The sequence below is a fragment of the Anabrus simplex genome, chromosome 1 (genome assembly GCF_040414725.1).
Source record: "Anabrus simplex isolate iqAnaSimp1 chromosome 1, ASM4041472v1, whole genome shotgun sequence".
NCBI classification, from domain to species: domain Eukaryota; kingdom Metazoa; phylum Arthropoda; class Insecta; order Orthoptera; family Tettigoniidae; genus Anabrus; species Anabrus simplex.
This window is the reverse complement of record NC_090265.1, coordinates 1643483551-1643765313: the sequence shown is the minus strand read 5'-3', so window position 1 is coordinate 1643765313 and position 281763 is coordinate 1643483551. Positions and strand designations below refer to the sequence as shown.

Sequence of the window (281763 nt, the reverse complement as noted above, 5' to 3'; positions counted from 1 at the left end):
TCCCGGCATTTGCCTGGAGGAGAAGTGGGAACCACGGAAATCCACTTCGAGGTTGGCTCTCCTCTACTTACTTGGCTCCCACCTCTTCTCAATTGACTTCCCGAGGCTGAGTGGACCCTGTTCCAGCTCTCGTACCACTTTTTAAATTTCGTGGGAGAGCCGGGAATCGAACGCGGGCCTCCGGTGGTGGCAGCTAATCACGCTAACCCCTACACCATAGAGTACTCGGAGCATTTACACATCGGATTTATATGCTGTTAACTAACTAAACTGGTCGCCTCGTCCCGATGTGGGTAGATCTTTTCTGGAACACTCCTAATATAGGTGAGCTGCATGTACCATTTCAACCACACTAGCACTACTGCCATTCTTAAATCTCTGGCAATACCGAGAATCGAAGCCGGGCCCCCGAGGACGGCAGCTAATAATGCTAACCGCTACGCTACGGAGGTGGGCTATATTATATTTAAATAACCAATTAAGCACGCAACTATGCATTTAAGTATGCACTTATCTTCGCACTATTAACCCTTAATTACTCGCGTCGGGTCACAGGGACCCGAGTGAATTTTCTTTTATCAATTTTCAGTGATACATGACATTACAAAACATCGCCAGCGCTATGTAATTTCATCTACTGTTGAGTTATTTGTCATATTGCAGTAGGGGTCATTGTTCACAATAATTTCTTGACCATCTGCTATTGTGATGAGATTTGACCCGACGCGAGTCTGTGTGCTGCTAGAAGATCTACTTAGAAATAACTAGAACATTAGTGAGCGGCTAAACAGATCTTCTTTATTTTATGTGTAAGTGTTACGTTATGGTGCGACTGCATGGTTTAACTGGTGAGCATTCTGGACTTTACACCAAGGGTTCCTGTGTTCGATTCCCGGCTGGGTCAGGGATTTTGACTGTCATTGGTTATTTCCTCCAAATCATGACGGGATGTTTGTGCAGCATTCAACATTAGATATCATCATATGCGTTGCCTCATTATCACCTTCACCCATGGGCGTCAGCTTGAAATACCTGCAGCAGGCCATTATAATATATAATTATCGTTCTGTAATAGACGGTAGTGTGGTGTGTAAGGTGTGTATTAAGATGGACACAAACATCCAGTCCCCGATCGAGAGGAATCTACCATACAATGTTAACATTTTGTCCCAGCCAAAAATTGAACCCAGAGCTCTTTGAACCGAAGGCCACTACGCTGATCATTAATTCAAAGAACATACTTCATATTTCGTATAAGAATGAATAATTTCACTCATATTACGCCATGAATACACTTATATCTTTTATTTCTAACTGAGGGTCAAAATGACCCTACGCGAGTGTTGATGTACCTTTCTTTCACGCGAGTACTTAAGGGTTAAACACCTGTATGAAATGTTTTTCTTCTTTATTTACAACTTTGCTTTACGTCGCACCGACACAGATAGGTCTTATGGCGACGATGGGATACGAAAGTGCTAGGAGTGGGAAGGAAGCGGCCGTGGCCTCAATTAAGGTACAGCCCCCGCATTTGCCTGGCAGGGAAACCACGGAAAACCATCTTCAGGGCTACTGACAGTGGGGTTCGAAACCACTGTCTCCCGGATGCAAGCTCACAGCTGCGCGCCCCTAACCGCACGGCCAACTCGCCCGGTTGTATGAAATGCAAACGTAACATTCCTTTACTAGACACACGCGATTCACACACACCAATACATAAAATCATGATCATGAACGAACAACTGAATGGAAAACAAAACAAAGAAAAAAGACTACTTAGAGCTGCGGCTGTTCCACTAGTACCAGTAGTGGCGATAGAGAATTCGAAGTGTGGGGAGGGTTAAATTTTTTTTGTAGAAACGAAAAGTACCCAAGTCCTTGCGGTATAGCGGGGGAGGGGGTGGTGGACATAAAATTCTTAAAAAATAGCTACAAAAGTGTAAGTTTTTATGCCCTCTGTGCGAATCTCGACAGAGACGTGAACTCTGACATTCTACCAACTTAAGTGCGGTAATAGAAATGGAAATGGCGTATGGCTTTTAGTGCCGGGAGTGTCCGAGGACATGTTCGGCTCGCCAGATGCAGGTCTTTTGATTTGACACCCGTAGGCGACCTGCGCGTCCTGATGAGGATGACATGATGATGATGACGGTACATACACCCAGCCCCGTGCCAGGGAAATTAACCAATTATGGTTAAAATTTTCGACCCTGTCGGGAATCGAATCCAGGACCGCTGTAACCAAAGGCCAGCACGCTAACCATTTAGCCATGGAGCCGAACATTTTGTCAATCACACAAGTTAAATATAAATATTATACTATAACATACGTGAAAAAAAAGCACAAACAAAGTTATTTAGTAACACAATTATTTAGTAGGAAATGTCGACTAGCTCGCTCTAACGTAATGTAGTTGGAATAACATAAATTCTAGGGGGTTCTAATGGCCCTAACCCATAATGATTATGCAAACCTCATAGCACTGCCGTCGTCAAATCAAATCAAAATCTCTTTATTTGCAAATGAGGTGTCTACCTCGGTGGCAAATGGTACACTAAAATACATTATTGTCAAGCACTAAATTTTAAATTAACAGGAGACGAAGAAAATTTTCCTAGAATACAATATTATACAATTTACGCTAATAATTTTTTCTATTAAACACACACATCATCCTTAATAAATTTATATTGTTTACAAAATTCTACTGTCCGCCTCTGTGGTGTAGTGGTTAGCGTGATTAGCTGCCACCCCCGGAGGCCCGGGTTCGATTCCCGGCTCTGCCACAAAATTTGAAAAGTGGTACGAGGGCTGGAACGGGGTCCACTCAGCCTCGGGAGGTCAACTGAGTAGAGGTGGGTTCGATTCCCACCTCAGCCATCCTGGAAGTGGTTTTCCGTGGTTTCCCACTTCTCCTCCAGGCGAATGCCGGGATGGTACCTAACTTAAGGCCACGGCCGCTTCCTTCCCTCTTCCTTGCCTATCCCTTCCAATCTTCCCATCCCTCCACAAGGCCCCTGTTCAGCATAGCAGGTGAGGCAGCCTGGGCGAGGTACTGGTCATACTCCCCAGTTGTATCCCCCGACCAAGAGTCTGAAGCTCCAGGACACTGCCCTTGAGGCGGTAGAGGTGGGATCCCTCGCTCAGTCCGAGGGAAAAACCGAACCTGGAGGGTAAACAGATGATGATGATGATGATGACAAAATTCTACTTATAATATCTTACAAACATAGCCAACTCATATACAGTACGGTATGTGAAATTACTTCTAATAATACTATACAACTGGTATAAGATTAAAATTAACACTGAATTTATTCACATATTTATATTTTACCCATTTTGGAACCTAAGTAGCATAACGACCTGCTGCGTCTTAACCAGAGCCCCTTTTGCCACCACTTTTCAGAGTTCCTGAAGGGCCTTCACAGCTACCGTAGCGGTCCCAGGGCCCTCGAAGTCCCCACTGTACTTCACCCCTACAGGCAGTCCCCTACTTGGGCTGTCCAAACTCCTCAGACCAGGGGATGGAATTAATTTAATCACACACATTTATTATTTACAATATCCTGCACTGGTCGAATGCCCTCTAACATTTAATTTATTATCTCTGTTGTTGTTTATTCTCTTCTTGAATATCTGTACAGATTTTGGAAAAGGATCAAACACTACCCCTGGTAAACTGTTCCACTCCTTCACACCCTTCCCAATGAAAGAAAATTTACCCCAATCGCTTCTGCAAAAATTCCTTCTAATTTTGTACTTGTGGTCAGTTCTACCAATATAATTATTTTCCAACCGAAGCCTCTCACGGATATCTCCCCATGCTTCTTCTCCTGTATAGGCTCTATATAATCCTATAAGTCTAGTTTTCTCCCTTCTCTTACTTAAAGTTTCCCACCCAAGTTCCTTTAACATTTCTGATACACTACTCTTTCTCCTGAAATCCCCTGTTACAAACCTTGCTGCTTTCCTCTGCACACCATCTAGTTCTTTTATTAGGTATTCTTGGTGAGGATCCCAAACACTGTTTGCATATTCCAATAATGGACGAACCATACTTAAGTAACTTTTTTCTTTTAATTCTTTGTTGCATCCTTTAAGTAGTCTCATTATGACATGTAACGATCTGTATGCTTTCCCAACAATGTCATCAACATGACATGATCTACATGTTACTCGCTTCAGTAAGTTTGCATTCTAACTATTACTGCATAAACATCCGGGCCCTAGTTATTATCATATCTATTATTTATTTATTTAGTAGTAATCAGATGCAGGAACGAAGTACTCCATTTTACACTGGCTGTATAACAATATAAGACATTATCAATAAGAAAAATAAACAGTAAAAGGCAACTAGGTGAGAACTGATTAAGGAGTTCCTTAGAAATTAAATAATAAGAAACAAGGAAAGTCCCCAGATATAATCATTTCTGTATCACTAGTAACGTTCTGACACGTTGTCTCGAGAACTTTCCTCCTTAGTGCACATTATAATTTCGTTTTGAAAAGATGGTAGGGAATGAAGATATCAGTTTCATTGTTGTTGGAGTTTGGTGGAGCATGCGGTGTTGCTGGAGCGTTAGGAGCATGCGAAGAACATGGAGTAGTGGTCTATTTCGGATCCTACGTAGATTAAAATGTAACGAGAAATGAGGGGGCGGGAAATAGTGGTGGTGGTGGTGGTGGTGATTATTGTTTTAAAAGAAAGTAAAATTGGGCAACCATCCTCTATTAACACTGATCAGAAGAAAAATGGAAGAGGTTCGACACTTCGAAAAATGAAGGTATCGGCAAAAGGCCAGGAAGGGTGTGAAAATGAATGACACCCTAGGCCTCCACACACTTAATACCGTCGGGGTCGGAAGCGAACAAAAGTTGGCCATGAGAGGTCGGATAGGATAGACGAATGTGAGAAGCCTAGCACGACTGAGTGGAAGCAATTCCAGGACTCAGCTAAGGGCCCCGTGGTCGTCAGTCCACGCTCCCAAATTAAGATCCTCTAGGGCCTCTTTTAGTCACCTCTTACGTCAGGCAGGTGACACTGTGGATGTTATTCTAATCCCACCTACCGGCACACGGGAATTGTATTTAAGAGTACCATTAACAATTTTATGAAGAAAACAGGGATCTGTGTACAGCATTTACTCAGGTCCAAATTGTTAAAGTATGAGAGGATTCCTTTGGTACTAAAGTGTCTCAGGTCGGAGTTGAGAAATTTCACAATGTACGAACAAAAATAAGAATACGTGGTTGATTTTATTGACATTTGCTGGGGCAAATTGACCAAATGGAGGAACAGAAATCGATAATAGGTTAAAGATAGTACTGAATTATATTAAGATCGCTTGAGTAACGAATTTCATTAAATCTGAACAAAAGTAAAGAAATTTCTTTGCACGGGAAATTACTTGGTCTATATGAACACAGAAATTTAGCTTGTTGTCATGAATTATACCAAGATCTTTCACCTGAGTAACAGCTTTCATTGGAGTACAGTTTACTTCATACCTCTGGGTAAACTCACGTTCATTCGGGTAGATCGACATTTTAATATTTAAATACCGTTTAACACATTTTTATTATTTCATCATGATGTCTTAGTTTTCACTCTGAGATTTCTTCGGACTCGGGAACTTCATCTGGTAACCCTACCTTAACGGATGTGACGAGACTTGAAGCGAAGGTATGTTTGCGAAATTACTAACTGGTTTGATAGAAGGCAGATCGGGTTTCGGAAAGGTTATTCAAGTGAGGCTCAACATGCAGGATTCCAGCAAGATATGACAGATATTTTAGATTCAGGAGGTCAAATGGACTGCACCGCTATTGAACTATCCAAAGCTTTTGATAGGGTAGAGAATGGGAGACTATTTATGAAAATGAGATCTATCGGACTATACAAAAGAGTGGTTGAATTTCCACAAAATAGAGCTCAGAGAATTATGGTAGGTGAAGCATTATCTGATCTTGTAACGATTAAGTGGGGGGTTCCAGCTGATTGCAATCTTATATACATATCACATGGGTAAAGAAGTGGAGGCAATGTTTTTTGGCAGATGATGTTATGCTGTATAGAGAAATGAGGAACAGGATTGTGAGTGACTGTAAAGCGACCTCGTTAATGTAGTGAGATGGACAGCCGACCATGGTCTAATGCAGGGCCTCTCAGAATGCATGCGCCTGCTGCATGCACTGTGCACGGTGCAAAATACGACTTCGCTTAGTTGACTAGAGTGCAGACCCCCACTCCTCGATTTGGAGCAATAGCGCTGTCTCTCTCTTTCCCCACGCCTGTCTCACTTGCTCCCGCTGTCTCGCTCTTCCTCACTTGCTCCGTAGCGCTCCAAATCCGAGCCGAGTTGAGCCGAGCTTAGCCGAGTAGCCCAGAGATGAAGCGTTGGTCCGAGAAGAACCGAGCGGGACCGATGCACGGAGCTCTTGCGCCTCGATTTGCACGCGTGAGATTTTGGGCGTTTGAGCGGCCCTGGTATAATGGATGAGGTGTCAGGTTTAAGTTTCACCAAGAGGAAAAGTATTTTCGCTTTTAATTACTGTGTTGATGGGGATCACTGTAAGTACTTAGGTGTTAATATACCCTATGGAAAGATCTTCACTGAGGCATGATTTATTCTGGGTGATTGCCGGCAAAAGAGTAGTGTTACGAAATGTTACTATTTTGGGCTGGGAAGACTTGAAAGTAAGGAGACAGGCTGCTTGACTAAGCATTATGTTCCGAGAGATGAATTGAAATGACTTTAGTCGACGAATAAGCTTGAGTGGAGTTTTTAAGAGCATGACAGATCTTAATATGAAGGTAAAGTTCGAAATCAAAAGCGCAAATTGGGACAAATGTTCATTTGTAGGAAGGGGAATTAGGGACTGGAAAACGTTATCAAGGGAATGGTTCGATAAATTTTCTTTGATGTCTTTTAAGAAAAGACAGAGTGAACAGCTGATAGGGAATCTGCAACCTGGGCGACAGTCCTGAATGCAGATCAATGATTATTTATTTATTTATTTATTTATTTATTTATTTATTTATTTATTTATTTATTTATTTATAAGGCTAGAGAGCGGTTGTCAAGGGTAGAGAAGATCGACATTTTAATATTTATATACACAAGAACCTCGTTTATCCGGCCCTCATTATTCCGGATGTCCGGTTTATCTGGATCGAAAGTAATAACATTTTTTTTTCTCGTACAGCATTTCTTTTACGACGTCGACTCTTCTTGAATGTCTTTTCCGTCAAGGATAGTTAAGGTCCGGAATTGGAAGTGATTTGGCCATGGTCTATCAAAGGTACCGTTCCAATCTTCGCCTGGAATTGAGAATCGGAAACCGTGGAAAACCATTCCCAGGACGGCCGAGGTGGGATTCGAACCCACGCTCTTATGAATGCAACGCACTATTAATTCACTGATAGCAAATTCGAAAATAAAAGTGGCGCTCCATCAGAAGAAACGATGACTCATGGAGAGGCAAAAATGCAGCTGGACAAAGTGATGGCCTATTTAGAATACTTGGCTGAAACCACGCCGGCAGAACTGTTGTTAGTAAAACGTCTTCGTGATCGTACTGCGCGCAAATGTAAAACAGAAATCATTCACACATTATTTTAGTGCACAAAACAGAGTCGTAAATGTACGAAAAGTGTTCTAATATATCTTTTGTACAATTGAAAAAAAGTATTACTGTACAACTTATGTTAATATATTATATGACAAGCACTGTATTCGTTTTCTATTTTTTCCGGATTATCCGAATTTTCGATTATCCGGATCATTTCCGGTCCCACTGAATCCGGATAAACGAGGTTCTTGTGTACCTTTTGACACATTTGTATTATTTATTCTTGGTGTCCGCCGATAATGATGATAATGATGATGACTGTCGAATTTCGAATTTTTTTGCTAGTGGCTTTACCTCGCACCGAAACGGGGACGATGGGATTGGAAAGGCCTAGGAGTTGGAAGGAAGCGGCCGTGGCCATCATTAAGGTAGAGCCCCAGCATTTGCCTGGTGTGAAAATGGGAAACCACGGAAAACCATCTTCAGGGCTGTTGACAGTGGGATCCGAACCCACTATCTCCCGGATGCAAGCTCACAGCCGCGCGCCCCTAACCGCATGGTCAACTCGTCCGGTAATTTCGAGTTGTACATTATTGCTTCAGTGTACCTTCTTCCACTCAGTCGTTAGGTAAAGAACAGGAAGATCAAGTTACCACGAACAGTCCATTTCTGTCTGACATGCAGGTATTCACTGCAGACTTCCACATTATATAAAAAGCCTGCGAACTCACTTGGAGTGACTAATGAACGAGTCCACACGTTATGTTGGAAACATTACTAACGCACTTGTTAGTTTATAGCCAGCAATATTTAACACCAGTCACGAGAAATACCTTGTCACATAACTTGCGTCTAAATTCTTCGTGTCACGATAAGGTGCAGAAACATATTTTTTCTTCTTTTTCTTTTTCTTATTTTACTACTGATTTCTTTTTGCTAGGGGCTTTACGTCGCACCGACACAGATAGGTCTTATGGCGACGATGGGATAGGAAAGGCCTAGGAGTTGGAAGGAAGCGGCCGTGGCCTTAATTAAGGTACAGCCCCAGCATTTGCCTGGTGTGAAAATGGGAAACCACGGAAAACCATCTTCAGGGCTGCCGATAGTGGGATTCGAACCTACTATCTCCCGGATGCAAGCTCACAGCCGCGCGCCCTACCGATTTTACCACGCCTTGGTGGTGTCGCGGTTGTGAACTGAATCGCACAAGTGGACTTCACCCTGTTTTACGGCCGGATGCCCTTCATGACGCCAATCCTGTGTGGAAGGATGTGTTCATTATTGCGTGTTTTCTGTGGTAGTTCGTAGTGTAATGTGGAGTATTACACTTAAGAAAATGGAAATTGCAACACCATGAAGGCATTGGTCTTTTGTGTTGATTTTCAAGATATGGAACGATGCCATGTAGGTATGTAAACGATCAAAGTTTCAGACCCATTGGATTGTTGCTACAGGTCCCCCCACGTGATTGGTCGCGGGGGAATCAACTCCAGCATACGGACTCCTGGTGTAGCGTAGTTGACTTGCAGTCTGTGCAGTGAAGTGTTCCCCGTCACACATGCCTCGACGACTGAGAAGAGCACGCTATCAACAACTGTCGCCGTTTGAGAGGGCTCGGATAATTGGGCTGTGTGAGACTGGATTATCGCTAAGGACTGTCGCTGCACGTGTTGGCCGATAGGCATCTACGGTACAACGTGTATGGCAGCAGTGGTCAAAAGAAGGTACCCACACTCGTAGACCTGGCACAGGCCCAGCGCGACGGACAACTGTGAGAGAGGATCACTGCATCATTCGGATGGCCCGGATGGAACCCCATGCAACAGCAGCGCAAATTCGAGCAGCTGTGGCACCCCACATTACACAACAAACAGTTGGTAATCGCCTGCGTGCAGCTGGCTTACGAGCCCGTGTCCCTGCAGAAGGTGTTCTATTGACCCGACAACAGCGACGTGTAAGGCTGGCCTGGTGTCGAGAAAGATCGACGTGGGTCGACGAATGGCATAGGGTCGTATTTTGTGATGAATCGCGCTTCTGTCTTGCCCGCAGTGATCGTCGGAATCGTGTTCGCCGACGTACCGGGGAGAGGGGTCACCCAGATCTTATTATCGAGAGGTACACAGGCCCAACACCAAGCATTCTGGTCTGGGGAGCTATTGGCTTTAATGTGAAATCACAATTAGTGCTTGTTGAGGGCACTATGACTGCTCGACAGTACGTTGATAGGGTACTCAATCCAGTGGTTGTCCCTATGATGGCGAACATTGCTAATGGGATGTTTCAGCAGGACAATGCCCGGGTTCACACTGCACGAATCTCCAGAGAAGCTCTCCACGACATCACAACCTTAGAATGGCCCGCCAGATCCCCGGACCTCAGTCCTATTGAGCATGTGTGGGACATGATGGGTCGACAACTGGCCAACCGTCCTCAGCCACCCACAACTCTGGAACAACTGACCCGTGCAGTGCAACAACCATGGGCCACAAATCCTCAGGAAGCGATCCAGGTCCTTATTGACTCCATGCCTCGACGAATTCATCAATGTATTGCAGCTCGTGGTGGGCACATCCTGTATTAATTGTTGTCCAAAATTGCCGTCAGAGGGACCTGAAAGTGTAATCATCGAATCACAACTGAACACTCGTCCTGCATGTTCAATTGCAGCAATGTAGCGCCACTCCTTCTGAGTGTTGCAATTTCCATTTCTTCAGTGTGGCACATTCTAGGCCTACATTATTTTCACATTTCTGGACATAATTGCTGCCGATTCTACGTTACATTCACACTTCCGGACATATCTTCATGTTTTTAAATGATACACATTGTACATTACCTTCATATTTTATTATACACATTAACACCCACAGCTCCATCTGCGCCCCCAACTCAGCGTGGCGATCAAACACAAGAAGAGATTCACGAAGTAGTCGAGACATACGACACGCAGTTCTGGCACGAGGCAATGAATTATTTCTCGAAGGAAGAGAGAATACATGCAGTACAATATTGTATGCCATGGTACCTCCCTCAGCCGAGAAAACATTGCTGGCTCGTGTCAGAACTCGGTTCTATCTTCGGGCCAGAGCTCACCTTAACAGTTGCTAAGGAAAGCTCTTCACCTGAGTTCTCGGCTTGTTGATGAATCTCATTATCGCCTCCGATGGATGTGCATCTTATATCTAGTGTGGGCGGACCGCACAGCGAACGAGTCACCACCTGACGGCATCATACACGTAATATTTGTATTTCCGGTACATCTTATCGAGTAGCATAACAGTGTCGATAGATCAAGGGTGGGGATAATAATCAAGTTCCAAAAATCTTAGTTTCGATCATAGATGAGTTGTTTCAATTGTAGAAAAATGCTGAACTCACTACGCTATACGTGTCAACATGACAAACTCCGTGATTTATTTTAGTGTTCACTCGTTGGACAGAAAACCAGAGTGCGATGTCTGATGATTTAAATCTATTTCGATTATTTATTGGAAAGGAAGACCTCTTGCATAATTATATTGTGTTTAGGCAGTCCAAGTCTGTCCAGTTTTTACTGAAGGATATAATTACTGTACCTCTAATAACGATCACGACATTGTTGAATTGTTCCTAAGATACAGTTGAAATCTAGATCGCAATACTATTTGAAAAATATATTCTATTTCAAACATTTTCAATGATTAATTAGTTTATGATTCTGCTTTGAATTATTAGCAGTGTTAACATGAAGATTAAAAGCCTGAGGGTGAAACAGTTTTAATTTGATGGCTCATATGACAAAGAGTGATAGAATGTGAAATATTTTTGGGAATGAGTGCTTATTTGTGCTTCCAGAACCCAGTTTCGTTTTGAAGTGACTGTGACAGGTGGTGCACTGAAGAATATTGTTGGCATTGTAGGTGTATAATGATCTGTTGCTTCCGCCTAATCTTCATGATGATGATTATTGTTGGGACCTAACATCTAAGTGATCGGCCCTTGCCTATTCTTCATTTCATCCCGTTGATTATCCAGTATCTGCAGGCGCTCATTTTCGAAAGCGTCAGTTTGCTTATGTATTAATTATGCGAGACCATTTGAAACGATCACCAGCCAAACACTCGAGATCAGCACTACGCTTCAGGTTGTCTTTGAACAGGAGGCGAGTTATGTAGATAATTGAAAAAGTAATATATGTTAAGTGAGTTACGCTAGTAGCTGGCGATATGATGAGCATAGGAAGTTTTCATAAAAATTACCTTGGCATGCAAACTAATAAATGAAGGTAAATTTTTATCAGTCATTAATAATACTGGACTGTTTTAGAATCACTCGCTTGGTCAGTAATAGTATTGTGGAGGACTTCGTCTCATTTCGTACCATTAGGGGCCGATGATCTAGATATTAGGCCCCTTTAAACAACAAGCATCATCATCATTATCATCATCATCATCAATAATACTGGAGAAACCAAGTGGCGAATGGCTGATCGATACCTTCAAGGCATGTACACTGAGTAAGAATGCATATCAACTAACCACACATTGAAATATAAATAATTAGGTGAAGTTAGATGTTGGAGAAGTGTTAGCCACACATTTATTTTAGTTGTGATGTACTGATCTTTTTCAGGCAATTCATCATTGGGTGAGAGATTAACGTTTATATTTCAGAGTTTCTGAAGACACCGTGGCTTTATGTGCATCGAATTAATGTTAAGGTCCCTTTTATTTATATTTGAAGTAGTTTAAGTTAACCAATGTCGTTACTGTAGGTGCTGTCGTATTATCAAGTTGCTGATATATTTTAAATGTTTTGTATAAAGATGGTTCTTCAGTGTTTTCTTTCTTGAACGGAGTGAATTAGATAAACTGTCCGCGTGCCAAGCCACCAAATTAGCGCGAAATTATCTACAGGAAATTAATTAACTACGCCCGTTTAAAGCACAGGAAAAAATATAAAACAACGCCATTGTGACTTGGACTTTTGGTTGAATTGTTGGAGTGAATTTCGGAGGAATTGGTCCAGTGGTTAAGAAGTTGATGATTGAACCACAACACCCCATGACCGGGGCAGCGTTATTGGGAAGCCTATAAATATCCATACTTTGGGGACAGTAACACACTCACTTTTTTGATCGGGCATGGTTCGCGTCGTGTTAAGTTTTGAATTGTTCTTCAAATAAACCTGTGAGTTAGTGAATTGAGGTACATATTTTACCGAGCGGTAAAGGTGGAAGGGACTTGGTTGAATTAATAACAAAATTCTTGAACTTCTTTCTGCAAATGAAAATTGAATGTGTATAGCTAGCTTTCATCTCATTATTGTGTGTCTTGGAAATCAGTGAGGGGAGTTGTAGACTATCCACAGATAAGCTCGAGTCTGATATCTCGTGAACACTTGGTGACAGAGAGAGTGAGGGTTAGTTGGAGTTCTCACAAACAGTTCGGTTCTTTCCAGCAGACGGTAAATACGTACGCGTAGGGCAGCCCAAATCATGCGTTATTTGTGTTTCAGTACAATTTCAAGTGTAAAATCGGTGTAGTTACAATTAAAATATAAGGAAAATGTTCTCTGACATGATGAGAGGCTAATTTTGGTACGAGCTGGCCAAAATGTGGCCTGGATCCCTGAGATGACATCATTATAAGGTCTGCCTAATTTTAAATATGTTGTAGATTAGATTATACATGCTTGTTCCATTAAATTACTATGTTGCGTGTGTAGAATAAGTATATTGTAATATTGAGGCGAAGTGTCTATTGTTCATGCCAGGGTGCGAAACTCTTAAATGCGTTCGAAATCTCGTTAAGAAACGGTAAAAAGCGAAGTTTAATTATTGTGCTAAAAATCAATGAAATAATGTCCAGGCTGATAAAAGTTACAAATATTTATTTATTATTTATTTATCGTGTCAGAAGTACAAAGTAAGAGAGACAAAAATTAAAAAAGGAAATTTTAAACATCAAGATGTTATGCCTTCAATGTTAACAGAAATGACTGTTAAGGTTGGTTCTGAAAAGAACCGTTTGTTGGATCTCATATTAAATAACTCTGTTACTTCTGGTGTGAGAGAATCAGCCGTCTAGGAAGAGTCCTAGTCCGTTGCCCAGGAGACACCCGGATGTATAACAATATCGCATGCAAATACACCCTACTGATAACGATAAAATAGCCGTGGTGAGCTGATAAGTCAAATATCAAATAAATAATAATAATAATAATAATAATAATAATAATAATAATAATAATATTTACGTCAGGATAAATTCTTCTATGTTAAAGTATGTATTCAACAGTAATGTCGAGTGAGATTTGCGATATTACCGATATCCAGTGAAGTCTGATGAAGTTATCAGTTATTTTTGGGACACTTAAGTTTTGTGACACCGTGTATTGGTGATACAGAAAACCACGGTATGTTATTTTTGTTCTTGAGATCAGAGAGATGTAATGAACTTTACTGAGAGATTTTTGTAAACTTGTTTATCATGGGATTATGTATACTTGATAACTTTTTTGAACAGGAAGGAATGAATTGTATTGGAAATAAAATATTATGAGGATAGTGAGGAAGATGTTGAAGGCAGAGTAAGCCCTTATTTTATGAGTGATGTATAATGAACGTGTAGCCGAGAATGGTAGGCTATATTTGTCGATGGAGAAGAATTTTTGTGACAGGCTGTATGTTAAAATGTGATATTTCTGAGACAGGCTGTTTAAGATGACGATGTCCTGTAAGCAATCCAGAAGAATTGGCTAATTTAATAGTGGTCAGAATCTGAGTGAGCGGGTTGTAACGCCTATTGTAATTTCAAGTCGGGGATTTCCCATGGCCACCAATTTTTGTAGAAGATTGTAGGTCTTGGCAATTAAGTCCAAGTGACGTCTCTATGTAGAACCAGCGTAGTGCATTTTATGATAGTTGACCTCGCGAACAAAGTGCATTCTGACACACGGTCGAGGTGTTATTTGATTATTGTACCTACATTTTATTCCGTATATTTTTACGAGACGAAATTATTATTTAATTGGAAACATTGTGGGATAGAATATTGAATGTTATTAGGATGATAGTCTGGCTTGTGTAGATCGGTGGAAAGTTGCTTCACTGGATAGTTTATGGATAGACATGTTTGAAACGTTGAGATGAAAGGCCATTTGGAACCTCACACTAGAATTATACTGTGAATTTTGTGATGCTAGTGATTATTATTTCGGCGATATTACGTAAAGTTAGAGGAGTGTTGAATTTATTTTCATTTACCGAACTTCACTGCGTGTGGTGAGATTGTATAGAGTCATGGATTAAAGTAGCCAGACATGTCGTTAAATTCCTATTTCATGTTTTTATTGGAAGTAATGGACATAATTATATTTCCACATTCGAGTTCATTCTGTGGCTAGCTTCATTTAGTTGTGTTAAAGTTTCTACAAGGTTTAGATTTAAAGATCCGAGATTGTGTTTGAAGTTTTGATTTCGCCTAATATTATAGATGATGTGTAACCATCCCAGCTTTGGCTCAACGATAGATTTAGGATGCTGCTTGTATTATATTAATTTAAGGATTCGCAGACCATGCGCAGGCTCAACGACAGGATTAGGGCGTTGCCTATTTACATTCAAGTCATAAGTTAGTCATTGTACAATGGACTTGAACTATGGTAGTGTTTGCAGTAATGAATACGGATGTGAAAGATTTTCGCAGGTATTATTCAGGCCATGCTTCGGCATAACTCTTGCTAGTCAGAAGGTGCTCCCATGATAGGGTTGCATTAGCAAGTGGCATGAATGTGAGGGTTGTCCAACATGGAAACCTAAATGGAGATTGATTACTACTGTTTAGCCACACAGATTCAGGTTCGATGAACTTTAGTTTTTTTCCTTTTCTGACTGTTAAATTTATTGTTCGGATGTCCGATATCTATTCGTAGTGCCGTGTGTTGACACTTAGTTGATTTGTGTTGGATTTATGCTACGAATGCGGTTTCGATTCGTCAGCTGTTAATGCATTTTATTTTCAATTTTTCGTTCTTTCACTTTATATTAGGTGAGACGTTGATCTACCAATTACTTGTAGTTTGGTTTAGTGGGACAAGCGTAGGTAGACAGATTTGTAATGGTAGTCGTAGTTACTGAAAATGGAAAGATTTCCTTTCATTTTGTTTGTAGTGTGGAATTGTATTTTATTATACTTAACATAACCGTTTACAACCTGAAGGATGGTTCTATAAGAATATTTCAAGTAACTTATCACCTTTCTTTAACTTCAGTGTTTGGAATTTCTTCTAAATGCATAATGAATAAATGTTTCCTGCATTTTGCAGTTTTATTCCTTCATGACGACATAACGTAAGATCCCCTCGGATCAAGATGTTGTTGGTTCTTTCTGAACAGCTGTGTGGGTGATGCATGTTTCAGCATCGGGATTATCCTGTAACTTAAGGGTGTCACGAGATGACAATACATGGTGGAATTCTATTTTTAATTGTGAACATTGCTGTTAACTTGTAGTAAACACCATGCTTTCTGGTAATATTTCGCAACCTATCCAAAGGAAATGATAACCAATTTGGTTTGATTAAGGGTCCATTATTCGGCGAATGTTCCAATATGCGATAGGGTATTAGACTGGTGGATAACCTTAATTAAATGTAAATCTGGAATTCTACTTGTTAAAGATCAGATTTTCCACGGATCGTGTGGATTAATTATCAGTTATAGTTTGGATTAACAGTGCCCTATTTTCAGGTTTTAATTTCTTTTTTCTAGTCTTTTGCTATCCATGAATGTCATGATATTTTTACGTTCTTTGAAACAATCATAAACTGTTATAAGAAAACAACATTCAGGCAAGGCATTGTGACTGCGTTAAAACATGATAAATAATTAAATGATTTTATGGATGATTTTTTATAAATATAATTTGCATTGATATAATCGAATAAAATTTAGTAAGCACATTTTTCTCCTCGTTTAAAGTAGTTAGGCTCTCATCTAAACCCCATCGTTTGGTCAGTGTAGTGACAAATATACCCGCTTCGACACCAAGACCCAAGAGTTCAATATTGCTCTATTGCATCAGCTGTGGCAGACGACCAACGATGGGACGGTAAGTTCAAGGGTTCAATACATGTCCTTTTTAGAAAAACTTACATCTCAAACGTATCAGTGATTTTTATTAATACAGTCTTAATTCTCGTCAGCTAGTCATTAACTGACAATATAATATTATGAAATATAAAACCAAGGAAGAAGAAAATACCGCATCCAACTTCCCCTTCCTTCAGAATCATTACCACTCTCAACAAACTGGAGACGATGGGAAGTTTGGACGGCACAATTATTATTATTATTATTATTATTATTATTATTATTATTATTATTATTATTATTATTATTATTATTATTATTATTATTATTATTATGGAATAAAGAATATATTTCTAGGTCGACTTAGTCTGCGTGGTGTACGGTGAAAAGTATGGCTATAATAAATTTTACAAAGAGGGGATGTCCTCTCAGTTTTAATTACAGTAACTCATGAGGATCACTGTAAGTACCTAGGTTTTAATGATAAGAAAAGATTTTCATAAGAGTAAACACTCCTTCTACGGGTAGGGGCGCTAGAATAACACCCACGCTATCCCCTGCCTGTCGTAAGAGGCGACTAACAGGGGCCCAAGGAGCTCTCAACTTGGGAGTGTGGGTTGGCGACCGCGGGGCCCTTAGCTGAGTCCTGGCATTGCATCCACTTACTTGTTCCAGGCTCCTCACTTTCATCTATCCTAACGGATGTCTTATGGTCAACTCTTCTTCTTTTCCGACCCCGGCGGTATTAGAACACTTTGAGGTCTAGATAGCCTTACATTTTTACGTCCTTCGTGGCCGTTGCCTTTTTGGCCGATACCTTCATTTTTCGAAGTGTCGGACACCTTTAATTTTTCTCTCTGATTAGTGTTACATAGGAAATGGTTGCCTAGTTGTACTTCCTCTTAAAACAATAATCACCACCTGTAGTAAACACATAAACGAGATTGTAAATAAAGGTTACGGATCTCTTCATGTGGTTATGAGGATATTTGGGGGTTGTAATAAGGATGCAAAGGAAAGGGTGTATAGTTCCCTAGCATGAGTATGGTTCCAGTGTATGGGACCCTCACTAGGATTACTTGATACGAGAAATGGAAAAGAAAAGGAAAACAGTACGATCTGTTCTGGGTGATTTCTGACAAAAGAGAAGTGTTTCCAAAATATTTGCAAAGTTTGGGCTGGGAAGACTTGAGAGTAAGGAGACGAGCTGTTTGACTAAGTGTAATGTGTCGAGCTGTTGCTGGAGAGCTGGCGTGGAATTACATTTGTGGACTAATACGCTTGACTGGAGTTTTTGAAAGTAAGAAAAATCATAAAATTAAGAAAAAGCTGGGATTCAAGAGGACAAGTTGCAAATATTCGTTTATAAGAAGAGGAATTAGGGATTGGAACAAGGGAGATGTTTGATCAATTTCCACTGCAAACTGAAGGAGTTCTTTCTCTTCTGCCTTAAACTGTTTACGCTGATGTATGTACAGTATTTTAGTGTTCTATTGCATCACTGGCTTTTTCACAGCCGTCATTTTCGGGGGCAATTTAAAAAATTAAAAAATTTCGTACATCATTTAAAGATTAAAATTCTCTTCCAAAATTTTCTGAAACACTGTCTCCTTTCGGTTTTATCTTAGACGGTAAAAAAATATAACCCTGGAGATTTCTAAAGTTTCATTGTTTGATCTCATCACCATTTTTAAGTAAGGAATCATAGAATTCTAATTCATCTATTTTGTCCACAAGTTTCTATACAGCCAAAATAAATTCTAAATAAAATGCATCTTAATAAAATTTTGAATATATGGCAAGATCTCTCTAAAATCGTTTCCAAGTACGATTACTTTTACTCCAAAAGGTATAGGCCCATAAGACCTCTGAAAAGTCTATCAACGCACAGTAATGTATATGCATTAGTTATGGGAGCTTAATTCCATATAATTAACCATACAGATTTGATGTCAGGCGCATTCTTGCTATTAATTTCTAAAGACGACAAAGAAATTCCATGCAGTTTTAAAGGTAACTACGATTTACTTCATAATGAACGACCATTTAGTAACAGTTCGCCGGATATACCTGTCCATGCTACTGGTATAACTTCCAAATCTGACATACATACATACATACATACATACATACATACATACATACATACATACATTATCATTATAGACTGTTATGCCTTTCAGCGTTCAATCTGCAAGCCTCTGAAATTTACTAAACGTCGCCACAATCCTCGATTTGCAACTAGTGTTGTGCCCTCATTTAATTCTATACCTCTTATCTTTAAATCGTTAGAAACCGAGTCTAACCATCGTCGTCTTGGTCTCCCTCTACTTCTCTTACCCTCCATAACAGAGTCCATTATTCTCCTAGGTAACCTATCCTCCTCCATTCGCCTCACAAGACCCCACCACCGAAGCCGGTTTATGCGTACAGCTTCATCCATCGAGTTCATTCTTAACTTAGCCTTTATCTCCTCATTCCGAGTACCCTCCTGCCATTGTTACCGCCTGTTTGTACCAGCAATCATTCTTGCTACTTTCATGTCTGTTACTAACTTATGAATAAGATATCCTGAGTCCACCCAGCTTTCACTCCCGTAAAGCAATATTGGTCTGAAAACAGACCGATGTAAGGATAGTTTCGTCTGGGAGCTGACTTCCTTCTTACAGAATACTGCTGATCGCAACTGCGAGCTCACTGCATTAGCTTTACTACACCTTGATTCAATCTCACTATATTACCATCCTGGGAGAACACACAACCTACATACTTGAAATTATCGACCTGTTCTAGCTTTGTATCACCAATCTGACATTCAATTCTGTTGAATTTCTTACCTACTGACATCAATTTAGTCTTCGAGAGGCTAATTTTCATACCATACTCATTGCACCTATTTTCAAGTTCCAAGATATTAGACTGCAGGCTTTCGGCACAGTCTGCCATTTAGACCAAGTCGCCAGCATAGGCCAAACTGCTTTCTACATTTCCACCTAAGTGAATCCCTCCCTGCCATTTTATACCTTTCAGCAGATGATCCATGTAAACTACGAACAGCAAAGGTGAAAGATTACAGCCTTGTCTAACCCCTGTAAGTACCCTGAACCAAGAACTCATTCTACCATCAATTCTCACTGAAGCCCAATTGTCAACATAAATGACCTGAATTAAAACAAATTTTCATCAGGCTGGCACATATAGGGGCTCTGAAGTTTGCTGTTTGTTAGAGTCAGGCTTTTGAAAATGGTGGATATGGGACGAAATTCTACAATGTTGTGATCACTTCATCAGCATTGTCAGAGAAAAGTAAATTGGAAGGATTTTGCAATGTACCGTAATCAATACTCTTGTTATCATTTCTATGTAATCCAAATAAACAATCAGAGACAATTGAGCAATACAGTGTAATTCAACTTGACCTCTGAACGTACCAATAAATTTCCATATTCCGTAGTGTTATTAGTAGAAGTCTTTAACAATATGCCATTCCATGATTAAACGTAGCTCACAAAGGAATTAAAATTCTTGGCACTTTTTAATGTTAGTTTCATGAAGTAAATTGCAAACAATGATCCCTGTATCGTAAGCAATTCTTGTGTATGGTCAGATGGTATTGTTCTGTAGGAAAACATTTTGAAGTTGAAGATGCCACCAGTACAAAGAAAGTTACAGGACACATTTCTTCATACTCAAACCCGTAAGCAATTTATGGAGAAAGAAACTGTGCTTGATGAAACTCAATTCCACACCGAAACGACTGGGCGAAGCAACTGGCGTGACGTTTACTTCCATCCGGCGAATCAAGAATGAACTGAAAGTTGTCCAGGCAGGTGAATACTGGTCATTTTAAACACATCACTAGGAAAGGCTTGGGAAATCGTGGAAAACCACTTCAAACAACTTTAATGATGAAGGCGTCCACCATGACGTAAATAATTTCTACTTAACAGTTTAAAAAAAAAAAGTGTACTTCCTTTAACCTCTTAACATACCAATTATTTACAAAATTGTGATCTTTCTTTACCTAATTTTTTATTGTTAAAATAGGCTATTTATTGAAAACTAATGACAGTGGTAACAATGAAAATATATTTTCGAACTTAACAATGAAATATAAGCCACCGAAAAGTTCTTGTTTTAAAATCCCGAGTATACTCGTTATATTTTTTACGGGTTCTAAAATAAATAACTCAGCACTAAACAGATGGTACCTAATAAAACATGACACTCAATACTGTTGATATGTTTGTGGCTGTGTGAAATGCCCTAAAACAAGGATCAACACACAATGCTACATTGGGCGGGAAAGCCGCGAAAACGAACTGCCTGAGTCACCGACATCCACTACGGTTGAGTTAGAGACATCTGTTTGCAAAAATAGGACCCTGAAGTAATAATTTCATAAACATTTGGCGGAAATATTGAGAAACAAAAAGAAACGAGATTATTCGGGCTTTTAAATTAGGTACCGACCAATGAGCGACATACCCGAGTATACTCGGGATTTTATTTTATATAAATATATAAAACCTCGAGTATACTCGGGCTTTCATGTTAAGAGGTTAAAGTAAATTCATCCGATATTAAATACCACTAAATTTCAAAGGAAGTAACATTCTTCGCATGCCAAGATTTACGTGGAAGAAGACAAAGAATAATAGAAAAGTACTCCAGGAACAGCAGTCTACTTTTTCGACAGCTTTTTCCCACACCTGTGGGGTCGCGTGTGCGAACTCTGTAGCACATGTGGATTTGGCCCTGTTTTACGGCCAGCTGCCCTTCCTGACGCCAACCCTATTTGGGGGGATGTAATCTATATTGCGTGTTTCTGTGGTGGTTGGTAGTGTAGTGCTTTTTTTTTTTTTGCTAGTTGCTTTACGTCGCACCGACACAGATAGTTCTTATGGCGACGATGGGACAGGGAAATGCTAGAAGTGGGAAGGAAGCGGCCGTGGCCATAATTAAGGTACAGCCCCAGCATTTGCCTGGTGTGAAAATCGGAAGCCACGGAAAACCATTTTCAGGGCTGCCGACAGTGAAGATGAAGAGGAAGGTGTTGGGACAAACACAGACACCCAGTCCCCGGGCCAGAAGAATTAATCAGAGGCGATTAAAATCCCCGACCCGACCGGGAATCGAACCCGGGACCCTCTGACCGTAAGGCCTCTGACCATTCAGCCAATGAGTCGGCACTCCGGAAACAGCAGTATCAGGACCATATGAACAGCTTACTTAAGTATCCAAATGCACGGGAGTGGGTGTCGTCCAATTGTCTGTATGGACGACACTTATGTTTATATCTCTCACACGTAGGGCGACCAACCGTCCGCTATTTGCCGGATATGTCGTCCTTTTTTAAGGTTTGTCCTCTGTCCGGCAGGTATTTATTATTTGCTATTAAATGTTCGTCTTTTTGTATAGTGTGTTCTTAGTTATTTAGTTTCCTATTGTTTTCTCTGTTGCAAAGCTATTTTTGTTGAACTTCCTCTATCTCAGTCCATATTCTGGATACCTCTGTCCGAATACGTCATTTACACACTTGGTTATTCGCTGCGTATGCGCTCTGATTTCGTCAGTGATGAAATCTTGCAATGCAATCACAAGTTGCACCAATCCATTCATGCTCTACCTCCCTAGTCCCTACCCTGTTTTCCAGATGAACTAAGACGGGTATTCACCAAAGTAAGCTTTTATTGTAGGATGGGAAATAAATTTATACCTCTTAAAGTCAAACAGTTTCTGAAATGTGCATTCAGTATCTATTAAAGTGGAGTTAACTCTATGATGTAAATATTTAAGTGTTTCCAATGCATGAAGCTTCATAGCATGAAAGATATTATGTTTGAAGGTGTTCTTCCCTGTCTCGTGTATTTTCAATCTAAAGGTCTGGACGGTAAACTGACATTTAAAAAATCCTCAATATCTTCTCCGTGAATCAGACGTTAGTGCCTAATATTTATAAAATGGAATTCCTTGTTGGTCACCTTAGCGACAGAGAGTAACTTCTCAGCCAATTGGCGAACTACAGGTACTTAGTAAATACGTGCCTTACGTTAATATTAAAACGCCCATTTATTATGTCAAATCAATATCAGTGGCCAGCGAAATTAAACTTCCAGGTTCTTTGCATAATGTTCAAATAATAATTTGTTTAATATTTCAGACATACTGTATCCGAATTTAAAATCCTTTTCTAACACATCAGATTTCTTCGAAAAACCAAAATTAATATCATGTACATACATGATTAATACACTCAATTTCACATGTAATGAGGTCGGCGGATTCATAGTGAGTCTCGGCCCACAAGTGGCCACTGCTGATTCGTGGTCCGACAGCTCTGCACTCCGACTGGCCAACCGAGCAGAGGCGCGGTGGCCGTGGATCTAAAGTAGCTCTGCGTCTCTCTGTTCGGGTGACGGAGAAGAGCTCGTCCGCACCATTGGTTGTCTTGAGAATGGTTTTCGCACTAAGGCGAATGCTGGGACAGTTCCTGATATAGGCCACGGCCACAAACATTCTCACCTTCTCCGATACGAATCTCCTGGTCTGAGTAGTAACAGTACACGTAAGGAATACTTTTTTTTCTTATCATTTTTGCTTATCTGAACTCCCCTATATTACACTGTTATCAGAATAATAAACAAAGAAGTAATGTATTTGGTTAACACATTTGAAAAAACTATATTAAAAGCGTGTGTAAATACCGCTTTGCACTTACCGTTTTACTTCTAGAATGACAATAAAATTCTTTGCGTTGCTTTTCGCTGGTGAGCTGTAGTTAGATTTTCTCTCTTCAGACGTAAGGTTCAGTGATTACATAAATGTTTCTAGTAAATGATCGCCACGCACTCAATTTTGGTCCTGCATAGCTGCTTTTAGTATTACTTTTTCTTTCTTTCTTTCTTTCTTTCTTTCATTCATTCTTTCATTCTTCTTAATCCCTTTACCCTCCAGGGTTGGCTTTTCCCTCGGACTTAGTGAAGGATCCCACCTCTACCGCCTCAAGTGTAGTGTCCTCGAGCGTGAGACTTTGGGTCGAGGGATACCATTGGGAAGGCGGATCAGTACCTCGCCCAGGCAGCCTCACATGCTATGCTGAACAGGGGCCTTGTGGGGAGATGAGAAGGTCGGAACGGGTAGACAAGAAAGAGGGAAGGAAGTGGCTGTGGCCTTAAGTTAGGTACTGTCCCGGCGTTTGCCTGGAGGAGAAACGGGGAACCGCGGAAAAACCACTTCCAGGATGGCTGAGGGGGGAATCGAATCCCACTTTACTCAGTGGACTTCACGAGGCTGAGTGGACCCGGTTCCAGCCCTCGTACCACTTTTCAAATTTCTTGGCAGAGCCGGGAATCGAACTTGGGCCTCTGGGAATGACAGCTAATCACACTAACCACTACACCACAGACACGGCGTCTTATTTTGTTTGGAATTTAATCTTCTGTCCGCCTCTGTGGTGTAGTGGTTAGCGTTATTAGCTGCCACCCCCGGAGGTCCGGGTTCGATTCCCGGCTCTGCCACGAAAATTTGAAAAGTGGTACGAGGGCTGGAACGGGGTCTACTCAGCCTCGGGAGGTCAACTAAGTAGAGGTGGGTTCGATTCCCCCCTCAGCCATCCTCGAAGTGGTTTTCCGTGGTTTCCCACTTCTCCTCCAGACGAATGCCGGGATGGTACCTAACTTAAGGCCACGGCCGCTTCCTTCCCTCTTCCTTGTCTATCCCTTCCAATCTTCCCATCCCTCCACAAGGCCCCTGTTCAGCATAGCAAGTGAGGCCGCCTGGGCGAGGTACTGGTCATTCTCCCCAGTTGTATCCCCCGACCAAGGGTCTGCAGCTCCAGGACACTGCCCTTGAGGCGGTAGAGGTGGGATCCCTCGCTGAGTCCGAGGGAAAAGCCGAACCTGGAGGGTAAACAGATGATGATGATGATTTAATCTTCTTATTAGTGGTGGAGTAATAGGGTGTTTTATCTTCCTTTGTTGTGGTTTAAACTTTCACATATTGAAAATGTATAGAAAATTTCACAAACTATTTCTTTCAAAGAGACGTCAGTCGCTAATGTCTTCACCAAATGCAACTATTGAGGTAAGTGAAAGTAAACTCCTCCCGAGGTGGTGCTGCTCTATTCAGGTACACTCCTATTGGTGGAGAGCTGTATGTACCACTTTGACCAATTATCAGCACGCCTGTCAATCTTAAATTTCTGGCAATACAGAGAATCGAACCCGGACCACCGAGGACGGCAGCTAATAGTGCTAACCGTTACGCTACGCAGACGGGCACTCATGAGATAATTTTTTAGGTTATTAAATGTTGTTGTTGTTGTTGTTGTTTGGGCGATGAGTACATAGACTAGTTTGATGCAGCAAGCCATGCCACCCTATACTATGTTGAGCCTTTCATTTCTTCGTAACTACTACATCCTTCAAGCAAAAGCAAGGCAAACTCATCTCTGTGAATGCCATGAAGACCCTAGGAGGGGTGTAAGCTAATGGGTTCCACAATCCGTAACCTCGGCTCTTGTTAGAGTAGAATGGTTAGCTCTATGCCCGCCCGCCTTTTCCCCAGGAATTAATCTGGTACCAATTTTTGGTGCAGGCGGGGTGAGCCTCAGGACAATATTCACCTCCGAAAGTGGAAATCTCGTTTCTTACATTTTTCGACTTCCTGGCAGGGAATCGAACCCACATTCTTTCGGGAGAGCCAAGGACGCCTTTACCGGCCCAGTCAGGCAGCCCCTACTACATCCTTTATCTGCCCTAATCTGCTTGGCCTATCCTTACCGCCTACACTTCCCTCAGAATCCAACTGAACAAGTTCTGAAATGTGTCCTGAAATTCTCTCCCTTGTTCTTCTTCTACTTTCTACTTTATCTGTTTACCCTCCAGGGTCGGTTTCTCTCTCGGACTAAGCGAGGTATCCCACCTCTACCGCCTCAAGGGTAGTGTCCTGGAGCTTCAGGCTCTGGGTCGGGGGATACGACTGGGGAAGATGACCAGTACCTCGTCCAAGCGGCCTCACCTGCTATACCGAACAGGGGGCTTGCGGGGGGATGGAATGTTTGGAAGGGACAGACAAGGAAGAGGGAAGGAAGCGGCCGTGGCCTTAAGTTAGATACCATCCCGGCATTTACCTGTAGGATAGGTGGGAAACCACGGAAAACCACTTCCAGGATGGCTTAGGTGGGAATCGAATTCACCTCTACTTAGTTGTCCTCCAGAGGCTGAGAGGACCCCGTTCCAGCCCTCGAACCACTTTTCAAATTTCGTGGCAGAGCCGGGAATCGAACCCGGGCCTCCGGGGGTGGCAGCTAATCACACTAACCACTGCGCCACAGAGGCGAACTCTTCTTCTGGTCAAATTTCACCAAATCGTTCTCCTCTCACCAATTTTATTCAGTATTTCTTCATTCGTGATTCTATCTACCCATCTCAGTATTCTTCTGTAACACCACATTTCAAAAGCTTCTCTTTCTTTCTCAGCTAGTTATCGTCCACCGAGCTCGATAGCTGCAGTCGCTTAAGTGCGGCCAGTATCTAATATTCGGGAGATAGTGTTCGAACCCCACTGTCGGCAGCCCTGAAGATGGTTTTCCGTGGTTTCCCATTTTCACACCAGGAAAATGCTGGGGCTGTACCTTAATTAAGGCCACGGCAGCTTCCTTCCCAGTCCTAGCCCTTTCCTGTCCCATCGTCGCCATAAGGCCTATCTGTGTCGGTGTGACCGAAAGCCAATAGCAAAAAAACAATTATCGTCTATGTTTCACTTCCATAGAATGTCACGCTCCAGAAACGTCTTTCTAATTTCTGTATCAGCGCTCGATGTGAGCAACTTTCCTTCCTTACTTGGTCAGTAGAATAACTAAGGATGGCAGAAGAAAGGAGAATTTAAAATGCAGACTAGCACAAGTAGGGAAGGATTTTAAACAGGCTTCGACATCGTACTAACGGTTCCGAAGTTATAACGATTGCCGCCGAGCGCAGTACCGCCGAACTAGGGTCTTATTTGGTGTCCAACATGCTTTGACGTGTCACGCCACATATTTTTAAATGTCAAATTATAGTTTAAGAGTTTTTGTTTGGAACTATACAATTATAATGGCGGTGTCATTAATATATGAGGAGATATCAGCGTTGCAAAACTACACGACACGCCCAGCGCCGTAAAGAAAGTCGTTTTTGCATGAAAATGGAAGTACGGACAGTGTAATAAAAAGCTTCTTCTTCGACCTCTTATTAATATTCGCTATGACCGACTAAAGAGCGAAATTGAACTTACTTAGCTGATGACGTTGCCTTTTTCTTCTTCCAAAATCTCTTCACCTTTTCTCTATGCCTCTCCTTGCGATCTTCTGACCAGGTTTTGTTGATGGTAGTGCTTGGATGGTCTATAAAGCGGTGATTGTCGACTATTTTTCTGACCCAATGTCACTCTAATACAATGTCATCTGTGATGCCTATTTCCTGAAGTTCATTTCCAACTTCGAAGAGTCAATTTTTTTATTTCGTTGATAGGGCCAGGTAGCTGTCAGCAGGAGGGCTATTGTAACGAATACTCCCCACATCGGCTTTGACTGGCAGTAGGAATGGGATCCTTCTCCAACTCCTGTGTATCAATCAATCAATCAATCAATCAATCAATCAATCAATCAATCAATCAATCAATCAATCAATCAATCAATCAATCAATCAATCAATCAATCAATCAATCAATCAATCAATCAATCAATCAATCAATCAATCAATCAATCAATCAATCAATCAATCAATCAATCAATCAATCAATCAATCAATCAATCAATCAATCAATCAATCAATCAATCAATCAATCAATCAATCAATCAATCAATCAATCAATCAATCAATCAATCAATCAATCAATCCTGATCTGCATTTAGGGCAGTCGCCCAGGTGGCAGATTCCCTATCTGTTGTTTTCCTAGCCTTTTCCTAAATGATTTCAAAGAAATTGGAACTTTATTGAACGTCTCCCTTGGTAAGTTATTCCAATCCCTAACTCCCCTTCCTATAAATGAATATTTGCCCCAGTTTGTCCTCTTGAATTCCAACTTTATCTTCATATTGTAATCTTTCCTACTTTTATAAACGCCACTCAAACTTATTCGTCTACTAATGTCATTCCACGCCATCTCTCCGCTGACAGCTCGGAACATCCCACTTAGTCGAGCAGCTCTTCTTCTTTCTCTCAATTCTTCCCAACCCAGACTTTGCAACATTTTTGTAACGCTACTCTTTTGTCGCAAAATCACCCAGAACAAATCGAGCTGCTTTTCTTTGGATTTTTTCCAATTCTTGAATCAGGTAATCCTGGTGAGGGTCCCATACACTGGAACCATTAGTGGCATTAGTAAGGATTATCTACCATTGTAATGAATAATTCCCTTCTCGATTTGACTGGCAGAAGGGAAGGGAGCATGCAATTTGTTCAAAAATCCCCTACCCGATTGTGCTTGGCAGTAGGCGAGGGTGCTCGTCGTTAAGAACAACTTTACCCATCTAAAATCCGACTGGCATTAGGCAAAGTGGCCTGTTATTATAATGGAAATTTACCAACTCGGTGTGACTGGCAGTAAGTTCACTGGTATTAGGAAAACGGGCCTATCATTATAATGATAATAGCACACCTCCGTTTTGACTGGTAGTAAGGAAGATGCCTGCCATTATAATAAAAACTCCCCACATGTAATGTGTCTGGAAGTAAGAAAGGACCGAGCTCGATAGCTGCAGTCGCTTAAGTGCGGCCTATTCGGGAGATAGTAGGTTCGAGCCCCACTGTCGGCAGCCCTGAAAATGGTTTTCCGTGGTTTCCCATTTTCACACCAGGCAAGTGCTGGGGCTGTACCTTAATTAAGGCCACGGCCGCTTCCTTCCCATTCCTAGCCCTTTCCTGTCCTATCGTCGCCATAAGACCTATCTGTGTCGGTGCGACGCAAAAAAAAAAAAGTAAGAAAGGGGGCCCGCCACTGTAACGAAAACTCTCCAAATCGATTGTAACCGCGCAGTAGGCAACGGGGCCTGCCCTTATACTATAATGAAAACTTCCCTACTCGATTGTGAATGGCAGTAGGCAAGTGAGCCTGCTGTTACCATCACAACTCCGCAACTCGCACTTTACACTGGAAACAACGTACGGGGACCTCCCCATGCTGTTTCTTGGATAACGCTAAGAGACATACAATTTAAAAAATCTTATTCACTGCGTGTACAGTAATTTACTTTGATATCCATGTACAATGTAGAATACAGTAGTGAAGCATGGGTACATTTTATAGTTATTATTATTATTATTATTATTATTATTATTATTATTATTATTATTATTATTATTATTATTCTTTCGAATGGGCCACCAGAGGACCACGTGCCAATTTCAATTCCTTCTTCTTTGTTCTTTCCTTTTCTTCCAGTACGCTTTCATCTGTTCACTATGTTTCTTCTTTCTGTCTTCAGACCACTTTGAACCAGTCGTTTTTACTTTCCTACCTTGGAATCCTTCTATTTTCAATACTTTTAACCGAAAGCCTTCTCTATTATTTATTTCTTCTGTTGTTATATTGTTTTTTTCTAAATCCTTTCTTACTTCGTTGACCCAGCTTGTCGTTGATTTCTTACTCCACAAATATCTGAAAATCTTACTGGTTAATCTACTATCTTGCATTCGATATAAATGTCCAAAAAACATAAGTCTCCTTTTCCTCATTACATCTGATATATTTTCTATTTTTTGATATATTTCAGCATTACTTCGTAATTTCCAACCTTCTGCTGTGTTTTGTGGGCCTAATATTTTCCTCATGATTCGCCTTTCTAGTATTTCTAGCTTATCTAAATTATAGTTTAATGCCAGACACTCGCTTGCATATAGGCATTCTGGCTTCACTACTGTGTTGTAATGCCTTATTTTTGCATTTTTGGATAGGCATCTTTTATTGTAGATATCTATTATTATTATTATTATTATTATTATTATTATTATTATTATTATTATTAACAAAGCTGGCATTTAACGTGCGGATAGGGTGTTATGTTTCACTAGGTTCGTAACTAGATTGATATCAAAACGATCGCTGCTCGAATCCTGATGAGTGCAAGTGAGATGTTTAAAGTATTACGCTGAGCTCCCACTTCTTGCTCCGTCCCGTCGCTAATGCCAGTAGATCACTGACCTGGACCGACAGTGTTCAAACACTGCTCAACGTAGCCATCCTCTCCCGCATTCCTTTCTCTTTCTCGTGTAGTTTTCTCTTTGGCGAGTGGAGGGGACGACACCTCTCCGACCTCCATGCCCCTCTCTGTTTCTACTGGATAACATCAGATGCCACTGAAAGCGCGCTTTATCCATCAATAATGATGTGTTTCTGTAGACTTTGAGATCAGTGTTCCAGAGGGCAGACGAAAGTTAAGGAAATTACAGACCACAAGGCAAATGATAGGCCTTTACTCATGTATCCATGTTGTTCAAAGTATTCACAGTCCCTCTTGGTGGTCGTGATTATTAAGGCGTCAGTTCTAAAATGGTCTGACATCGTGATTAGCGGGTTCGTGTCGAATGTTCTCCGGCTGGCTAGAAGAGGTATTATAGTGGTATACAATTTCTAATCACTAGACTGAGTGCCAAATCCTGTATTCAATTCCAAACCTTTCCGGAGCGTTCATACTGAATGAGATTCGTCCATCAGATGGAGACTTAAGACTTGAACAGACCATTTAGCGTTATTCGACAGGATAAGCTACCTGGCGACACTAGGTTTCACCCTCTCAGTTCATTCCGACACTTCCGGCACTAAAAGTCGTACTATAAATAAAATAAAGCATTCACGGCGTGGCCGACCCTGCTGTGTAGGACATAGGATGCCTGCCTCTTACACGGAGGCCCCGGTTTCGATTCCCTGCCAGGTTAGAGATTTTTAGTTGGATCTGAGTGTTGGTTGGAGGTCCACTCAGCCTGCGTGCGATCACAATTGAGGAGCTGTGTGACGGTGATACGTCAACCCCCGTCTAGAAATCCAAGAATAACGGCCGAGAAGATTCGTCGTGCTGACCACACGACACCTCGTAATCTGCAGGCCTTTGGGCTGAGCAGTGTTCACTTGGTAGGCGAGACCCTTCGGGGCTCTTGGTCCATGGGGCGTGGAGGGGGGCTGTTCACGCCGTACTGCATGGATGCAAGTATTCGAGATCGAAATATCAAATGTTTCAATTCTTTCTCAGATTCCAGATACATCTCGAATCCTGAGAAAAGTATCGGAATACTTTCTTCGAAGGTTTTCACTATCAGTTCTCAGTGATTGTCTTTGAAAAGTTTTCAGGACGTCAGTCAAGAACAGATAGTTCTCGATAGATAATGTAGAATGTTTTTTTCTGCTCCATCCGTCTTCATGGCTAAATGGTTAGCGTGCTGGCCTTGTTCACAGGGGTCCCGGGTTGGATTCCGGGCAGGATCGGGGATTTTAACCATAATTGGTTAATTTCGCTGATACGAGGGCTGGGTGTATGTGTCGTCCCCATCATCATTTCATCCTCATCACTACGCGCAGGTCGCCTACGGGAGTAAAATCAAAAGATCTGCATCTGGCGAGCCGAACTTGTCCTCGGACACTCCCGGCACTAAAAGCCATACACCATTTCATTTTTGTGCTGCTCCATTCAGGGAGTGCACGTGTGTATATACATGGAAGCCAAAAAATATTTGCAGAGCATTTCTTACCATGAATTTTTCACCAGGATTTTTCCTGAATATAAAAACCAATATAACATCAACAAAATTCAATTGTTTACGAAAATTTCCGGTTATAACAGATGCTAGATGACTGTTAATAAGTTCAGTTTATGAAATAATCTGGTATGATATTAAACAATTGAACATCAACCTTTTTAGAATTCCCCCCCTCCCTCCCCCCTTGCGGGCGCCCATGCCATGAGTGTAGGACCAGGAGTTCATTAACTAATTTTCGCTGGTGGTATGAAACTTGTTTTAGGTACTGTAAATCATTGGCCTTTTGGTAGTGTTCTGCAGTTAATAACAAAAATGATATCCTAAACAAAATCCAACATGGCGGTGAAATATTTTCGAATTTTCACTTTCTCTTGTTATTTGGTTACATTCGGTCACTATCTTTAAGTCTTGTTCACAATACATTAGACTACTACATGCATGGGTATTTTACTTAACTGAACAGTTTTCAGTGTACCGCATGTACTCAAAAGTAGGAAAATGTATATCTACCCATTAGTCCCGATACCTGGTACGGGGTCGAGGATTATGTGGGATAATATTGCATGGCACGTTTTTACAGCCGGATGCTCTTCCTGTCGCCAAACTCAAATAAGGAGCTAATGAATGTTAATGAATAAAATTGGAAGAACTCGGCTGGGGATTATGAATCGACATTTTGCCGGTATTTGTCTGGAATTGAAAGTGGGAAAACACAGAAAAGCTTTCTCAGGATAGCCGATGTTGGATTTCGAACCCACTCGTCTCCTGTATGCAGAGCTTGGCTCCATAGCCGTACTGCGTTAACACACGTGGTCTCTGTGCTCAGTTCGTAAGTATGATCCCCCTGTGGGTGGGGGTGGTAGAATAACACCCACGATATCCCCTGCCTGTCGTAAGAGGCGACTAAAAGGGGCACCAGGGCTCTGAAATTTGGAGCGTGGGTTGGCGACCACGGGGACATTAGCTGAGTCCTGGCATTGCTTCCACTTACTTGTGCCTGACTCCTCACTTTCATCTATCCTATCCGACCTCTCTTGGTCAACTCTTGTTCTTTTCAGACCCCGGCGGTATTACGTATGGAGTCCTAGGGAGTCTTTCATTTTCATGCCCTCCGTGGCCCTTGTCTTACTTTGGCCGATACTTTCATTTTTCGAAGTGTCGGATCCCTTCCATTTTTTCTCTCTGATTAGTGTTATATAGAGGATGGTTGCTTAGTTATACTTCCTCTTAAAACAATAATCACCGAGCGAGTTGGAGCGGTTAGGAGCGCGCAGCTGTGAGCTCGCATCCGGGAGATAGTGGGTTCGAACCCCACTGTCGGCAGCCCTGAATATGGTTTTCCGTGGTTTCCCATTTTCACACCAGGCAAATGCTGGGGCTGTACCTTAATTAAGGCCATGGCCGCTTTCCCATTCCTAGGCCTTTCCTGTCCCATCGTCGCCATAAGACCAATCTGTGTCGGTGCGACGTAAAGCAGATAGCAACAAAAAAAAAGACGATATAAATGAGTAATTGCTCCAATTTCTCCTTTTGAATTCCAAGTTCATCTTGTGATCTTTCCTACTTCTAAGATCACCACTGAAGCTTATTCATCTACTAACGTCCTTCCACGCCATCTCTCCAGTGACAGATCGTAACTTATTGCTTAGTCGAGCAGCTCGTCTCCTTACTCCCAAGTCTTCCCAGTCCGAGGTTTACAACATTTTCGTAACTATACTCTTTTGTCGAAAATCACCCAGAACAAATCATGCTGCTTTCCTTTGGGTTTTTCTCCAGTTCTCGTATCAAATGTGGAGAAGGTAATTTTGTTCACGAAAAGAGGTAATAGATGCTTTTTTTCAACTAGACTTAAATTTTATCTAATGCTATACTAGGGACTCGTTGGTACTATATCAAAAAACATAAGAAGATCCAACGACGATAAACTTTCTTCGCTGTCGTTATTTCGTCTCGGTGTTTTACAAATTCGTACGTTCCTCATCGCCAGATGTTTCATTTCAGGCTTGTGTCAATGTTATACACCTGTCAATGTCATATATTACGTACACATGTTATGTGACCCTTTTAAACTGATTCTGACGGTTCGGTCAGCTTCCGCCTCGAACGCTAGCGCTGTGCCATGTCCGGGCAGCCATCTGGTGACGAATGAACGTACCATTCCTACTTCTATTACAATGTCTACATATCAAAAGTTCATTGTTTAAGAAGCCTTTCTCGAGGACAGTCGAGATTTTGTTCTGATGACGCAGAGCACAGTTGTCTGCGAAACGTAAAGAATTTCATCTTTTTTCTTGACACGGCATAAGCCCAAAAGCCTATACAGTATCATGTGTATAAGTACGGGCCGTGAAAGCATCAATGGCAACTTCCTAAGCCATCTAGAGGAAAACAAAGTGAAGATCGAAAATTCCTAATGGAGTACGAAAATGAAAATGAAAACCTACAACCTGTTTTCCAGTCATTGACCGGGTCAGGGATGGAATGAATGAAACTTATATAGGCTGTTATTACAATGGGGTCGCCACTCCCAAGGTGATTTATTAATGAGTGATAAATGCTATGAAATGATAATGGAGAGTGTTGCTGGAATGAAAGATGATAGGGAAAACCGGAGTACCCGGAGAAAAACCTGTCCCGCCTCCGCTTTGTCCAGCACACATCGCACATCGAGTGACCGGGATTTGAACCACGGTATCCAGCGGTGAGAGGCCGACGCGCTGCCGTCTGAGCCACGGAGGCTCTCTTAATGGAGTAATCACTGTCTTTTTGTACTTTGTCCCCACCAGGACGTAGAGCCGCCACACACTAATAATCATGTGAAGAGATCTGTAACCTTTCTTTATAACCTCGTTAATATGATCACCCCAATGAAGATTATTGCCTATACCAATACCTAGGTATTTACAGTTATCTCCATGAGATATCATCACCCTATCAACACAGTAATTACAACTGAGACGACCTTTGTGAAACTTACAAGCTGACTTTTCGTCCCGTTTACCATCATCTCACAACATTCCTGTAACATATACAGAATAACATTGTCTGCAAATACCGTATCTGTTATTCCTTTACTCATATAATTTATATATACTGACAAGAAAACATACAGGTCCAATAATACAGCTCGTAAGTATAGACAGGGATAATATGAAGGGTCCTGGGTTAGATTTCCTGTCGAGTTGGGGTTTTAGCCGCGCCTGGGTAAATTTCCTTAGGTCGAGAATGAGTGCTATAGACCGCCTGAATACATCCCCTTTGTATATACACACATCACACTACACGACTGACAGACAGTAGCAAATACATCTCTCTGTATAGCGGTAACGGCAGGAGCAGCATCCGGACAATATCGTGGTTTAATGAGGAGCAATATGGATTTATAAATTCTCCTGTGAGAGGCAGATATTGTCGCTCATTCAGGCTATTATCGAGTGACTACACCAATTTGCTCAAGTTGACCGTACTGTAATTGGTTACAGTTTCCTTCCGTCTCTTGGTTGAAGAATGCCAGTCAAGGACCAACGAAAAGAAAGAAAGCAAGAAAGTAACAAAGAAAGAAAGAAAGGAAGAAAAAGCTGATTTTCTTGTGACTACGCTCAGTGCTCTCCCTGTGGGTGGGGGATAGAAGAATACACCCACGACTGGGTGAGTGACTGTGCGCTTTTGGTCACATAGCTGTCAGCTTTCATTCGTGGGATAGTGGGTTTGAACCCCACCGTCGGTACTCGTGAAATGCTCGAGTGTAACTTAATTAAGGCCGCGGTTACTTACTTTCCAATCCTAGCCCTTTCCTATCCTTGCTTCGCCCAAACCGTCGATGTGTCAGTGCGACGTTAAACCACTAGCAAAAAAAAAACAAAACCTCACATAGGTGATGTACTCTTGTCTGGGATATGTTTGGTGCAGCTCTTTCTAGTTGACACCCATGGGTGACCTGCGGGTTGCGTGTATGGTGATAATGTGAGTGAAATCCACTGTCAACAAATAGCTTTTGGCTGTCGAATAACATGAAGAGGTCTGCTCAAAGCTTTATATCACCATCCGACGGACGAATCACCATCAACATGAACCCAGGCTTTCGGCACGCAATCTAGTGACTAGAAATTATATAGGCCTAACACCATCTCTCCTATCCTGGCTGCCAACATTCTAACGGTAAATTTCTTTTCCACCATCGGGACTCCAACTAGCTAAAAATGGTATCAGACTTGACGTTTTAATCGCCATGGCCATGGGGCGGGCGGCTTTAATTGGTTGTGGTGTTTGAAAGTAATCGTGCTTCCAGTACACATCAGCATTCCTTCCCAAGGAACTAGTCTACCAGGCCATAACAGTGACCTCTATTTTATCCACGATGCCAGAAGATGACACAGGAAAGTCAGCCGAGCGAGAGTCGAAGAACGGACTTCTGTCTGGGATGAGCACGACCCCTGACATCCAGGTCACTAGGCACGAGAGGGGAAAGCACAGTTGACCTCATCTCTCTTTACCGACTGCTCTTCCGTTTCCTCGCTCGCTGTGGGAACTACTCGTGTGCTCTGGGCACTTCCTCCCGCTCTACAGCAAGTGAAAGGTTGGACCTGTGACAGTGAGAAGATTTTCAAGGAAACAGATTATTAAGTTTCGTAATCACTGGTCCTGAGGCTGAGGTTGGAGTGTTTCCTTTTTCCTCGGCTCTCAAGACCAATAGTAACTGAACACATCGGCAAATGGGAGAATGTAACGTTTGATGCAGCGATATACAGGAGAATTCTGACAATCCACACCTCGCAAATCCAGACAGAATCCGCGATAGAGGAACAATCCAACTTGCAATGCAAAAAAGGATTTATCAATAACAAATCAATCACCACAGGTCTGCATTTAGGGCTGTCACCCAGGTGGAAGATTCCCTGTCAGTCTTTACCTACTCTTTGCTTAAAATGATTTCAATGAAGTTTGAAATTTATCGAACATTTCCCTTGGTAAATATTCCAATCCCTAATGCTTCCATCTATAAACTAACATTTGACCGAATTTGTCCTCTTGAATTCCAACTTTATCTTCATAAATAATGATATTCCCTACTTTTAAATACCCTGTTCAAGCTTATTCGTCCACTAATGTATTCCACACTATCCCTCTAATGACAGCTCGGAACATACAAAGTCTATACAACCCAAAGTTAGCAACTCTTTTGTCACACAGAACTAATCATGCTGCTTTCCTTAAAATCTCCGTACTGTACTTAAAAATGATTATTTTAAGTTAGCATTTAGCGGAATAGAATCAAAATACAATACTCAACATTGCCAATTAAATTCTAGTGCACTGTATCGCTAACAGAAGTCAGTCTATGAAATAGAGATGACAAATACTGTAAGTAATTTTATGTCACAAATATATACAAATGAACTTATTGAACTGTTTTTGCATTGTGTAACTATTCCACGCTTCACATTTGTATTCAAATGCAGTATACACATATACAGGTTGTAACAATAAGGTAGGCCAAACTTCTAAGATACATTCTTTACACGTAGAAGAAGGAAATATATGCATTTTTTTTTGTAAGTTGGTTTACGTCGCACCGACACAGATAGGTCTTATGGCGACGATGGGATAGAAAAGAGCTAGGAGTGGTAAAGAAGCGGCCGTGGCTGTAATTGAGGTACAGCCCCAGCATTTGCCTGGTGTGAAAATGGGAAACTACGGAAAACCATCTTCAGGGCTGCCGACAGTGGGGTTCGAACCACTATCTCCAGAATACTGGATACTGGGAAAATATATGGACATGGGTCTGGAAATGCTTCATTTCCATGTTAGAATTCATTTTTCACAACTCTACGTAGTGCATGAATCATGGGAAAACCCGGCGATGAGTTGGCCGTGCGGTTAGGGGTGCGCAGCAGTGAAGCTCGTCTCCTTACACCCAAATCTTCCTAGTACAAAGTTTGCAACATTTTCGTGATACCGTTCCTTTGTCAGAAATCACCCAGAACACGTCGTGCTGCCTTCCTTTGGATATGTTCCAATTCACGTATCAAGTAGTGCTGGCGTGAGTCCCATACACTGTAAAAATACTCTAATTGGGGTCTTCCTAGATACTTCTTCAATATATTTAATCTCTTTCCACAACGTTATTGACAGCTCGTACAATTTACTTTGCGATGGACACTTTTTCTGTAAATTTACATGGCAATGACAAATCGGTACTCCCTCGGCAAGTTTTCAGACACACTTCATCCTTTATTCTGAGATACTTTACATCCTCCTCCTTTAAATTGACACGTGCTATGCGATAATTTACGAACACTTCCTTAAAACCATTAACATATGAAGTCAGGCAGTGCAACATAATATCTCCATTTAAATATCCCGCTGTGAATGGTGGTGGTAGATGGCACCCACGGTATCTCCTGCCAGTCGTACGAGGCAACCAAAAAGGGGTCCCAGTGGCTCTGAACTCTGGAGCATGGTATGGCGGCCACGGGGCCCTTAACTGAGTTCTGACATTGTTTCCACTTACTTGTACCAGGCTCCTCACTTTCATGTATCCTATCCGACTGTCCTTGGTGTCAATTCCTGTTCTTTTCCGAACCCGAATGGTATTAGTTTTACGAGACGCCCTTCGTGGCCCTTGTCTTCCTTTGGCCAATATCTTCATTTTTAGGCACGCTATCCCTGCACCGCGGGGTCAAAGTATTACTTGGGTACCGACATAGGATGGGGATTACTTAAGGGTAGAATCACAGTAAAGTGGAAGTTCTGTAAAAATGAATAAAACTTGATGGCTTATGTAGTTGTTCCCGATTGTCGGCAAGCAATGCAATGGTAATAATGTGAACAGATGTAATAATCATAACACAAGGGTAGTTGGATTTTATATGTTGAGAAGATATAAGTGCACTCTTGCTCAAGAACAACAATGATAAGGAAGTTAAAATTCCATACTCTTATTTTACGTAATAACATTACAGTTCCATATTCCCTCAGGTAATTTTAAGCAAATGATGGGATATTACCTTACAAATTACATATATTACTTTCAATTGCATCAGAGCTTACAAACTTCAGAGAAACTGGGACGGTTCCAGAGAGGATTTTCTCATCACCGTAGGCTAGATTGTTAAGTTCTTTACTAGAGTAAAAAGATGCAGTGTGGGAGGTTTCTGGTTTATTTTGGTGTTGGTGTCAGAGCATTTGGGTAACAGTGATCAACAGCCCCGTGTACTGAAGTCTGTCTGATGACCCGTGTGGATCTTGCATCATGCGTTATAATTAATTCCGGATATAATTTGTAAGCGTGCAAGCTTGCAGTTCTACGTGTCTTGATCTACCCCTGTCGTTCCTTCCCCTTAGACTTCCCTACAGAACCGAGTGATAAAATCCTGGGAGTCTCAAGAGGTACTTTACCAATCTCTCTCTTGTTCTGGTCAATTGTCTCCACATCGTTCTCTTCTCACCATATCTGTACAGTATCTCTTCATTTTTGACCCGATCCACTCATCTCATCCTCAGCATTTTTCTGTAACACCACATTTCAAAAGTTTATATTCTCTTTCTTTCTGTACTATTTAGTGTTCATGTTTCAATTCCATAGCTTGCCATGCTCCACATAAAAATCTTCAGAACACATTTCTAACAAGCGTATATATTTTAAAGTAAGTATTTTCTTAAGAAAGACCTTCCGTCTGCTTGTCTGCATTTCATGTCCTTACTTCTGCAATCGCTAGTTACCTGTTATCGATAAAACAAATGTTTATATACTCCCTTTAATCCTTTGACCATTCTCTTTGTTGTTATACTTCATTGGTATAGTGCGAAGGCTAATGTTTACAATGTAAATTCTGTCTGTAGTAGCACATTGTTTGAGAAGCCATGTTTAAAAACCAACGGCCAAATCTTAGATAAAAATTAGCATTTTTATTACCTCTGCATAATAAGGGATGTGTCGCACCCTACCTTACCAGATCAGTTACTCATATTATTAGTTCTTCCAGTTATTATTTTGCGTTTCCAATGTTATTGTTTACGTAGTAGTGCCATTACGCTCGTGGACTGGTCATCTAGTGTCGCTGTGGTGCACTACAGCGGAGCGTCTGCACCACAGGATGTTGTCGTGACAGTTCTTCGCTAGTCCCAGCAAGCGGCAGCTGAGTGCATGAAGTACAAGCAGAACTACGGTCTCTGCTGTGAAGGATAGTTGAATGTCAGAGGAGGAACTTGAGAATGAGCAACAGGCAAATTTCAAGTTCAGCCAAAAATTAGGCAAATCCGCTATCGAAACGTTTGTGATGATCAAGTAAAAAATCTCTCGGATCATCACGACAGGAAAAAGACGCCAAGAGCAGGTCAAAAGACTATGTGACCCTCGAACAGTTAGCGCCAGTTTACGAACATATTGACTACAGTACGTACATAGGTGGATAGTGTGTTGCCTAGACCGTAGGCGCCAGTCCATGAACTTTTTGACTAGTTTACAGTTTATAACTCATATTTGTGTATTTATTGTAGATGTCCATTCTACAGCAGTGAATAATTGTATCTGGTTTTGCAGCACAGGATATTTTATCGGAGCTGCTCTCTAAGAAGGAAGGACGGTTCTGTAATAAAGATGGCATCTCGGATAAAGAACCAGAAGTAATGAAGACGCAAACTGAAGAGGATCCCTGTTAGCAATATTGATGAGGTAGAACCACGGCAGCATGTCGAGGGCACACGATCTTGCAGTGAACTCAAACAACAGTGGAATTACTGTTATGTGTAGGAGTGATAATTTTTTATCACAAAGGAGTAAAACTTTCAATAATACACACACACACACACACACACACACACACACACACACACACACACACACACACACACACACACACACACACACACACACACACACACACACACACACACACACACACAATTTGAATACTCCAACTTCAGCCAAATTGTGAGATTCACAAAATTCGATTTTTTAAAATTATTGTAATGTGCATAGTTTGACAAATCTATAAAGTCAAAAGTAAGTTTGTTTCTTCGTTGTACAAGTCTAAACACCAAAATTAACACCAAGCCCCATGTGACACTCGGATGGATTGTATAGAGTTAGTTATAGGCTATTATTACATTCAGATTTGACCTTCTTGTTTTAAGGGGCACAAACAAACACATCCATAAGGTAGGCAAAATATCGGAGTTATTGCAAAAAAAAAAAAAAAAAAAAAAACAGACACAACTTACCGTAATTTACGACCGTGGGTAACTGCTAGTAACATTATAACAAACATAAAGTGTAGACTAGCACAAGAAATTACCTTACCTCAAAAATGTATACACATATTATTAGAAGGGTGTTTCCAAATACTAGTTTCTGAATGGAAACGTTGTATGGAAGAAGAACATTGCCAATTACTAATCCAGACTGATACATAGGCCGTCGTTGCGCCTGCTAAAACCGGTATTGTGAAATATTTCATGTTATAAATTTGACCGGTAAGGTTTTGTCATGTAGGCTCAGTTTTGTGTGAGTAATTTCAAATAATTCTCGCTCATATAATATACGTGCTGCGGGTCAGTATTTCTCCCACAACATTATCACATAGCACTTTTGTCAGGCGCAACAACTATACACCTTTTACACGTCGCTAACCTACGCTCTCAAGTTAGGAACCGTTTGGAGTTTCCCATTTTTAGTCGGCTCTTACAACTGATACTTGTACCGTGGATAATCCACCCACAGCAGTACTTCTGCGAAGTTACACGTTATTTATAAGTGTGTGAAGTGCTGTTTTAATGTCGGTGTAGAGTTCTTTTTTTGACAATTGGCTGTACGTCGCACCTACACAGATAGGTCTTATGGTGACGACCGGATAGAAAAGGTGCAGGAGTGGGAAGTTCGCGGCCGTGGCCTTAATGTTTTTTTTGTTTTTTTTTGCTGTTTACTTTACGTCGCACCGACACAGATATGTCTTATGGCGACGATGGGATAAAAAAAGGCCTAGGAATTATAAGGAAGGGGCCGTGGCCTTAATTAAGGTACAGCCCCGGCATTTGCCTGGTGTGGAAATGGGAAACCACGGAAAACCATCTTCAGGGCTGCCGACAGTGGGGCTCGAACCCGCTATCTCCCGATTACTGGATACTGACCGCACTTAAGCGACTGCAGCTATCGAGATCGGTGTGGCGTTAATTAAAATACAGCCCCAGCTTTTGCCTGGTGTGAAAATGCGAAACCACGGAAAACCATTTTCATGGTTACCGACAGTGGGGCTCGAACTCACTATCTCCCGGATGCAATCTCACAGCTGCGCGGCCCTAATAGCCCGGCCAGCTCGCCCGGTCAGTGAGAGTATGAGGGAAGTTATTTCGCCTTCGCCAATAATTTCACAAATAATGCAGCAAATGTGAGCTGTCGACGCTGTGATGTACGGTAGCAGTACAGATCTACGGAGCCCTGTCTAACGTGTGCTTACGTAACAACTTGTACTGGTACAAACGACTCTTGGTGCTGTCCAAGACCTTACAGGCTAGATCCAGGCAGTGGCATCTCCAAGAGGGAATCTGGGCGACACGTATGAATACAATGAAACCGACAGTCCAAGATATGTAAATACGTACGTATCGTCTGTCATTGTCACATGCTTCATCTAATGTATTGCCGCTGTGGTGTAGTGGTTAGTGTGATTACCTGCCACACCCAAAGGCCGGGGTTCGATTTCCACCCCAGCCATCCTCGAAGTGCTTTTCTGTGGTGCCCCCTTCTCCTCCAGGCAAATGCCGGAATGGTACCTATCTTAAGGCCACGGCTGCTTTATTCCATCATCCTCGTCTATCCCTTCGTATGTTCCCATCCTCGCACAAGACATCCCCCGTGTTCAGCATAGCAGATGAGGCCGTTTGGGTGTGGTACTGGTCCTCCTCTCCAGTTTTATCCCCTGAGACAAAGTCTCACGCTCCAGGACACTGTCCTTGAGGTGGTAGCGATGAGATCCCTCGCCGAGTCTGAGGGAAAAAACAAACCTCGAGGGTAAATGGATTAAGAAAGGAAAACTACTACTAATAATAATTATAATAAAATATTGTTATTGATTTAAAGTTACGGTAAATACATTTTTACAGTTTTTGGAGACGCCAAGGTGTCCGAATTTTGTCCCACAAGAGATCCTTAAGGTACCAGTAAATCTACCGACACGAGGCTGACTAATTTGAGCACCTTCAAATACACGGACTGAGCCAGGATCGAATCTGGCAAGTTGGGCTCAGAATGCCAACGCTCTACCGTCTGAGCTACTCAGCTCAGCTTAAAAAGTTAGTGAATGAGGTCATGGTGTTGTACATTCCTCGCTTTTAAAACTTTAATTGTTGTTGTTGTGTGGGTCATCGGTCAATAGAATGGATTGATATAGCCCTCCATTCCACCCAGTCCTGTGCTAACCTCTTCATTTCTACGTAATACTACATCTACTACAATGTTTTTCGTATTCAAGACTTGGACCACCCCTACTGTTCTTACCGCCTACACATCTCTCAAAAACTAACTGGACAAGTCCTGGGTGTCTTAAGATGTGTTCTATTATTCTATCCCTCCTTCTGGTGACGTTTAGACAAATAGTTCACCTATCACCTTCATGATTCGATCTATCCACCTCACCTTCAGCATTCTTCTGTAACAGCACATTTCATATCTTCTATTCTCTTTCTTTCTTAGCTAGTTTTCTTCCACGTTTCACTTCCATACTGAACCCTTGAATTTACCGTTCCATCGTTGGTCGTCTGCCTCGGCTGCTTCAGTAGAGCAATATCGTACTCTTGGATCTTGGGGTCGTTACGAGTTTCTTTCTGTCACTACATCGACCAAACGATAGGGTTCAGAGGAGAGTATAACTACTTGAAATGAGGAGCAAAAATATACTTACTAAAATATTTATTCAATTAAATCACAATGGAAATATTTATTAAATTAGCCGGAAAAATCACTTAAAATTTTTACAACATGTTTGAATGCAGTCCTAATACATAACGTGAGTGTTATATTTTTATTATTTTTTAATGTTATATTTCAAAGAATGACAACGTAGTGTAAAATTCGTGGAGAGCGAAAACAAAAAAACCAGCAGAAAACGAGAATAAAACCTTAAAACGATAACAAATGTTAACTGAGAGTTAATCCACACGATCCGTGGACCCTTCAAGAAGTAGAATTCCAGATTTACATTTAATTAAGGTTATCCACCAGTCTTCTATCTAATCGGATATTGGAACATCCGCCGAATGAACACTTAATCCAACCAAATCGACCATCAGTTGCTTTGGATAGGTTGCGAAGTATTACTAGAAAGCTTGGTGTTCACTATAAGTTAACGTGCGTGTAGAGGCGCGCGGCTGTGAGCTTGCATCCGGGAGATAGTAGGTTCGAATCCCACTATCGGCAGCCCTGAAAATGGTTTTCCGTGGTTTCCCATTTTCACACCAGACAAATGCTGGGGCTGTACCTTAATTAAGGCCACGGCCGCTTCCTTCCAACTCCTAGGACTTTCCTATCCTATCGTCGCCATAAGACCTATCTGTGTTGGTGCGACGTAAAGCCCCTAGCAAAAAAAACCAAAAAAACTACAAGTTAACAGCAATTGTCACAATCAAAAATAAAATTCCACCATGTATTTTCATCTCGTGACACCCTTAAGTTACAGTAGAATCCCGATGCTGAAACATGCATCACCCCAAACACATGTTCAGAACAACACTTGATCCGATGGGATCTTACGTTACGTCGTCCTGAAGGAACAAAACTGCGAAATGCGGGAACACATTAATTCATTATGCATTTAGAAAAAATGCCAAACACTTAAGTTAAAGAAAAGTGATAAATCACTTGAATATGTTCTTACTAAACCAGATTTCAGGTTATAAAATAATTACGTCGTTAAGGGTGTTAAATTACAAGTCCACAGTATAACAAAAATAAAAGGAAATTTTTCCAATATTCTATAACAACGACTGCCATTACGAATCTGTCTACCTACACTTGTCCTATTAAACTAGACTACAAGTGATCGGTAGATCAACGTCTCACATTTAAAAAAAGAAATGGCGTATGGCTTTTAGTGCTGGTAGTGTCCGAGGATATGTTCGGCTTGCCAGATGCAGGTCTTTCGATTTGACGCACGTAGGCGACCTGCGTGTTGTGATGAGGATGAAATGACGATGAAGACGACATATACATCAGGTCCCCGTGCCAACGAAATTAACCAATTAAGGTTGAAATTCCCGACCCTGCCGGGAATCGAACCCGGGACCCCTCCGACCAAATGCCAGCACGCTAATCATTTAGCCATGGTGCCGGACTGTGACCAATAATAAAGACTTCTTGAGACTTTGGACTTCAAGGAATGGTGGAAAATTCATTACAAAAACAGCTTATTCTGATGAAAGCAAGAATTATACAGTATACTTATATCATTTTACATATTAAACAAGATATGCGAGGACACATTAAAGCATTGCTGCATATTAACGGATTTGTAACACACATATTTTTCCCAGGCCTTCATAGAGGATCTCTTCCTTTGCCGGAAAGGAGTGCGCATCCAAGTGAAAATTTCCATAAAAGCAGCAAAACTGAGAGATTGCATGAAAGTTTGGGGGTATACACCCAGTGACCGCCTTGAGTTGTATAAGAACTTTCTGCAGTATCCAGCAGATGGTAAGAATACAGTTAAGAGTTCTAGATTTCATGCTATTTCTAGTATTACGGACTGTTTTATTCGAGTTAGCTGCAAATATATAGAGTAACAATATAAGAAATGACTCTATGTGTATTATAGTTCATCTTTCGAGGGCCATCCAGAAATTAAGTTTCTGTATTTAAAAAGAAAAGAAAACATAGGTACATGAAAATCTTTATTGGCACGCGATACAACAATGCTGGTGCTAATTTTTGATATAATCGCCACCAGAATTAAGACACTTGTCATATCCTGGGACGAACTTTTGTATGCCGGTATCGTAGAAGTCTGCCGCCTGGGAATTGAACCAGCTTGTGGCAATCGTCATCAGCTCTTCGTCCGTTTGAAAGAGCTGACAGCAGGGCAGCAATTTCTTAAGGTGCAACGAAAGATGGAAATCACTGGGAGCAAGATCAGGACTGTACGGTGGACGATTAAATACCCCCCAGACGAACTCCTGCAGAACAGTTATTGAGCACCGAGCCGTATGTTGGCGAGCATTGCCATGGATCAGCACAACAACTGCACTGAGCATTCCACGCCTCCTGTTTTGAATAGTCCATCGCAATTTCCGTATAAACCTCATCTCAGACCGAACCTTGCAGGCGGTGGAGGAAAGAATACGACCCGCTTTTTCGAGCCACTGCTATTGCGCTACTGACACGAGGCGGAACTTATTCGATTCAAATACTTTCTTTCTCAGTCATTTTCACAACAATGAAACATCCAATCAATCAATCAATCAATCAATCAATCAATCAATCAATCAATCAATCAATCAATCAATCAATCAATCAATCAATCAATCAATCAATCAATCAATCAATCAATCAATCAATCAATCAATCAATCAATCAATCAATCAATCAATCAATCAATCAATCAATCAATCAATCAATCAATCAATCAATCAATCAATCAATCAATCAATCAATCAATCAATCAATCAATCAATCAATCAATCAATCAATCAATCAATCAATCAATCAATCAATCAATCAATTCAACTTGAAATGCTAAGACATAACAACATGGTCCATGGTGTGGGTTACTGTAGTCACGTCCTAGTTCGTGAAGCATGGGCAACGGCTGAGTGGCCTAGTAAGTGTTCCTGAGAGTCGGGATACCAGTTGCTATGGAATGGGAGTGGGCATCTAGGATACATTCTCAATCATGGACCTCCTTGTCCTGAGGCAGCTAGGGTTATACAATCCGCCGGTGGTCTCTAACCCGTTAGAGGAGAGATCCTCACTTGGACTATGTGTAAGTAGGGTAGCATCCTGCTTCATGAATTTACCGAGCTCAGAACATTTTAAGCAAGCCTCGGACCTATGTGAGTAACAGAGTCCCACTCCCATTTGACAGGCGAGGGACTCCTTGGAAACAACTTGAACGAAATGGAATTCGATGGGGAGCTATCAATATTAATTGGGATTATGGAAGAAAGAAAGTAGAACTGGCTGAGTCACCAAAGAGGATGCATCTGGATGTGCTAGGAGTAAGTGATATTCGGGTAAGGGGTGATAACGAGGAAGGGATAGGGGATTATAAAGTGTACTTGACGGGTGTTAGAAAAGGAAGGGCAGAGTATGGGGTAGGGCTGTTTATCAGGAATACCATTGCACGCAACATAGTTTCCGTTAGGCACGTAAATGAGCGAATGATGTGGATAGACTTGTCAGCTGGAGGAATTAGGACGAGAATTGTCTCAGTGCATTCACCATGTGAGGGTGCAGATGAGGATGAAGTTGACAAGTTTTATGAAGCATTGAGTGACGTCGTGGTCAGGGTCAACAGCAAGGATAGGATAGTGCTAATGGGCGATTTCAATGCGAGAGTTGGAAATAGAACTGAAAGATACCAAAGGGTGATTGGTAAATGTAGGGAAGATATGGAATCGAATGGGAATGGGAAGCGTTTGCTGAACTTCTGTGCTAGGATGGGTTTAGCAGTTACGAATACATTCTTCAAACATACGGCTATTCACCGCTACACATGGGCTAGGGGTACCAGATCCGTAATAGACTATATCTTAACAGACTTTGAATTCAGGAAATCTCTTAGGAATGTACGAGTTTTTCGCGGATTTTTTGATGATACAGACCACTATCTGATCTGTAGTTAACTAAGTATCTCTAGGCCTAGGATAGAGAAAGTGAAATCTGTCTGCAAAATATAAGGGTAGAAAATCTCCAGTACGAGGAAATTAGACGGAAGTACATGGATATGATTAGTGAGAAGTTTCGAACAGTAGACGGTAATCAGGTTCAGTATATAGAAAGAGAATAGGTGGCATACAGGAATGCTGTAGTAGAAACAGCAAGGGAATGCCTAGTAACAACTGTTTGTAAAGATGGGAAAAGGCGAACATCTTGGTGGAATGATGAAGTGAGAGCAGCTTGTAAACGTAAAAAGAAGGCTTATCAGAAATTGCTCCAAACAAGGGCCGAGGCAGACAGGGATTTGTACGTAGATGAAAGAAACAGAGCGAAACAAATAGTTACATTATCATTATAGACTGTTATGCCTTTCAGCGTTCAGTCTGCAAGCCTCTGAGAATTTACTAAATGTCGCCACGATCCTCGATTTGCAACTAGTGTTGTGGCCTCATTTAGTTCTATACCTCTTATCTTTAAATCGTTAGAAACCGAGTCTAACCATCGTCGTCTTGGTCTCCCTCTAATTCTCTTACCCTCCATAACAGAGTCCATTATTTTCCTAGGTAACCTATCCTCCTCCATTCGCCTCACATGACCCCACCACCGAAGCCGGTTTATGCGTACAGCTTCACCCATCGAGTTCATTCCTAAATTAGCCTTTATCTCCTCATTCCAAGTACCATCCTGCCATTGTTCCCACCTGTTTTTACCAACAATCATTCTTGCTACTTTCATGTCTGTTACTTCTAACTTATGAATAAGATATCCTGAGTCCACCCAGCTTTCGCTCCCGTAAAGCAAAGTTGGTCTGAAAACAGACCGATGTAAAGATAGTTTCGTCTGGGAGCTGACTTCCTGCTTACAGAATACTGCTGACCGCAACTGCGAGCTCACTGCATTAGCTTTACTACACCTTGATTCAATCTCACTTACTATATTACCATCCTGGGAGAACACACAACCTAAATACTTGAAATTATCGACCTGTTCTAGCTTTGTATCACCAATCTGACATTCAATTCTGTTGAATTTCTTATCTACTGACATCAATTTAGTCTTCGAGAGGCTAATTTTCATACCATACTCATTGCACCTATTTTCAAGTTCCAAGATATTAGACTGCAGGCTTTCGGCACAGTCTGCCATTAAGACCAAGTCGTCAGCATAGGCCAAACTGCTTACTACATTTCCACCTAAGTGAATCCCTCCCTGCCATTTTATACCTTTCAGCAGATGATCCATGTAAACTACGAACAGCAAAGGTGAAAGATTACAGCCTTGTCTAACTCCTGTAAGTACCCTGAACCAAGAACTCATTCTACCATCAATTCTCACTGAAGCCCAATTGTCAACATAAATGCCTTTGATTGATTTTATTAATCTACCTTTAATTCCATAGTCCCCCAGTATGGCGAACATCTTTTCCCTCGGTACCCTGTCATATGCTTTCTCTAGTTCTACGAAACATAAACACAACTGCCTATTCCTCTCGTAGCATTTTTCACTTACCTGGCGCATACTGAAAATCTGATCCTGACAGCCTTTCTGTGGTCTGAAACCACACTGGTTTTCATCCAACTTCCTCTCAACGACTGATCGCACCCTCCCTTCCAAGACGCCAGTGAATACTTTGCCTGGTATACTAATCAGTGAGATACCTCGATAGTTGTTGCAATCCTTCCTGTTCCCTTGCTTATAGATAGGTGCAATTACTGCTTTTGTCCAATCTGAAGGTTCCTTATCAACACTCCACGCTAATTTTACTACTCTATGAAGCCATTTCATCCCTGCCTTCCCACTATACTTCACCATTTCAGGTCTAATTTCATCTATTCCTGCTGCCTTATGACAATGGAGTTTATTTACTACCCTTTCCACTTCCTCAAGCATAATTTCACCAACATCATTTTCCTCCTCCCCATGAGCTTGGCTGTTTGCAACACCACCATGATGATTTCCTTTTATAAATAGTTGTTGAATAAAAAAAAAGTTCGTGGGAAGATTTTGGTAATAATCTGCAAAGGCTAGGCCAAGCAGCAGGGAAACATTTCTGGACAGTAATAAAGAAAGGAAGGTAGGAAAAAAGGAAATGAACAAGGTTTTGGGTAATTCAGGTGAACTCATAATTGATCCCAGGGAACCACTGAACAGGTGGAGACAATATTTTGAAAATCTTCTCTGCGTAAAAGGAAATCTTCCTGGTGGTGTTGCGAACAGCCAAGCTCATGGGGAGGAGGAAAATGATGGTGGTGAAATTACGCTTGAGGAAATACAAGTGATGGTAAATAAGCTCCATTGTCATAAAGCAGCAAGAATAGATGATATTAGACCTGAAATGGTGAAGTATAGTGGAAAGGCAGGGATGAAATGGCTACATAGTGTAGTAAGATTAGCATGGAGTGTTGGTAAGGTACCTTCAGATTGGACAAAAACAGTAATTGCACCTATCTATAAGCAAGGGAGCAGGAATGACTGCAACAACTATCGAGGTATCTCATTGATTAGTATACCAGGCGAAGTATTCACTGGTACCGGTATGTTGGAAGGGAGGGTGCGATCAGTCGTTGAGAGGAAGTTGGATGAAAACCAGTGTGGATTCAGACCACAGACTGGCTTTCAGGATCAGATTTTCAGTATACGCCAGGTAATTGAAAAATACTACGAGAGGAGTAGGCAGTTGTGTTTATGTTTCGTAGATCTAGAGAAAGCATATGCCAGAGTACCGAGGAAAAAGATGTTCGCCATACTGGGGGACTATGGAATTAATGGTAGATTATTAAAATAAATCAAAGGCATTTATGTTGACAATTGGGCTTCAGTGAGAATTGATGGTAGAATGAGTTCTTGGTTCAGGGTACTTACAGGAGTTAGACAAGGCTGTAATCTTTCACCTTTGCTGTTCGTAGTTTACATGGATCATCTGCTGAAAGGTATAAAATGGCAGGGAGGGATTCAGTTAGGTGGAAGTGTAGTAAACAGTCTGGCCTATGCTGACGACTTGGTCTTAATGGCAGACTGTGCCGAAAGCCTGCAGTCTAATATCTTGGAACTGGAAAATAGGTGCAATGAGTCTGGTATGAACATTAGCCTTTCGAAGACTAAATTGATGTCAGTAGGTAAGAAATTCAACAGAATTGAATGTCAGATTGGTAATACAAAGCTGGAACAGGTCGATAATTTCAAGTATTTAGGTTGTTTGTTCTCCCGGGATGGTAATATAGTAAGTGAGATTGAATCAAGATGTCGTAAAGCTAATGAATGCAGTGAGCTCGCAGTTGCGATCAACAGTATTCTGTGAGAAGGAAGTGAGCTCCCAGACGAAACTATCTTTACATCGGTCTGTTTTCAGACCAACTTTGCTTTATGGGAGCGAAAGCTGGGTGGACTCAGGATATTTTACTCATATGTTAGAAGTAACAGACATGAAAGTAGCGAGAATTATTGCTGGTACAAACAGGTGGGAACAATGGCAGGAGGGTACTCGGAATGAGGAGATAAAGGCTAATTTAGGAATGAACTCGATGGATGAAACTGTACTCATAAACCGGCTTCGGTGTTGGGGTCATGTGAGGCGAATGGAGGAGGATAGGTTACCTAGGAGTATAATGGACTCTGTTATGCAGGGTAAGGGAAGTGGAAGTAGACCAAGACGGCGATGGTTACACTCGTTTTCTAACGATTTAAAGATAAGAGGTATAGAACTCAATGAGGCCACAGCACTATTTGCAAACAGAGTATTGTGGCGACGTTTGTTAAATTCACAGAGGCTTGTAGACTGAACGCTGAAAGGCATAACAGTCTATAATGATAATGTATGTAGACATAACAATAAGCTCAAAATTCTTTGAGTCACCGAGGAAGCAGTTTCAGGGATAAAAACTTACATCAAAAGATTAAATCATCTCAAAAGCATCTACCGAAGTGGACGAGATCACTTAAGGCTAGTTTACATGACTAGCTGAAGTAGCTGTCGTTGACGAGAAACATACGGTACTTAGCATGTGCATGATTATGTTTTCTGTCCATCCCTCATGTTGTTCCCCAGATTCTGAGGCCCATAAGTGGATATGCCTTACCCTGCCAGCGGCTTGTCGTGACGTACTCTCTGTGGCCTTGTGCAGTTCAATATTGTTTTGTATTATTATTGATCTTGATTTGATCCCTTTCTTTCGGTATAAAAGAAAGCCAATGATTGGGTTCCGATATAGTAGGCCTTCACATCTAGTTTTCTTTTGACTGTGACGTTAGGGCATCCAATGTAAAGGGATACTTGTTCCTCCTTTCATCACGTTCGTTTACCACATTTTCTTATTTTAATAGTCATCTTTACAATTTTCCTTGTGGTACCTACCTATAGTACCGTCGTTGATGGGGCAATCGTATAGCATATGCAAAGTTATCTAACTTCCCAGGTATCGGAGATGAGTGGCAGCAGAAGAGACAGAACACATTACAACAATGGCCATTGTAATGGTTATTTATGATCAGTTTTATGAGCTTTAGATGTTGCACGCCTTCACATTTAGTTTTCTCTGACTCTGTGATATTGGAACAACTAATGTAAATGCAGTCCTTCCAGCTTTCATGACGTCATCTTGTTTTATTCTTCAAGCGATCTTTCCTTTACGATTTCTTTCTCATTTTCTTAATCATCTTCGCAATTTTCCTTGTCGATACGGACCAATGAGCACGCGGGTTTACACCTTAGGACAGTCATAACAAAACCATCACCATTTAACACAACTCAACGATATTTCCATGTTAGCAATGCTTGGCGTTGATATAGACTATACAACGAAAATCTAAATTCATGAATTCAGTCGTCATAGTCGGTACGGTAAAACTGTGTAAGACATACTTGATCGGAAATTGTATTCTCTACAACTTTTTTATGTAGTACTTTTCGATAGGATCAATACCATAGGCATTTAAAAATTATATTTCAGGCGCCTTCCCCTAGACCATTTTATCCAACTTCAATAAAATTATTTATAGCCTACACTTGACTTATTCCCTGACTTGACATACTGATTTTCATTCAGTTTTGTTCCCCCATTTTCTCGTGGTTGGGCGTTGATATGGACTTAGTAACAAAAGTCGAAATTCATGTATCTATTGAGCCCTGACAGCACTCCCTGTGACCATTTTGCACATCTCAATTCTGAATCTCAGTGTTGGGTTACGCCACAGCAAAGCAAAACAGTCGGTGATCCATGAAGCCTCCACTCTAGGGATGTGCAAGTCCGACGAGTTGGGTCACAGGTTTATATAGTGGACTGGTATCAGTATAGTTTGAACGTAGAAAGTAATCATCATTTCCTACCCAAAATTACGTAAATATTCCGCAACAGAATGTCAAGAGATCTAAGATATTGGCATATTCATCAAGATTCATTGTTCATTATTTCACTTCATCCTAAATTAAATCACTATCCTGGTATTCCTACACTACATCAAATGAGAACTCTGTGTGAAATGTTTCATTTATGGAAGGATTTTCCGTTTAATGACTACAAAATGAACTTCGAATAACAGCTACACAATGAGCAAATTAATAGCAACACAAACGGATATAGGAGGAAAAAAATGAATGTTACGTTAATTCGAAATAAACACCTAACTTCTTGCTCTTGTTACAAAAGGAATTACAACATCGACAATCAAGATAAATCAAAACAAAAGAGACAAAGTGTCTCACTGCTGAAGGCTTACAGTGAAAGATCTATTTTCCATCACACATTTTGAAATAAATAACTGGGAATTGTTGAATCATCCACGTCAAAACGCTGTTCCTACTTAAATATGTCATAGTATTCCGTCACTCTCATTTAAATCATCGCATTTTTTATCGGTAAACTGTCTACCTAGCAACTTGAAAACACCGTTACTCTAAATTCTTAAATCATCGCACATGCAAGAGAAATGTTTGAAAGACACAGGATCGTAGCATAATATATCGTTCATCAATATCATGCACTTAAAAGACAGACTCGATCCTCTCGGACATTCATCGAAGACTGCACCTAGATAAAGGACATCAATAGACACTGCAGCATCTACAATAACCTTCTCTAACTACGTTGATTCTGCGCCACCGGATTCCACTGCGAAGTTTGGCCTGAAATAACTACATCAGCACTAGGCATCAACTCAAATGATCTACGAAAAATATCCAACTAGCAAAGAAACTATTTACTTACCGTAGGAGATCGTATTCCTTTTACGACATGACCCAATATTTATGTTACTGTTCATTTTGTGAAGATCCTAAACATCCCCTTAATACCGTGCGCTCTGGTCTATGTTGTATTTAAATAGGATAAATGTGACGACCATCTATCAGTATTCACGAGTACGAAATCCTATACCATTATCCTAAATACGGCATCGTGCCTAAATAAATCATTCATCATAACGACATTAAAATTCACGCATGACTAACACAATTCCTAACGCCAAGACCTTCATCAGGACCTTCACATTGCATCATCTCAAAATACGCAATCCTAATGACACGTCTATAACCATCCACATTTCATTATCCGTATACATATTTTCAAAGATCCTACCGTATCAAACACCTTATCACGTCACTAAAAACGTCATGCACGGCGAATTCACAATACCTAGGAAAACAATCTATTCAGGCATTTCACGTCAAAGACTACTAAATATGTTGCCGCATTAACACCATATCACCACAATAATATCGCAGTTTCATTATTAAACACCGTATTCTGCACAAGCACATAATATCTGAAGACCATAGAATCGCACGTCGCAAATACTGAACTCCTCCGAGGTATTTTGAGCCACGTTCATCACAATAACACTATTACGGCACCAGTACCATCGATGCCAAAAATCATTCCGTAAAACCTTGCTGGAAGACATAAAAAGAAAACTCACACGACCCATCGCATATTATCGCAACATAGATTGAATCACCGCACTAGATGCAACGATCATAATCAACACAACGCAATGATTAATAAATAACGGTCACCTTCAAGTTGAAAATTATACATGTCGTAAATCGACATTTAAAATGAATACTACTCTACATCTAAAATAAGCAACTACATGGCCGAATATATAGACGATATTTAAGTACTCATCCTGGGTTGTTGCTCCACGACGGTGTCACCTTCCATGTTCAGCTCTCAATTATTAATATTTATCCATTAGTGTCCATCACATTCCTGGCCAGATCCTTCGAGGTCCCTCTATTTTAGTTGTTCATGTTAATACGTGTTGTCATCTCATGTCTATATTCAATAAACGTCGGTTTCATGTTACCTGAAACTCAGAAATGTCTATTAGGACAGGGTCATACACCTTGATACAATTTCACAGTTCAATCAACACACTTGCCTTTACGTTTCGATAACAAGATATCTTGTTTTACAAAATAATATGTGTTTATAATATGCCAATATCACGTTAATATATCTCTTCAAAACAATCTTTCTCTCCACGAATTTTACAATTCCGATCCTTCTAAGACACACAGATTGAGAGTTAACTTCCTCAGAGACAAAAAACAAATTCTACATCAACATAATAATCGCAGACTGTTTTCCTTTCAGAATTCTTCTGTGCTTCCAGCTCCCATGTGTTCTTGACAATTGAAAACATTTGACACTTAATGCGTAACGATCTCGTATAAATCAGCTGTACCGGCAAAGGAACTTGTTTAATAATTGCTGCCTCGTATTTAGGTTAGTAATCGACAGTTTCATTCTCCATCTCGATCGTCGAATCGTGCGAGACTAGATGCACAAGGTATGGCCCTCTCATATAAACTTTGCTTATTCCCAATTATTCACACATTTCATGGCCCTCAGTAACATTCTGTCATTGACATTTTCTGCCGTTCATACGCATTTCAGTAACTTTACTTGAGGAATGTGTATTATTCATTTAATCCTGCCCTATGTTTTCACGATGTTTTATTGTTTACCAATATTTCCGAGGCACCACGGGGTTTAAAGCTTGTTATCAATCCGCCGATATCTTCAATTCAGCGATGCTGTTCACATAGTTAGACAAATCAACTGAATTCAAATTTTCCTGGACGTATGATGACCAGACATAAGATTTCATTGACATTATTTCTCAACATAAACTTCCAATGTGTTCACCAACCTCATCCTGACATACATTGGAAGGTTATACTATATTATCATAGTCCGTACCTATCAACGCCGAACCACGAGGAAATAGGTAATAATAATGGCGTATAGCCTCCGGAGAGGCCTGATGCAGATCTTTTTCTCGTAGACGGCCTATTAGGCGACCTACATGTCTGTGAAGATGAGGGCCCTACCTAGGATGATTTCTAATGTTGAATACGCCACACACACCCAGCCCTCGAGCCATTGGAATCAACCAATTAAGGTTAAAATCGCCACCCGGCCGGGAATCGAACCGGGGACCCTCTGAACCGAAGGCCACTACGCTGACTATTCAGCCAATGAGTTGGACGGGGAAATGGGTGAACAGAATTCAGAATTCAGGAATATGCAGTCAGGGAATAAAGCACTACAGTCTAGGCCATGGCCTCTCGAGGTGCATGTGCGCGTGCACTGCACGGCGCAAGGTGCAGGAGACGACTTCACTAGCTTGACCAGAGTGCAAACCCCCACTCCACTTCTTCAATACCTGTCTCAACTGTTCGGCCTGTCTTCGCCTTCTCCACCTTCTCCCCTCACTGCGAAATGTTTATGCGCGGTGAGCGGTGATACTGTTGTATGGGACAATGTTACCGGTGTTAAAAGTCTCTTTTTAAAAATTTGATTTGAGCAGACAATTTATCTTCTATAGCTCTTCTTTTCCTTCATCTGTGCAATTATACCAGTTATGTCTGGAACCAGGGATCGGCTGGCAGCAATTCTGAGAAATTGGCCTACTCACACGCGATCTAGTTTTCGTACAAGTCAAAACAGGAAAAAATACCTTTCAATATGTACGTGGAACCAAACTTAGAAATAATCTTAGCTGCTTCTCGATGCAGGTTAGGAAAATCTTCCTTCGGCAAATTCTCGTAGAATTTGAGCAAAGCCTTTGTACTGAAAAATAGATCTTTTTGATGATCACATAATTTATTATTGCCCCACGGATTGTCTTGCGCGTATCTATTTCACAGATAAACAAGTCGTCTCTCAACGAACGCTTCGTCACCTTCAGCGCACTACACCATTCGAGTCAAGCCGAATTGAACCGAGTCGGACCGATGTACAGTGCGCGGAGCTTCTGCGCCTCGGTTTGCACGCGTGAGATTTTTGGCGTTTGAGAAGCCCTGGTTTAGGCTATAAATAATTTTATTCTCGCTGGATGAAACGGTGGTTAATTGGAAGGCGCCTAAAATGTAATTTCTAGATACCTTTTTTATTGGTCCTGTCGAAAAGAACTGCATAAGAAATGCTATAGAAATTACAAATTATGATAATTTATGTCTAATACAGTTTTACTGTACCGACTATGATAGTAGAATTCATGAATTTAGACTTTTGTTTCTTGTCCATATCAGCGCCGAGCATTGCTAACATGGAAATACTGTTCAATTGTGTTAAATGGCTACTGTTTTTATTATGATGGTATTAAGGTATAATACCCCGTGGTCATCGGTCCATATCGACTACAAAAATTGTGAAGATCATTATAAAAATTTAGGGACAAATCTTATTGGAGCGATCGCTTAAAGAATAAGAAAGAAGGAAGGGCGCCTTTTGCATTAGATCGCCTAATATCACAGAGTCGCAAGAAAACCAAACGCAAAGGACTACAATATCAAAAGCTCAAACATGATCAACAATAACACTACATTGACCATTGTTGTAATGTGCTTCGTCTCTTCTGCTGCCACTCATCTCCGATGTGTGGGATTACTGCCTGCCTGAATACTGGCGGAAAGTAGCTGGGGTGTTAGATAACGGGTACTAGGGCACTACAGCTAGTCTGTAATATAAGGCAGTTGCAAAACCTAGAGTCATCGTGTAAAGTAGCCTTTGCAGATTCTTGGTCCGGGGCTGAGGGACCGTAGCAGTTCGCTTGCCGGTTCATATGAGTTAACTGAAAGTTAATCAACGATGAAAAATACGTCTTCTAAAAACCTGCTTTCTTCCTGGAGGCAAGAAAAGATCACAAACTTTTGTCGTAAGCAGTGTATCAATAGAGGTGCCTTGCTGGAAGAGCATAACCTGTTATATTTCGTTTCACTTTCTGATTCACTCTTCTATTCAGTATACACCCAGTTTCAACCACGTAAGAGTGTGAGTGAGAGGGATTCCGCTAAAATTACATTGGTCTCGCGTTTTATGTGGAACGTGCTGCAGAACGAACCATATGCGACTTAGATCACAGGCTGGGAATATTCCCGTATGAAGCGAAGAAACCTTCTAAATCCATTTATTATATAATCGTCTTTCCGCCTGTATTTTTTGAATATTGACCTGGCTCTAGAATGGATTGATTGATTTTCATGAAACTTAGTGTCTGGCTCTATGGCTGAAAAGACAGGGTCCCGGGTTCGATTGCTGGCCGGGCTGAAATGTTAATCTTAAATGGTTAATTCCCTTGGTTTGGGGCTGGGTGTTTGTACAGTCCCCAACATCCCTGCAACTCCTACACCGTACATAACACTATACTCCAGTACAATAACATGCAGTTTCCTACAGATGTTGCCCATCCTGATCGGAGATTCTAACTTTCAAAGGCTGCACAAGGCTAGCTATAATAAACCAAACCCCATGGCTTCACAGCCCCAAAGGGCCTTGGCCTACCAATCGACCGCTGCTCAGCGCGTAGGCCTGTAGATTACAATGTGTCGTGTGGTGATCACGACGAAGGACAGCAGGGTTGTGGGTTTGAGTGGGAATTACGGAAGATGAGGGAAGAGATATAAAGTTTGAGGAAGACAATTAGGCTTGTAACGGAGGACAGGGATGAAAGTAAAACTCCCTTAATCATTGTAAAATATATGGTATTTAGGCAACAGGGAGGGGAAGGAAGGGACAAAGTTGTGGAGGGCATGTAGCTAATGTTTTAAGGGGAAAGAAAATGAGGGCAAAGGGTTTTCCTCACGGAGCGGGCCCAGGAGATCGGTGAGGAATCTGTATGAGTCACTGCAGGTAGATCAACAGCGCGAAGATGGAGATTAGAGAAGTGTTACAGAGGATAGGGGCAAGAAGATAGGGAAACGTAGAGTGGAGGATAGGGAGAGGGAATTGGGACAGGATTGTGACGAGGGAAAGAAAGGAGGAGAAATTAGGTTCTGTAGGCATCGGGGAAGTTAAGGGAGACCGGGAGAGGAGGGGATTTAACGAGATGAATAGGGTTGAGGCTTTGATAATTGGTGACTCTCTTGTTAGGCATGAGGGGAAATGATTTGGAGGAAAGGAAACCGGAGTAAAGCGTTAGGTAGATGTTGAGGAAATTAGAAGGGAGGAGGGTAAGAACAAGGTGGTAATTTTCCACTTTTGTACCGACAAAGTAAGGCCAGAAGGAATAGGTACTAACATGATTAGAGATGTGTGGGATGTTGTTACGATAGCACTGGAGTAGTTAAAGGAAGCTGAGATTTTTAACAGGGTGATACTGTATAAGAGGTATACTGACTGGAGGGTGATTGGGGATTTAAATGAGATTATGGAGTAGGTATGTGGGAATTCGGGAGTGAGATTAATAGATCCTATACGACCACCGTTGGTCAACTCTTGTTCTTTTCAGACCCCAACGGTATTAGGTTTTCGAAGCCTACAGAGTCTTTCAATTTCATGAGTGTGTGGAAATGAAAGGACTCCCATTGTCTCCAAAATCTACACTGCCCAACAAAAAAAAAATTAAGCACAGAGAACGAGTGGTCCAATATTATCACATTTCGATATACATGCATAAAATTGATGTGTGAGTAAATGACTGGATTTGCAAGGATCTGTAACGTTTAGAACGCCCACCACAGTACATTCATGATGGCACCGTCCTGTTGTTGATAAGTTGTTACCAGTCAACTGCTGTGAGTTAGACGTGCAGAGAGGACTACGTCCAGTACGTAGCACCCGCGATCCCTCGCAGACGCCCTAGACAACCTATACACGAACTGATTGCATTTGACATAGGCCGCATTGTGGCACTGCATGGGGCTGGTTGGTCGTGTCGTGCAATTGCCAGGCATGTGGGCGATTCAGATGTCACAGTGAACCGATGTTGGGCTCAATGGGTACATGAGGGCACCCAGTAACGTCATGCAGGTTCGAGTCGACCAAGAAACACCATCCGGAGGGAGGACCGTCGTAGGTGCGCCGGGTATTGCGGGATCCCATAACTTCGGCATCCACCATCCGCGAACATCTACTGGAGACTCTACAACATCTTTTGAGTTCCCGAACAGTGTCTCGACGACTCGCATCTGACAGTTTGGGGTCCTACTGCCCCATGCGTCGGTTGCTATTGATACCAGAACACCGACGCCTGCGTTTGGAGTGGTGCCTTGCCCGGGAGACATGGACAGATGATGACTGGTGTCGCATCATATTTGGTGATGAGTCCCGCTTTTCCGTAACCTCTGATTACCATCGTGTGCGGGTTTGGCAGCGTCGAGGGCAGAGGGTACATCCTACCAAACCCAAACCAAACCCCATGGCACTACAGCCCTTGAAGGGTCTTGGCCTACCAAGCGACCGCTGCTCAGCCCGAAGGCCTGCAGATTACGAGGTGTCGTGTGGTCAGCACGATGAATCCTCTCGGTCGTTATTCTTGGCTTTCGAGACCGGGGCCGCCATCTCACCGTCAGATAGCTCCTCAATTCTAATCACGTAGGAGGAGTGGACCTCGAACCAGCCCTCAGGTCCAGGTAAAAATCCCTGACCTGGCCGGGAATCGAACCCGGGGCCTCCGGGTAAGAGGCAGACACGCTACCCCTATACCACGGGGCCGGCTCCGGCTAGATCCTACCCATATTGTGAAAAGACACACAGGCATTATCCCTGACATCATGATGTGGGAAGCCGTAGGATATGCGTTCAGGTCACCTCTAGTAGTGCTTCGGTAGACTTTGACGGCATAGCAATACGTCACAGACATTCTGCGCCCGCATGTATGGCGCAGCACCTTGGGACAGTGTTCTAATGAGATAATGCACGTCAGCACACAGCACGTGTGTCTATGGACTGCCCAGAGCATGTTGAGGTCCTTCCGTGGTCAGAAAGATCCCCAGACCACTCCATCATTGAACACGTGTAGGATGGCATTGGAAGGGGACTCCATCCCAGTACCATCCCGCGGGATGTGGAGGGACAGCTGCAACAACTGTGGACGAACTTGCTTCAGGAGAGGATCCAAAGGCAGTTTGGCACCATTCTGAATCCCATAAGGCCATGCACTGCGGCAGGGGAGTGGGGGTTGTGAATGGGACAATCTACTGACCTGGCGCCGACATTCCATCTGTAACTGCCAACGGCCTTGTTTCTATCATCCCATATTGTAATCAGTTCAATAAAGGCACGTGGTCTTTCAGCATACGTAGTTTCATTCACTTTCAAGCACTCTTTCTGGGTGGCCGGGCTGAGTGGCTCAGACGGTTAAGACGCTGGCCTTCTAACCCCAACTTGGCAGGTTCGATCCTGGCTCAGTCCGGTGGTATTTGAAGGTGCTCAAATACGACAGCCTCGTGTCGATAGATTTATTGGCACGTAAAAGAACTCCTGCGGGACTAAATTCTGGCACCTCGGCGTCTCCGAAGACCGTAAAAGTAGTTAGCGGGACGTAAAGCAAATATTATTATTATTATTATTATTATTATTATTATTATTATTATTATTATTATTATTATTATTCTGGGTGCTTAACTTTTTTGTCAGACAGTATAATATCATTGGTGGGATCGATTAAACTGTGTGTATAAACCGGTGGTGGAGTCAGGTTATGTGAATAGAGAGGCCTAAAGAAATTATAGACTTTATCACGGAGGTTAAGGGAAGTGGAGGGAGACCAGGACGACTTTCGTTACACTCGATTTGTAATGGTCAATTTGTGCTGTTGGGAATTGTGCAACTTCAATCTTACGTCTTCGAAATAACATTATCACGTTCCATTTTACTGTACCGGATAACAAAAAATCTAAAATCCTGTTGGGTGACCTTTGGATGAGTTTTAATGAATCGATGGCTGAGAAGGGAAGGATTGCAACTACAAAAAATCAATTTTTGAGATTTTACCATCAATGTATAGCTTATTTCGACCTCTACAACCTCCGAAAGTGTTACAACAAAAAATCTAATCTATTCACGCCAGGAAACACTTCTAAGGATGTGCAGTGTTCTGGCATAAGTCACTTCGCTTTATTGGAAAGGGGGATATTGAGTTGTAACAGTTTTTCAGACTGTAACAAATAATGTAAAAACTACGTAAGTGCACACCCATTTTCATTAAAAAAAGGGTAACAAGTGTTTTTTGAGAGGCAATGGTGTAAACTACTTAAACTTTGAACTCTTCTCCTGAAAGATCATGGATTTTGAATTGTATCCACCGGGCGAGTTAGCCGTGCGATTAGAGGCGCGCGGCTGTGAGCTTGCGTCCTGGAGATAGTGGGTTCGAATCCCACTGTCGGCAGCCCTGAAGATGGATTTTCGCGGTTACCCATTTTCACACCAGACCAATTCTGGGGCTGTACCTTACTTAAGGCCACGGCCGCTTCCTTCCTACTTCTAGGCCTTTCCAATCCCGTCGTCGCCATAAGACCTGTCTGTGTCTGTGCGACGTAAAGCCACTAGCAAAAAAAAACAAACATTGAATTGTAACCCTTTCGTTCTTGGCCATCGAAATGTTCCGGCTCTGTGATGTAGTGGTTAGTGTGATTAGTTGCCAACGCCGTAGGCCCATGTTTTGATTCCCGGCTCTGCCACGAAGTTTGAAGAGTGGCACGAAGGCTGGAACGGGGTCCACTCAGAGGTCAACTGAAGGCGGGAGGGGGGGGGGGGCCTCGATTTCCACCTCAGCCATCATCGAAGTGGTTTTCCGTGGTTTCTCACTTCTTCTCCAGGAAAATGCTGCCATGGTACCACGCCCGCTTCCTCCCCTCTTTCTTGCCTATCCATTAGTCTTCCCACTCCTACAAGGACCCTGTTCGGCATAGCAGGTGAGACCACCTGGGCGAGGTACTTGTTTTCCTCCCCTGTTGTATCCTCCACCAAATGTCACACGGTCCAGGTCGCTACCCTTGAGGTTGTAGAGGTATATCGCTCGCTGAGTCTGAGTGGAAAAAAACCTGAAGCGTAAACTGATTTAATAAATAAATAAATAAATAAATAAATAAATAAATAAATAAATAAATAAATAAATAAATAAATAAATAAATACATATCCGAAATGTTGGGATTCAGAGGCTGACGCTCCGATACTGAAACACAGAGGAAGTTATTCTGACGTCAAACCATTCGAAAGGATTTTACATACATCTTTTTTTGCTAGTGGCTGTACGTCGCACCGACACATATAGGTCTTATGGCGACGATGGGATAGGAAAGGCCTAGGAGTTGGAAGGAAGTGGCCGTGGCCTTAATTAAGGTACATCCCAAGCATTTGCCTGGTTTGAAAATGGGAAACTACGGAATACCAACTTCAAGGCTGCCGACAGTGGGATTCGAACTCACTATCTCCCGGATGCAAGCTCACAGCCGCGCGCCCTTAACCGCACGGCCAACTCGCCCGGTTTTTACATACATACATCTTCATTATAGACTGTTATGCCTTTCAGCGTTCAGTCTGCAGGTCTCTGTGAATTACCACGGAGTCCCTCGCCTGTCAAATGGGAGTGGGACTCCGTTACTCCCATAGGTCCGAGGCTTGCTTAAAATGTTCTGAGCTCGGTAAATTATATGAAGCAGGATGCTACCCTTACACATAGACCAAGTGAGGATCTCTCCTCTAACGGGTTAGGGACCATCGGTGAATTTCAGCTAGTCCTAGCCGCCTGAGCACAAGGAGGGCCATGATTGAAAATATGTCCTAGATGCCCACTCCCATTCCATAGCAACTGGTATCCCGACTCCCAGGACCACTTACTAGGCCACTGAGCCGTTGCCCATGGTTCACGAACTAGACGTAACTACAGTAACTCACACCATGATCCATTAGGATTTAGCATTTAAATAATAATAATAATGGCGTGTGGCCTCCTTAGAAACCTGGTGCAGGTCTTTCGAATTGACGTCGTACAGGCCACCTGTGAGTCTGTGAGGGTGGGGCCCTACGTATGATGAATTCTAATGATGAAGACGGTACACACACATTCATGTTAAAATCCCAGACCAGGCTAGGAATCGAACCGACCCCCTGGACCAAAAGCCAGTACGCTAACCATTTAGCCTTGGAGGCGGACTAACATAAATGAAATACTGTTTGTACGTATGTTGGGTATTCAGTCCAAAGTCTGGTTTGGTCCTCAACAGCTCGATCAATAACTGTTATAAATAGCCTAGGCATCACTGAAAACGCATACTAGGGAACGTAGGAGCGAGGTATTTTCCCGTTGCCTTCCTCGCAAAACCAGCACCAATCATAGCAGGGACTGGATGCATATGGAACTGTACATCGCTCATACCTCAGTCACGTTCATGATGTCGGCATCGACATGCTGTTTGCTTTACGTCGCACCGACCCAGATATGTCTTATGGCGACGATGGGATAGGAAAAGCCTAAGAATGGTAAGGAAGCGGCCGTGGCCTTAATTAAGGTGCAGCCCCAGCATTTGCCTGGTGTGAAAATGGGAAACCACGGAAAAACATCTTCATGGCTGCCGACAGTGGGATTCGAACCCACTATCTCCCGATTACTGGATACCGGCCGCACTTAAGCGACTGCAGCTATCGAGCCTGGTTTTCATGATGTCAAAGCCAAGGATGAGACTAGGAGAGAAAAATGAAAGTAAGAATTATTCTAGCCCATACCAGAGGATATAGTGTACTGTAAACACCAGATCTCGCCAGCAAAGGCATGATGAAATATTATTAATTGAATAAGAAGTAATTGCTGGCTGAGGAACAGACTGGTTTCCATGAGGTGAAAGGTATTAAGTAAAACTTGCTAGCGTTAGTCAACTCGCTGGATCTTCTTCTTCAAGGCCTTTTCCCATTCTACTGTGTTGGGTACTGACTATGAAAATGGCTACGTTTTACGGTCGTATGACCTTCATGTCGTCAACTTTATGCGGAGAAATGTATTCACTACGGCGTCTTTCTATGGTGGCGGTTGTGTAGTGCTGCATGTGAATGAAGAGCTGTGCGTTCAGATGAACACAAACACTCAGCCTCCGGACAAGGTAACTTCATCATCATCATCATCATCATCTGTTTACCCTCCAGGTTCGGTTTTTCCCTCGGACTTAGCGAGGGATCCCACCTCTGCCGCTTCAAGGGCAGTGTCCTGGAGCTTCAGACTCTTGGTCGGGGGATACAACTGGGGAGTATGACCAGTACCTCGCCCAGGCGGCCTCACCTGCTATGCTGAACAGGGGCCTTGTGGAGGGATGGGAAGATTGGAAGGGATAGGCAAGGAAGAGGGAAGGAAGCGGCCGTGGCCTTAAGTTAGGTACCATCCCGGCATTCGCCTGGAGGAGAAGTGGGAAACCACGGAAAACCACTTCCAGGATGGCTGAGGTGGGAATCGAACCCACCTCTACTCAGTTGACCTCCCGAGGCTGAGTGGACCCCGTTCCAGCCCTCGTACCACTTTTCAAATTTCATGGCAGAGCCGGGAATCGAACCCGGTCCTCCGGGGGTGGCAGCTAATCACGCTAACCACTACACCACGGAGGCGGACTACAAGGTAACTTACCAGTTAAAATTCCGGCCCGATCGAAAATCGAAACAGGGACATAATGAGTAAACTCAGTTAAGTATCCATCAGTAGGCCGACTGAGTAGCTCAGAGGTTAGAGCACTCTTGTCGGATTCGATCCCCGCTCTATCCGGTGGCATTTGTAGATATGTCAGTCCCATGTCGGTAGATTTATCGTCGTGAAAATAAACTCCTACAGGACGGAATCCGGCACATGGCCGTCTCCGAAAACCATAAAAGTAGTTAGTACGACGTAAGACCAAAAGCAAAAAGGCAATAAAATCTTGAACGAAGGACTCCTTTACTTGGAAATGAGAGTTACATTAAGTTTAGTAGAAAAAACTTCGACCCTGCCAGGATTCGAACCTGGAATCTTCTGATCCGTAGCCAGACGCGTTATCCGCTGCGCCACAGGGCCAGACATTCAAAAAAAAACAATTTTATGATTTCAAAGCCCGCTACTTAAATCAGTATTAAAAAAAACTCATTTGTATGAGTTTTCCAATTATCAGCAGCGTTGGGATATTACCCTTGTGTTACCTACTAACACTTTCAATCACTTGCTGTATATAATGTTATAATATTCTGTTAAGTTGCTTATAAATAATAATAATCATAATAATAGTAATAATCTTTCTTTCTTTTTAAATCTGTTTACCTCCCAGGGTTAGTTTATCGCTCGGACTCTGCGAGAGTTCCCACCTCTACCGCCTCAAGGGCAGTGTCCTGGAGCGTGAGACTATGAGTCGCGGAATACAACTGGGAAGGAGTAACTCTCCCAGGCAGCCGCACCTGCTATGTTGAACAGGGGCCTTGTGGGGGGATGAGAAGTTTGGAAGGGATAGACAAGGAAGAAGGAAGGAAGAGGCCGTGGTCTTAAGTTAGGTACCATCCTGGCATTTTCCCCGAGAAGTGGGAAACCACGGAGAACCACTTTCAGGATGGCTGAGGTGGGAATCGAACCCACCTCTACTCAGTTCACCTCGCGAGGCTGAGTGGACCCCATTCCAGTCCTTCTACCACTTTTCAAATTTTGTGGCAGAATTGGGGATCGAACCCGGACCTCAGGAGGTGGCAGTTAACCACACTAACCACTACACCACAGACGCCGACTATCGCCAATTTTGTGACGCAAATCTTCAGATAACCCTCAGCCGTAAGACATTGTCTATATATAACTTTTTTTTTAAAAATCAGTTTACCGTTGTGGTTTGGTTTCTCTAGCGCACTCACATCCTCAAGGGCAGTGTCCTCGAGCGTGAGACATTTGGCTGGGGATTTTTGTCAAAAATAACTGAAACAGTGAAGATTTGTCAAACCCGTGTAGCAAGACGCGATGATAGTAAACAAGTGTATGATACAGCTTGCATTTAACCAGCTCCGCGTGGACAAAGGCAAGAACAGGTTAAACATACATGGAATACAACAAGGGCCGCCTCTGTGGTGTAGTGGTTAGTGTGGTTAGCTGCCACCCACGGAGCCACGAGTTAGCTTGCCGGCTCTCCCACGAAATGTGGAAAGTGGTACGAGGGTTGGAACGGAATCCACTCAGCCTTGGAAGGTCAACTGAGTAGATTCCCACCTCTGCCTCTTCGAAGTGGTTTTCCGTGGTTTCCCACTTCTCCTCCAGGCAAATGACGGAATGGTAACTAACTTAAGGCCACGGCCGCTTCCTTCCCTCTTTCTTGTCTACCTCTTCCGATCTTCCCATCCCACCACAAGGCCCCTGTTCAGCATAGCAGGTGAGGCAGCCTGGGCGAGGTGCTGGTCCTTCTCCTCAGTTGTATCCCCGACCCAAAGTCTCACGCTCCAGGACTCTGCCCTTAAAGCGGTAGAGGTGAGATCTTGAACTGAGTCCGAGGGAAGAACCACCCCTGGAGGGTAAACGGATTTATTTAAAAAAATATTAATTTATAGTACCACCGTGTCTCAAACCCCAGACGCCCGCATGGACGCCATGGATTCTGACAATTACACCAGAGGTACTACCGATAATCGCACACAAATTGCCAACAGGTAAGTGAACCTTTAAATTTAAAGAATTTTCTCGGTAAGTAACGGCCTGTGACACAAAACCTCAGACACGAATTTGTTTTTGACGTAGATCCCCCTCTCGATGTTTGAACGAAATAAGCGGCCTCTAGTAAGTGTTCACGTGTTGATGTGTTCCTCCAGAGGCACCATCAGTGATTGTATGTGATTTTGATCCGACTGTCTGGATTTATCGGTTTTTGATCATACCGCTGCGGATATATATTCAAGTAGCTATTACATAAGCATTTACTCTTGAGAACATAATTTAGTTTATTTCAAACAAATACAGTTTTATAAATATTAAATCTGAAATGCCATATTCGAAACAATCACATTGGTCATATTCATTTACTTGCTCGTCATTTTCTTCATTGTTCTTATTGTCCTAGAGCAGGTTCTTGTATCATAAAAAGTCATCATCATTAGTTCAGTCCTTTCCAAATTGTTTGACCATGAAACCCATCATGTTCTATTACTTTTGAACTGTTCGAATATTTATTTTAATGTCTCCAAAGATTGTGGATGATTTTCTTCTACCTTAAGAGTACAAAACAACTTCCTCCCTGTTTGTTTACTCTATCCTTTACCTTGAAATATTCTGTATTTATTTAAAGTTCATAGTTTGACGTCTATTATTCCATTCACGGTTTAGTACGACTCTCCGGGAGACTTAATATTCCGTAATACACAGTCGTTCCGTAATGTTAGTATAGTGCCATGTTCTTGATGTATTATTTTCTATATCTCTATTATTTTCGGGTCTAGATAGCTGCAGTCGCTTAAGTGCGGCCAGTATCCAGTATTCTTGAGACAGTGGGTTCGAACCCCACTGTCGGCAGCTCTGAAGATGGTTTTCCGTAGTTTCCCATTTTCACACCTGGCAAATGCTGGGGCCGATTCCTTCCAACTCCTAGCCCTTTCCTGTCCCATTGTCGGCACGAGACCTATCTGTGTCAGTGCGACGTAAAGCAACTTGTAAATATATATATATATACTAGCAAGATACCCGTGCTTCGCTACGGTATTATACTGAAATTTATAATTGAATGCTTATTGTTTTAGATATATAATCCGCCGAAATTCGCGATCTGACTCGTTTTCTGCGAGAATCCGCCAAAATTCGCGATCTGACTCGTCTTCTAATAGATGACGGCAAGTTTCCTTCCATTTCTCAATCTTTATTTCCAGCAATCGATTTCGTACTTTCCGGGCTAGGTCCAAATATTCCCCCCGGTCAATTGGGTCCCTAAATCGTTGCCATCTTTTCCTATAAGCATTTTTAATATGGATCAAGTCCTTCAGGAGATCCGGCGTGGTATCGTCTTGGGTGCCTTGGCGATACTGAAACTGCGGCCGGACTGCATTCTTAGTCATTACCCGGCCAGGACCCGTTTCCAGCGCGGTCCGCAGATTTGACGACGGTCCCGAACATTATTATTATTATTATTATTATTATTATTATTATTATTATTATTATTATTATTATTATTATTATTATTATTATTATTATTATTATTATTATTATTATTATTATTATAGATGTTCTGGAGCCCACAGCAAGATGCAAGACCGCTACTTGGCGGTAAATTACATCTGCTGCCATTGTCATTGTTGACAATGTGACCAGCAGCATTGTCGCGCGTAGGCAAGTGTGCGGGATTTCTGGCGATACAAATGACATACTTCCGTGCATTATTGACCTTATTATAGAGGTGAACAATTTGACGGTCAGTCTCATTCCCATCGTTTATTTCAAATGTGTTTAAATTTTTGTTTATATGCCAGGAGAATCTACTGTAATCTAAGAACGTTCTCCGAAGGAAAAGATGGCTGTTGAAAACGAACCCAGGAAAGATTAAAAATGATCGGTTTATGATCAGAATAAGTACATCGAAAATCTACATCCTGTTTCCAGTCCTTCGACAGGGTCAGGAATGGAATGAATAAAGACCCATCTAGCGGCGACAATAGGAATTGTGCCGGCTGCCGAAGCACTCTTCTGGGGCAATGATCGATGAATGACAAATGAAATGAAATATTGGACAGTGTTGCTGGAATGAATGGAGAGAAGGAAAATCGCAGTATCCGGAGAAATACCTGTCCCGCCTCCGTTTTGTCCAGTACGAATGTCGGATGGAGTGACCGGGATTTGAACCACGGAACCCAGCTGTGAGAGGCCGGCGCGCTGCCGCCTGAGCAACGGAGGTTCCTTATAAGTACATTATGAACAGTAAAATCAATTGGTCTCACCTCCTTTTACACCCCACCACCGTTAAATTTATTTACCTCCCCCCCACCAAAAAATTAAAGGAAGGGGTGTTTCTTTATGTTTAATGGAGATTGCAAACACCAATGTTCACGTCTATTACCATCAGTTTTGAGATATAAGTATCCCCATAAAAATAATTCATTTTTTTCACTTCCTTTCACACTCCTCCCCCCCCCCAAGTGAATTTTTCGACAAAAAATACTTTTCTTTATTGTTAAAGGATCTTCTAAATACCAATTATCACGACTCTAACTTCTTCAGTTTTTGATTTATGTGTCCTCATGATATGAATTCAACTCCTTTTCACTCCCGCCCCCAAGATGCCCCCCCCCCAAAACGCGTTTTTCTTTGTTTTAAAGGAGATCCAAATACCAATTTTCACGTCTGTAACAACTTTAGTTTTCATTAGATGTATGTATTCTCATACAATTAAGTCAATTAATGTTTCAATTCTTTCACCACCCCCACCCTTCGTGGGATTTTTTGAGAATACATGTTTCTTTACTTTTAAAGCAGATTCCAAATATCAAAATTCACGTCTGTAACATCTTCATTTTTGAGATATCTGTAGCCTAATTAAAATAATTCAACACCATTTTCAGTCACTTTTACCCCCCTCCACCCAAGTGGTATTTCCGAAAACTAAAAATACACGTTTCTTTTTTTTTAATAGAGATAAAAAATATCATTTTTCACTTCTGTAACATGTTAAGTTTTTCGAGATATACTGTAGAAATTCTCATTTTAAAATTTCACCCCTTTTTAGTTCCCCGTAAGTGGAGTTTCCAAAAACAAATCACCTATGTTTCTTTACATTTCAAGGAGATTCCAAATACCCACTTTTTACGCCTAATATTTTACGTTTCTCAGATATTCTGTAGATATAGTCTTTCAAAAAATTCACCCCAGTTTGTCACTCCTGTTTAACCACCATTAATTGGATTTTCCAAAAAGCAAAAAAATACGTGTTTCTTTATTTTTAAAGGAGATCCCATACACAAATTTTCAGTTCTGTAATATCTTCAGTTTCTGAGATATATGTATCCTCATTAAAGGCATTCAATCCATTATTCACCGTTTTACACCCCTCCTATTGGGATTTACAGAAAACAAAAAGTACGTGTTCCTTTGTTTTTAAAGGAGATTCTAAAAACCAATTTTTACATCTGTAAACTTTTAAAGTTTTAAGATGTAGACACACTCATTTTAAAAATTCACCCCCCTCTTCACCCCCCATTATTTGTATTTTCAAAAAATGAAAAATATCTGTTTCTTTATTTTTAAAGTAGATTCCAAATACAAATTTTTAGGTCTGTAATATCTTCAGGTTCTGAAATATATAGTACGCTCATTAAAGGCATTCAACCACGTTTTCACCCTTTTCCATCCTTCCTATTGGGATTTTCCGAAAACAAAAAAATACGTGTCAGTTTATTTTTAAAGGAGGTTCTAAATACCAATTTTACATCTATAAACTTTAAAATTTTTGAGATATAGATACATTCATTTTAAAAATTCACCCCCTTTTCACCCCCTACATTAAATGGATTTTCCAAAAAACAAAATAATACGTGTTTCTTTATTTTAAATGAGATCTCAAACACCAATTTTCAGGTCTGAAATATCTTCAGTTTTTGAGATATAAGTATCCTCATTAAAGGCATTCAACCACTTTTTCAACCCCTTTCACCCCTCCTATTGGGATTTTCCGAAAACAAAGGAATACGTGTTTCTTTATTTTTAATGAAGATTCTAAATATCAAATTTTATATCTGTAAACTTTAAAAGTTTTGAAATATAGATGCACTCATTTTAAAATTTCACTCCCCTTTTCACCCTCCCATTAATTGGATTTTCCAAAAACAAAAAAATACGTGTTTCTTTATTTTTAAAGGAGGTCAAAAGTACCAATTTTCAGGTCTGTAATGTCTTCAGTTTCTGAGATATAAGTACCGGTATCCTGTTTAAAGGCATTCAACCACTTTTTCACCCTTTCTCACCCCTCGTATTGGGATTTTCTGAAAACAAAAAATGCGTGTTTCCTTATTTTTAAAGAAGATTCTAAATACCAATTTTTACATCTGTAAACTTTTAAAGTTTTCAGATATAGATACACTAATTTTAAAATTTCACCCCCCCCTTTTCACCCCCTTAGCTACGGAATATCCAAAAATCCTCTCTTAGCGAGCACCTACATCTTAATATGAATATATCCCCAAAATTTCATTTCTTTATGTCCAGTAGTTTTGGCTCGGCGATGATGAATCAGTCAGTCAGTCAGTCAGTCAGTCAGTCAGTCAGTCAGTCAGTCAGTCAGTCAGTCAGTCAGTCAGTCAGTCAGTCAGTCAGTCAGTCAGTCAGTCAGTCAGTCAGTCAGTCAGTCAGTCAGTCAGTCAGGACAAGTTATTTTATATATATAGATAAGCTGTATAAATCACCAATATAAGCATGCAACTTTGCTGCAAAAGTGATGAAATACCGGTACGCATTTAAGTATGCACTCATTTTCGTTCTATTAAACACTTCTAAGAAATACAAATATAACATTGCTGCAATAGACTCACACGATTTACCCACAGCAACCCATTGTTACGTGCCAGCCCCGTGGTAACCTCTTTCGGTGCTTCCAGGAAGGGGCTAGTGAATCAGACGACCTGGGATCTCCCAGCCGGCTTGTGGGGTGGGGCCGGCCTTTCCTTGTATTGTTCTCGTTGGCCGGCTTACCTGTGAGTTTCTTGGAGATTTAACGGGAATGTTCTGTCTCTAGCCATCTCGCGAAAATATTGGCTCAAATCACCCGAGCTCTAAAAAGGGAGGCTAGCCGCGGACAGTCAGTCCCAGTTGGTTTCCCATTTTCACACCTTAATTAAGGCCTGACCGATAAGACCTCTCTGTGTCGGTGCGACGTAAAGACAGCTTGTAAAAAATATTTTCATGTTCTTTCTTTTTTTTAATAATAACTGGCGTTCTCCAATAAACACTTTCACGGAGCAAGTTGGCCGTGCGCGGTTAGGTTTTCCGTGAAGCTGTACCTACATTAACTCCACGGTTCCTTCCTTCCCACTCCTAGCCCTTTCCTATCCCATCGTCGCTGTATCGGTGCGATGTAAAGTAGATTGTAAAAAAAGAACTTTCCTGGATTTATCGATTTTGATCCAGCCAGTGCATTTCACATGACTTCTCAATAAGTTTTGTTAAATTATTTTTGTGGCATTATATGTGTTTAACCAAAAACTCATTCCTTAAACAAGAAAACGCGAGTGCTGCAAAAGTGGAGTTATCGGTTTTTCTTTCGACTCTCCTCAATGAGTAAACTCTTGTCCTAAACCCGAGGTGAGGCATCTCTTTTCAGGCACACCCCTAAAGAAGGAGAGACGAGTATGCGAGTTTAATCCCATACCAGAATTCCTGCCATTCTGAAATCTCTGGTAGTACTTGAAAACGAACCCAAGCCTCCAAGGACGGCTGCTATTAGCGCTAACCGTACAGTAGAAGACACTAGTGAGTGAGAGACTGCCAACGAGGCTTGGGGTTCGATAATATAAGAAGCGTCAGAAAGTGAGGGGAGGAGAGGGGTCAAGGAGACGCGCTTATTGTGTAAGGAGATGCTACCGATGGTCAAGCGAAAGTGTTCATGTCCGCAGGCGTTCCAAGAACCTAGCATTTCCATTCACTCTCAACCTGCCTGTATTGTACTCTGACCTCTCCAATTACAACGTTTCACAACAAGCAACAGCAGCTTCACACTCCACGTATTCTCAGGCATGGATTGAAACACACAAAAGTTTTACCACCTTGTTGAGGGACATTTAGTTTTGCTTATAACAGGAATAGCAAACTGAGCCTAGGGTAGCAATGACCACGGCCGTGCCTGCATAACAGACAGCCCTCCCGCCACTCGCGCAGCACACTGGAGAGTGGGACCGGACCGTAGCATGTTCTGATGGCAGCCAGAGTTTATTTAAACCAAATATTTAAAAAATTGTGGAGTCAAAACAACAATCGAAGCAAAAGTAGGCACACAATGCAAAATAAACAATTAGTTTCATGTTCCTTATTCATTTTTCCTTTCTTAGCCAGTTTACCGTCTAGGGTTGGTATTTCCCTCGGACTCAGACAGGGATCACACTTCTACAGCCTGAAGGGCAGTGTCCCGGAGCGTGAGACATTTGGTCGGGGATACAACTGGCGAGGAGGGCCAGTACCTCTCCCAGGTGGCCTCACCTTCTATGCTGAACAGGAGCCTGCCTTGTGGGGGATGGGAAGATTGGAAGGGATAGGCAAGGAAGAGGACAGGAAGCGGCCATGGCCTTAAGTAAGGTACCATCCCGGGCATTTGCCAGGAGAATAAATGGGAAACCATGAAAAAAAATCTTCGAGGATGGCTGAGGTGGGAATCGAACCTCACTCTATTTTACAACTCATGATGACTTTCCGAGGCTGAGTGGAGCCCGTTCCAGTTCTCGTACCACATTTGGAATTTCGTGTCAGAGCTGGGAATCGAACGCGGGCCTGCGTGGGTGGCAGCTAACTAACTAGTACACCTCAGACCTTTATTCATTTCTACAATACCTATTTACTAATATCTCCGGTCTAGGAATCCAAAAATAACGGCCTAGAGGATTCGTCGTGCTGACTACAGAACTTCGGGCTGAGCAGCGGTCGCTTGGTAGGTAATGGCCTTTCGGGGCTTTTGCGGCATTGGGTTTGGTTTAGTTTATTTACTAATCTACCTTTACTATCAACTGTTATTTTATTATTTATTTATTTATTTATTTATTTATTTATTTATTTATTTATTTATTTATTTATTTATTTATTTATTTATTTATTTATTTATTTATTTATTTATTTATTTATTTATTTATTATGGCTTCTTTCAAGTGGGGAAATTAGAATACGTGGCCCCTCTCATTCACCTGACCGCATTTTACAAGTTGTATTTATATAGACAACTTATAACAAAGCAGAGTAGCGTTATACTAAAATACACACTCTCATATGTATGGTAAAATAATATAATTGTATGCTCTACTGTATATTAACAAATATGAATATGAATTAATATGCACTAAAACACATACAATAATTGTTATACACGTTACACAACTATGAACGAATTCTAAATATGAATAGTTTATTTCAGAAGCATCACACGTCAGCATTTGCAAAAGACTTTCTTACAAGGATACTATCACACAGAGACAATTTTGTTAGGAGTTCTGTGTCATATCTGAGATGGGTTTGTTTTTATTTAGTAAAAAATAGCATTCTAAATCATCCCTTTATATTTGTAAGAACAGTTGACTTATATTTTTTCAGAAATTAACACAAGGTTCGACTAAAACGTCAGGATTTTTAAAAACATTTTGGAATAATTTAAACATAGAAATCGTTCATATTAATAACTTAAAGTTAATACATACAAAACTAGGATATTATTCTCTGAAATTTGATTATGCCAGTTCATGCAAAGATTGTGAAAATTAATTTACTTACACACTGGCCTGTTGTATAGTAGTTCTTCATAGAAATTTGTAGTTCCTTCCTCTTGAAGAATATACGTGTTCCATCGGTTTGAGAAGGCCATCAACCCTTTTTTAATTATTAGAAAATGCCTTCACGGAACATTTAACATTGTAGGCCATCAATAATAACTACATAGTCACTACTGATAAGGTGGCTGAGGTATATACTGGCTGATTTTGAATTGAAACTCCTCTTCCTGATGCTCAAGAAACGTCTCCTTGCAATAACGCTTACAGTCTGTTATATCATAACAGTCTGGGATCACTACTTGAAGTAGATGTTCACTTCCTCCATGTATGTTCCGGCAAGTCCAGCAACAACTGAGGTCGATGTCGCTTGTGATGACTGCCATTTTCGTTGCCATATAACGTTATCAATAATATCCCGACTTAAGTTTTTATGATTAAAGTGATGAATGCACACAATGAGGCATTCCGGAAGAGAAGAGTGAACCCGCTAGTGGCTAATAATTTTTATTGCATCTCCAGTTACCTGAGACCATCCTCTATAACACCAGCCTGACACAAGATGGCGTAGCCGTTGTTTCGAAACTGCTTCGTCTGTAACGGCTTCATAATTGTCACCTTGCTCCGCAAGAGAAAGGCGAGCGCGCCACCGGCCCCTCTCTAAAACAATAAATGTGTTCTCAGAACAAGCAAGACAGATTTAGATCTGGGGGCAATAGGGTGACATATCTACATACTTTGTGTTTATTTAATAAATGCAGACACTTTGCAAGTGTCGAAATCACAGTTACATTGTTATATACCGTTATTTAAATCATTCTACGCCTTTTCTGTGCTCTAATGTATGGTATTAAAATGACCAAAACAATTTGCTTTTCGTCGCACCGACACAGATAGTTCTTATGGCGACGATGGGAAAGGAAAAGGCTGGGAGTGGGAAGGAAGAGACCGTGGCCTTAAGTCAGGTACAGCCCCAGAATTTGCCTGGTGTGAAAATTGGAAACAACGGAAAACCATATTCAGGGCTGCCGACATTGAGGTTCCAACCCACTATCTCCCAAATGCAAGATCACAGCGGAGCGCCCCTAACCGCACGACCAACTCGCCTGGTGTCAGATGTGCTGCGGTGATTTGGGTCCGAAGGTAATGAGAAGGGGGCACTCAGGGCCTACGGAAAGACCTTTACTGGACTTCGCCTTAGGGTGGGGTATCGGAAATAACGGAAAACTGATGAATTGCGAAGAGCTATAGCAAGAATAGTGCCAGAACGAGTGTTATGAAAAGTGGAGAAAAGGTGAAATATAGAGGAAATTTACTGAGAAGAGTTGCTATGCAAGCGTTTGCGTAATACAAGTCTGTGATATCAACGGGTTTAAAAAAAAATCAAGTTTTAGGCACTGAGGTTCTTGATAGTAAGGAGTAATATGCATGAAGTTCAAGTTAAAAATCAATCTCAGGCAACAGTGCAAAGCTCGCTGCAGTTTCATCACTGGTTCCTTGGTAAGAATGAATCTGAATAAAAAATAAAACCCCTTTTTAATTGTGATTGTTGAAGGTTTATGATACATTTCTTATGGAGAGAAATATTACGAAATACCTACTTTAAAATATCTATGTTATTGATGTATGATGATAAACTACTACAGTCTATAACTTCGTGGACTGGCACCTACAGTATAGGCAATATGGCGTGCACTCATGTACTATTGTTGGGAGATCAGAAGAATGCACATGCCCGGTGAGGCACGGGGCGAAGGGGTTTTCACCAGCAGCGCCAGTGAGGCGATGGTTACCATAGCAACTCCGCTACTACCCAGGCGACTTTACATTATCTTCTACTGGCAACTCTTCGCTCTTGTCAGTTGTAATCCAGCAAACTGCAAAGTGTGAGTCAATGTTTTCGTGTAGCAGATAATAGCAGATAAGAGCCGATCTGTCTGGGCAGAACAGGAAGTTCTTGTTTGCAGGCCACATTCCTCATTCTTGCATTCTTCTCATCTCTACACAGTACAGTCAATAACTTATTGGACTGGCGCTTAGAGTGTAGGCAACACAGTATACACCTACGTACTTTCAACAGTCAGTATGTTCGTGGACTGGCGCTGACAGTTCAAGGATCACATAGTCTTTTGACCTGCCTTTTCGCGTGTTTTTCCCGTTGTGGTGATCTGGGTGATTTTGACTAGATCATCTCAAACGTTTCACTATCAGATTTGTCTAATTTTTGACAGAACTTGAAATTTTCCCGTTACTCAGACTACGACATTTTCAAGTTTCGTCACTGGCATTCAACTACCCTTCATAACAGAAACTGTAGTTCTGTTTATACTGTACGCACGCAACTGCCTCTTGCTGTAACTAGTGAACAACTGTCACGGCAACATCATGTGATGCAAACTCGGCGCTGTAGTGCACTACGGTGACACTAGACGGCCAGTCCACAAACTAATTACTCTACTACGTACATTATTAAAAACATTTTTATACGCAAGTTCTCCGCTTCTAATCTCTATATTCATAAAAATATGAAAATAACCGCTATCGTAATTATTGGATTGGAAATCATTTATACAAAAGTATTATTACTGTCTCCGTTTTATATAGATATCTAAATATGAAAATATTGTTTTTAAAAATAATTTACATCTATATATAAAGCAGAATGTATGTCTGTCCGACCGGTCGTCTGTTCCTTATACAAATCCATACCGTTGGACCAATCTGAACCAAATTTTGTATACTTACCTTTGATGCCCTTTGTCACATTAACATAGGCTAATAGAGGCGAAATATCGAATTTGTCGCACAAGAACGATACAAAGTTAATTTCAATCCTCACGATGCAAGGAATAAAACTTGGTAAAGCCTTAGGGACCCTGAAAACTATGCTTTAAGGCCCTAACACCAACCGTTATGGAGATGTTGGCAAACACTACCCTGCTATAAGAATCGGATGAAAATCTGACCAGTTGTAACCATGGCAACGTCAGCTTAAAGATTCTACAGTAGAATACAGGCCTGGTGTTCGAAGTAGGCACGTGCGTAATTGTAGGCAAAACCCAGGAGAGATTCTGCTACACATGACTGTCTAGAAATAAAGCAACGTGGGGATAAGCCACCCCTAGTGATGGAGGTCGGGAGGGGATGCATGTGAAAATAATCGAAAATAGTGTCGTTCAAAGCTCATTTGAGATGAACAGTGACACTCCTCATGTCGTTTAAGACTAAGTTCAGCTGCATCGGCACGAGGGTGAGAAGGGATGAAAAAGAAAATATCCAAAATAACCCAGATTGCGGATAAATGTGTGAATTTTCCAGCATAGCCCTCAACCAAACATAGTACATATATGGCTTACTGTCTGAAGAGAATACTGTGGGGCCAGGATTCCCTAACACCTTGACACTCTGGATGCCGTTTAAGTCACAGTTCAGGCCCAGTCGGATTGGAATTTAGAAGGGATGAAAACGAATGTCCAAACTGGCCTAGATTACGGATGTGTGTGTTATATTCCAGCATAGCTGTCAACTAAACTTGGTGAACGCGTGACTTACAGTACTATCTGGAGAAAAATTATGTGGGGTAAGACACCCCTATTAGTATGATTAGCTGCCACCCCCGGAGGCCCGGGTTCGATTCCCGGCTCTGCCACGAAATTTGAAAAGTGGTACGAGGGCTGGAACGGGGTCCACTCAGCCTCGGGAGGTCAACTGAGTAGAGGTGGGTTCGATTCCCACCTCAGCCATCCTGCAAGTGGTTTTCCGTGGTTTCCTCACTTCTCCTCCAGGCAAATGCCGGGATGGTACCTAACTTAAGGCCACAGCGGCTTCCTTCCCTCTTCCTTGCCTATCCTTTCCAATCCTCCCATCCCCCACCAAGGCTCCTGTTCAGAATAACAGGCAAGGCCGCCTGGGTGAGGTACTGGTCATTCTCCCCAGTTGTATCCCACGACCCAATGTCTTACGCCCCATGACACTGCCCTTGAGGCGGTAGAGTTGGGATCCCTCGCTGAGTCCGAGGGAAAAACCAACCCTGGAGGGTAAGCAGATTAAGAAAGAAAAAAGAAAGAAGAAAGAAAGAAAGAAAGAAAGAGAAAGAAAGAAAGAAAGAAAGAAAGAAAGAAAGAAAGAAAGAAAGAAAGAAAGAAAGACACCCCTAGCAGCCCTAGCGGAGGGAATGACATTGTGATAGTACATATATCACACCCCCGAATTATATGTAGAAGTTAGAGATATTATTGTCAGTATTCGATTTATTATTATTATTATTATTATTATCAGTATTTCATTTGTATATTTTGTCATTTATATTGGTAAGCTAGAAGATATCCACATATGTAGGTATGAGTAATTTGTTTTGCATGAGTGGGAAAACATTGCTTTAATAACTCTGGTAATTTGGTTGAGTCATGTGGATACCCCAGTGTTTGTTGTGATGTACTTGTGTCGGGATATTCAATGAGTCATGTATATATCCCAGCCTGATGAGATGAGCTTGTTGTTGTATTAGGAAAGTGTGGTGACTCATGGAATATACCCCAGAGTTTGTTTATCTCTTGGGAGAAAGGAGAAGTTCAGGGCAGGTCTTGACAAGAGGTTCACTCATGATTGGCTGGCAAGCACCAATCCAGACGTATCATCTGAGAGGAGGGGGATGTTGATGTCTATAAAGGTTGATCATACGGCGCCAACCGAGGTGATTGTAAAGGAACGAGAAGGAAGATAACTACAACCAGTGACACTGTATAAGAGAACTACAACTGACGCACGGTACGGGAAGGAAGTGGTGCTGATACACGGTACTGGAGTGACACGGCTGCAATGGACTGGACTTCAAACGTTCGTGGAGCGTAGTCTTGTTATGTTCGTGGAAAGTGGCTGATTGTGGAGAGTGCTGCGCATTAAGTATTGTAGCACTTGTGGCGGCCTAGCATTATATGTTGGTGAAAGCTATCTCAGACTCTCCATAATTTATGTTGAGGATCGACAGACGTGTGTATATATCTTTACAACAAGTGTTAAAATATGTGAACACAGTAGTACAAGGTACAGTATCTGTGTGATGTGATAACTGCCGATTATGAGAATCGGTAAGTCGAATTGATATAGAGACAGTGAAGGGTATTTATCTTCATACATGTACATTGTTCATCGGACTATCTACAAATGGTAGCTTAGTTCTCGCTTTCGTTTTCCCACGATTTTCATTATTATTGTTGTTGTTGTAAATATGGAGTCTTCCAGCAATATTTTATGTGTGTATTATATGTATAATGTTGTATGTTGATGAGGTGCTCATGAACGGATTTTGTTAATAATATAGTTAGCTATTTTAGAATCAGTGTTACTGATGAACCTAGGTGCAGTTCCTACCCAATTAGTCGTTTTCAGGAGGTTAGGTAAGGCCTGCAGCAGATGTACCAGTACGCAGCATTATGTACACGCCCTGGGATAGAAAGTTTATCATGCTCTTATCAAAATTCGAGGGATCCATTCTGGTGAACTCTGGCGCCCATACTACGGACATTTCGGTTAATTATGTTTATTAATTTTATTAAGTTTTTGAGTAATTTTATTTATATATTTTTATTCATGATTTTATTTATTATTATCATCAAAAAGTTACAACATTTAAAAATCGAAAACGACGGATATTACTGTCGAATCCATAGCTTTCGGGTTCGCATAGGTGAATACTGACACTTCGGTTGTCTTTAATTTGACGATCCCATTGGCAAGGGAGGGAGAAGGTTTGATAAAACAGTCCAAACTGTCCGGGATTATGTATGTATGTATGTATGTTATGTTATGTTATGTATGTATGTATGTATGTATGTATGTATGTATGTATGTATGTATGTTCCAGAACACCTCTCAACTAAATCTTGAAATTAATGTTACTGTATAACTCTTAAACTAAAACATAGTTCTTAAGATATCAGTCAACGTCACAACAAAGAAATTACAAAAAATGCGCTTCACACATAATTAACAGGTAAGAAAATAGCTGTCCGCCTCTGTGGTGTAGTGGTTAGCGTGATTAGATGCCACCCCCGGAGGCCCGGGTTCGATTCCCGGCTCTGCCACGAAATTTGAAAAGTGGTATGAGGGCTGGAACGGGGTCCACTCAGCCTCGGGAGGTCAACTGAGTAGAGGTGGGTTCGATTCCCACCTCAGCCATCCTAGAAGTGGTTTTCCGTGGTTTCCCAACTTCTCCTCCAGGCGAATGCCGGGATGGTACCTAACATAAGGCCACGGCCGCTTCCTTCCCTCTTCCTTGCCTATCCCTTCCAATCTTCCCATCCCTCCACAAGGCCCCTGTTCAGCATAGCATGTGAGGCCGCCTGGGCGAGGTACTGGCCATTCTCCCCAGTTGTATCCCCGACCAAGAGTCTGAAGCTCCAGGACACTGCCCTTGAGGTGGTAGAGGTGGGATCCCTCGCTGTGTCCGAGGGAAAAGCCGACCCTGGAGGGTAAACAGATGATGATGATGATGATGATGATGAAGAAAATAGCTAAAATAAATACTCATTAAAGTGCCTAGGCAGTACCGGGTAATATAGCTAGTGCAATATAAACTTCATGTAGGAACTTTCACTTATAAGTAGACATTGGATTAATATGCTGTACAGTTTAGCGAGCTCGATAGCTGCAGTCGCTTAAATGTGGCCAGTATCCAGTAGTCGGGAGATAGTGTGTTCGAACCCCACTGTCGGCACACCTGAAGGTGGTTTTCCATGGTTTCCTATTTTTACACCAGAAAAATGCTGGGGCCGATTTCTTCCAACTCCTAGCCCTTTCCTGTCCCATTGTCGGCACAAGAACTATCTGTGTCAGTGCGACGTAAAGCAACTTGTAAACATATATATAAGCTGTATAAATCACCAATATAAGCATGCAACTTTGCTGCAAAAGTGATGAAATACGCATTTAAGTATGCGCTCATTTTCGTTCTATTAAACACTTCTAAGAAATACAAATATAACATTGCTGTAATAGACTCACACGATTTACCCACAGCAACCCATTGTTACGTGCCAGCCCCGTGGTAGCCTCTTTCGGTGCTTAAGGAAGGCGCTAGTGAATCAGACGACCTGGGATCTCCCAGCCGGCTTGTGGGGTGGGGCCGGCCTTTCCGTGTATTGTTCTCGTTGGCCGGCTTACCTGTGAGTTTCTTGGAGATTTAACGGGAATGTTCTGTCTCTAGCCATCTCGCGAAAATATTGGCTCAAATCACCCGAGCTCTAAAAAGGGAGGCTAGCCGCGGACAGTCAGTCACAATTGGGCTCCGTGGTGGAGCTAGAGTCGGTGTTGGGCTCTGTGATGGAGTCAGCGTTGGTGCTGGGCTCAGAGTCACAGTTGGGCTCCGTGGTGGAGTCAGTGTTGTACTCGGGGTCAGTGCTGTACTCCGTGGTGGAGTCAGTGTAAGACTTAGTGGGTTGGAGTTAGGTGGCTCGAGGGCGACAGAGGTGTCGTTTCTCGCTAGTGTCCCACCGAGGTCTGAATGAGAAGCTGTAGTTGTGGTGACCAGTGAGTGGGTGGGCTGGAGATGGCGGAACGGAAGACTGTACTGTGTGTTCATGCATTCCCGCGGACTGAGGCTCGGCGACGGAAGCCGCTATCGCGAGTGTGAAGGTAAATGGAACTGTGTTAATATTCGCTGTTGTGAGTATCGTCCAGCTGTTGGAGCGGTTTAGTTGTTCGCTGAATGTAGCTGTGTGAATTACTGGACTGTCTCTGGAGTCGAACCAACGAACAGTCATTGTGTGGCATTTGGCCTGTAGCCCTGTGTTCAGGTGCTGTTTGAGGTGACTGGACTTGTAGAAGTGAAAGTAAGGATTAAGCGTCCACAGGTATAGCAACGGGGTGGACCGCCTACAGTGCTATAAGGAAGAGAGAGAGACTTGTAAATAGACAGAAATTAGTGAGTGTGAAAATTCATAGTTAATTATAATTGTGTGGATATGCGGTATGTGCATGAGTGAAATTTATAGGGTCATCTTTAAATAAATTGGAGCATTGAAACAGATGGAGTTTTATTTCTAACAATATAAAATCATGGACATGAATAAACAACGGAACGAAAAACTAAAAGTCACACTACTTCGAGCTGCGGCTGTTCCACTAGTACAAACAATCCGTGCGCAGGTTGTGAGACGTATCAATCTCTCAGTGTTCACTGTTAAAAAAATATGCACACGTCTCCTAGATAAGAGGGGCTGCCTGGCCGTGGCAGTAAAGGCGTGCTCGGTTCGCCCGGAAGGACGTGGTTTCGAATCCCTGTCAGGAAGTCGTAAAATTTAAGAAACGAAATTTCCACTTCCGGAGGTGCACATGACCCTGAGGTTCACTCAGCCTACACAATAAATGAATACCAGGTTAATTCGTGGGGGCAAAGGCGTAGAGCTAACCACTTTACCCCATCACGTGCCGAGGTTACGAATGGTGGAAGCCTTTACTTTCAACCCTTTCAAGGGCCTTCATGGCCTGTACGGAGATCACTTTGCTTTTTTGCACCTAGATAAGGCACAGTGTGTTAATTAATACACATGATAAATCAATTCGTAAGTTTGTAAGTAAACCGTGTAAAAAGAAAACACACACGTGAAGAAACACACTTAAATACACATACCTCTTTCATTTTACACTGCACACCCTAGTTCTTCTGTCCATACTTCGCTTCCCAGTACACTACAACAGTCTTCTCCAAGTTTTCTTGTATACATCTGTGGCGTTTGTCTGTTAAAACTAGCTTCAGTGCGGGGAATGATCTCTCTACACCTACGGATGTGACAGGACAGAACTTGAATTCGGGAGCGAGTACACGTGTTAAACATTCTGGTACATTCACATTATCAGTACTAGCCAAATACTTGTTTATGGGTATCATGATGTCGTAGCCTGGATTTCGTTTAAGGACGGAATCCGTGGTTTCCTGGGATACCTTCCAGTTCACGCTTCACGGTCTCCGTAATGTCCAGCTAATAACCAAGACGTAACCTACGTGTTTCTAGCTTCTTGACTGATTCCAGCTCTTATGATTTGGATGTGTGTCTTGATAAGTGCCATTTCACATTGAACCTCTTCATTACCGAAAAAGCTGCCTCTGTGGATCCGTGGTAGAGTGTCGGCTTCCGGATCCCAAGATAGCGGGTTCAAACCCGGCAGAGGTAGTCGGATTTTTAAAGGGCGGAAAAAAGTCCATTCGACACTCCATGTCGTACGATGTCGGCATGTAAAAGATCTCTGGTGATACATTTGGTATTTACCCGACAAAATTAATTAAATCTCAGCCATAGACGCCCAAGAGAGATCCGGTTTACTCTGTCTGCCATCTAGCGGACCTAGAGTAAAACGGAACGTCGAAATTGACGAGCAGACAGCCAGATGGCGTCAAATCGAGATGTCTGCACACGGTAGCTGAGGCCATACGATTATTATTATTATTATTATTACTACCGAAAAAGTTCATAGCATTTATTAACTCACATTTTCTTCAAGACTGCTTGTAGAACATCTTCAAATGTGCATAATAAAATTCGAAAACAATGAATCCGAAATTTGAAATGTATGCACTAATCTCAAATATATGCAGATATGTGCACTATTAAACTTAACAATTACGGAGCGAAATTGGCAGTGTGGTTAAGGGCGCGCAGCTGTGAGCTTGCATTTGGGAGATTGTGGGTTCAAATCCCACTGTCGGTAGCTTTGAAAACGGTTTCCCATGATTTTCCATGTTCACACCACGCAAATGGTGGAGCTGTACCTTCATTAATTCCATGGTCGCTTCCTTCCCTCTCCCAGCCTTTTCCTGTCCCTTCGTCGCAATAAGACGTGCCTGTGTCTGTGTGGCGTAAAGCAGGTTGTAAAAATTAATAATTCGTCCAATTTCACCTTCAGATGCTCTCTTTGTCGGTTTTGGAGGTAAATCGGTAAACAAAATACGCATTTGCATACAAATCCGATGACTCCTTATAAGTATCGCTGGATTGTAGTAATAATGTAGAGGCAGCATACTGACTAGAGCTAAGTGCGTCACCAAACGACTGTCATGCTTGCTGCAAACTCCTCGTAGTGGCCAGCGTCCTTAACACACCTGGCATATAACAACAGGAATCACAATGAATCTCACACACTGGCCTGATGCACCTCCCTTTGCCACTCTATCCTGTGCAGACCTCTTCACTTCTATATTGTTATCTACTCTAATCTGTAAATCATATTTTATGCCTTGTCTTCCCCTACCGTTATCACCGTGCACACTTCTCTCAAAAACTAACCGAACAAGTCCTAGAATGTATCACACTGTGTCCCATCAGTCTCTCTGTTCCCCTGGTCAACCTCCACCATATCGGTCTCTCACCAACTCTCTTCATTCGTGATCTGATCTACCTATCACACCATCAGCATTCTTCTGCAATACCACATTTCAAAAGCATCTACACCCATTCCTTTTTAACTATTTATAGTCCATGTTTCATCTCCAGGCCATCTCCATAGCGTAATACTTAGCGCTGTTAGTTTCCGTTCTAGGAGGACCGGGTTCGATTCCTGGTATCGCCACATATTTATGAAAAGCATGTGGGCTGGTCTGCGGTTAAAACAGTATACGGAGGCGTGCGGCTGTGAGCATGCATTCGGGATATAGTGGGTTCGAATCCCACTGCCGGCAGCCCTGAAGATGGTTTTCCGTGTTTTCCCATTTTCACACCAGGCAAACGCTGGGGCTGCACCTTAATTAAGGCCACGGCCGCTTCCTTCCAACTCCTAGGCCTTTCCTATCCCATCGTCGCCATAAGACCTATCTGAGTCGGTGCGGCGTAAAGCAACTAGCAAACAAAAGTATACGCAGCTCACCACCATTGAGGGTGTGCCTGAAAAGACCTGCTGCACTACCTCAGGATGAGGACACTAGTTTGCCCGGCCCCTTGGTTGAATATTCAGTGCAGTCGTCTTCCGTTCAGAGAGCCCCGGGTTCGGTTCCCGGCCGGGTCGGAAATGCTATCCATAATTGCTTAATTCCCCTGGCTTGGGGACTGTGAAATTGTGATGTCCGCAACAACCCTGCAACTCACATTTTACGCACACAACACTATCCTCTACTTCTTCAATACTTCACACTTTCCCCGTACACGGCAGCTTCCACCCGCCCAAGTCGGAGGGTCTGCCTTACAAGGGCTGAACCAGGCTAGAAATAGCCACACGAAATATAAAAAATCTTCCATACAATACCCCGCTCTACACCATATATTTCTATATGCACATCATTGTTTGAAAAGATCACATTCCTTATATTCAGTAAGGTACTCCGTGTATGTGTTAATCTGTATTTATTATAGGCCTATCTCCTTTTTCGACCTTTTTTATAATTGTATTAAACGTCGCACAAAATACAACGAAGGTATCGAAGAACCAGCATTTTCCATGTGTGAAACTGGAAAAATACGGAAAAACCATCTTCAAAGTACCGACGGTGGAATTCGAACCTACCATCCGCCTAATGCAAGCTCACAGATATGTGGCCCTAACTCACAGCCAACTCGTTCGATGTATATTATTTTCGCCTTACTTCTGCCATCATTGGTTGTTCTACTAAGCAAATAAAAAATATTCGTCTACTTCCTTGCAGATTAGACTTCATAACCCATTATTTCTTGCACGATCTGACTTCCTTCGACTGAACTGCTTTACTTTTGATATTTATTTAATTAAATAATTTTTCTTTCTTTCTTTCTTTCTTTCTTTCTTCTTTCTTTCTTTCTTAGTTAATCTGTTTATCGTCCAGGATTGGCTTTTTCTCTTCGGACTCAGCGAGGGATTTCACCTCTACCACCTTAAGAGCAATGTCCTGCAGCATGAGACTTTCGGTCGGGGGTTACTACTGGGGAGGAAAACCAGCACCTCGCCCACTTCCTATGCTGAACAAGGACCTGGTGGTGGAATGGCAAGATAGGAAGTTATAGACAAGAAAGATGGAAGGGGGCAACCGTGGCCTTAAGTTAGGTACCATCCCGGCATTTGCCTGGAGGAGAAGTAGAAAACCACGGAAAAACACTTCGAGGATGGATGAGGAGAGGAATCGAACCCCCTCTACTCAATTCAATTGACCTGCCGAGGCTGAGTGGACCCCGTTCCAGGCCTAGTACCACTTTTCAAATTTCGTGGCAGAGCCAATGCAGTGTGTGAATTTTGATGGAAGTTGAAGGACAGTTGAACACTCGAGAGCGTGGAGGCTGAGATATATGTATATATGGTTGGCATGTTAACGTTGGGCGCCATAATGTAACGGATCAAACACCGATATAGATAATTAACAACAATTGCACGCTGGACGCCAGGCTTCGAAATTAAATGTAATTTGAAACCGAATTTAGATATAAAAAGTACAAAACTTAATTTAATGAGACTGTCTCGGTCGTGAGGTATAAGAATACCAACCATTAAATACCATGTGGAAAAACATAGGGAACCTATTAAAAGTAAATTATTTAACGATGTAAAAAGAAAAAAGTTTTATTACAAGAAAGATGAAATTACATAAAAACGAGTTTTTTTTACCAGAATTAAAAAAATACTTACTGAGATTACAATTCAATACTACACGCGCGGACTTGCGATAACAGGGATAACTCATGCTCACCGGGGGTTGATCTTTTCGTCGTCTCGTGTTTGATCCGTTACACCAAGAATCGAACCCGAGCCTCCGGGGGTGGCAGCTAACCACACTAACCACTCCACCACACAGGTGGACATTTATTTTATTTATTTATTTATTTATTTATTTATTTACTTATTTGTTTGTTTATTTATTTATTTACTTATTGTAAACCTTCTCCATGACTGTGTCCATATCATTAAGCAATTTCTTCATATCTTCTGCAGATTATGATTAAGAATATCACAGGTTTATCTAAGAATTTTGTTTTACTTTCTTAGATGTAATTAGAAAAGGTGCAAATAAATCGAATCAATTGGGGTGAATAAACTCATATTCCGCTGGAAAGCAGACCTTATCGAACAGGTAAACATTTTCTGTTTCTTGAAACTAAGGAAAGAAATTCTGCATTCCTTATACTGCACCTAGAGAGTGAAGTTTGAAGAAAGCTGATCGACAGGTTTGTTTACGAATTGAACAGTTTCCCCACATATGACATTTCCTGTTCAGCCTTTCAAGTTGCATAAACTGGGTTCTTTAGTCAACAAAACTTGTCCGAGACCAGTTGCATCCAGAAGCACCGGCTTCTGTTATTTATAGCGTAGTCGTAAAAACTGCAAAACCTGCTCGTGGAATTATGAAATTTCAGATGTGCTGAAAGATGTCGTCTTGTTTCCATCAAGCACTAACAGGCTTGACATTGGATGACTCAGCTTTAAAGCTCGAATGTTACGGAATTCTGTCTCATCTCTTGCCGGGCTGAGTGGCTGCGCGGTTGAGGCGCTGGTTTTCTGACCCCCAACTTGGCATTCTGGTAGTATTTGAAATTGCTCAAATCCATCAGCCTCATACCGGCAAATTTACTGGCACGTAAAAGATCTCCTGCGGGACTAAATTCCGGCACTTCGGCATCTCATAAAACTGTTAGAATTGAAAGCAAAGAGCCACATCGAGGAAGTATGGAGTGTGTTGACTGTTAAACTGTTACAAACAATCCTACGTACTGGCGTTCACCGTGGAGTGACCATTACATCACACAGAGCCGCAATGGACGGCTAGGGTGTGAAACATGCTAATTTAGCATGGTTTCTAATGTGATTATACCGATGTCTCCAAGAGTAGATATCTGGCTGTTCCTATAGTTATTGTATTTCAACCTTCTGTCGACAGAGGGCAGCTCCCTCTGTCGCGTGCGTGAAGGATCTTTTCTCGGCGAGACCTTTTTAATATCTTCTCCTTGAAGTAATGTTGGGCTGTTTATGCTGGGGAAAGAAGAGATGTGTCACACACACACAGGAGCGGCGTTTTTGCTTTTCTTATGGTGGTTTTATAAGTTTAAAACTATGCAAAACTGCTTCATCATTTGCATGCTTCGATGAATGATATTGACGGTAATGTAACGTTTTAAATTTATTTGATGTATTACCTTTCTTTTATTATGGCCGACCGAAGTCCTTCTCGGTACTCGAGGCGAGAATGGCATGTGTATGAGTTGTGTAGGTGATTGTGGTGCGTCATAATCTGGTCTCTGATTATTTTAAATGAATTTCTCGATGAAACATTTTGCCATTATTTGGAGGTATGGTCTGTGTGTCGGCCAGGTCTATTCTAGCTGTACGCAGTATGTAGGTGATGGATCTACGCGTGAGCGTGGGGTCACAAACGTCCTACTGTCATTTGCCCTAGGTGGGCTATATATCTACTACTGACGTGAGACCTTATTGATGAAATGTTGAACTGCACTCCACGAGTTGCCTTGATTTTATTTACTCGCACCAATCTGCCGGAATTATTTGCCTTTGGGGGCAAAAGGATCGCATGATTGAATGAATGTGTAGATGAATGAGCTGAGTGCCAAGATGACGTATCGGTCTGTTGAATTTATGCCTATTTGTTCCCTATCGCGCCTCTTTTCTCCTGGGTGCGAAGTCTTTATTTTGTATGGTGTGCATCCTAGTTGTTTACGACCTGGAGCACGCCATGTTGGTTTATTTCTTTCATGGCCGTGGGCAGGTCCATGCTTTCTGTTATTGTTTTGCTTTGCGTTCATTGCTCCATGGAGCATTGTCTTTGCCCCTCGTGGATTATTTCCTTGGTCCGGCAGTTTTCTGATTTAATCACTTTATTATTTTATCTGCTCCTTGGTGTGTGGGAATCGATATGAGAGGGGTATTGTTAAAAAATAAGAGTGGATATTGAAAATGACTCCCACGCTTGGAATTGCGTTTCTATTCCTCGCCGAAGGAAAGATTGAATAAAGATTGAGTTAATGATATTCAGCTTGCAGTTTTTAGTAACGAGGTCAGTGGTGGAATAAATGCTATCATCTCAAGGGTAACTGTGCCCTATGCATGTAAGAAAAGATGAGGTCACGAGACCTTGGTACGATTATCTTTTGGGCTGACGCCGAATATGTATGTATTACCTTATTATTATTACTGGTTATTTCATCTAATTAATCCCTTTGATTTGCGTTACATTACAATAAATTCTCATCTATCATTTATACGGATTTTTACTCGTAGTAGTGTTAGTTGTTAGCTTTAATTGTTTGAGGAGAATAACGTTTTCAGCTCAGGGCTATGTCTTTCGCCCTTCCTGATCGGGGATCCACGGCAAATTTGTTTCCCTACGATGGTCGTGATTCACTATGTGTGTCCTTTAGTTAGGGAGGGTGTGGCTCAGGTGACAGGGTCATCGCAGTGGATATCTCGGTGCAGTCATTAACCTCAAGAGTGATTGAGTACTAGTTACAAGAATACCGTAGAAATCTAAAAGTACATAGTTACTGAGATAACAATGGCAGTGGAGTGACCAGGTCCTTCCTTCCTGAACTAAACTCAGTATCTCAAGCAGAGTGTACCATAGAGAATCTGTAAGGACTGCCAGGTAAACGGTTTCACGTTTCCTTTGAAGACGGAAGGTCTAGGTCATCGGCCGCTGATAGCATGGTATGACTGACTAGAGTGAGTGCGTACATGAGTTTAAAATAATCAGTAGCTATGATCCACAATACCCTGTACTTTTTATAAGAGGACTTTGAAAGTTAAAAAAAATACAATTAAAATGTCATAAACTCAACAAGGTATTGATTTTAAAACACTTCTTTTTTTTTTACAAATTGTTCTACGTCACACCGACACAGATAAATCATATGGCGACGGTGGGATAGGCCTAGGAGTGGGAAGGAAGCGGCCGTATTCTTGATTAAGGTAGAGCCCCAGCATTTGCCTAGCGTGAACACGATAAAACACGATAAAACATCTTCACGGCTACCGACAGTCGCGTTCGAACCCACTATCTCCCGAATGTAAGCTCACAGCTGCGGGCCCCTAACCGCAAGGCCAGATCGCCCGGTTTAAAAATAGTCGTAAATATCATAATTTATATAGCATGTTGTGCACTTAGCGTAGGTCTTCATACATCATCTCTCCATGCATTCCTTCTTCAGCTGTTCTCTTAGTTTTTGGGTAGCTTCTTGTTCTCTTGACACTGTGCACCAACTAATATCTTCTCCGCTCTCTTCCACTCTTACCGTTTACTAATCCTTGTAAAGCATTCATCAACAAGCCAAATCCTCTTCCTTACATATATAGTATTCAACACTTTCCTTTTTTCTATTATTCTTTCCAATATCTGCTAATTTCTTACCCTTTCTACGCAAGATATCCGTTCCATCCTTCTGCATAACCACACAGCACATGCATCTAGTCTCCTTTCATCTTCCTTTCTTTACGTTCAGGTCTCGACTCCATACAGTGCCACACTCCAAACAAAGCATTTCTCCAACCACTTTTCAATTCTTTTGAGGGCTTTCTTAGCAACAGCAATGCGAGTTCTTACTTCCTTACTGCTTCTCATATCAGCTTTTATTATGCTTCCTAGGTATTTGGAAGCTGACTCTTGTTCAATATTATCATGGTCTATCTTGAAGTTTGCCTTGTTTCCTCTTGCGCTTATTACCATGCTCCTTGTCTAGTTTTTATTAAGTATTATTCCATATCACAAAAAGGTTAAAAATATAAAGATAATTGCAAACGTGTACAGTACCTAATAATAATAATAATAATAATAATAATAATAATAATAATAATAATAATAATAATAATAATAATAATAATAATAATAATAATAATAATAATAATAATAATAATAATATTGGTTTACGTCCCAATAATAATTGGGATAGTTAGCTTCTCTAACGGCTAACAGGTACAGTGTTAAAGAAGATAAAAGTAATGCAGTATCTGCGGAGAAAGTGAAGAAACAATGAGACACTTGTTATGAATATACGAATGATTACGAACAACGAGGAAAGAAGAATTCGTCAAGAGGACGTATTGAACGAAAGAGGTGGATAAACGTGGATGAGAGAAATCTGGAACTAACGGGGAAAATCTGCATAATTATTTTAAATTTTGTATATAAGCATCGCGTGTTAGAATTTATTCATTGTATGCGCTGTTAATATTGTGAGTGGAACATTCCGAAAGGCAAATAAAATTACTACTTGTGGACCTAGAGATGGCGTATGCCAGACTCCCAAACGAAGGTAGGACCATCACTAGCATTTATGTTGGCAATAAGATTGCAGTAAGAGGTGATAGTAGAATGGCTAATATGATAAAGTGCTAAGAATGGGAATGAGGAGAGACAGCTGGTTTTGCTAAGGTACAATCCTAACATTTGCCTGCTGTGTAAATAAGAAATCACGGGAAACCATCTTCAGGGTTGGCGACAGTGTGATTTGAAGCCGAATGCAGGTGATAGGTGACACAAACCGCGTTGCCAATTCACTTGGTGCTATTAAATTATTTCAAGGTGCCATTGTAGAAATTGATGAGTTTTCTGGTGAATTTCGGGTACGGAACTGGGTGTTGGTTGTATTCAGATACCCTCCATATTCTCCATATTCACTTACCACATTCAAGCCGTAAATGTCAAAAAATGTAAGTGAATTCGGAATTATTGAATATTTCTCACGTCCGAAAATCCGATTGAAAATGGAAACTCACAGCCTGTTTCTCGTTTCAACCAGGTCAGGAATGGAATGGATTGAAGCCCACGTCTAGCGGCGAGGTTAGGAACCCTGCCGGCTGCCAAAACCTGTCACACTCGTCGAGGGCAATGAATAGCGATTGACAGATGAAACGAAACGATATTGGAGTGTGTTGCTGGAATGAAAAACGACAGGGAAAACCGGAGTACCCTGAGAAAAACGTGTCCCGCCTCCGCTTTGTCCAACACAAATCCCACATGGAGTGACCGGGATTTTAACCATGGAACCCAGCTTTGAGAGGTCGGCACGCTGCCACTTGAGCCTTAGAGGCTCTCCCGAAAACCTGATTACCGAAGGTCTTTTACAAGTGGCCACCTAGTCTATCGTATTAAACACGATAATCAATACACGGCAATCCTCGAAGTAAACATAATCAAACAAAATGTCTGGACTACTTCACTGAAATGGAAGGAAGGGAATACGTGTACATGACGTAGATATCATGAGACACGCCGGAGATATGTGAATACGGCATTTGGTAATGCATGTAATCGTTGTTTCAACCAGAACTAATGATATTTTAGAAACATTGCTTAATAGATGTCAGAGAAGCTACAATGTAACCAAATGAAAGAGACTGTTCAGCTTAAGAAAGTCTGTATTTTCAAATTTCATGCTTTTGTGTGGCATTAGCATGTCAAAACACGTTCTCCTCTGTTAGTCTTGTGAATATATCGTAAGAGAGCCAGTCGCATACGAATGAAGTGTTTAGATCTGTTACGACTTATTCTGGCAGGGCTAAATGTAATCGCAATAATGGTACAGATATTTAAAGGATAACACTTAGAGTCAATTTAGTTGCAAATTTGAGAGCGTGTAAAATGTTCAGTCGATCGAACACAATTTACGCATATATTACAAGTTGCGTTGCGTCGCACCGACGCAGATAGGTTTTATGGGGACGATGGGACAGTAAAGGGCTAGGATTGGAAGGAAGCAGTCGTTGCCTTAATTAAGGTACAGCCCCAGCATTTGCCTGGTGTGAAAATGGGAAACCACGGAAAACCATCTTCAGGGCTTCCGACGGTGGGGTTCGAACCCACTATCTCCCGAATACTGGATACTAGCTGCGCTTAAGCGACTGCAGCTATCGATCTCGGTGAACACAATTTATAAAGTAAAGAATTAAGACATGAAAGGCTAAACAAAAAGGTACGCTCTCCCCTACACGGTAAACCCATAGAATCATAGATATATTTTTAGGCTTAAAAGAAGAGAGAGCGAGTACAGAGTGTTTGGTTTTCCCCTCTTAGTAGCCTTTTACGCCATGCAGGGGTACAGACAATTCATCATTTCACTCCATCCACAGGGGAAATAAAGAGTTCCGAAAAATTGATAAAAATGTAGCATCATGATCTATGTCCAACAATATGGTAGCTGATCAAGCACACAACATTCCCCATGCCATATCACAATATATACCCCCCCCTATCATGATCTAAGTCCAACAATATGGCAGCTGATCAAGCACACAACATTCCCCATGCCATATCACAAGGTAGCCCCACCTATCATGATCTACGTCCAACAATATGGCAGCTGATCAAGCACACAACACTTCCCATACCATATCACAAGTTAACCGCACCTATCATGATCTAAGTCCAACAATATGGTAGCTGATCAAGCACACAACATTCCCCATGCCATATCACAAGATAGCCACACCTATCATGATCTATGTCCAACAATATGGCAGCTGATCATGCACACAACATTCCCCATGCCATATCAGAAGGTAGCCCCACCTATCATGATCTACGTCCAACAATATGGCAGCTGATCATGCACACAACATTCCCCATGCCATATCAGAAGGTAGCCCCACCTATCATGATCTACGTCCAACAATATGGCAGCTGATCAAGCACACAGCATTTCCCATGTCATATCACAAGATAGCCCCACCTATCATGATCTACGTCCAACAATATGGCAGCTGATCAAGCACACAGCATTTCCCATGCCATATCACAAGATAGCCCCACCTATCACGATCTACGTCCAACAATAAGGCAGCTGATCAAGCACACAACATTCCCCGTGTCATATCACAACCTAGCCGCACCTATCATGATCTACGTCCAACAATATGGCAGCTGATCAAGCACACAACATTCCCCGTGTCATATCACAAGATAGCCCCACCTATCATGATCTATGTACAACAATATGGCAGCTGATCAAGCACACAACATTCCCCATGCCATATCACAAGATAGCCCCACCTATCATGATCTACGTCCAACAATATGGCAGCTGATCAAGCACACAACATTCCCCATGCCATATCACAAGATAGCCCTACCTATCATGATCTACGTCCAACAATATGGCAGCTGATCAAGCACACAACATTCCCCGTGTCATATCACAAGATAGCCCCACCTATCATGATCTACGTCCAACAATATGGCAGCTAATCAAGCACACAACATTCCTCATGCCATATCAGAAGATAGCCCCACCTATCATGATCTACGTCCAACAATATGGCAGCTGATCAAGCACACAACATTCCCCGTGTCATATCACAAGATAGCCCCACCTATCATGATCTACGTCCAACAATATGGCAGCTGATCAAGCACACAACATTCCCCGTGTCATATCACAAGATAGCCCCACCTATCATGATCTACGTCCAACAATATGGCAGCTGATCAAGCACACAACATTCCCCATGCCATATCACAAGATAGCCCTACCTATCATGATCTACGCCCAACAATATGGCAGCTGATCAAGCACACAACATTCCCCCTGCCATATCACAACCTAGCCGCACCTATCATGATCTACGTCCAACAATATGGCAGCTGATCAAGCACACAACATTCCCCATGCCATATCACAAGATAGCCCCACCTATCATGATCTACGTCCAACAATATGGCAGCTGATCAAGCACACAACATTCCCCGTGTCATATCACAAGATAGCCCCACCTATCATGATCTACGCCCAACAATATGGCAGCTGATCAAGCACACAACATTCCCCATGCCATATCACAAGATAGCCCCACCTATCATGATCTACGCCCAACAATATGGCAGCTAATCAAGCACACAACATTCCTCATGCCATATCACAAGATAGCCCCACCTATCATGATCTACGCCCAACAATATGGCAGCTAATCAAGCACACAACATTCCTCATGCCATATCACAAGATAGCCCCACCTATCATGATCTACGCCCAACAATATGGCAGCTAATCAAGCACACAACATTCCCCATGCCATATCACAAGATAGCCCCACCTATCATGATCTATGTACAACAATATGGCAGCTGATCAAGCACACAACATTCCCCGTGTCATATCACAACCTAGCCGCACCTATCATGATCTACGTCCAACAATATGGCAGCTGATCATGCACACAACATTCCCCATGCCATATCACAAGATAGCCACACCTATCATGATCTACGTCCAACAATATGGCAGCTGATCATGCACACAACATTCCCCATGCCATATCACAAGATAGCCACACCTATCATGATCTACGTCCAACAATATGGCAGCTGATCATGCACACAACATTCCCCATGCCATATCACAAGATAGCCACACCTATCATGATCTACGTCCAACAATATGGCAGCTAATCAAGCACACAACATTCCTCATGCCATATCAGAAGATAGCCCCACCTATCATGATCTACGTCCAACAATATGGCAGCTGATCAAGCACACAACATTCCCCGTGTCATATCACAACTAGCCCCACCTATCATGATCTACGTCCAACAATATGGCACCTGATCAAGCACACAACATTCCCCATGCTATATCACCTATCAAGATCTAGGTCCAACAGAACGGTCGCTGATTTAGCATACCATTTTATGGCCACAAATATTCGCAAGATACGTATTATGAGAAAAAGTAGCTGCTTTTGGTCCTGGGCGCATGATTTTACGTCCAATAAATAATTTCCCTTAATCCGACTGAATGGTCAGCGTTGAGGCCTTCAGTTCAGAGGGTCCTGGGTTCGATTCCGTGCTGGGTCGGGAATTTTAATCACGTTCAATTAATTCTTCTGGCTAGGGGACTGGGTGTTTGTGTTTGTAAGAACACTTTTCTCTTCATATTCAGACAACACACTACAATACCAACCATAACAGAAACACTAAGAGTGATTAACTGATTGCAAACCAAACCAAACCAAACCAAACCAAACCAAACCAAACCAAACCAAACCAAACCAAACCAATCCAAACCCCATGGCACTACAGCCCTTGAAGGGCCTTGGTCTACCAAGCGACCGCTGCTCAGCCCGAAAGCGAGCAGATTACGAGGTGTCATGTGGTCAGCACGACGAATCCTCTCGGCCGATATTCTTGGCTTTCTAGACCGGGGCCGCTATCTCGCCGTCAGATAGCTCCTCAATTCTAATCACGTAGGCTGAGTGGACCTCCAACCAGCCGTCAGGTCCAGGTAAAGATCCCTGACCTGGCCGGGAATCGAAGCTGGGGCCTACGGGTAAGAGGTAAGCACTCTACCCCTACACCGCGGGCCCGGCGATTAACTGATGAAATGAAATGTCGTATGGCTTTTAGTGCCGGGATATCCCAGGACGGGTTCTGATCGCCATTTGCAGGTCTTTCTATTTGACACCTGTAGGCGACCTGCGCGTCGTGATGAGGATGAAATGATGATGAAGACAATACATACATCCAGCCCCCGTGCCACTGGAATTAACCAATTAAGGTTAAAATCCCCGACCCGAACCCGGGACCCTCTGAACCGAAGGCCAGTACGCTGACCGTTCAGCCAACGAGTCGCACATTAACTGATTACATCCCTTCATATAGGGTTGGCGTAAGGATGGGCATCCGTCCGTCAAACAGAGGCCAAATCAACACAGTTGACACAGTTCGCACCCTAGACCCCACAGATGTGGGAAAAATGGAAGAAGTAGAAGAAGAAATATGTTCTCTTCCTTCTGCAGTGTTGAGCATTTTAGTTAATGTTTTCCAGTTAAAATTATTCACAATTGCTTTGTTTACAGCTTATCTTTGTAGCTCTAGTACGTCCAACATAAACATCTTCCAAAATCATGTCTTTCCCGCTACCAAAATGGCGTCGTTCTTCCAACTACACTCGTTGCCTGGTGACGACGTCGTCGGTTTTTTTGTCCACACTAAGCGGCTTACATTATTTCCAGATAAACCCCATGACTCCATAACGCTAAAGCTTCGACGGGCCTTGGCTTACCAAGCGACCGCTGCTCAGCATCATGCCCTGGATTTTATGAGGTGACAGCGCGATGAATCCTCTCGTGCGTTATTCTTGTTTATCCTAGACCAGCGCCGCTATCTCACCATGAGATAGCTGCTCAATGATTCTCAAGTAAGCTGAGTAAAACTCGAACCAGCCGTCAATAACAGGTAGAATCGAACGTGGGATCTCCGAGTAAGAGGCCAGTTCGATACCCTTAGAAATCGAGGCCTGTTTACATAAAGAATCATCTGGAAAATATACAGGGTGAATAGAAAATGCCGTCTTCGAAGACTAGTGTGTAATAGACAACCGGCACGTCAAAACATGCAGAAATAAGATACGAACTAATACACTATCTTGTAATTTTCACATATGCCAAAAGGTGCAAGTATTACTTTTATGGGTTGAATCGGGCTTTATAGAACATGGAATGTTAATAAAGTGAAATTAAATCAAGTTTGCACTTTCACGTCTCTGTTAATATTGTGATCATAGTCACAGGATCTACAGCTATATATGGAATCCGAAGTACAGGAATGCGACTTTTTATTTCGAAAAACCCACGTACATTGGCCCGGATTCTTATTGTGGCCACCATTGTGAGGAGCCAGCATTCGTTACTGGTGTTACGTCCCACTGACTACTTTTATGGTTTTCAGAACCACTGAGGTGAAGCAATTTTGTTCCTCAAGAATTATTTTTCATTTATTCATATACATTTATGTTAACCACTCACACGGAATGATGTTTGGATCCCCAACAGATACACCAACAGCTGCGATGGATACCCAAGTGTCTCTGAACAGGTGTACTAGGGAAATGAACATTGGTATAGGTTCCCGTTGCTTTCATTACCGAGCCAGAAGGTGCTGTTACATATCAAAGCCAAGCCCACCGAAACGTATTCACCAACCAACAATATCAGTTCCTCACACCAATCATCGCGATGACTGGCTGTGTTGGGAATGGTGTTAATAAATTTGCTGATAGCTCAGGTTTGTTTTGTCTATTTAGAGTATTATTTATTTATTGATGTCTTTATTTGTGGCGAAGTTAGGGCTCTTGGCCCTCTCATACACTTAACCACATTATGCGGCTTGATACTGAATTCATTACGTATCTTTAAACTTAATATACTGTATATAATATAATAACATAACTTCATATAGAATGAAACTAAAATATCTACATTATCAGTCTAAAATGAGCAAAATAAATTCAGTATTAACTACTCTACGTGAAATTCATATAATATAACAGTAATTTATGAAAACGTTTGGGAACTATTTACTCAACACATTCACTCACACATTCACACACAACTACATAATACAGCCTACGTATTCAAGAGAAGATCTTCAGGCTGTCTTTTGAAGGTAATTAATAAGTAACAATTTCTAATATAAGGGGGTAAAGCATTCCATATTCTAGCGTCCGACACAAGGAAAGAATTGCTGAAGGTAGATGTATGATGTGGAGGTACTGCAATTATTGACCCAAATCGCGTGTGACGGTCATGAAAGGAATATAGAAAACGGAAATTACTGGAGAGATATTCAGGTATATTTTCAGTCAAGAGTCGATAGTAAGGGTTAATACAGGCTGATTTCTCGGCTGCTCTACTTTTAACCAAGAAAGTTGAGCATAAAGAGGGGATACATGTGAGGCAAAGTTCAATGAAAGAAATATAAGGCAGGAGTTTAAAGCTCTCTGCAGTTTCTTATTTTGTTCACTTGTAGCATCCAGCAATACAATATCACAATAGTTAAAAATTGGATGTATCAATGTTTGAACCAGTTTTATTTTTAATTTGAGAGTTAATACGGACCGGTGAATCTCAAGGGGATAAAATGATGAATGAGCTTTCATGCATAAATTAGTGGCATGCTTATCCCAGTTTAAAATTTCATTTATAATGACTCTAAGGGTTTTTTCTGATTTACAGAACGGGATAGCAACGCCATTTAATTGAATGACTGGACGTTGTAGACTCTGTAAATGGCCAAGCAGTTTTCTCTGCCCTAGTATGATAGCTTGTGTTTTCGTTGGGTTGATGGAGAGATAATTCTCAGCTACATAACAGCTGATCTGCTCTAAGTTTCGGTTCATATTTTCAATAGCTGCATTTATATCATTCACTTTTGGTGTCGGAGTATCCTAGTATATGCTTGGATTCCCTGGTGGAGGTCTTTTTCATTTGACTCCCATGGGCGACCTCCATGTCTATGTTTCTTTATTTGTTTTTTTTTTGTTTGTTTGTATCAAACCGATTCAAAGGCTTTGACTGCTTATTTGCCTGCATCCTGTGTTGGGTGCAAGATGATGATGGTATTGAGGTATAGAGAAAGTGCGAAACCCGGTGTTGGCAAATATCCTAATTCTTTCGTCCAACACCAAGGGGCCTGCTCAAGTCTTAACATCTCCAACCGACGGACGAATCACCATCAACAGTGCCATATGCCCTTACTCCACATGAACACAGCGGAGAGATTTCGAACTGAATTCAGGCTTTTGGAACACAATCTAGTGATTAGAAATAGTACATGGCCACCTGTCCTAACCCGCTACACAGCATTCTGATGGTGAAAATGGATACCAACATAACACCTTCAAAAGTTCTACATTGATTTGTTTGATTTGATCACTTTTCATCTACAGAGTCAATGATAGTCAAAATACAGATTATACCAGGCGGCCTGCGAGCGCCGTACTTTCTACTTACAATTGTCCCGCATGCACTAGTGATGCATGGGATGTCTGATCACTTGTTTTCGAAGGAGTGCTACAACGTGCTGTATTGTGGATGTTGTGAAAGAAATAGGAGTAGTTTTACTGCACACGTTCCATAACAGGGTGCATTTGTAAATACGCCAAATGTGCAGAAAAGAACATTTAATAACTTATTCATTTATACACATGTAGGCATTCCACTCTATAAAAGAGTTGTTTGTATGAAACAAAAACAAATACTATTCAGCGAAATACGTGTGTAGAAGGCAGAAGTCTGTTTGGAGCTTCGGCTGCATTCTCATCAGATTCTCCACAGATTAAAATGATGTCTGTGTATTCATCGTTGCTGAACACACTAGCGATTGTCGACATGTAGACAACAAATGTAGTGCTGCAGTACACTAGTACATACACTAGCTTAGTACTATGCGGTCGTAAACGAGGTTTACTAATCCAAGGGGTTGCATTAGACGGGTAGCGCTGAGGAACATGCTGCGAGCGACCGTCCGGTTGTTATCTCTTCAGATTCTGACGTAACCTGCCTGCTGGAAATAGTACCCTGTTAAAATCAGTTAGTACACATCCCACTCACCATTTGTGCATGCGGGACATTTATAAGTAGAAAGTACGGCGCTTGCGAGCCGCCTGGTATTCTTCTTCTTCTTCTCTGCTTCGTCAACCCAATTATAAAGCGCGTTTGTACTTGTTAGCTTGGTTTGACGGGTTCTTCTTCCTCTCCCACAATCTGTTCAAGAATTTGCTGTGTTGTTTCTTGATTTCTTCCAGCGTTCTTTTTAGATTTATCTGGGAATATGTGATTTGCAACCAGAGTTCCAAAGGCATTACGATTTTTGATGGCATCTTCTATGCCGTTTACTTATTGTAAATCCTGCTTAATTCTTTTTAACCGGTTTATACTGGCCTTCTTTGAATTAATTATATTACATAGTTCTTAATATATTATTATCCATTTTACAGATGTTACCATAGAATGTTATTCCAGACATCTCCCCCGCACATATGTTGCTGTGTACAGGTCTGTAGTTTTTCTTTTGATACGTATGACATTTACATGGGAGGGACTATATATTTTACTAAGAATTTTTTGTTCTTTCTTTCAGAATTCATCAATTTCAGATTGGCCTCGTAGAGTTGTAATTTCTGAGGCATACAATTCTTCCGGCAAACCAACCGTCCTGTAATGACCAAGTTTCGCATTACGCGCATCACTCTTTTACTGTGGTGATTCCATGTTACTCTGTACGCTTTTTGGAGTTTGATGGCTCTTTCTAAATTGGCTTTTGAGTCCAGTCCAGATCCAGATGGTAGTATGATCTCTCTGAGATGTGTGAAGGAAGACATACATGAAATAATTGTCCCATATCTAGTCAGTAGTGGCGATCTGCAGTTAATATGAAGTACATTTTTCATTAAATGAGTTTTCTCATGCGATATTTGGAGGCCTTTCCTTGATGCTATCGCATGTATGATAATAATAATAGACGGGTTCTTCTTTTCTTTCTTCTTCTTCCTCATCATCGTTTTCTCCCGCGATCTCTTCATGAAATCGCTATGTTGATCCATGCTTTCTTCTGTCAATTGTTTTGCAAGCGTTATTATTATTATTATTATTATTATTATTATTATTATTATTATTATTATTATTATTATTATTATTATTATTATTATTATTACTATTACGGTATCATATATATAGAGATATCTTATATAATAGCACGCCTCTGTTGTGTAGTGGTTTGTGTGATTATCTGCCACCCTCGGAGGTTCAGGTTCGATTCTCGGCTGTACCCCGAAATTTGAAAGTGTTACGACGGCTGGAACGGGGTCCACTCAGCCTCGGGAGGTCAACTGAGCAGAGGGAGATTCGATTCCCAACTCAGCCATCCTCGAAGTGGTTTTCCGTAGTTTCTCACTTCTTCTCCAGGAAATTGCCGGAATGGTACCTAACTTGAGGCTACGACCGCTTCCCTCCTCCCTTCCTTCCTTCCTTTCTTCCTTCTTTCTTGCTTGCCTATCCCTTCCAATCTTCCTTGATGCTATCGCATGTATGATAATAATAATAATGATAATAATAATAATAATAATAATAATAATAATAATAATAATAATAATAATAATAATAATAATAATAATAATAATAATAATAATAATAATAATAATAATAATAATAATAATAATAATAATTGACGGGTTCTTCTTTTCTTTCTTCTTCTTCCTCCTCATCTTCTTCTTCGTTTTCTCCCACGATCTCTTCATGAATTCGCTATGTTGTTTCATGCTCCTGTTCATCATAGCAGGTGAGGCCACTTGGGCGAGGTACTGCCCCGCCTCTTCCCGACCAAATGTCTCAAGCTCCAGAACACTGTCTTTGAGGCAGTAGAAGTGCGATCCCTCGCTGAGTCCGGGAGAGAATCTAACCCTGGACCGTAAACCGATTACATTTAAAAAAAATCTACCTACACGAGGCTTGCGTATTTGAACAGCTTCAAACATCACTGGACTGAGCGTGGATCTAAAGCAACAACTTGGGATCGAAGGTGTGACCTCTACCATATAAACCTTGTTTTTGTAGGTTTATATAACAAGGAATGCACTTGACTCCTTCAAGACGTCTGGGAGTTACGCGATTTTTACATAAGCGGTCAAGATATGTCAAGAATGATTTCCATCGCCTAGGAATCTCATTAGATTAAACAGCAGCCTCCAGCAAGTGAGTGCTAGTTCCTGGTGACCGCTGACCCTACCTAATCCTTGACTCTCGTCGTGCAGCTCTGTTGGTACACTGTCGTTCATGTTACGTAACAAGAACTGTAGGGAAATAGCTCTCAAGACTTGGCCAAACAGTTACGCACTGTTGTGACGGGGAAAGGAATTGCGTAAGATGATACATGTAATCACTCACCTGTAAAAAAAGAAGATATTTACAGGTGTCCTTAGATTAATATTATAGGTTTTCTAATTTATCTCTGTTATATAATTTATTGTATCTAAGTACCTCGGAGGATAATTAAATCAGTAATAACGTGTGGGATGTCATCAGCCAGAGAACTGGTTAGATTCTGAAACAATACCTCCGAAGTCTCTCCAGTGTTTGATTTTACCTGTTTATTATTTATCACCTACAGATTCAATGTGTGTCCGAATACAGATTTTATGATAATAATAATAATAATAATAATAATAATAATAATAATAATAATAATAATAATAATAATAATAATTCGTGAGTGGAGAAAATCTGACACAAAAGGCATTAAACTGGGATATCGAAATGATAACATATACAGTACTGTATGTAGATTGCTTGGCTTTCGTGGATGACATTTCCTTGATTACGGACACACGGGACAACGCCAAAATCCAGACTGAAAACTTAATAGAGCAAGCAGGAATAGGTTTACAAATTTCCCTTCCAAAGACAGAAAGTATAACAAACGTTAAAGATTGTCCTGATAAAATAATCATAAATCAAAACAAAATCAAAAAAGGTCAACTCTTGTCAATATTTAGGTGAATAGTTAGAGATAAACAACAACGAAAAAGCAGCTTAGAGGTAACAGCAAGGAAGATGAACACAGCATTCCAGATCACTAGAAATGTATACGGTATATATAAAGAAATGAATTATGATGGGACATCAAAATTAAACATTACAATACAGTGGTGAGACCTGAGTCTCTTTTCGGAACCGAAACACTAAAACTAATGCGGAAAGGTGAAATAAACAAAATCATGAACATAGAAAGAAGACTGGTTAGAAGCATATTTGACCCAAGAACAACAGAAGCAGAATACAATAGGCCACGATCTAATAAACAAATCTACGTGCACGTGGATGATATAGCACACACCATGCGTAAAAGGAGATTGTCTTTTTTCTGACATTTGAACAACATGAATAATGACAGGTCCGCCTCCATGGTGTAGTGATAGGTGTGATTAGATGCCTTCCCCGGGGCCCGGGTTCAATTCCCGGCTCTGTCACGAAATTTGAAAAGTGGTACGAGGACTGGAACGGGATCCACTTAGCCTCGGGAGGTCAACTGAGTAGAGGGGTGTTCGATTCCCACCTCAGCCATCCTCAAAGTGGCTCTCCGTGGCTTCACACTTCTCCTTCAGGCAAATGCCGGGATGGTATCAAACTTAAGGCTACGGCCGCTTCATTCCCTCTTCCTTGTCTATCCCTTCCAATTTTCCCATCCTCGCACAAGGCTCCTGTTCAGCATAGCAGGTGAGGCCGCGAGGTATTGGTCCTCTCTCCCCACTGTATCACCCGACCCAGAGTCTGAGCTCCAGGACAGTGCCCTTGAGGCGGTAGAGATTGGATCCCTCGCAGAGTCCGGGGGAAGAAACAACCCTGGAGGGTAAACAGATTAAGAAAGGAGAAGAATTATGACAGACTGGCAAAAAAAATCTTATAAATAAAGTTCTAGGGGGTCTGTTGTCTGTACTGTCATTTATTTCACCAAATTTTGGTACACTTATCAGTTTCAAGAAATTCGAGATCGTATCAGTAGTTTTTAGCTTTCGTGTCTGTCTGTCTGTCTATTTGTTTGTTTGTTTGTTTGTTTGTTTGTTTGTTTGTTTGTTCCAATCACGGGTAAATGGCTGAATAGATCTCAACCAAACTTCATATTTAGAGTCTACTCATCCAGGAGCAGGTTTCGATGTGCATATCATTTAAAAATCATTGAATAGACTGGGGGTTTAAATGAAGACCAGAAGAGTTTTCTCTTACTCTACTGATTATATGCAAATCTGTAGACTATATGTGAAACACCCCTTCATTTTAAATAATTTTTCTTGCCTACATAAATTCGCTTACTTTTCAAATGACGGAGAAAATTACTATTTGCTATCAGGCTGCATGCTCTGCAGCCAGTGACGTATACCCTCGCAGACCTACAGTTAAATGAAGGATCCATAATAGGGGAAAATCATAGGATGCCTTAAAATTACGCCCGCCTAATATATCTGAACAGCGAGGTAACATGAGGTAGAACTTTTCCCTTTGGTGTCTGTCTCGTTACCTATCCGTTTGTATATTCCTAAAAGAGGAAAACTGCTGGACTTACTTCATCATAACTACGTATTTGAATTCTACTCACTCAGAATTGTGTTATCAGGTGCATATGATGTCATGGTAATCACATGGAGATGGTATTTATAGGACGATTATTCTCAAATATTTTCGTTAACTTTAGGTCTATCAAAAGACTGTATACAACAAACTTTTAAGAATATGTTATTTCGTTCTTAATCTGCTTACCATCCAGGGTCGGTTTTTCCCTCACAATCAGCGAGGGATCCCACCTCTACCGCCTCAAGGGCAGTGTCCTAGAGCTTCAGACTCTGGGTCGGGGGAAACAACTGGGGAGGATGACCAGTGCCTCGCCCAGGCGGCCTCACCTGCTATGCTGAACAGGGGCCTCGGTGGGGGATGGAAAGATTGGAAGAGATAGACAAGGAAGAGGGAAGAAAGCGGCCGTGGCCATCAGTTAGGTACCATCAAGGCATTTGCCTGGAGGAGAAGTGGGAAACCACGGAAAACCACTTCCAGGATGGCTGAGGTGGAAATCGAACCACCTGTACTGTTGACCTCCCTAGGCTGAGTGGACCCCGTTCCAGCCCTCGTACCACTTTTCAAATTTCGTGGCAGAGCTGGGAATCGAACCCGGGCCTCCGGGGGTGGCAGCTAATCACACTAACCACTTCACCACAGAGGCGGACAGAATATGTTATTTCCGTTCCTTTATGCCATGTACGTATTGACGGATAATAACGCATATGATTACGAAAAATTGGATGTTTAGCCCGCGTCTAGTGGGACATATTGTGCATGTCACTTCAAGGTGGGTAACGGGAACAACTAAAGAGCCAATTTACTCTTTTCGATAGGAGAGTAATTAAGAGAGAAATCATCAACGTAATAGCGCCTCGCCAGTGGTTAGAGATATAATATGCAACCCGAGAACCCTGGAGAATTTCGCACAACTTCGGACCAGGAACAGTACCGCAAAATAAATTCGGAAATCGTCATCATTCTTTCTCGACTTTGTTCAGTTTCATCATATTTCACGTTACTGCCACGCGATTTTGAATAAAAATATCATTTTAACATGTTGCATTAAACGTGTGAATAGATCCATGCATAAATTCCTGAATGTAACATGAAATCCACTGCAAATTTCCGTGCGAAGAACGGGTACAAATGCTAGATTTAAAAGCTTAAAGTACATCCAGCATGTTTGTGCACAGACATTAAATGACTTCAGAGAAGCGAAGAATGGCATTAAGGATACATATAACAGGACGTGTTTAGGGACAAAATTTTAAAAGTGACCTGTAGGGATGAACGAGAAGGAAAAAGAAAGCAGCCACATAAAACAGAACAGCTCCAGAGATCGGAACGAATGAAACAGATGTGAGCGAAGGGGAGCGAACATAGCAAGAACTGAAGTATTGATTTAACGTGCTCTATAAATGATCTGTTGAATTAAATACATCAATAAATAATAATAATAAAAATTATTGTTATTTTATGTCCCAATAACTACATTTTTACGGGTTTTGGAGTGGCCAAGATGCCGAAATTTTGTCCGCATGTGTTCTTTCAAGTGCCGGTAAATCTACCGACAAAGGGCTGATGTATTTGAGCACTTTAAATACCACTGGACTGAACCAGGATCGAACCTGCCACGCTAGGGTCAGGAAGCCAACACCTTAACCGTCCGAGTTGCTCATACCGGCATTTAAGAAGAGACGGCTATTATTTTAGGGTCGTCTCTAGAGGATGACTGATGATCGACTAACAAAGAGATGGTTCCAGGAATGCGAAAAAGATCTGAGGCAGATTGGAATTTCAGACCAAGAAATTCCTGACAGGAACGCATTCAGAAGGTTGGTGAACAACTATCAAGGTTTCAAAATGCCATCAACTTCCAGAAGACGGAAACGACCTTTGTCTGAAGAGCATAAACAGGCACTCGTCGGTGGGCTCAGAAGATACTGGCAGGAAGTCGAAGCTGGAACAAGAACAAGACCTAGACACTAAAATGAAGTTGGTTATTACCACGCAGTCCATAGAGGCTCAACTCGATGTATAAATAATAATAATAATAATAATAATAATAATAATAATAATAATAATAATAATAATAATAATAATAATAATAATAATAATAATAATAATAATAATAATAATAATAAGTCCACCTCTGTAGCGTAACGGTTAGTGTTATTAGCTGCCGTCCTCGGGGGCCCGGGTTCGATTCCCGGTACTGCCAGAAATTTAAGAATGGCAGGAGGGCTGATATATGGTTGAAATGGTACATGCAGCTCACCTCCAATGGGGGTGTGCCTGAAAAGAGCTGCACCACCTCGGGATGAGGACACGAGTTTATCTTTGTCCGCCTCCGTGGTGTAGTGGTTAGCGTGATTAGCTGCCCGGAGGTCCGGGTTCGATTCCCGGCTCTGCCACGAAATTTGAAAAGTGGTACGAGGGCTGGAACGGGGTCCACTCAGCCTCGGGAGGTCAACTGAGTAGAGGTGGGTTCGATTCCCACCTCAGCCATCCTGGAAGTGGTTTTCTGTGGTTTCCCACTTCTCCTCCAGGCAAATGCCGGGATGGTACCTAACTTAAGGCCACGGCCGCTTCCTTCCCTCTTCCTTGTCTATCCCTTCCAATCTTCCCCATCCCCGCAAGGCCCTGTTCAGCATAGCAGGTTAGGCCGCCTGGGCGAGGTACTGGTCATTCTCCCCAGTTGTATCCCCCGACCAACAGTCTGAAGCTCCAGGACACTGCCCTTGAGGCGGTATAGGTGGTATCCCTCGCTGAGTCCGAGGGAAAAACCGAACCTGGAGGGTAAACAGATGAATAATAATAATAATAATAATAATAATAATAATAATAATAATAATAATAATAATAATAATAATAATAATAATAATAATAAAATTTATGCATGTGTACAGAGAAATAATAAGGCTAAATATAAAGAAGCAAACGCAGAATATTTCAAATCGAAGAATTCAAACTCTGCCACACTCGTCGTGAAAGATGCCATGCTCTTTTGTAGAGCACTTTTCTTACTTTTTATTCTTAATAATGAGTTTCTCTTTCAAAATATTAACATGCATATGTTTTTTTTGGCTGGGAATATTTATCTGGCAGTTTTGCATGTACAAAAACTGACACCGTAACCAGGTAACCAGTCATATGGATGGAAGATCGACGCCATTTTGGTGGACGGAAAGACATTATTTTTGGAAGATGTTGATGTTGGACGTATTCGACGTATTAAGAAAGGAAGCCTTGGCACGGAGACTGTTTATTTCTCCTTTTGCGATATCCCTAACATTCCCCCCCCCCCACACACACACAACACTATCCTCCACCTACCTGGGACGCAGTTTCCTATTAATGACAGATGCCACCCACTTTCATAGCATGATCTGTTTTACTTTGGCTGTAACCAGGCTAGCAATAGCCAACACAAAATTATTGTACTTGACTTTTATTCTACAGTATAAAAGGTACAGACCTCTTCGCATGGTTATGAAAGTATTTAGGATGTAAAGGAGAGGGCATATAAGTCTCTGGGGAGACCATGATTAGAGTATGGTTCCAATGTGCGGGGCACTCACCAGGTTTACTTGATTCGAGAATTGGAAAAAATCCAAAGAAAACTAGCTCCAATTTTTTTGAGGAGATTTCCGTCAAATAGCAGTATGAAAATTTTACAAGGTTCGGGCTGGGAAGACCTGGGAGGAAGGAGACGAGCTACTCGACTAAGTGACATGTTCCTAGCTATCAGTGGAGAGACTGAATGGGTTGACGCTGTTTGAGCTTGAGTGGTGTTTCTAAAGGAGGAAAGATCACAATATGAAGATAAACCTGGAATTCAAGAGCACAAATATTCGTTTATAGGAAGAAAAGTTAGGGACTAGGTAAACAACTAATACGGAATCTGCCACCTAGACGACTGTCCTAAAAGTAGATCAGGTTGATTTATTTATTTATTTATTTATTTATTTATTTATTTATTTATTTATTTATTGATTGATTGATTGATTGATTGATTGATTGATTGATTGATTGATTGATTGATCGACCTACCTATAGAAATTCAGTATTCAATAGATTCACATTGTGGTAGGTGATACACTCGCACTCTATCAGCACTTCACGTCCGTTCACTTCGTCGGATGGATTACAAATGACTACAACGTACAATAAGGCTAATTAGGTTTGGATGGTGAAATTATTGTTATTCCCTTCTTTCCTTCTTTCTTTCTTAATCGGTTTGCCCTCCAGGGTTGGGATTCCCTTCCTTACCGCCTCAGGGGCAGTGTCCTAGAGAGTGAGACTTTGGGTCGGGGTATAAAACTGGGGAGGAGGACCAGTACCTCGCTCAAGCGCCCTCACATGCGATGCTGAACAGGAGCCTTTTTGGGGGATGGAAAGATTGGAAGGGTTAGATAAGGAAGGAAGGAAGGAAGCGGCCGTGGCTTTAAGTTAGGTACCATCCCGCCATTTGCCTGAAGGAGAATTGGGAAGTCCGCCTCTGTGGTGTAGTGGTTAGCGTGATTAGCTGCCACCCCGGAGGTCCGGGTTCGATTCCCGGCTCTGCCACGAAAAGTGATACGAGGGCTGGAACGGGGTCACTCAGCCTCGGGAGGTCAACTGAGTAGATGTGTGTTCGATTCCCACCTCAGCCATCCTCGAAGTGGTTTTCCGTGGTTTCCCACTTCTCCTCCAGGAAAATGCCGGGATGGTACCTAACTTAAGGTTACGGCCGCTTCATTCCCTCTTCCTTGCCTGTCCCGTCCAATCTTCCCATCCCTCCACAAGGCCCCTGTTCAGCATAGCAGGTGAGGACGCCCGGGCGAGGTACTGGTCATTCGTCCCAGTTGTATCCCCCGACCAAGAGTCTGAAGCTCCACGACACTGCCTTTGAGGCGGTAGAGGTGGGATCCCTCGCTGAGTCTGGGGGAAAAACCGACCCTGGAGGGTAACCAGATTAAGAAGAAGAAGGAGAAGAGAATTGGGAAACCAATGAAAACCACTTCGAGAATGGCTGAGATGGGAATACACCCCTCTCTACTCAGTTGACCTTCCGATGCTGAGTGGTCCCCGTTGCAGCCCTAGCAGCTCTTTTCAAATTTCGTGCAGAGCCGGGAATCGAACGCTACAGCTAATCACGCTAACCACTACACCACTGAGGCGGACGTTATTCTTCTTATTATTAATGTTACCGTGGTTTGGTGGATTAGCAGAGGTGAAAGAAGGTGCGGGGGTGAACAGGTCTCAAAATACGAAATTAAAGTTCAGATAAAATTTAACAAGGTTATATTTTCTTTTCAAGATTAAGAAATAACAAATAGAACAGGTACTCAGTAGCCGAAACACAATTCGAAAATGTACAATTACAGTGATTACAGGATTTGGGCTCCGAGAGCCAGACACACAATTCTTGAGCTATAAGCCCAACCTTACGATATACAGAATTCAACAAAGGGGCAGAAGACCCCAATCATGCCCAGGAGCTCTTGCTCCCAATTACACAGTAACGCCTCCTCGAGGCACGCATAAACAAATTTTAAGAAAGAGCGACCCGCTCTTAAGTTCAAGCCTATCAAAGGCCACACCAAATTCCACCTTCAAGCTGTCCCCCAAGGACACATACACAGGGGTAAAAATACCCAACCTACTGAGGCCTATTCAGAGAAGAAACAGAAATATTACATGGCCTCTAAAATACCAACTTGAGCGGAGGCGTTGTGACGTACCCACTTAGCCCACAGATGTATGACAAATTTTTAACGTGGCGGGTCACTTTAATATTAAAATAAATAAATGATATGTCATTGTTTCTCCAGAAACAGTATCCCAAGGGCGCCAGTCTTCAAGCTTATGGCTTGAAAACAAAAGTAGATAATTAATAATAATAATAATAATAATAATAATAATAATAATAATAAATAAAAATACGTAATGAGACTCAAAAAACTCCCAGGGGTGGGGTGGACGGAACACAAATCATTAAGTACACTAACTTGGAATTTAAGGATCATTAATAATCATTTCATAAAATACAAATTAAAACAGCTATTTATTAAGATGAAAAACGTGACGTAACGGCGTATTAACGAAATCTGAACTTACGGAAGCAAAAGAAAAAGTGAATGAAATTAACTTTAAGAAAATGAACTGTTGCGCGAAGACTTGCAGTAACTTATGCCATAAGCTCACCAAATGTAGACTCTGTTGTCTTGAAGCTGAAGATGGGTGGATCTCTCGTACAGGCTGCCTCATCTGTTGTTGGATTCCAGTCCTACATCCACATTTCCTGTCCTTAACACTTCCTACTGTACTCCTTACATAAAGTCGTAATGAGTCCTAATTTTAAGTGCAAAACCACCATGGGTTATGTTCATGGAGAGAATACCTTCGTATTCTTCCGTATTACGGAACAGTAGCGTAGCTAAATTCATAATAAAAGCTCTCCTCCCCTATACTAGTCAGAACCGGTCTCCCGTTGACTACATCTCGTCATTGAGATAACAAGTCCCAATGAGAGTAACTTTTGAGTAGAATATACTCAGATGCGAAGTGAACTAAGTTAAAATCTTCTCCGATGTGTAGACGTAGAATCATAGTAAGAGTATCTTCCAAGCGTGAGAATCAGAATCTGAATGTGAATCTGAATCTGAATGTTAGTGTCCTCTCCAGCCCTTGTCGGTGGTATATATTGGTTCAAAAGTCTCCTTCCATCAGCCCTATCACATGGTCCAGTAAGATTCGAGGTCTCATCCCTTCTCCGATGTACAGCTGTGAATCCATCACGTTGCTTCATTACGTTCATTCGCATAGGCTGAACTTTCCCGCTGAAATAAAGCGTCCCCAAGCATAGTTTGAAAAGTGGGTGTTAATAATGTATCAACTGTCTCTTCATGATGTGGAGAGGGTAATATCTCTCGTAACCTCGATGACGTACTTTTCCTGGAATTGGGCTGAAATTAACCTGCTGACTCTGGTCACCTCACAACGGCTATTGGAAAATTTACTGCAAGTTATAAATATGCGTGATGTTGAAATGCTTTACCCAATAATTTGTTCGTTCAGAATACGTTATAGCCGCGATACAAAGAAATGAAATGATGATTGAAATGGATGATAAAGACCCTATATATATATATATATATATATATATATATATATATATATATATATACATATTAATTTAAAAATGACCTATCAGTGATTAAATATACACATCTTATCAATTAAATATATAGTTCAATAATTAAAAACATTCAGTGATGTCCCAAACATCACAGCGTTCTTGCACTCCTAATATACTTTATATAAAACCTACTTGGCACTAGGCCATTACTGCAAGGGCTAATCCCATACTAGAGAGGTGACTTATAGAAGAAGACAATTTACATTACATTAAGGAAGAAACGGATGAGAAAATAAGTTCACCTCAACGCAATATGAGTGGGAGGTCGAGAGGGTTAAGCACTCTCTATCCCGATATGTAGTTCAAAAGATAGAATTGATACGAAGTGTCTTTACATTTTAGGGGAAAAGTTACATGGTAGAAAGGCTTCGGACCTGCCCCGAGAGTTAAACTGCTGAGCTAGCAAGAAAAGAAGTTATTAAACGGCCATTACCTGGTGGCTGAACTGCTGCCCGAAGAAAGAGACGTTTCCCGCCCCCTGCTACGTACTTTACACACTGATAGATGTTACTGAAGTGGCGCAGAGACCCTAAAATCAGCAGTTTATAAACCCTTGCGGAAAGTTCGAGACGTTTCAGGAATGAGAACACCCTCCCACAAGAATTTTATTGGCTAGGGTTAAGCAACATATCCAAGTTGAAGAAGATACACTTATTGGTCATAAATTAATTAAAGAAATTCGGGATTGGCTAAATTCAAACCTGGCGGAACGAAAGGATTAACATTGCCAACACAAACAATGACTGAAGGAAATTTAACAAAGAACAAACTTATGAACACAAAATTTCTCCAAAAAACATAGTTCTTTCATTTAGCACTAGGGTGCATAATTGTAGTTCTTCAGTAGTGCCATCTGGAAGAGAATGTCCACACTTCTTACTACAGGCAAAATAAAAATACATCGAAAACGACCCAGTTCAGAAACTTCAAAATTTACAAGTAATGACATCTTCTGAGAAACATGAAAATTAACACATTAGATAAAGTTCAGACTTCCTCCAGTAGAGGAGTTTCAACTGGCGCAAAGTTTGAATTAGCGGCGTGGAGGTGTACCGCCCGGTACAATTAATATTATTTCATCGCTGCTGGAACTATAGGCCGACGCCCGGTTTACCTAGAGATTTCAGTAGGCCTACCTCAGACTGGAGTAGACATTATTTAACGGCAACTTCGTTATTAAAAATAAATATTGACGTACTGTAAAGGGATGCGGTGAATGCAATCAACAAGAAGAAGATGACATTAACTCATTCTTGTGCCTGTCCCTTGACTATGAAGTCTCCTATCCGAAGTCCCATGTTGAGAGAACGTACATTTTTCTCCCTATCCTTCCCAAGATGAAGAAGCGGAAGGATTTAGGAAATCGGCAATAGAGGAGAAAATAAAGGGGAGGGTAAGTACAAAAAGAAAACGACGAAGAAGAAATAATACTTATAAGAAGAACAAGAAATGACGAATAGGAAAGCCAAAGGGACAGAGTGAGACTTCCCTTCTTCCTTTTTAAATATATTTCTGACTGGCATGTTTGAAATGACCACAGCCCTTTTTTAATAGGATTTTGACATCATCTTGAGGGCCATAAAACACGCTCTTACACTTCGAGTGACTGAATGGCTTATAAAATACTGGAATCGGCTGGATCGCGCGGCCCTGTGGCGCAATGGATAACGCGTCTGACTACGGATCAGGAGATTCCAGGTTCGAATCCTGGCAGGGTCGAGTTCGTAGTTGTTAATACGATGGATTGTAACCAATATAGAAGAGACGAAGTGACGAAAAATAAAAATTCATAATCGCAACACGAGTTTTATTTATTTAATGCGTTTACCCTCCGGGGTTGGTTTTTCCCCCCGGATTCAGCGAGGGATACCGCCTAATCTGCAGTGTCCTGGAGCGTGATACATTTGGTCGGGGATACAACTAGGGAGGAGGACCAGAGCCTCGCCGAAGCAGCCTCACCTGCTATGCTGAGCTGAGGCCTTATGGGGGAAGGGATAGGCAAGGAAGACGGAAAGAAGCGACGGTGGCCTTAAAAGTTAGGTACCATACCGGCATTCTCCTCGAGAAAAAGTGAGGAATCGTGCAAATCACGAAGATGGTTTGGCATGTATGAAATGACCTCAGGCCCTTATTAGTATCATTTTGACATCATCTTGAGGGCCATAAAACACGCTGTTACACTTCGAGTGACTGAATGGCTTATAAAATACTGGAATCGGCTGCTTCGCTCGGCCCTGTGGCGCAATGGATAACGCGTCTGACTACGGATTAGGAGATTCCAGGTTCTAATCCTGGCAGGGTCTAGTTCGTAGTTGTTAACACGATGGATTGTTACCAATATAGAAGATACGAAGTGACGAAAAATAAGAATTCATAATCGCAACACGAGTTTCATTTATTTAATGCGTGTACCGTCCGGGGACGGTTCTTCCCCCGGATTCAGCGAGGGATACCACCTCATCTGCAGTGTCCTGGAGCGTGATACATTTGGTCGAGGATACGACTAGGGAGGAGGACCAGACCCTCGCCGCAGCAGCCTCACCTGCTAAGCTGACCAGAGGCCTTATGGGGGAAAGGATAGGCAAGGAGGAAGGAAAGAAGAGACGGTGGCCTTAAAAGTTACGTACCATCCCGGCATTCTCCTCGAGAAGAAGTGACAAATCACGCAAAACCACGAAGATGGTTTGGCATGTCTGAAATGACCTCAGGCCTTAACTGATATCATTTTGACATCATGTTGAGGGCCAAAAAACACGCTGTTACACTTCGAGTGACTGAATGGCTTATAAAATGCTGGAATCGGCTAGATCGCGTGGCCATGTGGCGCAATGGATAACATGTGTGACTACGAATCAGGAGATTCCAGGTTCGAATCCTGGCAGGGTCGAGTTCGTAGTTTTTAACACGATGGATTGTAACCAATATAGAAGATACGAAATGAAAAATAAAAATTCATAATCGCAACACGAGTTTTATTTATATAATGCGTTTACCCTCCAGGGTTGGTTTTTCCCCCGGATTCAGCGAGGGATACCGCCTCACCTGCAGTGTCCTGGAGCATGATACATCTGGTCGGGGATACTACTGGGGAGGAGGTCCAGAGCCCCGCCGAGGCAGCTTCACCTGCTATGCTGAGCTGAGGCCTTATGGGGGAAGTGTTAGGCAAGGAAGAGGGAAAGAAGTGACCGTGGCCTTAAACGTTAGGTACCATCCCGGCGTTCTTTTCGAGAAGAAGTGAGAAATCACGCAAAACCACGAAGATGGTTTGGCAAGTCTGAAATGACGTCAGGCCCTTATTAGTATCATTTTGACATCATCCTGAGGGCCATAAAACACGCTGTTACTCTTCGAGTGACTGAATGGCTTATAAAATACTGGAATCGGCTGTACCGTGTGGCCCTGTGGCGCAGTGGATAACGCATCTGACTACGGATCAGGAGATTCCTGGTTCGAAACCTGGCAGGGTCGAGTTCGTAGTTTTTAACGCGATGTATTGTAACCAATATAGAAGATAAAAAAATGAAAAATAAAAGGTCATAATCGCAACACGAGTTTTATTTATTTAATGCGTTTACCCTCCAGGGTTAGTTTTTCCCCCGGATTCAGCGAGGGATACCGCCTCATCTGCAGTGTCTCGGAGCGTGATACATCTGGTCGGGGATACAACTGGGGAGGAGGTAAAGAGCCCCACCGAGGCAGCCTCTCCTGCTATGTTGAGTTGAAGCCTTATGGGGGAAGTGTTAGGCATGCAAGTGGGATAGAAGTGACCGTGGCCTTAAAAGTTAGGTACCATCCCGGCATTCTCCTCGAGAAGAAGTGAAAAATCACGCAAAACCACGAAGATGGTTTGGCATGTCTGAAATGACCTCAGGCCTTAAGTGATATCATTTTGACATCATGTTGAGGGCCAAAAAACACGCTGTTATACTTCGAGTTACTGAATGGCTTATAAAAGGCTGGAATCGGCTGCTTCGCTCGGCCCTGTGGCGCAATGGATAACGCGTCTGACTACGGATCAGGAGATTCCAGTTCGAATCCTGGCACAGTCCATTTCGTAGTTTTTAACACGATGGATTGTAACCAATGTAGAAGATACGAAGTGACGAAAAATAAAAGTTCATAATCGCAAGATGAGAGTTTTATTTATTTAATGCGTTTACCCTGCAGGGTTGGTTCTTCCCCCGGATTCAGCGAGGGATACCGCCTCATCTGCAGTGTCCTGGAGCGTGATACATCTGGTCGGGGATACTACTGGGGAGGAGGTCCGGAGCCCCGCCATGGCAGCTTCACCTGCTATGCTGAGCTGAGGCCTTATGGGGGAAGTGTTAGGCAAGGAAGTGGGAAAGAAGTGACCGTGGCCTTAAACGTTAGGTACCATCCCGGCGTTCTTTTCGAGAAGAAGTGAGAAATCACGCAAAACCACGAAGATGGTTTGGCAAGTCTGAAGTGACCTCCGGCCCTTATTAATATCATTTTGACATCTTCCTGAGGGCCATAAAACACACTGTTACTCTTCGAGTGACTGAATGGCTTATAAAATACTGGAATCGGCTGCACCGTGTGGCCTTGTGGCGCAATGGATAACGCGTCTGAGTACGGACCAGGCGATTCCAGGTTCGAATCCTGGCAGGGTCGAGTTCGTAGTTTTTAACACGATGTATTGTAACCAATATAGAAGATAAAAAATGAAAAATAAAAGGTCATAATCGCAACACGAGTTTTATTTATTTAATGCGTTTACCCTCCAGGGTGGGTTTTTCCCCCGGATTCAGTGAGGGATACCGCCTCATCTGCAGTGTCTCGGAGCGTGATACATCTGGTCGGGGATACTACCGGGGAGGAGGTACTGAGCCCCACCGAGGTAGCCTCTCCTGCTATGCTGAGTTGAAGCCTCATGGGGGAAGTGTTAGGCATGCAAGTGGGAAAGAAGCGACGGTGGCCTTAAAAGTTAGGTACCATACCGGCATTCTCCTCGAGAAAAAGTGAGGAATCGTGCAAATCACGAAGATGGTTTGGCATGTATGAAATGACCTCAGGCCCTTATTAGTATCATTTTGACATCATCTTGAGGGCCATAAAACACGCTGTTACACTTCGAGTGACTGAATGGCTTATAAAATACTGGAATCGGCTGCTTCGCTCGGCCCTGTGGCGCAATGGATAACGCGTCTGACTACGGATTAGGAGATTCCAGGTTCGAATCCTGGCAGGGTCGAGTTCGTAGATTTTAACACGATGGATTCTAACCAATATAGAAGATACGAAGTGACGAAAAATAAAAATTCATAATCGCAACACGAGTTTTATTTATTAAATGCGTCTACCGGTCCGCCTCTGTGGTGTAGTGGTTAGCGTGATTAGCTGCCACCCCCGGAGGTCCGGGTTCGATTCCAGGCTCTGCCACGAAATTTGAAAATTGGTACGAGGGCTGTAACGGGGTCCGCTCAGCCTCGGGAGGCCAATTGAGTAGAGGTGGGTTCGATTCCCACCTCAGACATCCTCGAAGTGGTTTTCCGTGGTTTCCCATTTCTCCTCCAGGCGAAAGCCGGGATGGTTCCTAACTTATGGCCACGGCCGCTTCCTTCCCTCTTTCTTGCCTATCCCTTACAATCTTCCCAACCCTCCACAAGGCCCCTGTTCAGCATAGCAGGTGAGGCCGCCTGGGCGAGGTACTGGTCATACTCCCCAGTTGTATCCCCCGACCAAGAGCCTGAAGCTCCAGGACACTACCCTTGAGGCGGTAGAGGTGGGATCCCTCGCTAAGCCCGAGGGAAAAACCGAACCTGGAGGGTAAACAGATGATGATGATGATGATGATGATGAAATGCGTTTACCGTCCGTGGATGGTTTTTCCCCCGGATTCAGTAAGGGATACCGCCTCATCTGCAGTGTCCTGGAGCGTGATACATTTGGTCGGGGATACAACTAGGGAGGAGGCCCAGAGCCCCGCCGCAGCAGCCTCACCTGCTATGCTGAGCTGAGGCCTTAAGGGGGAAGTGTTAGGCAAGGAAGAGGGAAAGAAGCGGACGTGGCCTTAAAAGTTAGGTACCATCCCGGCATTCTCCTCGAGAAGAAGTGAGAAATCACGCAAAACACGAAGATGGTTTCGCATGTCTGAAATGACCTCAGTCTTTTACTTAATGTCATTTTGACATCACCTTGAGAGCCATAGAACACGATGTCACTCTTCGAGAGACTGAATGGCTTACAAAACACTGGAATCGACTCCAAAGTGTGGCCCTGTGGCGCAATGGATAACTCGTCACACTACGGGTCGGAAGGATCACGGTTCGAAACTTAGCAGGGTCAAGTTCGTAATTTTTAACACGATGGGTTGTAACCAATATAGAAGATTCGAAGTGACGAAAAATAAAAATTCATAACCTCAACACGAGTTTTATTTATTTAATGCGTTTACCATCCGGGGTTGGTTTTAGCCCCGCATTCAGCGAGGGATACCGCCTCATCTGCAGTGTCCTGGAGAGTGATACATTTGGTCGGGGATACAACTGGGGAGGAGGACCAGAGCCTCGCCCAAGCTGCCTCACCTGCTATGCTGAGCTGAGGCCTTATGGGGGAAAGGATAGGCAAGGGAGACGGAAAGAAGCGACGGTGGCCTTAAGAGTTAGGTACCATCCCGGCATTCTCCTCGAGAAAAAGTGAGAAATCGCGCAAAACCACGAAGATGGTTTGGCATGTCTGAAATGACCTCAGGATCTTATTAATTTCATTTTGACATCAAATTGAGGGCCATAAAACACGCTGTTACACTTCGAGTGACTGAATGGATTATAAAATACTGGAATCGGCTGCACCGCGTGGCTCTGTGGCGCAATGGATAACGCGTCTGACTACGGATCAGGAGCTTCCCGGTTCGAATCCTGGCAGGGTCGAGTTCGTAATTTTTAACACGATGGATTGTAACCAATGTAGACGATACGAAGTGACGAAAAATAAAAGTTCATAATCGCAACAAGAGTTTTATTTATTTAATGCGTTTACCCTCCAGGGTTGGTATTTCCCCCGAATTCAGCGAGGGATACCGCCTCATCTGCTGTGTCTTGGAACGTGATACATCTGGTCGGGGATATTACTGGGGAGGAGGTCCAGAACCCAACCGAGGCAGCCTCACCTGGTATGCTGATTTGAGGCCTTATGGGATAAGTGTTAGGCAAGCAAGTGGGATAGAAGTGACCGTGGCCTTAAAAGTTAGGTACCATCCCGGCATTCTTTTCGAGAAGAAGTGAGAAATCACGTAAAACCACGAAGATCGTTTGGCATGTCTGAAATGACCTCAGGCCTTAATTAATATAATTTTGACATCATCTTGAGGGCCATAAAACACGCTGTTACACTTCGAGCGTCTGAATGGCTAATAAAATACTGGAATCGGCTGCACCGCGTGGCCCTGTGGCGCAATGCATAACGCGTCTGACTGACGATCAGGAGAGTCCAGGTTCGAATATTAGCAGGGTCGAGTTTGTTGTTTTTAACACGATGGATCGTTAACAATATAGAGGATACGAAGTGACGAAAGATAAAAATTCATAATCCCAACACGAGTTATATTTATTTAATGCGTTTACCCTCCGGGGTTGGGTTTCCCCCGGATTCAGCGAAGGATACCGCCTCATCTGCAGTGTCTTGGAGCGTGATACATTTGGTCGGGGATACAATTAGGGCGGAGGACCAGAGCCACGCCGAAGTAGCCTCACCTGCTATGCTGAGCTTAGGCCTTATTGGGGAAGTGTTAGACATGCAAGTGGGATAGAAGTGACCGTGGCCTTAAAAGATAGGTTCGATCCCGGCATTTTTTTCGAGAAGAAGTGAGCAATCACGCAAAACCACGAAGATGGTTTGGCATGTATGAAATGACCTCAGGCCCTTATTAATATCATTTTGACATCATCCTGAGGGCCATAAAACACGCTGTGACACTTCGAGTGACTGAATGGCTTAAAATATACTGGAATCGGCTGCACCGCGAGGCCCTGTGGCGCAATGAATAACGCGTCTGACTACGGATCAGGAGATTCCAGGTTCGAATCCTGGCAGGGTCGAGTTCGTAGATTTTAACACGATGGATTGTAACCAATATAGAAGATACGAAGTGACAAAAAATAAAAATTCATAATCGCAACACGAGTTTTATTTATTTAATGCGTTTACCCGCCGGATTCAGCGAGGGATACCGCCGCTTCTGCAGTGTCCTGGAGCGTGATACATTTGGTCGGGGATACAACTAGGGAGGAGGAGCCTCGCCGAAGCAGCCTCACCTGCTATGCTGAGCTGAGGCCTTATGGGGGAAGGGATAGGCAAGGGAGACGGAAAGAAACGACGGTGGCCTTAAAAGTTAGGTACCATCCCGGCATTCTCCTCGAGAAAAGGTGAGAAATCGCGCAAAACCACGAAGATGGTATGGCATGTCTGAAATGACCTCAGGCCCTTATTAATATCATTTTGACATCTTCCCGAGGGCCATAAAACACGCTGTTACACTTCGAGTGGGCCTGACTACGGATCAGGAGATTCCAGTTTCGAATCCTGGCAGGGTCGAGTTCGTAGATTTTAACACGATGGATTGTAACCAATATAGAAGATACGAAAAAAAATAAAAGTTCATAATCGCAACACGGGTTTTATTTATATAATGCGTTTACCCTCCAGGGTTGGTTTTTCCCCCGGATTCAGCGAGGGATACCGCCTCACCTGCAGTGTCCTTTAGCGTGATACATTTGTTCGGGGATACAACTAGGGCGGAGGACCTGAGCCTTGCCGAAGTATCCTCAACTGCTATGCTGAGCTGAGGCCTTATGGGGGAAGTGTTAGACATGCAAGTGGGATAGAAGTGACCGTGGCCTTAAAAGTTAGGTACCACCCCGGCATTCTCTTCGAGAAGAAGTGAGAAATCTCGCAATACCACGAAGATGGTTTCGCATGTCTGAAATGACCTCAGGCTTTTACTTAATATCATTTTGACATCACCTTGAGAGCCATAGAACACGATGTCACTCTTCGAGAGACTGAATGGCTTACAAAACACTGGAATCGACTCCAAGGTGCGGCTCTGTGGCGCAATGGATAACGCGTCTGACTACGTGTCAGAAGGATCACGGTTCGAAACTTAGCAGGGTTCAGTTCGTAACTTTTAACACGATGGGTTGTAACCAATATAGAAGATACGAAGTGACGAAAAATAAAAGTTCATAATCGCAAAACGAGTTTTATTTATTGAATGCGTTTACCCTCCAGGGTTGGTTTTTCCCCCGGATTCAGCGAGGGATACCGCCTCATCTGCAGTGTCCTGGAGCATGATACATTTGGTCGGGGATACAACTAGGGAGGAGGAACAGAGCCTCGCCGAAGCAGCCTCACCTGCTATGCTGAGCTGAGGCCTTATGGGGGAAGGGATAGGCAAGGAAGACGGAAAGGATCGACGGTGGCCTTAAAAATTAGGTACCAATCCGGCATTCTCCTCGAGAAAAAGTGAGAAATCGCGCAAAACTAGGAAGATGGTTTGGCATGTCTGAAATGACCTCAGGCCCTTATTAATATCATTTTCACATCATCTTGAGGGCTATAAAACACGCTGTTACACTCCGAGTGATTGAATGGCTTATAAAATACTGGAATCGGCTGCACAGCGTGGCCCTGTGGGGCAATGTATAACTCGTCCGACTACGAACCAGGAGATTCCAGGTTCGAATCCTGGCAGGGTCGAGTTCGTAGTTTTTAACACGATGGATTGTAACCAATATAGAAGATGCGAAGTGACGAAAAATAAAAATTCATATCGCAACACGAGTTTTATTTATTTAATGCGTTTACCCTCCGGGGATGGTTTTTCCCCCGGATTCAGCGAGGGATACCGCCTCATCTGCAGTGTCCTGGAGCGTGATACATTTGGTCGGGGATACACCTAGGGAGGAGGACCCGAGCCTCGCCGCAGCAGCCTCACCTGCTATGCTGAGCTGAGGTCTTATGGGGGAAAGGATAGGCAAGGAAGACGGAAAGAAGCGACCGTGGCTTTAAAAGTTAGGTACCATCCCGGCATTCTGTTCGAGAAGAAGTGAGAAATCACGTAAAACCACGAAGATGATTTGGTATGTCTAAAATGACCTCAGGCCCTTATTAATACCATTTTGTCGTCATGTTGAGGGCCATAAAACACGCTGTTACACTTCGAGGGACTGAATGGCTTATAAAATACTGGAATCGGGCGCACCGCGTGGCCCTGTGGCGCAATGGATAACGCGTCTGACTACGGATCAGGAGATTCCAGATTCGAATCCTGGCTGGGTCGAGTTCGAAGTTTTGAACACGATGGATTGTAACCAATATAGAAGATACGAAGTGACGAAAAATAAAAATTCATAATCGCAACACGGGTTTTATTTATTTAATGCTTTTATCCTTCCGGGGATGGTTTTTCCCCCGGATACAGTAAGGGATTCCGCCTCATCTGCAGTGTCCTGGAGCGTGATACATTTGGTCGGGGATACAACTAGGGGGGAGGCCCAGAGCCCCGCCGCATCAGCCTCACCTGCTATGCTGAGCTGAGGCCTTATGGGGGAAGTGTTAGGCAAGGAAGAGGGAAAGAAGCAGACGTGGCCTTAAAAGTTAGGTCCATCCCGGCATTCTCCTCGAGAAGAAGTGAGAAATCACGCAAAACCACGAAGATGGTTTCGCATGTCTGAAATGACCTCAGGCTTTTACTTAATGTCATTTTGACATAACCTTGAGAGCCATAGAACACGATGTCACTCTTCGAGAGACTGAATGGCTTACAAAACACTGGAATCGACTCCAAGGTCGACTCTGTGGCGCAATGGATAAAGCGTCTGACTACGTATCAGAAGGATCACGGTTCGAAACTTAGCAGGGTCCAGTTCGTAATTTTTAACACGACGGGTTGTAACCAATATAGAAGATACGAAGTGACGAAAAATAAAAGTTCATAATCGCAACACGAGTTTTATTTATTGAATGCGTTTACCCTCCGGGGTTGGTTTTTCCCCCGGATTCAGCGAGGTATACCGCCTCACCTGCAGTGTCCTTTAGCGTGATACATTTGTTCGGGGATACAACTAGGGCGGAGGAACAGAGCCTCGCCGTAGTATCCTCAACTGCTATGCTGAGCTGAGGCCTTATGGGGGAAAGGATAGGCAAGGAAGACGGAAAGAAGCGACGGTGGCCTTAAAAGTTAGGCACCATCCCGGCATTCTCCTCGAGAAGAAGTTAAAATCGCGCAAAACCAGGAGGTTGGTTTGGCATGTCTGAAATGACCTCAGGCCTTAACTGATATCATTTTGACATCATGTTGAGGGCCAAAAAACACGTTGTTACACTTCGAGTGACTGAATGGCTTATAAAATACTGGAATCGGCTGCACCGCGTGGACCTGTGGCGCAATGGATAATGCGTCTGACTACGGATCAGGAGATTCCAGGTTCGAATCCTGGCAGGGTCGAGTTCGTAGTTTTTAACACGATGGATTGTAACCAATATAGAAGATACGAAATGAAAAATAAAAGTTCATAAACGCAACACGAGTTTTATTTATATAATGCGTTTACCCTCCAGGGTTGGTTTTTCCACCGGATTCAGCGAGGGATACCGCCTCACCTGCAGTGTCACGGAGCGTGATACATCTGGTCGGGGATACTACTGGGGAGGAGGTCCAGAGCCCCACCGAGGCAGCCTCTCCTGCTATGCTGAGTTGAAGCTTTATGGGGGAAGTGTTAGGCATGCAAGTGGGATAGAAGTGACCGTGGCCTTAAAAGTTATGTACCATCCCGGCATTCTTTTCGAAAAGAAGTGAGAAATCACGTAAAACCACGAAGATGGTTTGGCATGTCTGAAATGACCTCAAGCCCTTATTAATACCATTTTGTCATCATGTTGAGGGCCATAAAACACGCTGTTACACTTCGAGTGACTGAATGGCTTATAAAATACTGGAATCGGCTGCACCGCGTGGCCCTGTGGCGCAATGGATAACGCGTCTGACTACGGATCAGGAGATTCCAGGTTCGAATCCTGGCAGGGTCGAGATCGTAGTTTTGAACACGATGGATTGTAACCAATATAGAAGATACGAAGTGACGAAAAATAAAAATTCATAATCGCAACACGAGTTTTATTTATTTAATGCGTTTACCCTCCGGGGTTGGTATTTCCCCCGGATTCAGCGAGGGATACCGCCTCATCTGCAGTGTCCTGGAGCCAGATACATAAGGTCGAGGATACAACTGGGGAGGAGGTCCAGAGCCCCGCCGAGGCAGCTTCACCTGCTATGCTGAGCTGGGGCCTTATGGGGGAAGTGTTAGGCAAGGAAGAATGAAAGAAGGGACCGTGGCCTTAAAAGCTAGGTACCATCCCGGCATTCTTTTCGAGAAGAAGTGAGAAATCACGCCAAACCACGAAGATGGTTTGGCAAGTCTGAAATGACCTCAGGCCCTTATTAATATCATTTTGACATCATCCTGAGGGCCATAAAACACGCTGTTACACTTCGAGTGACTGAATGGGTTATAAAATACTGGAATCGGCTGCACCGCGTGGCCCTGTGGCGCAATGGATAACGCGTCTGACTACGGATCAGGAGATTCCAGGTTCGAATCCTGGCAGGGTCGAGTTCGTAGTTTTTAACACAATGGATTGTAACCAATATAGAAGATACGAAGTGACTAAAAATAAAAATTCAAAATCGCAAAACGAGTTTTATTTTTTTAATGCTTTTACCCTCCGGGGATGGTTTTTCCCCCCGATTCAGCGAGGGATACCGCCTCATCTGCAGTGTCCTGGAGCGTGATACATTTGGTCGTGGATACACCTAGGGAGGAGGACCAGAGCCTCGCCGCAGCAGCCTCACCTGATATGCTGAGCTGAGGCCTTATGGGGGAAGTGTTAGGCAAGGAAGAGGGAAAGAAGCGGACGTGGCCTTAAAAGTTTGGTACCATCCCGGCATTCTCGTCGAGAAGAAGTGAGAAATCACGCAAAACCACGAAGATGGTTTGGCATGTCTGAAATGACCTCAGGCCCTTGTTAATATCATTTTGACATCATCCTGAGGGCCATAAAACACGCTGTTACACTTCGAGTGACTGAATGGGTTATAAAATACTGGAATCGGCTGCACCGCGCGGCCCTGTGGCGCAATGGATAACGCGTCTGACTACGGGTCAGGAGATTCCAGGTTCGAATCCTGGCAGGGTCGAGTTCGTAGTTTTTAACACAATGGATTGTAACCAATATAGAAGATACGAAGTGACGAAAAATAAAAGTTCATAATCGCAACACGAGTTTTATTTATTGAATGCGTTTACCCTCCGGGGTTGGTTTTCCCCCCGGATTCAGCGAGGGATACCGCCTCACTTGCAGTGTCCTTTTTTTTTTTTTTGCTATGGGCTTTACGTCGCACCGACACAGATAGGTCTTATGGCGACGATGGGACAGGAAAGGCCTAGGAGTTGGAAGGAAGCGGCCGTGGCCTTAATTAAGGTACAGCCCCAGCATTTGCCTGGTGTGAAAATGGGAAACCACGGAAAACCATTTTCAGGGCTGCCGACAGTGGGATTCGAACCTACTATCTCCCGGATGCAAGCAGACAGCCGCGCGCCTCTACGCGCACGGCCAACTCGCCCGGTGCAGTGTCCTTTAGCGTGATACATTTGTTCGGCGATACAACTAGGGCGGGGGACCAGAGCCTCGCCGAAGTGTCCTCAACTGCTATGCTGAGCTGAGGCCTTATGGGGGAAAGGATAGGCAAGGAAGACGGAAACAAGCGACGGTGGCCTTAAAAGTTTGGTAACATCCCGGCATTCTCCTCGAGAAGAAGTGAGAAATCACGTAAAACCACGAAGATGGTTTGGCAGTTCTGAAATGACCTCAGGCCCTTGTTAATATCATTTTGACATCATCCTGAGGGCCATAAAACACGCTGTTACACTTCGAGTGACTGAATGGCTTATAATATACTGAAATCGGATGCACCGCGTAGCCCTGTGGCGCAATGGATAACGCGTCTGACTACGGATCAGGAGATTCCAGGTTCGAATCCTGGCAGGGTCGAGTTCGCAGTTTTTAACACGATGGTTTCTAACCAATATAGACGATACGAAGTGACTAAAAAAAAAAATTCATAATCGCAACACGAGTTTTATTTATTTAATGCGTTTACCCTCCGGGGTTGGTTTTTTCCCCGGATTCAGCGAGGGATACCGCCTCATCTGCAGTGTCCTGGAGCGTGATACATTTGGTCGGGGATACAACTAGTTAGGAGGAACAGAGCCTCGCCGAAGCAGCCTCACCTGCTATGCTGAGCTGAGGCCTTATGGGGGAAGGGATAGGCAAGGAAGACGGAAAGAATCGACGGTGGCCCTAAAAGTTAGGTACCAATCCGGCATTCTCCTCGAGAAAAAGTTAAAATCGCGCAAAACCAGGAAGTTGGTTTGGCATGTCTGAAATGACCTCAGGCCTTAACTGATATCATTTTGACATCATGTTGAGGGCCAAAAAACACGTTGTTACACTTCGAGTGACTGAATGGCTTATAAAATACTGGAATCGGCTGCTCCGCGTGGCCCTGTGGCGCAATGGATAATGCGTCTGACTACGCATCAGGAGATTCCAGGTTCGAATCCTGGCAGGGTCGAGTTCGTAGTTTTTAAATCGATGGATTGTAACCAATATAGAAGATAGGAAATGAAAAATAAAAGTTCATAATCGCAACACGAGTTTTATTTATATAATGCGTTTACCCTCCAGGGTTGGTTTTTCCCCCGGATTCAGCGAGGGATACCGCCTCACCTGCAGTGTCACGGAGCGTGATACATCTGGTCGGGGATACTACTGGGGAGGAGGTCCAGAGCCCCACCGAGGCAGCCTCTCCTGCTATGCTGAGTTGAAGCCTTATGGGGGAACTGTTAGGCATGCAAGTGGGATAGAAGTGACCGTGGCCTTAAGAGTTAGGTACCATCCCGGCATTCTTTTCGAAAAGAAGTGAGAAATCACGTAAAACCACAAAGATGGTTTGGCATGTCTGAAATGACATCAGGCCCGTATTAATATCATTTTCACATCATCTTGGAGGCCATAAAACACGCTGTTACACTTCGAGTGACTGAATGGCTTATAAAATACTGGAATCGGCTCCACAGCGTGGCCCTGTGGCGCAATGGATAACGCGTCTGACTACGGATGAGGAGATTCCAGGTTCGAATCCTGGCAGGGTCGAGTTCGTAGTTTTTAACACGATGGATTGTAACCAATATAGAAGATACGAAGTGACGAAAAATAAAAGTTCATTATCGCAACACGAGTTATATCAATTTAATGCGTGTACCTTCCGGGGTTGGTTTTCCCCCCGGATTCAGCGAGGGATACCGCCTCATCTGCAGTGTCTCGGAGCGTGATACATCTGGTCGGGGATACAACCAGGGAGGAGGACCAGAGCCTCGCCCAAGCAGCCTCACCTGCTATGCTGAGCTGAGGCCTTATGGGGGAAAGTTTAGGCAAGGAAGACGGAAAGAACCGACGATGGCCTTAAAAGTTAGGTACCATCCCGGCATTCTCCTGGAGAAGAAGTGAGAAATCTGGCAAAACCACGAAGATGGTTTGGCATGTCTGAAATGACCTCAGGCCCTTATTAATATCATTTTCACATCATCTTGAGGGCCATAAAACACGCTGTTACACTTCGAGTGACTGAATGGCTTATAAAATACTGGAATCGGCTGCACAGCGTGGCCCTGTGGCGCAATGGATAACGCGTCTGACTACAGACCTTGAGATTCTAGGCTCGAATCCTGGCAGGGTCGAGTTCGTAGTTTTTAACACGATGGATTGTAACCAATATAGAAGATACGAAGTGACGAAAAATAAAAGTTCATTATCGCAACACGAGTTTTATTTATTTAATGCGTTTACCCTCCGGGGTTGGTTTTTCCCCCCGATTCAGCGAGGGATACCGCCTCACCTGCAGTGTCCTTTAGCGTGATACATTTGTTCGGGGATACAACTAGGGCGGAGGACCAGAGCCTCGCCGAAGTATCCTCAACTGCTATGCTGAGCTGAGGCCTTATGGGGGAAGTGTTAGACATGCAAGTGGGATAGAAGTGACCGTGGCCTTAAACTTTAGGCACCATACCGGCCTTCTTTTCGAGAAGAAGTGAGAAATCACGCAAAACCACGAAGATTGTTTGGCATGTCTGAAATGACCTCAGGCCCTTATTAATATCATTTTGACATCATCCTGAGGGCCATAAAACACGCTGTTACACTTCGAGTGACTGAATGGGTTATAAAATACTGGAATCGGCTGCACCGCGTGGCTCTGTGGCGCAATGGATAATGCGTCTGACTACGGATCAGGAGATTCCAGGTTCGAATCCTGGCAGGGTTGAGTTCGTAGTTTTTAACACGATGGATTGTAACCAATATAGAAGATACGAAATGAAAAATAAAAGTTCATAATCGCAACACGAGTTTTATTTATTTAATGCGTTTACCCTCCAGGGTTGGTTTTTCCCCCGGATTCAGCGAGGGATACCGCCTCACCTGCAGTGTCACGGAGCGTGATACATCTGGTCGGGGATACAACTAGGGAGGAGGTCCAGAGCCCCACCGAGGCAGCCTCTCCTGCTATGCTGAGTTGAAGCCTTATGGGGGAAGTGTTAGGCATGCATGTGGGATAGAAGTGACCGTTGCCTTAAAAGTTAGGTACCATCCCGGCATTCTTTTCGAAAAGAAGTGAGAAATCACGTAAAACCACGAAGATGGTTTGGCATGTCTGAAATGATCTCAGGCCTTAATTAATATCATTTTGACATCATGTTGACGGCAGTAAAACACGCTGTTACACTTCGAGTGACTGAATGGCTTATAAAATACTGGAATCGGGTGCACCGCGTGGCCCTGTGGCGCAATGGATAACGCGTCTGACTACGGATCAGGAGATTCCAGGTTCGAATCCTGGCAGGGTCGAGTTCGTAGTTTTTAACACGATGGATTGTAACCAATATAGAAGATACGAAGTGACGAAAAATAAAAATTCATAATCGCAACACGAGTTTTGTTTTTTTAATGCGTTTACCCTCCGGGGATGGTTTTTCCCCCGGATTCAGCGAGGGATACCGCCTCATCTGCAGTGTCCTGGAGCGTGATACATTTGGTCGGGGATACACGTGGGCAGGAGGACAAGAGCCTCGCCGCAGCAGCCTCACCTGCTATGCTGAGCTGAGGCCTTATGGGGGAAAGGATAGGCAAGGAAGAGGGAAAGAAGCGACGGTGGCCTTAAAAGTTAGGTACCATCCCGGCATTCTCCTGGAGAAGAAGTGAGAAATCTGGCAAAACCACGAAGATGGTTTCGCATGTCTGAAATGACCTCAGGCTTTTACTTAATGTCATTTTGACATCACCTTGAGAGCCATAGAACACGATGTCACTCTTCGAGAGACTGAATGGCTTACAAAACACTGGAATCGGCTGCACCGCGTGGCTCTGTGGCGCAATGGATAACGCGTCTGACTACGGATCAGGAGATTCCAGGTTCGAATCCTGGCAGGGTCGAGTTCGATTTTTTGAACACGATGGATTGTAACCAATATAGAAGATACGAAGTGACGAATCGAAACGCGAGTTTTATTTATTTAATGCGTTTACCCTCCGGGGATGGTTTTTCCCCCGAATTCAGTTAGGGATTCCGCCTCATCTGCATTGTCCTGGAGCGTGATACATTTGGTCGGGGATACAAATAGGGAGGAGGCCCAGAGCCCCGCCGCATCAGCCTCACCTGCTATGCTGAGCTGAGGCCTTATGGGGGATGTGTTAGGCAAGGAAGAGGGAAAGAAGAGGACGTGGCCTTAAAAGTTAGGTACCATCCCGGCATTCTCCTCGAGAAGATGTGAGAAATCCGGCAAAACCACGAAGATGGTTTCGCATGTCTGAAATGACCTCAGGCTTCTACTTAATATCATTTTGACATCACCTTGAGAGCCATAGAGCACGATCTGACTCTTCGAAAGACTGAATGGGTTACAAAACACTGGAATCGACTCCAAGGTGTGGCTCTGTGGCGCAATGGATAACGCGTCTGACTACGGATCAGGAGATTCCAGGTTCGAATCCTGGCAGGGTCGAGTTCGTAGTATTTAACACGATGGATTCTAACCAATATAGAAGATACGAAGTGACGAAAAATAAAAATTCATAATCGCAACACGAGTTTTATTTATTTAATGCGTTTACCCTCCGGGGTTGGTTTTTTCCCCGGATTCAGCGAGGGATACCGCCTCATCTGCAGTGTCCTGGAGCGTGATACATTTGGTCGGGGATACAACTAGGGAGGAGGAACAGAGCCTCGCCGAAGCAGCCTCACCTGCTATGCTGAGCTGAGGCCTTATGGGGGAAGGGATAGGCAAGGAAGACGGAAAGGATCGACGGTGGCCCTAAAAGTTAGGTACCAATCCGGCATTCTCTTCGAGAAAATGTGAGAAATCGCGCAAAACCAGGAAGTTGGTTTGGCATGTCTGAAATGACCTCAGGCCTTAACTGATAACATTTTGACATCATGTTGAGGGCCAAAAAACACGCTGTTACACTTCGAGTGACTGAATGGCTTATAAAATACTGGAATCGGCTGCGCCACGTGGCCCTGTGGCGCAATGGATAACGCGTCTGACTACGGATCAGGAGATTCCAGGTTTGAATCCTGGCAGGGTCGAGTTCGTAGATTTTAACACGATGGATTGTAACCAATATAGAAGATACGAGGTGAGAAAAATAAAAATTCATAATCGCAACGCGAGTTTTATTTATTTAATGCGTTTACCCTCCAGGGTTGATTTTTCCCCCGGATTCAGCGAGGGATACGGCCTCACCTGCCTTGTCTTGGAGCGTGATACATCTTGTCGGGGATACTACTGGTGAGGAGGTCCAGTGCCCCACCGAGGCAGCCTCACCTGCTATGCTGAGTTGAGGCCTTATGGGGGAAGTGTTAGGCAAGCAAGTGGGATAGAAGTGACCGTAGCCTTAAAAGTTAGGTACCATCCCGGCATTCTTTTCGCGAAGAAGTGAGAAATCACGTAAAATCACGAAGATGTTTTGGCATGTCTGGAATGACCTCAGGCCTTAATTAATATCATTTTGACATCATGCTGAGGGCCATAAAACACGCTGTTACACTTCGAGTGACTGAATGGGTTATAAAATACTGGAATCGGCTGCACTGCGTGGCCCTGTGGCGCTATGGATGATGCGTCTAACTACGGATCAGGAGATTGCAGGTTCGAATCCTGGCAGGGTCGACTTCGTAGTTTTTAACACAATGGATTGTAACCAATATAGAAGATACGAAATGAAAAATAAAAGTTCATAATCGCAACACGAGTTTTATTTATTTAATGCGTTTACCCTCCAGGGTTGGGTTTTCCCCGGATTCAGCAAGGGATACCGCCTCGTCTGCAGTGTCACGGAGCGTGATACATCTGGTCGGGGATACCACTGGGGAGAAGGTCCAGAGCCCCACCGAGGCAGCCTCTCCTGCTATGCTGAGTTGAAGCCTTATGGGGGAAGTGTTAGGCAAGGAAGAAAGAAAGAAGGGCCGTGGCCTTAAAAGTTAGGTACCATCCCGGCATTCCTTCCGAGAAGAAGTGAGAAATCACGCCAAACCACGAAGATGGTTTGGCATGTCTGAAATGACCTCAGGCCCTTATTAATATCATTTTGACATCATCCTGAGGGCCATAAAACACGCTGTTACACTTCGAGTGACTGAATGGCTTATAATATACTGAAATCGGCTGCACCGCGTGGCTCTGTGGCGCAATGGATAACGCGTCTGACTACGGATCAGGACATTCCAGGTTCGAATGCTGGCAGGGTCGAGTTCGTAGTTTTTAACACGATGGATTCTAACCAATATAGAAGATGCGAAGTGACGAAAAATAATTATTCATAATCGCAACACGAGTTTCATTTATTTAATGCGTTTACCCTGCGGGGTTGGTTTTTCCCCCGGATTCAGCGAGGGATACCGCCTCGTCTGCAGTGTCCTGGAGCGTGATACATCTGTTCGGGATACTACTGGGGAGGAGGTCCAGAGCCCCGCCGAGGCAGCTTCACCTGTTATGCTGAGCTGAGGCCTTATGGGGGAAGTGTTAGGCAAGGAACATGGAAAGAAGTGACCGTGGCCTTAAACGTTAGGCACCATACCGGCGTTCTTTTCGAGAAGAAGTGAGAAATCACGCAAAACCACGAAGATTGTTTGGCATGTCTGAAATGACCTCAGGCCCTTATTAATATCATTTTGACATCATCCTGAGGGCCATAAAACACGCTGTTACACTTCGAGTGACTGAATGGGTTATAAAATACTGGAATCGGCTGCACCGCGTGGCTCTGTGGCGCAATGGATAATGCGGCTGACTACGGATCAGGAGATTCCAGGTTCGAATCCTGGCAGGGTTGAGTTCGTAGTTTTTAACACGATGGATTGTAACCAATATAGAAGATACGAAATGAAAAATAAAAGTTCATAATCGCAACACGAGTTTTATTTATATAATGCGTTTACCCTCCAGGGTTGGTTTTTCCCCCGGATTCAGCGAGGGATACCGCCTCACCTGCAGTGTCACGGAGCGTGATACATCTGGTCGGGGATACTAGTGGGGAGGAGGTCCAGAGCCCCACCGAGGCAGCCTCTCCTGCTATGCTGAGTTGAAGCCTTATGGGGGAAGTGTTAGCAAAGGAAGAAAGAAAGAAGGGACCGTGGCCTTAAAGGTTAGGTACCATCCCGGCATTCTTTTCGAGAAGAAGTGAGAAATCACGCCGAAACACGAAGATGGTTTGGCATGTCTGAAATGACCTCAGGCCCTTATTAATATCATTTTGACATCATCCTGAGGGCCATAAAACACGCTGTTACACTTCGAGTGACTGAATGGGTTATAGAATACTGGAATCGGCTGCGCCGCGTGGCCCTGTGGCGCAATGGAAAACGCGTCTGACTACGGATCAGGAGATTCCAGGTTCGAATCCTGGCAGGGTCGAGTTCGTAGTTTTTAACACGATGGATTGTAACCAATATAGAAAATGCGAAGTGACGAAAAATAAAAGTTCATTATCGCAACACGAGTTATATTAATTGAATGCGTTTACCTTCCGGGGTTGGTTTTCCCCCCGGATTCAGCGAGGGATACCGCCTCATCTGCAGTGTCTGGGAGCGTGATACATCTGGTCAGGGATACATCTAGGGAGGAGGACCAGAGCCTCGCCGAAGCAGCCTCACCTGCTATGCTGAGCTGAGGCCTTATGGGGGAAGTTTTAGGCAAGGAAAAGGGTAAGAAGCGGACGTGGCCTTAAAAGTTAGGTACCAACCCGGCATTCTCCTCGAGAAGAAGTGAGAAATCACGCAAAACCACGAAGATGGTTTCGCATGTCTGAAATGACCTCAGGCTTTTACTTAATGTCATTTTGACATCACCTTCAGAGCCATAGAACACGATGTCACTCTTCGAGAGACTGAATGGCTTACAAAACACTGGAATCGGCTTCGAAGTGTGGTTCTGTGGCGCAAAGCATAACGCGTGTGACTACGTATCAGAAGGATCATGGTTCGAAACTTAGCAGGGTCCAGTTCGTAATTTTTAACACGATGGGTTGTAACCAATATAGAAGATACGAAGTGACGAAAAATAAAAGTTCATAATCGCAACACGAGTTTTATTTATTGAATGCGTTTACCCTCCGGAGTTGGTTTTTCCCCCCGATTCTGCGAGGGATACCGCCTCACCTGCAGTGTCCTTTAGCGTGATACGTTTGTTCGGGGATACAACTAGGGCGGAGGACCAGAGCCTCGCCGAAGTATCCTCAACTGCTATGCTGAGCTGAGGCCGTATGGGGGAAGTGTTAGACATGCAAGTGGGATAGAAGTGACCGTGGCCTTAAAAGATAGGTTCGATCCCGCCATTTTTTTCGAGAAGAAGTGAGAAATCACGCAAAACCACGAAGATGGTTTGGCATGTCCGAAATGACCTCAGGCCCTTGTTAATATCATTTTGACATCATCCTGAGGGCCATAAAACACGCTGTTACACTTCGAGTGACTGAATGGCTTATAATATACTGAAATCGGCTGCACCGCGTGGCCCTGTGGCGCAAAATATAACGCGTCTGACTACGGGTCAGGAGATTCCAGGTTCGAATCCTGGCAGGGTCGAGTTCGTAGTTTTTAACACGATGGATTCTAACCAATATAGAAGATACGAAGTGACGAAAAATAAAAATTCATAATCGCAACACGAGTTTTATTTATTTAATGCGTTTACCCTGCGGGGTTGGTTTTTCCCCCGGATTCAGCGAGGGATACCGCCTCGTCTGCAGTGTCCTGGAGCGTGATACATTTGGTCGGGGATACAACTAGGGAAGAGGAACAGAGCCTCGGCGCAGCAGACTCACCTGCTATGCTGAGCTGAGGCCTTATGGGGGAAGTGTTAGGCAAGGAAGATTGAAAGAATCGGGCGTGGCCTTATAAGTTAGGTACCATCCCGGCATTCTTTTCGAGAAGAAGTGAGAAATAACGTAAAATCACGAAGATGTTTTGGCATGTCTGGAAAGACCTCAGGCCTTAATTAATATCATTTTGACATCATGCTGAGGGCCATAAAACACGCTGTTACACTTCGAGTGACTGAATGGCTTATAAAATACTGGAATCGATTGCACCGCGTGGCCACGTGGCGCAATGGATAACGCGTCTGACTACGGATCAGGAGATTCCAAGTTCGAATTCTGGCAGGGTCGAGTTCGTAGCATTTAACACGATGGTTTGTAACCAATATAGAAGATGTGAAGTGACGAAAAATAAACATACACAATCGCAACACGAGTTTTATTTATTTAATGCGTTTACCCTCCAGGGTTGGTTTTTCCTCCGGATTCAGCGAGGGATACCGCCTCATCTGCAGTGTCCTGGAGCGTGATACATCTGGTCGGGGATACTACTGGGGAGGAGGTCCAGAGCCCCGCCGAGGCAGCTTCACCTGCTATGCTGAGCTGAGGCCTTATGGGGGAAGTGTTAGGCAAGGAACATGGAAAGAAGTGACCGTGGCCTTAAACGTTAGGCACCATACCGGCGTTCTTTTCGAGAAAAAGTGAGATATCACGCAAAACCACGAAGATTGTTTGGCATGTCTGAAATGACCTCAGGCACTTATTAATATCATTTTGACATCATCCTGAGGGCCATAAAACACGCTGTTACACTTCGAGTGACTGAATGGCTTATAAAATACTGGAATCGACTGCACCGCGTGGCCCCGTGGCGCAATGGATAACGCGTCTGACTACGGATCAGGAGATTCCAAGTTCGAATCCTGGCAGGGTCGAGTTCGTAGCATTTAACACGATGGTTTGTAACCAATATAGAAGATGTGAAGTGACGAAAAATAAACATACATAATCAGCACAAGAGTTTTATTTATTTAATGCGTTTACCCTCCAGGGTTGGTTTTTCCTCCGGATTCAGCGAGGGATACCGCCTCAACTGCAGTGTCCTGGAGCGTGAAACATCTGGTCGGGGATACTACTGGGGAGGAGGTCCAGAGCACCGCCGAGGCAGCTTCACCTGCTATGCTGAGCTGAGGCCTTATGGGGGAAGTGTTAGGCAAGGAACATGGAAAGAAGTGACCGTGGCCTTAAACGTTAGGCACCATACCGGCCTTCTTTTCGAGAAGAAGTGAGAAATCACGCAAAACCACGAAGATTGTTTGGCATGTCTGAAATGACCTCAGGCCCTTATTAATATCATTTTGACATCATCCTGAGGGCCATAGAACACGCTGTTACACTTCGAGTGACTGAATGGGTTATAAAATACTGGAATCGGCTGCACCGCGTGGCTCTGTGGCGCAATGGATAACGCGTCTGACTACGGGCGAGGAGATTCTAGGTTCGAATCCTGGCAGGGTCGAGTTCGTAGTTTTTAACACAATGGATTGTAACCAATATAGAAGATACGAAGTGACGAAAAATAAAAGTTCATTATCGCAACACGAGTTTTATTTATTTAATGCGTTTACCCTCCGGGGTTGGTTTTTCCCTCCGATTCAGCGAGGGATACCGCCTCACCTGCAGTGTCCTTTAGCGTGATACATTTGTTCGGGGATACAACTAGGGCGGAGGACCAGAGCCTCGAAGAAGTATCCTCAACTGCTATGCTGAGCTGAGGCCTTATGCGGGAAGTGTTAGACAAGGAAGACTGAAGGAATCAGACGTGGCCTTATAAGTTAGGTACCATCCCGGCATTCTTTTCGAGAAGAAGTGAGAAATAACCTAAAATCACGAAGATGTTTTGGCATGTCTGAAATGACCTCAGGCCCTCATTAATATCATTTTCACATCATCTTGAGGGCCATAAAACACGCTAATACACTTCGAGTGACTGAATGGCTTATAAAATACTGGAATCGGCTGCACAGCGAGGCCCTGTGGCGCAATGGATAACGCGTTTGACTACGGACCAGGAGATTCCAGGTTCGAATCCTGGCAGGGTCGAGATCGTAGTTTTGAACACGATGGATTGTAACCAATATAGAAGATACGAAGTGACGAAAATTAATAATCCATAATCGCAACACGAGTTTTATTTATTTAACGCGTTTACCCTCCAGGGTTGATTTTTCCCCCGGATTCAGCGAGGGATACGGCCTCACCTGCAGTGTCCTGGAGCGTGATACATTTGGCCGGGAATACACCTGGGGAGGAGGACCAGAGCCTCACCGCAGCAGCCTCACCTGCTATGCTGAGCTGAGGCCTTATGGGGGAAAGTTTAGGCAAGGAAGACGGAAAGAAGCGACGGTGGCCTTAAAAGTTACGTACCATCCCGGCATTCTCCTCGAGAGGAAGTGAGAAATCACGCAAAACCACGAAGATGGTTTGGCATGTCTGAAATGACCTCAGGCCCTCATTAATATCATTTTCACATCATCTTGAGGGCCATAAAACACGCTGTTACACTTCGAGTGACTGAATGGTTTATAAAATACTGGAATCGATTGCACCGCGTGGCCCCGTGGCGTAATGGATAACGCGTCTGACTACGAATCAGGAGATTCCAAGTTCGAATCCTGGCAGGGTCGATTTCGTAGTTTTTAACACGATGGATTGTAACCAATATAGAAGATACGAGGTGACGAAAAATAAAAATTCATAATCGCAACACGAATTTTGTTTTTTTAATGCGTTTACCCTCCGGGGATGGTTTTTCCCCCGGATTCAGCGAGGGATACCGCCTCATCTGCAGTGTCCTGGAGCGTGATACATTTGGCCGGGAATACACCTGGGGAGGAGGACCAGAGCCTCGCCGCAGCAGCCTCACCTGCTATGCTGAGCTGAGGCCTTCTGGGGGAAAGTTTAGGCAAGGAAGACGGAAAGAAGCGACGGTGGCCTTAAAAGTTAGGTACCATCCCGGCATTCTCCTCGAGAGGAAGTGAGAAATCACGCAAAACCACGAAGATGGTTTGGCATGTCTGAAATGACCTCAGGCCCTCATTAATATCATTTTCACATCATCTTGAGGGCCATAAAACACGCTAATGCACTTCGAGTGACTGAATGGCTTATAAAATACTGGAATCGGCTGCACAGCGAGGCCCTGTGGCGCAATGGATAACGCGTTTGACTACGGACCAGGAGATTCCAGGTTCGAATCCTGGCAGGGTCAAGTTCGTAGTGTTTAACACGATGGATTCTAACCAATATAGAAGATACGAAGTGACGAAAAATAAAAGTTCATTATCGCAACACGAGTTATATTAATATAATGCGTTTACCTTCCGGGGTTGGTTTTCCCCCAGGATTCAGCGAGGGATACCGCCTCATCTGCAGTGTCCTGGAGAGTGATACATTTTGTCGGGGATACAACTGGGGAGGAGGACCAGAGCCTCTCCGAAGCAGCCTCACCTGCTATACGGAGCTGAGGCCTTATGGGGGAAAGGATAGGCAAGGAAGACGGAAAGAAGCGACGGTGGCTTTAAAAGTTAGGTACCATCCCGGCATTCTCCTCGAGAAAAAGTGAGAAATCGCGCAAAACCACAAAGATGGTTTGACATGTCTGAAATGATCTCAGGATCTTATTAATATCAATTTGACATCATATTAAGGGCCATAAAACACGCAGTTACACTTCGAGTGACTGAATGGCTTATAAAATACTGGAATCGACTGCACCGCGTGGCCCTGTGGCGCAATGGATAACGCGTCTGACTACGGATCAGGAGATTCCAGGTTCGAATCCTGGCAGGGTCGCGTTCGTAATTTATAACACGATGGATTGTATCCAATATAGAAGGTACGAAGTGACGAAAAAAAAATTTCATAATCGCAACACGAGTTTTATTTATTTAATGCGTTTACCCTCCAGGGTTGGTTTTTCCCCCAGATTCAGCGAGGGATACCGCCTCATCTGCAGTGTCCTGGAGCGTGATACATCTGGTCGGGGATACTACTGTTTAGGAGGTCCAGAACCCCGCCGAGGCAGCTTCACCTGCTATGCTGAGCTGAGGCCTTATGGGGGAAGTGTTAGGCAAGGAACATGGAAAGAAGTGACCGTGGCCTTAAACGTTAGGTACCATACCGGCGTTCTTTTCGAGAAGAAGTGAGAAATCACGCAAAACCACGAAGATGGTTTGGCATGTCTGAAATGACCTTAGGCCCTTATTAATATCATTTTGACATCATCCTGAGGGCCATAAAACACGCTGTTGCACTTCGAGTGGCTGAATGGGTTATAAAATACTGGAATCGGCTGCTCCGCGTGGCCCTGTGGCGCAATGGATAATGCGTCTGACTACGCATCAGGAGATTCCAGGTTCGAATCCTGGCAGGGGCGAGTTCGTAGTTTTTAAATCGATGGATTGTAACCAATATAGAAGATAGGAAATGAAAAATAAAAGTTCATAATCGCAACACGAGTTTTATTTATATAATGCGTTTACCCTCCAGGGTTGGTTTTTCCCCCGGATTCAGCGAGGGATACCGCCTCACCTGCAGTGTCACGGAGCGTGATACATCTGGTCGGGGATACTACTGGGGAGGAGGTCCAGAGCCCCACCGAGGCAGCCTCTCCTGCTATGCTGAGTTGAAGCCTTATGGGGGAACTGTTAGGCATGCAAGTGGGATAGAAGTGACCGTGGCCTTAAGAGTTAGGTACCATCCCGGCATTCTTTTCGAAAAGAAGTGAGAAATCACGTAAAACCACAAAGATGGTTTGGCATGTCTGAAATGACATCAGGCCCGTATTAATATCATTTTCACATCATCTTGGAGGCCATAAAACACGCTGTTACACTTCGAGTGACTGAATGGCTTATAAAATACTGGAATCGGCTCCACAGCGTGGCCCTGTGGCGCAATGGATAACGCGTCTGACTACGGATGAGGAGATTCGAGGTTCGAATCCTGGCAGGGTCGAGTTCGAAGTTTTGAACACGATGGATTGTAACCAATATAGAAGATACGAAGTGACGGAAGATAAAAATTCATAATCGCAACACGAGTTTTATTTATTTAATGCGTTTACCCTCCGGGGTTGGTTTTCCACCGGATTCAGCGAGGGATACCGCCTCATCTGCAGTGTCCTGGAGCGTGATACATTTGGTCGGGGATACAACTAGCGAAGAGGACCAGAGCCTCGCCGCAGCAGACTCACCTGCTATGCTGAGCTGAGGCCTTATGGGGGAAGTGTTAGGCAAGGAGGCCTGAAAGAATCGGACGTGGCCTTATAAGTTAGGTACCATCCCGGCATTCTTTTCGAGAAGAAGTGAGAAATCACGTAAAATCACGAAGATTTTTTGGCATGTCTGGAATGACCTCAGGCCTTAATTAATATCATTTTGACATCATGCTGAGGGCCATAAAACACGCTGTTACACTTCGAGTGACTGAATGGCTTATAAAGTACTGGAATCGATTGCACCGCGTGGCCCCGTGGCGCAACGGATAACGCGTCTGACTACGGATCAGGAGATTCCAGTTCGAATCCTGGCAGGGTCGAGTTCGAAGTTTTGAACACGATGGATTGTAACCAATATAGAAGATACGAAGTGACGAAAAATAAAAGTTCATAATAGCGAGATGAGAGTTTTATTTATTTAATGCGTTTACCCTGCAGGGTTGGTTCTTCCCCCGGATTCAGCGAGGGATACCGCCTCATCTGCAGTGTCCTGGAGCGTGATACATCTGGTCGGGGATACTACTGGGGAGGAGGTCCGGAGCCCCGCCATGGCAGCTTCACCTGCTATGCTGAGCTGAGGCCTTATGGGGGAAGTGTTAGGCAAGGAAGTGGGAAAGAAGTGACCGTGGCCTTAAACGTTAGGTACCACCCCGGGATTCTCCTCGAGAAGAAGTGAGAAATCTCGCAATACCACGAAGATGGTTTCGCATGTCTGAAATGACCTCAGGCTTTTACTTAATGTCATTTTGACATCACTTTGAGAGCCATAAAACACGCTGTTACACTTCGAGTGACTGAATGGGTTATAAAATACTGGAATCGGCTGCACCGCGTGGCCCTGTGGCGCAATGGATAACGCGTCTGACTACGGATCAGGAGATTCCAGGTTCGAATCCTGGCAGGGTCGAGTTCGTAGTTTTTAACACAATGGATTGTAACCAATATAGAAGATACGAAGTGACTAAAAATAAAAATTCATAATCGCAAAACGAGTTTTATTTTTTTAATGCTTTTACCCTCCGGGGATGGTTTTTCCCCCGGATTCAGCGAGGGATACCGCCTCATCTGCAGTGTCCTGGAGCGTGATACATTTGGTCGTGGATACACCTAGGGAGGAGGACCAGAGCCTCGCCGCAGCAGCCTCACCTGATATGCTGAGCTGAGGCCTTATGGGGGAAGTGTTAGGCAAGGAAGAGGGAAAGAAGCGGACGTGGCCTTAAAAGTTTGATACCATCCCGGCATTCTCCTCGAGAAGAAGTGAGAAATCACGCAAAACCACGAAGATGGTTTGGCATGTCTGAAATGACCTCAGGCCCTTGTTAATATCATTTTGACATCATCCTGAGGGCCATAAAACACGCTGTTACACTTCGAGTGACTGAATGGGTTATAAAATACTGGAATCGGCTGCACCGCGTGGCCCTGTGGCGCAATGGATAACGCGTCTGACTACGGGTCAGGAGATTCCAGGTTCGAATCCTGGCAGGGTCGAGTTCGTAGTTTTTAACACAATGGATTGTAACCAATATAGAAGATACGAAGTGACGAAAAATAAAAGTTCATAATCGCAACACGAGTTTTATTTATTGAATGCGTTTACCCTCCGGGGTTGGTTTTCCCCCCGGATTCAGCGAGGGATACAGCCTCACTTGCAGTGTCCTTTCGCGTGATACATTTGTTCGGCGATACAACTAGGGCGGGGGACCAGAGCCTCGCCGAAGTATCCTCAACTGCTATGCTGAGCTGAGGCCTTATGGGGGAAAGGATAGGCAAGGAAGACGGAAAGAAGCGACGGTGGCCTTAAAAGTTTGGTAACATCCCGGCATTCTCCTCGAGAAGAAGTGAGAAATCACGTAAAAGCACGAAGATGGTTTGGCAGTTCTGAAATGACGTCAGGCACTTGTTAATATCATTTTGACATCATCCTGAGGGCCATAAAACACGCTGTTACACTTCGAGTGACTGAATGGCTTATAATATACTGAAATCGGATGCACCGTGTGGCCCTGTGGCGCAATGGATAACGCGTCTGACTACGGATCAGGAGATTCCAGGTTCGAATCCTGGCAGGGTCGAGTTCGCAGTTTTTAACACGATGGATTCTAACCAATATAGACGATACGAAGTGACGAAAAATGAAAATTCATAATCGCAACACGAGTTTTATTTATTTAATGCGTTTACCCTCCGGGGTTGGTTTTTTCCCCGGATTCAGCGAGGGATACCGCCTCATCTGCAGTGTCCTGGAGCGTGATACATTTGGTCGGGGATACAACTAGTTAGGAGGAACAGAGCCTCGCCGAAGCAGCCTCACCTGCTATGCTGAGCTGAGGCCTTATGGGGGAAGGGATAGGCAAGGAAGACTTAAAGAATCGACGGTGGCCCTAAAAGTTAGGTACCAATCCGGCATTCTCCTCGAGAAAAAGTTAAAATAGCGCAAAACCAGGAAGTTGGTTTGGCATGTCTGAAATGACCTCAGGCCTTAACTGATATCATTTTGACATCATGTTGAGGGCCAAAAAACACGTTGTTACACTTCGAGTGACTGAATGGCTTATAAAATACTGGAATCGGCTGCACCGCGTGGACCTGTGGCGCAATGGATAATGCGTCTGACTACGGATCAGGAGATTCCAGGTTCGAATCCTGGCAGGGTCGAGTTCGTAATTTTTAACACGATGGATTGTAACCAATATAGAAGATACGAAATGAAAAATAAAAGTTCATAATCGCAACACGAGTTTTATTTATATAATGCGTTTACCCTCCAGGGTTGGTTTTTCCACCGGATTCAGCGAGGGATACCGCCTCACCTGCAGTGTCACGGAGCGTGATACATCTGGTCGGGGATACTACTGGGGAGGAGGTCCAGAGCCCCACCGAGGCAGCCTCTCCTGCTATGCTGAGTTGAAGCTTTATGGGGGAAGTGTTAGGCATGCAAGTGGGATAGCAGTGACCGTGGCCTTAAAAGTTATGTACCATCCCGGCATTCTTTTCGAAAAGAAGTGAGATATCACGTAAAACCACGAAGATGGTTTGGCATGTCTGAAATGACCTCAAGCCCTTATTAATACCATTTTGTCATCATGTTGAGGGCCATAAAACACGCTGTTACACTTCGAGGGACTGAATGGCTTATAAAATACTGGAATCGGCTGCACCGCGTGGCCCTGTGGCGCAATGGATAACGCGTCTGACTACGGATCAGGAGATTCCAGGTTCGAATCCTGGCAGGGTCGAGATCGTAGTTTTGAACACGATGGATTGTAACCGATATAGAAGATACGAAGTGACGAAAATTAATAATTCATAATCGCAACACGAGTTTTATTTTTTTAACGCGTTTACCCTCCAGGGTTGATTTTTCCCCCGGATTCAGCGAGGGATACGGCCTCACCTGCCTTGTGTTGGAGCTTGATACGTCTTGTCGGGGATACTACTGGGGAGGAGGTCCAGTGCCCCACCGAGGCAGCCTCACTTCTATGCTGAGTTGAGGCCTTATGGGGGAAGTGTTAGGCAAGCAAGTGGGATAGAAGTGACCGTAGCCTCAAAAGTTAGGTACCATCCCGGCATTCTTTTCGAGAAGAAGTGAGAAATCACGTAAAATCACGAAGATGTTTTGGCATGTCTGGAATGACCTCAGGCCTTTATTAATATCATTTTGACATCATGCTGAGGGCCATAAAACACGCTGTTACACTTCGAGTGACTGAATGGCTTATAAAATACTGGAATCGATTGCACCGCGTGGCCGCGTGGCGCAATGGATAACGCGTCTGACTACGGTTCAGGAGATTCCAAGTTCGAATCCTGGCAGGGTCGAGTTCGTAGCATTTAACACGATGGTTTGTAACCAATATAGAAGATGCGAAGTGACGAAAAATAAACATACATAATCGCAACATGAGTTTTATTTATTTAATGCGTTTACCCTCCGGGGATGGTTTTTCCCCCAGATTCAGTAAGGGATACCGCCTCATCTGCATTGTCCTGGAGCCAGATACATAAGCTCGAGGATACAACTGGGGAGGAGGTCCAGAGCCCCGCCGAGGCAGCTTCACCTGCTATGGTGTGCTGAGGCCTTATGGGGGAAGTCTTAGGCAAGGAAGAATGAAAGAAGGGACCGTGGCCTTAAAAGTTAGGTACCATCCCGGCATTCTCCTCGAGAAGAAGTGAGAAATCACGCAAAACCACGAAGATGGTTAGGCATGTCTGAAATGACCTCAGGCCCTTATTAATATCATTTTGACATCATCTTGAGGGCCATAAAACACGTTGTTACACTTCGAGTGACTGAATGGCTTATAAAATACTGGAATCGGCTCCACAGCGTGGCCCTGTGGCGCAATGGATAACGCGTCTGACTACGGATCAGGAGATTCCAGGTTCGAATCCTGGCAGGGTCGAGTTCGTAGTTTTTAACACGATGGATTGTAACCAATATAGAAGATACGAAGTGACGAAAAATAAAAGTTCATTATCGCAACACGAGTTATGTTAATTTAATGCGTTTACCTTCCGGGGTTGGTTTTCCCCCCGGATTCAGCGAGGGATACCGCCTCATCTGCAGTGTCTCGGAGCGTGATACATCTGGTCGGGGATACAACCAGGGAGGAGGACCAGAGCCTCGCCGAAGCAGCCTCACCTGCTATGCTGAGCCGAGGCCTTATGGGGGAAAGTTTAGGCAAGGAAGACGGAAAGAACCGACGATGGCCTTAAAAGTTAGGAACCATCCCGGCATTCTGTTCGAGAAGATGTGAGAAATCACGTAAAACCACGAAGATGGTTTGGTATGTCTGAAATGACCTCAGGCCCTTATTAATACCATTTTGTCATCATGTTGAGGGCCATAAAACACGCTGTTACACTTCGAGGGATTGAATGGCTTATAAAATACTGGAATCGGCTGCACCGCGTGGCCGTGTGGCGCAATGGATAACGCGTCTGACTACGGACCAGGAGATTCCAGGTTCGAATCCTGGCAGGGTCGAGTTCGAAGTTTTGAACACGATGGATTGTAACCAATATAGAAGATACGAAGTGACGGAAAATGAAAATTCATAATCGCAACACGAGTTTTATTTTTTTAATGCGTTTACCCTCCGGGGTTGGTTTTCCCCCGGATTCAGCGAGGGATACCGCCTCATCTGCAGTGTCCTGGAGCGTGATACATTTGGTCGGGGATACACCTAGGGAGGAGGACCCGAGCCTCGCCGAAGCAGCCTCACCTGCTATGCTGAGCTGAGGCCTTATGGGGGAAGGGATAGCCAGGGAAGACGGAAAGAATCGACGGTGGCCTTGAAAGTTAGGTACCATCCCGGCATTCTCCTCGAGAAAAAGTGAGAAATCACGCAAAACCACGAAGATGGTTTGGCATGTCTGAAATGACCTCAGGCCCTTATTAATATCATTTTCACATCATCTTGAGGGCCATAAAACACGCTGTTACACTTCGAGTGACTGAATGGCTTATAAAATACTGGAATCGGCTGCACAGCGTGGCCCTGTGGCGCAATGGATAACGCGTCTGACTACAGACCTTGAGATTCTAGGCTCGAATCCTGGCAGGGTCGAGTTCGTAGTTTTTAACACGATGGATTGTAACCAATATAGAAGATACGAAGTGACGAAAAATAAAAGTTCATTATCGCAACACGAGTTTTATTTATTTAATGCGTTTACCCTCCGGGGTTGGTTTTTCCCCCCGATTCAGCGAGGGATACCGCCTCACCTGCAGTGTCCTTTAGCGTGATACATTTGTTCGGGGATACAACTAGGGCGGAGGACCAGAGCCTCGCCGAAGTATCCTCAACTGCTATGCTGAGCTGAGGCCTTATGGGGGAAGTGTTAGACATGCAAGTGGGATAGAAGTGACCGTGGCCTTAAACTTTAGGCACCATACCGGCCTTCTTTTCGAGAAGAAGTGAGAAATCACGCAAAACCACGAAGATTGTTTGGCATGTCTGAAATGACCTCAGGCCCTTATTAATATCATTTTGACATCATCCTGAGGGCCATAAAACACGCTGTTACACTTCGAGTGACTGAATGGGTTATAAAATACTGGAATCGGCTGCACCGCGTGGCTCTGTGGCGCAATGGATAATGCGTCTGACTACGGATCAGGAGATTCCAGGTTCGAATCCTGGCAGGGTTGAGTTCGTAGTTTTTAACACGATGGATTGTAACCAATATAGAAGATACGAAATGAAAAATAAAAGTTCATAATCGCAACACGAGTTTTATTTATTTAATGCGTTTACCCTCCAGGGTTGGTTTTTCCCCCGGATTCAGCGAGGGATACCGCCTCACCTGCAGTGTCACGGAGCGTGATACATCTGGTCGGGGATACAACTAGGGAGGAGGTCCAGAGCCCCACCGAGGCAGCCTCTCCTGCTATGCTGAGTTAAAGCCTTATGGGGGAAGTGTTAGGCATGCATGTGGGATAGAAGTGACCGTTGCCTTAAAAGTTAGGTACCATCCCGGCATTCTTTTCGAAAAGAAGTGAGAAATCACGTAAAACCACGAAGATGGTTTGGCATGTCTGAAATGATCTCAGGCCTTAATTAATATCATTTTGACATCATGTTGACGGCAGTAAAACACGCTGTTACACTTCGAGTGACTGAATGGCTTATAAAATACTGGAATCGGGTGCACCGGGTGGCCCTGTGGCGCAATGGATAACGCGTCTGACTACGGATCAGGAGATTCCAGGTTCGAATCCTGGCAGGGTCGAGTTCGTAGTTTTTAACACGATGGATTGTAACCAATATAGAAGATACGAAGTGACGAAAAATAAAAATTCATAATCGCAACACGAGTTTTGTGTTTTTAATGCGTTTACTCTCCGGGGATGGTTTTTCCCCCGGATTCAGCGAGGGATACCGCCTCATCTGCAGTGTCCTAGAGCGTGATACATTTGGTCGGGGATACAACTAGGGAGGAGGAACAGAGCCTCGCCGAAGCAGCCTCACCTGCTATGCTGAGCTGAGGCCTTATGGAGGAAGGGATAGGCAAGGAAGACGGAAAGGATCGACGGTGGCCCTAAAAGTTAGGTACCAATCCGGCATTCTCTTCGAGAAAATGTGAGAAATCGCGCAAAACCAGGAAGATGGTTTGGCATGTCTGAAATGACCTCAGGCCTTAACTGATTACATTTTGACATCATGTTGAGGGCCAAAAAACACGCTGTTACACTTCGAGTGACTGAATGGCTTATAAAATACTGGAATCGGCTGCGCCACGTGGCCCTGTGGCGCAATGGATAACGCGTCTGACTACGGATCAGGAGATTCCAGGTTTGAATCCTGGCAGGGTCGAGTTCGTGGATTTTAACACGATGGATTGTAACCAATATAGAAGATACGAGGTGAGAAAAATAAAAATTCATAATCGCAACGCGAGTTTTATTTATTTAATGCGTTTACCCTCCAGGGTTGATTTTTCCCCCGGATTCAGCGAGGGATACGGCCTCACCTGCCTTGTCTTGGAGCGTGATACATCTTGTCGGGGATACTACTGGTGAGGAGGTCCAGTGCCCCACCGAGGCAGCCTCACCTGCTATGCTGAGTTGAGGCCTTATGGGGGAAGTGTTAGGCAAGCAAGTGGGATAGAAGTGACCGTAGCCTTAAAAGTTAGGTACCATCCCGGCATTCTTTTCGCGAAGAAGTGAGAAATCACGTAAAATCACGAAGATGTTTTGGCATGTCTGGAATGACCTCAGGCCTTAATTAATATCATTTTGACATCATGCTGAGGGCCATAAAACACGCTGTTACACTTCGAGTGACTGAATGGGTTATAAAATACTGGAATCGGCTGCACTGCGTGGCCCTGTGGCGCTATGGATGATGCGTCTAACTACGGATCAGGAGATTGCAGGTTCGAATCCTGGCAGGGTCGATTTCGTAGTTTTTAACACAATGGATTGTAACCAATATAGAAGATACGAAATGAAAAATAAAAGTTCATAATCGCAACACGAGTTTTATTTATTTAATGCGTTTACCCCCCAGGGTTGGGTTTTCCCCGGATTCAGCAAGGGATACCGCCTCACCTGCAGTGTCACGGAGCGTGATACATCTGGTCGGGGATACCACTGGGGAGAAGGTCCAGAGCCCCACCGAGGCAGCCTCTCCTGCTATGCTGAGTTGAAGCCTTATGGGGGAAGTGTTAGGCAAGGAAGAAAGAAAGAAGGGCCGTGGCCTTAAAAGTTAGGTACCATCCCGGCATTCCTTCCGAGAAGAAGTGAGAAATCACGCCAAACCACGAAGATGGTTTGGCATGTCTGAAATGACCTCAGGCCCTTATTAATATCATTTTGACATCATCCTGAGGGCCATAAAACACGCTGTTACACTTCGAGTGACTGAATGGCTTATAATATACTGAAATCGGCTGCACCGCGTGGCCCTGTGGCGCAATGGATAACGCGTCTGACTACGGATCAGGACATTCCAGGTTCGAACGCTGGCAGGGTCGAGTTCGTAGTTTTTAACACGATGGATTCTAACCAATATAGAAGATACGAAGTGACGAAAAATAATTATTCATAATCGCAACACGAGTTTCATTTATTTAATGCGTTTACCCTGCGGGGTTGGTTTTTCCCCCGGATTCAGCGAGGGATACCGCCTCGTCTGCAGTGTCCTGGAGCGTGATACATCTGGTCGGGATACTACTGGGGAGGAGGTCCAGAGCCCCGCCGAGGCAGCTTCACCTGTTATGCTGAGCTGAGGCCTTATGGGGGAAGTGTTAGGCAAGGAACATGGAAAGAAGTGACCGTGGCCTTAAACGTTAGGCACCATACCGGCGTTCTTTTCGAGAAGAAGTGAGAAATCACGCAAAACCACGAAGATTGTTTGTCATGTCTGAAATGACCTCAGGCCCTTATTAATATCATTTTGACATCATCCTGAGGGCCATAAAACACGCTGTTACACTTCGAGTGACTGAATGGGTTATAGAATACTGGAATCGGCTGCGCCGCGTGGCCCTGTGGCGCAATGGATAACGCGTCTGACTACGGATCAGGAGATTCCAGGTTCGAATCCTGGCAGGGTCGAGTTCGTAGTTTTTAACACGATGGATTGTAACCAATATAGAAGATGCGAAGTGACGAAAAATAAAAGTTCATTATCGCAACACGAGTTATATTAATTGAATGCGTTTACCTTCCGGGGTTGGTTTTCCCCCCGGATTCAGCGAGGGATACCGCCTCATCTGCAGTGTCTGGGAGCGTGATACATCTGGTCAGGGATACATCTAGGGAGGAGGACCAGAGCCTCGCCGAAGCAGCCTCACCTGCTATGCTGAGCTGAGGCCTTATGGGGGAAGTTTTAGGCAAGGAAGAGGGTAAGAAGCGGACGTGGCCTTAAAAGTTAGGTACCAACCCGGCATTCTCCTCGAGAAGAAGTGAGAAATCACGCAAAACCACGAAGATGGTTTCGCATGTCTGAAATGACCTCAGGCTTTTACTTAATGTCATTTTGACATCACCTTGAGAGCCATAGAACACGATGTCACTCTTCGAGAGACTGAATGGCTTACAAAACACTGGAATCGGCTTCGAAGTGTGGTTCTGTGGCGCAAAGCATAACGCGTGTGACTACGTATCAGAAGGATCATGGTTCGAAACTTAGCAGGGTCCAGTTCGTAATTTTTAACACGATGGGTTGTAACCAATATAGAAGATACGAAGTGACGAAAAATAAAAGTTCATAATCGCAACACGAGTTTTATTTATTGAATGCGTTTACCCTCCGGGGTTGGTTTTTCCCCCCGATTCTGCGAGGGATACCGCCTCACCTGCAGTGTCCTTTAGCGTGATACGTTTGTTCGGGGATACAACTAGGGCGGAGGACCAGAGCCTCGCCGAAGTATCCTCAACTGCTATGCTGAGCTGAGGCCTTATGGGGGAAGTGTTAAACATGCAAGTGGGATAGAAGTGACCGTGGCCTTAAAAGATAGGTTCGATCCCGCCATTTTTTTCGAGAAGAAGTGAGAAATCACGCAAAACCACGAAGATGGTTTGGCATGTCCGAAATGACCTCAGGCCCTTGTTAATATCATTTTGACATCATCCTGAGGGCCATAAAACACGCTGTTACACTTCGAGTGACTGAATGGCTTATAATATACTGAAATCGGCTGCACCGCGTGGCCCTGTGGCGCAAAATATAACGCGTCTGACTACGCATCAGGAGATTCCAGGTTCGAATCCTGGCAGGGTCGAGTTCGTAGTTTTTAACACGATGGATTCTAACCAATATAGAAGATACGAAGTGACGAAAAATAAAAATTCATAATCGCAACACGAGTTTTATTTATTTAATGCGTTTACCCTGCGGGGTTGGTTTTTCCCCCGGATTCAGCGAGGGATACCGCCTCGTCTGCAGTGTCCTGGAGCGTGATACATTTGGTCGGGGATACAACTAGGGAAGAGGAACAGAGCCTCGCCGCAGCAGACTCACCTGCTATGCTGAGCTGAGGCCTTATGGGGGAAGTGTTAGGCAAGGAAGACTGAAAGAATCGGGCGTGGCCTTATAAGTTAGGTACCATCCCGGCATTCTTTTCGAGAAGAAGTGAGAAATAACGTAAAATCACGAAGATGTTTTGGCATGTCTGGAAAGACCTCAGGCCTTAATTAATATCATTTTGACATCATCCTGAGGGCCATAAAACACGCTGTTACACTTCGAGTGACTGAATTTCTTATAAAATACTGGAATCGACTGCACCGCGTGGCCCCGTGGCGCAATGGATAACGCGTCTGACTACGGATCAGGAGATTCCAAGTTCGAATCCTGGCAGGGTCGAGTTCGTAGCATTTAACACGATGGTTTGTAACCAATATAGAAGATGCGAAGTGACGAAAAATAAACATACATAATCAGCACAAGAGTTTTATTTATTTAATGCGTTTACCCTCCAGGGTTGGTTTTTCCTCCGGAATCAGCGAGGGATACCGCCTCAACTGCAGTGTCCTGGAGCGTGAAACATCTGGTCGGGGATACTACTGGGGAGGAGGTCCAGAGCACCGCCGAGGCAGCTTCACCTGCTATGCTGAGCTGAGGCCTTATGTGGGAAGTGTTAGGCAAGGAACATGGAAAGAAGTGACCGTGGCCTTAAACGTTAGGCACCATATCGGCCTTCTTTTCGAGAAGAAGTGAGAAATCACGCAAAACCACGAAGATTGTTTGGCATGTCTGAAATGACCTCAGGCCCTTATTAATATCATTTTGACATCATCCTGAGGGCCATAAAACACGCTGTTACACTTCGAGTGACTGAATGGGTTATAAAATACTGGAATCGGCTGCACCGCGTGGCCCTGTGGCGCAATGGATAACGCGTCTGACTACGGATCAGGAGATTCCAGGCTCGAATCCTGGCAGGATCGAGTTCGTAGTTTTTAACACGATGGATTGTAACCAATATAGAAGATGCGAAGTGACGAAAAATAAAAATTCATAATCGCAACACGAGTTTTATTTATTTAATGCGTTTACCCTCCGGGGATGGTTTTTCCCCCGGATTCAGCGAGGGATACCGCGTCATCTGCAGTGTCCTGGAGCGTGATACATTTGGTCGGGGATACACCTAGGGAGGAGGACCCGAGCCTCGCCGCAGCAGCCTCACCTGCTATGCTGAGCTGAGGCCTTATGGGGGAAAGGATAATCAAGGACGACGGAAAGAATCGACGGTGGCCTTAAAAGTTAGGTACCATCCCGGCATTCTCCTCGAGAAGAAGTGAGAAGTCAGGCAAAACCACGAAGATGGTTTGGCATGTCTGAAATGACCTCAGGCCCTTATTAATATCATTTTCACATCATCTTGAAGGCCATAAAACACGCTGTTACACTTCGAGTGACTGAATGGCTTATAAAATACTGGAATCGGCTGCACAGCGTGGCCCTGTGGCGCAATGGATAACGCGTCTGACTACGGGCGAGGAGATTCTAGGTTCGAATCCTGGTAGGGTCGAGTTCGTAGTTTTTAACACAATGGATTGTAACCAATATAGAAGATACGAAGTGACGAAAAATAAAAGTTCATTATCGCAACACGAGTTTTATTTATTTAATGCGCTTACCCTCCGGGGATGGTTTTTCCCCCGGATTCAGCGAGGGATACCGCCTCATCTGCAGTGTCCTGGAGCGTGATACATTTGGTCGGGGATACAACTAGGGAGGAGGAACAGAGCCTCGCCGAAGCAGCCTCACCTGCTATGCTGAGCTGAGGCCTTATGGGGGAAGGGATAGGCAAGGAAGATGGAAAGGATCGACGGTGGCCTTAAAAATTAGGTACCAATCCGGCATTCTCCTCGAGAAAAAGTGAGAAATCGCGCAAAACTAGGAAGATGCTTTTGCATCTCTGAAATGATCTCAGGCCTTAACCGATATCATTTTGACATCATGTTGAGTGCCAAAAAACACGCTGTTACAGTTCCAGTGACTGAATGGGTTATAAAATACTGGAATCGGCTGCCCCGCGTGGCCCTGAGGCGCAATGGATAACGCGCCTGTCTACGGATCAGAAGATTCCAGGTTGGAATCTTTGCAGGGTCGAGTTCGTAGCTTTTTGCACGGTGGTTTGTAACCAATATAGAAGATGCGAAGTGACGAAAAATAAAAATTCATATCGCAACACGAGTTTTATTTATTTAATGCGTTTACCCTCCGGGGATGGTTTTTCCCCCGGATTCAGCGAGGGATACCGCCTTATCTGCAGTGTCCTGGAGCGTGATACATTTGGTCGGGGATACACCTAGGGAGGAGGACCCGAGCCTCGCCGCAGCAGCCTCACCTGTTATGCTGAGCTGAGGTCTTATGGGGGAAAGGATAGGCAAGGAAGACGGAAAGAAGCGACCGTGGCTTTAAAAGTTAGGTACCATCCCGGCATTCTGTTCGAGAAGAAGTGAGAAATCACGTAAAACCACGAAGATGATTTGGTATGTCTGAAATGACCTCAGGCCCTTATTAATACCATTTTGTCGTCATGTTGAGGGCCATAAAACACGCTGTTACAGTTCGAGGGACTGAATGGCTTATAAAATACTGGAATCGGCTGCACCGCGTGGACCTGTGGCGCAATGGATAATGCGTCTGACTACGGATCAGGAGATTCCAGGTTCGAATCCTGGCAGGGTCGAGTTCGTAGTTTTTAACACGATGGATTGTAACCAATATAGAAGATACGAAATGAAAAATAAAAGTTCATAATCGCAACACGAGTTTTATTTATATAATGCGTTTACCCTCCAGGGTTGGTTTTTCCACCGGATTCAGCGAGGGATACCGCCTCACCTGCAGTGTCACGGAGCGTGATACATCTGGTCGGGGATACTACTGGGGAGGAGGTCCAGAGCCCCACCGAGGCAGCCTCTCCTGCTATGCTGAGTTGAAGCTTTATGGGGGAAGTGTTAGGCATGCAATCGGGATAGAAGTGACCGTGGCCTTAAAAGTTATGTACCATCCCGGCATTCTTTTCGAAAAGAAGTGAGATATCACGTAAAACCACGAAGATGGTTTGGCATGTCTGAAATGACCTCAAGCCCTTATTAATACCATTTTGTCATCATGTTGAGGGCCATAAAACACGCTGTTACACTTCGAGTGACTGAATGGCTTATAAAATACTGGAATCGGCTGCACCGCGTGGCCCTGTGGCGCACTGGATAACGCGTCTGACTACGGATCAGGAGATTCCAGGTTCGAATCCTGGCAGGGTCGAGATCGTAGTTTTGAACACGATGGATTGTAACCAATATAGAAGATACGAAGTGACGAAAAATAAATATTCATAATCGCAACACGAGTTTTATTTATTTAATGCGTTTACCCTCCGGGGTTGGTATTTCCCCCGGATTCAGCGAGGGATACCGCCTCATCTGCAGTGTCCTGGAGCCAGATCATAAGGTCGAGGATACAACTGGGGAGGAGGTCCAGAGCCCCGCCGAGGCAGCTTCACCTGCTATGCTGAGCTGGGGCCTTATGGGGGAAGTGTTAGGCAAGGAAGAATGAAAGAAGGGACCGTGGCCTTAAAAGTTAGGTACCATCCCGGCATTCTTTTCGAGAAGAAGTGAGAAATCACGCCAAACCACGAAGATGGTTTGGCAAGTCTGAAATGACCTCAGGCCCTTATTAATATCATTTTGACATCATCCTGAGGGCCATAAAACACGCTGTTACACTTCGAGTGACTGAATGGGTTATAAAATACTGGAATCGGCTGCACCGCGTGGCCCTGTGGCGCAATGGATAACGCGTCTGACTACGGATCAGGAGATTCCAGGTTCGAATCCTGGCAGGGTCGAGTTCGTAGTTTTTAACACAATGGATTGTAACCAATATAGAAGATACTAAGTGACTAAAAATAAAAATTCATAATCGCAAAACGAGTTTTATTTTTTTAATGATTTTACCCTCCGGGGATGGTTTTTCCCCCGGATTCAGCGAGGAATACCGCCTCATCTGCAGTGTCCTGGAGCGTGATACATTTGGTCGTGGATACACCTAGGGAGGAGGACCAGAGCCTCGCCGCAGCAGCCTCACCTGATATGCTGAGCTGAGGCCTTATGGGGGAAGTGTTAGGCAAGGAAGAGGGAAAGAAGCGGACGTGGCCTTAAAAGTTTGATACCATCCCGGCATTCTCCTCGAGAAGAAGTGAGAAATCACGCAAAACCACGAAGATGGTTTGGCATGTCTGAAATGACCTCAGGCCCTTGTTAATATCATTTTGACATCATCCTGAGGGCCATAAAACACGCTGTTACACTTCGAGTGACTGAATGGGTTATAAAATACTGGAATCGGCTGCACCGCGTGGCCCTGTGGCGCAATGGATAACGCGTCTGACTACGGGTCAGGAGATTCCAGGTTCGAACCCTGGCAGGGTCGAGTTCGTAGTTTTTAACACAATGGATTGTAACCAATATAGAAGATACGAAGTGACGAAAAATAAAAGTTCATAATCGCAACACGAGTTTTATTTATTGAATGCGTTTACCCTCCGGGGTTGGTTTTCCCCCCGGATTCAGCGAGGGATACCGCCTCACTTGCAGTGTCCTTTCGCGTGATACATTTGTTCGGCGGTACAACTAGGGCGGGGGACCAGAGCCTCGCCGAAGTATCCTCAACTGCTATGCTGAGCTGAGGCCTTATGGGGGAAAGGATAGGCAAGGAAGACGGAAAGAAGCGACGGTGGCCTTAAAAGTTTGGTAACATCCCGGCATTCTCCTCGAGAAGAAGTGAGAAATCACGTAAAACCACGAAGATGGTTTGGCAGTTCTGAAATGACCTCAGGCCCTTGTTAATATCATTTTGACATCATCCTGAGGGCCATAAAACACGCTGTTACACTTCGAGTGACTGAATGGCTTATAATATACTGAAATCGGATGCACCGCGTGGCCCTGTGGCGCAATGGATAACGCGTCTGACTACGGATCAGGAGATTCCAGGTTCGAATCCTGGCAGGGTCGAGTTCGCAGTTTTTAACACGATGGATTCTAACCAATATAGACGATACGAAGTGACGAAAAATAAAAATTCATAATCGCAACACGAGTTTTATTTATTTAATGCGTTTACCCTCCGGGGTTGGTTTTTTCCCCGGATTCAGCGAGGGATACCGCCTCATCTGCAGTGTCCTGGAGCGTGATACATTTGGTCGGGGATACTACTGGGGAGGAGGTCCAGAGCCCCACCGAGGAAGCCTCTCCTGCTATGCTGAGTTGAAGCTTTATGGGGGAAGTGTTAGGCATGCAAGTGGGATAGAAGTGACCGTGGCCTTAAAAGTTATGTACCATCCCGGCATTCTTTTCGAAAAGAAGTGAGATATCACGTAAAACCACGAAGATGGTTTGGCATGTCTGAAATGACCTCAAGCCCTTATTAATACCATTTTGTCATCATGTTGAGGGCCATAAAACACGCTGTTACACTTCGAGGGACTGAATGGCTTATAAAATACTGGAATCGGCTGCCCCGCGTGGCCCTGTGGCGCAATGGATAACGCGTCTGACTACGGATCAGGAGATTCCAGGTTCGAATCCTGGCAGGGTCGAGTTCGTAGCTTTTTGCACGGTGGTTTGTAACCAATATAGAAGATGCGAAGTGACGAAAAATAAAAATTCATATCGCAACACGAGTTTTATTTATTTAATGCGTTTACCCTCCGGGGATGGTTTTTCCCCCGGATTCAGCGAGGGATACCGCCTTATCTGCAGTGTCCTGGAGCGTGATACATTTGGTCGGGGATACACCTAGGGAGGAGGACCCGAGCCTCGCCGCAGCAGCCTCACCTGCTATGCTGAGCTGAGGCCTTATGGGGGAAGGGATAGGCAAGGAAGACGGAAAGAATCGACGGTGGCCCTAAAAGTTAGGTACCAATCCGGCATTCTCCTCGAGAAAAAGTTAAAATCGCGCAAAACCAGGAAGTTGGTTTGGCATGTCTGAAATGACCTCAGGCCTTAACTGATATCATTTTGACATCATGTTGAGGGCCAAAAAACACGTTGTTACACTTCGAGTGACTGAATGGCTTATAAAATACTGGAATCGGCTGCACCGCGTGGACCTGTGGCGCAATGGATAATGCGTCTGACTACGGATCAGGAGATTCCAGGTTCGAATCCTGGCAGGGTCGAGTTCGTAGTTTTTAACACGATGGATTGTAACCAATATAGAAGATACGAAATGAAAAATAAAAGTTCATAATCGCAACACGAGTTTTATTTATATAATGCGTTTACCCTCCAGGGTTGGTTTTTCCACCGGATTCAGCGAGGGATACCGCCTCACCTGCAGGGTCACGGAGCGTGATACATCTGGTCGGGGATACTACTGGGGAGGAGGTCCAGAGCCCCACCGAGGAAGCCTCTCCTGCTATGCTGAGTTGAAGCTTTATGGGGGAAGTGTTAGGCATGCAAGTGGGATAGAAGTGACCGTGGCCTTAAAAGTTATGTACCATCCCGGCATTCTTTTCGAAAAGAAGTGAGATATCACGTAAAACCACGAAGATGGTTTGGCATGTCTGAAATGACCTCAAGCCCTTATTAATACCATTTTGTCATCATGTTGAGGGCCATAAAACACGCTGTTACACTTCGAGGGACTGAATGGCTTATAAAATACTGGAATCGGCTGCCCCGCGTGGCCCTGTGGCGCAATGGATAACGCGTCTGACTACGGATCAGGAGATTCCAGGTTCGAATCCTGGCAGGGTCGAGATCGTAGTTTTGAACACGATGGATTGTAACCAATATAGAAGATACGAAGTGACGAAAATTAATAATTCATAATCGCAACACGAGTTTTATTTATTTAACGCGTTTACCCTCCAGGGTTGATTTTTCCCCCGGATTCAGCGAGGGATACGGCCTCACCTGCCTTGTGTTGGAGCGTGATACGTCTTGTCGGGGATACTACTGGGGAGGAGGTCCAGTGCCCCACCGAGGCAGCCTCACCTGCTATGCTGAGTTGAGGCCTTATGGGGGAAGTGTTAGGCAAGCAAGTGGGATAGAAGTGACCGTAGCCTCAAAAGTTAGGTACCATCCCGGCATTCTTTTCGAGAAGAAGTGAGAAATCACGTAAAATCACGAAGATGTTTTGGCATGTCTGGAATGACCTCAGGCCTTTATTAATATCATTTTGACATCATGCTGAGGGCCATAAAACACGCTGTTACACTTCGAGTGACTGAATGGCTTATAAAATACTGGAATCGATTGCACCGCGTTGCCCCGTGGCGCAATGGATAACGCGTCTGACTACGGTTCAGGAGATTCCAAGTTCGAATCCTGGCAGGGTCGAGTTCGTAGCATTTAACACGATGGTTTGTAACCAATATAGAAGATGCGAAGTGACGAAAAATAAACATTAATAATCGCAACACGAGTTTTATTTATTTAATGCGTTTACCCTCCAGGGTTGGTTTTTCCCCCGGATTCAGCGAGGGATACCGCCTCATCTGCAGTGTCCTGGAGCGTGATACATCTGGTCGGGGATAATACTGTTTAGGAGGTCCAGAGCCCCGCCGAGGCAGCGTCACCTGCTATGCTGAGCTGAGGCCTTATGGGGGAAGTGTTAGGCAAGGAACATGGAAAGAAGTGACCGTGGCCTTAAACGTTAGGTACCATACCGGCGTTCTTTTCGAGAAGAAGTGAGAAATCACGCAAAACCACGAAGATGGTTTGGCATGTCTGAAATGACCTCAGGCCCTTATTAATATCATTTTGACATCATCCTGAGGGCCATAAAACACGCTGTTACACTTCGAGTGACTGAATGGGTTATAAAATACTGGAATCGGCTGCACCGCGTGGCCCTGTTGCGCAATGGATAATGCGTCTGACTACGCATCAGGAGATTCCAAGTTCGAATCCTTGCAGGGTCGAGTTCGTAGTTTTTAACACGATGGATTGTAACCAATATAGAAGATAGGAAATGAAAAATAAAAGTTCATAATCGCAACACGAGTTTTATTTATTTAATGCGTTTACCCTCCGGGGATGGTTTTTCCCCCAGATTCAGTAAGGGATACCGCCTCATCTGCATTGTCCTGGAGCCAGATACATAAGCTCGAGGATACAACTGGGGAGGAGGTCCAGAGCCCCGCCGAGGCAGCTTCACCTGCTATGCTGTGCTGAGGCCTTATGGGGGAAGTGTTAGGCAAGAAAGAATGAAAGAAGGGACCGTGGCCTTAAAAGTTAGGTACCATCCCGGCATTCTCCTCGAGAAGAAGTGAGAAATCACGCAAAACCACGAAGATGGTTTGGCATGTCTGAAATGACCTCAGGCCCTTATTAATATCATTTTCACATCATCTTGAGGGCCATAAAACACGCTGTTACACTTCGAGTGACTGAATGGCTTATAAAAAACTGGAATCGGCTCCACAGCGTGGCCCTATGGCGCAATGGATAACGCGTCTGACTACGGATCAGGAGATTCCAGGTTCGAATCCTGGCAGGGTCGAGTTCGTAGTTTTTAACACGATGGATTGTAACCAATATAGAAGATACGAAGTGACGAAAAATAAAAGTTTATTATCGCAACACGAGTTATATTAATTTAAGGCGTTTACCTTCCGGGGTTGGTTTTCCCCCCGGATTCAGCGAGGGATACCGCCTCATCTGCAGTGTCTCGGAGCGTGATACATCTGGTCGGGGATACAACCAGGGAGGAGGACCAGAGCCTCGCCGAAGCAGCCTCACCTGCTATGCTGAGCTGAGGCCTTATGGGAGAAAGTTTAGGCAAGGAAGACGGAAAGAAGCGACGATGGCCTTAAAAGTTAGGAACCATCTCGGCATTCTGTTCGAGAAGATGTTAGAAATCACGTAAAACCACGAAGATGGTTTGGTATGTCTGAAATGACCTCAGGCCCTCATTAATACCATTTTGTCATCATGTTGAGGGCCATAAAACACGCTGTTACACTTCGAGGGATTGAATGGGTTATAAAATACTGGAATCGGCTGCACCGCGTGGCCGTGTGGCGCAATGGATAACGCGTCTGACTACGGACCAGGAGATTCCAGGTTCGAATCCTGGCAGGGTCGAGTTCGAAGTTTTGAACACGATGGATTGTAACCAATATAGAAGATACGAAGTGACGGAAAATGAAAATTCATAATCGCAACACGAGTTTTATTTATTTAATGCGTTTACCCTCCGGGGTTGGTTTTCCCCCGGATTCAGCGAGGGATACCGCCTCATCTGCAGTGTCCTGGAGCGTGATACATTTGGTCGGGGATACAACTAGCGAAGAGGACCAGAGCCTCGCCGCAGCAGACTCACCTGCTATGCTGAGCTGAGGCCTTATGGGGGAAGTGTTAGGCAAGGAGGACTGAAAGAATCGGACGCGGCCTTATAAGTTAGGTACCATCCCGGCATTATTTTCGAGAAGAAGTGAGAAATCACTTAAAAACCCGAAGATTTTTGGGCATGTCTGGAATGACCTCAGGCCTTAATTAATATCATTTTGACATCATGCTGAGGGCCATAAAACACGCTGTTACACTTCGAGTGACTGAATGGCTTATAAAATACTGGAATCGATTGCACCGCCTGGCCGTGTGGCGCAATGGATAACGCGTCTGACTACGGATCAGGAGATTCCAGGTTCGAATCCTGACAGGGTCGAGTTCGTAGCATTTAACACGATGGTTTGTAACCAATATAGAAAATGCGAAGTGACGAAAAACAAACGTACATAATCGCAACACGAGTTTTATTTATTTAATGCGTTTACCCTCCAGGGTTGGTTTTTCCCCCGGATTCAGCGAGGGATACCGCCTCATCTGCAGTGTCCTGGAGCGTGATACATTTGGTCGGGGATACACCTAGGGAGGAGGACCCGAGCCTCGCCGAAGCAGCCTCACCTGCTATGCTGAGCTGAGGCCTTATGGGGGAAGGGATAGGCAAGGAAGACGGAAAGAATCGACGGTGGCCTTGAAAGTTAGGTACCATCCCGGCATTCTCCTCGAGAAAAAGTGAGAAATCACGCAAAACCACGAAGATGGTTTGGCATGTCTGAAATGACCTCAGGCCCTTATTAATATCATTTTCACATCATCTTGAGGGCCATTAAACACGCTGTTACACTTCGAGTGACTGAATGGCTTATAAAATACTGGAATCGGCTGCACAGCGTGGCCCTGTGGCGCAATGGATAACGCGTCTGACTACAGACCAGGAGATTCTAGGCTCGAATCCTGGCAGGGTCGAGTTCGTAGTTTTTAACACGATGGATTGTAACCAATATAGAAGATACGAAGTGACGAAAAATAAAAGTTCATTATCGCAACACGAGTTTTATTTATTTAATGCGTTTACCCTCCGGGGTTGGTTTTTCCCCCCGATTCAGCGAGGGATACCGCCTCACCTGCAGTGTCCTTTAGCGTGGTACATTTGTTCGGGGATACAACTAGGGCGGAGGACCAGAGCCTCGCCGAAGTATCCTCAACTGCTTTGCTGAGCTGAGGCCTTATGGGGGAAGTGTTAGACATGCAAGTGGGATAGAAGTGACCGTGGCCTTAAACTTTAGGCACCATACCGGCCTTCTTTTCGAGAAGAAGTGAGAAATCACGCAAAACCACGAAGATTGTTTGGCATGTCTGAAATGACCTCAGGCCCTTATTAATATCATTTTGACATCATCCTGAGGGCCATAAAACACGCTGTTACACTTCGAGTGACTGAATGGGTTATAAAATACTGGAATCGGCTGCACCGCGTGGCTCTGTGGCGCAATGGATAATGCGTCTGACTACGGATCAGGAGATTCCAGGTTCGAATCCTGGCAGGGTTGAGTTCGTAGTTTTTAACACGATGGATTGTAACCAATATAGAAGATACGAAATGAAAAATAAAAGTTCATAATCGCAACACGAGTTTTATTTATTTAATGCGTTTACCCTCCAGGGTTGGTTTTTCCCCCGGATTCAGCGAGGGATACCGCCTCACCTGCAGTGTCACGGAGCGTGATACATCTGGTCGGGGATACAACTAGGGAGGAGGTCCAGAGACCCACCGAGGCAGCCTCTCCTGCTATGCTGAGTTGAAGCCTTATGGGGGAAGTGTTAGGCATGCATGTGGGATAGAAGTGACCGTTGCCTTAAAAGTTAGGTACCATCCCGGCATTCTTTTCGAAAAGAAGTGAGAAATCACGCAAAACCACGAAGATGGTTTGGCATGTCTGAAATGATCTCAGGCCTTAATTAATATCATTTTGACATCATGTTGACGGCAGTAAAACACGCTGTTACACTTCGAGTGACTGAATGGCTTATAAAATACTGGAATCGGCTGCACCGGGTGGCCCTGTGGCGCAATGGATAACGCGTCTGACTACGGATCAGGAGATTCCAGGTTCGAATCCTGGCAGGGTCGAGTTCGTAGTTTTTAACACGATGGATTGTAACCAATATAGAAGATACGAAGTGACGGAAAATAAAAATTCATAATCGCAACACGAGTATTGTTTTTTTAATGCGTTTACCCTCCGGGGATGGTTTTTCCCCCGGATTCAGCGAGGGATACCGCCTCATCTGCAGTGTCCTGGAGCGTGATACATTTGGTCGGGGATACACGTGGGCAGGAGGACCAGAGCCTCGCCGCAGCAGCCTCACCTGCTATGCTGAGCTGAGGCCTTATGGGGGAAAGGATAGGCAAGGAAGAGGGAAAGAAGCGACGGTGGCCTTAAAAGTTAGGTACCATCCCGGCATTCTCCTCGAGAAGAAGTGAGAAATCAGGCAAAACCACGAAGATGGTTTCGCATGTCTGAAATGACCTCAGGCTTTTACTTAATGTCATTTTGACATCACCTTGAGAGCCATTGAACACGATGTCACTCTTCGAGAGACTGAATGGCTTACAAAACACTGGAATCGGCTGCACCGCGTGGCTCTGTGGCGCAATGGATAACGCGTCTGACTACGGATCAGGAGATTCCAGGTTCGAATCCTGGCAGGGTCGAGTTCGAAGTTTTGAACACGATGGATTGTAACCAATATAGAAGATACGAAGTGACGAAAAATAAAAATTCATAATCGCAATGCGAGTTTTATTTATTAAATGCGTTTACCCTCCGGGGATGGTTTTTCCCCCGAATTCAGTTAGGGATTCCGCCTCATCTGCATTGTCCTGGAGCGTGATACATATGGTCGGGGATACAACTAGGGAGGAGGCCCAGAGCCCCGCCGCATCAGCCTCACCTGCTATGCTGAGCTGAGGCCTTATGGGGGATGTGTTAAGCAAGGAAGAGGGAAAGAAGAGGACGTGGCCTTAAAAGTTAGGTACCATCCCGGGATTCTCCTCGAGAAGATGTGAGAAATCCGGCAAAACCACGAAGATGGTTTCGCATGTCTGAAATGACCTCAGGCTTCTACTTAATATCATTTTGACATCACCTTGAGAGCCATAGAGCACGATGCGACTCTTCGAAAGACTGAATGGGTTACAAAACACTGGAACCGACTCCAAGGTGTGGCTCTGTGGCGCAATGGATAACGCGTGTGACTACGGATCAGGAGATTCCAGGTTCGAATCCTGGCACGGTCGAGTTCGTAGTTTTCAACACGATGGATTCTAACCAATATAGAAGATACGAACTGACGAAAAATAAAAATTCATAATCGCAACGCGAGTTTTATTTATTTAATGCGTTTACCCTCCGGGGTTGGTTTTTTCCCCGGATTCAGCGAGGGATACCGCCTCACCTGCAGTGTCCTGGAGCGTGATACATTTGGTCGGGGATACAACTAGGGAGGAGGAACAGAGCCTCGCCGAAGCAGCCTCACCTGCTATGCTGAGCTGAGGCCTTATGGAGGAAGGGATAGGCAAGGAAGACGGAAAGGATCGACGGTGGCCCTAAAAGTTAGGTACCAATCCGGCATTCTCTTCGAGAAAATGTGAGAAATCGCGCAAAACCAGGAAGTTGGTTTGGCATGTCTGAAATGACCTCAGGCCTTAACTGATAACATTTTGACATCATGTTGAGGGCCAAAAAACACGCTGTTACACTTCGAGTGACTGAATGGCTTATAAAATACTGGAATCGGCTGCGCCACGTGGCCCTGTGGCGCAATGGATAACGCGTCTGACTACGGATCAGGAGATTCCAGGTTTGAATCCTGGCAGGGTCGAGTTCGTAGATTTTAACACGATGGATTGTAACCAATATAGAACATGCGAAGTGACGAAAAATAAACATTAATAATCGCAACACGAATTTTATTTATTTAATGCGTTTACCCTCCAGGGTTGATTTTTCCCCCGGATTCAGCGAGGGATACGGCCTCACCTGCCTTGTCTTGGAGCGTGATACATCTTGTCGGGGATACTACTGGTGAGGAGGTCCAGTGCCCCACCGAGGCAGCCTCACCTGCTATGCTGAGTTGAGGCCTTATGGGGGAAGTGTTAGGCAAGCAAGTGGGATAGAAGTGACCGTAGCCTTAAAAGTTAGGTACCATCCCGGCATTCTTTTCGCGAAGAAGTGAGATATCACGTAAAATCACGAAGATGTTTTGGCATGTCTGGAATGACCTCAGGCCTTAATTAATATAATTTTGACATCATGCTGAGGGCCATAAAACACGCTGTTACACTTCGAGTGACTGAATGGCTTATAAAATACTGGAATCGATTGCACCGCGTAGCCCCGTGGCGCAATGGATAACGCGCCTGACTACGGATCAGGAGATTACAAGTTCGAATCCTGGCAGGGTCGAGTTCGTAGCATTTAACACGATGGTTTGTAACCAATATAGAACATGCGAAGTGACGAAAAATAAACATTAATAATCGCAACACGAATTTTATTTATTTAATGCGTTTACCCTCCAGGGTTGGTTCTTCCCCCGGATTCAGCGAGGGATACCGCCTCATCTGCAGTGTCCTGGAGCGTGATACATCTGGTCGGGGATACTACTGGGTAGGAGGTCCAGAGCACCGCCGAGGCAGCTTCACCTGCTATGCTGAGCTGAGGCCTTATGGGGGAAGTGTTAGGCAAGGAGCATGGAAAGAAGTGACCGTGGCCTTAAAAGTTAGGCACCATACCGGCGTTCTTTTCAAGGAGAAGTGAGAAATCACGCAAAACCACGAAGATTGTTTGGCATGTCTGAAATGACCTCAGGCCCTTATTAATATCATTTTGACATCATCCTGAGGGCCATAAAACACGCTGTTACACTTCGAGTGACTGAATGGGTTATAAAATACTGGAATCGGCTGCACCGCGTGGCCCTGTGGCGCAATGGATAATGCGTCTAACTACGGATCAGGAGATTGCAGGTTCGAATCCTGGCAGGGTCGATTTCGTAGTTTTTAACACAATGGATTGTAACCAATATAGAAGATACGAAATGAAAAATAAAAGTTCATAATCGCAACACGAGTTTTATTTATTTAATGCGTTTACCCTCCAGGGTTGGGTTTTCCCCGGATTCAGCAAGGGATACCGCCTCACCTGCAGTGTCACGGAGCGTGATACATCTGGTCGGGGATACCACTGGGGAGAAGGTCCAGAGCCCCACCGAGGCAGCCTATCCTGCTATGCTGAGTTGAAGCCTTATGGGGGAAGTGTTAGGCAAGGAAGAAAGAAAGAAGGGCCGTGGCCTTAACAGTTAGGTACCATCCCGGCATTCCTTCCGAGAAGAAGTGAGAAATCACGCCAAACCACGAAGATGGTTTGGCATGTCTGAAATGACCTCAGGCCCTTATTAATATCATTTTGACATCATCCTGAGGGCCATAAAACACGCTGTTACACTTCGAGTGACTGAATGGGTTATAGAATACTGGAATCGACTGCACCGCGAGGCCCTGTGGCGCAATGGATAACGCGTCTGACTACGGATCAGAAGATTCCAGGTTCGAATCCTGGCAGGGTCGAGTTCGTAGTTTTTACACGATGGATTGTAACCAATATAGAAGATACGAAGTGACGAAAAATAAAAGTTCATTATCGCAACACGAGTTATATTAATTTAATGCGTTATCTTCCGGGGTTGGTTTTCCCCCCGGATTCAGCGAGGGATACCGCCTTATCTGCAGTGTCTGGGAGCGTGATACATCAGGTCAGGGATACAACTAGGGAGGAGGACCAGAGCCTCGCCGAAGCAGCCTCACCTGCTATGCTGAGCTGAGGCCTTATGGGGGAAGTGTTAGGCAAGGAAGAGGGAAAGAAGCGGACGTGGCCTTAAAAGTTAGGTACCATCCCGGCATTCTCCTCGAGAAGAAGTGAGAAATCACGCAAAACCACGAAGATGGTTTCGCATGTCTGAAATGACCTCAGGCTTTTACGTAATGTCATTTTGTCATCACCTTGTGAGCCATAGAACACGATGTCACTCTTCGAGAGACTGAATGGCTTACAAAACACTGGAATCGGCTCCAAAGTGTGGTTCTGTGGCGCAATGGATAACGCGTGTGACTACGTATCAGAAGGATCACGGTTCGAAACTTAGCAGGGTCCAGTTCGTAATTTTTAACACGATGGGTTGTAACCAATATAGAAGATACGAAGTGACGAAAAATAAAAGTTCATAATCGCAACACGAGTTTTATTTATTGAATGCGTTTACCCTCCGGGGTTGGTTTTTCCCCCCGATTCAGCGAGGGATACCGCCTCACCTGCAGTGTCCTTTAGCGTGATACATTTGTTCGGGGATACAACTAGGGCGGAGGACCAGAGCCTCGCCGAAGTATCCTCAACTGCTATGCTGAGCTGAGGCCTTATGGGGGAAGTGTTAGACATGCAAGTGGGATAGTAGTGACCGTGGAATTAAAAGATAGGTTCGATCCCGGCATTTTTTCGAGAAGAAGTGAGAAATCACGCAAAACCACGAAGATGGTTTGGCATGTCTGAAATGACCTCAGGCCCTTGTTAATATCATTTTGACATCATCCTGAGGGCCATAAAACACGCTGTTACACTTCGAGTGACTGAATGGCTTATAATATACTGAAATCGGCTGCACCGCGTGGCCCTGTGGCGCAATGGATAACGCGTCTGACTACGGATCAGGACATTCCAGGTTCGAATGCTGGCAGGGTCGAGTTCGTAGTTTTTAACACGATGGATTCTAACCAATATAGAAGATACGAAGTGACGAAAAACAATTATTCATAATCGCAACACGAGTTTCATTTATTTAATGCGTTTACCCTGCGGGGATGGTTTTTCCCCCGGATTCAGCGAGGGATACCGCCTCGTCTGCAGTGTCCTGGAGCGTGATACATCTGGTCGGGGATACTACCGGGGAGGAGGTCCAGAGCCCCGCCGAGGCAGCTTCACCTGTTATGCTGAGCTGAGGCCTTATGGGGGAAGTGTTAGGCAAGGAACATGGAAAGAAGTGACCGTGGCCTTAAACGTTAGGCACCATACCGGCGTTCTTTTCGAGAAGAAGTGAGAAATCACGCAAAACCACGAAGATGGTTTGGCATGTCTGAAATGACCTCAGGCCCTTATTAATATCATTTTGACATCATCCTGAGGGCCATAAAACACGCTGTTACACTTCGAGTGACTGAATGGGTTATAGAATACTGTAATCGGCTGCGCCGCGTGGCCCTGTGGCGCAATGGATAACGCGTCTGACTACGGGTCAGGAGATTCCAGGTTCGAATCCTGGCAGGGTCGAGTTCGTAGTTTTTAACACGATGGATTGTAACCAATATAGAAGATGCGAAGTGAGGAAAAATAAAAATTCATAATCGCAACACGAGTTTTATTTATTTAATGCGTTTACCCTCCGGGGATGGTTTTTCCCCCGGATTCAGCGAGGGATACCGCCTCACCTGCAGTGTCCTGGAGCGTGATACATTTGGTCGGGGATACACCTAGGGAGGAGGACCCGAGCCTCGCCGCAGCAGCCTCACCTGCTATGCTGAGCTGAGGACTTATGGGGGAAAGGATAATCAAGGAAGACGGAAAGAATCGACGGTGGCCTTAAAAAATAGGTACCATCCCGGCATTCTCCTCGAGAAAAAGTGAGAAATCACGCAAAACCACGAAGATGGTTTGGCATGTCTGAAATGACCTCAGGCCCTTATTAATATCATTTTCACATCATCTTGAGGGCCATAAAACACGATGTTACACTTCGAGTGACTGAATGGCTTATAAAATACTGGAATCGGCTGCACAGCGTGGCCCTGTGGCGCAATGGATAACGCGTCTGACTACGGGTCAGGAGATTCCAGGTTCGAATCCTGGCAGGGTCGAGTTCGTAGTTTTTAACACGATGGATTGTAACCAATATAGAAGATGCGAAGTGAGGAAAAATAAAAATTCATAATCGCAACACGAGTTTTATTAATTTAATGCGTTTACCTTCCGGGGTTGGTTTTCCCCCCGGATTCAGCGAGGGATACCGCCTCATCTGCAGTGTCTGGGAGCGTGATACATCTGGTCAGGGATACATCTAGGGAGGAGGACCAGAGCCTCGCCGAAGCAGCCTCACCTGCTATGCTGAGCTGAGGCCTTATGGGGGAAGTTTTAGGCAAGGAAGAGGGAAAGAAGCGGACGTGGCCTTAAAAGTTAGGTAAGAACCCGGCATTCTCCTCGAGAAGAAGTGAGAAATCACGCAAAACCAAGAAGATGGTTTCGCATGTCTGAAATGACCTCAGGCTTTTACTTAATGTCATTTTGACATCACCTTGAGAGCCATAAAACACGATGTCACTCTTCGAGAGACTGAATGGCTTACAAAACACTGGAATCGGCTTCAAAGTGTGGTTCTGTGGCGCAAAGGATAACGCGTGTGACTACGTATCAGAAGGATCATGGTTCGAAACTTAGCAGGGTCCAGTTCGTAATTTTTAACACGATGGGTTGTAACCAATATAGAAGATACGAAGTGACGAAAAATAAAAGTTCATAATCGCAACACGAGTTTTATTTATTGAATGCGTTTACCCTCCGGGGTTGGTTTTTCCCCCCGATTCTGCGAGGGATACCGCCTCACCTGCAGTGTCCTTTAGCGTGATACGTTTGTTCGGGGATACAACTAGGGCGGAGGACCAGAGCCTCGCCGAAGTATCCTCAACTGCTATGCTGAGCTGAGGCCTTATGGGGGAAGTGTTAGACATGCAAGTGGGATAGAAGTGACCGTGGCCTTAAAAGATAGGTTCGATCCCGCCATTTTTTTCGAGAAGAAGTGAGAAATCACGCAAAACCACGAAGATGGTTTGGCATGTCCGAAATGACCTCAGGCCCTTGTTAATATCATTTTGACATCATCCTGAGGGCCATAAAACACGCTGTTACACTTCGAGTGACTGAATGGCTTATAATATACTGAAATCGGCTGCACCGCGTGGCCCTGTGGCGCAAAATATAACGCGTCTGACTACGGATCAGGAGATTCCAGGTTCGAATCCTGGCAGGGTCGAGTTCGTAGTTTTTAACACGATGGATTCTAACCAATATAGAAGATACGAAGTGACGAAAAATAAAAATTCATAATCGCAACACGAGTTTTATTTATTTAATGCGTTTACCCTGCGGGGTTGGTTTTTCCCCCGGATTCAGCGTTGGATACCGCCTCGTCTGCAGTGTCCTGGAGCGTGATACATTTGGTCGGGGATACAACTAGGGAAGAGGAACAGAGCCTCGCCGCAGCAGACTCACCTGCTATGCTGAGCTGAGGCCTTATGGGGGAAGTGTTAGGCAAGGAAGACTGAAAGAATCGGGCGTGGCCTTATAAGTTAGGTACCATCCCGGCATTCTTTTCGAGAAGAAGTGAGAAATAACGTAAAATCACGAAGATGTTTTGGCATGTCTGGAAAGACCTCAGGCCTTAATTAATATCATTTTGACATCATGCTGAGGGCCATAAAACACGCTGTTACACTTCGAGTGACTGAATGGCTTATAAAATACTGGAATCGATAGCACCGAGTGGCCCCGTGGCGCAATGGATAACGCGTCTGACTACGGATCAGGGGATTCCAAGTTCGAATTCTGGCAGGGTCGAGTTCGTAGCATTTAACACGATGGTTTGTAACCAATATAGAAGATGCGAAGTGACGAAAAATAAACATACATAATCGCAACACGAGTTTTATTTATTTAATGCGTTTACCCTCCAGGGTTGGTTTTTCCTCCGGATTCAGCGAGGGATACCGCCTCATCTGCAGTGTCCTGGAGCGTGATACATCTGGTCGGGGATACTACTGGGGAGGAGGTCCAGAGCCCCGCCGAGGCAGCTTCACCTGCTATGCTGAGCTGAGGCCTTATGTGGGAAGTGTTAGGCAAGGAACATGGAAAGAAGTGACCGTGGCCTTAAACGTTAGGCACCATACCGGCGTTCTTTTCGAGAAAAAGTGAGAAATCACGCAAAACCACGAAGATTGTTTGGCATGTCTGAAATGACCTCAGGCCCTTATTAATATCATTTTGACATCATCCTGAGGGCCATAAAACACGCTGTTACACTTCGATTGTCTGAATGGCTTATAAAATACTGGAATCGACTGCACCGCGTGGCCCCGTGGCGCAATGGATAACGCGCCTGACTACGGATCAGGAGATTCCAAGTTCGAATCCTGGCAAGGTCGAGTTCGTAGCATTTAACACGATGGTTTGTAACCAATATAGAAGATGCGAAGTGACGAAAAATAAACATACATAATCGCAACACGAGTTTTATTTATTTAATGCGTTTACCCTCCAGGGTTGGTTTTTCCTCCGGATTCAGCGAGGGATACCGCCTCACCTGCAGTGTCACGGAGCGTGATACATCTGGTCGGGGATACTACTGGGGAGGAGGTCCAGAGCCCCACCGAGGCAGCCTCTCCTGCTATGCTGAGTTGAAGCCTTATGGGGGAAGTGTTAGGCAAGGAAGAAAGAAAGAAGGGACCGTGGCCTTAAAAGTTAGGTACCATCCCGGCATTCTTTTCGAGAAGAAGTGAGAAATCACGCCAAACCACGAAGATGGTTTGGCATGTCTGAAATGACCTCAGGCCCTTGTTAATATCATTTTCACATCATCTTGAGGGCCATAAAACACGCTGTTACACTTCGAGTGACTGAATGGCTTATAAAATACTGGAATCGGCTGCACAGCGTGGCCCTGTGGCGCAATGGATAACGCGTCTGACTACGGGCGAGGAGATTCTAGGTTCGAATCCTGGCAGGGTCGAGTTCGTAGTTTTTAACACGATGGATTGTAACCAATATAGAAGATACGAAGTGACGAAAAATAAAAGTTCATTATCGCAACACGAGTTTTATTTATTTAATGCGTTTACCCTCCGGGGTTGGTTTTTCCCCCCGATTCAGCGAGGGATACCGCCTCACCTGCAGTGTCCTTTAGCGTGATACATTTGTTCGGGGATACAACTAGGGCGGAGGACCAGAGCCTCGAAGAAGTATCCTCAACTGCTATGCTGAGCTGAGGCCTTATGGGGGAAAGGATAATCAAGGAAGACGGAAAGAATCGACGGTGGCCTTAAAAGTTAGGTACCATCCCGGCATTCTCCTCGAGAAGAAGTGAGAAATCAGGCAAAACCACGAAGATGGTTTGGCATGTCTGAAATGACCTCAGGCCCTTATTAATATCATTTTCACATCATCTTGAGGGCCATAAAACACGCTGTTACACTTCGAGTGACTGAATGGCTTATAAAATACTGGAATCGCCTGCACAGCGTGGCCCTGTGGCGCAATGGATAACGCGTCTGACTACGGACGAGGAGATTCTAGGTTCGAATCCTTGCAGGGTCGAGTTCGTAGTTTTTAACACGATGGATTGTAACCAATATAGAAGATACGAAGTGACGAAAAATAAAAGTTCATTATCGCAACACGAGTTTTATTTATTTAATGCGTTTACCCTCCGGGGTTGTTTTTTCCCCCCGATTCAGCGAGGGATACCGCCTCACCTGCAGTGTCCTTTAGCGTGATACATTTGTTCGGGGATACAACTAGGGCGGAGGACCAGAGCCTCGCCGAAGTATCCTCAACTGCTATGCTGAGCTGAGGCCTTATGCGGGAAGTGTTAGACATGCAAGTGGGATAGAAGTGACCGTGGCCTTAAAAGATAGGTTCGATCCCGGCATTTTTTTCGAGAAGAAGTGAGAAATCACGCAAAACCACGAAGATGGTTTGGCATGTCTGAAATGACCTCAGGCCCTTGTTAATATCATTTTGACATCATCCTGAGGGCCATAAAACACGCTGTTACACTTCGAGTGACTGAATGGCTTATAATATACTGAAATCGGCTGCACCGCGTGGCCCTGTGGCGCAATGGATAACGCGTCTGACTACGGATCAGGAGATTCCAGGTTCGAATCCTGGCAGGGTCGAGTTCGTAATTTTTAACACGATGGATTCTAACCAATATAGAAGATACGAAGTGACGAAAAATAAAAATTCATAATCGCAACACGAGTTTTATTTATTTAATGCGTTTACCCTGCGGGGTTGGTTTTTCCCCCGGATTCATCGAGGGATACCGCCTCGTCTGCAGTGTCCTGGAGCGTGATACATTTGGTCGGGGATACAACTAGGGGAAGAGGAACAGAGCCTCGCCGCAGCAGACTCACCTGCTATGCTGAGCTGAGGCCTTATGGGGGAAGTGTTAGGCAAGGAAGACTGAAAGAATCGGACGTGGCCTTATAAGTTAGGTACCATCCCGGCATTCTTTTCGAGAAGAAGTGAGAAATAACCTCAAATCACGAAGATGTTTTGGCATGTCTGGAATGACCTCAGGCCTTAATTAATATCATTTTGACATCATGCTGAGGGCCATAAAACACGCTGTTACACTTCGAGTGACTGAATGGTTTATAAAATACTGGAATCGATTGCACCGCGTGGCCCGTGGCGCAATGGATAACGCGTCTGACTACGAATCAGGAGATTCCAAGTTCGAATCCTGGCAGGGTCGATTTCGTAGCATTTAACACGATGGTTTGTAACCAATATAGAAGATGCGAAGTGACGAAAAATAAACATACATAATCGCAACACGAGTTTTATTTATTTAATGCGTTTACCCTCCAGGGTTGGTTTTTCCTCCGGATTCAGCGATGGATACCGCCTCATCTGCAGTGTCCTGGAGCGTGATACATCTGGTCGGGGATACTACTGGGGAGGAGGTCCAGAGCCCCGCCGAGGCAGCTTCACCTGCTATGCTGAGCTGAGGCCTTATGGGGGAAGTGTTAGGCAAGGAACATGGAAAGAAGTGACCGTGGCCTTAAACGTTAGGCACCATACCGGCCTTCTTTTCGAGAAGAAGTGAGAAATCACGCAAAACCACGAAGATTTTTGGCATGTCTGAAATGACCTCAGGCCCTTATTAATATCATTTTGACATCATCCTGAGGGCCATAGAACACGCTGTTACACTTCGAGTGACTGAATGGGTTATAAAATACTGGAATCGGCTGCACCGCGTGGCTCTGTGGCGCAATGGATAATGCGTCTGACTACGGATCAGGAGATTCCAGGTTCGAATCCTGGCAGGGTTGAGTTCGTAGTGTTTAACACGATATAACACCAATATAGAAGATACGAAATGTATAATAAAAGTTCATAATCGCAACACGAGTTTTATTTATTTAATGCGTTTACCCTCCAGGGTTGGTTTTTCCCCCGGATTCAGCGAGGGATACCGCCTCACCTGCAGTGTCCTGGAGCCAGATACATAAGGTCGAGGATACAACTGGGGAGGAGGTCCAGAGCCCCGCCGAGGCAGCTTCACCTGCTATGCTGAGCTGAGGCCTTATGGGGGAAGTGTTAGGCAAGGAAGAAAGAAAGAAGGGACCGTGGCCTTAAAAGTTAGGTACCATCCCGGCATTCTTTTCGAGAAGAAGTGAGAAATCACGCCAAACCACGAAGATGGTTTGGCATGTCTGAAATGACCTCAGGCCCTTATTAATATCATTTTGACATCATCCTGAGGGCCATAAAACACGCTGTTACACTTCGAGTGACTGAATGTGTTAAAAAATACTGGAATCGGCTGCACCGGGTGGCCCTGTGGCGCAATGGATAACGCGTCTGACTACGGATCAGGAGTTTCCAGGTTCGAATCCCGGCAGGGTCGAGTTCGTAGTGTTTAACACGATGGATTGTAACCAATATAGAAGATACGAAATGAAAAATAAAAGTTCATAATCGCAACACGAGTTTTATTTATTTAATGCGTTTACCCTCCAGGGTTGGTTTTTCCCCCGGATTCAGCGAGGGATACCGCCTCACCTGCAGTGTCACGGAGCGTGATACATCTGGTCGGGGATACTACTGGGGAGGAGGTCCAGAGCCCCACCGAGGCAGCCTCTCCTGCTATGCTGAGTTGAAGCCTTATGGGGGAAGTGTTAGGCAAGGAAGAAAGAAAGAAGGGACCATGGCCTTAAAAGTTAGGTACCATCCCGGCATTCTTTTCGAGAAGAAGTGAGAAATCACGCCAAACCACGGGGATGGTTTGGCATGTCTGAAATGACCTCAGGCCCTTATTAATATCATTTTGACATCATCCTGAGGGCCATAAAACACGCTGTTACACTTCGAGTGACTGAATGGGTTATAGAATACTGGAATCGGTTGCACCGCGTGGCCCTGTGGCGCAATGGATAACGCGTCTGACTACGGATCAGGAGATTCCAGGCTCGAATCCTGGCAGGGTCGAGTTCGTAGTTTTTAACACGATGGATTGCAACCAATATAGAAGATGCGAAGTGACGAAAAATAAAAATTCATAATCGCAACACGAGTTTTATTTATTTAATGCGTTTACCCTCCGGGGATGGTTTTTCCCCCGGATTCAGCGAGGGATACCGCCTCATCTGCAGTGTCCTGGAGCGTGATACATTTTGTCGGGGATACAACTAGGGAGGAGGAACAGAGCCTCGCCGAAGCAGCCTCACCTGCTATGCTGAGCTGAGGCCTTATGGGGGAAGGGATAGGCAAGGAAGATGGAAAGGATCGACGGTGGCCTTAAAAATTAGGTACCAATCCGGCATTCTCCTCGAGAAAAAGTGAGAAATCGCGCAAAACTAGGAAGATGCTTTTGCATCTCTGAAATGATCTCAGGCCTTAACCGATATCATTTTGACATCATGTTGAGTGCCAAAAAACACGCTGTTACAGTTCCAGTGACTGAATGGGTTATAAAATACTGGAATCGGCTGCCCCGCGTGGCCCTGAGGCGCAATGGATAACGCGCCTGTCTACGGATCAGAAGATTCCAGGTTGGAATCTTTGCAGGGTCGAGTTCGTAGCTTTTTGCACGGTGGTTTGTAACCAATATAGAAGATGCGAAGTGACGAAAAATAAAAATTCATATCGCAACACGAGTTTTATTTATTTAATGCGTTTACCCTCCGGGGATGGTTTTTCCCCCGGATTCAGCGAGGGATACCGCCTTATCTGCAGTGTCCTGGAGCGTGATACATTTGGTCGGGGATACACCTAGGGAGGAGGACCCGAGCCTCGCCGCAGCAGCCTCACCTGTTATGCTGAGCTGAGGTCTTATGGGGGAAAGGATAGGCAAGGAAGACGGAAAGAAGCGACCGTGGCTTTAAAAGTTAGGTACCATCCCGGCATTCTGTTCGAGAAGAAGTGAGAAATCACGTAAAACCACGAAGATGATTTGGTATGTCTGAAATGACCTCAGGCCCTTATTAATACCATTTTGTCGTCATGTTGAGGGCCATAAAACACGCTGTTACAGTTCGAGGGACTGAATGGCTTATAAAATACTGGAATCGGCTGCACCGCGTGGACCTGTGGCGCAATGGATAATGCGTCTGACTACGGATCAGGAGATTCCAGGTTCGAATCCTGGCAGGGTCGAGTTCGTAGTTTTTAACACGATGGATTGTAACCAATATAGAAGATACGAAATGAAAAATAAAAGTTCATAATCGCAACACGAGTTTTATTTATATAATGCGTTTACCCTCCAGGGTTGGTTTTTCCACCGGATTCAGCGAGGGATACCGCCTCACCTGCAGTGTCACGGAGCGTGATACATCTGGTCGGGGATACTACTGGGGAGGAGGTCCAGAGCCCCACCGAGGCAGCCTCTCCTGCTATGCTGAGTTGAAGCTTTATGGGGGAAGTGTTAGGCATGCAATCGGGATAGAAGTGACCGTGGCCTTAAAAGTTATGTACCATCCCGGCATTCTTTTCGAAAAGAAGTGAGATATCACGTAAAACCACGAAGATGGTTTGGCATGTCTGAAATGACCTCAAGCCCTTATTAATACCATTTTGTCATCATGTTGAGGGCCATAAAACACGCTGTTACACTTCGAGTGACTGAATGGCTTATAAAATACTGGAATCGGCTGCACCGCGTGGCCCTGTGGCGCACTGGATAACGCGTCTGACTACGGATCAGGAGATTCCAGGTTCGAATCCTGGCAGGGTCGAGATCGTAGTTTTGAACACGATGGATTGTAACCAATATAGAAGATACGAAGTGACGAAAAATAAATATTCATAATCGCAACACGAGTTTTATTTATTTAATGCGTTTACCCTCCGGGGTTGGTATTTCCCCCGGATTCAGCGAGGGATACCGCCTCATCTGCAGTGTCCTGGAGCCAGATCATAAGGTCGAGGATACAACTGGGGAGGAGGTCCAGAGCCCCGCCGAGGCAGCTTCACCTGCTATGCTGAGCTGGGGCCATATGGGGGAAGTGTTAGGCAAGGAAGAATGAAAGAAGGGACCGTGGCCTTAAAAGTTAGGTACCATCCCGGCATTCTTTTCGAGAAGAAGTGAGAAATCACGCCAAACCACGAAGATGGTTTGGCAAGTCTGAAATGACCTCAGGCCCTTATTAATATCATTTTGACATCATCCTGAGGGCCATAAAACACGCTGTTACACTTCGAGTGACTGAATGGGTTATAAAATACTGGAATCGGCTGCACCGCGTGGCCCTGTGGCGCAATGGATAACGCGTCTGACTACGGATCAGGAGATTCCAGGTTCGAATCCTGGCAGGGTCGAGTTCGTAGTTTTTAACACAATGGATTGTAACCAATATAGAAGATACTAAGTGACTAAAAATAAAAATTCATAATCGCAAAACGAGTTTTATTTTTTTAATGATTTTACCCTCCGGGGATGGTTTTTCCCCCGGATTCAGCGAGGAATACCGCCTCATCTGCAGTGTCCTGGAGCGTGATACATTTGGTCGTGGATACACCTAGGGAGGAGGACCAGAGCCTCGCCGCAGCAGCCTCACCTGATATGCTGAGCTGAGGCCTTATGGGGGAAGTGTTAGGCAAGGAAGAGGGAAAGAAGCGGACGTGGCCTTAAAAGTTTGATACCATCCCGGCATTCTCCTCGAGAAGAAGTGAGAAATCACGCAAAACCACGAAGATGGTTTGGCATGTCTGAAATGACCTCAGGCCCTTGTTAATATCATTTTGACATCATCCTGAGGGCCATAAAACACGCTGTTACACTTCGAGTGACTGAATGGGTTATAAAATACTGGAATCGGCTGCACCGCGTGGCCCTGTGGCGCAATGGATAACGCGTCTGACTACGGGTCAGGGGATTCCAGGTTCGAACCCTGGCAGGGTCGAGTTCGTAGTTTTTAACACAATGGATTGTAACCAATATAGAAGATACGAAGTGACGAAAAATAAAAGTTCATAATCGCAACACGAGTTTTATTTATTGAATGCGTTTACCCTCCGGGGTTGGTTTTCCCCCCGGATTCAGCGAGGGATACCGCCTCACTTGCAGTGTCCTTTCGCGTGATACATTTGTTCGGCGGTACAACTAGGGCGGGGGACCAGAGCCTCGCCGAAGTATCCTCAACTGCTATGCTGAGCTGAGGCCTTATGGGGGAAAGGATAGGCAAGGAAGACGGAAAGAAGCGACGGTGGCCTTAAAAGTTTGGTAACATCCCGGCATTCTCCTCGAGAAGAAGTGAGAAATCACGTAAAACCACGAAGATGGTTTGGCAGTTCTGAAATGACCTCAGGCCCTTGTTAATATCATTTTGACATCATCCTGAGGGCCATAAAACACGCTGTTACACTTCGAGTGACTGAATGGCTTATAATATACTGAAATCGGATGCACCGCGTGGCCCTGTGGCGCAATGGATAACGCGTCTGACTACGGATCAGGAGATTCCAGGTTCGAATCCTGGCAGGGTCGAGTTCGCAGTTTTTAACACGATGGATTCTAACCAATATAGACGATACGAAGTGACGAAAAATAAAAATTCATAATCGCAACACGAGTTTTATTTATTTAATGCGTTTACCCTCCGGGGTTGGTTTTTTCCCCGGATTCAGCGAGGGATACCGCCTCATCTGCAGTGTCCTGGAGCGTGATACATTTGGTCGGGGATACTACTGGGGAGGAGGTCCAGAGCCCCACCGAGGAAGCCTCTGCTGCTATGCTGAGTTGAAGCTTTATGGGGGAAGTGTTAGGCATGCAAGTGGGATAGAAGTGACCGTGGCCTTAAAAGTTATGTACCATCCCGGCATTCTTTTCGAAAAGAAGTGAGATATCACGTAAAACCACGAAGATGGTTTGGCATGTCTGAAATGACCTCAAGCCCTTATTAATACCATTTTGTCATCATGTTGAGGGCCATAAAACACGCTGTTACACTTCGAGGGACTGAATGGCTTATAAAATACTGGAATCGGCTGCCCCGCGTGGCCCTGTGGCGCAATGGATAACGCGTCTGACTACGGATCAGGAGATTCCAGGTTCGAATCCTGGCAGGGTCGAGTTCGTAGCTTTTTGCACGGTGGTTTGTAACCAATATAGAAGATGCGAAGTGACGAAAAATAAAAATTCATATCGCAACACGAGTTTTATTTATTTAATGCGTTTACCCTCCGGGGATGGTTTTTCCCCCGGATTCAGCGAGGGATACCGCCTTATCTGCAGTGTCCTGGAGCGTGATACATTTGGTCGGGGATACACCTAGGGAGGAGGACCCGAGCCTCGCCGCAGCAGCCTCACCTGCTATGCTGAGCTGAGGCCTTATGGGGGAAGGGATAGGCAAGGAAGACGGAAAGAATCGACGGTGGCCCTAAAAGTTAGGTACCAATCCGGCATTCTCCTCGAGAAAAAGTTAAAATCGCGCAAAACCAGGAAGTTGGTTTGGCATGTCTGAAATGACCTCAGGCCTTAACTGATATCATTTTGACATCATGTTGAGGGCCAAAAAACACGTTGTTACACTTCGAGTGACTGAATGGCTTATAAAATACTGGAATCGGCTGCACCGCGTGGACCTGTGGCGCAATGGATAATGCGTCTGACTACGGATCAGGAGATTCCAGGTTCGAATCCTGGCAGGGTCGAGTTCGTAGTTTTTAACACGATGGATTGTAACCAATATAGAAGATACGAAATGAAAAATAAAAGTTCATAATCGCAACACGAGTTTTATTTATATAATGCGTTTACCCTCCAGGGTTGGTTTTTCCACCGGATTCAGCGAGGGATACCGCCTCACCTGCAGGGTCACGGAGCGTGATACATCTGGTCGGGGATACTACTGGGGAGGAGGTCCAGAGCCCCACCGAGGAAGCCTCTCCTGCTATGCTGAGTTGAAGCTTTATGGGGGAAGTGTTAGGCATGCAAGTGGGATAGAAGTGACCGTGGCCTTAAAAGTTATGTACCATCCCGGCATTCTTTTCGAAAAGAAGTGAGATATCACGTAAAACCACGAAGATGGTTTGGCATGTCTGAAATGACCTCAAGCCCTTATTAATACCATTTTGTCATCATGTTGAGGGCCATAAAACACGCTGTTACACTTCGAGGGACTGAATGGCTTATAAAATACTGGAATCGGCTGCCCCGCGTGGCCCTGTGGCGCAATGGATAACGCGTCTGACTACGGATCAGGAGATTCCAGGTTCGAATCCTGGCAGGGTCGAGATCGTAGTTTTGAACACGATGGATTGTAACCAATATAGAAGATACGAAGTGACGAAAATTAATAATTCATAATCGCAACACGAGTTTTATTTATTTAACGCGTTTACCCTCCAGGGTTGATTTTTCCCCCGGATTCAGCGAGGGATACGGCCTCACCTGCCTTGTGTTGGAGCGTGATACGTCTTGTCGGGGATACTACTGGGGAGGAGGTCCAGTGCCCCACCGAGGCAGCCTCACCTGCTATGCTGAGTTGAGGCCTTATGGGGGAAGTGTTAGGCAAGCAAGTGGGATAGAAGTGACCGTAGCCTCAAAAGTTAGGTACCATCCCGGCATTCTTTTCGAGAAGAAGTGAGAAATCACGTAAAATCACGAAGATGTTTTGGCATGTCTGGAATGACCTCAGGCCTTTATTAATATCATTTTGACATCATGCTGAGGGCCATAAAACACGCTGTTACACTTCGAGTGACTGAATGGCTTATAAAATACTGGAATCGATTGCACCGCGTTGCCCCGTGGCGCAATGGATAACGCGTCTGACTACGGTTCAGGAGATTCCAAGTTCGAATCCTGGCAGGGTCGAGTTCGTAGCATTTAACACGATGGTTTGTAACCAATATAGAAGATGCGAAGTGACGAAAAATAAACATTAATAATCGCAACACGAGTTTTATTTATTTAATGCGTTTACCCTCCAGGGTTGGTTTTTCCCCCGGATTCAGCGAGGGATACCGCCTCATCTGCAGTGTCCTGGAGCGTGATACATCTGGTCGGGGATAATACTGTTTAGGAGGTCCAGAGCCCCGCCGAGGCAGCGTCACCTGCTATGCTGAGCTGAGGCCTTATGGGGGAAGTGTTAGGCAAGGAACATGGAAAGAAGTGACCGTGGCCTTAAACGTTAGGTACCATACCGGCGTTCTTTTCGAGAAGAAGTGAGAAATCACGCAAAACCACGAAGATGGTTTGGCATGTCTGAAATGACCTCAGGCCCTTATTAATATCATTTTGACATCATCCTGAGGGCCATAAAACACGCTGTTACACTTCGAGTGACTGAATGGGTTATAAAATACTGGAATCGGCTGCACCGCGTGGCCCTGTTGCGCAATGGATAATGCGTCTGACTACGCATCAGGAGATTCCAAGTTCGAATCCTTGCAGGGTCGAGTTCGTAGTTTTTAACACGATGGATTGTAACCAATATAGAAGATAGGAAATGAAAAATAAAAGTTCATAATCGCAACACGAGTTTTATTTATTTAATGCGTTTACCCTCCGGGGATGGTTTTTCCCCCAGATTCAGTAAGGGATACCGCCTCATCTGCATTGTCCTGGAGCCAGATACATAAGCTCGAGGATACAACTGGGGAGGAGGTCCAGAGCCCCGCCGAGGCAGCTTCACCTGCTATGCTGTGCTGAGGCCTTATGGGGGAAGTGTTAGGCAAGAAAGAATGAAAGAAGGGACCGTGGCCTTAAAAGTTAGGTACCATCACGGCATTCTCCTCGAGAAGAAGTGAGAAATCACGCAAAACCACGAAGATGGTTTGGCATGTCTGAAATGACCTCAGGCCCTTATTAATATCATTTTCACATCATCTTGAGGGCCATAAAACACGCTGTTACACTTCGAGTGACTGAATGGCTTATAAAAAACTGGAATCGGCTCCACAGCGTGGCCCTATGGCGCAATGGATAACGCGTCTGACTACGGATCAGGAGATTCCAGGTTCGAATCCTGGCAGGGTCGAGTTCGTAGTTTTTAACACGATGGATTGTAACCAATATAGAAGATACGAAGTGACGAAAAATAAAAGTTCATTATCGCAACACGAGTTATATTAATTTAAGGCGTTTACCTTCCGGGGTTGGTTTTCCCCCCGGATTCAGCGAGGGATACCGCCTCATCTGCAGTGTCTCGGAGCGTGATACATCTGGTCGGGGATACAACCAGGGAGGAGGACCAGAGCCTCGCCGAAGCAGCCTCACCTGCTATGCTGAGCTGAGGCCTTATGGGAGAAAGTTTAGGCAAGGAAGACGGAAAGAAGCGACGATGGCCTTAAAAGTTAGGAACCATCTCGGCATTCTGTTCGAGAAGATGTTAGAAATCACGTAAAACCACGAAGATGGTTTGGTATGTCTGAAATGACCTCAGGCCCTCATTAATACCATTTTGTCATCATGTTGAGGGCCATAAAACACGCTGTTACACTTCGAGGGATTGAATGGCTTATAAAATACTGGAATCGGCTGCACCGCGTGGCCGTGTGGCGCAATGGATAACGCGTCTGACTACGGACCAGGAGATTCCAGGTTCGAATCCTGGCAGGGTCGAGTTCGAAGTTTTGAACACGATGGATTGTAACCAATATAGAAGATACGAAGTGACGGAAAATGAAAATTCATAATCGCAACACGAGTTTTATTTATTTAATGCGTTTACCCTCCGGGGTTGGTTTTCCCCCGGATTCAGCGAGGGATACCGCCTCATCTGCAGTGTCCTGGAGCGTGATACATTTGGTCGGGGATACAACTAGCGAAGAGGACCAGAGCCTCGCCGCAGCAGACTCACCTGCTATGCTGAGCTGAGGCCTTATGGGGGAAGTGTTAGGCAAGGAGGACTGAAAGAATCGGACGCGGCCTTATAAGTTAGGTACCATCCCGGCATTATTTTCGAGAAGAAGTGAGAAATCACTTAAAAACCCGAAGATTTTTGGGCATGTCTGGAATGACCTCAGGCCTTAATTAATATCATTTTGACATCATGCTGAGGGCCATAAAACACGCTGTTACACTTCGAGTGACTGAATGGCTTATAAAATACTGGAATCGATTGCACCGCCTGGCCGTGTGGCGCAATGGATAACGCGTCTGACTACGGATCAGGAGATTCCAGGTTCGAATCCTGACAGGGTCGAGTTCGTAGCATTTAACACGATGGTTTGTAACCAATATAGAAAATGCGAAGTGACGAAAAACAAACGTACATAATCGCAACACGAGTTTTATTTATTTAATGCGTTTACCCTCCAGGGTTGGTTTTTCCCCCGGATTCAGCGAGGGATACCGCCTCATCTGCAGTGTCCTGGAGCGTGATACATTTGGTCGGGGATACACCTAGGGAGGAGGACCCGAGCCTCGCCGAAGCAGCCTCACCTGCTATGCTGAGCTGAGGCCTTATGGGGGAAGGGATAGGCAAGGAAGACGGAAAGAATCGACGGTGGCCTTGAAAGTTAGGTACCATCCCCGCATTCTCCTCGAGAAAAAGTGAGAAATCACGCAAAACCACGAAGATGGTTTGGCATGTCTGAAATGACCTCAGGCCCTTATTAATATCATTTTCACATCATCTTGAGGGCCATTAAACACGCTGTTACACTTCGAGTGACTGAATGGCTTATAAAATACTGGAATCGGCTGCACAGCGTGGCCCTGTGGCGCAATGGATAACGCGTCTGACTACAGACCAGGAGATTCTAGGCTCGAATCCTGGCAGGGTCGAGTTCGTAGTTTTTAACACGATGGATTGTAACCAATATAGAAGATACGAAGTGACGAAAAATAAAAGTTCATTATCGCAACACGAGTTTTATTTATTTAATGCGTTTACCCTCCGGGGTTGGTTTTTCCCCCCGATTCAGCGAGGGATACCGCCTCACCTGCAGTGTCCTTTAGCGTGGTACATTTGTTCGGGGATACAACTAGGGCGGAGGACCAGAGCCTCGCCGAAGTATCCTCAACTGCTTTGCTGAGCTGAGGCCTTATGGGGGAAGTGTTAGACATGCAAGTGGGATAGAAGTGACCGTGGCCTTAAACTTTAGGCACCATACCGGCCTTCTTTTCGAGAAGAAGTGAGAAATCACGCAAAACCACGAAGATTGTTTGGCATGTCTGAAATGACCTCAGGCCCTTATTAATATCATTTTGACATCATCCTGAGGGCCATAAAACACGCTGTTACACTTCGAGTGACTGAATGGGTTATAAAATACTGGAATCGGCTGCACCGCGTGGCTCTGTGGCGCAATGGATAATGCGTCTGACTACGGATCAGGAGATTCCAGGTTCGAATCCTGGCAGGGTTGAGTTCGTAGTTTTTAACACGATGGATTGTAACCAATATAGAAGATACGAAATGAAAAATAAAAGTTCATAATCGCAACACGAGTTTTATTTATTTAATGCGTTTACCCTCCAGGGTTGGTTTTTCCCCCGGATTCAGCGAGGGATACCGCCTCACCTGCAGTGTCACGGAGCGTGATACATCTGGTCGGGGATACAACTAGGGAGGAGGTCCAGAGACCCACCGAGGCAGCCTCTCCTGCTATGCTGAGTTGAAGCCTTATGGGGGAAGTGTTAGGCATGCATGTGGGATAGAAGTGACCGTTGCCTTAAAAGTTAGGTACCATCCCGGCATTCTTTTCGAAAAGAAGTGAGAAATCACGCAAAACCACGAAGATGGTTTGGCATGTCTGAAATGATCTCAGGCCTTAATTAATATCATTTTGACATCATGTTGACGGCAGTAAAACACGCTGTTACACTTCGAGTGACTGAATGGCTTATAAAATACTGGAATCGGCTGCACCGGGTGGCCCTGTGGCGCAATGGATAACGCGTCTGACTACGGATCAGGAGATTCCAGGTTCGAATCCTGGCAGGGTCGAGTTCGTAGTTTTTAACACGATGGATTGTAACCAATATAGAAGATACGAAGTGACGAAAAATAAAAATTCATAATCGCAACACGAGTATTGTTTTTTTAATGCGTTTACCCTCCGGGGATGGTTTTTCCCCCGGATTCAGCGAGGGATACCGCCTCATCTGCAGTGTCCTGGAGCGTGATACATTTGGTCGGGGATACACGTGGGCAGGAGGACCAGAGCCTCGCCGCAGCAGCCTCACCTGCTATGCTGAGCTGAGGCCTTATGGGGGAAAGGATAGGCAAGGAAGAGGGAAAGAAGCGACGGTGGCCTTAAAAGTTAGGTACCATCCCGGCATTCTCCTCGAGAAGAAGTGAGAAATCAGGCAAAACCACGAAGATGGTTTCGCATGTCTGAAATGACCTCAGGCTTTTACTTAATGTCATTTTGACATCACCTTGAGAGCCATTGAACACGATGTCACTCTTCGAGAGACTGAATGGCTTACAAAACACTGGAATCGGCTGCACCGCGTGGCTCTGTGGCGCAATGGATAACGCGTCTGACTACGGATCAGGAGATTCCAGGTTCGAATCCTGGCAGGGTCGAGTTCGAAGTTTCGAACACGATGGATTGTAACCAATATAGAAGATACGAAGTGACGAAAAATAAAAATTCATAATCGCAATGCGAGTTTTATTTATTAAGTGCGTTTACCCTCCGGGGATGGTTTTTCCCCCGAATTCAGTTAGGGATTCCGCCTCATCTGCATTGTCCTGGAGCGTGATACATATGGTCGGGGATACAACTAGGGAGGAGGCCCAGAGCCCCGCCGCATCAGCCTCACCTGCTATGCTGAGCTGAGGCCTTATGGGGGATGTGTTAAGCAAGGAAGAGGGAAAGAAGAGGACGTGGCCTTAAAAGTTAGGTACCATCCCGGGATTCTCCTCGAGAAGATGTGAGAAATCCGGCAAAACCACGAAGATGGTTTCGCATGTCTGAAATGACCTCAGGCTTCTACTTAATATCATTTTGACATCACCTTGAGAGCCATAGAGCACGATGCGACTCTTCGAAAGACTGAATGGGTTACAAAACACTGGAACCGACTCCAAGGTGTGGCTCTGTGGCGCAATGGATAACGCGTGTGACTACGGATCAGGAGATTCCAGGTTCGAATCCTGGCACGGTCGAGTTCGTAGTTTTCAACACGATGGATTCTAACCAATATAGAAGATACGAACTGACGAAAAATAAAAATTCATAATCGCAACGCGAGTTTTATTTATTTAATGCGTTTACCCTCCGGGGTTGGTTTTTTCCCCGGATTCAGCGAGGGATACCGCCTCACCTGCAGTGTCCTGGAGCGTGATACATTTGGTTGGGGATACAACTAGGGAGGAGGAACAGAGCCTCGCCGAAGCAGCCTCACCTGCTATGCTGAGCTGAGGCCTTATGGAGGAAGGGATAGGCAAGGAAGACGGAAAGGATCGACGGTGGCCCTAAAAGTTAGGTACCAATCCGGCATTCTCTTCGAGAAAATGTGAGAAATCGCGCAAAACCAGGAAGTTGGTTTGGCATGTCTGAAATGACCTCAGGCCTTAACTGATAACATTTTGACATCATGTTGAGGGCCAAAAAACACGCTGTTACACTTCGAGTGACTGAATGGCTTATAAAATACTGGAATCGGCTGCGCCACGTGGCCCTGTGGCGCAATGGATAACGCGTCTGACTACGGATCAGGAGATTCCAGGTTTGAATCCTGGCAGGGTCGAGTTCGTAGATTTTAACACGATGGATTGTAACCAATATAGAACATGCGAAGTGACGAAAAATAAACATTAATGATCGCAACACGAATTTTATTTATTTAATGCGTTTACCCTCCAGGGTTGATTTTTCCCCCGGATTCAGCGAGGGATACGGCCTCACCTGCCTTGTCTTGGAGCGTGATACATCTTGTCGGGGATACTACTGGTGAGGAGGTCCAGTGCCCCACCGAGGCAGCCTCACCTGCTATGCTGAGTTGAGGCCTTATGGGGGAAGTGTTAGGCAAGCAAGTGGGATAGAAGTGACCGTAGCCTTAAAAGTTAGGTACCATCCCGGCATTCTTTTCGCGAAGAAGTGAGATATCACGTAAAATCACGAAGATGTTTTGGCATGTCTGGAATGACCTCAGGCCTTAATTAATATAATTTTGACATCATGCTGAGGGCCATAAAACACGCTGTTACACTTCGAGTGACTGAATGGCTTATAAAATACTGGAATCGATTGCACCGCGTAGCCCCGTGGCGCAATGGATAACGCGCCTGACTACGGATCAGGAGATTACAAGTTCGAATCCTGGCAGGGTCGAGTTCGTAGCATTTAACACGATGGTTTGTAACCAATATAGAACATGCGAAGTGACGAAAAATAAACATTAATAATCGCAACACGAATTTTATTTATTTAATGCGTTTACCCTCCAGGGTTGGTTCTTCCCCCTTATTCAGCGAGGGATACCGCCTCATCTGCAGTGTCCTGGAGCGTGATACATCTGGTCGGGGATACTACTGGGTAGGAGGTCCAGAGCACCGCCGAGGCAGCTTCACCTGCTATGCTGAGCTGAGGCCTTATGGGGGAAGTGTTAGGCAAGGAGCATGGAAAGAAGTGACCGTGGCCTTAAAAGTTAGGCACCATACCGGCGTTCTTTTCGAGGAGAAGTGAGAAATCACGCAAAACCACGAAGATTGTTTGGCATGTCTGAAATGACCTCAGGCCCTTATTAATATCATTTTGACATCATCCTGAGGGCCATAAAACACGCTGTTACACTTCGAGTGACTGAATGGGTTATAAAATACTGGAATCGGCTGCACCGCGTGGCCCTGTGGCGCAATGGATAATGCGTCTAACTACGGATCAGGAGATTGCAGGTTCGAATCCTGGCAGGGTCGATTTCGTAGTTTTTAACACAATGGATTGTAACCAATATAGAAGATACGAAATGAAAAATAAAAGTTCATAATCGCAACACGAGTTTTATTTATTTAATGCGTTTACCCTCCAGGGTTGGGTTTTCCCCGGATTCAGCAAGGGATACCGCCTCACCTGCAGTGTCACGGAGCGTGATACATCTGGTCGGGGATACCACTGGGGAGAAGGTCCAGAGCCCCACCGAGGCAGCCTATCCTGCTATGCTGAGTTGAAGCCTTATGGGGGAAGTGTTAGGCAAGGAAGAAAGAAAGAAGGGCCGTGGCCTTAACAGTTAGGTACCATCCCGGCATTCCTTCCGAGAAGAAGTGAGAAATCACGCCAAACCACGAAGATGGTTTGGCATGTCTGAAATGACCTCAGGCCCTTATTAATATCATTTTGACATCATCCTGAGGGCCATAAAACACGCTGTTACACTTCGAGTGACTGAATGGGTTATAGAATACTGGAATCGACTGCACCGCGAGGCCCTGTGGCGCAATGGATAACGCGTCTGACTACGGATCAGAAGATTCCAGGTTCGAATCCTGGCAGGGTCGAGTTCGTAGTTTTTACACGATGGATTGTAACCAATATAGAAGATACGAAGTGACGAAAAATAAAAGTTCATTATCGCAACACGAGTTATATTAATTTAATGCGTTATCTTCCGGGGTTGGTTTTCCCCCCGGATTCAGCGAGGGATACCGCCTTATCTGCAGTGTCTGGGAGCGTGATACATCAGGTCAGGGATACAACTAGGGAGGAGGACCAGAGCCTCGCCGAAGCAGCCTCACCTGCTATGCTGAGCTGAGGCCTTATGGGGGAAGTGTTAGGCAAGGAAGAGGGAAAGAAGCGGACGTGGCCTTAAAAGTTAGGTACCATCCCGGCATTCTCCTCGAGAAGAAGTGAGAAATCACGCAAAACCACGAAGATGGTTTCGCATGTCTGAAATGACCTCAGGCTTTTACGTAATGTCATTTTGTCATCACCTTGTGAGCCATAGAACACGATGTCACTCTTCGAGAGACTGAATGGCTTACAAAACACTGGAATCGGCTCCAAAGTGTGGTTCTGTGGCGCAATGGATAACGCGTGTGACTACGTATCAGAAGGATCACGGTTCGAAACTTAGCAGGGTCCAGTTCGTAATTTTTAACACGATGGGTTGTAACCAATATAGAAGATACGAAGTGACGAAAAATAAAAGTTCATAATCGCAACACGAGTTTTATTTATTGAATGCGTTTACCCTCCGGGGTTGGTTTTTCCCCCCGATTCAGCGAGGGATACCGCCTCACCTGCAGTGTCCTTTAGCGTGATACATTTGTTCGGGGATACAACTAGGGCGGAGGACCAGAGCCTCGCCGAAGTATCCTCAACTGCTATGCTGAGCTGAGGCCTTATGGGGGAAGTGTTAGACATGCAAGTGGGATAGTAGTGACCGTGGCCTTAAAAGATAGGTTCGATCCCGGCATTTTTTCGAGAAGAAGTGAGAAATCACGCAAAACCACGAAGATGGTTTGGCATGTCTGAAATGACCTCAGGCCCTTGTTAATATCATTTTGACATCATCCTGAGGGCCATAAAACACGCTGTTACACTTCGAGTGACTGAATGGCTTATAATATACTGAAATCGGCTGCACCGCGTGGCCCTGTGGCGCAATGGATAACGCGTCTGACTACGGATCAGGACATTCCAGGTTCGAATGCTGGCAGGGTCGAGTTCGTAGTTTTTAACACGATGGATTCTAACCAATATAGAAGATACGAAGTGACGAAAAACAATTATTCATAATCGCAACACGAGTTTCATTTATTTAATGCGTTTACCCTGCGGGGATGGTTTTTCCCCCGGATTCAGCGAGGGATACCGCCTCGTCTGCAGTGTCCTGGAGCGTGATACATCTGGTCGGGGATACTACTGGGGAGGAGGTCCAGAGCCCCGCCGAGGCAGCTTCACCTGTTATGCTGAGCTGAGGCCTTATGGGGGAAGTGTTAGGCAAGGAACATGGAAAGAAGTGACCGTGGCCTTAAACGTTAGGCACCATACCGGCGTTCTTTTCGAGAAGAAGTGAGAAATCACGCAAAACCACGAAGATGGTTTGGCATGTCTGAAATGACCTCAGGCCCTTATTAATATCATTTTGACATCATCCTGAGGGCCATAAAACACGCTGTTACACTTCGAGTGACTGAATGGGTTATAGAATACTGTAATCGGCTGCGCCGCGTGGCCCTGTGGCGCAATGGATAACGCGTCTGACTACGGGTCAGGAGATTCCAGGTTCGAATCCTGGCAGGGTCGAGTTCGTAGTTTTTAACACGATGGATTGTAACCAATATAGAAGATGCGAAGTGAGGAAAAATAAAAATTCATAATCGCAACACGAGTTTTATTTATTTAATGCGTTTACCCTCCGGGGATGGTTTTTCCCCCGGATTCAGCGAGGGATACCGCCTCACCTGCAGTGTCCTGGAGCGTGATACATTTGGTCGGGGATACACCTAGGGAGGAGGACCCGAGCCTCGCCGCAGCAGCCTCACCTGCTATGCTGAGCTGAGGACTTATGGGGGAAAGGATAATCAAGGAAGACGGAAAGAATCGACGGTGGCCTTAAAAAATAGGTACCATCCCGGCATTCTCCTCGAGAAAAAGTGAGAAATCACGCAAAACCACGAAGATGGTTTGGCATGTCTGAAATGACCTCAGGCCCTTATTAATATCATTTTCACATCATCTTGAGGGCCATAAAACACGATGTTACACTTCGAGTGACTGAATGGCTTATAAAATACTGGAATCGGCTGCACAGCGTGGCCCTGTGGCGCAATGGATAACGCGTCTGACTACGGGTCAGGAGATTCCAGGTTCGAATCCTGGCAGGGTCGAGTTCGTAGTTTTTAACACGATGGATTGTAACCAATATAGAAGATGCGAAGTGAGGAAAAATAAAAATTCATAATCGCAACACGAGTTTTATTAATTTAATGCGTTTACCTTCCGGGGTTGGTTTTCCCCCCGGATTCAGCGAGGGATACCGCCTCATCTGCAGTGTCTGGGAGCGTGATACATCTGGTCAGGGATACATCTAGGGAGGAGGACCAGAGCCTCGCCGAAGCAGCCTCACCTGCTATGCTGAGCTGAGGCCTTATGGGGGAAGTTTTAGGCAAGGAAGAGGGAAAGAAGCGGACGTGGCCTTAAAAGTTAGGTAAGAACCCGGCATTCTCCTCGAGAAGAAGTGAGAAATCACGCAAAACCAAGAAGATGGTTTCGCATGTCTGAAATGACCTCAGGCTTTTACTTAATGTCATTTTGACATCACCTTGAGAGCCATAAAACACGATGTCACTCTTCGAGAGACTGAATGGCTTACAAAACACTGGAATCGGCTTCAAAGTGTGGTTCTGTGGCGCAAAGGATAACGCGTGTGACTACGTATCAGAAGGATCATGGTTCGAAACTTAGCAGGGTCCAGTTCGTAATTTTTAACACGATGGGTTGTAACCAATATAGAAGATACGAAGTGACGAAAAATAAAAGTTCATAATCGCAACACGAGTTTTATTTATTGAATGCGTTTACCCTCCGGGGTTGGTTTTTCCCCCCGATTCTGCGAGGGATACCGCCTCACCTGCAGTGTCCTTTAGCGTGATACGTTTGTTCGGGGATACAACTAGGGCGGAGGACCAGAGCCTCGCCGAAGTATCCTCAACTGCTATGCTGAGCTGAGGCCTTATGGGGGAAGTGTTAGACATGCAAGTGGGATAGAAGTGACCGTGGCCTTAAAAGATAGGTTCGATCCCGCCATTTTTTTCGAGAAGAAGTGAGAAATCACGCAAAACCACGAAGATGGTTTGGCATGTCCGAAATGACCTCAGGCCCTTGTTAATATCATTTTGACATCATCCTGAGGGCCATAAAACACGCTGTTACACTTCGAGTGACTGAATGGCTTATAATATACTGAAATCGGCTGCACCGCGTGGCCCTGTGGCGCAAAATATAACGCGTCTGACTACGGATCAGGAGATTCCAGGTTCGAATCCTGGCAGGGTCGAGTTCGTAGTTTTTAACACGATGGATTCTAACCAATATAGAAGATACGAAGTGACGAAAAATAAAAATTCATAATCGCAACACGAGTTTTATTTATTTAATGCGTTTACCCTGCGGGGTTGGTTTTTCCCCCGGATTCAGCGTTGGATACCGCCTCGTCTGCAGTGTCCTGGAGCGTGATACATTTGGTCGGGGATACAACTAGGGAAGAGGAACAGAGCCTCGCCGCAGCAGACTCACCTGCTATGCTGAGCTGAGGCCTTATGGGGGAAGTGTTAGGCAAGGAAGACTGAAAGAATCGGGCGTGGCCTTATAAGTTAGGTACCATCCCGGCATTCTTTTCGAGAAGAAGTGAGAAATAACGTAAAATCACGAAGATGTTTTGGCATGTCTGGAAAGACCTCAGGCCTTAATTAATATCATTTTGACATCATGCTGAGGGCCATAAAACACGCTGTTACACTTCGAGTGACTGAATGGCTTATAAAATACTGGAATCGATAGCACCGAGTGGCCCCGTGGCGCAATGGATAACGCGTCTGACTACGGATCAGGGGATTCCAAGTTCGAATTCTGGAAGGGTCGAGTTCTTAGCATTTAACACGATGGTTTGTAACCAATATAGAAGATGCGAAGTGACGAAAAATAAACATACATAATCGCAACACGAGTTTTATTTATTTAATGCGTTTACCCTCCAGGGTTGGTTTTTCCTCCGGATTCAGCGAGGGATACCGCCTCATCTGCAGTGTCCTGGAGCGTGATACATCTGGTCGTGGATACTACTGGGGAGGAGGTCCAGAGCCCCGCCGAGGCAGCTTCACCTGCTATGCTGAGCTGAGGCCTTATGTGGGAAGTGTTAGGCAAGGAACATGGAAAGAAGTGACCGTGGCCTTAAACGTTAGGCACCATACCGGCGTTCTTTTCGAGAAAAAGTGAGAAATCACGCAAAACCACGAAGATTGTTTGGCATGTCTGAAATGACCTCAGGCCCTTATTAATATCATTTTGACATCATCCTGAGGGCCATAAAACACGCTGTTACACTTCGAGTGACTGAATGGCTTATAAAATACTGGAATCGACTGCACCGCGTGGCCCCGTGGCGCAATGGATAACGCGCCTGACTACGGATCAGGAGATTCCAAGTTCGAATCCTGGCAAGGTCGAGTTCGTAGCATTTAACACGATGGTTTGTAACCAATATAGAAGATGCGAAGTGACGAAAAATAAACATACATAATCGCAACACGAGTTTTATTTATTTAATGCGTTTACCCTCCAGGGTTGGTTTTTCCTCCGGATTCAGCGATGGATACCGCCTCATCTGCAGTGTCCTGGAGCGTGATACATCTGGTCGGGGATACTACTGGGGAGGAGGTCCAGAGCCCCGCCGAGGCAGCTTCACCTGCTATGCTGAGCTGAGGCCTTATGGGGGAAGTGTTAGGCAAGGAACATGGAAAGAAGTGACCGTGGCCTTAAACGTTAGGCACCATACCGGCCTTCTTTTCGAGAAGAAGTGAGAAATCACGCAAAACCACGAAGATTTTTGGCATGTCTGAAATGACCTCAGGCCCTTATTAATATCATTTTGACATCATCCTGAGGGCCATAGAACACGCTGTTACACTTCGAGTGACTGAATGGGTTATAAAATACTGGAATCGGCTGCACCGCGTGGCTCTGTGGCGCAATGGATAATGCGTCTGACTACGGATCAGGAGATTCCAGGTTCGAATCCTGGCAGGGTTGAGTTCGTAGTGTTTAACACGATATAACACCAATATAGAAGATACGAAATGTATAATAAAAGTTCATAATCGCAACACGAGTTTTATTTATTTAATGCGTTTACCCTCCAGGGTTGGTTTTTCCCCCGGATTCAGCGAGGGATACCGCCTCACCTGCAGTGTCCTGGAGCCAGATACATAAGGTCGAGGATACAACTGGGGAGGAGGTCCAGAGCCCCGCCGAGGCAGCTTCACCTGCTATGCTGAGCTGAGGCCTTATGGGGGAAGTGTTAGGCAAGGAAGAAAGAAAGAAGGGACCGTGGCCTTAAAAGTTAGGTACCATCCCGGCATTCTTTTCGAGAAGAAGTGAGAAATCACGCCAAACCACGAAGATGGTTTGGCATGTCTGAAATGACCTCAGGCCCTTATTAATATCATTTTGACATCATCCTGAGGGCCATAAAACACGCTGTTACACTTCGAGTGACTGAATGTGTTAAAAAATACTGGAATCGGCTGCACCGGGTGGCCCTGTGGCGCAATGGATAACGCGTCTGACTACGGATCAGGAGTTTCCAGGTTCGAATCCCGGCAGGGTCGAGTTCGTAGTTTTTAACACGATGGATTGTAACCAATATAGAAGATACGAGGTGACGAAAAATAAAAATTCATAATCGCAAAACGAGTTTTGTTTTTTTAATGCGTTTACCCTCCGGGGATGGTTTTTCCCCCGGATTCAGCGAGGGATACCGCCTCATCTGCAGTGTCCTGGAGCGTGATACATTTGGCCGGGAATACACCTGGGGAGGAGGACCAGAGCATCGCCGCAGCAGCGTCACCTGCTATGCTGAGCTGAGGCATTATGGGGGAAAGTTTAGGCAAGGAAGACGGAAAGAAGCGACGGTGGCCTTAAAAGTTAGGTACCATCCCGGCATTCTCCTCGAGAAGAAGTGAGAAATCACGCAAAACCACGAAGATGGTTTGGCATGTCTGAAATGACCTCAGGCCCTTATTAATATCATTTTCACTTCATCTTGAGGGCCATAAAACACGCTGTTACACTTCGAGTGACTGAATGGCTTATAAAATACTGGAATCGGCTGCACCGCGTGGCCCTTTGGCGCAATGGATAACGCTTCTGACTACGGATCAGGAGATTCCAGGTTCGAATCCTGGCAGGGTCGCGTTCGTAATTTTTAACACGATGGATTGTATCCAATATAGAAGGTCCGAAGTGACGAAAAAATTTTTTCATAATCGCAACACGAGTTTTATTTATTTAATGCGTTTACCCTCCAGGGTTGGTTTTTCCCCCGGATTCAGCGAGGGATACCGCCTCATCTGCAGTGTCTTGGAGCGTGATACATCTGGTCGGGGATACTACTGGGGAGGAGGTCCAGAGCCCAACCGAGGCAGTCTCACCTGCTATGCTGAGTTGAGGCCTTAGGGGGAAGTGTTACGCAAGGAAGAGGGAAAGAAGTGACCGTGGCCTTAAAAGTTAGGTACCATCCCGGCATTCGTTTCGAGATAAAGTGAGAAATCACGCCAAACTACGAAGATGGTTTGGCATGTCTGAAATGACCTGAGGCCTTATTTAATATCATTTTGACATCATCCTGAGGGCCATAAAACACGCTGTTACACTTCGAGTGAATGAATGGCTTATAAAATACTGGAATCGGCTGCACCGCGTGGTCTTGTGGCGCAATGGATAACGCGTCTGAATACGGATCAGGAGATTCCAGGTTCGAATCCCGGCAGGGTCGAGTTCGTAGTACTTAACACGATGGATTGTAACCAGTATAGAAGATACTAAGTGACGAAAAATAGAAGTTCATAATCGCAACACGAGTTTTATTTATTTAATGCGTTTTCCCTCCAGGGTTGGTTTTTCCCCCGGATTCAGCGAAGGATACCGCCTCATCTGCAGTGTCTTGGAGCGTGATACATCTGGTCGGGGATACTACTGGGGAGGAGGTCCAGTGCCCCGCCGAGGCAGCTTCACCTGCTATGCTGACCTGAGGCCTTATGGGGGAAAGGATAGGCAAGGACGACGGAAGAAAGCGACGGTGGCCTTAAAAGTTAGGTACCATCACGGCTCTCTCCTCGAGAAAAAGTGAGAAGTCGCGCAAAACCACGAAGATGGTTTGGGATGTCTGATATGTCCTCAGGATCTTATTAATATCATTTTGACTTCATCTTGAGGGCCATAAAACACGCTGTTACACTTCGAGGGACTGAAGGGCTTATAAAATACTGGAATCGTCTGCACCGCGTGGCCCTGTGGCGCAATGGATAACGCGTCTGACTACGGATCAGGAGATTCCAGGTTCGAATCCTCGCAGGGTCGAGTTCGTAATTTTTAAGACGATGGATTGTAACCAATATAGAAGATACGAAGTGACGAAAAATAAAAATTCATAATCGCAACACGAGTTTTATTTATTTAATGCGTTTACCCTCCAGGGTTGGTTTTTCCCCCGGATTCAGCAAGGGATACCGCCTCATCTGCAATGTCTTGGAGCGTGATACATCTGGTCGGGGATACTTCTGGGGAGGTGGTCCAGAGCCCCACCGAGGCAGCCTCACCTGCTATGCTGAGTTAAGGAATTATGGGGGAAGTGTTAGGCAAGCAAGTGGGATAGAATTGACCGTGGCCTTAAAAGTTAGGTACCATCCCGGAATTGTTTTCGAGAAGAAGTGAGAAATCACGTAAAACCACAAAAATGGTTTGGTATGTATGAAATGACCTCAGGCCCTTATTAATACCATTTTGACATCATGTTGAGGGCCATAAAACACGCTGTTACACTTCGAGTGACTGAATGGCTTATAAAATACTGGAATCGGCTGCACCGGGTGGCCCTGTGGCGCAATGGATAACGCGTCTGACTACGGATCAGGAGATTCCAGGTTCGAATCCTGGCAGGGTCGAGTTCGTAGTTTTGAACACGATGTATTGTAACCAATATAGAAGATACGAAGTGACGAAAAATAAAAATTCATAATCGCAACACGAGTTTTATTTATTTAATGCGTTTACCCTCAGGGGATGGTTTTTCCCCCGGATTCAGTAAGGGATACCGCCTCATCTGCAGTGTCCTGGAGCGTGATATATTTGGTCGGGGATACAACTAGGGAGGAGGCCCAGACCCCCGCCGCAGCAGCCTCACCTGCTATGCTGAACTGAGGCCTTATGGGGGAAGTGTTAGGCAAGGAAAAGGGAAAGAAGCGGACGTGGCCTTAAAAGTTAGGTACCATTCCGGCATTCTCCTCGAGAAGAAGTGAGAAATCACGCAAAACACGAAGATGGTTTCGCATGTCTGAAATGACCTCAGTCTTTTACTTAATGTCATTTTGACATCACCTTGAGAGCCATAGAACACGATGTCACTCTTCGAGAGACTGAATGGCTTACAAAACACTGGAATAGACACTAAGGTGTGGCCCTGTGGCGCAATGGATAACTCGTCTGACTACGGGTCAGAAGGATCACGGTTCGAAACTTAGCAGGGTCCAGTTCGTAATACTTAACACGATAGGTTGTAACCAATATAAAAGATGCGAAGTGACGAAAAATAAACATTCATAATCGCAACACGAGTTTTATTTATTTAATGCGTTTACCCTCCGGAGTTGGTTTTTCCCCTGGATTCAGCGAGGGATACCGCCTCATCTGCAGTGTCCTGGAGAGTGATACAGTTGGTCGGGGATACAAGTGGGGAGGAGTACCAGAGCCTCGCCGAAGCAGCCTCACCTGCTATGCGGAGCTGAGGCCTTATGGGGGAAAGGATAGGCAAGGAAGACGGAAAGAAGCGACGGTGGCTTTAAAAGTTAGGTACCATCCCGGCATTCTCCTCGAGAAAAAGTGAGAAATCGCGCAAAACCACAAAGATGGTTTGACATGTCTGAAATGACCTCAGGATCTTATTAATATCAATTTGACATCATATCATCATCATCATCATCTGTTTACCCTCCAGGTTCGGTTCTTCCCTCGGACTTAGCGAGGGATCCCACCTCTACCGCCTCAAGGGCAGTGTCCTGGAGCTTCAGACTCCTGGTCGGGGGATACAACTGGGGAGTATGACCAGTACCTCGCCCAGGCGGCCTCACCTGCTATGCTGAACAGGGGCCTTGTGGAGGGATGGGAAGATTGGAAGGTATAGGCAAGGAAGAGGGAAGGAAGCGGCCGTGGCCTTAAGTTAGGTACCATCCCGGCATTCGCCTGGAGGAGAAGTGGGAAACCACGGAAAACCACTTCCAGGATGGCTGAGGTGGGAATCGAACCCACCTCTACTCAGTTGACCTCCCGAGGCTGAGTGGACCCCGTTAGAGCCCTCGTACCACTTTTCAAATTTCGTGGCAGAGCCGGGAATCGAACCCGGACCTCCGGGGGTGGCAGCTAATCACGCTAACCACTACACCACAGAGGCGGACTTGACATCATATTAAGGGCCATAAAACACGCAGTTACACTTCGAGTGACTGAATGGATTATAATATACTGGAATCGGCAGCACCGCGTGGCCCTGTGGCGCAATGGATAACGCGTCTGACTACGGATCAGGAGATCAGCGTCTTGGAGCGTGATACATCTGGTCAAGGTTGCTACTGGGGAGGAGGTCCAGAGCCCGATCGAGGCAGCCTCACGTACTATGCTGAGTTGAGGCCTTAGGGGGGAAGTGTTACGCAAGGAAGAGGGAAAGAAGTGACCGTGGCCTTAAACGTTAGGTACCATCCCGGCATTCGTTTCGAGAAAAAGTGAGAAATCACGCCAAAATACGAAGATGGGTTGGCATGTCTGAAATGACATGAGGCCTTATTTAATATCATTTTGACATCATCCTGAGGGCCATAAAACACGCTGTTACACTTCGAGTGACTGAATGGCTTATAAAATACTGGAATCGGCTGCACCGCGTGGTCCTGTGGCGCAATGGATAACGCGTCTGACTACGGATCAGGAGATTCCAGGTTCGAATCCCGGCAGGGTCGAGTTCGTAGTTCTTAACACGATGGATTGTAACCAGTATAGAAGATACGAAGTGACGAAAAATAGAAGTTCATAATCGCAACACGAGTTTTATTTATTTAATGCGTTTTCCCTCCAGGGTTGGTTCTTCCCCCGGATTCAGCGAGGGATACCGCCTCATCTGCAGTGTCTTGGAGCGTGATACATCTGGTCGGGGATACTAATGAGGAGGAGGTCCAGTGCCCCGCCGAGGCAGCTTCACCTGCTATGCTGACCTGAGGCCTTATGGGGGAAAGGATAGGCAAGGAAGACGGAAAGAAGCGACGGTGGCCTTAAAAGTTAGGTACCATCCCGGCATTCTCCTCGAGAAGAAGTGAGAAATCACGCAAAACACGAAGATGGTTTCGCATGTCTGAAATGACCTCAGTCTTTTACTTAATGTCATTTTGACATCACCTTGAGAGCCATAGAACACGATGTCACTCTTCGAGAGACTGAATGGCTTACAAAACACTGGAATCGACTCCAAAGTGTGGCCCTGTGGCGCAATGGATAACTCGTCTGACTACGGGTCGGAAGGATCACGGTTCGAAACTTAGCAGGGTCAAGATCGTAATTTTTAACACGATGGGTTGTAACCAATATAGAAGATTCGAAGTGACGAAAAATAAAAATTCATAACCTCAACACGAGTTTTATTTATTTAATGCGTTTACCATCCGGGGTTGGTTTTAGCCCCGCATTCAGCGAGGGATACCGCCTAATCTGCAGTGTCCTGGAGAGTGATACATTTGGTCGGGGATACAACTGGGGAGGAGACCAGAGCCACGCCGAAGCAGCCTCACCTGCTATGCTGAGCTGAGGCCTTATGGGGGAAATGATAGGCAAGGAAGACGGAAAGAAGCGACGGTGGCCTTAAAAGTTAGGTACCATCCCGGCACTCTCCTCGAGGAAAAGTGAGAAATCGCGCAAAACCACGAAGATGGTTTGGCATGTCTGAAATGACCTCAGGATCTTATTAATTTCATTTTGACATCATATTGAGGGCCATAAAACACGCTGTTACACTTCGGTGACTGAATGGATTATAAAATACTGGAATCGGCAGCACCGCGTGGCTCTGTGGCGCAATGGATAACGCGTCTGACTACGGATCAGGAGCTTCCAGGTTCGAATCCTGGCAGGGTCGAGTTCGTAATTTTTAACACGATGGATTGTAACCAATGTAGACGATACGAAGTGACGAAAAATAAAAGTACATAATCGCAACACGAGTTTCATTTATTTAATGCGTTTACCCGCCAGGGTTGGTATTTCCCCCGAATTCAGCGAGGGATACCGCCTCATCTGCTGTGTCTTGGAGCGTGATACATCTGGTCGGGGATATTTCTGGGGAGGAGGTACAGAACCCAACCGAGGCAGCCTCACCTGGTATGCTGATTTGAGGCCTTATTGGGGAAGTGTTAGACATGCAAGTGAGATAGAAGTGACCGTGGCCTTAAAAGTTAGGTACCATCCCGGCATTCTTTTCGAGAAGAAATGAGAAATCACGTAAAACCACGAAGATCGTTTGGCATGTCTGAAATAACCTCAGGCCTTAATTAATATAATTTATACATCATCTTGAGGGCCATAAAACACGCTGTTACACTTCGAGCGTCTGAATGGCTTATAAAATACTGGAATCGGCTGCACCGCGTGGCCCTGTGGCGCAAAGCATAACGCGTCTGACTACGGATCAGGAGAGTCCAGGTTCGAATATTAGCAGGATCGAGTTTGTTGTTTTTAACACGATGGATCGTTAACAATATAGAGCATACGAAGTGACGAAAGATAAAAATTCATAATCGCAACACGAGTTATATTTATTTAATGCGTTTACCTTCCGGGGTTGGGTTTCCCCCGGATTCAGCGAGCGATACCGCCTCATCTGCAGTGTCTTGGAGCGTGATACATTTGGTCGGGGATACAATTAGGGCGGAGGACCAGAGCCTCGCCGAAGTAGCCTCACCTGCTATGCTGAGCTTAGGCCTTATTGGGGAAGTGTTAGACATGCAAGTGGGATAGAAGTGACCGTGGCCTTAAAAGATAGGTTCGATCCCGGCATTTTTTTCGAGAAGAAGTGAGCAATCACGCAAAACCACGAAGATGGTTTGGCATGTATGAAATGACCTCAGGCCCTTATTAATATCATTTTGACATCATCCTGAGGGCCATAAAACACGCTGTGACACTTCGAGTGACTGAATGGCTTAAAATATACTGGAATCGGCTGCACCGCGTGGCCCTGTGGCGCAATGGATAACGCGTCTGACTACGGATCAGGAGATTCCAGGTTCGAATCCTGGCAGGGTCGAGTTCGTAGATTTTAACACGATGGATTGTAACCAATATAGAAGATACGAAGTGACGAAAAATAAAAATTCATAATCGCAACACGAGTTTTATTTATTTAATGCGTTTACCCCCCGGATTCAGCGAGGGATACCGCCGCTTCTGCAGTGTCCTGGAGCGTGATACATTTGTTCGGGGATACAACTAGGGAGGAGGAACAGAGCCTCGCCGAAGCAGCCTCACCTGCTATGCTGAGCGGAGGCCTTATGGGGGAAAGGATAGGCAAGGAAGATTGAAAGAAGCGGTCGTGGCCTTAAAAGTTAGGTACCATCCCGGCATTCTCCTCGAGAAGTGAGAAATCACGCAAAACCACGAAGATGGTTTCGCATGTCTGAAATGACCTCAGGCCCTTATTAATATCATTTTGACATCATCCCGAGGGCCATAAAACACGCTGTTACACTTCGAGTGGGTCTGACTACGGATCAGGAGATTCCAGGTTCGAATCCTGGCAGGGTCGAGTTCGTAGTTTTTAACACGATGGATTGTAACCAATATAGAAGATACGAAGTGACGAAAAATAAAAATTCATAACCTCAACACGAGTTTTATTTAATGCGTATACCGTCCGGGGTTGGTTTTTGCCCCGCATTCAGCGAGGGATACCGCCTCATCTGCAGTGTCCTGGAGAGTGATACATTTGGTCGGGTATACAACTGGGGAGGAGGACCAGAGCCTCGCCGAAGCAGCCTCACCTGCTATGCTGAGCGGAGGCCTTATGGGGGAAAGGATAGGCAAGGAAGATTGAAAGAAGCGGTCGTGGCCTTAAAAGTTAGGTACCATCCCGGCATTCTCCTCGAGAAGTGAGAAATCACGCAAAATCCACGAAGATGGTTTCGCATGTCTGAAATGACCTCAGGCTTTTACTTAATGTCATTTTGACATCACCTTGAGAGCCATAGAACACGATGTCACTCCTCGAGAGACTGAATGGCTTACAAAACACTGGAATCAACTCCCAGGTGTGGCCCAGTGGCGCAATGAATAACGCGTCTGACTACGGATCAGGAGATTCCAAGTTCGAATCCTGGCAGGGTCGTGTTCGTAATTTGTAACACGATGGATTGTAACCAATATCGAAGTGACGAAAAATAAAAGTTCATATCGCAACACGAGTTTTATTTATTTAATGCGTTTACCCTCCAGGGTTGGTTTTTCCCGCGGATTCAGCGAGGGTACCGCCTCATCTGCAGTGTCTTAGAGCGTGATACATCTGGTCGGGGATACTACTGGGAAGGTGGTCCAGAGCCCCACCGAGGCAGCCTCACCTGCTATGCTGAGCTGAGGCCTTATGGGGGAAGTGTTAGGCAAGGAAAAGGGAAAGAAGTGACCGTGGCCTTAAAAGTTAGGTACCATCCCGGCATTCGTTTCGAGATAAAGTGAGAAATCACGCCAAACTACGAAGATGGTTTGGCAGGTCTGAAATGACCTGAGGCCTTATTTAATATCTTTTTGACATCATGTTGAGGGCCATAAAACACACTGTTACACTTCGAGAGACTGAATGGCTTATAAAATACTGGAAACGGCTGCACCGTGTGGTCTTGTGGCGCAATGGATAACGCGTCTGACTACGGATCAGGAGATTCCAGGTTCGAATCCCGGCAGGGTCGAGTTCGTAGTTCTTAACACGATGGATTGTAACCAGTATAGAAGATACGAAGTGACGAAAAATAGAAGTTCATAATCGCAACACGAGTTTTATTTATTTAATGCGTTTTCCCTCCTGGGTTGGTTTTTCCCCCGGATTCAGCGAGGGATACCGCCTCATCTGCAGTGTCTTGGAGCGTGATACATCTGGTCGGGGATACTACTGGGGAGGAGGTCCAGAGCCCAACAGAGGCAGTCTCACCTGCTATGCTGAGTTGAGGCCTTAGGGGGGAAGTGTTACGCAAGGAAAAGGGAAAGAAGTGACCGTGGCCTTAAAAGTTAGGTACCATCCCGGCATTCGTTTCGAGATAAAGTGAGAAATCACGCCAAACTACGAAGATGGTTTGGCATGTCTGAAATGACCTGAGGCCTTATTTAATATCTTTTTGACATCATCCTGAGGGCCATAAAACACGTTGTTACACTTCGAGTGACTGAATGGCTTATAAAATACTGGAATCGGCTGCACCGCGTGGTCTTGTGGCGCAATGGATAACGCGTCTGACTACGGATCAGGAGATTCCAGGTTCGAATCCCGGCAGGGTCGAGTTCGTAGTTCTTAACACGACGGATTGTAACCAGTATAGAAGATACGAAGTGACGAAAAATAGAAGTTCATAATCGCAACACGAGTTTTATTTATTTAATGCGTTTTCCCTCCAGGGTTGGTTTTTCCCCCGGATTCAGCGAGGGATACCGCCACATCTGCAGTGTCTTGGAGCGTGATACATCTGGTCGGGGATACTACTGGGGAGGAGGTCCAGTGCCCCGCCGAGGCAGCTTCACCTGCTGGGTTGACCTGAGGCCTTATGGGGGAAAGGGTAGGCAAGGAAGACGGAAAGAAGCGACGGTGGCCTTAAAAGTTAGGTACCATCACGGTTCTCTCCTCGAGAAAAAGTGAGAAATCGCGCAAAACCACAAAGATGGTTTGGGATGTCTGATATGACCTCAGGATCTTATTAATATCATTTTGACATCATCTTGAGGGCCATAAAACACGCTGTTACACTTCGAGTGACTGAATGGCTTATAAAATACTGGAATCGTCTGCACCGCGTGGCCCTGTGGCGCAATGGATAACGCGTCTGACTACGGATCAGGAGATTCCAGGTTCGAATCCTGGCAGGGTCGAGTTCGTAGTTTTGAACACGATGGATTGTAACCAATATAGAAGATAGGAAGTGACGAAAAATAAAAATTCATAATCGAAACACGAGTTTTATTTATTTAATGCGTTTACCGTCCGGGGATGGTTTTTCCCCCGGATTCAGTAAGGGATACCGCCTCATCTGCAGTGTCTCGGAGCGTGATACATCTGGTCAGGGATACAACTAGGGAGGAGGACCAGAGCCTCGCCGAAGCAGCCTCACCTGCTATGCTGAGCTGAGGCCTTATGGGGGAAAGTTTAGGCAAGGAAGACGGAAAGAAGCGACGATGGCCTTAAACGTTAGGTACCATCCTGGCATTCTTTTCGAGAAGATGTGAGAAATCACGTAAAACCACGAAGATGGTTTGGTATGTCTGAAATGACCTCAGTCTTTTTCTTAATGTCATTTTGTCATCACCTTGAGAGCCATAGAACACGATGTCACTCTTCGAGAGACAGAATGGCTTACAAAACACTGGAGTCGACTCCAAGGTGTGGCCCTGTGGCGCAATGGATAACTCGTCTGACTACGGGTCAGAAGGATCACAGTTCGAAACATACCAGGGTCCAGTTCGTTATTGTTAACACGATGGGTTGTAACCAATATAGAAGATTCGAAGTGACGAAAAATAAAAATTCATAACCTCAACACGAGTTTTATTTATTTAATGCGTTTACCATCCGGGGGTTGGTTTTAGCCCCGCATTCAGCGAGGGATACCGCCTCATCTGCAGTGTCCTCGAGAGTGATACATTTTGTCAGGGATACAGCTGGGGAGGAGGACCAGAGCCTTGCCGATGCAGCCTCACCTGCTATGCTGAGCTGAGGCCTTATGGGGGAAAGGTTAGGCAAGGAAGACGGAAGGAAGCGACGGTGGCCTTAAAAGTTAGGTACCATCCCGGCATTCTCCTCGAGAAGAAGTGAGAAATCACGCAAAACCACGAAGATGGTTTGGCATGTCTGAAATGACCTGAGGCCCTTATTAATATCATTTTCACTTCATCTTGAGGGCCATAAAACACGCTGTTACACTTCGAGTGACTGAAAGTGTTAAAAAATACTGGAATCGGCTGCACCGGGTGGCCCTGTGGCGCAATGGATAACGCGTCTGACTACGGATCAGGAGATTCCAGGTTCGAATCCTGGCAGGGTCGAGTTCGTAGTTTTTAACACGATGGATTGTAACCAATATAGAAGATACGAGGTGACGAAAAATAAAAATTCATAATCGCAAAACCAGTTTTGTTTTTTTAATGCGTTTACCCTCCGGGGATGGTTTTTCCCCCGGATTCAGCGAGGGATACCGCCTCATCTGCAGTGTCCTGGAGCGTGATACATTTGGCCGGGAATACACCTGGGGAGGAGGACCAGAGCATCGCCGCAGCAGCCTCACCTGCTATGCTGAGCTGGGGCATTATGGGGGAAAGTTTAGGCAAGGAAGACGGAAAGAAGCGACGGTGGCCTTTAAAGTTAGGTACCATCCCGGCATTCTCCTCGAGAAGAAGTGAGAAATCACGCAAAACCACGAAGATGGTTTGGCATGTCTGAAATGACCTGAGGCCCTTATTAATATCATTTTCACTTCATCTTGAGGGCCATAAAACACGCTGTTACACTTCGAGTGACTGAATGGCTTATAAAATACTGGAATCGGCTGCACAGCGTGGCCCTGTGGCGCAATGGATAACGCGTCTGACTACGGACCAGGAGATTCCAGGTTCGAATCCTGGCAGGGTTGAGTTCGTAGTGTTTAACACGATATAACACCAATATAGAAGATACGAAATGTATAATAAAAGTTCATAATCGCAACACGAGTTTTATTTATTTAATGCGTTTACCCTCCAGGGTTGGTTTTCCCCCCGGATTCAGCGAGGGATACCGCCTCATCTGCAGTGTCCTGGAGAGTGATACATTTGGTCGGGGATACAACTGGGGAGGAGGACCAGAGCCTCGCCGAAGCAGCCTCACCTGCTATGCGGAGCTGAGGCCTTATGGGGGAAAGGATAGGCAAGGAAGACGGAAAGAAGCGACGGTGGCTTTAAAAGTTAGGTACCATCCCGGCATTCTCCTCGAGAAAAAGTGAGAATTCGCGCAAAACCATAAAGATGGTTTGACATGTCCGAAATGACCTCAGGATCTTATTAATATCATTTTGACATCATATTGAGGGCCATAGAACACGCAGTTACACTTCGAGTGACTGAATGGCTTATAAAATACTGGAATCGGCTGCACCGCGTGGCCCTTTGGCGCAATGGATAACGCTTCTGACTACGGATCAGGAGATTCCAGGTTCGAATCCTGGCAGGGTCGCGTTCGTAATTTTTAACACGATGGATTGTATCCAATATAGAAGGTCCGAAGTGACGAAATTTTTTTTTCATAATCGCAACACGAGTTTTATTTATTTAATGCGTTTACCCTCCAGGGTTGGTTTTTCCCCCGGATTCAGCGAGGGATACCGCCTCATCTGCAGTGTCTTGGAGCGTGATACATCTGGTCGGGGATACTACTGGGGAGGAGGTCCAGAGCCCAACCGAGGCAGTCTCACCTGCTATGCTGAGTTGAGGCCTTAGGGGGAAGTGTTACGCAAGGAAGAGGGAAAGAAGTGACCGTGGCCTTAAAAGTTAGGTACCATCCCGGCATTCGTTTCGAGATAAAGTGAGAAATCACGCCAAACCACGAAGATGGTTTGGCATGTCTGAAATGACCTGAGGCCTTATTTAATATCATTTTGACATCATCCTGAGGGCCATAAAACACGCTGTTACACTTCGAGTGACTGAATGGCTTATAAAATACTGGAATCGGCTGCACCGCGTGGTCTTGTGGCGCAATGGATAACGCGTCTGAATACGGATCAGGAGATTCCAGGTTCGAATCCCGGCTTGGTCGAGTTCGTAGTACTTAACACGATGGATTGTAACCAGTATAGAAGATACTAAGTGACGAAAAATAGAAGTTCATAATCGCAACACGAGTTTTATTTATTTAATGCGTTTTCCCTCCAGGGTTGGTTTTTCCCCCGGATTCAGCGAGGGATACCGCCTCATCTGCAGTGTCTTGGAGCGTGATACATCTGGTCGGGGATACTACTGGGGAGGAGGTCCAGTGCCCCGCCGAGGCAGCTTCACCAGCTATGCTGACCTGAGGCCTTATGGGGGAAAGGATAGGCAAGGACGACGGAAGAAACGACGGTGGCCTTAAAAGTTAGGTACCATCACGGCTCTCTCCTCGAGAAAAAGTGAGAAGTCGCGCAAAACCACGAAGATGGTTTGGGATGTCTGATATGTCCTCAGGATCTTATTAATATCATTTTGACTTCATCTTGAGGGCCATAAAACACGCTGTTACACTTCGAGGGACTGAAGGGCTTATAAAATACTGGAATCGTCTGCACCGCGTGGCCCTGTGGCGCAATGGATAACGCGTCTGACTACGGATCAGGAGATTCCAGGTTCGAATCCTCGCAGGGTCGAGTTCGTAATTTTTAAGACGATGGATTGTAACCAATATAGAAGATACGAAGTGACGAAAAATAAAAATTCATAATCGCAACACGAGTTTTATTTATTTAATGCGTTTACCCTCCAGGGTTGGTTTTTCCCCCGGATTCAGCAAGGGATACCGCCTCATCTGCAATGTCTTGGAGCGTGATACATCTGGTCGGGGATACTTCTGGGGAGGTGGTCCAGAGCCCCACCGAGGCAGCCTCACCTGCTATGCTGAGTTAAGGAATTATGGGGGAAGTGTTAGGCAAGCAAGTGGGATAGAATTGACCGTGGCCTTAAAAGTTAGGTACCATCCCGGAATTGTTTTCGAGAAGAAGTGAGAAATCACGTAAAACCACAAAAATGGTTTGGTATGTATGAAATGACCTCAGGCCCTTATTAATACCATTTTGACATCATGTTGAGGGCCATAAAACACGCTGTTACACTTCGAGTGACTGAATGGCTTATAAAATACTGGAATCGGCTGCACCGGGTGGCCCTGTGGCGCAATGGATAACGCGTCTGACTACGGATCAGGAGATTCCAGGTTCGAATCCTGGCAGGGTCGAGTTCGTAGTTTTGAACACGATGTATTGTAACCAATATAGAAGATACGAAGTGACGAAAAATAAAAATTCATAATCGCAACACGAGTTTTATTTATTTAATGCGTTTACCCTCAGGGGATGGTTTTTCCCCCGGATTCAGTAAGGGATACCGCCTCATCTGCAGTGTCCTGGAGCGTGATATATTTGGTCGGGGATACAACTAGGGAGGAGGCCCAGACCCCCGCCGCAGCTGCCTCACCTGCTATGCTGAACTGAGGCCTTATGGGGGAAGTGTTAGGCAAGGAAAAGGGAAAGAAGCGGACGTGGCCTTAAAAGTTAGGTACCATCCCGGCATTCTCCTCGAGAAGAAGTGAGAAATCACGCAAAACACGAAGATGGTTTCGCATGTCTGAAATGACCTCAGTCTTTTACTTAATGTCATTTTGACATCACCTTGAGAGCCATAGAACACGATGTCACTCTTCGAGAGACTGAATGGCTTACAAAACACTGGAATAGACACTAAGGTGTGGCCCTGTGGCGCAATGGATAACTCGTCTGACTACGGGTCAGAAGGATCACGGTTCGAAACTTAGCAGGGTCCAGTTCGTAATACTTAACACGATGGGTTGTAACCAATATAAAAGATGCGAAGTGACGAAAAATAAACATTCATAATCGCAACACGAGTTTTATTTATTTAATGCGTTTACCCTCCGGAGTTGGTTTTTCCCCTGGATTCAGCGAGCGATACCGCCTCATCTGCAGTGTCCTGGAGAGTGATACATTTGGTCGGGGATACAAGTGGGGAGGAGTACCAGAGCCTCGCCGAAGCAGCCTCACCTGCTATGCGGAGCTGAGGCCTTATGGGGGAAAGCATAGGCAAGGAAGACGGAAAGAAGCGACGGTGGCTTTAAAAGTTAGGTACCATCCCGGCATTCTCCTCGAGAAAAAGTGAGAAATCGCGCAAAACCACAAAGATGGTTTGACATGTCTGAAATGACCTCAGGATCTTATTAATATCAATTTGACATCATATCATCATCATCATCATCTGTTTACCCTCCAGGTTCGGTTCTTCCCTCGGACTTAGCGAGGGATCCCACCTCTACCGCCTCAAGGGCAGTGTCCTGGAGCTTCAGACTCCTGGTCGGGGGATACAACTGGGGAGTATGACCAGTACCTCGCCCAGGCGGCCTCACCTGCTATGCTGAACAGGGGCCTTGTGGAGGGATGGGAAGATTGGAAGGGATAGGCAAGGAAGAGGGAAGGAAGCGGCCGTGGCCTTAAGTTAGGTACCATCCCGGCATTCGCCTGGAGGAGAAGTGGGAAACCACGGAAAACCACTTCCAGGATGGCTGAGGTGGGAATCGAACCCACCTCTACTCAGTTGACCTCCCGAGGCTGAGTGGACCCCGTTCCAGCCCTCGTACCACTTTTCAAATTTCGTGGCAGAGCCGGGAATCGAACCCGGACCTCCGGGGGTGGCAGCTAATCACGCTAACCACTACACCACAGAGGCGGACTTGACATCATATTAAGGGCCATAAAACACGCAGTTACACTTCGAGTGACTGAATGGATTATAATATACTGGAATCGGCAGCACCGCGTGGCCCTGTGGCGCAATGGATAACGCGTCTGACTACGGATCAGGAGATCAGCGTCTTGGAGCGTGATACATCTGGTCAAGGTTGCTACTGGGGAGGAGGTCCAGAGCCCGATCGAGGCAGCCTCACGTACTATGCTGAGTTGAGGCCTTAGGGGGGAAGTGTTACGCAAGGAAGAGGGAAAGAAGTGACCGTGGCCTTAAACGTTAGGTACCATCCCGGCATTCGTTTCGAGAAAAAGTGAGAAATCACGCCAAACTACGAAGATGGGTTGGCATGTCTGAAATGACATGAGGCCTTATTTAATATCATTTTGACATCATCCTGAGGGCCATAAAACACGCTGTTACACTTCGAGTGACTGAATGGCTTATAAAATACTGGAATCGGCTGCACCGCGTGGTCCTGTGGCGCAATGGATAACGCGTCTGACTACGGATCAGGAGATTCCAGGTTCGAATCCCGGCAGGGTCGAGTTCGTAGTTCTTAACACGATGGATTGTAACCAGTATAGAAGATACGAAGTGACGAAAAATAGAAGTTCATAATCGCAACACGAGTTTTATTTATTTAATGCGTTTTCCCTCCAGGGTTGGTTCTTCCCCCGGATTCAGCGAGGGATACCGCCTCATCTGCAGTGTCTTGGAGCGTGATACATCTGGTCGGGGATACTAATGAGGAGGAGGTCCAGTGCCCCGCCGAGGCAGCTTCACCTGCTATGCTGACCTGAGGCCTTATGGGGGAAAGGATAGGCAAGGAAGACGGAAAGAAGCGACGGTGGCCTTAAAAGTTAGGTACCATCCCGGCATTCTCCTCGAGGAAAAGTGAGAAATCGCGCAAAACCACGAAGATGGTTTGGCATGTCTGAAATGACCTCAGGATCTTATTAATTTCATTTTGACATCATATTGAGGGCCATAAAACACGATGTCACTCTTCGAGAGACTGAATGGCTTACAAAACACTGGAATCGACTCCAAAGTGTGGCCCTGTGGCGCAATGGATAACTCGTCTGACTACGGGGCGGAAGGATCACGGTTCGAAACTTAGCAGGGTCAAGTTCGTAATTTTTAACACGATGGGTTGTAACCAATATAGAAGATTCGAAGTGACGAAAAATAAAAATTCATAACCTCAACACGAGTTTTATTTATTTAATGCGTTTACCATCCGGGGTTGGTTTTAGCCCCGCATTCAGCGAGGGATACCGCCTAATCTGCAGTGTCCTGGAGAGTGATACATTTGGTCGGGGATACAACTGGGGAGGAGACCAGAGCCACGCCGAAGCAGCCTCACCTGCTATGCTGAGCTGAGGCCTTATGGGGGAAAGGATAGGCAAGGAAGACGGAAAGAAGCGACGGTGGCCTTAAAAGTTAGGTACCATCCCGGCATTCTCCTCGAGGAAAAGTGAGAAATCGCGCAAAACCACGAAGATGGTTTGGCATGTCTGAAATGACCTCAGGATCTTATTAATTTCATTTTGACATCATATTGAGGGCCATAAAACACGCTGTTACACTTCGGTGACTGAATGGATTATAAAATACTGGAATCGGCAGCACCGCGTGGCTCTGTGGCGCAATGGATAACGCGTCTGACTACGGATCAGGAGCTTCCAGGTTCGAATCCTGGCAGGGTCGAGTTCGTAATTTTTAACACGATGGATTGTAACCAATGTAGACGATACGACGTGACGAAAAATAAAAGTACATAATCGCAACACGAGTTTCATTTATTTAATGCGTTTACCCTCCAGGGTTGGTATTTCCCCCGAATTCAGCGAGGGATACCGCCTCATCTGCTGTGTCTTGGAGCGTGATACATCTGGTCGGGGATATTTCTGGGGAGGAGGTACAGAACCCAACCGAGGCAGCCTCACCTGGTATGCTGATTTGAGGCCTTATTGGGGAAGTGTTAGACATGCAAGTGGGATAGAAGTGACCGTGGCCTTAAAAGATAGGTTCGATCCCGGCATTTTTTTCGAGAAGAAGTGAGCAATCACGCAAAAACACGAAGATGGTTTGGCATGTATGAAATGACCTCAGGCCCTTATTAATATCATTTTGACATCATCCTGAGGGCCATAAAACACGCTGTGACACTTCGAGTGACTGAATGGCTTAAAATATACTGGAATCGGCTGGACCGCGTGGCCCTGTGGCGCAATGGATAACGCGTCTGACTACGGATCAGGAGATTCCAGGTTCGAATCCTGGCAGGGTCGAGTTCGTAGATTTTAACACGATGGATTGTAACCAATATAGAAGATACGAAGTGACGAAAAATAAAAATTCATAATCGCAACACGAGTTTTATTTATTTAATGCGTTTACCCCCCGGATTCAGCGAGGGATACCGCCGCTTCTGCAATGTCCTGGAGCGTGATACATTTGGTCGGGGATGCAACTAGGGAGGAGGAACAGAGCCTCGCCGAAGCACCCTCACCTGCTATGCTGAGCTGAGGCCTTATGGGGGAAGGGATAGGCAAGGGAGACGGAAAGAAGCGACGGTGGCCTTAAAAGTTAGGTACCATCCCGGCATTCTCCTCGAGAAAAGGTGAGAAATCGCGCAAATCCACGAAGATGGTATGGCATGTCTGAAATGGCCTCAGGCCCTTATTAATATCATTTTGACATCATCCCGAGGGCCATAAAACACGCTGTTACACTTCGAGTGGGTCTGACTACGGATCAGGAGATTCCAGGTTCGAATCCTGGCAGGGTCGAGTTCGTAGTTTTTAACACGATGGATTGTAACCAATATAGAAGATACGAAGTGACGAAAAATAAAAATTCATAACCTCAACACGAGTTTTATTTAATGCGTATACCGTCCGGGGTTGGTTTTTGCCCCGCATTCAGCGAGGGATACCGCCTCATCTGCAGTGTCCTGGAGAGTGATACATTTGGTCGGGGATACAACTGGGGAGGAGGACCAGAGCCTCGCCGAAGCAGCCTCACCTGCTATGCTGACCTGAGGCCTTATGGGGGAAAGGATAGGCAAGGAAGATTGAAAGAAGCGGTCGTGGCCTTAAAAGTTAGGTACCATCCCGGCATTCTCCTCGAGAAGTGAGAAATCACGCAAAACCACGAAGATGGTTTCGCATGTCTGAAATGACCTCAGGCTTTTACTTAATGTCATTTTGACATCACCTTGAGAGCCATAGAACACGATGTCACTCCTCGAGAGACTGAATGGCTTACAAAACACTGGAATCAACTCCCAGGTGTGGCCCAGTGGCGCAATGAATAACGCGTCTGACTACGGATCAGGAGATTCCAGGTTCGAATCCTGGCAGGGTCGTGTTCGTAATTTGTAACACGATGGATTGTAACCAATATCGAAGTGACGAAAAATAAAAGTTCATATCGCAACACGAGTTTTATTTATTTAATGCGTTTACCCTCCAGGGTAGGTTTTTCCCCCGGATTCAGCGAGGGATACCGCCTCATCTGCAGTGTCTTAGAGCGTGATACATCTGGTCGGGGATACTACTGGGGAGGTGGTCCAGAGCCCCACCGAGGCAGCCTCACCTGCTATGCTGAGCTGAGGCCTTATGGGGGAAGTGTTAGGCAAGGAAAAGGGAAAGAAGTGACCGTGGCCTTAAAAGTTAGGTACCATCCCGGCATTCGTTTCGAGATAAAGTGAGAAATCACGCCAAACTACGAAGATGGTTTGGCATGTCTGAAATGACCTGAGGCCTTATTTAATATCTTTTTGACATCATGTTGAGGGCCATAAAACACACTGTTACACTTCGAGTGACTGAATGGCTTATAAAATACTGGAAACGGCTGCACCGTGTGGTCTTGTGGCGCAATGGATAACGCGTCTGACTACGGATCAGGAGATTACAGGTTCGAATCCCGGCAGGGTCGAGTTCGTAGTTCTTAACACGATGGATTGTAACCAGTATAGAAGATACGAAGTGACGAAAAATAGAAGTTCATAATCGCAACACGAGTTTTATTTATTTAATGCGTTTTCCCTCCAGGGTTGGTTTTTCCCCCGGATTCAGCGAGGGATACCGCCTCATCTGCAGTGTCTTGGAGCGTGATACATCTGGTCGGGGATACTACTGGGGAGGAGGTCCAGTGCCCCGCCGAGGCAGCTTCACCTGCTGGGCTGACCTGAGGCCTTATGGGGGAAAGGGTAGGCAAGGAAGACGGAAAGAATCGACGGTGGCCTTAAAATTTAGGTACCATCACGGTTCTCTCCTCGAGAAAAAGTGAGAAATCGCGCAAAACCACAAAGATGGTTTGGGATGTCTGAAATGACCTCAGTCTTTTTCTTAATGTCATTTTGTCATCACCTTGAGAGCCATAGAACACGATGTCACTCTTCGAGAGACAGAATGGCTTACAAAACACTGGAATCGACTCCAAGGTGTGGCCCTGTGGCGCAATGGATAACGCGTCTGACTACGGATCAGGAGATTGCAGGTTCGAATCCCGGCAGGGTCGAGTTCGTAGTTCTTAACACGATGGATTGTAACCAGTATAGAAGATACGAAGTGACGAAAAATAGAAGTTCATAATCGCAACACGAGTTTTATTTATTTAATGCGTTTTCCCTCCAGGGTTGGTTTTTCCCCCGGATTCAGCGAGGGATACCGCCTCATCTGCAGTGTCCTGGAGCGTGATACATTTGGTCAGGGATACAACTAGGGAGGAGGAACAGAGCCTCGCCGAAGCAGCCTCACCTGCTATGCTGAGCTGAGTCCTTATGGGGGAAGGGATAGGCAAGGAAGACGGAAAGAATCGACGGTGGCCCTAAAAGTTAGGTACAATTCCGGCATTCTCCTCGAGAAAATGTGAGAAATCGCGCAAAACCAGGAAGTTGGTTTGGCATGTCTGAAATGACCTCAGGCCTTAACTGGTATCATTTTGACATCATGTTGAGGGCCAAAAAACACGCTGTTACACTTCGAGTGACTGAATGGCTTATAAAATACTGGAATCGGCTGCACCGCGTGGCCCTGTGGCGCAATGGATAACGCGTCTGACTACGGATCAGGAGGTTCCAGGTTCGAATCCTGGCAGGGTCGAGTTCGTTGATTTTAACACGATGGATTGTAACCAAGATAATAGATACGAGGTGACGAAAAATAAAAATTCATAATCGCAACACGAGTTTTATTTATTTAATGCGTTTACCCTCCAGAGTTGAATTTTCCCCCGGATTCAGCGAGGGATACGGCCTCACCTCCCTTGTCTTGGAGCGTGATACATCTTGTCGGGGATACTACTGGGGAGGAGGTCCAGTGCCCCACCGAGGCAGCCTCACCTGCTATGCTGAGTTGAGGCCTTATGGGGGAAGTGTTAGGCAAGCAAGTGGGATAGAAGTGACCGTAGCCTTAAAAGTTAGGTACCATCCCGGCATTCTTTTCGAGAAGGAGTGAGAAATCACGTAAAATCACGAAGATGTTTTGGCATGTCTGGAATGACCTCAGGCCTTAATTAATATCATTTTGACATCATGCTGAGGGCCATAAAACACGCTGTTACACTTCGAGTGACTGAATGGCTTATAAAATAATGGAATCGATTGCACCGCGTTGCCCCGTGACGCAATGGATAACGCGTCTGACTATGGATCAGGAGATTCCAAGTTCGAATCCTGGCAGGGTCGAGTTCGTAGCTTTTAACACGATGGTTTGTAACCAATATAGAAGATGCGAAGTGACGAAAAATAAACATACATAATCGCAACACGAGTTTTATTTATTTAATGCGTTTACCCTCCAGGGTTGGTTTTTCCCCCGGATTCAGCGAGGGATACGGCCTCATCTGCAGTGTCCTGGAGCGTGATACATCTGGTCGGGGCCCCGCCGAGGCAGCTTCACCTGCTATGCTGAGCTGAGGCCTTATGGGGGAAGTGTTAGGCAAGGAACATGGAAAGAAGTGACCGTGGCCTTAAACGTTAGGCACCATACCGACGTTCTTTTCGAGAAGAAGTGAGAAATCACGCAAAACCACGAAGATGGTTTGGCATGTCTGAAATGACCTCAGGCCCTTATTAATACCATTTTGTCATCATGTTGAGGGCCATGAAACACGCTGTTACACTTCGAGGGACTGAATGGCTTATAAAATACTGGAATCGGCTGCACCGCGTGTCCCTGTGGCGCAATGGATAACGCGTCTGACTACGGATCAGGAGATTCCAGGTTCGAATCCTGGCAGGGTCGAGTTCGTAGTTTTTAACACAATGGATTGTAACCAATATAGAAGATACGAAGTGACGAAAAATAAAAGTTCATAATCGCAACACGAGTTTTATTTATTGAATGCGTTTACCCTCCGGGGTTGGTTTCCCCCCGGATTCAGCGAGGGATACCGCCTCACTTGCAGTGTCCTTTAGCGTGATACATTTGTTCGGCGATACAACTAGGGCGGAGGACCAGAGCCTCGCCGAAGTATCCTCAACTGCTATGCTGAGCTGAGGCCTTATGGGGGAAAGGATAGGCAAGGAAGACGGAAAGAAGCGACGGTGGCCTTAAAAGTTTGGTAACATCCCGGCATTCTCCTCGAGAAGAAGTGAGAAATCACGCAAAACCACGAAGATGGTTTGGCAGTTCTGAAATGACCTCAGGCCCTTGTTAATATCATTTTGACATCATCCTGAGGGCCATAAAACACGCTGTTACACTTCGAGAGACTGAATGGCTTATAATATACTGAAATCGGATCACCGCGTGGCCCTGTGGCGCAATGGATAACACGTCTGACTACGGATCAGGAGATTCCAGGTTCGAATCCTGGCAGGGTCGAGTTCGCAGTTTTTAACACGATGGATTCTAACCAATATAGACGATACGAAGTGACGAAAAATAAAAATTCATAATCGCAACACGAGTTTTATTTATTTAATGCGTTTACCCTCCGGGGTTGGTTCTTTCCCCGGATTCAGCGAGGGATACCGCCTCATCTGCAGTGTCCTGGAGCGTGATACATTTGGTCAGGGATACAACTAGGGAGGAGGAACAGAGCCTCGCCGAAGCAGCCTCACCTGCTATGCTGAGCTGAGTCCTTATGGGGGAAGGGATAGGCAAGGAAGACGGAAAGAATCGACGGTGGCCCTAAAAGTTAGGTACAATTCCGGCATTCTCCTCGAGAAAATGTGAGAAATCGCGCAAAACCAGGAAGTTGGTTTGGCATGTCTGAAATGACCTCAGGCCTTAACTGGTATCATTTTGACATCATGTTGAGGGCCAAAAAACACGCTGTTACACTTCGAGTGACTGAATGGCTTATAAAATACTGGAATCGGCTGCACCGCGTGGCCCTGTGGCGCAATGGATAACGCGTCTGACTACGGATCAGGAGGTTCCAGGTTCGAATCCTGGCAGGGTCGAGTTCGTTGATTTTAACACGATGGATTGTAACCAATATAGAAGATACGAGGTGACGAAAAATAAAAATTCATAATCGCAACACGAGTTTTATTTATTTAATGCGTTTACCCTCCAGGGTTGAATTTTCCCCCGGATTCAGCGAGGGATACGGCCTCACCTCCCTTGTCTTGGAGCGTGATACATCTTGTCGGGGATACTACTGGGGAGGAGGTCCAGTGCCCCACCGAGGCAGCCTCACCTGCTATGCTGAGTTGAGGCCTTATGGGGGAAGTGTTAGGCAAGCAAGTGGGATAGAAGTGACCGTAGCCTTAAAAGTTAGGTACCATCCCGGCATTCTTTTCGAGAAGGAGTGAGAAATCACGTAAAATCACGAAGATGTTTTGGCATGTCTGGAATGACCTCAGGCCTTAATTAATATCATTTTGACATCATGCTGAGGGCCATAAAACACGCTGTTACACTTCGAGTGACTGAATGGCTTATAAAATACTGGAATCGATTGCACCGCGTTGCCCCGTGGCGCAATGGATAACGCGTCTGACTATGGATCAGGAGATTCCAAGTTCGAATCCTGGCAGGGTCGAGTTCGTAGCTTTTAACACGATGGTTTGTAACCAATATAGAAGATGCGAAGTGACGAAAAATAAACATACATAATCGCAACACGAGTTTTATTTATTTAATGCGTTTACCCTCCAGGGTTGGTTTTTCCCCCGGATTCAGCGAGGGATACCGCCTCATCTGCAGTGTCCTGGAGCGTGATACATCTGGTCGGGGATACTACTGGGTAGGAGGTCCAGAGCCCCGCCGAGGCAGCTTCACCTGCTATGCTGAGCTGAGGCCTTATGGGGGAAGTGTTAGGCAAGGAACATGGAAAGAAGTGACCGTGGCCTTAAACGTTAGGTACCATACCGGCGTTCTTTTCGAGAAGAAGTGAGAAATCACGCAAAACCACGAAGATGGTTTGGCATGTCTGAAATGACCTCAGGCCCTTATTAATATCATTTTGACATCATCCTGAGGGCCATAAAACACGCTGTTACACTTCGAGTGACTGAATGGCTTATAAAATACTGGAATCGGCTGCACCGCGAGGCCCTGTGGCGCAATGGATAATGCGTCTGACTACGGATCAGGAGATTCCAGGTTCGCATCCTGGCAGGGTCGAGTTCGTAGTTTTTAACACGATGGATTGTAACCAATATAGAAGATCATCATCATCATCATCATCTGTTTACCCTCCAGGTTCGGTTTTTCCCTCGGACTTAGCGAGGGATCCCACCTCTAGCCCCTCAAGGGCAGTGTCCTGGAGCTTCAGACTCTTGGTCGGGGGATACAACTGGGGAGTGTGACCAGTACCTCGCCCAGGCGGCCTCACTTGCTATGCTGAACAGGGGCCTTGTGGAGGGATGGGAAGATTGGAAGGGATAGGCAAGGAAGAGGGAAGGAAGCGGCCGTGGCCTTAAGTTAGGTACCATCCCGGCATTCGCCTGGAGGAGAAGTGGGAAACCACGGAAAACCACTTCCAGGATGGCTGAATTGGGAATCGAACCCGGACCTCCGGGGGTGGCAGCTAATCACGCTAACCACTACACCACAGAGGCGACCAATATAGAAGATACGAAATGAAAAATAAAAGTTCATAATCGCAACACGAATTTTATTTATATAATGCGTTTACCCTCCAGGGTTGGTTTTTCCCCCGGATTCAGCGAGGGATACCGCCTCACCTGGAGTGTCACGGAGCGTGATACATCTGGTCGGGGATACTACTGGGGAGGAGGTCCAGAGCCCCAACGAGGCAGCCTCTCCTGCTATGCTGAGTTGAAGCCTTATGGGGGAAGTGTTAGGCATGCAAGTGGGATAGAAGTGACCGTGGCCTTAAATGTTAGGTACCATCCCGGCATTCTTTTCGAAAAGAAGTGAGAAATCACGTAAAACCACGAAGATGGTTTGGCATGTCTGAAATGACCTCAGGCCCTTATTAATACCATTTTGTCATCATGTTGAGGGCCATAAAACACGCTGTTACACTTCGAGGGACTGAATGGCTTTTAAAATACTGGAATCGGCTGCACCGCGAGGCCCTGTCGCGCAATGGATAACGCGTCTGACTACGGATCAGGAGATTCCAGGTTCGAATCCTGGCAGGGTCGAGTTCGTAGTTTTGAACACGATGGATTGTAACCAATATAGAAGATACGAAGTGACGAAAAATAAAAATTCATAATCGCAAAACGAGTTTTAGTTATTTAATGCGTTTACCCTCCGGGGATGGTTTTTCCCCCAGATTCAGTAAGGGATACCGCCTCATCTGCAGTGTCCTGGAGCCGGATACATAAGCTCGAGTATACAACTGGGGAGGAGGTCCAGAGCCCCGCCGAGGCAGCTTCACCTGCTATGCTGAGCTGAGGCCTTATGGGGGAAGTGTTACGCAAGGAAGAATGAAAGAAGGGACCGTGGCCTTAAAAGTTAGGTACCATCCCGGCATTCTCCTCGAGAAGAAGTGAGAAATCACGCAAAACCACGAAGATGGTTTGGCATGTCTGAAATGACCCCAGGCCCTTATTAATATCATTTTCACATCATCTTGAGGGCCATAAAACACGCTGTTACACTTCGAGTGACTGAATGGCTTATAAAACACTGGAATCGGCTGCACAGCGTGGCCCTGTGGCGCAATGGATAACGCGTCTGACTACGGATCAGGAGATTCCAGGTTCGAATCCTGGCAGGGTCGAGTTCGTAGTTCTTGACACGATGGATTGTAACCAATATAGAAGATACGAAGTGACGAAAAATAAAAGTTTATTATCGCAACACGAGTTATATTAATTTAATGCGTTTACCTTCCGGGGTTGGTTTTCCCCCCGGATTCAGCGAGGGATACCGCCTCATCTGCAGTGTCTGGGAGCGTGATACATCTGGTCAGGGATACAACTAGGGAGGAGGACCAGAGCCTCGCCGAAGCCGCCTCACCTGCTATGCTGAGCTGAGGCCTTATGGGGGAAGTGTTAGACATGCAAGTGGGATAGAAGTGACCGTGGCCTTAAAAGATAGGTTCGATCCGGGCATTTTTTCGAGAAGAAGTGAGAAATCACGCAAAACCACGAAGATGATTTGGCATGTCTGAAATGACCTCAGGCCCTTGTTAATATCATTTTGACATCATCCTGAGGGCCATAAAACACGCTGTTACACTTCGAGTGACTGAATGGCTTATAATATATTGAAATGGGCTGCACCGCGTGGCGCTGTGGCGCAATGGATAACGCGTCTGACTACGGATCAGGAGATTCCAGGTTCGAATCCTGGCAGGGTCGAGTTCGTAGTTTTTAACACGATGGATTCTAACCAATATAGAAGATACGATGTGACGAAAAATAAAAATTCATAATCGCAACACGAGTTTTATTTATTTAATGCGTTTACCCTCCGGGGTTGGTTTTTCCCCCGGATTCAGCGAGGGATACCGCCTCGTCTGCAGTGTCCTGGAGCGTGATACATTTGGTCGGGGATACAACTAGGGAAGAGGACCAGAGCCTCGCCGCAGCGGACTCACCTGCTATGCTGTGCTGAGGCCTTATGGGGGAAGTGTTAGGCAAGGAAGACTGAAAGAATCGGACGTGGCCTTATAAGTTAGGTACCATCCCGGCATTTTTTCGAGAAGAAGTGAGAAATAACGTAAAATCACGAAGATGTTTTGGCATGTCTGGAATGACCTCAGGCCCTTATTAATATCATTTTGACATCATCATGAGGGCCATAAAACACGCTGTTGCACTTCGAGTGACTGAATGGGTTATAAAATAGTATAATCGGCTGCACCGCGTGGCCCTGTGGCGCAATGGATAATGCGTCTGACTACGGATCAGGAGATTCCAAGTTCGAATCCTGGCAGGGTCGAGTTCGTAGTTTTTTACACGATGGATTGTAACCAATATAGAAGATATGAAATGAAAAATGAAAGTTCATAATCGCAACACGAGTTTTATTTATTTAATGCGTTTACCCTCCGGGGTTGGTTTCTCCCCCGGATTCAGCGAGGGATACCGCCTCATCTGCAGTGTCTCGGAGCGTGATACATCTGGTCAGGGATACAACTAGGGAGGAGGACCAGAGCCTCGCCGAAGCAGCCTCATCTGCTATGCTGAGCTGAGGCCTTATGGGGGAAAATTTAGGCAAGGAAGACGGAAAGAAGCGACGATGGCCTTAAACGTTAGGTACCATCCTGGCATTCTTTTCGAGAAGATGTGAGAAATCACGTAAAACCACGAAGATGGTTTGGTATGTCTGAAATGACCTCAGGCCCTGATTAATACCATTTTGTCATCATGTTGAGGGCCATAAAACACGCTGTTACACTTCGAGGGACTGAATGGCTTACAAAATACTGGAATCGGCTGCACAGCGTGGCTCTGTGGCGCAATGGATAACGCGTCTGACTACGTATCAGATGAATCACGGTTCGAAACTTAGCAGGGTCCAGTTCATAATTTTTAACACGATGGGTTGTAACCAATATAGAACATACGAAGTGACGAAAAATAAAAGTTCATAATCGCAACACGAGTTTTATTTATTTAATGCGTTTACCTTCCGGGGTTGCTATTCCCCCCGGATTCAGCGAGGGATACCGCCTCATCTGCAGTGTCCTGGAGCGTGATACCTTTGGTCGGGGATACAACTAGGGAGGAGGCCCAGAGCCCCGCCGTAGCAGCCTCACCTGCTATGCTGAACTAAGGCCTTATGGGGGAAGTGTTAGGCAAGGAAGAGGGAAAGAAGCGGACGTAGCCTTAAAAGTTAGGTACCATCCCGGCATTCTCCTCGAGAAGAAGTGAGAAATCACGCAAAACCACGAAGATGGTTTCGCATGTCTGAAATGACCTCAGGCTTTCACTTAATGCCATTTTGACATCACCTTGAGAGCCATAGAACACGATGTCACTCTTCGAGAGACTGAATGGCTTACAAAACACTGGAATCGACTCCAAAGTGTGGCTCTGTGGCGCAATGGATAACGCGTCTGACTACGTATCAGATGAATCACGGTTCGAAACTTAGCAGGGTCCAGTTCATAATTTTTAACACGATGGGTTGTAACCAATATAGAACATACGAAGTGACGAAAAATAAAAGTTCATAATCGCAACACGAGTTCTATTTATTGAATGCGTTTACCCTCCGGGGTTGGTTTTTCCCCCCGATTCAGGGAGGGATACCGCCTCACCTGCAGTGTCCTTTAGCGTGATACATTTGTTCGGGGATACAACTAGGGCGGAGGACCAGAGCATCGCCGAAGTATCCTCACCTGCTATGCTGAGCTGAGGCCTTATGGGGGAAGTGTTAGACATCCAAGTGGGATAGAAGTGACCGTGGCCTTAAAAGATAGGTTCGATCCCGGCATTTTTTTCGAGAAGAAGTGAGAAATCACGCAAAACCACGAAGATGGTTTGGCATGTCTGGAATGACCTCAGGCCTTAATTAATATCATTTTGACATCATGCTGAGGGCCATAAAACACGCTGTTACACTTCGAGTGACTGAATGGCTTATAAAATACTGGAATCGCTTGCACCGCGTGGCCCCGTGGTGCAATGGATAACGCGTCTGACTACGGATCAGGAGATTCCAAGTTCGAATCCTGGCAGGGTCGAGTTCGTAGCATTTAACACGATGGTTTGTAACCAATATAGAAGATGCGAAGTGACGAAAAATAAACATACATAATCGCAACACGAGATTTATTTATTTAATGCCTTTACCCTCCAGGGTTGGTTTTTCCCCCGGATTCGGCGAGGGATACGGCCTCATCTGCAGTGTCCTGGAGCGTGATTCATCTGGTCGGGGCCCCGCCGAGGCAGCTTCACCTGCTATGCTGAGCTGAGGCCTTATGGGGGAAGTGTTAGGCAAGGAACGTGGAAGGAAGTGACCGTGGCCTTAAACGTTAGGCACCATACCGGCGTTCTTTTCGAGAAGAAGTGAGAAATCACGCAAAACCACGAAGATTGTTTGGCATGTCTGAAATGACCTCAGGCCCTTATTAATATCATTTTGACATCATCCTGAGGGCCATAAAACACGCTGTTACACTTCGAGTGACTGAATGGGTTATAAAATACTGGAATTGGCTGCACCGCGTGGCCCTGTGGCGCAATGGATAACGCGTCTGCCTACGGATCAGGAGATTCCAGGTTGGAATCTTGGCAGGGTCGAGTTCGTAGCTTTTAACACGGTGGTTTGTAACCAATAAAGAAGATGCGAAGTGACGAAAAATAAACATAAATAATCGCAACACGAGTTTTATTTATTTAATGCGCTTACCCTCCGGGGTTGGTATTTCCCCCGGATTCAGCGAGGGATACCGCCTCATCTGCAGTGTTCTGGAGCCAGATACATAAGGTCGAGGATACAACTGCGGAGGAGGTCCAGAGCCCCGCCGAGGCAACTTCACCTGCTATGCTGAGCTGAGGCCTTATGGGGGAAGTGTTAGGCAAGGAAGAAAGAAAGAAGGGACCGTGGCCTTAAAAGTTAGGTACCATCACGGCATTCTTTTCGAGAAGAAGTGAGAAATCACGCCAAACCACGAAGATGGTTTGGCATGTCTGAAATGACCTCAGGCCCTTATTAATATCATTTTGACATCATCCTGAGGGCCATAAAACACGCTGTTACACTTCGAGTGACTGAATGCGTTATAAAATACTGGAATCGGCTGCACCGCGTGGCCCTGTGGCGCAATGGATAACGCGTCTGACTACGGATCAGGAGATTCCAGGTTCGAGTCCTGGCAGGGTCGAGTTCGTAGTTTTTAACACGATGGATTGTAACCAATATAGAAGATACGAAGTGACGAAAAATAAAAATTCATAATCGCAACACGAGTTTTATTTTCTTAATGCGTTTACCCTCCGGGGATGGTTTTTCCCCCGAATTCAGCGAGGGATACCGCCTCATCTGCAGTGTCCTGGAGCGTGATACATTTGGTCGGGGATACACCTAGGGAGGAGGACCAGAGACTCGCCGCAGCAGCCTCACCTGCTATGCTGAGCTGAGGCCTTATGGGGGAAGGGATAGGCAAGGAAGACGGAAAGAATCGACGGTGGCCCTAAAAGTTAGGTACCAATCCGGCAGTCTCCTCGAGAAAATGTGAGGAATCGCGCAAAACCAGGAAGTTGGTTTGGCATGTCTGAAATGACCTCAGGCCTTAACTGATATCATTTTGACATCATGCTGAGGGCCAAAAAACAGGCTGTTACACTTCGAGTGACTGAATGGCTTATAAAATACTGGAATCGGCTGCACCGCGTGGCCCTGTGGCGCAATGGATAATGCGTCTGACTACAGATCAGGAGATTCCAGGTTCGAATCCTGGGAGGGTTGAGTTCCTAGTGTTTAACACGATGGATTGTAACCAATATAGAAGATACGAAATGAAAAATAAAAGTTCATAAGCGCAACACGAGTTTTATTTATATAATGCGTTTACCCTCCAGGGTTGGTTTTTCCCCCGGATTCAGCGAGGGATACCACCTCACCTGCAGTGTCACGGAGCGTGATACATCTGGTCGGGGATACTACCGGGGAGGAGGTCCAGAGCCCCACCGAGGCAGCCTCTCCTGCTATGCTGAGTTGAAGCCTTATGGGGGAAGTGTTAGGCATGCAAGTGGGATATGATTGACCGTGGCCTTAAAAGTTAGGTACCATCCCGGCATTCTTTTCGAAAAGAAGTGAGAAATCACGTAAAACCACGAAGATGGTTTGGCATGTCTGAAATGACCTCAGGCCTTAATTAATATCATTTTGACATCATGTTGACGGCAATAAAACACGCTGTTACACTTCGAGTGACTGAATGGCTTATGAAATACTGGAATTGGCTGCACCGCGTGGCCCTGTGGCTCAATGGATAACGCGTCTGCCTACGGATCAGGAGATTCCAGGTTGGAATCTTGGCAGGGTCGAGTTCGTAGCTTTTAACACGGTGGTTTGTAACCAATAAAGAAGATGCGAAGTGACGAAAAATAAACATAAATAATCGCAACACGAGTTTTATTTATTTAATGCGCTTACCCTCCGGGGTTGGTATTTCCCCCGGATTCAGCGAGGGATACCGCCTCATCTGCAGTGTTCTGGAGCCAGATACATAAGGTCGAGGATACAACTGCGGAGGAGTTCCAGAGCCCCGCCGAGGCAACTTCACCTGCTATGCTGAGCTGAGGCCTTATGGGGGAAGTGTTAGGCAAGGAAGAAAGAAAGAAGGGACCGTGGCCTTAAAAGTTAGGTACCATCACGGCATTCTTTTCGAGAAGAAGTGAGAAATCACGCCAAACCACGAAGATGGTTTGGCATGTCTGAAATGACCTCAGGCCCTTATTAATATCATTTTGACATCATCCTGAGGGCCATAAAACACGCTGTTACACTTCGAGTGACTGAATGGGTTATAAAATACTGGAATCGGCTGCACCGCGTGGCCCTGTGGCGCAATGGATAACGCGTCTGACTACGGATCAGGAGATTCCAGGTTCGAATCCTGGCAGGGTCGAGTTCGTAGTTTTTAACACGATGGATTGTAACCAATATAGGAGATACGAAGTGACGAAAAATAAAAATTCATAATCGCAACACGAGTTTTATTTTTTTAATGCGTTTACCCTCCGGGGATGGTTTTTCCCCCGGATTCAGCGAGGGATACCGCCTCATCTGCAGTGTCCTGGAGCGTGATACATTTGGTCGGGGATACACCTAGGGAGGAGGACCAGAGACTCGCCGCAGCAGCCTCACTTGCTATGCTGAGCTGAGGCCTTATGGGGGAAAGGATAGGCAAGGAAGACGGAAAGAAGCGACGGTGGCCTTAAAAGTTAGGTACCATCCCGGAATTCTCCTCGAGAAGAAGTGAGAAATCACGCAAAACCACGAAGATGGTTTGGCATGTCTGAAATGGCCTCAGGCCCTTGTTAATATAATTTTGACATCATCCTGAGGGCCATAAAACACGCTGTTACACTTCGAGTGACTGAATGGGTTATAAAATACTGGAATCGGCTGCACCGCGTGGCCCTGTGGCGCAATGGATAACGCGTCTGACTACGGATCAGGAGATTCCAGGTTCGAATCCTGGCAGGGTCGAGTTCGTAGTTTTTAACACGATGGATTCTAACCAATATAGAAGATACGAAGTGACGAAAAATAAAAATTCATAATCGCAACACGAGTTTTATTTATTTAATGCGTTTACCCTCCGGGGTTGTTTTTTTCCCCGGATTCAGCGAGGGATACCGCCTCATCTGCAGTGTCCTGGAGCGTGATACATTTGGTCGGGGATACAACTAGGGAGGAGGAACAGAGCCTCGCCGAAGCAGCCTCACCTGCTATGCTGAGCTGAGGCCTTATGGGGGAAGGGATAGGCAAGGAAGACGGAAAGAATCGACGGTGGCCCTAGAAGTTAGGTACCAATCCGGCATTCTCCTCGAGAAAATGTGAGAAATCGCGCAAAACCAGGAAGTTGGTTTGGCATGTCTGAAATGACCTCAGGCCTTAACTGATATCATTTTGACATCATGTTGAGGGCCAAAAAACACGCTCTTACACTTCGAGTGACTGAATGGCTTATAAAATACCGGAATCGGCTGCACCGCGTGGCCCTGTGGCGCAATGGATAACGCGTCTGACTACGGATCAGGAGATTCCAGGTTCGAATCCTGGCAGGGTCGAGTTCGTAGATTTTAACACGATGGATTGTAACCAATATTGCACCCATAAGCGAATTTACGCAATTAATTTACAAATTAAAGGTTGAATATTTCGCATGTGGGATATTACAGAAGGCTGGGAATCTAGCAGTCACAATGGAACTTTCTGGCGCCAGCCAGGCGGCGAGTGAAATCCATGAAACTCTTCTCAAAGCACGACCAACTGGTAAACCATCCTAAGGGTTCCTTCCAATAAATTTTATGACACCGCCTAGGAGTGGCGATTTGCAGTTTGGTTCTCACGAGAAAAGCACGCGTTGAGGCCTGACCTACTTAGCTAGGACAATAGGGACAACGACAATAACCGCCAATCCTTGGGAGGAAGTGGAAGCACCCACGTTTGGAAGAGCGCGAAAGTCTCAGCCAATCAGAAAATTCTAAATTTGAATGAACTGTCACAGCGGGAAATCTACAGTCAGTATTTCGCGATCTGAAGCCCGGTGTGGTGGTGAGAAACAGTGTCCTGATTTCTTTATAATATTTGGTGAATTATCAGTGCGAATCTGTGGTTAATTAGTGCCTAATTAATAAAATTCAACTTCACACGGAGGAGTAAGAGGGCCCAGGAGAATAAGCTGTCATGGCGGGATGGAGCCATCCACCGGAAGAAAATAACACCAGTGACGCGCGCCGTCGTGTGGATTATCCTGTGATCATTTCCCGCGGCGCAGTATCACATGTGAGTCAGACGAAATTTAGGAAGTTCTGCACATAGATTTTGAAAACTATAACCTACGGATGTACGATAAAGCGCTCCCGAGGACTAGATTAATACGCCACATCCCTTCCACGGAACTATTTTCCAGGTGGTGGGAGAACTCTTTACAAAACCCAGCGACCAGAGGGTTGAATTCTCAGTTGTTCTCTTGAGTATACTCAGTGTGTTTCTTGAATTCTCAGTTGTTTTGAGTACTCTCGATGTGTCTTCAATTCTCAGTTTTTTTTGTTGAGTCTTGGCAGTGATTCTGTGTGTCTTAGTGTTACTTCAATATTCTCAATGTATCTACGTTTGACAGAGTGACAGAGTGTGTCAGCTAATTTATTTAGTCAGCTTTACTTTGGCTGGTAAGAAAGCGATTAGACACTTGTAGGCATTTTTAGAAAGCCTTGTATTATTTACTTGGGAGAGTAACATTGCAGAAAATGAACACTTTAACAGACTTTTACTGTAAATGCAGGGAGAGTAGGCAAAAGCTACACTTTCAACTTAAATGAACTCACATTACGAGTCGAGAGGAACAAGTCCATGTTTTCAGCATATTTACATAAAAACTTCGCTAACCAACGGGTAGTTTCACATGTGTTATCAGCATAAAATTTTCTCCACAACATAAACTGTATTTTAGCTTGCTTCTACCATTCAATAAACTATTTGGCAAGCGAGATATTTACGGGCAGAAACGAGTAAAGACAGACAGGTAGGAGAATGACTTTTCTTCAATGAAGGCCGCAGTAGTAAACCTTGAGGAAACAGTTATGTCCCGGTGGGGTTAATGTTCTGTAAGCTGCAGTGTAAACAAAGCTGAGAGACCGGCGAGCAGACCAGCAGGTGATTTCCAGGTAGATAGCGAGACGACCGTCCGACTACACAACAGGTACAGGAGTGTGCAGTGGTATCATCTAACTTTCACTGGAGTGAGAGAAATGCGAGTGTTTTATGCTAATATAAGCGTGTGTCGCGGCATGGCAAAAATGTGTCAAATTTGCGTGTGTAAAAATCTGGAATACCACATCAGCTTGAAGATGGAATTCTAACTTCACCATGACCGAGGCCGGTGGGTGAGCCAGCCTGCCTCCATCACACAGGTATGAGCATCGATAAATAATGTAAATAAATATGTAGGACCGTGGCTAATCGATGATCAATGTAGTTTAGAGTATTAGGTAGGATTGTAAATAATTCACGGTTGATAATTGTAACTATAATAATAATAATAATAATAATAATAATAATAATAATAATAATAATAATAATAATAATAATGTTAATGTTGCACTTTCAGCTAGGATTATTTGTGCACTTTGTTTAGGTAGATGTTTGTTTGCGTGTTGGGTTGGTTTATTTCTGTAGCATGTCACTTTGACAGTTAGGCAGCTATGATATTTGATCTATTGAGTGTAATGCCGTTTTATTTTTATTTTCATCGTGTTATTTAGATCGTGGGTTTTTGAGCCATATTTTGTTGGAGTTTTAATCTTGTAGACGCCGCCGCGATGATTTCAATGTTTATTTTTGCTATGTTTGCGCATTTCAGTTTGTTTTATTTGTGGAATCATCCTTCAGATGACCGGTTGTGATTGTACCTATCCCGTGTATTTTGCGACGATTTTGGTAGACGCGAGTATTTTATTTCTGTGTAGTTGCGGTTACGCATGTTTCAACATCTGTGTTTTGAGAGGCAATCTCGTCACTTTTTTTTTAAGTATAGAAACAGTGAGTGCCATTGATGAGTCAGCTCTGTGATTTTTGTGATATGTTAAGCAGAGAATGATCGAGAGATCGAGCTAGATGATTAATATCCCTGATGATCTACGTTGATAATGGAAATATGATATTTGGACCATGTCATGAATTGTCGTAAGAAGTCGTAATGTGCACGACAGATATTTTGGCCGCCGGATACGAGCGAGGCCGTATTGTGAGAATAATGAATAATAATGACGTCGAGAATTTATGAGTAAATAGAATTGTGAAATGAAGAATTTAACCACGAGTGTTAAATGTGTTACGACATGGGTCATGATTGTAGGCAGAAGCCTGTATTTGTTTAAATAATTCCAGGGAAAGTAGATGCTCGGCAAATAATGCTAGCCAGTGTACAATGTGAGCAGAGCGACGAGTCAATGTGTTTTCAATAATCATGTAGAGTCATGGATGACTTGAAATAACAGTAAATTGTCCATAAAGGTTAAATAGTATCATGTCCAGACATTTATCGTCTGAGGTTACAGATTGCCGTCAAATTCACAATATTTTTTTTTTGCTACTCGCAGCGGGGTATATTTTTCTGGAGACTCCGATTTTATTTTGCGCACCTCCATCCTTATTAATTTCCAGTAGGCCGCGATGGTGGGATCTAGTTTTGTTTATTTGTTTTTCATTCTGATTGTACCTTTTTACCGTTCATTTGTAGGACGTAAGCGTATGTGAATTATTTATATTTGATTTGATGTAAATAGATAGGTGTAGATAGGCTAGTTTTGATTTCTGTATTCTCTTTGTCGGAGCAGTGTTTCTCCGTTAACTGATGTAATGTTGTAAATAAGATTTCAGATGTTAGGTTTATGGATCATCGATTATGTCACAGTCGAAACGATAGTAGTGGTATGCTCATACCAGGCATTTAAGTAATTACCAAACTTTCTTTTTAAAATCCACTACATTTTATTTTGAAATGAAGCGATCCTTAAATAAATAAATTGTATAAACTGCCGCAATGAACGAGATAAACAAGATGGCATCTGCCTCCATCTAGTGGTGGTACCACAAATATGAGTTGATAATGAAATGCAGTCAGCGGCAAATTCAATAGAAATTTAAATGTACAAGGATCGCTATCATTTGAAATGTTAATATCAGGCACTTGGCCTAAATTTCTGTTTATTCTAAAGAAGTCCAGTCTATCACAGGTATGCAAGTGAAGTTTAAAATTTAGATGAGTGGTTGGATACACTCAGATTGATGTTTCAATAATTTATTTTGTTTAATCATGAGGTGTTGAATAAGACAAAGGTTATGTAGGAAATGAAGTGTGATGTTCATGGCTGTTTTCTTCGAAATATTCTTTATATGATACACTTGGTTGGTGCAGTCCATGATTATTTAAATTTTGAGTATTTTTTCCCAAAAGAACCACATGTGATAAACATTTGATAACTCCTATGAGTCAGTGGATTGATGACGTAACAAATTTACTTTTTTTATGAGTCAACTTCTTTAAATTTATTTTGAGAGATTTTTTCTCCATAATATAATTCTGTATTCCAAGAAGGTGGTTTTTCTGACCAGAGTTTTAATTGAGTCATGTTATTAACTTGAGGACAGTGTCAGCTGAGTTTGGAATAATTTTAATTAAGGTGTTTGACCTTCAGTCAGTTGATTAGGCAGATTATGATGGTGTTTTGTAAGGCAGATCTTCAATCTTTAATTTCATTAGTCTCAGTTATTTGTTTCTTTTGTTTACATTTTTCACTAGTTCAGTTTACGTTCATTTTTTAGCATTTTGCATTTTATTTAATAAATCAGTCTTTTATTTAAATTTTAATTCAGTCTTGGGTACCGTCATTTTAGTTAGTTTACCCCCTCTTTTCATTTCCTCACTCCTTGATCAGCGGGTGACCTCTCCGGGGATAACGGACGGGCACGACTGAGGAAGAAGAGTCTACATGCAGCGGTGAGTATTATTTACATGTCTTTTATTACAGGAGCAGCCGGCGCACAGAAGAAAGAAGAGATCACCGTAGTTGTTGCCTTGAAAAGGGCACAATATAGAAGATACGAGGTGACGAAAAATAAAAATTCATAATCGCAACACGAGTTTTATTTATTTAATGCGTTTACCCTCCAGGGTTGATTTTTCCCCCGGATTCAGCGAGGGATACGGCCTCACCTGCCTTGTCTTGGAGCGTGATACGTCTTGTCGGGGACACTACTGGGGAGGAGGTCCAGTGCCCCACCGAGGCAGCCTCACCTGCTATGCTGAGTTGAGGCCTTATGGGGGAAGTGTTAGGCAAGCAAGTGGGATAGAAGTGACCGTAGCCTTAAAAGTTAGGTACCATCCCGGCATTCTTTTCGAGAATAAGTGAGAAATCACGTAAAACCACGAAGATGTTTTGGCATGTCTGGAATGACCTCAGGCCTTAATTAATATCATTTTGACATCATGCTGAGGGCCATAAAACACGCTGTTACACTTCGAGTGACTGAATGGCTTATAAAATACTGGAATCGATTGCACCGCGTGGCCCCGTGGCGCAATGGATAACGCGTCGGACTACGGATCAGGAGATTCCAAGTTCGAATCCTGGCAGGGTCAAGTTCGTAGCATTTAACACGATGGTTTGTAACCAATATAGAAGATGCGAAGTGACGAAAAATAAACATACATAATCGCAACACGAGTTTTATTTATTTAACGCGTTTACCCTCCAGGGTTGGTTTTTCCCCCGGATTCAGCGAGGGATACCGCCTCATCTGCAGTGTCCTGGAGCGTGATACATCTGGTCGGGGATACTACTGGGTAGGAGGTCCAGAGCCCCGCCGAGGCAGCTTCACCTGCTATGCTGAGCTGAGGCCTTATGGGGGAAGTGTTAGGCAAGGAACATGGAAAGAAGTGACCGTGGCCTTAAACGTTAGGTACCATTCCGGCGTTCTTTTCGAGAAGAAGTGAGAAATCACGCAAAACCACGAAGATGGTTTGGCATGTCTAAAATGACCTCAGGCCCTTATTAATATCATTTTGACATCATCCTGAGGGCCATAAAACACGCTGTTGCACTTCGAGTGACTGAATGGGTTATAAAATACTATAATCGGCTGCACCGCGAGGCCCTGTGGCGCAATGAATAATGCGTCTGTCTACGGACCAGGAGATTCCAAGTTCGAATCCTGGCAGGGTCGAGTTCGTAATTTTTTACACGATGGATTGTAACCAATATAGAAGATATGAAATGAAAAATGAAAGTTCATAATCGCAACACGAGTTTTATTATTTAATGCGTTTACCCTCCGGGGTTGGTTTCTCCCCCGGATTCAGCGAGGGATACCGCATCATCTGCAGTGTCCTGGAGCGAGAAACATTTGGTCGAGGATACAACTGGGGAGGAGGTCCAGAGCCCCGCCGAGGCAGCTTCACCTGCTATGCTGAGCTGAGGCCTTATGGGGGAAGTGTTAGGCAAGGAAGAAAGAAAGAAGGGACCGTGGCCTTAAAAGTTAGGTACCATCCCGGCATTCTTTTCGAGAAGAAGTGAGAAATCACGCCAAACCACGAAGATGTTTTGGCATGTCTGAAATGACCTCAGGCCCTTATTAATATCATTTTGACATCATCCTGAGGGCCATAAAACACGCTGTTACACTTCGAGTTACTGAATGGGTTATAAAATACTGGAATCGGCTGCACCGCGTGGCCCTGTGGCGCAATGGATAACGCGTCTGACTACGGATCAGGAGATTCCAGGTTCGAATACTGGCAGGGTCGAGTTCGTAGTTTTTAACACGATGGATTGTAACCAATATAGAAGATACGAAGTGACGAAAAATAAAAATTCATAATCGCAACACGAGTTTTATTTATTTAATGCGTTTACCCTCCGGGGATGGTTTTTCCCCCGGATTCAGCGAGGGATACCGGCTCATCTGCAGTGTCCTGGAGCGTGATACATTTGGTCGGGGATACACCTTGGGAGGAGGACCAGAGCCTCGCCGCAGCAGCGTCACCTGCTATGCTGAGCTGAGGCCTTATGGGGGAAGGATAGGCAAGGAAGACGGAAAGAAGCGACGGTGGCCCTAAAAGTTAGGTACCAATCCGGCATTCTCCTCGAGAAAATGTGAGAAATCGCGCAAAACCAGGAAGTTGGTTTGGCATGTCTGAAATGACCTCAGGCCTTAACTGATATCATTTTGACATCATGTTGAGGGCCAAAAAACACGCTGTTACACTTCGAGTGACTGAATGGGTTATAAAATACTGGAATCGGCTGCACCGCGTGGCCCTGTGGCGCAATGGATAACGCGTCTGACTACGGATCAGTAGATTCCAGGTTCGAATCCTGGCAGGGTCGAGTTCGTAGTATTTAACACGATGGATACTAACCAATATAGAAGATACGAAGTGACGAAAAAAAAATTCATAATCGCAACACGAGTTTTATTTATTTAATGCTTTTACCCTCCGGGGTTGATTTTTCCCCCGGATTCAGCGAGGGATACCGCCTCATCTGCAGTGTCCTGGAGCTTGATACATTTGGTCGGGGATAGAACTAGGGAGGAGGAACAGAGCCTCGCCGAAGCAACCTCACCTGCTATGCTAAGCTGAGGCCTTATGGGGGAAGGGATAGGCAAGGAAGACGGAAAGAAGCGACGGTGGCCTCAAAGTTAGGTACCAGTCCGGCATTATCCTCGAGAAAAAATGAGAACTCGCGCAAAACCAGGAAGATGGTTTGGCATGTCTGAAATGACCTCAGGCCTTAACTGATATCATTTTGACATCATGTTGAGGGCCAAAAAACACGCTGTTACACTTCGAGTGACTGAATGGCTTATAAAATACTGGAATCGGCTGCACCGCGTGGCCCTGTGGCGCAATTGATAACGCGTCTGACTACGGATCAGGAGATTCCAGGTTCGAATCCTGGCAGGGTCGAGTTCGTAGATTTTAACACGATGGATTCTAACCAATATAGAAGATACGTAGTGACGAAAAATAAACATACATAATCGCAACACGAGTTTTATTTATTTAATGCGCTTACCCTCCGGGGTTGGTATTTCCCCCGGATTCAGCGAGGGATACCGCCTCATCTGCAGTGTTCTGGAGCCAGATACATAAGGTCGAGGATACAACTGGGGAGGAGGTCCAGAGCCCCGCCGAGGCAACTTCACCTGCTATGCTGAGCTGAGGTCTTATGGGGGAAGTGTTAGGCAAGGAAGAAAGAAAGAAGGGACCGTGGCCTTAAAAGTTAGGTACCATCCCGGCATTCTTTTCGAGAAGAAGTGAGAAATCACGCCAAACCACGAAGATGGTTTGGCATGTCTGAAATGACCTCAGGCCCTTATTAATATCATTTTGACATCATGCTGAGGGCCATAAAACACGCTGTTACACTTCGAGTGACTGAATGGGTTATAAAATACTGGAATCGGCTGCACCGCGTGGCCCTGTGGCGCAATGGATAACGCGTCTGACTACGGATCAGGAGATTCCAGGTTCGAATCCTAGCAGGGTCGGGTTCGTAGTTTTTAACACGATGGATTGTAACCAATATAGAAGATACGAAGTGACGAAAAATAAAAATTCATAATCGCAACACGAGTTTTATTTTTTTAATGCGTTTACCCTCCGGGGATGGTTTTTCCCCCGGATTCAGCGAGGGATACCGCCTCATCTGCAGTGTCCTGGAGCGTGATACATTTGGTCGGGGATACACCTAGGGAGGAGGACCAGAGACTCGCCGCAGCAGCCTCACCTGCTATGCTGAGCTGAGGCCTTATGGGGGAAAGGATAGGCAAGGAAGACGGAAAGAAGCGACGGTGGCCTTAAAAGTTAGGTACCATCCCGGCATTCTCCTCGAGAAGAAGTGAGAAATCACGCAAAACCACGAAGATGGTTTGGCATGTCTGAAATGACCTCAGGCCCTTATTAATATCATTTTGACATCATCCTGAGGGCCATAAAACACGCTGTTACACTTCGAGTGTCTGAATGGCTTATAAAATACTGGAATCGGCTGCACCGCGTGGCCCTGTGGCGCAATTGATAACGCGTCTGACTACGGATCAGGAGATTCCTGGTTCGAATCCTGGCAGGGTCGAGTTCGTAGATTTTAACACGATGGATTGTAACCAATATAGAAGATACGATGTGACGAAAAATAAAAATTCATAATCGCAACACGAGTTTTATTTATTTAATGCGTTTACCCTCCGGGGTTGGTTTTTCCCCCGGATTCAGCGAGGGTACCGCCTCATCTGCAGTGTCCTGGAGCGTGATACATTTGGTCGGGGATACACCTAGGGAGGAGGACCAGAGCCTCGCCGCAGCAGCCTCACCTGCTATGCTGAGCTGAGGCCTTATGGGGGAAAGGATAGGCAAGGAAGACGGAAAGAAGCGACGGTGGCCTTAAAAGTTAGGTTCCATCCCGGCATTCTCCTCGAGAAGAAGTGAGAAATCACGCAAAACCACGAAGATGGTTTGACATGTCTGAAATGACCTCAGGCCCTTATTAATATCATTTTGACATCATCCTGAGGGCCAAAAAACACGCTGTTACTCTTCGAGTGACTGAATGGCTTATAAAATACTGGAATCGACTGCACGGCGTGGCTCTGTGGCGAAATGGATAACGCGTCTGAGTACGGGTCAGAAGGATCAAGGTTCGAAACTTGGCTGGGTCGACTTCGTGATTTTTAACACGATGGATTGTAACCAATATGGATGATACGAAGTGACGAAAGATAAAAATTTATAATCTCAACACGAGTTTTATATATTTAATTCGTTTACCATCCGGGGTTGGTTTTTGCCCCGCATTCAGCGAGGGATACCGCCTCATCTGCAGTGTCCTGGAGAGTGATACATTTGGCCGGGGATACAACTGGGCAGGAGGACCAGAGCCTCGCCGAAAGAGCCTCACCTGCTATGCTGAGCTGAGGCTTTATGGGGGAAAGGATAGGCAAGGGAAAGGGATAGAAGCGGCCTTGGCCTTAGAAGTTAGGTAGCATCCCGGCATTCTTTTCGAGAAAAAGTGAGAAATCACGCAAAAGCACGAAGATGGTTTGGCATGTCTAAAATGACCTCAGGCTTTTATTAATATCATTTTGACATCATCTTGAGGGCCATAAAACACGCTGTTACACTTCGAGTGCCTGAATGGCTTATAAAACACTGGAATCGACTGCACGGCGCGGCTCTGTGGCGAAATGGATAACGCGTCTGAGTACGGGTCAGAAGGATCAAGGTTCGAAACTTGGCTGGGTCGACTTCGTGATTTTTAACACGATGGATTGTAACCAATATGGAATTATGCTTGCTTTGTCCGGCTCTATGGTTAAATGGTTAGCGTGTTGGCATTTGGTCCTTTGGGTCCCGGTTTCGAGTCCTCTTACGTGTCGGGTTAATTTTTATGCCTGAGAACAGCGAGTTATTCACCACACTACCTACCGCCAAAGACATATTCCCTATGAAGTCGATGATAATAATAATAATAATAATGAAATTGACTTTACGTCTCACTAACTATTTTTAATGTGCTCGTTTACGAGGAAGTAAATATATCGACACGAGGCTGACGTATTTGAACACCTTCAAATACCAACTGACTGAGCCAGGATCGAACCTGCCAAATTGTGGTCAGAAGACCAGCACCTCAACCATCTGAGCCACTCAGCCAGGAGAAATATGAATTTCTCATTCCACACGGAAGGATCGACATGACGATGCTGTAGAGATACAGAACTGCAGCACATATATTGTACAGTACGAGAATTCTTTGTCGCCTGTGTGGTGTAGTGGTTAGCGTGATTAGCTGCCACCCCTGGAGGCCCGGGTTCGATTCTCGGCTCTGCCACGAAATTTGGAAAGTGGTATGAGGGCTGGAACGGGGTCCACTCAGCCTCGGGAGGTCAACTGAGTTGAGGTGGGTTCGATTCCCATCTTAGCCATCCTGGAAGTGGTTTTCCGTGGTTTCCCACTTCTCCTCCAGGCGAATGCCGGGATGGTACCTAACATAAGGCCACGGCCGCTTCCTTCCCTCTTAATTGCCTATCCCTTCCAATCTTCCCATCCCTCCACAAGGCCCCTGTTCAGCATAGCAGGTGAGGCCGCCTGGGCGAGGTACTGGTCATTCTCCCCAGTTGTATCCCCGACCAAGATTCTGACGCTCCAGGACCCTGGAGTGTAAACAGATGATGATGACGAGAATTCTTTGCACTTTTGGACTGATAAGCTAAACGTTCCAGTCCTCGTATCAGTTTTCAAATTTCATAGCAGAGCCGGTAATCGAACCGGGGACTCTGGAGGTGGCAGCTAATCACACGAGGCTGACGTATTTGAGCACCTTCAAATACCAACTGACTGAGCCAGGATCGAACCTGCCAAATTGGGGTCAGAAGACCAGCACCTCAACCATCTGAGCCACTCAGCCAGGAGAAATATGAAATCCTCATTCCACGCGGAAGGATCAACATGACGATGACGTTTACATGTCTTCTTCTTCTTAATCTGTTTACGCTCCAGGGTTGTTTTTCTCCGTCGGACTCAGCCAGGGATCCCACCTCTACCGCCTCAAGGGCAGTGTCCCGGAGCGTGAGACACTGGGTCGGGGGATATACGTACACCACAGAGGCGATTTCATTTCACTAGACGAATCCGCTACGTCTAGGGAAAGGACGGACTATTTTCATTTATCTTGTCCTCTTAATATCCCTCTGCAACAGAAGGCCATGACACTGACTTTATTCCAAGTCAGCCCACTCAAAATGGACAAAATCAACGAAAAGAAACGAAATATGGGTTTAAAACTGCTGTATTTGTTATGTACAAAGTTATTTCGTCCGTTTCAGTGGTGTACTAGTTAGTGTGATAAGCTGCCAATCCTGGAGGCCCGGGTTCGATTCCCAGCTCTGCCACGAAATTTAAAACGTGGTACGAGGAATGGAACGGGGTCTACTCAACCTCGGGAGGTCAACCGAGTAGAGGTGGGTTCAATTCCCACCTCATCCATCCTCGAGTGGTTTTCCGTGGTGTCCCCACTTCTCCTCCAGGCAAATGCCGGGATGGTATCTAATTCAAGGCCACGGCTGCTTCCTTCCCTCTTTCTTGTCTGTCCTTCCCAATCGTCCCATTCCCCCGCGAGGCCCTTGTTCAGCATAGCAGGTGAGGCCGCCTGAGCGAGGTACTGGCCATCCTCCCCAGTTGTATCCCCGACCCAGAGTCTGAATCTCCAGGACACTGCCCTTGAGGCGGTAGATGTGAGATCTCCCGCTGAGTCCGAGGGATAAACTGACCCTGGAGGGTAAACAGGTAAAGAAGAAGAAGAACATTCAAATATAAATAAATAATATGAGATGAGTGGAAACCGACTATAGCCCACTGAGAATGGAAACCAGATCCAAGGGGATCATGCCAGAACGTCTAGCTTTTGCCGATGACATCGCCATTCTGTCAAACGACGTAGAAACCGGTAGGAAACAAATCGAACTGTTAAATGAAATCGCCGAACAAACTGGTCTGCAGATATCGTTCCAACAAACAGAAGTAATGACTTATATCAAACAAGCACCGAAAAATCTCAGAACGAAATACGGGGACATTAACCGAGTAGAAAATTTCAGTACCTGTGTGAGATCATCATGACCTACAACTTGATCGTCCGACTCAGAAGGTCCCGGGTTCGATTCCCGGCCGGGTCGGGGATTTTAACCTAATTGGTTAATTCCTACGGCACGGGGGCTGGGTGTATGTGTTGTCTTCATCATCATTTCATCCTCATCACGACGCGCAGGTCGCCTACGGGGGTCAATTAGAAAGACCTGCACCTCGCAAGACGAACCCGTCCTGGGATATCCCGGCACTAAAAGTCATACGACATTTCATTTACAACTTGATCTACAGCCAAAAAAAAACAAATCCTTTCCTAAAATACATTGACTGACAGAGCAAATGCAACACCAAGAAGGAGTGGTCAGAACTTTATGCCAATTGCAGGGTAGACTGACGTCACTGAGGTATGCTCATGATGTGAAATGCGCCGCTGTGCTGCGCACGTAGCGAACGATAAATGGGACACGGCGTTGGCGAATGGCCCACTTCGTACCGTGATTTCTCATCCGACAGTCATTGTAGAACGTGTTGTCGTGTGCTACAGGACACGTGTATAGCTAAGAATGCCAGGCCGCCGTCAATGGAGGCACTTCCAGCAGACAGACGACTTTACGAGGGGTATGGTGATCGGGCTGAGAAGGGCAGGTTGGTCGCTTCGTCAAATCGCAGCCGATACCCATAGGGATGTGTCCACGGTGCAGCGCCTGTGGCGAAGATGGTTGGCGCAGGGACATGTGGCACGTGCGAGGGGTCCAGGCGCAGCCCGAGTGACGTCAGCACGCGAGGATCGGCGCATCCGCCGCCAAGCGGTGGCAGCCCCGCACGCCACGTCAACCGCCATTCTTCAGCATGTGCAAGACACCCTGGCTGTTCCAATATCGACCAGAACAATTTCCCGTCGATTGGTTGAAGGAGGCCTGCACTCCCGGCGTCCGCTCAGAAGACTACCATTGACTCCACAGCATAGACGTGCACGCCTGGCATGGTGCCGGGCTAGAGCGACTTGGATGAGGGAATGGCGGAACGTCGTGTTCTCCGATGAGTTACGCTTCTGTTCTGTCAGTGATAGTCACCGCAGACGAGTGTGGCGTCGGCGTGGAGAAGGGTCAAATCCGGCAGTAACTGTGGAGCGCTAGACAACGCGGCATCATGGTTTGGGGCGCTATTGCGTATGATTTCACGTCACCTCTAGTGCGTATTCAAGACACGTTAAATGCCCACCGCTACGTGCAGCATGTGCTGCGGCCGGTGGCAGTCCCGTACCTTCAGGGGCTGCCCAATGCTCTGTTTCAGCAGGATAATGCCCGCCCACACACTGCTCGCATCTCCCAACAGGCTCTACGAGCTGTACAGATGCTTCCGTGGCCAGCGTACTCTCCGGATCTCTCACCAATCGAACACGTGTGGGATCTCATTGGACGCCGTTTGCAAACTCTGCCCCAGCCTCGTACGGACGACCAACTGTGGCAAATGGTTGACAGGGAATGGAGAACCATCCCTCAGGACACCATCCGCACTCTTATTGACTCTGTACCTCGACGTGTTTCTGCGTGCATCGCCGCTCGCGGTGGTCCTACATCCTACTGAGTCGATGCCGTACGCATTGTGTAACCTGCATATCGGTTTGAAATAAACATCAATTATTCGTCCGTGCCGTCTCTGTTTTTTCCCCAACTTTCATCCCTTTCGAACCACTCCTCCTTGGTGTTGCATTGTCACTGTCAGTCAGTGTATTAATGCTATGAAACGGTGCTGAAGTCAGTAATTATGTATGCTGCCGAAACCCTATCCCTAAATGTCAATAAAGGATTCCTCGAGCAGCTGGATAATACGCAAAATCATTAGAGGAATCATTGGATCCAGTTTCAAGAATGGCATATACCAACAGGGAATTCTACAACAATGTAGAGAAAATTACAGACACAACCCGCAAAAGACGGGTACTGTTTTATGATGATCTAAAACGAATGGACGAAAACTGGGTGACCAAAAATGTATTTTTAAACAACACTTAAAACCACAATGTCTTGGTGAAGAAACACCAATGAAGGCCTTCAAATGCTTTCAAGTCTAACCTGAAGCTGTCTTTGATATAGATTTTTTCCGAAAAATAATAGTGGCGAATGGGCTAAACCGACACGAACATCCGAAAAGAAGACACGGTGTCCCTTGGACAGAGGAACGCAAGCAGGCCCACTAAAACGAATGAGGGAATTCCGGGCTCAAAAGAATGTCAAATTCATGGTCGAATGCTACGAGACTAACGCGGTACTCAGTAGCCCCAGCGAATAAGAATAAGAATATAGTACATCTTTGGTATGCTAGACGAGAGGGAGAGACGAAACCTATACACGAACGTAGCATACAACAGTGCAATGCGGATGTGAGTATAAGTTGTGACAGCTGTTAACCCATGACCTGGAAAGAGAGAAGACTGCAGTAGTCGTGGCGCTATTGACGATTAATTAGAGGCCAGCGATTGAAAGTTGAATACTTATCCTTTACACGCTTTCGCCGCAAGCCGGTGACCGCGAAACACACGGATAGGCATATGATCCGATGGAAGCAAGCAAACAATATACTGTTCTCTGTATGTTTTAAATTTATTTTCAATATTTCACCCTTATAACTCAGAATAACATTATCTGTAGACAATGCTTTAAAGAAGAAAATAATCTCCCTTAGCATTTGCAATGTGGTCTTTGTTTAGACGATATTTGGAAGATATTGTGAGATGGACAGCAGGCAATTGCATGATGGTAAACAGGTTGAAAAGTCAGGAAGGAAATTTCACAAAGTGGAAAAGTCCTCTCAGTTTCAATTACTACTTTGATCGGGTGAAAGTTGCTAATGAGAATCAATGTAAGCACATAGGTATTAACATAAAGAAGGATCTTCATTGCCGTAATCACATAAACGTGGCTGTAAGTAAAGGTTAAGGATCTCTTCATATGGTTATGCAGGTATTTAGGGGTTGTAGTAAGGATGTAAAGGAGAGGGTATATACGTCTCTGGTAAAACCACAACCACAATAGGAGTATAGTTCTAGTGTATGAGACCCCACACCAGGGCTACTTGATTCGAGAACTGGAAGAAATGCAAAGAAAAACAGCACGATTTGTTCTGGATTGTTTCCGACAAGAATAATACAAAAATATTTCAAAGTTCGTGCTGGGGAGAGTTGGGAGAAAGGAGAGAAGTTTATCGATTAACCGGTCCGAGCTGTTGAGGGACAGATTGCGTGGAATGACATTAGTAGACTAACAAGTTTGAGTGGTGTTTTTAAAAGTAGGAAAGATCACAATAATAAGATAATGCTGAAATTCAAATTTACAAAGGGAGATTTTCGATAAATTTCCAAATTCTTTGAAATGATTCAAGAAAACTGCGACTGCGCTAAATACAGATCAGTGGTGATTGATTGATTGATTGATTGATTGATTGATTGATTGATTGATTGATTGATTGATTGATTGATTGATTGATTGATTGATTGATTGATTGATTGATTGATTGATTGATTGATTGATTGATTGATTGATTGATTGATTGATTGATTGATTGATTGATTGATTGACAATACACTGCATAGCAGGTTGTAGCTTCATCAGTAGAACATCGCACGTACTCTTACATTGTTTATTTGTATTCTGTTTCATAGGATAGGAATATGCCTTTGCTGACGAGATGTAGTGTTTACAGTGCACTGTGTCTTCTGGTATGGGCTATATCAAATTTGTTACTTTCATTGACATGTCTCAGTCTCATCCTTGGCTTTGACAATATGAAAGTGACTGAGGTATGAGTGATGCTAGTAATACCATTCCTTATGCAGCCAGTCCCTGTTATGAATGGTGTGAAAATGTTGCTCATAGGGTCGGTTGGTGCATACATTTCAGTGGGCTTGGCAGACTGATATGTAATAGCAACGGCTGGCTCGGTGAGGAAAGCAACGGGAAACTACCGCACTCCTCATTTCCCTAGTACGCCTCTTCAGTGACACCTAGGCTATTTATGACAGCTGTTGGTAGAACTGCAGAGGATCAAACCAGCCTTCGAGCTGAGCACTTAACATACATACAGGATAGGAATAATTCATCGACATCATCAACCACTTTACCTGTTATGTACAGGATATCTATAAAATAACTCCGGGGTTTTGAAGTTAAATATTTAATGAAATCAAAAATTAAGGATAATGTGTTATGCATGCTTCGAAAGGCAATATTGTCAAGTTTCCTTTTTTTTCCAATGTAGTGCAGTTCAATATGTGCCCCATTTGTCGCATGGCATATATCCAAATGCTAATCGACCTCTTGTCACGTCCTGGTCATCATGTCTGGGGTGATGGTTGCCACAGAAGGGTTGATCAAAACAGTAACGATTAACAATAATAACAAAATCCGTATCTCAAAAAGTTTTAGGGCTTCGTAGTCATGAAGTGCGGATTCCTTCCACGTTCACTTCCCTACTTGGCGACTTTTGTTTCAAAACACTTCCATGCCCTGGTGCGTTAACTCGGTTACAACTGAACGATGGTAAAATCGATACCTTACCATGGTTAAGTTGAATTTCTATTGCACAGAGCCCGGTTTTGAAATTTGTGACGTTTTACTGCGGTGAAAAGTTTACCGGTCGTGAAAGAGGGCTTTAACAGATAACCGAGGTTTTAAGGCCTACGTACCGGGCAAGTTGGCCGTGCGATTAGGGGCGCGCAGCTGTGAGTTTGCATCCGGGAGCTAGTGGGTTCGAACCCCACTATCGGCAGCCCTGAAGGTGGTTTTCCGTGGTTTTCCATTTTTCACACCAGGCAAATGCTGGGGTTGTACAGTAATTAAGGCCACGGCTACCTCCTCCCCATTCCTAGGCCTTTCCTCTCCCATCGTCGCTATAAGACCTATCTGTGTCGGTGCGACGTAAGCAAGCAAAGCAAAGCAAAGAAAAGCCAACGTAAGCTACATACCGTCACGAGTAAGTTGTACATTACGTGCATCAAAAGTGTCGTGATCTGATTTAAAATTTTACCGGTCGTGAGTGAGCGATATAACCTCACATTGCGTGCATCCAAAGTGCCTTGATGTTATCGTTAAAATGGATTTGGCACCACATATCTACAATATCTTGAGGATGATGAACAAAGTGAAAGACACTATGGCGTCCTTATTACAATTAATAGGTGACCAACTCGAGTTCCGGACTCATAGAAATAATCCTGTTTCGCCAAGAAGTCATCTAAGTCAGTCAGCATTTCAGTTTAAAATGAACTAAAATTTGGCGTTCTCGTTCGCTCTTCCTTTTCCATATCGGCAAATACTGATAACCTAACCTAAAGTAACCTAACGAAACAAAATTAATTCATCTTAGAAATAAAGAGCTGTAATAGAATATATGGTCCGCCTCTGTGGTGTAGTGGTTAGTGTGATTAGCTGCCACCCCCGGAGGCCCGGGTTTGATTCCCGCTCTGCCACGAAATTTGAAAAGTGTTAGGAGGGCTGGAACGGGGTCCACTCAGCCTCGGGAGGTCAACTGAGAAGAGGGGTTCGATTCCCCTGTTCAGCATAGCAGGTGAGGCCGCCTGGGCGATGTACTGGTCATGCTCCCCAGTTGTATCCCCCGACCCAAAGTCTCGCGCTTCAGGACACTGCTCTTGAGGCGGTAGAGGTGAGATCCCTCACGGAGTCCGAGGGAAAAGCCAACCTTGGAGGGCAAACAGATTAAGAAAGAAAGGAAAGAATAGAAAACATTATAAAATGAGTACAATGATGCTGAAAAGGAGAAACTTGATTATAAAACATTTAATAATAATAATAATAATAATAATAATAATAATAATAATAATAATAATAATAATAATAATAATAATAATAATATTAATAATAATAATGTTGCTTGATTTACGTCCCACTAACTACTTTTACGGTCTTCGGAGACGCCGAGGTGCCGAAATTTAGTCCCGCAGGAGTTTTTTTTACGTGCCAGAAAATCTACCGACACGAGGCTGACGTATTTGAGCACCTTCAAATACCAGCGGACTGAGCCAGGATCGAACCTGCCAAGTTGGGGTCGAAAGTCCAGCGCCTCAACCGTCTGAGCTACTCAGCCCGGCATAAAACATTTTTGTACAAATGTAAAGTAACATTCGTCCTACACATAAAATGACAGCTGACGATTCCAGACAAAACGTAAACTGGAAACCGAATAACTTATAGACAGATGGCTGTCAAAAATATGACTGCCTTCTGGATAAATTAAAGACAGGTGACTGTCCAACTCATCACTGCGTTCTGAATACTATTTTGAATTACATCCGAGGTGAATAATAAAGCGAGAAAAACGAGCGTCAAGAAACCGCTGTTTCGACACCAAGGATTAGCAATGGGGCAACAGGTTATGACATTACCACGGTAAGATTTTTACCGCGTTTCGTAACGCCTGATATTTATCGAGAATGGTGCACCCGGGCACTAGTTTATCCAATCAATCAATCAATCAATCAATCAATCAATCAATCAATCAATCAATCACTACTGATCTGCATTTAGGGCAGTCACACAGGTGGCAGATTCCCCATCTGTTGTTTTCCTAGCCCTTTCTTAAATGATCGCAAAGAAATTGGAAAATTATTGAACATCTCCCTTGGTAAGTTATTCCAATCCCTAACTTCCCTTCCTATAAACAAATATTTTCCTCAATTTGTCCTCTTGAATTCCAACTTTATCTTCATATTGTGATCTTTCCTACATTTAAAGACGCCACTCAAACTTATTCGTCTACTAATGTCATTCCACGCCATCTCTCCGCTGACAGCTCGAAACATACCACTTAGTCGAGCAGCTCGACTCCTTTCGCCCAAATTTTCCCAGCCCAAACTTTGCAACATCTCTGTAACGCTACTCTTTTGTCGGAAATCACCCAGAACAAATCGAGCTGCATTTCTTGGGATTTTTTCCAGTTCTTGAATCAAGTATTCCTGGTGAGGGTCCCGTACACTGGAGCCATACTCTAGTTGGGGTCATACCAGAGACTTATATGCCCTCTCCTTTACATCCTTACTACAACCCCTAAATACCCTCATAACCATGTGCAGAAATCTGTACCCTTTATTACCAATCATATTTATGTGATTACCCCAATGAAGGTCTTTTCTTATATTAACACCGAGGTACTTATGTTTCCCAAAAAAAGCTTTCACCCCATCAACGCAGTAATTAAAACTGAGAAGACTTTTCCTATTTGTGAAACTCACAACCTGACTTTTAACCCCGTTTATCATCATACCATTGTCCACCGTCCATCTCACAACACTATCGAGGTCACCCTGCAGCCGCTCACAATCTTGTTACTTATTTATTACTCTGTACAGAATAACATCATCCGCAAACAACCTTATCTCTGATTCCACTTCTTTACACATATCATTGATATATGTAAGAAAACATAAAGGTCCAATAATACTGCCTTGAGGAATTCCCCTCTTAATTATTAGAGGGTCAGATAAAGCTTCGCCTACTCTAATTCTCTGAGTTCTATTTTCTAGAAATATAGCCACACATTCAGTCACTCTTCTTTCTAGTCCATTTGCTCTCATTTTTGCCAGTAGTCTTCCATGATTTTAAAAGCACAACGCTACTGACAAATGGTTTTGACATAGGTGCATCACCACCATTCTCACGTCAAAATTTCCGTTGTGCAGTAAATTTGTATGAGCCAAATAATACACTAGACTAGACCTTCTGACAGGGCGTCGCCATTGCATTGCACTGACAGGCCGTTGGTCGGTCACTTCAAGGTCAACACTCCGCAGTGCTCACGGTGTGCGTAAAACTTTTCGAGATATATATTTATTTGTTATCATTGTTAATCGTTACTGTTATGATCTAATCTGAGTTAACTAATGCCACCAAATACAGTAGAGACAATACGCGACACTTACGGATTTATCCTTGTTAAGATGGGAGACATTTCGACGGTGGCGCCCCTAGTGACTTCACCTGAAAAGTCGCGCTAAATTCAAATATCAATGGAAATGCATACACGAAAATGGATAAATAAATTACGTCTAGAAAGAAAGTGTTATTGAGATATTAACTTCGAAGTTGCTAAAGCAATTCTGGATAAACGAATGAAGAATTATTTAAAAGGTTATTACTTAAAGACTGAAATTAGACACATAATATGTGATATGGACTGCTGTGAAATGGCTTGATTTTTCATTTATGCATCACTTTTTTTGCTTTAGCATTCCTGCCTGAAATTTTACGGTTAGATTTGTCTTTTTTTTCTCATTTAAAAAACATATTATCATCACATTAAGACACCTTGTCCATAAAAATATCGGCACATTCCTTACACACATGATGCAATGAATTAACATTTAAAAGCAGGACAATTTTCCTCTTAATTCTAATATAAGCGTAGCGTCCCTTCTTTCTTGTACACCTTATCCAAATCACTTCTGTGAAATTTCAAAACCCACAGATCACACCTACAACAACACATCGGTATTGAAGGTTAACTGCTGCACTATACAATAAAATATGCTATATTTTAAGCCAGTTAAAATATGGGTCGAGCAGGTCAGAAGATCATGAAGTACTATAAAAATATCTTTGTCACTGGAAGAATATATATGCAAACGCAATATTACTTATTCTTGTCACGAGGTAAACGAAAGAAAGACCGCGCATTCTGCTCTACTTCGTAGTTCCTGCAGCCAAACACAGCACATACCTTTCCCCTCATGTTGAGAGGAGATATCAAGGAATGACACACGCTACTATTTTATTATGTCAACTCACTGAAAACGCATAAATAACATCAGAAACTTCACACACAAATACACGTGTTCTTATGACAGAATCAGTAGTTCTCAGGTCAATCCGCTAGAGAGAGCTCTAATAGCTGTCCCTCGATATCTCGCTGAGTGTCGCGTATTGTCTCTACTGTATTTGATGCCACCTGCTCGCTATGAATATCCCTTCTGTGGCAACCATCACCCCAGTCTTCCCGGCCAGGATGTGGAAAGTGGTCGATAACGATTTGGATGTATGCCATGCCACAAATGAGGCACATACTGAACTGCACTAAATTTGTTGAAAACCTGACAATATTGCCTTTCAAAAACCATGTACGAGGGCGTACTGCATTGCTTTACAGTTTATTTTTTCTAGCCAAATGAAGTACATTACACATCACTTGTTACGTCCACCTCAACATAATCTCCTTGTAACTGTGTGCACTTTTCCCATCGATGTGTCAGTCTCTCCAGACCTTCCAGAAATCATTCTTTCGGAGTGCTGCGTAGCCATGCCTTGACAGCTGTGTCCAGTTCTGAAAAATCTGCAAAACGGTGACCACGCAGAGGTTTCTTCCTCATCCTGAACAGGTGATAATTACCGTTCGACATTTCTTTGGCGGTGGACTGGCCCTATGCTTCCATTGCATCGACTGTTGTTTTGTTTGTGGCTCATGGTAATGGAGCCATGTCTCATCACCAGTCACAAGCCTAGCCATGAAGTCGGCTGGATCTTGATCATGGCATTGCAAAAGTTTTCTGCACACGTCCACACGCCTCTGCTTTTCGTCTGCAGACAAGACTGTAGGCACCTACGTGGATGACACCTTCCCCAACTGTAAGTGGCCGTGCCCGATCCGCTAATTCTCATGGGTGCCTACATTTCCGTAAACGTGATGCATTTGTTTCCTTGGATGGCCCGTTCGACCCGGGCAATGTTGGCTGGTGTTGACACTGTCACATTTCTTCAAGAACTGGTTTCCTTGTCCACCGATGTGCGCCCTATTTTACAACCTTCCACCCTGTTTTCCGTGACGTCGCATGTTTTGCACAGACTGCCGCCAAGCGTCGATGAATTTCTGCAGTGGTCACGCCTTCTTTCCATAGGAACCAAGTCGTATAGCGCTGTCCCTGATGGTTGCTTTCCATGTTGTCTGCTCCTGCGCTGATAGTGTTGTTATGAAATGGCTATGCCGAGTGCATTCGTTGGCCCCTGTGCGTGTGCTGCATCAAACGTTGGAACAAGACACCAGTTCAGGGCCTCTCAAGGTGCATGCACCTATGCATTGCGCTGTGCAGGATGCAAAAGACGACTTCGCTTGGTTGACCAGAGTGCAGACCCCCACTCATCGGTCTGGAGCAATAGCGCTGTCTCTCTCTTTTCCCACTCATGTCTCACTCGCTCCGCAGACCCCCAATCATCGGTCTGGAGCAATAGCGCTGTCTCTCTCTTTTCCCACGCATGTCTCACTCGCTCCGCTGTCTCCCTCTTCCCCACTTGCTCCGCAGCGCTCCGAATCCAAGCCGAGTTGAGTCAAGCTTAGCTGAGTAGTCCAGAGACGAAGCATTGGTCCGAGCCGAGTGGGACCGATGCACTGTGCACGGGAACTCTGCGCCGCAGTTTGCACGGATGAGATTTTGGGCATTTGCGAGGCCCTACACTAGTTACACGTCACCACCTCGAAAAGTCAAATAAGTGTAAAACAATATAGTACGCCCCTCGTATAACACATTATCCTTAATTTTTGATTTCATTAAAATATTTAACTTCGAAACCGCGCAGTTCTTATATGGATACCTGTATACACGCAAATGCCCGCTGTACTTTAGTTAAGTCCACGGTCACTTCCTTCCCGCTCGTAACCCTTTCCAATCCCATCATCACGGTAATATATATCTGTGTTCGTGCGACGTAAAGCAAATTGTAACAAGATAAAAGGTAGAGGGTTTAGGATTATAAAAATTCATATTTTAATAACGTGACAAAAATTCCTACGTCATTCATACGTAATTAAGATAACTTCATTAGCAAAATTATTACTTCATCTATTTCAAAATGGTCTTTTCGGAAGATTAAATCGAAACTCACTATAAATATGAATAGCTTATTCGTCTATTAATCACGTAGGATGAATAATCTCAGCAATGTTCATAGCATAAACATGTGAAGGTTACTTTTGACATTAAAATGTCTTATGACTGTGGGTCATCTGAAAACTTGCGTCACTAAATTAACGATACATAACGTGTGATTCAATGTTACCTAGCAACCGTGCAGGCTCTAATGTGAAGTACTGATGGATGGCCATGACTGAGAGACATATCACTCCCTGTGGGTGGGTGGGGGGTGTATATTAACACCCACGTACCTCCTACCTGTCATAAGAGGTGACTAAAATGGGGCCCCAGGGGCTCTCAACTTGGGAGCGTGGGTTGGCGACCACGGGACCCTTAGCTGAGTCCTGGCATTGCTTCCTGGCATGGCTCCTCACTTTCATCTATCCAATCCGACCTCCCTTGGTCAACTCTCGTTCTTTTCCGACCCCGACAGTATTAGAACACTCGAGGCCTAAAGAGTCTTGCATTTTTACCCATTTCGTGGCCCTTATCTTCCTTTGGTCTATATCTTCATTTTTCGAAGTGCCAGACTCCTTCAATTTTTGCTCTCTGATTATTATATAGAAGATGGTAGCCTAGTTGTACTTCCTCTTAAAACAATAATCACCACCACTACCACCTGAGAAACATATCAGCAAAGAGGGGCGTTATAGTACAGATGGTCGCGGAGATCTTTGCAGGCTGTGATTAGAAGTATTGATGGATGGCCATGACTAAAAGACATAGGGTGGCGTGCACCATCTTAGAGTAAATTACTTCGGAAGTAGCGTCTACTAAAAAAAGTCCATACTGCAGAAGCAAACTACGACGGTAGTTATTTACTCCGGAAGTAACGTCGGAGAATTGAAGAACAATTTACTCTTCTAGTTACTACTATAGATGTAGCGTTTGTTACACGCAGAGTATTGGTTATTTGTGTGTCTTCGTTAAAGAAATCTAAATGGATAAGGGAGAAAAACGTAAGAGAAAAAGACAAATGCTTATTAGTAGAGATAATGAAGATTTATGCAAAGTATATAGAGTGTAAGAAACACTACGTTAATATACTGGATTTAAAAAATAAATGAATGGAAAGCCGTGACAGAAGAATGCTTCGAGTGATGGAGAACGCAGTAAAGAACAACTTAAACTACTGTGGAAGGACTTAAAAGTGAAGGCTAAAAAGCAGAAAGCCATGGACACGCGGGAAAAAAAAATTGATGATGTATCAAAAATAATTATTGAAATAATGCCCCGAGTGTTCGATGGTATTAATTCACTTTATGACGATGATGCGATAGCAGCTAATTACATGGAAGACAACAAAAATAATAGGCCTATACATGGAGCTGATGACACTTATGCTGGCGATCTGTATAATGATAATGAAGTAGGCCCAAGTCTAGACATTCTGGCGGATCATGGTGCTAAAATTTATATCACTGATACTGCTGGAAGTCCGAAAGTTGGTAAGTATAATATTAACTCTTATTCGATAAGAAAATATTGTTGAAATTGTTTATAAACCTCCAAGTGTGTGTGCTGAAATTCTTATGGCTAGTATACTATGGTAAAGACGCATATTTTGTTGTATTACAGATCTTGGAAGTTCTCAGAAAATTGATGATGATGATGATGATGATGATGATGATGATGCTTGCTGTTTAAAGGGGCCTAACATCGAGGTCATCGGCCCCTAATGGTACGAAATTAGACGAAATGGAATGACAAATTAAAAGTCCAAAATTGTCCACTGAGCAGAATTCAAAACGTGAGGACGAAGAATGAATGGATGGATATGAATTTAAAACAATCAGTGGATGCGACCCGCAATGCCTTACATTCACAGATTCTGACGTAAAACAATATGATTACTGACCAAGGGACTGCTGCTATAGCATAACACTGAATCGATGATGCTTGCAGTCTAAAGGAGGTCCAAAATCCAAGTTATCGGCCCCTCATAACGGTACTTATCGCTAGGAATGTAGAACCATGGTATTTGTCATGCTGCGGTACTAAATCAAAAGTAGCAGAGACTCGCGGTATTCCACACATTATGCTACTACTCTCAGGTTATGAAATTCGACATATAGTACAGACCTATGGTTTTTCTCACATTGCGGCGCCATTTACAGGCAACGCAACCCTATGCTGTTCAGCACATAAGAGTACTAACCACAGGGACCTTCCCCTATCCCGTGGTGTTCTTCGTATAATGGGTACTAATCATAGGCAAGGCAGAACCATGGTAGCTATCATCCCACGGTCCCGCTCATATGGTGGTACTAATCACAGGTAGGCCTACTGCAAAAGCCGACCGCACGGTGCTCCTGTTTGCTACTAATCACAAACCTATTTGGTACATAATATAGTGGTACTACGCGCAAGTAAAAGCGACCCATGATGTTCTCCGCGTGGTGGTACTAATCACAAGTAGTTTCATGGTTGCAAGACAATCATCCCTTGGTCGCCCCTTTTCGTCACCTCTTACGACAGGCAGGGGATACCGTGGGCGTATTCTTCGTCTGCGTCCCCCACCCACAGGGGGTTGTGTGTTTGGTCCGCGAGAGGTATTTTATTTCCCTCAAGTCCGCCGGCAAGCCGGTTAGGACCCCCCTATCCGCCACCTGGGACGCGCCACGTGGGAGTATCACCTCTCCCTCTGCTACGCCAGCGTAGTAGGTTCGTCGACTCAGAAAATTAGAAGACGCCCTAGCAGACTGGACAATGAGATATATAAGCGGCATGAAGAGCTACATAAAATGCGTACGGAAGATGTCGATAATGAAGAGGGAGAGAGAGAAACACAAGAGAGACAATATGAAAATGAACGTTTTAGAACTATTAAAGAATAAAATATGTTCAATGCCCGCAGAAAACTCGGTCAACTTTGTGACTTAGATCACGCGAGTGAAGTAACTTATGTGAAATTGTATCGGAAACGGCAGAATTTGAAGTTTCGAACAACGTGTAACTATTTTCACCCTACATCGTTAACCAGTTTTATCAGTAATTTCTTATGAAATATGTTTATATTTACAGTTTAAATATTGTTTTCCTTTCATTCAGTTGACATTTTATTTTATTTTATTTTATTTTATTTTATTTTATTTTATTTTATTTTATTTTATTTTATTTTATTTTATTTTATTTTATTTTATTCTATTTTATTTTATTTTATTTAGAATAAAGATTTCTCATAATACTGTCTTCATTTACAGCCCAAGATTTACAAGGGAACATGGAAAAAATCACTAACTGGTTTTCAGGTTCATGAAAATCATTTCTAATAGCTCGCCCAATTGCATTTCCTGCTATATTTTCTTCGTGATTCACAAATTGAATGTTTTCGTTGTTATTGAACAAGTCTCTTTCTTCATACAGATCGCCTACATCCAGAACGAAATTGTGGAGGATTGCCGTAGCTACAATTGCGTTGCTGCATGCTGTAGGCGTGAAGCGCATTTCCTTCTCAAGGATTTGGAATTTCATTTCGACAATCCGAAAGTGTGTTCCACAACATTGTAGGTTTTTGCAAGAGCAGTGTTCAGTGGGTGTATTTGGTTCTATGAGTGGTGTCCCACTTACATTCCATTATATAAACCATGCTCAAAATTCGCTGCAACAGCACTATTGTCCCAAATTCGTGCATTGTTCATAGAACCAGACCATCGGCAAACAATATTCATAACCTTAATACTTGCATTCACAAATAACTTGTGTGTTTATAGAAAAATACCTTTTCTGAAAAGTTCACCGTTGTCACCGGGAGGATACAAAAGGGGAATATGCGTGCAGTCAATTGCACCCACGATGTGTGGGAAACCTACCAACGTGAAGAATATCCCTTTATTTTCAGAACATTCATCATCATTTGCAGGCATATTTATGTACCTCCCTCTTAACCTCAGAAGTGCTCTAACCACGCAATGAAATATTTGGCCAGCAGTCATGCGGTGAACGTTTATTAGATAACCGGCAACTAACTGAAATGTTCCAGTACGAAACACTCGCAGGGCACACAACAACTGTTATTTGGGAGATACAGCTGAATTTCTGTCTGAATCCAAGTAGATTTAGAAGAAAAATAAATTATTCCTTCCTAAAACCAAAACGTTCCTTAAACTGTCTCTCCGTGTACACATCATACAGATCTCGACATTCACGCACTATACGCACTGTTGCATTCCCGTCGTTTTCTTCGTCGAGATCGTCAATGTAATGCAAGTAATCCATAACCACGTATGAAACGTCTTCCTCTCGTATGCGACACGGTATTCTAATTAGTCAACAAGTCCAACCATAGCTTACTCCATATACGACGTGAGAGTAAATTCTAACCTATATTCGCGCGTTATTTACTTCTTTAGTAATATACTACACGATAGTGCTCTTCAACATTTTACTCTTGTAGTAATTTAGTCCGGGAGTATCTGAAAGGACTAAAATGCTTCGGAGGTAATTTACTCTCGTATGTAAGTCGCTGAATGCTGACTTCAAGAGTACTTTACTACAGAAGTAGAACTTACCCTTGGTTGATGCACGCCACTCATACTATCAAAGAGGGGCGTTAGAGTACAAATGTTCGATGTGATCTTGCACGCTGTGATGTGAAGTATTGATAGATGGCCATGACCGAGAAACACATCATCAAAAGAGGGACGTTATGGTACTGATAGTCGAGGAAATCATGTAGGCTGTGATTTGAAGTATTGATGGGTGACCATGACTGAGAGACAAACAGAAGGCTCTTTTATCAAATATTCATTGGTGATTCTTTAAGATGGGTGAACCTAGCTTTGAATGTAAACATGTAATTTTTCTTTCACAGCAAACAGAACAAACTGTGAGAGAGGAAGGTGGTGTGTTAAACAAATAGTGTGTGTTGAAAAAAAAACACAACGATGACATCCGCAGAACAGAACGAAAGAACGCCAGCACATGGAAAATCAGTCAATTTGAGCTTCATTTATTGGAAGACATATTTATGATCACTTGATTTTTCCAAAGGGAAATATGACACCATTTTAACCGGTATTTCTATATTTTAATTAATTTATTCATGTTGGCTCACAACTTGTTGGAAGGTCTGAGTTGTCTATCTAGTCACATTTTTACGTCGATTGGATGGCGAGACGGCAGCAATGAATGGATGTTGTGCAAACGGCGAGAACATGAAAGATAAAATTGCACGTGTTCTGAGTACGAGTGACCTGATCTGGCGCAGAAGAAAGAAAAGCCGAGGTGTGCCGCTGGCTTCCTCTTTGGTTCACGCATCTGGTGCACATTACAACACCTACACAATTTCGTGTTGCAAGATTTGAAAACATTGGAGCAAGGATATTGAAGAATTTTAGTAGCCTACTTGAGTAGGGTTCCCATAAGGTTTCAGGATGAAATTCAGGACACCAACATCGGCAAGTTCCAACCATAGGTGCCGACTCCATGGGAGCACTTGCCCCCATGCATATAGTGGTACGGGGACGCAATCGTGTTTTTACTCCCGTAAAAAATATTTGATATTTTCATCCTTGCCCCCGTGCTCTAGACCAAATTCGGCGCCGATGGTTCCAGCGAGTGTGTTTGGGTAATTCCATATGAACTGTCCCGTCCGTTACCAAAAGAAACACTTGTTATATGATGATAATGTTACAAATCAAATAGAGAAACAATAAGAAATCACACTTTATATAAAACACCTCCTTTACAGAGCACTTCAAAATTATATAATATTCATTGTTATTTGCATAGATTTTTAAGTAACAGATGGGACAGCTCACATGGAGTTACTCATTTCTCAATAACACGAATAAATAATAACTAGAAAAAGCATTTATTTACCTTTGCTTAAAGATATTTATGACACAGAAGTGTCCTGATGCTGATACCAATCATATTTTTCTGAACTTGACACACTTTTTAGCAACTCATCATTCTTTAAATGTAATCATGAAATTCCTTCCAAGATACTTCTTTAAAATTGTATTGCAGCAATAAAATTGATTTAGCAGACTCTACTTTCAGTCTATTTCTGTCATCTGTCCATTGTGAATTTAGTAAGGAAAAAAGTGTTTACACATGCATTATGGCCAGGTAAACAGAAATAGAACTGAGCCAATTTAAGCAATTCAGAATATTGCTCACTGGATTTACATTGCTTTAAACCTGAACCATTTATTACTAACTAACATGGATACAAAATAATGTTCATCATTATTCAACACGCTGCGAAGTAGATAGCGTTAGCGTAGGTCAAGCCTGTTACCATGATAACATCAGGTAATGACGTCAACTCTGCTTCAGGATGAGCAACCAAAAAATAACCATTCCCTTTCAAAAAATTTCAGCAACATTTTAAATAATTTTCTCTGATTTTTAAAATTGAGGACATTTAGGGATTTTTAAAAATTCAGTCAGGACGTCGGGACGCATGCTCAAATTCAGAACAATCCCGCTTTCTCAGGACGTATGGCAACCCTATACTTGAGCGCAAAGTTTAATAATAAATGTCTTGACATAAAAGAGTGTATCCTAGACGGAGGGTCACAAAATTCCGGACACTTATATTCGCGTTCGACAATATTGCATTAATATTTCACATTTTATACGATAAATTAAGAATACTTATCTTTACAGTTAGGCCGCAGTGAGAACTGATGATTGACTGAATTCCTGGTAATTAAAGTTAGATAACGCTGTAATATCGTACCCTTATTTACTAAAGTGAACTCGTGTCCTTACCCCGAGGTGGTGCAGGTCTTTTTCAGGTACATCCCCACTGGAGGTGAGCTGCATGTGCCATTTCAACCACATACCAGCCCTCCTGACATTCTTAAATTTCTGGCAGTACCGGGAATCGAGCCCAGCCCCCGAGGACGGCAGCTAATAATGCTAACCGTTACGCTGCGAAGGCGGACACTGTTACTGTACTTACTTAGATAATATTATTATAATAATCGTGTCAAAAGCAAGTTAATACATAATAAGACATGAAGCGTGATAATAATTAAACAAGTGGCTGAGTTGTATGGGTCACGTAGCTGCCAGCTTGTATTCGGGAGACAGTGGGTTCGAACCCTACTGTCACAGCTCTGAAGATGGTTTTCCGTGGTTTCCAATTTTCACAACAGGAAAATGCTGGGGCTGTACCCTTAAGGCCACGGGTGCTTCCTTCCCGTCCCTAGCCCTTGCCTGTACCTATCATCGTTGTAAGACCTATTTGTGTCTCTCACCCGCAGGCCCCGCGTTCGAATCACGGCCAGGTCAGAGACTTTTATCTGGATGTGAGGGTTGTTTTCGAGGTCCACTCAGCTTTGCAATTGAGGAGCCATCTGGCGGTGAGATAGCGTCCCCGGTCTAGAATAGTGCAATGTAAAGCACCTCCGTGGTGTAGTGGTTAGCGTGATTCCTTGTTTATTCCTTGTTTATCCCTTCTAATTTTCCCATCCCCCACTCAAGGTCAGCATAGCAGGTGAGGCCACCTGGGCGAGGTACTGGTCCTCCTCCCCTGTTTTATCCCCCAACCCAATGTTTCACACTCCAGGACACTGCCCTTGAGGCGGTAAAGTTGAGATCCCTCGCTGAGTCCGAGGGAAAAATCAACCCTGGAAGGTAAACAAATTAAGAAAGAAAGAAAGCAACGTAAAGCAAATTTTAAAAAATTAAAACAAGATAATAAAGATAAATATAATACGTATATGGTGACCTCGCGGTGTAAGGGGGGGCATGCCTGCCTCTCATCCGCAGGCACCGCGTTCGAATCACGGCCAGGTCAGAGACTTTTATCTGGATGTGAGGGTTGTTTTCGAGGTCCACTCAGCTTTGCAATTGAGGAGCCATCTGGCGGTGAGATAGCGTCCCCGGTCTAGAATAGTGCCCGAAAGGATTCATTCAATCACTCACCACTCATTTGCATTTACGGCTATCGCCCAGGTGAAATATATCCAGTCAGTTGTTTACCTAGACTTCTCTTCAGTGACTTCGAAGAACTTAGAAATTGATTGAACATCGCGCTTGGTAAAGTATTCAAATCCCTAACTCCTCTCCCTACAGACGGATATTTACCCCAATTTATCCTCTTGAATTCCAACTTTATCTCCATATTACGATCTTTCGTACTTTTAAAAGCCCTATTTATACTTATTTTTTCACAAATATAAACTCGCTCTACGTCGCCACTGATAGATGGGAACGTACCATTTAGCCGATCTGCTCATCTTCTTACTCCCAAGTTCTTTTAGTCCCAAAATTGAAACATTTTCCTAATACCTTTCGTTGGACATCACTCAGAAAAAATCATGCTTTTCTAGTCCTCAACTCAAGTATTCGCGGTGAGGATCCAATGCTCTCTAACCATACTCTAATTAGGGTCTTTCGAGTGACGTATACGCCCTCTCTTTTAGATTTTTACTACAACCCCTAAATGCGCTCTAATACTTGCGAACAAATCTGTAAACTTTATTTACAACCTCGTTAATACGATTATCTCAATTGAGATATCTCTTCATATTAACACCTAGATACTTAGAGTGATCCCCATGAAATACTATCACCCCATCAACACAGTATTTAAAACTTGCAGGATTTTTCTTCTCAATGAATTACCTTTCACCCCGTATAGCCTTCTATCATGCGTTGTCTGCTGCCCACCTCACAACATTGTCGAGCTCACTTTGCAGTCTCTCACAATCCTGTAACTTATTATTTATTACCCTATACAGCGTAACATCATCTGCAAAAAGCCTTATCTGTGATTCCATTCTTTACTCATATCATTCATATATCGTAAAACATAAAAGTCCAATAACACTGCCTTGCTGACACCCTCCCCATCTTAGTTATTAGGGCCTACTTGATGATGCTTCCCCTACTCTTATTGCCTGGGTTCTCTTCGATAGAAATGTAAGCACCCATTCAATAACTATTTTGTCAAGTGCGATAGACCTCCTTTTCGTTAGTAGTGTCCCACATTCTATTCCATCAAATACCTTTGACAGGTCAATAGTATTAAAGTCCATTTGATCTAAAATATCTGCTATACCTTTGTTCAATCCTACATGTTTGGCCTCACTAATATAACCTTTCCTAAACTCGAACTGCCTTCTATCAAACCAGTTATTAATTTTGTAGACATATTTAATGTATTGAGAATGAATGATTTTCCAGGGCTTACAAAAAAACACAATATATATAGCTTTTATGTTCATCAGCCTTTCGTTTGTACACCGGGGCTACTATTGCAACTCTGAATTCATTTGGAATAGCTCCTTCTTGCAAGCAGCTATTGATATGTATTTGAGATATGGAACTATATACCAACCCACTGCCTTTAGTATATCCACAGAAATCTTATCAATCCCAGCTACTTTTGTAGCTTTGTTTTTTTTTTTTTTTTTTTTTTTTAATTTCTTTTTTATCATTGGTAAATTTCAGTACGTCTCAAGTATTAGTCACCTCCTGTATCTGGACATTATTCTTTAATCTAACCACCTTTTGTACAGTGTTGATTGACTACTTCTGCCTTCTATAAGTCCTCACATAGACATTCCCCTTGTTGATTCATGATTCCTGGAATGTCCTTCCTGGAAACTGTTTCTGTCGTAAAATACCTATACACAACCGTTCATTTTTCACTCACATTTCTATGACTGCTAGTTATGCTTGTGATCATGATATCCTTAGCTGCGAAGTTCCTTCAGTCTCCCCTTTCTTTCACAAGCATTCCCAACTCCATTTCTTTCTAACTCATACCTCCTTCTTAAACTCGTCATTTCTCCGTTATCTAACAGTAGGTTTTTATCATTCTTTGCCACATTTGGAGGTACATATCTATCCTCCATTCGCCTCACAACCCCACCACCGAGGCCGGTTTGTACGCACAGGTTAGTCCATCCTGTTCATTCCTAATTAAGTTTCATTCCAGGTGCCCTCCAGCCATTATTCCCATCTGTTTGCACCTGCAATCATTTTCGCTACCTTCATGTCCGTGAATTCCAAATTATGAGAAAGTTGTTACCGAGGTCGATAGCTGCAGTTGCTTAAGTGCGGCCAATATCCAGTATTCGGGAGATAGTGGATTCGACCCCACTGTCGGCAGTCTTGAAGATGGTTTGAGGTGGTTTCCCATTTTCACACCAGGAAAATGCTGGGCAAATGTACCTTAATTAAGGTCACGGCAATTCTTTTCCACTCCTAGGCCTTTCTTATCTCATCGTCTCCACAAGATCTAACTGTGTGTCGATACGATATAAAGCAACTTGTGAAAATTTTAAAAAATTTAAAAATTTGAATTGAGTGGTTTTTCACTCCTGTACACCTAGGTCGGTGCGTTAGGGTAATTTTGTCTGAGATCTCATTTCTTTCTTACAGACTACCATTGATCGCTACTGTGAGCTCAGTGCAATATTTTTATTACACTTTGATACAATTTCATTTATTGTACTACCATTCTGGGAGAATACCCATCCTAAAACTAAAAAAAAATACACCTACACCTGTTACCGTATAGTACTTTTTTTTTTTTTTTTTTTTGCAAGTTGCTTTACGTCTCACCGACACAGATAGGTCTTATGGCGACGATGGGACAGGAAAGGGCTGGGTGTGGGAAGGAAGCGGCGGCGGCCTTAAATAAGGTACAGCCCCAGCATTTGCCTGGTGTGAAAATGGGAAACCGGTGGGGTTCGAACCTACTATCTAGCATTTCCTACCTGGCATTTAATACTCATGGGTTTCTTCGCAACTGACCTCACTTTTGTCTTGGAAATGTTAATTTTCATACCACACTCCCCTCACCACATCTCTTTTGAAGCTCCACCGAGAAAGTGGCTGCGTGGTTTCAGTCACATAGCTATCAGCTTGCGTTCAGTAGGTAGTAGGTTCAAATCCCACTGTCGACAGCCCTGAAGATGGTTTTCCGGCTGTACCTTAATTAAGACTACGTTCGCTTCCTTTCCACTACACGCCCTTTCCTCTCCCATCGTCGCCGTAAAACCTATCTAGGTCCGTGTGACGCAAAGCAAAAGTAAACAATTTTCAACCTCCAAGTATATTATATTGGCAGGCTTTCAGCACAGTCTGCCATTAAGACAAAGTCGTCGGCATAGGTCAAACTGCTCATTACATTTCCACCCAGCTGAATTCCATCTTACTGAGTGAATTGCCTCTTTGGTTTGGGTCATGCAGCTGTGAGCTTGCATTCGGGCGATGGGGGTCGAACACCAATCTCGGCAGGTCTGAAAATGGTTTTCCGTGGTTTCCCATTTTTACACCAGGCGAATACTGGGGGTATACCTTAATTGAGACCACGGTCACTTCCTTCCCAGTCGTCGTTCTGTCTTATCCCATCAAACCTATGTATGTTGGTCCGACTTCTTTTTTCTTTATCTGTTTACCCTCCAGGGTCGGTTTTTCCCTCGGACTCAGCGAGGGAGCCCACCTCTACCGCCTCAAGGGCAGTGGTCTGCAACTTCAGACTCTGCGTCGGGGATACAACTGGGGAGGATGACCAGTACCTCGCCCAGACGGCCTCACCTGCTATGCTGAACAGGGGCCTGGTAGGGGACGGGAAGATTGGAAAGGATAGACAAGGAAGAGGGAAAGAAGCGGCCGTGGCCTTAAGTTAGGTACCATCCCGGCATTTGTCTGGAGGAGAAGTGGGAAACCACGTAAAACCACTTCCACGATGGCTGAGGTGGGAATCGAACCCACCTCTTCTCAGTTGACCTCCCGAGGCTGAATGCACCCCGTTCCGGCCCTCGTACCACTTTTCAAATTTCGTGGCAGAGCCGAGAATCGAACCCGGGCGTGCGGGGGTGGCAGCTAATCACGCTAACCACTAAACCACAGAGATGGACTCGAAAATATTTAAGCAGAATAATCTGAGAGTTTTAAGAAAATTCAGAGGTCTTAGCAGCATTGATCTGGAGTTAAATTTTTCTAAGTCTGCTACCCAATCAACACTTCTCAGGTCTATGTTAAAATTGCGTTCATCGGCTATTGGTATTACTTCTCGGTGGACAGATTTCAATACTGTAGTAATAATAACAATGGTACTGGCTTTACGTCCCACTAACTACTTTTGTTTCTGGAGACGCAGAGTTCCCGGAATCTAGTTCTGCAGGAGTTCTTTTTGCTGTCATTAAATCTACCGACACGAAGCTGACACATTTGAGCACCTTAAAGTACCATCGGACTAGTCTAGGATCGAACCTGCCAAGTTTGGGTCACAAGGCCGGCGCCTCAACCGTCTGAGCCACTCATGCCGGCGAATATGGTAGTCTCATCCATTACAGTGAGTGGCAAATTTACGTCACTTAATGTGGTCAACCGGACATAAGATCGTTGCGTTGATGACTTACAGTAATGCCCGAGCCGGACTGTCATTCACTAGACCTTGGATTTGTTCTCAGCCGTACGAGCATCATGTCATCATCACCCATATGGCCCCACTCTTCTCTCAGACCTGTAAGACACCTGCATTACACCTTCTATACTGTATACATATTGGTATTGGTCTCAAAATCAGTATTGACGGTCCATTTGAAAGCGGTTCATTTCCATAGGTATGAAAATAAAGATCTGTTTAAAAATAATTTTAAGTTAATTTGCTTTTAGACGAGTCAATCTGGGTGAGGTGATCCACCAAAATGGGTTAGAAGAGGTAGGTATTAACGTCATGATACGGAAGTTAGACCGGGAATACCATCTCACGAAGAACACGTATAACAAGAGGACAATGAGTGTAGCAGCCAAGTTCAGGCACTACAAGACTCTTGTTAAGATGGAAGCTTAATAAACTTTGACAATGAGTAGACAGGGAGAAGTCAACTCGAAAAAGGGAACGCATGATGGATCGGTGGACTGGTAAGATTGCGATATAGTAAAGAGGTGTACAGCAAGACAGAACCAATCACACCATCGAGTAAGAAGAAAGGACTGCTATTCTACGGACACATTTTCAGGATGTCAGATGACCGACTAACGAAAAGAATACGAAATGTCATCAACCCAAAATAAAAAATGGCGAAGTGGTTCGGGGAATGTGAAGATGATCTGAGACAGATCGGAATCCCAGAAAGTAAAATTAATGACCAAACCAAACGAAACCACATGGCACAACAACCCTGAATGGCCTTGGCGTACCAAGCGACCGCTGCTCAGCCCGATGGCCTGCAGATTATGAGGTGTCGTGCGGTCGGCACGAGGAATCAGCTCGGCCGTTATTCTTGGCTTTCTAGACAGGGGCAGCTATCTCACCGTCAGACAGTTCCTCAATTGTAATCACGTAGACTGAGTGGACCTCAAACCATCCTTCAGATCCAGGTAAAAATCCACGAACTGAACGGAAATCGAACATGGGGCTTCTGGATAGGAGTCAAGCAAGGTACCCCTACACCGCGCGGCCGACGTAAAATGAATGATAGGGTCAAAGTTAGACAGATGGTAAAGAGGTGCCAAGGCTTTAAGACGCATTCAAAACCCAAAAGATGGAGAGGACCTGTAACCGAAGAGCATAAGAAGGCGCTGGCTGATGGGCTCAAGCAATACCGGGAGGATGTCAAAGCCGTACACTGCACGGGTCGGTAGTAATGAAGACAAGTTTCCTATTGTCTCCGATGGAGTTCAGATGATGCGTGGCCTCAGGGCTGTCACTATCGGTAAAAATAAGAAAACCGTGCGGTTTGAATTTGTCATGTCGTGTGCCGGATAACCTTACCTTTTAGTCACTTGGTAACTTTTGTCACATTTTAGCTTGACTCCATGGGATGCTAGACCACTTCCTAATCAATCAATCAATCAATCAATCAATCAATCAATCAATCAATCAATCAATCAATCAATCAATCAATCAATCAATCACGGCTAGTCTGCACTCAGGGCTGTCACACAGGTGGCAGATTTCCAATCAGTTGTTTACCTGGCCTATTGTTAAATACTTTCAGAGAAGTTGGAAATGTATTAAACATTTCTCTTGATAAATTATTCCAATCCCTAATTCCTCTTCCTAACGAATATTTGCCTCAATTTGTCCTCTGGAATTTCGCATTTATCTTCATTTTATGATCTCTCCTATTTTTAAATAATCCTCTCAAGCCTATTCGTTTACTTGTGCCATTTCAAGCCATCTTTCCACTGGAAACTCGAAATATTGCGTTTAGTCGAGCAGCTCGTCTCCTTACTCCCAAGTCTTCCCAGCCCATTGCAATATTTTCGTAACGATACTCTTTTGTGAGAAATCACCGAGAACTAATCGTGCTGTATCTTTCCGAGTTCTCGTATCAAGTAATCCCGATGAAATGTCGTATGGCTTTTAGTGCCGGGATATCCCAGGACGGGTTCGGCTCGCCAGGTGCAGCTCTTTCTATTTGATTCCCGTAGGCGACCTGCGCGTCGTGATGAGGATGAAATGATGATGAAGACAAACATACACCCAGCCCCCGTGCCATTGGAATTAAGCAATTAAGGTTAAAATCCCCGACCCGGCCGGGAATCGAACGCAGGGCCCTCTGAACCGAAGGCCAATACGCTGACCGTTCAGCCAACGAGTCGGACAGTAACTCCGATGTGGATCCCATACACAAGAACCATACTCTAATTGGGGTCTTACCAGCGACTTATACGCCCTCTCCTTTACATCATCATTGCAAACCCTAAATACGCTCGTAACCATATGAAGAGATCTGTAATCTTTATTAACACAAGGATGCATACAATGGGTCCGCCGGACCCGGTAAGAAATTTAGCATAATACGAGTATATTTCAGCAGTTCTTCAATCAATCAGAAGTTTCGCGCATCTGGATGTTCTCTTATTAGGCTTTCCTTGTGCCATCCATTGCGAAGTAACACCTCATTTGTTTCTTCTTAGAACTATTTGATTGTTTTTCCTTTATACGACGAGTTTACCTAATCTGGGTCCGTTGTTATTATGTTTCTCGGTATGTACTTTCTTTCCACCTTCACTGTTGTGAAGTACTAGTTGATGTACAAGAATATGCGATAGTAATAGTCTCCTTGAGCATTGTTTATGGCCTGCAGTAGGATATAAATCTTTATTTTGAGGGGAAAGTGCTTCAGTTTGTTGTGTTGATATTTTTGACATAATCTTGCCTTTTTTCCCCTCATGAAACCAGTCGAGGCGTGGAAGTAATGGATCAAAAAGTAGCCAACTATACTTGCAAGAGAGAAACAAATCGTTGACCGATGACGCTGTGGTATAATGTTTTGGATGTGGTCGGCGTGGCCACTTGTGGGTCTCGGCTCACAAGTGGCTACAGCTTGTCCGTGGTCCGATAGCTCTGCACTCTGACCGGCCAACCGAGCAGAGGATTGGCTACGGCTCAACGTGGCTCTACGCCTCTGTAATCGGGAGACGGAGAGGGACTAATCCCCACCGGCGGCTGTCCTGAGAATGGTTTTCCGTGGTTTTCCATTATCCTGCACTAAGGCGAATGCCGGGACAGTTCCTAGTTTAGGTCACGGCCGCCAACCCTTTCACCTTCGCACATTTCCTTCACCGTAACAAATCTTTTTGCCTGAGAGACGGCGTCACTGTCTAGGAACACCCCCTCCCCCTTCAGGGGAGGAATGTCAGTTCTAAATGCGTTGAATCAAAATGGTCCAGCCATACCGTACATGATCCGAAAATCTGTCCATCCGTTTGTTATGAAATTTGTTTATTTGGATGTGGAAAAGTTTATTACCATCCCTGCTTCGTGTCGTCTCAAAACTCACGAGTCTCAAAATTCACGAGTCCCAAAACTCACGAATTCCAGGAAGAGGATTAGTAAGAACAGATTTCTCTACCTGGGCCAGTCTCAAAACTCACGAGCAAGGCGAGTTCTTCTTTGAATGGATAAATGTCCACCCTATTAGTGATGGGATAATGGAATACTCTTAATAATCGAATAACTTCCATCCGATTATTTAAATAATCGAATGAATAACCAATTTAAATAATCGAATGAGTTTCAAATATAATTCATTTATTCCGCGCAGAATAATCGGATGCGTCATGAATAATATTTTTCGGTTTAAGTGTGTCGGGTAGATGATCTATTGAAATAAGCGAATAGATGAACTCTTACTAAAAATAGAAATACGCTTTTTTTCCAAGTGAATCTCCAAGTATTGAAACTAAATGAGTGAATTAACTGTCTTGATCTTAAATATTTCTAAATGAAATTTCTCATTCAAGTAAATGCCGCCTTCTGGCCGCATAATGGAACTAAGTCGCAGTACTATCAATTGACAGTTTCTTTTAACTTGCAGCGGGCAATACTTTATACCTACTTTAATTTTGTATCGTCCGGCTGCATGCATATGGTTAGCATGCTGGCCTCTGGTCCATGGGGTCAAGGGGGTTCCGGGTTAGATTTCTGGTCGGTTCAGAAATTTTAACTTTCTTTAGTTAATTCATATGGCTCGGGGACTGGCTGTTCGTGCCGCCTTCAGCATTATACTTTATTTTAGGTAGGGCCTCATCCTCACAGACGTGCAGGTCGCCTGTACGGCGTCAACTCTAAAGACCTGCACCAGACCTCCCGGTGAAAGGTAAAAAAATATCAGCTTTTAGACAACAGCAAAATATTTTAATAATAATAATAATAATAATAATAATAATAATAATAATAATAATAATAATAATAATAATAATAATAATACTCATCGGTCTCTTTAATTCACCAGCCATTATTCTTCCCCTGTGGGTCGGGATGGCAGAATAACTTCCACAGTATACCCTGCCTGTCGTAGGGGAAGCGTGAGTCACCGCGCACCTCATCCCTCCTGCGGTCATCGCAAGCACCTGCTGTCCGGAGTCGTGAATTTTGAGACTCATTAGAATGTTTACTTTAGCAACCAGTTTGTATTCGTGAGTTTTGATACTACTTGTAACTAATTTTTGCCCGTGAGTTTTGAAACTCGTGAGTTTTGAGACATAACCCCCTGCTTTAGCAGATTGTGACAGGAACAACCAGCGAGGCAACGTGAAATAATGTGTATACTGCCCAACATCTAAAGACAGGAAAAGTAAGTTGGTAAGTTCCAAGTGTTCAAAGAGCGTGTGCCAGGAACATAGCTCAGTAATGTGCAATCATTGCACAGGATGGGGAAGTGTAATCGAACTGAATGTTACGTGCCATTCTCCGTCAAGGAAGTCAGTTACGATTTTTATCAATGTAAAGCATTATACAGTAGGTAGGTGAATTGTGATGAGATATTTATGGATTTTCAAGATATGTGACATACTGCAAAGTAAAACAAATTTATTAATACAATTTACCTGTGCGGGGCAAGTAACTAAACCTATTCATTAGCCTATATACCTAATACCCATGTAATCACTTAAGGGTCCAACGGACCTGGGATATGTACATATGTAGGAAAGGGAGGGCATGTATCCAAGGTTTTTTTTTTTTTTGCTAGTTGTGTTACGTCGCACCGACACAGACAGGTCTTATGGCGACGATGGGACAGGGAAGGGCTAGGAGTGGGAAGGAAGCGGTCGTGCCCTTAATTATGGTACAGCCCCAGCATTTGCCTGGTGTGAAAATGGGAAACCACGGAAAACCATTTTCAGGGCTGCCGACAGTGGGATATCCTAGGGTTAACAACCCCGTTTATGCGATTACCTATCCAAATCAATGGTTTTTGTCCAGACCATATACTGCCCTATCTACACCAATGGTCTTGTTAGACTAATACTGTGACCTATCCATCAGTGATCTTGTCTAACCTATCCACATCAACCGTCTTGTCCAGACCAATATTGTAACCTATCCAGACGAATGGTCTTGTCCAGACCATGTCCTAACCAACATTCTAACTTATCCAAACCAATGGTGTTCTCACCTCTTAATTCTCCGACTTTGGCATGTGTGTATCCAACCAACCCTTGTTCCGTTTCTCTATGTGGTTGGGTATGAAGTGAGATGGATCTTCGTAACAAGTTTTTACTACCGGATGCATTTCATGATCTCAACTTAAGCAGAGAGTTTAATGACTGGAAATGAATGATTTGATATATGATAGTAGGAAGGGAGGAGTTGAAACTAACATAGCCTACTCCTGTCGAATAGCACCAAGGGTTCTGCTCAAGGTTTGAAGTCCCTTTCCGACGGACGTATCACCATCAACACCATCATATGCCCTAACTCCATATGAATTCTGCGGGGAGGTTTGCAATCTACGGGGTTATAAATTGCATACCACCACCTCTCTCACCTTCGCGGCCAGCATTATGATGGTCAAATTTTTCGATTAAAGGGACTGGAACTAGTTAACCATGGCGTCAGACCATACAGTTTTGAGGCCTTAATGGTCGTGTCCAATAGGCGGGTTATAATTCTCCGACAGCCGGCTGAGTGGCTCAGACGGCTGAAGCGCTGGCCTTCAGGCTCCAACTTGGCAGGTTCGATCCTGACCCAGTCCGGTGGTATTTGAAGATACGGAAATACGTCAGCCTCGTGTCGGTAGGTTTTCTAGCACGTAAAATAACACATGCGGGACTAAATTCCTGTACATTGGTGTCTCCAAAAACCGAAAAAATAACATTATTATTATTATTAATTAATTAGTATCAATAATAACAATTCTCCGACATTGGCAACCCTTGTTTATTACTAGGGACGTCATCCGAGCAGCGAAATGTTGGAAATGTAACCTATCTTCCGCGAATGCTCAACGGAAATTGTACCAGCTCATCGATTGTCCTGTGCCGCGATGCTCGCCTAATTGCATTATGTCAAGAATGAAGGTAACCGTGACCTCAATAGAAGTATAATGACTAGTCCCCTTGACCATTCCCGTCGTCTGAAGATCGACACAAAGAGACGGTTCCTGCGAAGAGTTTCTTCTCGTAACTTGCGGTGTATATGATGATGATTCAACGCAGTGAGGATAGTGGTTGCGTCCAATCCAGTTACATAAAGCGTGCTTTGGGGTATAAAAAAGAAAATAAAAGGGCGAGTCGATTTAAGTGACTTTCTCCTTTGCAGCTAAATAACATAAAAAGTAGCGAGAAGCCTTGGACTCGAAACAAGTGTCATCACAAGGTTCGGGGTGAAAGAGGAACCCAGTCATGGTCGCCTGCAATCTGAAGACAGGCGGCTTAGCCCACTTAGAACGAATAGCGTCATCAATTTCAGAAGCTTTTTAAAAATTGTATTTCATCTTAATGTTGTTGACGCTAGGTTTACTTAAATGTCAATTGATTTTTTTGCAAAGAACCTTGTGATTACGACCTTCACTCACACAAACACGTACGGTATATAACTGTAAAATGTTTATTTTACTGCGACTCGAAAGCTCCAACAACCTTGTAATAATAATAATAATAATAATAATAATAATAATAATAATAATAATAATAATAATAATAATAATAATAATAATAATAATAATAATAATTTCATTTACCACTGATCTGCTTTTAGAACTGTCGCCCAGGTAGCAGATTCTATATCTATATCAGTGTTTTCTTGAATGATTTCGAAGAAGTTGGAAATTTATCGAACACCTCCTTTGGTGAACTGTTTGAATTCCTAATTCCTCTTCCTATTAACGAATATTTGTCCCACTTTTTTCAAGTTGTTTTACGCCGCACCGACACAGATAGATCTTATGGCGACGGTGGGATAGGAGACGGCTAGGATTGGGAAGGAAACGGCCGTGGCCTTAATTAAAATACAGCCCCAGCATTTGTCTGGTGAGAAAATGGGAAACCACAAAAAACATCCTCAGGGCTGCCGACAGTGGAGTTCGAACCCCTTATCTCCCGAATATTGGATATTGGCCGCACTTAAGCGACTGCACGTACCGAGCTTGGTCCAACTTTTTCTCTTGAATTCCAACTTTACCTTCATATTATGATCTTTCCTACTTTTAAAAGCTCTACTTAAGCTTATTCGTATGCTTATTATTAGCGTATGGTAACGTACACAAAACAATACAAAGATTAAATATAAATGAACAGTAAGCACAAACCATTATATACATAATTATAAGATATACACATAACATTGAAAACAATCATGCAAGCAAAAGGGTTCAAAGATTTAGATCTAAATTCTCTAGCCATTGTATGGCCTCAGCAGAAGCCACCACAAAGTCCTGGCTAGATCCAGCGGATGCCCTTCCAATGCATTCGGTGACGATATGGTCGATAGTCTGTTTAACTGCACCACAGTCACAGGCTGGGGAAGATCTCATACCCCATTTAAACATCATTGAACCACATCTCCCGTGGTTAGTACGGACTCTGTTGAGGGCTACCCATGTCTTGCGGGGCAAATCAAATCCAGCTGGAAGATTATTATAATTGAACAATGCCCGCCATTGAGTCGGAGCTACGCTGTTCCACTCTTGTTGCCAATCTGCTTTTGGATTGAAATCCCTCCTAACAAGTTCCTGTGCTGTTTGAATAGGAGGAGATCTTGATTTGAGGCGGCTGAATCTGACGTTAGCATCTTCATGGATGGGGAGATCAGGATTGGTTAATATCTTGCTGTATTCTCTAAACAAGTTGTTCAATCTTCTAATTCTAGGAGGTTCTATGTGGCTGAGCACTGGCAACCAGAAAAGAGGAATAGATTTTACTGTGCCACTTATGACACGCATTGTTTCATTCAGGATCGCGTCCACCTTTTTAGCATGAGAGCTGTTGATCCATACGGAAGAACAGTACTCAGCTGTGGAAAGCACCAGCGCCATAGCTGAAGTACGCAAAGTAGATGCAGAGGCTCCCCATGTGGAGCCAGCAAGTTTGTGAATGATGTTGTTGCGTGACCTTAATTTGGCTGCTAGGTTGGTTAGATGTTTCCTGTATGATAGCGTTCGGTCGAGAGTAACTCCAAGATATTTGGGGTTGGCATTGTGAGGGAGAAGACTTCCATTAAGTGACACTTTCAAGGTGATATTCGCTTGCCGGTTATTTAAATGGAAGAAGCAGGTTTCCGTTTTACTAGGGCTTGGTTTCAAGTACCACGTTTTGAAGTATGTGCACAAAACATCCAGATCTGCATTTAAAGTTCTCTCTATCATATTAGCATCCACATGCTGACTAATTATTGCCCGATCGTCGACATAAGCAAACTGACGAGAGCTCGTGACAGGTATGTCTGCAATATACAAGTTAAACAGTAATGGAGAGAGAACATATCCTTGAGGTAAACCATTGTTAAGTACCTTTATTTTGCTGTGATTTGTATGCATGACTACCTAGATAATTCTGTTTGAGAGCATAGTGTTAATCAGACGCGACATTTGACTGCACTTTGTCAGTTTAAAGAACTTATACACAATACGTTCTCTCCACACTGTATCATATGCAGCTGTTAGATCAATAAACACTGCACCACTCTTTAATTGCTTTTCAAAACCTGTCTCAATATGTGTTGTCAGTGCAAGCACCTGATCTTCACAACTACATTGAGGTCTAAAACCAGCCTGTTCGATTGCAATGATTTTAAAAATTAGAGGACTTATTCTATTGTAGATAAGCCGTTCCAAGAGCATAAAGCAGACACTCATTAAGGCAATTGGTCTATAGCTTTCGACAGAATCCGTAGGTTTACCAGGTTTTAAGATAGCTAGTATCTTAGTTCGTTTTTTTCCACAGTGCTTCAAAAATTCTGGGTGTATACCATCCAAACCCGGGGATTTTCTATTTTTCAATTCATTTTAGGCAAGCAAAAGCTCTTGCTCAGTAAAAGGAGCAGAAATGTTGGAAGAAGTAGTGTACTCCTTTTTCAAACGAAACAGTTCGTTTTTTATAAACCTTTTGTGTAATTTGTCTGGCTTGGATTTGGACAAACTGGTAATGCGACTGGCAATATGATTAGGTGAAACCTCTGGTTTAAGCTGGGGATTGTGAGGTATTCTTCCCAGCTTCTTTAGAAGGCTCCAAGCTTTTCTACTTGAGTGTCTGAAGTCCAGTGTATCTATGGTCTCCTTCCATCTGCTTCGTCTAGCTTCATCTAGTTTATGAAGGAGCTCGTCAGCTACATCTTTTTCACCACTCTCCTGGAAATCCTCATAAAGTACTTCACAAGCTTCATCCCACCCTGGAATAAAGTACTTTCTCACTCCGCGGGGAATATGTCTTTTAGCGCATGTTAGAGTAGCTTTCACAAACCTAGAGTAGTTACTAACCTCAGGAGTAATCCATCGTATGGTACTGTCAAGATCAGCTGAATAGCTCTCCCAACTAGCTTTACTAAAGTTCCAACGAGGGAGTGGAGAAGATCTTATAATAGGAATCTGCATTCCAGTTTCCAGAAGGACAGGTCGAGGTTGACTATGTGGAAAGTTCATAAGAACTTTACGAAACACAGGTAAGCTGGATCTCTGACAATCACATGAAGCAAAGCACAAGTCAGGATTGGTTTCTGAGTCCCATCTTCCTGACTTGAATGTACGTTTGTCTTTTGGATTGAAAATCAGTTGCATGTTACAAAGCTCTGCCCACTCTATAAGTTTTTCTCCACACTGGTCACTATATCTATAACCCCACCGAGTATGATGACTATTGAAATCACCCACATAGATGGATGGGTGAGAGATTGTTTGAAGAACACTGTTAGGCCACTGAATTCCTGGAGGCTTATAAATATTTATGATTGATACATCATTAACTTTTGTAGTGATGTTGAAAATGCCTGCATCAGAATTAGCTGAGACTAAATAAGAGCAGGCGATGGAATTTCGAACAAAGGTTGCAGTTCCATAAGACTGATGATAAGCAGCTCCCAGTAACTTATATCCAGGAATGTTTCCTCTTGAACGAAGCTGAGATGGATCAGAGGTATGAGTTTCCTGAATGCATATTACATCAACATTATTTTCCAATGCCAGTTTGGAAAGGTAATCACTTTTAGATCTACTGATTCCTTCGATGTTGATTTGAAGGACTCTCAGAAGAGTTTCCAAGGGCTTTGCAGATTTTCTCTGAAAAGAGCTAGTATCATTCGTTTTGTGTACCATTAGCCAGGAGATCACAAGTGATAGTCTGGCAACCAAAAGCTGACGTTCAGTTCAATACTGGCAACACAGTTACCTGTACCTATCCAGGGGCACCACGGGGAGGAATCAGCATCCCACGCCATCTCTCCACTGGCAACTCGAAACATACCACATAGCCGAGCAGCTCGTCTCCTCACTTCCAAGTCTTCCTAGCCTAAAGATTGTACATTTTCAGAACACTATTTTTTTTGTCATAAATCACTTAGAACAAATTTGTGGTTCTTTTCCAGTTCTCTAATCAAGCAGTTCAAATTCTACTTGGAGTCTTACCAGGATTTATATGCCCTCTTCTTTACATCCTCACTACAATCCCTAAATACCCTCCGGCCGTCCTTATCCTCAGGAAATAACCTGTACACAAGAACCTCGTTTATCCGGATTAAGTGAGACCGGAACTGATCCGGATTATCGAAGATTCGTATAATCCAGAAAAAACAAAATAACAAATACAGTACATGTTATGATTATAATCTAAGAACGTAAGTTGTACAGTAATACCTTTTTTCAATTGTACAAATAATTAATAATAATAATGTTATTTGTTTTACGTCCCACTAACTACTCTTTTACGGTTTTCGGAGACGCCGAGGTGCCGGAATTTAGTCCCGCAGGAGTTCTTTTACGTGCAGGTAATTGAATCAGCATGTCCTTTCAGAGGCTGACGTATTTTAATTACTCCCAATTCCTGTCCTTAACTATCCTTGGTGGAAAAGACATTCAAGAAGAGTCGACGTCGTAAAAGAAATACTGTTATCCTACGAGTAAAAATAATTTTTTAAAAATTTTCGATTCGGATAAACCGGAGATCCGGATTAATGAGGGTCGGATAAACGAGGTTCTTGTGTAACTCAATTTTGGTTCAGACTAAGTAAATTCTGGACGGTTTGCCTCGCCTGACAGGGAATTGAATCAGCACGTCCTTTCAGATGAAACGCATTCACCTCTTAAATAACTAGTTTTTTTCTTCAAAGACTCAAGAACTCAGATGTTATTTCCAGTAATTTTTTTTTTGATCTTAGAGAATCATATTAAGAATCCCAAACCTACGTACATAGCATTCGTAGATCTAGAAATGGCATCCCTTAATGTTGATTGGACCAAGCTATTTGAGATCCTGAAAGTGATCAGGATCAGATACTGAGAAAGAAAGATTATCTATAATCACCAGTGAAAAGAATCGAGAGCTATGAAAAAGAATCAACAACCCAGAAATGAGTGAGTCAAGGCTGCAGTTTGTCCCCTTTCCTTTTCAGTGTTTATATTGAGCCTGCGGTAAAGGAAATCAAGGAGGAGTTTGGAACGGGAATCACAATCCAAGAAGAGGAAATCAAAACTCTGTGAGTTGCCGATGATCTTATTCTGAGACTGCAGTAGATCTGGAGAAATTGCTGAGTGGAATGGAGAGAGTCTTAAAGAAGGAAAACGAGATGAAAATAAGTCTTAAACAAAAGTAATAGAGTGCAGTCGAATGGAGTCAGGTGATGCAGGAAATATTAGGTTAGGAAATGAAATCTCAAAGGAAGTAGATGAATATTGTTACTTGGGAACTAGAATAATTAACAAATGCCGAAGTAAGGACATAAAATCCAGACTAGTACAAGCAAAGAAAATCTTTCTTACGAAAAAAGAATGTTCACTTCAAAGAATGACACGGAAATTAGATACGTTTTTAAGACTTTCGTCCGGAAGATGGCATTGTATGGAAGGTGAACGTGGATGATAACTAGCTCAGAATGACAGAGAATAATATTAAAATGCGGTGTTACGGATGAACGCTGAACGTGAGATGGGGAGATCAAATCACGAAAGAAGAGATAATGAATCGAATTGAGGAGCAGAGAACGATTTGGCTAAATTTGAACAGAAGAAGAGATAGAATGATAGGACACACCTTAAGACACCCTGGACTTGTTCGTTTAGTTCTTGATGGAAGGGTAAGTGGTAAGAACGGTAGGGCTAAACCAAGGTATGAATATGAAAAACAGATTAGGGTAGATACAGGATGCATTAGTTACATCCAACTCGTTGGCTGAATGGTCAGCGCTGAGGCCTTCGGGATTGAAGGTCCCGGGTTTCTATTTTCGGCTGCGTAAGGGAGTCTAAAACTGGCTCGGGGACTGGGCACTTGTGTCTGTCCCAACATTCTCCTCTTCATATTTATACAGCACATCACACTCCCCTCCACCACAGAAACTCACAATGGTGATTACATCCCTCCATATAGGGTAGGCGTCAGGAAGGGCATCCGCCCGTGAAACAAAGCCAAATCCTCATGTCTGACACAGTTGTGGTGGTGGTGGTTTCCCATTTTCACACCAAGCAAATGCTGGGGTTGAACCTTAATTAAAGCTACGGCCACTTCCTTCCCACTACTAGCTCTTTCCTGTCCCATTGTTGCAATAAGGCCTATCTGTGTCTGTGCAACGTTAAGCAAATTATACTTCTCGAGAAGAAGAATACTTTGCACAACCTCATTCTCGGTTATCACAGAAATAATCTGCGATTTCTCTCCCTTTAACTCCATAAATCAGCTGTAATCCCAAAACAATGATCGGACGCTGAAAGCAAATACATCACTGAATTTACTTAATTTAACCTACATCGTTTTATTTAACCGTCTGACTCCTTGTCTGAATGCTCAGCATTGAGGCCTTCGGTTGAGAGCGTACCGGGGATTTTAATGGCGTTTGGTTAATTCTTCTGGTTCGGGGATTGGGTGTTTGTGTTTGTCCCAACGCTCTCTTCTTCATATTCATACAACACACCACTCTATCAACTACCACAGGAAGAAGCAATAGCGATTATATCCCTCCATATACGTTTGGCATCTGGAAGGGCATCCGGCTGTAAAACAGGGCCACATCCAGATGTGCGCCACAGTTCGCACCCGCGACCCCACAGGTGTGGGAAGAAGAGGAAGAAAAGTTTTATTTAACCCTATGAAATGAAATGGCGTATGGATTTTAGTGTCCGAGGACAAGTTCGGCTCGCCAGATACAGGTCTTTTGATTTGACTCCCATAGGCGACCTGCACATCGTGGTGGTGGTGGTGGTGGTGGTGGTGGTGGTGGTGGTGGTGGTGGTGAAGACGACAAATACACCCAGCGCCCGTGCCAGCGAATTTAACCAATTAAGGTTAAAATTCCCAACCCTGCCGGGAATCGAACCCAGGACCCCTGTGACCAAAGGCCAGCACGCTAACCATTTAGCCATGGAGCCGGATATTTAACTCTATAAAGCCCTGCTTGACGTCTCTCATGGAGATCAGCTGAATATAAATTCATGACTTCATTCTCATACACAACCTACGTACATTGTATTGAAGGTGAAATTAAATGGCGTAAATATGCAGCCAGTCCCTGCTATGAATGGTGTGAAAATGTCGCTCATAGGGTCGGTTGGTGCAGGCATTTCAGTGGGCTTGGCAGACTGATGTGCAATAACAACTTCTGGCTCTGTGAGGAAAGCAACGGGAAACTACCTCACTCCTCATTTCCCTAGTACGCCTCTTCAGTGACACCTAGGCCATCTATGACAGCTAATGGTGAACCAGTTGAGGATCCAACCAGCCTTCGGGCTGAATACCCAACATACATACATACATACATACATACATACATACATACATACATACATGGCTTTTAGTGCCGGGAGTGTCCGAGTACATGTTCGTAGGCGACCTGCGCATCGTGATGAATGAAATGATGAAGACGATATTTACTGAAAATAAATGACTGAAATAAAAATATAGATGTGCATGACGAACTTCTTCTTTTTCTTCTTCCTCTTGCCCCTTTTCTAATTTCTTGGAGTCGGCACTTTGTGTGTTTTACAGCCGGATTCCTTTAGTGACACTAACTCTATGTAGGAGGAATGCATTCAATATTGCGCGTTTCTGTAGTATTGGTAGTGTGGAGCTTTGTAAGTAAACGAAGACGTATGCGAGTAATAGAACGAACACAAACACCCAACCCGGCCGGGAATCGAACCCTTGGCCTTCTGAACCGAAGGCCATTACACTAACCATTCAGGCAAGGAACTGGAATTGATCTCTATTCTCCTTTCTTTTTTATACTTTCATTCCGATCCCTGAAGGGGTACGGTGGGCCTCATAAAAGATCACACCCTCACTCAAGTCAGGAGACGTGTAGCGGTGATTTGAGATGAAAGTGAATGGGGAGCTGAAGAAAGTGTCCCGACATTTGCCTTAGTGAGGAGAATGAGAAACCACGGAAACCCATTCTCAGGCAGCCGACTGTGGAACCAACCCACCGCCTTCCGAATGCAGAGGTGTTCAGCCGAAGCCACTCTGCTCGGTTTCTCCATTCTTCCGCTTGAAGATAATAGTTCACATTCCTTTGTAATGGAAGAAGGAACTGGAACCCGTTAAAGAGTGCCCTACAGTGCTAACACTTGACTGATTTAGTTCCCAGTAAGTCTGACAATACGTCTCACAGGTCTCTTATGTTGAACACTTGCTAAATGCCGTTGCAACTCACCATTCATTGCCGTGTGACTTGCTTCTTCCACTGCAACGGGATATTCCCAACGTGAAAATTAACACTACCTATGAGAAATCGACTGACAATTGAAAGTACAGTATTATGAAGTCTGTTTCCCACCGAAAAGAATAGATAGCACGTTAAGATTGGGTGATTTACTACCTTTCACCATCCCCATATGTGTTTCGAAATGTAACACAGGTCTGAAAAGAAGTGACATCAATTTCTCACCTCGTTATCAAAAGCCGTATCATACTGCACTACTAAATAAATGATTAACTAATTACTGCCCAGCTGTTTATGGCTCCAATCCCTTCACTGTAGTTACTACACTTTTTTTTCTTTCCTGGTCGTATGTGTACCCACAATATACTGTACATTCCCAAGTATCACTCAAGGTTGGCTCTTCTGATCCTTAGAAAATCCTCCCTGCGGTTGGATGTCTCCGCCATTGGAATGCCGTTTCTATTCAGGGCCTTTTCGGCTGTACGCCACCATGTTGCCTTCGGACGTCTGCAATAACAACGGTTCGTTATTTATAGTTCCTTTCTAAATGATGACGTTCGTTTTCTCTTGCCTCTCACAACTTTAAACCAATTGTCGATTTTACGTTAATGTCGCATTATACAAATGAATAATAATAATAATAATAATAATAATAATAATAATAATAATAGTAATAATGAACTTCATAACGTTAGAAAAGCGGTTAATGTAACATCAGACCATTACTTATTACAGATTAAGTTGAATTTCATACCCGGACGAAAAACGTATACCGGTTGCAACAGAGTGCCAAAAACTGACCGTTAATTACTCACCCAAGAAAAGAGGAAAGAATACAGGAGAAAGCTACAGGTGCCAAGAAATTGGAATGAAGTGACAAAAAATCTGCAGGAGCCAGCAGTTGAATTAGCATCTACGCAACGTCGAAGCAAGCATGCATGGTGGAATGCAGAATGCGAAAATACAATGAAAGAAATATTTGATGCGTGGAAATTATGGAACGAGAATAAGGCTGTGACAAATTTGGAAAAATCGCGAAAATAAGGAAACAAACACACCAAACACTGAGAAGAGTCAGAAGAGAACATCTTAGGGCAGAAGTCACAGAAATGGATGAGAACTTCAAGAAAAACAATACCAGATTATTCCATAGGGCCTTTAAAAATAGAATCAAAGGCTATATAGCAAGAAAACGGACGGAACTCTTGCCCTGAATAAAGATAACTGTGAGATCCTTGCAAAGTTCTTTGAAGACCACCTTAACTGTGAGTCACCACGGGAAAAATTGGAGATTGAGAAGATTCCTAACCTCCGAACCACCACACGAAGAAGAGGTAAGGGAAGTAATAAACTCCCTAAAGAACAATAAAGCATCTGGTGAAGATAGAGTAATAGCAGAACTGTGGAAGATAGCCATTGACGCCTTTATCGCTGAAGCGACAGAACTGTTCCGGAAGATGTGGAGAGATGGAAAATTACCAGAAGACTGGTTAGTGGCATTAATACACCCGCTACATAAAAAAGGACCGAAAACAGATGTCAATATCTACCAAGGAATATCACTTTTATCTGTCACGTATAAGATTTTTTCTAACCTCCTATTAAACAGCCTACACCGCAAATTGACCACAAGTTGGGAGAGTATCAGGGTGGCTTCAGGAGAGGGCGGTCTTGTCAGGATCAAATCTTGAGTCTAAAAATTATAATCAAATATTACAATGCGCAACCAAAACCATCTTCATCTCTTTCGTTGACTTTCAAAAAGCATACGATTCAATAGATAGAGACACATTGACGGACATTTTAAGAGAATATGGCATCGATTAAAATACACTCAACTTACTTAGGTCACCACTAACAAACACCATATCCAAAGTGAAATTTCGAGGAGAGATCAGCAAACCCTTCCAGATAAAAACAGGTCTGTGACAGGATGACAGCTTATCAGCAACATTGTTCAACGTGGTTCTAGATAAAGTCATGAACACACTGTAGAAACATAATGAATCAGGTGCTATAATAGGTGGTAAAATAAACATGTCAAACCCAAGTGTTTGGTCTTTGCTAATGATTTGGCACTCTTCGCTGAAACAGAACAGGAAGCAATAACACAGATAAATGAACTACAGGAGATAGCCGAGAAAATAGGTTTTAAAATCTCTTCACAAAGACAGAGATGATGAGCACGGACAGGAATTATGTGAAGAGAACAATGAAGACGGAATATGGCGAAGTGAAGGTCACAAAGCAGTTTAAATAATTGGGAGAGATTATCAGCAGCAACGGGATGGAAATAAGGCCATGGAAGATAGGAGACTTAAGTTGGGAAGGCTAAACACTGCCACCAAAGCCATTGACAACAAAATGAATCTTTCCATTAATGCCAAACTAAAACATTATGGTAAAACTAGTGATTCTGTATGGGGCAGAAACAGCAACACTAACGAACCTGGAAAAACTACTAAAGATTGAAAGGAAAATATTAAGGAGGATGTACAGCCCAAGAGACGGCTGCGATTCTGTAGACATATGGTCAGAATGGATCCAGCGAGGTTACTCACCAGAAACAGGGACTGTTGTGGGCCTAGAACTGCACTTCTGCGGGAGCTGTTCTAGCTCGTTTACAGCGCCCCTCTGTTCTGTATTTCGTAGTCACTATAATGAATTTCTCCTGAACACGAATTTCTTATTTGAGTCATCAGTTCATAGACTGATTTGATGCAGCCCTCCATGCCATCCTATCCGGAGGTAACCCTTTCATTTCTATGTAACTGCTACATTCTATGCCTTGGTCTACGCCTAATTTTCTTACCGTCTAAACTTCTCTAAAAAAAGAAGTTCTGAGTTTCTTGAGATGCGTCCTATCATTCTATCTCTTCTCGTCAAATTTCACCAAATCGTTCTCCCCTCACCAATTCCATTTAGTATTTCTTCATTCGTTACTCGATCTACGCATATTACCTTCAGCTTTCTTCTGTAATATCACATTTCAAAAGCTTCTATTCTCTTCCTGAGCTAGTTATCATCCTTGTTCCACTTCCATACAATGCCACGTTACAGACGAAAGACCTATTTTTAATTCCTATATCAATGTTCGAAATGGGCAAATTTATTTTCTTCAGAAAGCTCCTCGTCCGCCTCTGTAGTATAGTGGTTAGTGTGATTAGCTGCCACCCGCGGAAATCCGGGTTCGATTCCCTGCTCTGCCATGGAATTTGAAAAGTGGTACTAGGTCTGGAAAGGGGTCCACTCAGCCTCAAGAGGTCAACTGAGTAGAGGTGGGTTCGATTCCCAAATCAACCATCCTAGAAGTGGTTTTCCGTGGCTTCCCACTTCTCTTCCTGGCAAATGCCGGGATGGTCCCTAACTTAAGACCACGGCGCTTCCTTCCCTCTCCCTTGTCTATCCCTTCCAATCTTCCCATCCCCCTGCAAGCCCCCTGTTCAGCATAGCAAGTGAGGCCACCTGCGTGAGGTACTGGTCATCCTTCCCAGTTCCATACCCCAACCCAGAGTCTGAAGCTCCAGGACACTGCCTCGAGGCGGTAGAGGTGGGATCCCTCGCTGAGTCCGAGGGAAATACCCACCCTGGAGGGTAAACAGATACAAAAGAAGAAGAAGAAGAAGAAGAAAACTCCTCCTTGCTTGTGCTAGTCTGAATTTTATGTCGTCCTTACTTCTGCCATCAGTAGTTATCTACTACCAAAGTAAAAAAATTCATCCACTTTCTTTAATACTAATACTTCCTGCATTGCCTGACTTCATTCTACTGTACTCCATTACTCTTGTTTTGTATCTATTTATTTTCATCTTGTACTCCTTCTCCAAGGGGATGCCTGACCGAGGCGGTAAAGGCGTGCTCGGTTCACACGGAAGGACGTGGTTTCGAATCCCCGTCAGGAAGTTGTAAAGTTTAAGAAACGAGATTTCCACTTCCGGAGGTGCATATGGCCCTGAGGTTCACTCAGCCTACACCAAAACTGAGTACCAGGTTAGTTCCTGGGGGCAAAGGCGGCCGGGCGTAGAGCTAACCACTCTACCCCACCAATTCAAGCGGACAAATTGGGGGAAATATTCATTCATAGGAAAGGGAGTTAGGGATTGGAATTACTTACCAAGGGAGATATTCAATAAATTTCCAATTTCTTTGAAATCATTTAACCCTTTAACGCTCACATGTTTAGTTTGCGTACATGAGCAGTGGCTAAATATTTAGACACTTCAATAAAGTTGAATATGCTTGACAGAAGCCATTGGTATTGAATTTGGTGGCGTCTGCAGACGTTCAGTGGCTTAATATTTGACCACTTTCTGTTCTCTGTGTCATTTCCTGCACTGTGCTGCCATTTGGGACGAAAGTGCTAAATATTTAGACACTTGAGTTCTTGCATACCTAGCAGTATCTCATGTTGTGTATATTCTCAGTTTGTTGTTACATATTGAGTCTTTCTGGAGTGATTGCTATATTATATCCCAATATTCATAATTTCATGTAAGTATAATGATTTTTAACTATTGTCAATAATCCATGTGAAGCTAATAGCTAACAGTGCACATATTTAGCACCAGCCTATTGTTAGTAGGAATGAACAATGGCTAAATATTTAGCCACCAGATTCTGAAGTTCGTTTGAAAGGGTTTTATGAAAAAACAATATCAAATCCAATTAACAGTTACCCCTGCTACAAATAACGTTCTTCTAATTTAAAAAAATGATCACTCAGGGAAAATTCAGGTGGCTAAATATTTAACCACTGACTTATAAAGGGTAAGAAAAGGCTAGGCAAACAACAGATAGGGAATCTGCCACCCGGGTGATTGCCCTAAATGAAGATCAGTATTGATTGATTGATTGATTGATTGATTGATTGATTGATTGATTTATTGATTGATTGATTGAAGTGCCGAGGTAACAGATAGTGGAAGCCTTTACCTTTCACCCCTCCAAGGGCCGTCATAACTTGTACGGAGATGACTTTGTTTTTTTGCTTTTGTTTTTATTC

The 281763-nt window shown here is 44.2% G+C and overlaps 124 non-coding genes across 124 annotated transcripts; 123 read left to right on the top strand and 1 right to left on the bottom strand.

The window, feature by feature from the left end:
- Positions 1–65432: 65432 nt before the first annotated feature.
- TRNAR-ACG (transfer RNA arginine (anticodon ACG)) lies at positions 65433–65505 on the bottom strand. The gene has a single exon. It is a non-coding gene; the product is annotated as a tRNA-Arg (tRNA).
- A 48982-nt stretch (positions 65506–114487) lies between these two features.
- On the top strand, positions 114488–114560 carry TRNAR-ACG (transfer RNA arginine (anticodon ACG)). The gene has a single exon. It is a non-coding gene; the product is annotated as a tRNA-Arg (tRNA).
- Positions 114561–115071: 511 nt separating this feature from the next.
- TRNAR-ACG (transfer RNA arginine (anticodon ACG)) lies at positions 115072–115144 on the top strand. Its single transcript has one exon. It is a non-coding gene; the product is annotated as a tRNA-Arg (tRNA).
- A 1092-nt stretch (positions 115145–116236) lies between these two features.
- On the top strand, positions 116237–116309 carry TRNAR-ACG (transfer RNA arginine (anticodon ACG)). The gene has a single exon. It is a non-coding gene; the product is annotated as a tRNA-Arg (tRNA).
- Positions 116310–117983: 1674 nt separating this feature from the next.
- On the top strand, positions 117984–118056 carry TRNAR-ACG (transfer RNA arginine (anticodon ACG)). Its single transcript has one exon. It is a non-coding gene; the product is annotated as a tRNA-Arg (tRNA).
- Positions 118057–119661: 1605 nt separating this feature from the next.
- On the top strand, positions 119662–119734 carry TRNAR-ACG (transfer RNA arginine (anticodon ACG)). The gene has a single exon. It is a non-coding gene; the product is annotated as a tRNA-Arg (tRNA).
- Positions 119735–120828: 1094 nt separating this feature from the next.
- TRNAR-ACG (transfer RNA arginine (anticodon ACG)) lies at positions 120829–120901 on the top strand. Its single transcript has one exon. It is a non-coding gene; the product is annotated as a tRNA-Arg (tRNA).
- Positions 120902–123071: 2170 nt separating this feature from the next.
- Positions 123072–123144, top strand: TRNAR-ACG (transfer RNA arginine (anticodon ACG)). The gene has a single exon. It is a non-coding gene; the product is annotated as a tRNA-Arg (tRNA).
- Positions 123145–124238: 1094 nt separating this feature from the next.
- TRNAR-ACG (transfer RNA arginine (anticodon ACG)) lies at positions 124239–124311 on the top strand. The gene has a single exon. It is a non-coding gene; the product is annotated as a tRNA-Arg (tRNA).
- Positions 124312–124819: 508 nt separating this feature from the next.
- Positions 124820–124892, top strand: TRNAR-ACG (transfer RNA arginine (anticodon ACG)). Its single transcript has one exon. It is a non-coding gene; the product is annotated as a tRNA-Arg (tRNA).
- Positions 124893–125403: 511 nt separating this feature from the next.
- Positions 125404–125476, top strand: TRNAR-ACG (transfer RNA arginine (anticodon ACG)). Its single transcript has one exon. It is a non-coding gene; the product is annotated as a tRNA-Arg (tRNA).
- A 511-nt stretch (positions 125477–125987) lies between these two features.
- Positions 125988–126060, top strand: TRNAR-ACG (transfer RNA arginine (anticodon ACG)). The gene has a single exon. It is a non-coding gene; the product is annotated as a tRNA-Arg (tRNA).
- Positions 126061–126841: 781 nt separating this feature from the next.
- Positions 126842–126914, top strand: TRNAR-ACG (transfer RNA arginine (anticodon ACG)). The gene has a single exon. It is a non-coding gene; the product is annotated as a tRNA-Arg (tRNA).
- Positions 126915–127424: 510 nt separating this feature from the next.
- Positions 127425–127497, top strand: TRNAR-ACG (transfer RNA arginine (anticodon ACG)). Its single transcript has one exon. It is a non-coding gene; the product is annotated as a tRNA-Arg (tRNA).
- Positions 127498–128005: 508 nt separating this feature from the next.
- Positions 128006–128078, top strand: TRNAR-ACG (transfer RNA arginine (anticodon ACG)). The gene has a single exon. It is a non-coding gene; the product is annotated as a tRNA-Arg (tRNA).
- Positions 128079–129173: 1095 nt separating this feature from the next.
- Positions 129174–129246, top strand: TRNAR-ACG (transfer RNA arginine (anticodon ACG)). Its single transcript has one exon. It is a non-coding gene; the product is annotated as a tRNA-Arg (tRNA).
- Positions 129247–129754: 508 nt separating this feature from the next.
- TRNAR-ACG (transfer RNA arginine (anticodon ACG)) lies at positions 129755–129827 on the top strand. The gene has a single exon. It is a non-coding gene; the product is annotated as a tRNA-Arg (tRNA).
- Positions 129828–130339: 512 nt separating this feature from the next.
- TRNAR-ACG (transfer RNA arginine (anticodon ACG)) lies at positions 130340–130412 on the top strand. Its single transcript has one exon. It is a non-coding gene; the product is annotated as a tRNA-Arg (tRNA).
- A 496-nt stretch (positions 130413–130908) lies between these two features.
- TRNAR-ACG (transfer RNA arginine (anticodon ACG)) lies at positions 130909–130981 on the top strand. Its single transcript has one exon. It is a non-coding gene; the product is annotated as a tRNA-Arg (tRNA).
- Positions 130982–131492: 511 nt separating this feature from the next.
- TRNAR-ACG (transfer RNA arginine (anticodon ACG)) lies at positions 131493–131565 on the top strand. The gene has a single exon. It is a non-coding gene; the product is annotated as a tRNA-Arg (tRNA).
- A 1089-nt stretch (positions 131566–132654) lies between these two features.
- On the top strand, positions 132655–132727 carry TRNAR-ACG (transfer RNA arginine (anticodon ACG)). Its single transcript has one exon. It is a non-coding gene; the product is annotated as a tRNA-Arg (tRNA).
- Positions 132728–133818: 1091 nt separating this feature from the next.
- Positions 133819–133891, top strand: TRNAR-ACG (transfer RNA arginine (anticodon ACG)). Its single transcript has one exon. It is a non-coding gene; the product is annotated as a tRNA-Arg (tRNA).
- A 2264-nt stretch (positions 133892–136155) lies between these two features.
- Positions 136156–136228, top strand: TRNAR-ACG (transfer RNA arginine (anticodon ACG)). The gene has a single exon. It is a non-coding gene; the product is annotated as a tRNA-Arg (tRNA).
- Positions 136229–137323: 1095 nt separating this feature from the next.
- TRNAR-ACG (transfer RNA arginine (anticodon ACG)) lies at positions 137324–137396 on the top strand. Its single transcript has one exon. It is a non-coding gene; the product is annotated as a tRNA-Arg (tRNA).
- Positions 137397–137907: 511 nt separating this feature from the next.
- Positions 137908–137980, top strand: TRNAR-ACG (transfer RNA arginine (anticodon ACG)). The gene has a single exon. It is a non-coding gene; the product is annotated as a tRNA-Arg (tRNA).
- A 511-nt stretch (positions 137981–138491) lies between these two features.
- On the top strand, positions 138492–138564 carry TRNAR-ACG (transfer RNA arginine (anticodon ACG)). The gene has a single exon. It is a non-coding gene; the product is annotated as a tRNA-Arg (tRNA).
- Positions 138565–139075: 511 nt separating this feature from the next.
- TRNAR-ACG (transfer RNA arginine (anticodon ACG)) lies at positions 139076–139148 on the top strand. Its single transcript has one exon. It is a non-coding gene; the product is annotated as a tRNA-Arg (tRNA).
- Positions 139149–139658: 510 nt separating this feature from the next.
- Positions 139659–139731, top strand: TRNAR-ACG (transfer RNA arginine (anticodon ACG)). The gene has a single exon. It is a non-coding gene; the product is annotated as a tRNA-Arg (tRNA).
- A 1677-nt stretch (positions 139732–141408) lies between these two features.
- On the top strand, positions 141409–141481 carry TRNAR-ACG (transfer RNA arginine (anticodon ACG)). Its single transcript has one exon. It is a non-coding gene; the product is annotated as a tRNA-Arg (tRNA).
- A 511-nt stretch (positions 141482–141992) lies between these two features.
- TRNAR-ACG (transfer RNA arginine (anticodon ACG)) lies at positions 141993–142065 on the top strand. The gene has a single exon. It is a non-coding gene; the product is annotated as a tRNA-Arg (tRNA).
- A 511-nt stretch (positions 142066–142576) lies between these two features.
- TRNAR-ACG (transfer RNA arginine (anticodon ACG)) lies at positions 142577–142649 on the top strand. Its single transcript has one exon. It is a non-coding gene; the product is annotated as a tRNA-Arg (tRNA).
- A 510-nt stretch (positions 142650–143159) lies between these two features.
- On the top strand, positions 143160–143232 carry TRNAR-ACG (transfer RNA arginine (anticodon ACG)). The gene has a single exon. It is a non-coding gene; the product is annotated as a tRNA-Arg (tRNA).
- Positions 143233–143740: 508 nt separating this feature from the next.
- TRNAR-ACG (transfer RNA arginine (anticodon ACG)) lies at positions 143741–143813 on the top strand. Its single transcript has one exon. It is a non-coding gene; the product is annotated as a tRNA-Arg (tRNA).
- A 1094-nt stretch (positions 143814–144907) lies between these two features.
- TRNAR-ACG (transfer RNA arginine (anticodon ACG)) lies at positions 144908–144980 on the top strand. Its single transcript has one exon. It is a non-coding gene; the product is annotated as a tRNA-Arg (tRNA).
- A 511-nt stretch (positions 144981–145491) lies between these two features.
- TRNAR-ACG (transfer RNA arginine (anticodon ACG)) lies at positions 145492–145564 on the top strand. The gene has a single exon. It is a non-coding gene; the product is annotated as a tRNA-Arg (tRNA).
- A 1094-nt stretch (positions 145565–146658) lies between these two features.
- On the top strand, positions 146659–146731 carry TRNAR-ACG (transfer RNA arginine (anticodon ACG)). Its single transcript has one exon. It is a non-coding gene; the product is annotated as a tRNA-Arg (tRNA).
- Positions 146732–147239: 508 nt separating this feature from the next.
- TRNAR-ACG (transfer RNA arginine (anticodon ACG)) lies at positions 147240–147312 on the top strand. Its single transcript has one exon. It is a non-coding gene; the product is annotated as a tRNA-Arg (tRNA).
- Positions 147313–147823: 511 nt separating this feature from the next.
- Positions 147824–147896, top strand: TRNAR-ACG (transfer RNA arginine (anticodon ACG)). The gene has a single exon. It is a non-coding gene; the product is annotated as a tRNA-Arg (tRNA).
- A 1089-nt stretch (positions 147897–148985) lies between these two features.
- On the top strand, positions 148986–149058 carry TRNAR-ACG (transfer RNA arginine (anticodon ACG)). The gene has a single exon. It is a non-coding gene; the product is annotated as a tRNA-Arg (tRNA).
- Positions 149059–149568: 510 nt separating this feature from the next.
- On the top strand, positions 149569–149641 carry TRNAR-ACG (transfer RNA arginine (anticodon ACG)). Its single transcript has one exon. It is a non-coding gene; the product is annotated as a tRNA-Arg (tRNA).
- Positions 149642–151321: 1680 nt separating this feature from the next.
- On the top strand, positions 151322–151394 carry TRNAR-ACG (transfer RNA arginine (anticodon ACG)). Its single transcript has one exon. It is a non-coding gene; the product is annotated as a tRNA-Arg (tRNA).
- A 511-nt stretch (positions 151395–151905) lies between these two features.
- Positions 151906–151978, top strand: TRNAR-ACG (transfer RNA arginine (anticodon ACG)). Its single transcript has one exon. It is a non-coding gene; the product is annotated as a tRNA-Arg (tRNA).
- A 1678-nt stretch (positions 151979–153656) lies between these two features.
- TRNAR-ACG (transfer RNA arginine (anticodon ACG)) lies at positions 153657–153729 on the top strand. Its single transcript has one exon. It is a non-coding gene; the product is annotated as a tRNA-Arg (tRNA).
- Positions 153730–154237: 508 nt separating this feature from the next.
- On the top strand, positions 154238–154310 carry TRNAR-ACG (transfer RNA arginine (anticodon ACG)). The gene has a single exon. It is a non-coding gene; the product is annotated as a tRNA-Arg (tRNA).
- Positions 154311–154820: 510 nt separating this feature from the next.
- On the top strand, positions 154821–154893 carry TRNAR-ACG (transfer RNA arginine (anticodon ACG)). The gene has a single exon. It is a non-coding gene; the product is annotated as a tRNA-Arg (tRNA).
- A 511-nt stretch (positions 154894–155404) lies between these two features.
- TRNAR-ACG (transfer RNA arginine (anticodon ACG)) lies at positions 155405–155477 on the top strand. The gene has a single exon. It is a non-coding gene; the product is annotated as a tRNA-Arg (tRNA).
- A 511-nt stretch (positions 155478–155988) lies between these two features.
- On the top strand, positions 155989–156061 carry TRNAR-ACG (transfer RNA arginine (anticodon ACG)). Its single transcript has one exon. It is a non-coding gene; the product is annotated as a tRNA-Arg (tRNA).
- Positions 156062–156572: 511 nt separating this feature from the next.
- Positions 156573–156645, top strand: TRNAR-ACG (transfer RNA arginine (anticodon ACG)). Its single transcript has one exon. It is a non-coding gene; the product is annotated as a tRNA-Arg (tRNA).
- A 509-nt stretch (positions 156646–157154) lies between these two features.
- Positions 157155–157227, top strand: TRNAR-ACG (transfer RNA arginine (anticodon ACG)). Its single transcript has one exon. It is a non-coding gene; the product is annotated as a tRNA-Arg (tRNA).
- Positions 157228–157735: 508 nt separating this feature from the next.
- Positions 157736–157808, top strand: TRNAR-ACG (transfer RNA arginine (anticodon ACG)). Its single transcript has one exon. It is a non-coding gene; the product is annotated as a tRNA-Arg (tRNA).
- Positions 157809–159484: 1676 nt separating this feature from the next.
- TRNAR-ACG (transfer RNA arginine (anticodon ACG)) lies at positions 159485–159557 on the top strand. The gene has a single exon. It is a non-coding gene; the product is annotated as a tRNA-Arg (tRNA).
- Positions 159558–160068: 511 nt separating this feature from the next.
- TRNAR-ACG (transfer RNA arginine (anticodon ACG)) lies at positions 160069–160141 on the top strand. The gene has a single exon. It is a non-coding gene; the product is annotated as a tRNA-Arg (tRNA).
- Positions 160142–160651: 510 nt separating this feature from the next.
- Positions 160652–160724, top strand: TRNAR-ACG (transfer RNA arginine (anticodon ACG)). Its single transcript has one exon. It is a non-coding gene; the product is annotated as a tRNA-Arg (tRNA).
- A 1095-nt stretch (positions 160725–161819) lies between these two features.
- TRNAR-ACG (transfer RNA arginine (anticodon ACG)) lies at positions 161820–161892 on the top strand. The gene has a single exon. It is a non-coding gene; the product is annotated as a tRNA-Arg (tRNA).
- A 508-nt stretch (positions 161893–162400) lies between these two features.
- TRNAR-ACG (transfer RNA arginine (anticodon ACG)) lies at positions 162401–162473 on the top strand. Its single transcript has one exon. It is a non-coding gene; the product is annotated as a tRNA-Arg (tRNA).
- A 512-nt stretch (positions 162474–162985) lies between these two features.
- TRNAR-ACG (transfer RNA arginine (anticodon ACG)) lies at positions 162986–163058 on the top strand. The gene has a single exon. It is a non-coding gene; the product is annotated as a tRNA-Arg (tRNA).
- A 1096-nt stretch (positions 163059–164154) lies between these two features.
- Positions 164155–164227, top strand: TRNAR-ACG (transfer RNA arginine (anticodon ACG)). Its single transcript has one exon. It is a non-coding gene; the product is annotated as a tRNA-Arg (tRNA).
- Positions 164228–165901: 1674 nt separating this feature from the next.
- On the top strand, positions 165902–165974 carry TRNAR-ACG (transfer RNA arginine (anticodon ACG)). Its single transcript has one exon. It is a non-coding gene; the product is annotated as a tRNA-Arg (tRNA).
- Positions 165975–167067: 1093 nt separating this feature from the next.
- On the top strand, positions 167068–167140 carry TRNAR-ACG (transfer RNA arginine (anticodon ACG)). Its single transcript has one exon. It is a non-coding gene; the product is annotated as a tRNA-Arg (tRNA).
- A 511-nt stretch (positions 167141–167651) lies between these two features.
- On the top strand, positions 167652–167724 carry TRNAR-ACG (transfer RNA arginine (anticodon ACG)). The gene has a single exon. It is a non-coding gene; the product is annotated as a tRNA-Arg (tRNA).
- A 511-nt stretch (positions 167725–168235) lies between these two features.
- TRNAR-ACG (transfer RNA arginine (anticodon ACG)) lies at positions 168236–168308 on the top strand. Its single transcript has one exon. It is a non-coding gene; the product is annotated as a tRNA-Arg (tRNA).
- A 4016-nt stretch (positions 168309–172324) lies between these two features.
- Positions 172325–172397, top strand: TRNAR-ACG (transfer RNA arginine (anticodon ACG)). Its single transcript has one exon. It is a non-coding gene; the product is annotated as a tRNA-Arg (tRNA).
- Positions 172398–173491: 1094 nt separating this feature from the next.
- Positions 173492–173564, top strand: TRNAR-ACG (transfer RNA arginine (anticodon ACG)). The gene has a single exon. It is a non-coding gene; the product is annotated as a tRNA-Arg (tRNA).
- A 505-nt stretch (positions 173565–174069) lies between these two features.
- Positions 174070–174142, top strand: TRNAR-ACG (transfer RNA arginine (anticodon ACG)). The gene has a single exon. It is a non-coding gene; the product is annotated as a tRNA-Arg (tRNA).
- A 508-nt stretch (positions 174143–174650) lies between these two features.
- TRNAR-ACG (transfer RNA arginine (anticodon ACG)) lies at positions 174651–174723 on the top strand. Its single transcript has one exon. It is a non-coding gene; the product is annotated as a tRNA-Arg (tRNA).
- Positions 174724–175817: 1094 nt separating this feature from the next.
- On the top strand, positions 175818–175890 carry TRNAR-ACG (transfer RNA arginine (anticodon ACG)). Its single transcript has one exon. It is a non-coding gene; the product is annotated as a tRNA-Arg (tRNA).
- Positions 175891–176398: 508 nt separating this feature from the next.
- TRNAR-ACG (transfer RNA arginine (anticodon ACG)) lies at positions 176399–176471 on the top strand. The gene has a single exon. It is a non-coding gene; the product is annotated as a tRNA-Arg (tRNA).
- Positions 176472–176981: 510 nt separating this feature from the next.
- Positions 176982–177054, top strand: TRNAR-ACG (transfer RNA arginine (anticodon ACG)). The gene has a single exon. It is a non-coding gene; the product is annotated as a tRNA-Arg (tRNA).
- A 511-nt stretch (positions 177055–177565) lies between these two features.
- On the top strand, positions 177566–177638 carry TRNAR-ACG (transfer RNA arginine (anticodon ACG)). The gene has a single exon. It is a non-coding gene; the product is annotated as a tRNA-Arg (tRNA).
- A 511-nt stretch (positions 177639–178149) lies between these two features.
- TRNAR-ACG (transfer RNA arginine (anticodon ACG)) lies at positions 178150–178222 on the top strand. The gene has a single exon. It is a non-coding gene; the product is annotated as a tRNA-Arg (tRNA).
- Positions 178223–178733: 511 nt separating this feature from the next.
- TRNAR-ACG (transfer RNA arginine (anticodon ACG)) lies at positions 178734–178806 on the top strand. Its single transcript has one exon. It is a non-coding gene; the product is annotated as a tRNA-Arg (tRNA).
- A 509-nt stretch (positions 178807–179315) lies between these two features.
- TRNAR-ACG (transfer RNA arginine (anticodon ACG)) lies at positions 179316–179388 on the top strand. Its single transcript has one exon. It is a non-coding gene; the product is annotated as a tRNA-Arg (tRNA).
- Positions 179389–179896: 508 nt separating this feature from the next.
- On the top strand, positions 179897–179969 carry TRNAR-ACG (transfer RNA arginine (anticodon ACG)). The gene has a single exon. It is a non-coding gene; the product is annotated as a tRNA-Arg (tRNA).
- Positions 179970–181645: 1676 nt separating this feature from the next.
- On the top strand, positions 181646–181718 carry TRNAR-ACG (transfer RNA arginine (anticodon ACG)). Its single transcript has one exon. It is a non-coding gene; the product is annotated as a tRNA-Arg (tRNA).
- A 511-nt stretch (positions 181719–182229) lies between these two features.
- TRNAR-ACG (transfer RNA arginine (anticodon ACG)) lies at positions 182230–182302 on the top strand. Its single transcript has one exon. It is a non-coding gene; the product is annotated as a tRNA-Arg (tRNA).
- A 510-nt stretch (positions 182303–182812) lies between these two features.
- On the top strand, positions 182813–182885 carry TRNAR-ACG (transfer RNA arginine (anticodon ACG)). Its single transcript has one exon. It is a non-coding gene; the product is annotated as a tRNA-Arg (tRNA).
- A 1095-nt stretch (positions 182886–183980) lies between these two features.
- On the top strand, positions 183981–184053 carry TRNAR-ACG (transfer RNA arginine (anticodon ACG)). The gene has a single exon. It is a non-coding gene; the product is annotated as a tRNA-Arg (tRNA).
- Positions 184054–184561: 508 nt separating this feature from the next.
- On the top strand, positions 184562–184634 carry TRNAR-ACG (transfer RNA arginine (anticodon ACG)). The gene has a single exon. It is a non-coding gene; the product is annotated as a tRNA-Arg (tRNA).
- A 512-nt stretch (positions 184635–185146) lies between these two features.
- TRNAR-ACG (transfer RNA arginine (anticodon ACG)) lies at positions 185147–185219 on the top strand. Its single transcript has one exon. It is a non-coding gene; the product is annotated as a tRNA-Arg (tRNA).
- A 1096-nt stretch (positions 185220–186315) lies between these two features.
- TRNAR-ACG (transfer RNA arginine (anticodon ACG)) lies at positions 186316–186388 on the top strand. The gene has a single exon. It is a non-coding gene; the product is annotated as a tRNA-Arg (tRNA).
- Positions 186389–188062: 1674 nt separating this feature from the next.
- TRNAR-ACG (transfer RNA arginine (anticodon ACG)) lies at positions 188063–188135 on the top strand. The gene has a single exon. It is a non-coding gene; the product is annotated as a tRNA-Arg (tRNA).
- A 1093-nt stretch (positions 188136–189228) lies between these two features.
- Positions 189229–189301, top strand: TRNAR-ACG (transfer RNA arginine (anticodon ACG)). The gene has a single exon. It is a non-coding gene; the product is annotated as a tRNA-Arg (tRNA).
- A 511-nt stretch (positions 189302–189812) lies between these two features.
- Positions 189813–189885, top strand: TRNAR-ACG (transfer RNA arginine (anticodon ACG)). Its single transcript has one exon. It is a non-coding gene; the product is annotated as a tRNA-Arg (tRNA).
- Positions 189886–190396: 511 nt separating this feature from the next.
- Positions 190397–190469, top strand: TRNAR-ACG (transfer RNA arginine (anticodon ACG)). Its single transcript has one exon. It is a non-coding gene; the product is annotated as a tRNA-Arg (tRNA).
- Positions 190470–193316: 2847 nt separating this feature from the next.
- On the top strand, positions 193317–193389 carry TRNAR-ACG (transfer RNA arginine (anticodon ACG)). The gene has a single exon. It is a non-coding gene; the product is annotated as a tRNA-Arg (tRNA).
- A 505-nt stretch (positions 193390–193894) lies between these two features.
- Positions 193895–193967, top strand: TRNAR-ACG (transfer RNA arginine (anticodon ACG)). The gene has a single exon. It is a non-coding gene; the product is annotated as a tRNA-Arg (tRNA).
- A 511-nt stretch (positions 193968–194478) lies between these two features.
- Positions 194479–194551, top strand: TRNAR-ACG (transfer RNA arginine (anticodon ACG)). Its single transcript has one exon. It is a non-coding gene; the product is annotated as a tRNA-Arg (tRNA).
- Positions 194552–195644: 1093 nt separating this feature from the next.
- Positions 195645–195717, top strand: TRNAR-ACG (transfer RNA arginine (anticodon ACG)). Its single transcript has one exon. It is a non-coding gene; the product is annotated as a tRNA-Arg (tRNA).
- Positions 195718–196228: 511 nt separating this feature from the next.
- Positions 196229–196301, top strand: TRNAR-ACG (transfer RNA arginine (anticodon ACG)). The gene has a single exon. It is a non-coding gene; the product is annotated as a tRNA-Arg (tRNA).
- Positions 196302–198292: 1991 nt separating this feature from the next.
- On the top strand, positions 198293–198365 carry TRNAR-ACG (transfer RNA arginine (anticodon ACG)). Its single transcript has one exon. It is a non-coding gene; the product is annotated as a tRNA-Arg (tRNA).
- Positions 198366–199458: 1093 nt separating this feature from the next.
- TRNAR-ACG (transfer RNA arginine (anticodon ACG)) lies at positions 199459–199531 on the top strand. Its single transcript has one exon. It is a non-coding gene; the product is annotated as a tRNA-Arg (tRNA).
- Positions 199532–200625: 1094 nt separating this feature from the next.
- On the top strand, positions 200626–200698 carry TRNAR-ACG (transfer RNA arginine (anticodon ACG)). Its single transcript has one exon. It is a non-coding gene; the product is annotated as a tRNA-Arg (tRNA).
- Positions 200699–202276: 1578 nt separating this feature from the next.
- Positions 202277–202349, top strand: TRNAR-ACG (transfer RNA arginine (anticodon ACG)). Its single transcript has one exon. It is a non-coding gene; the product is annotated as a tRNA-Arg (tRNA).
- Positions 202350–202860: 511 nt separating this feature from the next.
- On the top strand, positions 202861–202933 carry TRNAR-ACG (transfer RNA arginine (anticodon ACG)). Its single transcript has one exon. It is a non-coding gene; the product is annotated as a tRNA-Arg (tRNA).
- Positions 202934–203444: 511 nt separating this feature from the next.
- Positions 203445–203517, top strand: TRNAR-ACG (transfer RNA arginine (anticodon ACG)). The gene has a single exon. It is a non-coding gene; the product is annotated as a tRNA-Arg (tRNA).
- A 1097-nt stretch (positions 203518–204614) lies between these two features.
- Positions 204615–204687, top strand: TRNAR-ACG (transfer RNA arginine (anticodon ACG)). Its single transcript has one exon. It is a non-coding gene; the product is annotated as a tRNA-Arg (tRNA).
- Positions 204688–205198: 511 nt separating this feature from the next.
- TRNAR-ACG (transfer RNA arginine (anticodon ACG)) lies at positions 205199–205271 on the top strand. The gene has a single exon. It is a non-coding gene; the product is annotated as a tRNA-Arg (tRNA).
- Positions 205272–205776: 505 nt separating this feature from the next.
- Positions 205777–205849, top strand: TRNAR-ACG (transfer RNA arginine (anticodon ACG)). The gene has a single exon. It is a non-coding gene; the product is annotated as a tRNA-Arg (tRNA).
- Positions 205850–206941: 1092 nt separating this feature from the next.
- On the top strand, positions 206942–207014 carry TRNAR-ACG (transfer RNA arginine (anticodon ACG)). The gene has a single exon. It is a non-coding gene; the product is annotated as a tRNA-Arg (tRNA).
- A 511-nt stretch (positions 207015–207525) lies between these two features.
- TRNAR-ACG (transfer RNA arginine (anticodon ACG)) lies at positions 207526–207598 on the top strand. Its single transcript has one exon. It is a non-coding gene; the product is annotated as a tRNA-Arg (tRNA).
- Positions 207599–209589: 1991 nt separating this feature from the next.
- On the top strand, positions 209590–209662 carry TRNAR-ACG (transfer RNA arginine (anticodon ACG)). Its single transcript has one exon. It is a non-coding gene; the product is annotated as a tRNA-Arg (tRNA).
- A 1093-nt stretch (positions 209663–210755) lies between these two features.
- Positions 210756–210828, top strand: TRNAR-ACG (transfer RNA arginine (anticodon ACG)). Its single transcript has one exon. It is a non-coding gene; the product is annotated as a tRNA-Arg (tRNA).
- A 511-nt stretch (positions 210829–211339) lies between these two features.
- TRNAR-ACG (transfer RNA arginine (anticodon ACG)) lies at positions 211340–211412 on the top strand. The gene has a single exon. It is a non-coding gene; the product is annotated as a tRNA-Arg (tRNA).
- Positions 211413–212418: 1006 nt separating this feature from the next.
- Positions 212419–212491, top strand: TRNAR-ACG (transfer RNA arginine (anticodon ACG)). The gene has a single exon. It is a non-coding gene; the product is annotated as a tRNA-Arg (tRNA).
- A 1087-nt stretch (positions 212492–213578) lies between these two features.
- TRNAR-ACG (transfer RNA arginine (anticodon ACG)) lies at positions 213579–213651 on the top strand. Its single transcript has one exon. It is a non-coding gene; the product is annotated as a tRNA-Arg (tRNA).
- A 511-nt stretch (positions 213652–214162) lies between these two features.
- Positions 214163–214235, top strand: TRNAR-ACG (transfer RNA arginine (anticodon ACG)). Its single transcript has one exon. It is a non-coding gene; the product is annotated as a tRNA-Arg (tRNA).
- A 1070-nt stretch (positions 214236–215305) lies between these two features.
- On the top strand, positions 215306–215378 carry TRNAR-ACG (transfer RNA arginine (anticodon ACG)). Its single transcript has one exon. It is a non-coding gene; the product is annotated as a tRNA-Arg (tRNA).
- Positions 215379–215887: 509 nt separating this feature from the next.
- TRNAR-ACG (transfer RNA arginine (anticodon ACG)) lies at positions 215888–215960 on the top strand. The gene has a single exon. It is a non-coding gene; the product is annotated as a tRNA-Arg (tRNA).
- A 511-nt stretch (positions 215961–216471) lies between these two features.
- Positions 216472–216544, top strand: TRNAR-ACG (transfer RNA arginine (anticodon ACG)). The gene has a single exon. It is a non-coding gene; the product is annotated as a tRNA-Arg (tRNA).
- A 1095-nt stretch (positions 216545–217639) lies between these two features.
- On the top strand, positions 217640–217712 carry TRNAR-ACG (transfer RNA arginine (anticodon ACG)). The gene has a single exon. It is a non-coding gene; the product is annotated as a tRNA-Arg (tRNA).
- A 916-nt stretch (positions 217713–218628) lies between these two features.
- TRNAR-ACG (transfer RNA arginine (anticodon ACG)) lies at positions 218629–218701 on the top strand. Its single transcript has one exon. It is a non-coding gene; the product is annotated as a tRNA-Arg (tRNA).
- Positions 218702–219212: 511 nt separating this feature from the next.
- TRNAR-ACG (transfer RNA arginine (anticodon ACG)) lies at positions 219213–219285 on the top strand. Its single transcript has one exon. It is a non-coding gene; the product is annotated as a tRNA-Arg (tRNA).
- A 510-nt stretch (positions 219286–219795) lies between these two features.
- Positions 219796–219868, top strand: TRNAR-ACG (transfer RNA arginine (anticodon ACG)). The gene has a single exon. It is a non-coding gene; the product is annotated as a tRNA-Arg (tRNA).
- A 510-nt stretch (positions 219869–220378) lies between these two features.
- Positions 220379–220451, top strand: TRNAR-ACG (transfer RNA arginine (anticodon ACG)). Its single transcript has one exon. It is a non-coding gene; the product is annotated as a tRNA-Arg (tRNA).
- A 2820-nt stretch (positions 220452–223271) lies between these two features.
- Positions 223272–223344, top strand: TRNAR-ACG (transfer RNA arginine (anticodon ACG)). Its single transcript has one exon. It is a non-coding gene; the product is annotated as a tRNA-Arg (tRNA).
- A 511-nt stretch (positions 223345–223855) lies between these two features.
- On the top strand, positions 223856–223928 carry TRNAC-ACA (transfer RNA cysteine (anticodon ACA)). The gene has a single exon. It is a non-coding gene; the product is annotated as a tRNA-Cys (tRNA).
- Positions 223929–225020: 1092 nt separating this feature from the next.
- TRNAR-ACG (transfer RNA arginine (anticodon ACG)) lies at positions 225021–225093 on the top strand. The gene has a single exon. It is a non-coding gene; the product is annotated as a tRNA-Arg (tRNA).
- A 511-nt stretch (positions 225094–225604) lies between these two features.
- TRNAR-ACG (transfer RNA arginine (anticodon ACG)) lies at positions 225605–225677 on the top strand. The gene has a single exon. It is a non-coding gene; the product is annotated as a tRNA-Arg (tRNA).
- Positions 225678–226188: 511 nt separating this feature from the next.
- Positions 226189–226261, top strand: TRNAR-ACG (transfer RNA arginine (anticodon ACG)). Its single transcript has one exon. It is a non-coding gene; the product is annotated as a tRNA-Arg (tRNA).
- Positions 226262–232427: 6166 nt separating this feature from the next.
- TRNAR-ACG (transfer RNA arginine (anticodon ACG)) lies at positions 232428–232500 on the top strand. Its single transcript has one exon. It is a non-coding gene; the product is annotated as a tRNA-Arg (tRNA).
- A 510-nt stretch (positions 232501–233010) lies between these two features.
- TRNAR-ACG (transfer RNA arginine (anticodon ACG)) lies at positions 233011–233083 on the top strand. The gene has a single exon. It is a non-coding gene; the product is annotated as a tRNA-Arg (tRNA).
- A 508-nt stretch (positions 233084–233591) lies between these two features.
- Positions 233592–233664, top strand: TRNAR-ACG (transfer RNA arginine (anticodon ACG)). The gene has a single exon. It is a non-coding gene; the product is annotated as a tRNA-Arg (tRNA).
- A 511-nt stretch (positions 233665–234175) lies between these two features.
- Positions 234176–234248, top strand: TRNAR-ACG (transfer RNA arginine (anticodon ACG)). The gene has a single exon. It is a non-coding gene; the product is annotated as a tRNA-Arg (tRNA).
- A 511-nt stretch (positions 234249–234759) lies between these two features.
- Positions 234760–234832, top strand: TRNAR-ACG (transfer RNA arginine (anticodon ACG)). The gene has a single exon. It is a non-coding gene; the product is annotated as a tRNA-Arg (tRNA).
- Positions 234833–281763: the final 46931 nt, after the last annotated feature.